Source organism: Bos mutus, chromosome 1 (assembly GCF_027580195.1).
Source record: "Bos mutus isolate GX-2022 chromosome 1, NWIPB_WYAK_1.1, whole genome shotgun sequence".
NCBI lineage: Eukaryota > Metazoa > Chordata > Mammalia > Artiodactyla > Bovidae > Bos > Bos mutus.
In genome coordinates, this window is record NC_091617.1 from 114,177,040 (window position 1) to 114,465,397 (window position 288,358).

Below are 288,358 nucleotides of genomic sequence, written 5' to 3' on the forward strand. Positions count from 1 at the left end.
GTGAAATAATGTAAAGGGAACAGAGAAGAAGAAGAAGGAACAACTAATTAGAGCAAGATAAATATATTAAAAAATATTCAGGCTGTAGCTGTATATTCTGTACAAATCAATTTCCACTGCAATTTCTATAATTTGTTCACAAGTAAATGGTTTATATTCCTCCTATGAACTACTGTTGATGTTAATTAACACAGGCTTGTGCTGCCTGGGAAAAGAAACAAATGCATAAGTAAAAACAATTCTGCAGATGATAAAGGTATTTCCATGCAAAGCAACAGATTCTCAGTTTTAGACTTAGAAATACTTTAGAGAATCTACTAAGACTCTAAAGGTAGGTTCTCTTTCACCAAGATCCCTTTTATAAGGGGTGGACTGGGAATTTAGGGTTGGTAGAGACAAACTATTACATTTAGAATGGATAAAAAAGGAAAAAATGTCCTACTGTATAGCACAGAGAACTATATTCAGTATCTCGTGATAAACCATAATGGAAAAGAATATAAAAATGTTTGTTTCTGTGGGTATAACTGAGTCACTTTGCTGTACAGCAGAGATAGGCACAACATTGTAAATTAACTATAGTTAAAAAAAATCCCTTATAAGAGTATATTCACAAGTTATACCACCCCTACCAGAATATTCCTTCCTACAGACTCTTCTCCTTAGATAATGAGTTAAGAAATCACATTTTTGCATTCCAGGAGGGAGGAAAGTTTTAATTAAACGCTTTCTAAATTAATCTCTTTAGTGGTACATTTCAGTGAATTTAGAGTGAGTTGTGGTCTGGGAAATGCCAGCTCATTTCTTCCACTTTTCAGACAGTGGAAGACGTTGAAGAGCCATCAGTCTTTCTAGACACCCAGTGGTTGCATTGTTTTTATGGCTTGAAAAGCAGAGTTCCATAAAAGGTTTCTGATCTGCATTTTCAGTGAGGATAGGACATACATTTAATTAAAATTCAAATAAACAAACATTCAACCAGCACTTCCTAAATACAATACCACTGCTAGGCACAGAGTGCCACACACAGATGAGTAAGACCTGCTAGTCCTGATAAGAGAATACCTTTCTTAGGGCAGATTCTAATGTGTGATATTCTTCCTATAATGGCAGGAAGGATAAGTACTTAAGCGGAGGTTAAACAATCAGCTCTGACCAAGTAAAGCAAGAAATAATTAATGTGGCTTTCATGGTGTCAGAAAGGAAGACAACGATGCTTCTAAAGGAAATGGCTTTGCCAACAAAAGCCCATCTAGTCAAGGCTATGGTTTTTCCAGTAGTCATGTATGGATGTGAGAGTTGGACTATAAAGGAAGCCAAGCGCCGAAGAATTGATGCCTTTGAATTGTGGTGTTGGAGAAGACTCTTGAGAGTCCCTTGGACTGCAAGGAGATCCAACCAGTCCATCCTAAAGGAAATCAGTCCTGAATATTCATTGGAAGGACTGATGTTGAAACTGAAACTCCAATACTTTGGCCACCTGATACGAATAACTGACTCATTTGAAAAGATCCTGACATGGGAAAGATTGAAGGCAGGAGGAAAAGGGGACAACAGAGAATGAGATGGTTGTATGGCATCACCAACTCAATGGACATGAGTTTAAGTAAACTCTAGGAGTTGGGCAGGGAGGCCTGGCGTGCTGCAGTTGATGGGTTCACAAAGAGTTGGACATAACTGAGCAACTGAACTGAACCGAAAGGAAATGGCAGGCTTCCCTGAGGGCTCAGTGGTAAAGAATTCTCCTGCAATACAGGAGACACAGGTTCGATCCCTGGGAAGATTCCCTGGAGTAGGAAATGGCAACCCACTCCTGTATTCTTGCCTGGAAAATTCCATAGACAGAGAAGCATGGCAGGCTGCAGCCTATAGGGTTATGAAAGAGTTGGCCAGGACTTAGCAACTGAACAACAACAATAAAGAAGTTGCATTTAACCTAGCTGAAGGGACAAGTCAGTTTTCAGCAGGCTGGATGGCTGGAAAGTGAATACTTCCAGAGAAGTGGATATTGCCTTACTCCATTCAGGTCTCTGCTCCTATGTCATCTCCTTGGAAAGCACTTCATCTCCCTGTTTAATAAACCTACCTTGCTAGCAAATCTTCCTAAGGTATGTCCCGCACACTTTGTTGTTTTTTCCACTATACTATAATAAATACGTAAGAACCAATTTTGATGATTTAGAGTATCCTGACTGAAGGATTGCACTCATACCAGTTCAGTTCAGTTCAGTCTCTCAGTCATGTCCGACTCTTTGCGACTCCATGAATCGCAGCACACCAAGCCTCCCTGTCCATCACCAACTTCACTCAAACTCACGTCCATCAAGTCAGTGATGCCATCCAGCCATCTCATCTCCTCTGTCATCCCCTTCTCCTCCTGCCCCCAATCCTTCCCAGCATCAGGGTCTTTTCCAATGAATCAACTCTTCACATGAGGTGGCCAGAGTACTGGAGTTTCAGCTTTAGCATCATTCCTTCCAAAGAAATCCCAGGGCTGATCTCCTTCAGAATGGACTAGTTGGATCTCCTTGCAGTCCAAGGGACTCTCAAGAGTCTTCTCCAACACCACAGTTCAAAAGCATCAATTCTTCGACGCTCAGCTTTCTTCACAGTCCAACTCTCACATCTATACATGACCACTGGAAAAACCATGGCCTTGACTAGATGGACCTTTGTTAGCAAAGTAATGTCTCTGCTTTTCAATATGCTCTCTAGGTTGGTCATAACTTTCCTTCCAAGGAGGAAGCGTCTTTTAATTTCGTGGCTGCAATCATCATCTGAAGTGATTTTGGAGCCCCCCAAAATAAAGTCTGACACTGTTTCCACTCTTTCCCCATCTATTTCCCATGAAGTGATGGGACCAGATGCCATGATCTTCGTTTTCTGAATGTTGAGCTTTAGGCCAACTTTTTCACTCTCCTCTTTCACTGTCATCAAGAGGCTTTTGAGTTCCTCTTCACTTTCTGCCAAAAGGGTGGTGTCATCTGCATATCTGAGGTTACTGATATTTCTCCCGGCAATCTTGATTCCAGCTTGTGCTTCCTCCAGCCCAGCGTTTCTCATGATGTACTCTGCATAGAAGTTAAATAAGCAGGGTGACAATATACAGCCTTGACATACTCCTTTTCCTATTTGGAACCAGTCTGTTGTTCCATGTCCAGTTCTAACTGTTGCTTCCTGACCTGCATACAGGTTTCTCAAGAGACAGGTCAGGTGGTCTGGTATTCCCATCTCTTTCAGAATTTTCCACAGTTTATTGTGATGCACACAGTCAAATGCTTTGGCATAGTCAATAAAGCAGAAATAAATGTTTTTCTGGAACTCTCTTGCTTTTTTGATGATCCAGCGGATGTTAGCAATTTGATCCCTGGTTCCTCTGCCTTTTCTAAAACCAGCTTGAACATCTGGAATTTCATGCTTCACGTATTGCTGAAGCCTGGCTTGGAGAATTTTGAGCATTACTGACAAAGAATTAATCTTAAAAATATATAAGCAACTCCTGCAGCTCGATTCCAGAAAAATAAACAACCCAATCAAAAAATGGGCCAAAGAACTAAACAGACAGTTCTCCAGAGAAGACATACAGATGGCTAACAAACACATGAAAAGATGCTTAACATCACTCATTATCAGAGAAATGCAAATCAAAAACACAATGAGGTACCATTTCACAGCAGTCAGAATGGCTGCTATCCAGAAGTCTACAAGCAATAAATGCTGGAGAAAAGGGAACCCTCTTACACTGTTGGTGGGAATGCAAATTAGTACAGCCACTATGGAGAACAGTGTGGAGATTCCTTAAAAAACTGGAAATAGAATTGCCATATGACCCAGCAATCTCACTACTGGGAATACACACTGAGGAAACCAGAATTGAAAGAGACACGTGTACCCCAATGTTCATTGCAGCACTGTTTATAATAGCCAGGACATGGAAGCAACCTAGATGTGCATCACAGATGAATAGATAGGAAAGCTGTGGTACATATATACAATGGAATATTACTCAGCCATTAAAAAGAATACATTCTAACCAGTTCTAATGAGGTGGATGAAACTGGAGCCTATTATACAGAGTGAAGTAAGCCAGAAAGAAAAACACCAATACAGTATACTAATGCATATATATGGAATTTAGAAAGACGGTAATGATGACCCTGTATGCGAGACAGCAAAAGAGACACAGATTTATAGAATATTCTTTTGGACTCTGTGGGAGAGGGCGAGGGTGGGATGATTTGGGAGAATGACATTGAAACATATATATTATCATATGTGAAACAAATCGCCAGTCCAGGTTTGATGCATGAGACAGGGTGCTCGGGGCTGGTACACTGGGATGACCCAGAGGGATGGTACGGGGAGGGATGTGGAAGGGGGGTTCAGGATGGGCAACACATGTACACCTGTGGCAGATTCATGTCAATGTATGGCAAAACCGCTACAATATTGTAAAGTAATTAGCCTCCAATTAAAATAAATAAATTTATATTTAAAAAATAAATAAAATAGAAATTTGTGCTATGAATAAAATGTAAATAGAGGATGACTTAGTCACACAAAAACTAATTACAATTTTAGAGAATTAAGACCAAAGACTATACTCGTATGGATTTTATTAATATCCTTTCACTAGTCTTCCCTAAAACAACATACATATTTCACTGATCTGGCAAGATATTTTATATGCTTTTCAACTAACAGTGATAGATAAATGCATGTTTTATTAGACATTTTAATATTTTCAATTGGGCAAACCCCAGGGACAGGAAGCCTGGTGGGCTGCCGTCTATGGGGTCACACAGTCGGATGCGACTGTAGCGACTTAGCAGCAGCAGCAGTATACTCAAATGGGTACATGATCTAAGAAACAATATAAATGAATTTATTGTAAAAAAAAAAAGAAAAAATATGAAGCAATTTAAATGAAAAGCAAAAATCGTTTACTAGACACTTAGAAAACTTTAAACCCCCCAAATTTAAAAATAATAACCATACAATCCTACTACTACAGTCACTTTCCTGTGTGGCATCTGATACCATCACTTCATAACAAATAGATGGGGAAATAGTGACAGACTTTATATTTGGGGGCTCCAAAATCACTGCAGATGGTGACTGCAGCCATGAATTTAAAAGACGCTTCCTCCTTGGAAGGAAAGTTTTGACCAACCTAGATAGCATATTCAAAAGCAGAGACATTACTGTGCCAACAAAGGTCCATCTAGTCAAAGCTATGGTTTTTCCAGAAGTCATGTGTGGATGTCAGAGTTGGACTATAAAGAAAGCTGAGCACCAAAGAATTAATGCTTTTGAACTGTGGTGTTGGAGAAGACTCTTGAGAGTCCCTTGGACTGCAAGGAGATCCAACCAGACAATCCTAAACAAAATCAGTCCTGAATATGCATTGGAAGGACTGATGTTGAAGCTGAAACTCCAATACTTTGGCCACCTGATGCGAAGAGTCAAGTCATTAGAAAAGACCCTGATGCTGGGAAAGATTGAAGGCAGGAGGAGAAGGGGATGACAGAGGAGATGAGATGGCTGGATGGCATCACTGACTCAATGGACATGAGTTTGAGTAAACTCTGGGAGTTGGTGATGGACAGGGAGGCCTGGCATGCTGCAGTCCATAGGGTCACAGAGTTGGACATGACTGAGTGACTGAACTGAACTGAATTGATGTGACTTAATGATTTTTTTAAAAATCCTTTTTAAATACATAACATAAAGAAGACTGAGCACCAAAGAATTGATGCTTTTGAAGTGGTGTTGGAGAAGATTCTTGAAAGTCCCCTGGACCGTAAAGTGATCAAACTAGTCAATTCTAAAGGAAATCAACTCTGAATATTCATTGAAAGGACTGAAGCTTAAGCTGAAACTCCAATACTTTGGCCACCTGATGTGAAGAGTCAACTCATTAGAAAAGACCCTGATGCTGGGAAAGATTGAAGGCAGGAAGAGAAGAGGACGACAGGGGATGAGATGGTTGGATGGCATCACCGACTCAATGAACATGAGTTTGAGCAAGCTCTGGGAGATGGTGAAGGACAGGAAAGCCTGGCATGCTGCAGTCCATGGGGTCACAAAGAGTAGGACACCACTGAGTGACTGAAAAACAACAATTGTAATAGCTTGTAATAGTTATTTCCTAACTATTGAAATAATTATTGTAATATTGAAAGACTGCTCTTGTTTTCTAATATTATGAAAAAATGCTGCAATGAACATGGCTATTCATAAATATTTTTTCAATAGTCAGGTTACTTTTTAAGGATAAAATAAGTTGGATGAGGATTAGAGTAGTCATAGTATTGATTCAAGAAGATAGGATGATTTTCATTTAATCTTATTCCAAATTATGTTGTGGTTCAGTTAAAGGACTAGAGGCAGATGTGGGAGGCAGGAAATACTAGATCAGCCTATATTCAGGATCCTATACATCTTGTTTTAGTCATTACACTGTGAGGTTCTTGCCATTCAGCCTCGCATCTCAAGCCCAGCATGGTGCCTGGCTAGATTCTTATAATGTGTGTTTACAAAGCTGAGTCAGTGTCAATTTAAGCATTTAAAATATACTTGTGATGAAATATGATAAGGAAATATGGTAGTGCCACTCAAATATAATTAGAAATATTTTGATTAATACAATAAAATATTTTAAATACATTGTTTAACAGAACAAATTTCATGATGATTATGGCATCCATTCTCTAACTTGATCTTGAACACTGTTTAAATAAAGGGGGAATTTGAATAGTTAAGTTTAGTTATGTCTAAACGGTCACTTTCAAATTGACATGGATTAGGTATGGTATGTGATCATATCATGCTGGATGATGAATTTAAAATTTTCAGAGTGAGTCAAAAAGCACTTGATTCTATTTCTGAAGTGTTCATTATATTTGCAACAATGAGCAAGACCTATTGTAGCTGCAAAGAACAGGAAGATAAAGTTTCACTACTGAACAGGAAAGATAGAATTAGAGACAACACAGATAGAGTATGTTCCATGACTGCTTTGAAAGGGATGTGTAATATAAGAACTAGGAGGAAAATGAAAGATTAGGTGAAGTAATTTGAAAAATGGATAATAATAAAATAGCAATCATAGTTTCTTGCTGCATGTCAGGCATCATCTAAAATTTTCTATGTTAACCCAGTAGTTGCCTCCATAACAATAAAATCAGAATGGGGGAAGAGGGAAGCATCAATACTTTTTAAAAAGATTCCCCCGGATAATTCAATCTGGAACCATTCAAAAACCCTGCAAGGTAAATATTCTCTTGCGATTTCTGTTTTATGAAGGGGGAATCTGAATCCCAAAGAGGCAGTGTAGCTTGGCCAAGGTCAAAGAGCCTAAAAGTTGACATGAATCCAGATGGTCTGATTACAGAGGCCTTAATTTTAATCACTTGCAGTGCCTTCCCAGCACTTCAGGGCCATTTCTGATGAGTAGCTTTGATTTTTTATGAATTTAAGGAAGTTTCCAATGCATCTCTTAAAAAATAACCATTTCAGGGACCTCCCTGGTGGTGGGCCAGTGACTAAGACTCCGTGCTCCCAAGGCAGGGGCCCCAGGTTTGATCCCTGGTCAGGAAATTAGATCCCTCATGCTGCAACTAAGACCCAGTATAGCCAAATAAATAAACAACTGAGCACCTTAAGAAATAATAATAAGATAAAAAGTTACCTCCTAAAAAGGAGGTTATAATCTATTTCTGTGGCTTAGCCAGCATTAGTGATGTTGGTGTCCCTGAGCAGTACTCATCTCTTCCATGCACAACTTGTCAAAACTGCCCTCTCTGCCTCATTCCTTAACCCTCTAAATATCACTATGTCCTAGTTCACCTTCAGAGTTCACCTAAGCTCACGTCAGGAAATTGGTTGCATCTGTGAAAGGAAGAGGCCCAGTGGCAAAGCAAAGCAGGGCAAGCACTGAGGCTCTTTACTGAAGCCACATTCACCCCACCCTGATTTTGACTGTTAGTTTTCCAGTTGTCCATTACAAAGGCTTCTTTTGTTCAGTCTCTGCTCCAGACTTCTAGCTCCTCAGATGTCTTTCTACCTTCAGCCTAAACCTAAAGTCATGTTATCTTATGGGTCTAGTTTACTGCTTAGCTTGGCCATTCTCACCATATGACTTTAGTCAAGAGGTTTATACTCTCCTCTAGACTACTGTATTCTGTGCTCTTCTAAATGGAATTTGGAGATTTGCTTGGCTAAATGTCTGGCTCTTTGGCACAGCATTGCTCTACATTTAAGTGCACGCATGCACTGCTGATGACTGCTGCGCTATTTCTAGACCTTCAAAGCCACATGAGCACTAGCTTCTACAACCTCTTATGAACATGGTGTCTCCTGTGAATGGATCCTGTCTGTATGGGCCATCTCAGTCACATTTTTACTGGTCTAAGCAATTGCCTTTCACCTATAATTTGGCAGGGGGGTGGGGGTGGGGGGGTTGGGGAGATATTTCTGTATAGCAACTGTGTGTCTAGTGCCAGAAAAGATGTAATGAGCTGGGCACTTTCGCCTGAGGACTCACACAAATGTGAAACCCTCCTATAGAGAATGTGACTGCTTTTTCATTTATTTTTAATTGGAAGAGAATTGCTTTACAAAGTTATGTTGGTTTCTGCCGTACAACACTGTATATCAGTTATAAGCACATATATATATATATATATATATCCTCCCCTCTTGAACCTCCCTCCCACCCCCACCATCTCACCCCTCTAGGTCATCACAGAGCACAGAGTTTGGCTCCATGTTACACAGAAGCTTCCCACTAGCTGTGCTTTACACATGGTAATGTATATATGTCAATGATCCTCTTCCAATTCATCCCACCCTCTCCTTCCTTTCTGTGTCCACAAGTGTGTTCTCCAAGTCTGCATCTCTATTCCTGCTTTGCAACTGACGCTTTTTTATTTCCTAGGCAATGTATTTATGACCACGGCACAAGCAGGGATTGCAGTAGTTAAAAATTTCCCTCCAGTGAACCGTGCCCATTGCAAGTGGAATCACACAGGCCCACCTGAAGCCACAGTTTAACCCAACCATCAGGCTCTGCTAAATTCCAAGGGCAGAGATTCAATAGCCGGGCTCCACCAAGGGGCCAACGTGACTGAGTGGCAGTTACAATTTACATAACAGCCTAATGGCTCCCCACCACTGTGAATGAAGCTTCAGGTTTATTCTTTATCTGTTAAAAAAAGAAATCCTCTGTTTTGTCATCATGAAACCCAACTAGGGAGAAAAAACAACTGATCACACTTGCTTCCGTAAATTGTTTCTGAAAGACATAAAGAAGTCACTAATAGTAGCAGATTTTATCTGTGTTCTAATCTGCCACTGCTGTTTTCCCTAAAACAGTACACTCAAGGGCAAGGCTGTATGTTTTCCCTAACATTTAATTAGCAAAAGAAAAATATTACATGAATTTAAAAAAACAAAACAAAACAGCTCGCACAACAAGAAAAGAGAACCAAGGGGCTGCTTTCTCAGAAGACACACAAGAGTAGCTCTGGCTACCTTGGTTACTTCAGCATCCCCCAGTGGAGGTGAGGTGGAGGTGGAGGGTAGGCTACAAGAGCTGAGGATGACAGGTGTCCAGAGCAAGTGCAGGCAACTCTGAGGGTGTTTGGCTGCAGGGCTTTGGAGGCGAGTTCACCACGTCCTGGCCCAGGTCAGCTCCAGCACACACCTGTATTTTGCTTTTGCAGGGTTCAGAGTACCTGAGGCCCTTTAAGAACCGAGTCCAACTCTTAAGAAGTTTGGAGAGGGAAGCTGTGACCCTGCTTGGCCTCACATAGCCACAGTCTGAGAGTAGCTTCAGATTTACTGCCCATCCCAAGTGCTGCATAACACAGACCAGCCATGGGAGGACCATGTGCTGGAGGCTGAGCCATGGCCAGTCATGGCCCAAGGCCACTTTAAAGTCACTTCAACAAGGCCCAGTGTTGTTTTGAAAGGTCAAGAGAAGTCAAAAACAAATCCTTTAACATTTAAATCTCTACATTTTCTCATTTTTGTATCTCTTCATGATGTTATGCAACAGACTTTGAATACTTTAAATGGATATGTTCTGTCAAAAGTTTCCAAATCTTGAATAATAACATTTTTCTCCAGAATATATAGTAGACTATTTCAAATAGTAAGGTGACTGCCTCAGACTCATCAGTGAATGGAGTAAAAAAAAAAAAAAAGCAAAATCTCATTGCTGACTGTCCCACAGGTTCACAGGTTCGCTGACATGTTAAGTGGCTATTTCCTGTATGGAGGTGTGCCTCAGTAAAATTTAGATCATCACTGAACTTCAGGGTCATTCCAAAGTGTAAACTCCATGAATGTCTAGGGTCTGTAATGAAATAAGAAACTAGACGTCTAAGACAGGGTTCCATCCTGTGAGCTGAGGACCCCTAGTGGTTGCTGCAGTAATAATTCCTTCTGAACAAGTACCGCCTGGAGAAAGAGTATCTTAAATTACCATTTTTCAGATGCATGTATACGCTGTTGTGATTAGTAAAAATAGTACAATGGCTTTTTGATACTGTATTTTTTTCAATTAAAAGATACCCAAAAGTACTCTCACTAATTGGAGAGGAGCCAGATGTTTTGATGTTACTCAAAAAAGTTGTGAACCCCTGCTTTAGACAGTCATCCCAGGGCAGCTACTGTTTTGAGTAGCTTGAATTAGTTGAGTCCACTGAAAAGAACAGAAATGCTATGCAAAACTCAACCCATAACATAACTGTATTAATTATAAAGTAATGCACTTATTTCTTCTGCAGTAGGTTTTAGAAAACAAGCATTGACTACAAAGGAGAATTTGCCATCCCTGACCAAATACCAAGTACCACAGTCACACAAAGTAGCACTCAGCGAATGAGCAAATTTCTTCACATTGGAACTTTGGCTTTCACGATCTGTGAAAATTGAAAAATGCAAAGCCATATGGGAGACCAGGTCTCACTTCAACTGAATTTTTAACTCACCATTTAAAAAGCTCTCTCACACACGCACACACACAAACACAAACATTCAAGAGTGAGTCATCTCACAGCCTGTGTGTCAGCTGTGTGTGTGCATAAACGTTTATCCCTCTGAATCAAGTCATCATTATTCCATTATTGAAATATTCCCTCAGATTGCCTGATTTTCAGTGCCAGTCTCCTGGGGTAGTTAGGCAAATAAAATTTCATTTACAGAAAGACTGTGATTTGGAATTGATAAAGAGAATTTCTTTTTTCCCCTTAAGAGTTCTCCCCTCCTGAACCTAAAATACATCAAACAGCACTCGAAGTGTCAGAGGAAAGGAGAAGATTTTTCAAAAGCACTGGGCAGTGGTGGCAACACATGATTCAGATTTTCCCCCTGGGCATGAGAGGCTAGTGGGGAGGAGAGTCAAGGTCCCGGTTGTCGTCAGTTAACACCTGATGATGAATTTCCATATCATTATGTTTGTCAAGACAGACACGCATGGATGCATGAAACGCACAAAAATAATAACACTTCAATCTCAGGTACACAAACATACTTAAGAAAGAGAAGTTTTATTAGGGCAATTTCACTTTATTTTTCCATACAGCAAAGTCAACTACTGCAGTAATAATAAAATAAGCATAAAACAAATTGCAGCCCAAGACAAAATACATAATTTTAAGCAACTACAAGCAGAAAGTAAGTTGTGATTACATAATAGTAAAACCAAGCACACCTGTCCTTTCAGCAGATGAAAGTGTAGGGTTGCTGATAAGTGCAACATTATAACCAGCTGGAGTGAAGGCTGGATACACTAATTCAGTAAACAAGTGCCCATTATCACATTTGCTTTTTTGAGTGCTTCTGAGTTGAAAATTAAAACCGTGAAAATTGAACTGTGTTTTATCTTTTTCACCTGCTGAAAGAACAGGCTCCTACAGCAATTAAAAAACAATCACATAACAACTATAGCTACGGTGTGCTGTTTGGTTTGCCTGTTTATGGTTGAAATTTTGTGAAAGTCAATACTTGTTTTGAAGATTTTTTTTTCTTTCTTTTTTTTTTTTGTGAACAGTAAACCACTGAAATTGGCAGAAACTGATTTGAATAGTATATGTCCTTAGTATAGTTCTTTCTCTCGTTTTTTTGTTGTTGTTGTTTTGTTGAAGTTTTAAACATGCAGTAGTTTTTGAAAAATGTAAGGAATATCTGATCCATGATTTCACCTTAATGGTTGAAGGACCTGCTATTTTTGGTAATGATCTTCAGGCAGGTTTGGCCCAATGGAGTTTTTGTCAGTCATGAGATCTTGGAAGGATGGCATATCTTTCCAGCTGAAAAAATCCTGGCAAACTACAAGCTGTCCACAAAAAAGCAAAGCAACATGTTTGAAGGGGTATGGAGTGCTAACTCTGTGCCACTTTTGCAAGCAATTTTGCTCAGTCTGTCATTTTATTAGCCTTAACAAAACTCCTTGTAATTATAGACGTTTTTATTCAAAATAAGATCTTACTATTATACAGGTTTCTCTCTTTTGACTATATACAGAAGTGCAAAAAGTCAACCTTCTCTCTAGACGTTCCAACATGCTAAATTGCAGCATAATCAACCCTCAAGAGTTTGCACACACGCTATAATTCTCATTACGTAAACTTTGAGTATTTGGATTATCAACAAAAAGTCCCTTGTTCTATTTATTGATTATGCAGCTTATTTATAACAAGGCCTGATATTCAGGGATTTCAAAAATATTAAACAATACTTTAACATTTGAAATGGATACAGTAGAAAATAAATTTTATTCTAATATCTAGGATCTAGATCTTCTTATAATAACTAATTACAAACAAAATAAATCATCAAAATATTACTCAATTGTCTGCCAGGATTGTTGCGATAGCAACAACTTAACTTCTTACTTAGCAATGATTATATATTTATAAGATATCCATATAAAAGATCTTTGTTCTTTAATGAAAACTAGACAAGAACTAACAATGACTGACATTCTTACACTTTTAATATTAAATCAGTAAAATATAAATCATTTAGTTAACAATACGAATATTCATATGACACTACATGTAATTCAAAACTGAGTATGTTATGAAGGAAAAAACTACTTTTTTTTTGTATTTTGAAAAGTTCATCGGTAAAATCTACTAAAACAAGAGTCTATAAACTGAAATGGTATTCAATTGTTAATAGAAAATGAAATCTAATAAATGTAGGAAATGAAAAACTACACTTTAACAAGAAAAATAAGTAATATTCTATAATGTAACTAACTACAATAACATGTGGAGTCACCATTACTCTCTTAACACGATTGAAATTACATTGGTATGGGTTCCAACCCGTAATGTAATAATCTAAGGCTTTAATAGATGTACAGTACAATCAGTAAAATCAACACATCAGTCTTATATTAGAAAGCATCTCTCTCAAGCATAAAAACTTGCAGTAAACTTGGAAGTATGGAAAGTTCTAGAACTGAACTTTCACTTCTCCCATTCCATACTAGAACTACCAGTGACCTGGCCCCTACTTCAGCAATTTTTAGAACTGCTGAACAGAGCAAAAATATCCTTTACTAGCTGCAACATCCAAACCACAAAAAAGGAATTCCTTTGGATGAATCCATTCTTAAAAACTGAATGCACATCTATTTTTTTTAATTTGTAAAAGGCTTTCTAAGGCTATAAGCAGTAAATCTGAACAAAACAAAACAAAACAAATCACATATAAAATTCACCCATGTACTTAACCCACCCAATGACTAGGTTAATTAAACATTTCCCATTTTCATATTTTGGTTTATCATGCATCTGATGACAGTGCTGCTTTCTTCTTTGTTTAGAGTCACTATTTTAAATGTGACTGTGATGAAGCATTTAAGCAAATGTGAAACCATTTTTGCAAAGCATTTAGAGTCTTCTGACTTTTGACAGAGCTATAAATAGAAGCAAAATAATTTCCTCAAACTTTTTTTTTGTTATCGTGTCTCAGAAATGGCATATCCCTTTTGAATAACATGTTATACAGTATAGTAGGCATAAATATTACACTACAATGCATTAAAATAATTTTTATATATATCTATTATATATAATCTCCAGTATGTGTGAGTTTATCTGTATTGAGAGAGTCTGTGTTGTGCTGTCTATTCTGTTACTGTAAAGTTAAATTGGCCATTTCTGAGACAGCTTTGGTTTCCAAAAAAAAAAGAATGGTGCCCTTTGACTGATTAGTACTAGCAAATAAGCAACAAAATGTGGCTCTGAAAACAATAACACTGAAGAAATAATACTCTAATTTGATGTACAGTCTATGGCACTTCATGAGAATCCTTAACAACATGGTACTTAAAGCCATGATGTGCTTTAAAAGATACACAGTTGTGGTTTTGCTTGGCACATTCATCTCTGTCAGATCCCTCCCTCACCACATCTTAAAATCTATTACATTAAAAATATTACTCAAACAAAAATGACTGTGCATGCACGCTCTCATCTATAATGGCAATTTTAAATACAAGGTGCACCTTTGTTATTTGTAAACCTTGAAAGAAATAAACTTATTTTTAAAAAATTATATCTTGGTCTACAGACGTACCAATACATAATAGAGTCATGGTTACACCATAGTCTGTCTTTTCAAGATGGCATGAATATATAGGAAACTAATTAGGTCTGCATATTTGAATGCATCACTCTGTGCTAGAAAAGAAAGACAATGTTGTTCTTTTAGACAGGAGTATCACCTCAGCACAAATATCAATTAAATGTACAAAGTGTATAGGCAACAGTGTGCAGTGGGTTTCCATGTTGTCTTTTCTTCTGGTTAACATGCAGTATGTGGATGTCTTGTGGCTGAGGGGTTTTTGTGTGTGGTTGCTTGACGGTATATACAATATGGCTAATGACCTCGTCCTTTACTCTAACCAAGCACACTGTCCTTTCCTCTTTAGTACGATCTACAAGGGAAAAAGAGATAACCTTCTGTTAAAACAGACAATATCTAACAGTAGTTTCTCAAATACATTCAACATGAAAATTGTATTTCTTGGTTTAAAGAGTGAACACAGGAATGGCAGCACCTTCATGTAAAAACAAAAAACACATCGCAGGTACAAAGGACCAAAATGTGTTTATTGTCTCTTTGAGAATAAAATGACACTCACAGCTTCATAAAATTGTAGTCTCTGAACAAATATCAGCCAATACACAGCTTAAAGTATAAAATACATTTGCAGAATCAAGGGGCATGATACAGCAGAGCTCTTTTAGCACTATCATTGTGGGACAGAATTTACAACTCACTTTACTTCTTTCTAAAGTTTAATAGGTTTCAGAAGTAATGGTTTGGCCCACAAAATTAAAATCCATGAAACAGTCCTATTAAACACAATTTGTTCTATGTGAATGCTTGATTAGCACAGTATGTGTTCGGAAAAAAACCAAAAAACAAAAAAAACGAAGATACTCTAAGTGACTGCTTTGGATAATTTGCAGTTTGGATTTTTTCTCCTAAAGGCAAGAAAAAGAAAAATCATTCCTTATGCTCTTGACAAATTCAGGTTGAACTGATATTACAATGTACTTGTGACTTAATAATTTCAGCTGTTACATGAAATTTGTTCCCATAGACTCTTTACATATTCAACTATGCTTTCATACAACTTGAGAATTTAAAAAATCACCATTCTGCTCCACTCAAAAACCATTCTAAATATCGCAGCTTCTCATGAAAATGTGTAAGTTTTGTTAAATAAACAGAACCTTAAAGAGCTTGAGTTTCAATACTGACAAATCTACTGTTTTGCTAACTGATGAACTCCACAGCCATTTTGTATTTTTTATGAACCTGGATTATTGCTAAGAAACAGAACTTGTTTACATATATGCATACCCAACTGACCATAAAAGCTTGAAATGTGGTTTTAACATGTCTAAAGAAGAACTCTACATACTACAAAGTGATGTACTATTACATTATACAGAATAATAAACCTTATTATTAGAACTGCACTGAGAGAGCTTATGAAATAGAAATCAGTTTCAGTAATTTAATTCATGATTGCAGCACATCTTTGGTGGTGCATCTCGGATTGAGTTTATCATTCCTTTATTTCAAGTTGTGTCTGTTTTCTTCTCTATGAGTTCATCCTCTGACAAGCTCTTCCTATAGATTATTATTGCAAGGGCCTCTGAACTGGTTCCCTAACACCATCTCCTGATTCAACATCCTGTCCCTTCTTCTATAAGGCTCTGATATCTCCTTTCTCTCTGCATCAACCTTTACTGTTCAAATTCACTTAATTTCTGACTCGGTTAGGAAGATCTGCTCCTTCATCTTTGTTCCTAGAGGAATTTGTTCAAAGCTCTCTTATTTTAATAAAGAGTGCTAAAATTTCCATCATCATCTCACTGACTGTCAATCTTTATTTCATCGACCTGGTAACTAACACACAGTAGATAACACAAAAAATCATTTATAAATGTGTTAATGCACAGATAAATGAATGAAAAGAAGCAACAAAGAAAGAATGATCACTCATCTTATTTACCAGATTCAGTTTTAAGCATTGTAGCTCTTCTTAAATATAAAAAGAAATACCTAATATAATTCTGAGCAGGTAGATAACTTGAATGAATACTTAAGAATAAAACATGATCTAAAAGGATGAAACATGGTCATCTTTGCAAGTCAGTGTGTCTGAAAAGAAACTACAAGACTTTCAAACTATTTGAGCAAATATCCAGGTAGATGTGTGCGTGTGTGTGTATGTGTGTGCATATATGAATGCATGCTGCTGCTGCTACTGCTAAGTCGCTTCAGTCGTGTCTGACTCTGTGCGACCCCATAGACGGCAGCCCACCAGGCTCCCCCGTCCCTGGGATTCTCCAGGCAAGAACACTGGAGTGGCTTGCCATTTCCTTCTCCAATGCATAAAAGTGAAAAGTGAAAGTGAAGTCGCTCAGTCGACCCCATGGACTGCAGCCTATCAAGCTCCCCTGCCCATGGGATTATCCAGGCAAGAGTACTGGAATGGGGTGCCATTGCCTTCTCCTATATGAATGCATGAATATATTTAAATTAGGCTCTTTATATCCTAATGACCCTGATGTGGTGAAGCATGGGGTGAACTGGATACATGTTCTCATTTAGGATTTAGCAAGACAATTTTTGAATAAAATAAATGCTGACCTATACCAGGGATCAGCAAACTATTGCCTGTAAGCTAAATCCTGACTACTGCCTGTTTTTGTGTGTGTCCAACTTTTTGTGACCTTATGATCCATAGCCCACCACGTTCCTTGGTCCACGGGATTTTCCAGGCAAGAATACTGGAGTGCGTTACCATACCCTCCTCCAGGGGATCTTCCCAGCCCAGAGATCTAACCTGTGTCTCTTATGTCTCCTCATTGGCAGGTGGGTTCTTTGCCGCTAGCACCACCAATAAAGTTTAACTGGGACACAGCACACCCTTTCATTTACACACTGTCTCTGGTTGCTTTTATGCTATATCGGCAGAATAGCCCTATGGCCCACACAACCAAAAGTATTTACTCTCTCATCTTTAAAGAAAAAGCTTGCCAGTCCCTGATCTATACCTTCTATTTAGTTTTAAGCTGTATTTTCCCTTCACGATTGTGCTTATTTCTAGTACAAAATTTTTAAAAATGTATATATCCTCAGTATTATGCATATTTAAATGACATTAGCATATTTCTTATAAATTCATACATTAAAATTCCTCATAACCCATCTAAGATAAAATCGTGAGTTCTATATAAGTACATTTTTTTGAATTCTGCAAAATTTTTTAAGTGCATTACATAATTGTTATCTTAAAAAAAAAACACCATGAATATACACTCAATATTACATAATGAACTTACTGTTTAGTGATGAAAATTCTACATCTGGGTAACATACTTGTGGCTAGTCAGATGTTCGGCAGATATTATGGGTATCTAGCAAATAAAAAATTATTTAATGAATGACCCATGCAAGCAAGCCAACAACCAAGAGATGAAAACATCTTAATATTAAATTTTTTAAGAAAGTGAAATTCAGCTGTGAGGTGACAGTCCTTATCTGATCAACATAACAGTAAGTTAATGTAAACTTAATGCCCAAGTAGCAACTCATTGTTTAAAATCTTTGTGTTAAATACTATTCTATAAATGTTATCAGTTTTTAGGAAGTAAGAGAAGTAAAACTATCAAAAATTCATGCAGAGCAGTAATTGAAAAGAAGCCCTTTTTGTTGGCCTACACACACGCGCCTGTGGTTTCAGTTATTCCGTATTCTAGAAAGCAAAGTAGGCAAGGTCTTGCCTATTTTTGTGCAACCAATTTCTACATTTTCATTCAACTTATGGTATCTAACATTTTTTTCCAAGTTAAAAATACCAGGTAATAATTATAAAGGAGTATTTCAAAAGAACCGGATAAAAGCATGTAAGTCTACTTCAGAACATATTCCTGAATCCTGATTGCACATTTTATTGCATTTTAAATGGGCAAGAAAATTACAAAACTTGACAGGAAACACAATAAGGAACCAATATAGAGGTGACTTGTTTCAATCATCCCAACAGCCATTTTCCTGTAGCCCAATTCTTCTCTACCCAGAATGATGACTGCTATACAGGGAGAGGCAACACAGCACAGGTTCAACCCCTAGTGACCCATTTCTGGGTGTGTAAACGTGAGCAAAGCACTTCATTACTCTATACTTAGGTTTCTTCATCTCTAAACTGGCACTAATCTCATTTCAGCAAGGTTGATGGGAGAAGAGTAAAATCGCATACATGAAGGCATTTTGTTGCTGTTTCCATCTAGATGTCCTAGACTAACTACCTCAATGTATTACAATCCAGTCTGGAGTGTAAATTAGTATGTCTCTATTTTATTTCCATTTCTCAGCTGACATCTTTACACAATTTACAGCACTGGCAAATGGCACGAAAATGTGCTCCAAGCATAATGAAGCTTCTCATACCATTTTTCCTGCTGCTGCAGGACAGGATGCTGCACCCAACAGTGTAGAAGCATCAAGGATGGGGCTGTCGAAACATACCAAGGACCTTCAACACCAATCGATGCAGATGAAGGGCCAGCTATAAACTTCTGCATGCATGCAGGCTGCATTTTGTGGCATCAGCTATTTCCAGCATCGCTAATGTACTGTAGGCATATACATATGTATGTATATGTAGATATAATATATGTGTGTATATATATATCCATTCCCTTTTCTTTCTTCTGGTTGTCAAACAGTATGAAGACCCAAGATTATGCATGAAATGGTCACAGCACAATGCAAAAAGTAAAGTGTCCCCTACAACCAAGGTGGCCAAGGGCATGTTGAAATTTGCTTTGCTGTAGTTCTGCTTACACCAGCAATTCTATAGTCATACATGGTACACACAAGAGAGTGCAGCATCACTGAACTGCACCATAAATGGATTGCATTGAATCCATTAAGAAATTTCCACCATATACTAACATGCCACATATGCACAGTCTAGCATTCTTGTAAATGAGTCTGATGTGTTAGTAAAAATCCAAGGCTATTTTGACAAACTTCAGAAAAACTAATGATTCTTTGCCAAGAAATGTTTAAAGCTTGTCTGAAACTTTAAAATACATCCACTTTGGCATGCTGCTTTTGAAAGTTTTTAGTGACTATATTTATAGTTTATAGTTCTTCAATGGTACATGGCGTACTGCAGAAACAAGGCTGGCTCCTCCTTATAGTGATAACTGCACATTCAAATGGCATTTAAAGGGGCAACGCGTCGATACCCATCTGATACTGCTTGTTTTGTTTTTGAGATTCATTTGGTTGCATTTAACTTGGTCTGTGAATTATGTGAAATTTGATTGGACTCTAGATATTTCATATGCTGATAACCCTATTGAACTTGCTTTCATAACAAACCTATCTATACTTTCAAGCCAAAAACTACTTTATATAAATTTGATTTTGATTCAACCAGTATTTTCTAGACTATAATTTTAAACAGGAGCTAAAAATGCTGGCTGAATCCATGCAGATTTTAAATTTCAAATATTTTAACAATTATTTTCTTTTGAATAATTACATTATGAAATTTAAATTTCTGAAACATATTCCTTTTACTTAAAAAACAACCCTGTGTATTTGTCACTCCATGTAGACTTGTATGGAGCACAGAATGACTCTAATTGCTATACTTGGTGCCTTCTTCTTTCCTTCATAACCCTCTAACATTTATGCTGAGTAGTTACAGAAATAAGAGCACTTACGAATTTTATTTTTTCACTTAAATCACTGAGAATCAAAACTTGAACACTTACTTATTTTAACTTATTTTGAGTATGCAATCTGCTTATCAAATAAAACTAATGAATTTATAACAAACTCTATTTACAAGAGTGGTTGTTTGTGGCATATATAGCACATTTAAATGTTTTGCTTTTTATTAAGAATTTAGGCAAGAAACTATATATATATATATATCCAATGCTTATAACAAAACCCTTAAAATCACCTATATTTTTAAAATTACTTTTTATTATGTAAGTTTCAGGTGTACAGTACTGTAGTTCAATATCTGTATACACTACCTGATATAATTTCGATTGGTCAAAATACCTGCATGATTTTGATTTGAGACCAACTGAGAATTGCTTGTGTAATTATCATTTTAGTAGCTTTAGAAATGGAGCTGCGACAACTTTGGAGCACTTATAAATGGCATAAAAGCATTCTGCTGCTCATCATAGAAAGAATGTGTAGGCCAACAAGAGGTATCTTTGAAACCCCATGCTATTAAAGCACCCTCTACAGCCCTCACGGACACACGATTCCCCACTGACCTCAATGGGAAATCCACGTGCGTAAGGGCTGTTGGATTGAGCCCTATTAGAGTTGGTTTTTAAGAAACAAAGCTGTAAATTAGCAAACCTGGTTGGCTGTGGCTGTTGCAGCGAAGGGAACACTTGTGGCAGATGTTGTTGCTGCGGACACAGTGGCTGGCGTAGCACCGTGCACCATGGGAACTTTCGGAGGGAAAATCATATAAGCAAACATACAGAAGAGTGTAGCAATATGGAAACCATGGCAACATGGAGGAGATAATTGGGCATGGTATTTATCACAGCAGTAAGCCATGTGACGGGACATCATCACCAGCGAGTGACATGCAATCACAGCGCAAAGCAGGACAACATTCCAAGGAGAGAGGGGGAAGGGGGATGAAAGAGAAAAAAAAGGGGAAAAAAAGCTTGTTACCATCAAATCAAGAAAATTGACACAAACAGGCTTAATTTGCTAAGTCAACACCAAGAATTTTATATAGTGTTCATAGTTAGACATTCAAAATCTAAGTTAAAATACAGATATTTACTTCATATATACAATTATCTGTTTTTGAATAAAAGTATGTTTTCTTATTTACTATTATAAAAATACACAATATATTACTTTTATGAGATAGTTTGTTTTTTTTTACACACCAGAACTCATAGTCCAATCAAAATCCACCAAAGGTGACCAAAGGAAACTTGTGTGTAAAGAAAACATTTATGTGAGTCCATGTCAATTAAATAGAAAATGGCATTTAATTGACAGGTGTTAGTAAAAAGGAAATGGACTTGCCCAATAGATACAAGTTAAACTCAGCAGTGGATTTTGAGGGGCTGTGAGGTGCACCATAGGTTTAAGATAATCAAGAAACAAAGCTGGCACCTACCAACACTTGTAGCGGGTGTCATGCACAATATTGAGCCTGCCCATCATGCATTGCAACAGGAAGGTGGATTTGAAAAGGGAAAAGAATTAAAACATCCCATCACACGTGTAATTAGGAAATTCATTTGAACAAAGAAGAAAAATTGTTATTATGGGAACAGTGGCATGTAACTGTCAGCACAATCAAATCATACAATAGCATAGTGATCAATTAGAACTAGTCTCAAGTGAAGAATAAAAGCCAGTTTAACTGTGTGCTGGTACACTTTGTTTCTCCTAATTGCTGCCTATAAATAAAAGTGAATTTTTAAAAAAAAATGGAAACCTGCTTAATTCTTTTAAAAATAATATTGCAATTTGTTTTGTTTTAATCTGGTTACTGGCCATCTGGTGGCTTTGCTATTTCTGACTTTTTAACATATGAATTGAGCACATGTTCAATAATTAAGAGAAATTTACTAAGAGGCTAAATAATTCAACGCACAGAACTGACTTAACAATGCAATGAAACCAAAGCACTCATTTCATTCCCTTAGTTTTATTTATTTCCCTGTTCAATGCAGCAGCAACCACACAGAAATGGAAGGGGTTGTGATCAACCATACAGGAATTTTATTTGGAGGGATACCAAGCAATATAAATAAGGCATAAGGAGAAACTGAACTTCTGCACTGCCTTAGTTTGGAATTTAAATGTACAGAAAACATTTAGATGCGACACACTTTCTTAAAGTCTCGAACTGATTTATTACTTAGAAGGTATCTGAGAAAGCAGACTGGTTTTCCTTGCTGTTTTAAACCTTCAGGACTTCTCAGAACGGCAAGTGTTCTATGAAATTTCACATTCAAAAATGGTTAATTGGATTAGAATAAAAACCCTGAATGGGGGATAATGAGATATATACACTGCATAGGGGGTGTTGGCACTGATGTTCACAATGGCTCCACCACAACGTTAAAATCAGTATTACATAGATAGTACCTGTTCTCTTTGCCATATAAACATTGGAAAATCTACCTAATCTTACCAAGCACAGGGCACTTTCCCATATACTGAATTACTGTTCTTTCTATGAGACTATTTTAGACTCCTAGGTTTTAAAATATCATATGATTTTATATTTCTATCTAAATCTTGGCACATCCTATTTACATACTAGCAGCATCTGGGATGAACATTTGTTGGAAAAAATCTGCCAATTGCGTCTTGTCAGAGATGGCCCTACAAAACAAAGCTGCCATTGAGAAGCATAGATTACTTCACTGGCATCCTTGTAACAGCTGCAATTAGATTGTTATCACAATTAAGACTGTGGGCGCAATGATCAATGATTAAACTCGGGAAGAGAGCTAGGGAGGCATTGTCTCAGGTGGAGTACTGTTACACTGATAGGCATTATTTATGAAGACACTTGAAGATCTCTGTCATTTGCTACCACTACTGAGTCAAAGCCTTGTGGAAGACAACAAAAACAAATTAGTGATAACTGAGACAGTAATTTGAGACAGTAGAGCAAGCAAACTTTAATATCCTAGATTCTATGAAATCATTATCCTCCAACAGTTGGGCCAGAAGACTGGGAAAGAATGAATGAAAGATGAATGAAAAAGAATAATGTGGAATTTGAGAAATATTTGTTTTAAATACTGTCCAGGGTAAGTTTTAAATTTATTATTATGCTGCAATTTGTCTATTATGTTTCATCCCATGCATAAGGAAGGCTGCACATGCTGAAAATGAGTTAACCTTATCCTACCTCTCTAAAACCCTAAAGCTTTCAGGATTTGAATTTCAGTTTGAGCTATCTTCCTCATTACCATTAAAACCAATGCACACAGTTTTGAGAGGGATTTGCAGCAAATAAACATAAGGCAGCAATGAAAATACTAGCCAGGGTGCAGTAACTCACAAATATGAAGACATAATGCTGTAGGACCCACTTACCGAAATAAAAAATCACTTTTGAAATGACCATAATAGCCATTTTTACATCAGATTGGTTGATTTATGAATAATGATTGCATAAATAGCCAATTAAAATTTTTTATTCAATTTTCAGCATAAGGTAAAATTTAAGTGAATGTATTTGTCAATTTCAAATTTCCCCTACAAAGGTAGAGCAGAATGGTGTGCTTCTGAGGAATGCAAGATGTTAATTACATGATTTTTAAATTGAAATGTTAAGTTAATCTGTATGAAGATTCAGAAAATACAACTAGGAAAGTAGTTTACCAATGAGATGTATGTGTAGTTCAAATCAGTTCAAGGAGAAGGGAAAAAAGTAGAGAGGAAAAGAACTATAGAGATTTTGTTGGAGGTTTTACATGTGGTAATTCAAGCCTATTTAGGTGTATTATGATAGGAGTAAAAAGCTGATTTAAAGCCTTCTAAAAATACTCTATATCATTTAGAACTAAAAGTTCACAATAAATTGAATTATTCTTAAAACTGATGTCTAAAGAAGCAACAGCTTCATATAATTTATTTTTATAATCTATTGAATTATATTTTGTGTCTCTACTGAGTTCAGGAAACAACAAAAAACAGTGCTTACTACATTCCTGGCTTTATTCCAAATTCTTAGACCTGTCTGTAAAAGCGCTTTAAGAAGATGTTTTATCAAATTATGCTTAAAACTAACTTACACATAACTTTATGAAATAATCACCAGTATTATCTCCTTTTTATATATGAAAAAATTAAAGTATAACTTATGGTAGACTGTATTTAAACTTCCAAGCCAGATTTATAATCATTGTGCTAAGGTTCAAATAAACCATCTTTATTAACTTCATTAATCATACTAAAAATGATAATTGAAAGTTTTGTTTTCTTTTCTTTCTGTAAAAGCAACCCCATCCCCTGCATCTCTCCTCTTATTCCAAACCCTTAGGAAAGTTTTCTGGACTTCTGTTTCCTTCTTTCTAGGAGTGTTTGCTCAAGGTGAAGCTGAAGCTGTTGAAAGCAAACTTATTTTTAGGTTTTTAAAAATCATAAGCCTACAATGACTGAGGGCAATATGCTAGGAAGAGAAGTATGCTTTTGCAGATGGCAAGTGGGCAAAAATGGTGAAGGAAAGCAGAGAGAAAAAAATTCTTCCAGACTCTGAAGAGAAGGCGAGAAGCGTGCAGGGCCCCTCGGTAATTGGGCTGGTGGTGTGTTCTTTCACAGAAGTGCTGCCAGAAGCAGGCTTTCCAGGGAATGGGCTGCATGGGAGGCTAAGGAGCGTAGGCAAGGATGCTGGTACCCAAGGCAGGCACAGAAGCCCTGGAGCACCTGCCTTCAAGGGATCTTCTAAGCATGGACAATGATTACATCAGCAGTGGCCAGTGTTGACTGAAGAATGGAGACTGGGTAACCTGTCTGAGACTACTGGATGGCACAGGATCACCATTCGAGTAGAGGTGGGAAAGAAGAGGAGATGTGAGGATGGGAATCCTGGAATTTCAGTGGTGCCTGATACATCTATCCAATACTGTAACTGAAGTTTAGAATTGGACTTAATATAAATTCAGGAAAACAAAACTGATGTAAATATAAGTGTTATTTCGTGAAATTTATACCTACAACATAAGTAGACATTAGATTACGTATACTCTGTATGAATAGCAAATTTAGTCTTAACGGGTGAAGGTAAAAAAAAATGGACTATACATCTAAAAAAATAAAAATTTCTTCAGTGTGAACATGGTCCAAATTACTTATATTTATCTTTAAATGAGATGGAGGGTATAAAAGTAAAAGGCTAGAAAACTTTCTTGGGAGGGGTGGGAGTGGGATGGGAGATGCAGTGGGATGTAGTTGACTGAATGAAAAGAAAGACGGATGAACAAGTGAGTTAGAAGGATGTGCGGTGCTAAGTCGTTTCAGTTGTGTCAGACTCATTGTAACCCCATGGACTGTAGCCCGCCAGGCTCCTCTGTCCATGAGATTCTCCAGGCAAGAATACTGGAATGAGTCGCTATGGCCTCCTCCAGGGGAATCTTCCTGACCCAGGGATCGAACCCGCATCTCTTTAGTCTCCTGCATTGGCAAGCAGGTCCTTTACCACTGGCACCACCTGGGAAGCCCAGGAAGAAGGATAGGTGGATGGAAAACAGGGAAGGAAAGAAGAAAAAGAGGAAGATAAGGAGGTAGGAACAGAAAGAATAGATAGATGGTTAGAAGGATGGATGGATAAATGGACAGATGAATGCATACATGGATGGATGCATGGATGGATTGATGGATAGATGGGTAAAGGCCACATAAGTCTAAGTTTGTTCTTAAAAGTTATGGTATATACTAATTTTTCTTTACTAGTTAGGTGCCTTGTCATGGAATCCTGATCTTTTGCTAGCAACCTGTTCTGTATACAGTTACCTGCTCCAAAGATTTAGTCAACCATGCTTCACTGTAATGTCAATGAAATAGACCTATATATCCCTGATGTTATTATTTAAGCAACAGACTACAGAATTCGAAAACTATAAACTGCAAAAAATAAATGTCTTTCTTTCTCTAATCAGTTCCAATAAAGTCTTCAAATATAACTTCCAAATTATAATATTGTGGTTAGATAGGACGCTCTGATCACAGAATTCATCTATAGGTCTGCAGAATAACCTAGACTTTGGAAAATGAATTTCCTTTTCCTCCCTATCCCATGAGATGACACATGAATTTATGGTAGGATAGATTTTCTGTAGTTCTCAAAAATTAATTGACAATGTTTAAAAATGGACAGATTTCACATATAACTGTTCAAAAGTCCAGAGTATCTGGGAAATACATCATAAGATCTAGCAATACTGGACACCAGAGCCATCACTTTGAGTTGTATACAACCAACCCTGAGAGGCACAGACACAACCACCCATAGTCACAAAGACTATGACATATATGGAGCCACAAAGGGTGTCCAGCGCACAACAGGTACAACCTACAGGGCAGATAATCTTCTAAGGCAACAAAAGGCTAAGTCTGAACACTGACTGTCCCCTTCAGACTAGGCCTAAGCTCTCCTGCACCTCCCAGACCCCATAGCTTCAAATTTACTTCTTGCTTCACTTGTTCATATTTCCTGCCTGGCTTTTAAGGCATTTGGGTTTTTATATATTTTCTACATTAGATTTCTTTCCTTCCCAGCTGTATAATAAAGTGGTTTGGCAGGAGTATAGATGGGCTATCCATTATAACTTTTTAATGTCACTGTGGCACATAAGTACATATGAGATTAAAAATACTCTGAAGGAACGAAGGAGGTACTACCTACTTCTATGTGATGACTAAAAGTTAACCTGCAAGCTCTTTAAAACTGGGTTACAAATAAACCTTATTTGATATTACTATTGCAATAATTACATATTGACTACAAATATAAAAAAATATTTCTGATGCAAATTTATCATAAAAAATGCAAACAAATCTTAAAAATTTCAGCATATTTCTTTTTTTTTAAATTTTAATTGGAGGCTAATTACTTTACAATATTGTATTGGTTTTGCCATACATCAACATGAATCCGCCACGGGTGTACACATGTTCCAATATATTGTGGCACATTTTATTTAACAATGCTTAGTTTCTAGACAGAGAAGTAAGTATGACTCTGATTTATAAAGGTATTTATTGGTTTTCCCTGAGTTGAATTTTATCTCGCATCTTTTGCTCTATCCTATCCACAGACTAAAATCCATTCCATAGAGAGACTATGGTCATAAATCAGAGTCATACATGTCATATAATTAATGATTATACTTATTTAGAAAAGTCTTCAGTCATGTGAATGTTGTTGGAGAAAATGATGCAAAATCCACTTGATAAAAGAGATTATTTTAGGTTTCTTTAAGTAATACATGGAAGAAGTTAAATTTGTTTTCACTTTTAGATTTTTAAATAGAGAAACTGTCATTTCTAGTAGTAAGGTTTCATTCAGTGAAATAAACTGACAAAAATAGTTGTTAATTTCTTCAAAAAGATCACAGTAGTTACCTACAATTCCTTGAAACCTTGTCTAGTGATCTGACTATAGAAAAATCGACAGATTATTTGTTGGAGACAGCATAAATCCAGGGGGATGGAAATTTATACTAAAGCAAAAAAAATTATTTCTGGAAATCTCTGAAAACATACATATGTTGAGAAAAAAATTTTAATTTTATAAAACTTAAAAGAAATGTGACTTTTCCTTCAGAGTACAACAAATACCCAAAGATCAAATGACTTAATTTCTATTCTAAAATGGACAAACTTCAACTTGATAGATACTATTTCATGAGTTCAAATATAACTTTATCTGTGGTGCTAGGGCAGGCTATTTCAATTAGTGGAATATTCTATTCTAGTTCATTGAATGTTACTACATATTCTACACATGGATGGCTAGTTTTCAAAGAGGCACTGTATAAAAAGCTGTACTTGGCAGTAAAACCTAATGAAATAATTTATTCTCACTATTAAAAAATAAATTATCACATTTCCTCATGGTATTTTGAACCTAATGTACTATAAATACTGTTAGCATAGTATAACATACTAATGGGTCTGGATCTTTGACATACACACCTAACCATAAATTAATCAATTTAATTAATAAAATTATTTTATTAACTGAATCTCTTAACACAAGGCAATTTTTAAGAAAGATTAAGAGATGAAGAGGAAAATAAGATTAGAGTCTCTGGTTACTTGAATTCTAGATTATAAGGAATGTAATATGTATTGTCTGAAGCAAATGAAGAGTAAGTAAAAGTAATAAATTTCCAGGTAATTAAGTGACTGATTATGTTTTTAAATTGTAAATCTTTGTGTATAGTTCTAGAGTATGTTTATGTTACTACGTTGAAATCAACTGAAACCAGAAATGTGTAACTCACTTATACATGTAAACTTCACCAGGTACTTAGGGCTACTTCAATATTAGCTCAGGAGCAACAGCTTTAAGTGATGTATACTGACTGGTACCAATAAGATTGGAACAGAGTCAGTTATTTATTCTCCACCTTGAAAACAAACAGGCTGAAAAATAAAAACCAAAACTGAAGTGTCATTTCATATAATTCAAATGAACTCTGGAATCATGAAGGCAAAGGGGTCTTACAGCAGGAAAGGGTCAAAAAATAGCTTGACAGACACATAACGGTGTTGAGGAAAGAGAAAAAAAAAAAGAGAACTCTATTTCATTTCAAATTACACAAATACAAATAAATATACAAAATATCACTGACTTCTCATCCATTTTTCATCAACCTAAAACTCTTAATTTTTAAGGAAAATCATAGGAGAGACCTGAGATAACTTTTCATCTTACCTTCCACCTGCTCTATGGCTAAAAACGACTAGGGGCGTGGCTTATCTGCTCTACCGACAGAAATCTACATGCATTATCAGATTTATTTATTAACAGACTCAAACGCCTTACCTGGTGGGAGAAATGCTGTATGCTGCTGTAACTGCATGTTGGCTAGAGCCTGTTGGTATTGGAAAATACCAGTGTTAAAGACTGCTGTGGCACCGTTGGTTTTTTCAAGAGCAGGCCTCTTTGGTAATGGGGGAAGTACAGCTTGAGGAATTCCCTGTTTAGTGAGTGAGTATAAAAAACAAATACCAGTAAAAAGAGAAAAAGAAAAAAGAAAAATCAGTTGAAGGCTAAAATTGTTAGGAAGCATGAGCAAGCAAGCAGCAGAGCACTTAACTACCCGAGGAAAAAAACATCCAATAAACAAAAATTTAAAGGGAAAAAAAAAAAGCAAGATAAAAGCTTTAAAGGAAGCATTATTTTTGTCTTGGAGAAAAACAATCCCACTAGTATGAGAGCACATGTTATAATGTGTTAAAGTGTTTTAAGTCCCATAATGCTTCAGGCTTTCTGGGAGAAGCCGTTGATTTGGGAAAAGAAGAAAAGCTGCACTGCGAGCTCCATGAGGATTGACAAGTATAAGCAATGTTAATAGTTAATTGTACGAAGTGACCGAAACTGGTAAAATAAACCCAGTCCCACTCTGCCCCCCTCCCCACATCTACCTAAACATGCACATGTCCCAGAGCATGCAAGTTTTTTTTTTTTTCTTAAAACACTGAACTATAAATATTAAAAAGTCAATAATTCTATCACTAAAGCCATGCTAACCAAACAGGTACATAAATATACAGTCCAAAAATACATTTTTAATGTCCTTCAAATACTTCATTAGAACATTCTACAATGTAGTTAAACTGAATGTGGGCTGCTGGGTTTTTGGATTCTTTCATTGTACCACATCTGTCCAGGGACTTGTTTACAGTCTTTCCACTAATTTTGTCAGGAAACCACACTCAGTTTTCATTGTACTTTACAACTTTATAACAGAAAAAGGAATATATATATTTAAATTGATTAAAAAAAAAAAAACTTGTATCTACAATAAAGCTACATGCCAAGCTAAAAGGTGAAAGGTCATAGTACCAGGTCAAAGGTTGCCTCGAGGGGTCGCTTCAGTGATTTGACAGCCGACTGAGTCTTAATTAGCAGGCAGCGAGCACATGATGGCAATGGGCCAGTGGGGTTCAAGCGCATTAACATAAACAGCAAGCAGAGGTGCATCATGGGGGCAGCAGTGCATTTTTGGGTAGGTGAGAAAAAACAAATAAAAAAACAAATCATCGGAATGCCATATACAACGAATAACAAGACTAAGCATGCACAATAAAGGCACTACTGAGTTGTTATTGGGAGGATAACTCCTCTTCGTAGTTAATTACAAACAAGATACTCTAACAGAAAAAAAAAAAAAAAAGAGTGGAAGGAAGAGAAGAGGAGAGAGTCTGCCTTCTGTATTTTTGCTCAAGTATCCATAAACAAACACAGAAAAGACCTCTCCGTAACTATCTGACTGTGCTACGAAATACCACACAGTGTTCTTTTTCATGAATAATTTAACAATTAAGTCATATATTTATGTAAAAAAAAAAAGGACAACATTAAAACAGCTAAGCAAAGAACAAAAATGGACTCATTAAAATCAGCTATTAGATCACGTTAAAATTTACCTTCATTATATAGTTTAGTATCTGTTCTAAATGATCCATTTCTAACTCTTCCTTCAGTACTGCTTTCTCCTTTCTATGTAATGGCATATGCAAACTTCTCTGGTTTTACAGTTCTGTTTATGCCACAATATAGTTCAAGAGAATCTAGATAAGCAAACTGCTCAACATCATGTATTGAATTCTTAAAACAGTTTTGTTGAAGCAATTCTCCTAAATAGTTTCAGATTTTGTTATGGTTAAAGCAAGATAAATGTAGAGAAGAGCCTTGATGTGCAGAAGAACACACCGAAGGAAAACAATGGCTGATTAGATAGCACACAGAAATAAGAGGATCAGAAATGGCAGTATCGTTAAACCGAAAAGGAGACAGGTGTTCTGTACAAAGCAGAAATTTCAGAAACCCTACATCCAGAGTAAGACAGAGTATTAAAAATTAGGCCGAGGGTAGGAGCAATCTGAACCATTTGAGGAGTTACCCTCACTTCTCTGAATGGTCACTTCATTATGTATTGTCTGGGATACCTGAACAAACATATCTTCAGCAAAAAAAAAAAAAAAAATTTTAAAGGTTAATAAATGAATAGCTTGTTGTCAGATACAGCTGTTCACTGTTTTGTGACCGTTAACAAGGACTGAGCTAAGGTCTCTACTCACCATGGCAGCTGCAGTGGCTGCAGCCTGTGCTGCGGCAGCCTGGTTGACCTGGTATTGGGCAGCCTTGATCTTGGCTTGCAGATGTGCGGGAGGATGGAAGTATTTGCACTTTTCCCGAGAGCATCTCCCTTTGATGTAATCCATACACACGGTGACTGTGTTGTCATTGGTGTCAATCATTGTGCTGTCAGCAGGATGGGCAAACCGACAATCATTTTCTCCTCTGTTGCAATTGCCTCGCTGGTACTCTCGACATACCTATGGGGTCATAAAGTGCACGAAGGTCAGTCAATATGGACAAGTAGAAACTTTCTCAAGATTTAAAGTGCAAGAGTGGTGACAGAAGGCTACAGGTGAAAGGGGGAAAGAATTTGCAAAGGAACCACAAAATAACTTGAAAACTGTGTGTGTGTGTTAGTCACTCAGTTGTGTCTGACTCTTTGCAACCCCATGGGCTGTAGCCTGCCAGGCTTCTCTGTCCATGGAATTCTCCAGGCAAGAATACTGGAATGGATTGCCATTGCCTCCTCCAGAGAAACTTCCCGACCCAGGGATTGAACTCTGGTCTCCTTCCTCACAGGCATATTCTTTACCATTTGAGCTACAGGGAAATTGTAGTATACTAATTACAGCCCCATTTCAATAAAATGTCCATTAGGAAGAAAATGCACTTAAGATACTAACTATGGTAAAACATCTAATTTAAATAAAGTTGATATACTTATTTATTGTTGTTGTTCAATCGCTTAGTTGTTTCTGACTCTTTTGTGACCCCATGGACTGTAGCTCACCAGGCTCCTCTGCCCATGGGACTCTCCAGACAAGAGTATTGGAGTAGGTTGCCATTTCCTTCTCCAGGGGATTTTCCCAACCCAGGAACTGAACCTGCAACTCCTACATTGCAGGTGGATTCTTTACTGCTGAGCCATCATGGAAGGCCACACTTACTCATTACTAAGGAGGAAACAGTAACTCTGTAGTGAAGAACTCTATAGACACCCACTTAACCAAACAAAGTTAATATCACCAGTAATAAAGACATAATGATACCACATATTTACTGATATGATGCACTTAAAAAAGGTTACAACATCACATTTGTTGTATTATTGCTGAGAATGCATAACCTGAATTTAATCATGACAATACATTAAACAAACTAAAACGGTAGGATGTTTTACAAAATGACTCATCAGTACTCTCCCAAAGTGTCAAGGTCATGAAAGACAAAGACTGAGATACTGTTACAGACTGAAGGATCCTGATTCAGAGGAAGGATATTGGGAGCACAATGGATGAAATTTGATTAAGGTCTGTAGATTGGTTAATAGCAGCATATCAATGCTAATTTTCTGGTTTTGTAAGCGGTAACATGGTTATGTAAGCTGTCAATATTTAGGTAAGCTGGGTGAAGGAGATGTAGGAATTCAGTTCTATTTTTGCAAATTTTACGCTAATCAGAAATAATTTAAAAGTGAAAGTGTAAAAAGTAAAATGATAGCTTTTTTATAAAATGTTTCTAAGAGCTATATTTTTGATCATTAGAGATTCACCAGGTAGTAATGTAAAGCAGATGCAAAGGATTCGTTCTTGTTATTTGTTTGTTTTATATCTATTAATTTTGGATGGGGTCCCTGGAGAAAAGGTGAAAATGGATTATTTTTCACCCATTTGCTTGATTCAGACCTCTTACTATTAAAGGTTGTTGGGGATTTCCCAGGTGGCACAGTGGTAAAGAATCTGCCTGCCAATTCAGGAGATGTGGGTTTAATCCGTGGGTCAGGAAGATCCCGTGGAGTAGGAAGTGGCAACCCACTCCCGTATCCTTGCCTGGAAAATTCCATGGACAGAGGAGCCTGTTGGGCTACAGTCCATGGGGTTGCAAAGTGTTGGATACGACTGAGCACACACTTTATAGCTCTTTTCAAAAAGTTGCCAGCACTTTCATTCAGGAAAGTTTGACCTTTTTACCACAAGAGGGCCACCTAAACACAAAAAGTCCTTGTGATATTTTTATGCTCTTGTTACTTCATGCTTTAAGGATGTTTCCTTTTTGTTTTTCACAAATCTTTAACAAACTGAGCAGATACAGTCCCTGAACACTCTATTTTGGAATTCATGAAGAAAAAAAAAAAGGCGAACTCTGCTATGGTTTAAAAAACAAAGATTTTCTTGGATTTAAGTACATAAAATGATTACATTCAATTCTAGGCGTTTCTCCCTTTTATATCCATATCCCATTATTGAGGAAAATGATTCCTTTTAAAAAGGCCTCTATAATTTGTATCATGCTACATGTTAAAAAAAGAGCATCTTGTACTTTTTAGAAACCTCAAGCTAAAGCAATGCATCTTATCTACATAGCCGAGTCAACTCTACTCATCACTTCAATTTATATAATTTTAAAAAAGTATTAAATAATTACTCTGTGCAAAATACTCCGAGAAATATTAGGAGTAAAAGATGACTTAGAAAGTTACAAAAGATGCTCCTTTTTTTAATCATTACATTTATCTTCTTGAATAGAAGAAAACAAGGATATTGAAAGGATATTGAGGAGTTTATAATTTGAAAAGCAAACGTGGTTAAGCTGTTATCCGGAATTCTTGTCCTCCACTCTCACTGAGCATGCAATCAAGCTGTGCCGCTTTCTAAATCACAAATCCCCACTTACTAAATTAGACTTCTCAAAATACGAGGAGATTTTAAATACGGATTAAATACGGATAAAAACTTTTCATGTATATATGTAAAACTTATGCATAAGCAAAAAGGCCACTTTTCTGTTTAAAAAATCTACGTCAATTCAGCCTCATTCAACAGGAAACTGTTGTTCGGACACTACTGCTGTTAGCTTTTCAGTAATTTTTGCTTTCTCGAATATGCTCACAAAGAATCTGCCGGCAGCTGAACCAACACTCTTTTCCAATTTCTCTTACTCTGCCACAATGACAAGAAATAACATCTAAAGGTAGTCTATCTGCAGGAGCCTGAATAACTACTAAAATCAAAGATTTGTTATTTTCCAAAAGCAATTACACCAGTGTTTGTGCCAGAAATTTGAGCAACAGTCCCCCAAAATAAAACCTGAATGCTGGGCTGATTTTGACTTTTTATTTCTCGGTCTGTCTCAATGTTCTTTTTATTTTTAGGAATATGAACTTACCATCAGGTTGCATAAAGATGGTCATTCTAAGACCTCTTCTGGTCCCTGTCCATTTGCTTTATACATGTGTATATGTGTGTTTTGTATAAGTTAGTATGTGTCTTTTGTATAAGTTAATAACTGGTTTAGTACAATTTTGTACTCTTTACAGTCTTGCAGGATTCATTTACGGAGAATTCTAAAAAACACTTAAGCAGAGTTGATAACTCGCAGTCAGCTTAGAATCTTGTCCTAAAGTGACTGTTTCACTTTTTTTTTTTTTTAATCCAGCTTAATGTTTCTCCTGACAAGAGAAACAGAACAGAAGAAATACACTGAAATAGCTTTTCTCCAATTATTCTTGCCTTTGAAAAAATATAAAGAAGAAACAGAAAATCTCTTGTGTAAACTTGTACTGGTGCGAGCCACAAGGCCAGGGGGCCTAGAGAATGTTGCCAAGCTTTAGATGTACATCTGGCTTGCTGAAGACCTATCTGAACAGAACAAACCTCCCAGAGCTTTTCACACAGATTTTTCTCTAATAATCAATACATCTCATTTCTAAATAAAATTTTTCATTAAAAATAAAATGAGATCTGTTTCTTGACTGATGAATATGAGTTTGGCCTGGTTTCTCTGATAAACTCGAGAAACTGTAGGGTGTGCTGCTCCCTCAAAGAAATATCTTAGTCTGGTACTGCATTTGCAAATTCTAGTTGACAGACAACATTTCAACAAATTTAACCATCCAACTCAAATCAGGATAAGAAGTTGCACAATTTACCATATAGAGAATTTGCAACAAAGAAGATTAAATTTGAAAATCCTAACAATGTTATGGCCCTCTTTGCTATTTGCATCTAATCTTCTGCACGAATGTATTTTTCAAATAGTTGTAATTAGAGTTTGGTTATTACCTGCTGATCTGTTATTGCTTGCTGATGTATGTAAACATTCTTTTTGCCATTTTACTAGTGTCCACAGTGATCATTTTTGCTGACTGAATCAAATTCCATCAAATAGATATGCACAATCTAAGTAATTCTTTCAGAGAACATCTAGATTATTTTGAATATTTCCATACTACAAATAATGTTGCAAAGACTATTTTCAAGACACACCAAAAAAATCATTCTATAAGGATGAATATGTAGAAATGGTATTAGTGGGTCAACAAACATAACTACTTTTACAATTTGATAAGTGGTTTCAAACCTACATGAAAATAATTCCATCTACTAGCTAATGTCCTTCAATCAAAAAGAATGTTTGTAAGTGTTAACATAGATTTACTTTCGAAATCACGTAAGTTTTGTAAACTTTCATACAAAAAGGTTAAGAAGTTACTTTCATAGTAAAAATCATCACTTTGATAAAAATATTTACTGAAAACATTAAAGTAGTAAATTTCATTTCCAGAAAAACATCTTTGGCTAATAAACTTTAAATAATCAAAAGGAAAAGCAATTAGAAAAACTTCCGAAGGAAATCTATGTTAATTCTACATAAACCTTCTTTGTTAATTAAATAGCAGTGGTAGTCTGCAAAGAGAACAGAGTCTGAAAACAGAAATTTGGGGTTCTATCTAGTATTTATATTTACTAGTTATGGAATCATGAATACTGAAAAAAAATAATACATAGCTTAAAACATACTATATAAATCTGATTAAAATAAACAGTTCTGTTATGTGATCTCAATTTTTTATAAACATGACAAACATATTTCAAATCAGTCAAAATAATAATAGGTTGTAAGAAATGAAAGTGTTAGTCACTCAGTTGTGTCTGACTCTTTTGCAACCCCATGGACTATTGCCTGCTAGGCTCCTCTGTCCATGGGATTTCCCAGGCAAGAATACTGGAGTGGGTTGCCATTTCCTCCTCCAGGGGATTTTCCCAACCCAGGGATCAAACCCACGTCTCCTGCATTGGCAGGCGGGATTTTTTTTTTAACTACCACTGAGCCACCAGGAAGGCCCAATTTAAGTCTAATGACTAATAATAAGGAGCTTAGTCAAAGATACATATATACCTGCTGTTCAACAGTAAGTATCATGGATATTTTATTTTCTATTAAATTTGAGCTAACACACACTTTAAAGCATAAATACTGAATAATCAATTATTTTATCAAAGAATCCATAGCATTATAGGTCATGAATATACAAATATGATGAAATTATCTATGTTTTCAAAAAGAATTCAAATATCCATATCTTAAAATTGTGATGATTAGGGGAAATGATCTTAGTTAATTGTTTCCATAATTACATTCCCAAGATAAATGTCTAATGGTATGATATCTAGTTTCAGTTTGTTACCAGATAATTGAACAAACTTGGTCTACCTGAATCTCATTTTTTAAAAAAATGAAGAAAAAGACATCTATAATGCTACTCTAGAGGATTTCTGTTAAGATCAACAGGGACTTTTCTTTGAAATGTAAACGGTGAAATCCATGATTACTGCCATTAGCCAATGAAGACAAGCACATTTCTATAGATAATATAGCTAAGAATTTGTCATTTGATTTCAAGTAACTTAAAAGTAAAATCTGAATATATCAGAATGGCCAACTAAAGAAACAACTTCCAACTATATTGTTTCCAAAACAAAACTCAAACTAATTACAGATAGCACAGATTAGACGTTTTAACTGGGAACATGAGTTCACCATTTTAGAGTCTTATTACACTACATTATTAAGCCATTCTAAAGTCTTATTACAATTATTTTTTTAATTTAAACTTCATAGAACCATGTGCATTAAACTCTTAATATTTCTTGGTGATTTTCCAAAGAAATTAAAATATCACAGAAGCAGTAGCTAAATACTCGAGACAAAGACACAAAAGTAAAGTAATTATATCAATAAGGCTTTCTTGTATTATTAAAAGCATTTGCTTTTCTAATCTCATTTTGAAATGAGTGCAATAGATCATGACAAATCCATTAAATGCCTATAATGCTGTCATGGAGGCATCCTTTCACCATCACTTAAATCCACATTTAGCTTTAAATGCTTTTTTTGTGTGTGTAGTCAGTAAGTATCATATGTTTTTATACCTATATGAAAAAAGCCACTAGACTCTTCTGTATCAGTAAGTAGTGGAAGCATTCAGTATCCAGCGGCCTGAATTAGAAACTCATGTCATGATTGCCTCAGTAGAATAAAACTTTGAGCACGTGAATACATTATTTTGAAACAACTCCAACTGAAAATATCAGAAGCCGAGTAGTTTGGCCACCTTGCTGGAATATGTCATATAGACTATTAATATAAAAATAATACAGTTAACCTAATGGCAATCTAATGTCTCCATCAGCATATGAAGTATGTGGCCACTGGTTTGTTCTGTTTTATTAATGCTGTTATGTGGTATAAATTGCCCCCAAAATCATCACTGTTTACTTAAAATATTTCATTATGCTGTACCACGGTGTTCTCAGCAACTTCACAAAATACAGAATGCTAAATGCATTTGAGGAGACAGATTTTTAATCCAGAATCACAAGTAACTACATGAGGTAAGTGATAAAAAAGTTACTGCTTAAATAACAGGTGCTCACATCCCCTGAATGGAATTTTATAAACCATTTGTATTTACAATCACCCAGATCATCTGTGAAAAGAATTTGAGATCCCCATTGGAGATCCACCAAATCAGTCCGTGGGGATGAGGCCCCACACTTAAAAACAATTTTTTATGTTTTAATTTTTGGTTGTGCCTTGTGGCTTGCAGGATCTTAGTTCCCTGAGCAGGAATTGAACCTGCACCCTCCTCAGTGAAAGCCCAAGTCCTAACCACTGGATCTCCAGAGAATTCCCAGGCTTTCCATTTTTAACAATCATCGCAAGTGATTCTCATCACATTAAAGCTTGAAACTATTGCTCTAGGACTAGGGGCATGAACAGGATGCCTTATTATGTAGTTGGAATGTTCAAAATGTAAACATGTTCCCAAGGATAATGCCAACAATGTTAAAAATGTGTCATGTTTTATCTCCTCTGGTAGATTACCCTAAGCTCTGAATAAGGGCATGGACTAATTAATTGATTAACTAGTTGATTGACTCATTTATTCCTTCATCGAACAAGTTACTAGGCATAATTTATGAGCCTGGCACTATTCTGGGACCTTTTATTGTTACAAAACAGTAGGCAACCTTTGATGCCTCAAGATATTCCTCACAACAGCTTTTACTTGAATATTTCAAGTTCTTCATTGGATATTGCTGAATAAAGGAGAGAATAAATGCATTCATGGATCCTTTTTGCACCATAAAAAAATTATTGTGTATCTTGAAAATAAACAGTTCCCTTAATTACCAACTCTTTGTAGTAAAGCAGATATGACTAAAAACCTCAGTCCTTTCTAGTACGTACAGATTTTAACAATTGTTAAAATAATCACTGAAAATAACTGCCACTCAGAAATTACACAAAGGCACCCCAAGGTCACAAAATGGAATTTTTTAAAAGCCTCATTTCAGTGACCAATATTTAAGAGGTTTGCTCCTCTTTAGAGAAAACTGATTTTACACCATAGAGAGTATGCAGCTGCAAAGTCTTTTAAAAGATATCCAACAAAGAATGGATAATATGGATAGTGATAGGAAACTTATGCATGTGTGGATATATACACACACACACACATAAATAACCTTTTCAGTAATTTGTGGTTGGCATTAAATGCAAGAAAATGATCTAAATTTCACCTTACTGGAGGTGATCGTAGAGATTATCTGGTATAATCTCCTAGTTTAATACGTGTGAAATATGACACTTAGGGGGAAAAAAACTTGACCTATGCTTACTCAATTAGCAACATCACCAGCACTAATCCTTGGGTTCCTCTTTTTCAATTTTTTGTAGTATCAACATTTTTGTAGCATCACATTGGGTGCTATATGTTAGTTCTTCTAAAAAAAAGAATCAGAAGGGTGATAATCTATGGTGTTTTTAACTTCATTTCCTATTTTGTAGTAAAAAGAGAAAAGGAAGTGGCAAGAAGAACTGGCCGGTATTTTAACTGATTCAAAATTTGTTCACCTCAAAAGTAACTCAAAAATTCTAAAATGTACTTGGGAGTTCCATGAGCTAAAAATCAAGCACAGATTTAAATCCCAAACAACTAAATGTGTAAATAAGTGCCAGCGCTTACTACCATGTCTCTTAGACCCCAAGATATGGTGTAATGAGCATGAGAGGAAAGAGCCTGAAGACAGGAGTGTCTAAAATCACAAAGCCAAGGAGAAAGATGTGCCCCTTAGCATCACACTGCAATATCCTAACAGGTTGTAACTGTGACCCTGAATCAGATCCTGTGAATGAGAATAAGATAGGAAGCTGCCCTACTATCAGGCACTGAGATAAGTGGAATTCAGGTTAAAAGGAAATGACAGTCATTACAACAGGAGCCATTTGTTGTGACTACTAGAAAGGAAGACAGAAAAAAAATACTTGCAATAGCTCCTTGCAAAAGAAAAACAAAACCAAATGAAAGACGGAAGTCTTCATTTTAACTGAACATCATGCAGAATATAACCAATTACAGTCTACCTAAAATTGTGGAAGAATTAGTTTAAAAGAGTTCTGAATACACAATCAGCCTTTTAAAAAGGTTCCTTGAAAAAGAGTTAAATAGAGACAATCTCAGTTTTAATCTCCTATTAAAAATTAATTCAATCAAGTTCATCTCAGACTGCCTATTTGGTTCCCATTAAACAATCAAGAACCTTAAGATATGCTTCTGAAAGGTTGCGGGGGAGGGATTCATACATTGAGCATCTAATAAATTTTAAATATTTAAAACTTTCTAAATTTGCTCCTAAATTTCTCTGCAAACAGCGTTAGTTATTAATGAGCAAGAACAACTATGCAATGACAAACCACCCACAAGTCAAGGTTTTATCTCTAGCACACAGCAGGGCCTTGGTCCACAGAGGGCATGAAATCAGGTCTCAACATCCTTCCTGAGTCCTCCTTATGGAACTCCTGTAACTAGGAGCTTTTTCCAGCATGTTCAATGAAAGGTTAAAAATAAGCCTAAAACAAACAAACAAACAAAAACTCTAAAGGGAACACACAAGCCCAAATTTCCTGCCTCTTGTTTGTACCATCACTTGTATGGGAAGGGGAGTAATAACAATGTTTAAAATTCTGGTATCATGCCCTACCAGAAGATCCTACCCATGTGACCTTGAATAAGTCACGTTACATCTCTCTCAAGTTTATTGCCTTGTTAAATGGAGTTAACGATAGTATCTTTCTCATAAGATGGCTTTGAGGATTAAATGTGTGTTGCACATGGAGGGGTAATGCTATGGCTGGTAGAGAGTAAATATCCAGTAATTATCAACTATTGCTACTATCATCAGAAAGGTGGTGGCAGTTATAAATACTCTGAAATCTGAGATCCTCTGGAATGCATGCAATGAAACTTAATCAACAAGAAAGTGGTATTTATTAAATAAATTCCTGCTAAACCGATAAATTATTAGTGTCAATTATGTTCACACAATGGCCTTGTTTTGCCATTTTCTCGTAATTAAGACATGCAAAACTTCTAGTACTAAATATTGCCTCATCCTAACCAGAGAAAAGAGGAAAAGCTCATTTTTTCTTTATTTGGATACCAAAGCCAGATTTGAGAGCTTCAGTGTACAGTAATGCTGCCATTTTTCCCAGAGTTTACCAAGTCTACTAATTTACAGTCAAGTTGAAATTCTCAACTACTTCAATATAATATTATATCTTTAATTTCTTTTTCACGCAGCAACAGCAAAGCACATACATCAGATCATCCTTGACTCGAAGACAGACTATCACCCAATCTGCAATTAAAAATTTATCAGCACATTTCACAAAGAAAGGTGCCTTGTCATTCCTGTTGAAACATTGTGAGGGTTATAAGGAAACTTAACAATAAAAAATTTTTAAACACTTTGTATGTAGTAACTTAATAACAAGTTCATTCAGGGGATTGACAGAATTTGTTAATACCAACAGTAACAAGAAACATTTAGGAAGCTAAGTCTAACTCTTTGAGATAAAATCGTTTCTCCATTTTGAACATAAGAAAACTGAGGCCCAACCAAGTAAAAAGCAGTCTGATCCCAGAGTCCAAGTTCTTATCCACTTTTCCACATATGGATGTTGTGGCTTCTATAAATGTTACTTTCATGAAATACAGCATATCTATATTCTAGCAAAATGCTCCAAACACTGAACCAAAATCTCTGAATTATCTTTTAACCTTTATAGCCATTGAAGAAAAAAAACAAAAAACAAAGAGCACATTATGAATTTTAGAATGGAACACATAAAAATACCCGTGACTCCTACCTCAAGTCTGTCTGTCCGCATTAATTTCTGTGCAGCAGCTGCAGCAGCTGCAGGTACAGGGACCCCAGGGTTCCCTGTAACCAACATTGGTGCAGTCGGTAAGATCTCTGCTGGAACCAGGCTTGGGGAAACAGGTCCCAGGTAGGGATTAAAGGCTGCTGATGCATTGGTAGCTAAGCTTGGTGCAACTGAAAACATTGGCTGAAAAATAAAATATAAGGTAAAATTCAATAGGCAGGTCTTGGTTCAAAGTCGATATCCTGCATCATATAGCTATCCTCCACCCATGCATCCATCCATCCTTCCATCCTTCCATGCATCCATCCATAATCCATTCTTCCTCTGCTCCCTTCCTCCCTCCCCCTCCCTCTCTCCACTTAACTGTACATTTATTAACTCTCATTTAGATTAAGAACGTTTCTTAAATAAGCATTCATCAAATCAATGTTTCTCTAAAATATAATGGGTAATTTATCTAGGAAATTTTCCACTGGGATTTTGAAGCTTGGGGTCTACAATACTTGCAATTGCTTTTTTGAAAAATAGCTCAACCATTCAATACAGCAACTTCTTGTAGTTACCTAAACTCCACCTTTGTCCTGATTTAATCCTAGATACTTGTCTAAGAAAATACATTTCATAATTGCTATGTCAGATGTACCTGAAAGATTTGTTTACAACTGTTAATAGGCTGCAAGTGTCTTATCATCTAGAATAAATAAAGCAGAACTCCCAGTGGATAACAGAGTCTCACAGTCAATGTAAACTGTGAATAAATCTCAGGATATATGAAAGGTGATGATGACACCATTTCTTTTGAGCACATAAGATAAAGTGTTTGGCCTATGTATTTGTTGTAGGTTTTCCTGGGGAAATAGATGTTCCACCAGCTTCTTATTCCTTTGTGAGAGACTTTACAACAGATTCAGCTTACTATGAAGAAATGAAGTCTGAAAAGAATACTCCCAAAGAAGTACATTATGATTATTCAAGGAAATACATATAGTAACACTGAATAAATGCTATAAGATAGATTTTTCTGCCAGAAATGCTTTCATGAATATATGACGATGGTTTCCACTTGTTGATATGAAAATCTGTATGTCAGGAAATATATCTGTTCTTGAGTAAAATTAAATAATTTACCTTAAATTTACTTTAACAATGTGCTTTTTCATTTTCAAAGCATAACCTAGTACAATTTTCCACCTTGCTGCTGCTGCTGCTAAGTCGCTTCAGTCGTATCCGACTCTGTGCGACCCCATAGACGGCAGCCCACTAGGCTCCTCTGTCCCTGGGATTCTCCAGGCAAGAATACTGGAGTGGGTTGCCATTTCCTTCCCCAATGCATGAAAGTAAAAAGTGAAAGTGAAGTCACTCAGTCATGTCTGACTCTTAGCGACCCCATGGACTGCAGCCTACCAGGCTCCTCCGTCCATGGGATTTTCCAGGCAAGAGTACTGGAGTGGGTTGCCATTGCCTTCTCCAATTTTCCACCTTACTGGTGGTATATTTTCAACCTCCTAAGTCAATGGAGTTTTCATTCTGGATGTTTAATCTATGTGTAATAATAATATTTGTTTCAAAAACAGAAAAACAAATGGACAAAATGGATCCTATTCTTTAAGGTAATATTCAACAGTTTGTTATCTTTACCCTGCAGTAAGGAACAGAATCATAGAAAGTTTCTTTAGAAAGAAAGGGACATGAGAATGTAGATAATTCTTCCCTCTGATAGGAAGAAGAAGTCAGATGATCCAAGAGTTTACTTAGTACTCAAGGGAAAAAGAGTTTTATGCAATCAAGATATATATGTTACAGAAATAATTTTTATAACTCAGAAATATCTTAAAAAATAAAATAAACTCTTTATCTATTTTGGCTCTGACTCCTGTATTTAGAAGAGTACCACAGAATTCAAGTATTCCTTTTTTCTTAAGGCAGTGGTTCTCAATTATGGGTGATTGTTATCTCACAGGGAATATTTTGCAACAGCAGGGGATATTTTTGGTTGTCACAGCTGGGGGGCACTATTGCATCTAATGAAGAGAGGCAAATAATGCTGGTAAGTATCCTACATCACATAGAAAAGCCCCTCATAACATAGCCTCATCTGGCCTAAATGTCAATAGTGCTGGGGTTGAAAATCTCTGACCACCTTCTCTTGATGTCACAAATTGTTTTAGGACAACATGTTTGCAGCTATCATATACAGTCTTAAGCACAAGATCGTGTAATAGAGAAAAGTTAATACAACTTCTGATCCACTTGGGAGAAGAAAAAGTATATCATAGAGTCCACAGACACTTTCAAATTAAAATAATTATGCCTCCCAATGTGTTGGTCTGAATGCCATGGTGAGCTGCCCCGTCAGGTTGATGGCTCTTGATGAAACAGCCTAAAGTAATACTTCTAGTTCCCAGTTCCATCTCTGCCTAAGGCAGCTACCCACTAACAACAGAAAACTGTGGGAGTCCCAGATATTAACAATCAATAACCTGTCAGAAATGGGGGCCCAGAGCAATCTCTCAAGTCCATCAACAGCTACTTATTCAAATAGCAGTTGATTTGATGTTCTCCACTGACTATTGGCTGCCAAGGCAGCAGCAAGACAAGAGTTTAGCTGTACAATAAATACATGTTCAACTTGGGTCTCTATTCAGAATTATTCAGATTAAACTTATACCATTACGTACTATCAAATGCAATACGTGACATTTTCAGCCACATGCAGACCAGCACTCTAATTTCTCTCTTATATATTTAAGAATTATAAGTAATTTAGCATAGTAGACTAAAAAACTAGTTTAGAATATGGAGAACAGAAGCCAGTCAATATTAATTCTTGCCATGAATTAATATGCATTTCCAGAGAGGGTATTTTAAATGTAAACTTCAGAAAGTAATTGAGATGTTTATGTCACTTTGCACAATCTACTAAAATTATTTAGAAGCAGAGGTCAAACTGGCAAACTCATCTAGAGGGAAGAAAGCATTCTTAAAAATTTTAAGAAAATAAGATCAGTGGCCAATAAAATTCAGCTTTGTTAAATATCATTGAGTAAAACAAATTTATAATCTGCAATACATATAAAATAGCAGTTCCATATTACAGATAAAAGAATACTTTCATTAGATAAAAATACTGATCTTACTAACTGGCAACATTTTTTCCACTGGATTGTCTCTATAGAGTTGTCACATGAATTGACTTTCTGACAATTCAGCAAATGTTAAAAACTTTAGGGCACTGTCCCCAAGTAAAATCAGTAGCAGCTTTCAAAATTCTAAAACATCAACTATGCAGCAAGCATTATCTCAAATTGCTCCCTCTCCAGATAAGTAGCATTATTTGCTAAACAGGCAGACAATAAATAAAAATAGCTCTATACTTTGAAATTTGATTCCAAAAGTTGTCCCCAAAACATCCCCATCAAAGCGCAACATCCCTTCATTTCTTCTGAGCTTTTGTAAATTCGTTATATCTCTTCTTAAGAAGCACCTTGCTGGAGGTAGGTCATTGCTGGCCCCATCAGAGGGCCCTAATCAGACTAGTGAAGCGCCTGAACTGTGGCACTGCCACTTCTCTATTACAAAAGCCATCCTGCAGAGTTCAGCAGAATCGCAAAGACTGATATTAATGCAATGGTATTATCAAGTAGCATCCTATTTTCTCCTAGGTATACACAGAAAAATGTATAATTATGTAACTGGCGCATTTGATCCGGACTACATCCTTGTAATAATGATTTACAGATATCTTTGTTCCCAAAAGGCATAAAGAAGGTTGCTTTATGATTGCCTTTTTTGCCAGTGAACACCCTCAGCAGAGAAAAACAAACTGCAATCTTACTAATGCTGGTGCATTTATAGGCTAATCATTTGTTTGTTTTAAATGAGACATTTGATTCCATTAAAGGTAATCAGGCTTTATTATGAATGAAAACATTATTCAATTTCACTTTAGGACCCTAGTTAAATGTGTGCAAACATGATTATTACAGTAATTCTATTTATTGTGTGCCAGGTATTGTGCTAAGTGCTTTACATGTGTTATTATATTTAATCCTCATAATAGTAGAAAATAAATTCCCTGGAGCAAACAAAAGCAAAACCTCTACTGCTTCTATGTCAAGGAGGAGGGGAGACACATTTAGTTCACTGTTAAGTCCCCAGAACTGAAAATGATGTCTGGTATACAATAGGCATTCAATAAATACACACTGAATAAGTTATTTGAATGAAAGAATGAATGAAAGGGTGAATAAATTACAGCCTTATCAAGTGTATATTATTAGTTCCATTTAGCAAGTAAGAAAAAGGGTTCACAGAGACTATGTGCATATGGTCACAAATGAGTGCATGAAGACCTATGACTTGCACATCAGTGTGTTTGATTCCAGGTGGTTCTAGAACCAGTGGTTCTCAATGTTGGCTGTCCAACAGAATCACCTGGACAACTTGAAGCCCAGAATGCCCTGGTTAAATAAACTCTCCATTCATCAGAGTTTTCTAGGCAACAGGATTTTTTTAAGCTCCTGGGGAGGTCCAATTCCATATACTATGCAGTCTCCTACTATTTAAAAACAGAAATGGGTCCAGTTTTCAGATTCTATATGAGGTCTCTAAGAACACATGTTTCCTTATGGCTCCCTGCTTTTGAACATGGGTTTCCCTCCACAACAGAGGCTGATCCTGCCAAGCCCAAATGCTTAATAACTAATTAGGCTTCAAGAATCAGGACTCTTTTGGTGTTTGTCCTGATTCATCCACAGCTCCAACTATGAAAGGAATTTTCCTACCCTCAGTTCCTAGGTAACTCTTCATCACTAGAATCCAGTACTGATCACTTAGTGTGTTTACTTAACCATCTTTTCTACTTGGGCTGTCAGAGGGCAGTCTCACGCACTGTGCTTTGTCTACTAATATATCCAGCACTTGGCATCTATACACGTCTCTACAAATACTTGCTTAACAAATATATTTATGGATTTGCTGTTTTTCTCTGCCACAAAAACTAACAAATACATTAAATATTTTCTAGTACACATATCTGAAAGTTTAAAAGGATTTAGTGTTTTCTCCCAATCTCAAATTTTAATCATTAATTTCTTTACTATGCTTGTTTAAAATTTATTTTATTTTCAATTGTCACTTTTTTTATATATTGAACTAAGCTTCATTAACATACTGTTACCAAGCTGTAATCTTGCAAATATCATGGGGGTCCTAATTTTTTAAACACTGTGTGAAACAGTGTTTGCATACAATATTTGCTATTTTTAATAAAATGGAGGGAGTATATAAAATAGATCATACATAATCAGTATGTTCTGGGATACAGAACAAATTTTAAGTCAAGAGTTTTCTAGATTTTATGGTATGTGTGCGTGTGTCTGTTTGTAAAGATCAAACTTTTAAGCAGGGAAAAACAAAGCTTTTAAAAAAATTAACAGCTCACAATCAAGGTGCATAAAGCCATGTTTCTGGGTAGGTACAATCCTGTACAAAAGCTATAAACAGTCTCTGTAAACAGTTATTTTGCATATAAACACAGAGCCAAAAGCTAATGGGAATTATCAACAAATTCACATCACAGCGTATTTTTTTCTAAGAAGGTAGCACATGACTGGAATAAAATGAGAAATATTGTTTTAAACCCCGCTTCTAGACTGACTTGCTGACTGGGCAAATCATATGACCACTTCCTTTATTCTGAATTTCACATTATCCTTCAAGCGAGTTCTCCTGAAGTAATAAATACTTAAAAGAACAGACTCAATTCTAGTCCTCCACACAGAAAGGTATTAACAAACACGGGCTGGTGCCTAAGATTCTGGGCCCATTCTCAAGCTGCTTGAAGAAGCAGAGGCTCCTTGACAGAATCAGGCAGTAAGACGGGCAGGTTGGATGCAATAAGGCTCAGGGTGACTGACCCGGAAACATTTTACCAGAAGTACTTGGGGATAAAGTAGCCTTATCTCAACCACTAGTTGGATAATCTAGAAAATAAAGCACTAAAAAACAATTTAAGAATTTCCAGGTGTTCCTGGAAGTGTGACAAATGACAATTTCAAAGCTTTGAGCAACCAACTGACAAAAAATGCTTGGACATGAAGTGACAGCAAAGGCAAAGTTTTGCTGTCAGGAGCAGCAAAGGAGCTTCTAAGACTTTAGCTAAATCCAGTAACTCTGAATTTCTCTGTCCTTAAGAAGCAATAGTTAGAACTGGACATGGAACAACAGACTGGTTCCAAATTGGAAAAGGAATATGTCAAGGCTGTATACTGTCACCCTGCTTATTCAACTTATATGCAGAGTACATCATACAAAATGCCAGGCTGGATGAAGCAAAAGCTGGAATCAAGATTGCTGAGAGAAATATCAATAACCTCAGATATGTAAATGATACCACCCTTATGGCAGAAAGTGAAGAACTAAAGAGCCTCTTGATAAAAGTGAAAGAGGAAAGTGAAAAGGCTGACTTAAAACTCAACATTCAGAAAACTAAGATCATGGCATCTGGCCCCATCACTTCATGGCAGATAGATGGAGAAACAATGGAAACAGTGACAGACTTTATTTTCTTGGGCTCCAAAATCACTGTAGATGGTGACTGCTGCCATGAAATTAAAAGATGCTTGCTCCTTGGAAAACATATGACCAACCTAGACAGCATATTAAAAAGCAGAGACATTACTTTGCCAACTAAGGTCCATCTAGTCAAGGCTATGGTTTTTCCAGTAGTCATGTATGGATGTGAGAGTTGAACTATAAATAAAGGTGAGCACCGAAGAATTGATGCTTTTGAACTGTGGGGTTGGAGAAGACTCTTGAGAGTCCTTTGGACTGCAAGGAGACACAACCAGCCAATCCTAAAAGAAATCAGTTCTGAATATTCATTGGAAGGACTGATGTTGAAGCTGAAACTCCAGTACTTTGGCCATCTGATGTGAAGAACTGACTCACTGGAAAAGACCCTGATGCTGGGAAAGATTGAAGGCAGGAGGAGAACGGGACAACAGAAGATAAAATGGTTGGACGGCATCACTGACTCGATGGATATGAATTTGAGTAAGTTCTGGGAGTTGGTGATAAGTTCTGGGAGTTGGTGATGGACGGGAGGCCTGGTGTGCTGCAGTCCATGGGGTCAAAAGGAGTTGGACATGACTGAGCGTCTGAACTGAACTGTATTGAGGTTACTTTGAATTCATGAAATGCATAGAGAATTCGACATGAGTTCTGCACTTGTAAGTGGCTAGTGTGCGTACCTTCAGGGCAGCTACCATGGGAAATTATGGAGAGTCAAGGCCAACCTTTGGGTACACAGGGAAAGGCATCAGGGCGGGCATGGCTAGGGGGCCTCTAGAGCTCAGTTACAGCCCCTCAAAGCACTGCTGATGCAGACCTCTTCAAGGGCAATGCCAAGAACCTGGAAAAAGCATCTCTCTGGGATAGACCAAAGAAATATAAGAGATGCTTCCAAGTTGTGAAACCCTAGGTGCAATCTATTTTTGGCTATTTAGCAATTTATTGTTAGATTACCTTATATCAGAGAGTGCATGACAAAGTAATAGTATTTTTTAAAGTACTGTGTGTGTGTTAGTTGCTCAGTCATGTTCAACTCTTTGTCACTCTGTGGACTGTAGCCTGCCAGGCTTCTCTGTCCATTTTTTAAATCTACTTTAAAAGTATTTTGCTAAGGCACTTCAGTCGTGTCCGACTCTGTGTGACCCCCATAGATGAAAGCCCACCAGGCTCCTCTGTCCCTGGGATTCTCCAGGCAAGAACACTGGAGTGGGTTGCCATTTCCTTCTCCAATGCAGGACAGTGAAAAGTGAAAGTGAAGTCGCTCAGTCGTGTCCGACCCTCAGCGACCCCATGGACTACAGCCTACCAGGCTCCTCCATCCATGGGATTTTCCAGGCAGGAGTACTGGAGTGGGATGCCATTGCCTTCTCCGTTAAAAGTATTACTTAAATTAAAAAAAATCCAAAATTATTATTTTTTAATTTGGATAATAAAATTCTCTAGGTCCTCTATTTATCTTCAAAAATCATACAACAAACTATTTGCATCTTTATTAGTGATTGAGAAATGACAATACAATTAATACCAATTATTTGATGATTTACTATGATAAATTTAAGGAAGTAGACATACAGATTCAATTACTTATTTTCAACTACTTATTTTCTTATGAAATGGGAATAATTATATAGTTGGTAGGATTTTGCAAGTAATATGTCTTATTATAATTTTTCACTATATGTTGAAGAAGGTTAGGGATTTTTAATGAATCAACCAAAGACCCAAAGTGGGCTGGTGACATGTCTGCACTTAATGTTTCTACAGCATGGACGCCAGAACCTGAACAGTCTGGGTGAAAATCGTGGCCCTCCTACTCACTAGCTATGTAACTTGGGCAAACTAGTAAATCTCTGAACCCCTGAGTCTTCATCTCTAAAGCTGGATAATATTCCCTACCTTATAGTATGGTTGTGAGGATTCATCATACAGAAAGTGCTGAACTCCTTAAACGCCCTCAGAGTACTGTAATTACTACCCACCCCCCAATGTTATGTTCTCTTTCTGATTCATGGTTTGGCACATTTCACTACAACATAATCAAGTCCATGAAAACAAGAAACTCTCCTATAAATCCCACCATTTCCAAGATCAGTCCAGTGTCGTGTCCTGGAGATCTTAAATTTATAGACCTAGTTTGCTCAAACTCTGTGAGAAAATGAGAAACTAAACTCGGAGGCATGCTAGCTATTTCCTGGTCCCAACAGTACTCTCATGAAGTCCCTGACTACCCCACTCTATGCTGCAGTCTCTATAACTGGACTGTGTTCTGGTTCCCAGTTACAATTCCTTTGGAGTCTGGGGTAGGTAAACTACTGTGAATTTCTGTTTTTCCCATGTTTGGGAAACTCGTTCCTTCAATAGTCCTTTCACCTATTAGAAATCTTTTAAAATCTCTGCTACATGTCAGGAATAACACTAAATACTTATGAATTTGATTAGACCTTCATAGCTCCCTCGTCTTTTCACGTTTCCTCCAGTTATGGTTTGAGGGTCACACTGGTTGGCCATAGAGAACTAAGATGCTTTACCTAATACTAAAAACCCTGCCACTACTTAAGATATTCCTGATACTGCCTAGGTTACAAATCTGCTCACAGTATTATCTCCTCTGAGATCACCACTATGTGGGTTGGATCCATGTTGATACCGTATCTTTGTACACCACCATCTATTCTAATGGCCATCTTCTTTTGAGTGGCAACCTTTTTCCATATTTCCTAACCTTCCAGCCCTGTTGTAACTCCTGTTTGTAGGCTCAGCACTAAAATTCCAGAAAGCAGCTGGTTATGACCCTCTCGTTTATTTCTGAATCTCCATATCATTATCTTCATCAAAACAGGGCTTGCTACAAGAACGATCAGTGTCTCAGGTGGGGTTTTGAAAGCAAATTTCCTGGAGTAAAGCCTTCTCTACAGTCATTAAAAGCCCAAATGTTTCAAAATTGAATAATTAAAATGACTTCTATACTCATTACAAAAACGTCACTCTGAATGGAGTCTATTTTAGACTATGATCTCAGGATGCCTTTAGCAGAAGGGTAATTCCACATTCAAATCTAGTCATATCAAGGAAAATTAACAAAATCTGAATGGGCTCACAACTAATAAAAATAAATGCTTTGTCTAAGCAGAGAATTTTCCAACAAAAACACAAAATGAGGTAATTTTTCTGGTTTCAGAAATCTGCAATTTAGTGATCTCATAAACAACATATATTTTGTTAATAGTATTTCAAAGACATGGGCAGAAATGCTGTTTAGAGTTTGTCACAGGATTACGCATATGATGACCCTGAAATGGCCTTGAGAGTAAAACTCAAGGACTGCCTCAGGAGAAGCCAATACTTCACAGTGAGGAGCTCACTGCCATGACCTGTCCTTGTTGTCTGGGAACCACACTTGCTGATGTCAGAGGTGCTCCGGGACACTGAGAGGGAGGAGCCTGCCAGTAAGCACGCTTAAGTGTTTAAGTAGAACAAAGTATCTCACACCAAGGAAAGATCTTATATCAATTAAAGCAGCAGCCACCCTAAGGATTTATCACATCTTTGAAACCATGTGAGAGTCAAGTATAAGAGAACTCTTATCCTATATTTTACGCTACAGAGAAGACTTTTTTTTTTTTAACCAAATGGAAATCTTCATGCTATCCCCACAAAGACATGTGAAATTAACAGATGTCACACAAATAAATTTAAGATATCATATTGTTAACTGAGTTCCCAATAATGGAAAAAAATATATCAAGTGAAAACAGACAGAATTATAACATTCTCTCACCTCAACTGTATAGTATTGATAATTGGTATCACTGCCGATTGGATTTGGAGATCCCTCCCACCTCGAAATGCAATCCCCCCCTCTTTTTTGGAATGATTGGTTCATTAAGTTCTAAGAGAGAATAATAATTACATTGAGTTCAGGTGTTAAAAGGTATTAGGAAAAAAAATTAGTTAGCACACATGCTACAGTTGCCATATCAGAAAAACGTGGGTCTTCACGTTTCTAGGACCCCATAATATTGCATACAAGTCAGTAACAGCAATATTCCAATTATTGCAAATTTCAACATGCATTTAAATACAAAATTACTATATCAAAATTAATATCAAAACATCTTTTGCAACTTAGTTATGATATTAATCTCTTACATTTTTGTGGATAAGTGTGAGTAAAGGTTATTAAAGTCATATGTCACATACACCCTCCCCCCAAATTCAAACAAAAAAATAAATGAATATGCTCAGAATCATAGGTTATCTACCTACACTGTTCAGTAAACATTAAATGTGTGTGACCACCTAGAGTTTATAAAATTTAGCTTTTTTCTCTAAAAAGTCCATGGAGTTTCTGCCTCTCCTGATTAGTTCTCTGATGAGACTTCCAGATCTATGATATGGATTCACCACTGTCAGAATTTTCCTAGCATCTGTAACTACCAAATAGTTTCAATTCATAATTGAATAACGAAGGCTCCTTTTCAAGAAAGAGAACTATATAGATTCTCTTTAATGAGAGAGGGAAGGGAAACATTTACTCAAAATTAAAGATGATTGACACCAATTTTCAAAATGACTATTAGTGTTAAAAAGGTAACCTGAAAATGCACTGGACTATACTGATGAGTTTAATGGTCATTTTTAAAAAGACCATTGCACATCTGCAAGTCACAGGATTTAATCTGAAGAGAATCTGAGGGGTTAAACATCCTGTCATGTCATTTTTCACGATTTAGCCAGAAGATGAGTAACTTCATCGTGTAAAAATTGTTCCTAGGGAAATTGTTTCTAGGGTTTGACTGATATTTTTGCTGGAAAATGCTAGGCAACTGATATTGTTACCTGTGTTCACTTGATCTAGTGTAATCACCAAGTTAACACTGAAACTGAGCACTCAGCAAGACAAACTTAAGGAATGAGAACTAAGAACATGCTTACCACGGGTTGTAATGGGGCACCAGGCATCATGGCATTGGCTAGTTGCATTTGCTGGGCCAACATGGCCATGTTCTTCTGCTGAATCAAGTTATTGCGCCCATTTATCTCCAACTGTGTTTTTAAGTGTGGGGGTGGATGAAGATATTTGCAGTTCTCCCTGGAGCAACGACCCTAAGTAACGAAAGCAGAAAACATCATCTTAAAAAAATAAAATCCACCAATCTTTAAAAAAAAAAATCATAATAATATAAACCTATCTTGAATCTACCATGAGTCTTTCACACAATGTATTATCCAAGGACTTTATAACACATTTGAATAAGTAATGAATTCACTCAAGTGTATTATCAAAATGAAGTATTAAGACATTTCAAAAAGTTTAAAGCTTAGAGAAGTTCCTGTATTAAAATATTAGCATTAATATTTCTAGACCCAAGTTTAAAAATCTACAAACTGCTAGGGTAATATTAACACAGAAGATCAAATAAAAATTTTAGGCTCCTTCCTTAATGTCTCCTGGCTAACTTTAATGAACCCAAAAGAATCATGAAGTTTTACCATCTATTTTTACTTGTACTGAGTTGTAAGGAAATGAACTTACAGGACTCAAGGCACACTGTATCTTCAGTAAAACACCTTTACACATATCTCATAAGAAGTTAAAATTGCTACTAAGCTTTATGAGCCTAAATATTAGGAAATATATAGATGAAAGGGAGGAAATTCCTACATATTTCCTGCTGAATACAGAGATCAGTAAGTATAATGAAATACTGGTGAAAAAATGCAGCCTTTAACCTTTCAGCAATAAATCTAGTCTCCATTACCTAAGAATTATAAAACAACAGAAACAGATATGTTTACCCTTCAAAAACTTACAGCATAAAATAGAGAAACAAAATAAGTTACTATAAAATAAAAAATATGAATATATGTTTCTTTTGGGATGATTCTCCTCATCAAAATACACATAAAAGTCTGTATTATGAAATATTGTCAGGGACAGACCCATTTATTTCAATACAGTATTGTCAAGTCATATTGATAGCAACTTATCTCATTAGTTATTACCTCATAATCTCTTTCACCAATAAATTTAGTTAGAACTGTTTGTGAGGGTAAAAAAAGACTTAATTGAAGCCATCAACCACTTTCTTGAGCTTTCTTTGATTTTTCTAAGAAAAACCTATCTGTTTACCATAATTTGACCTTGTACTGTAACCTAACTCAGAAAACTGAGGTTTGTGAGAAAATCTGTCAGAATTCTAATTTTAATGACCTATTTCTGTCTTATATTGATTAAGGCTTTTGGGAATAAGTTTATCCACAGGCTAATATCACAGGATACTGCCTGTTCTGTTAACAAGCTTTATGTAATAAAGTATTACTAATAATATTTCAAGTTAGGAGGCAGTAGAGAACAGTGGACAACAGCAAGGCCATTACAGGTGTCAGGACGTGGGGCAGAGGCCGAGCTCTCTCACTCATCAGCTATATGAGCTGCATAAAAAACTAACTTATTTAAGCCTCAGGCTTTTCATTCATTTCAAAATTGCTATATAACCTACATGCATGTGTGCTAAGTCGCTTCAGGAGTGTCCAACTTCTGCGACCCTATGGACTGTGGCCTGCCAGGCTCCTCTGCCCATGGGGTTCTCCAGGCAAGAATACTGGTTCTAGGCGATCTTCCCTACCCAGGGATCGAACTCATGTCCCTTATGTCTTGTGCATGGGCCCTATATAACCTACGCTATACATTTATTTTGAAGATTAAAAAAGATAATGTATATGTCACATCCTTGGCCCTGTCCAGTACTCTTAGAGGAACAAGGGCAAGGTCAAAAGCTGCTGTTGCCACCACCCCCAGCACATTTTAAATTGTATACACAACAGCAGAAAAACAAAATACTGGCATGAAGGTAACTTTTATACCATTAATCACAGCTATCGATATATTTACAAGTAATGTAACATGTACATATCTCTGATTTATTCCATAGGAAATCACCATGCCTGATACCTGTTGAGATCATGAGCACGTTATTAGCTTAAAAGCATCTGGATGCAAAACAACCTTCACAAAAACAACACTTCAAGTCACAAGACAAACCATGGTGAATGACTGGCCAACCACGGATGACACATGGTCTGATATCAGAAATATCCAAGTTTGGGTATTATAGAGAAAATCTACTTTTTCAGTACAATGAATAACTTGGTTCTAAGAAAAATTCTGGTTATCAATATCTCCACATCATATTTCTTACTAAGATTGGACTTATTTAAGAGCAGATAAGCTGGGTTATATCCACTCTGAGGATTCAGTTAATGTCAGTTCACTCAGATCACTTTCTATAGTTCCACAAATTCCATAAATAACACAGAGACAGCCCTGGGTGCTGAAAGCAGCCTTGTGAACATGAACACTGGTCTTCCTCTCTCTTCATCCTAAGGCCTCCTTGGAACACAAATCTCTAGGGCCCTCCAACCTACAAACACAGCCTATATTGAAACAATAAAGGAAAGAAATCATGTACAAATCACCATATATTCTGTATCACTGCATCTCAAAACTTAATAAAAATTCAGGCCCTTTGGTTTTCCTTTTGTCTTTACTACACGTACTCAGGAAAAATGTCATTCTACTACGTTTCTTACATAGGCCCCCTTTCCATGCTCAGCTTGATTTGAGTGCATTGGAGCCTTACTTTCAAAAAGCTATGTATGTCCGAAAGAATTAACTGAGGACATTTTGTGGAAAAGGTATGCAGATTACCTAGCCTCTTTCACACAGAGTTTGTGGCAACAGACCTGGGGGTCTAGGGATCTACATTTTAACAGTATTCCAGGTTATTCTGATATAGCAGGAAACATAATAAACTACAATTCTGCAAAGCCATGTGAATTTTTCATTGACATCTGTGGAAAAAATAACAGAGTAGCCTCCGCAATGGATATTAGATAAACTTAGCTCCTTAGGAAGGTCAAAACTTGTTTAATGCTGACTGTGCTGCTGAATAATTGTGGTTTGACAAATACAAAGGTCAAAAGTAAGTTAGAATAAACATCCTCTTCTAGAGAATTGCCTAAGCCCTGAGGAGAACCATGAGTGGCAACACTTCTGGGGAGAGTTAAGGTAAATATGACATTGGTACTTCTCCAGGTTCATCCATCTCCAAGTTCCCAGCCCTGTACCTCAATAAGCATTTGCAGAATGAATGAAGAACATTTCTAACTAAATGCTTAAAGATGAATTCTATTGTAACTCCATTATGGAGACAATGAAGATAATAGAATAAAAACTAGTTCAGTTCAGTTCAGTTCAGTCGCTCAGTCGTGTCCGACTCTCTGCGACCCCATGAATCTCAGCATGCCAGGCCTCCTTGTCCATCACCAACGCCGGAGTTCACCCAAACTCATGTGCATTGAGTCGGTGACACCATCCAGCCATCTCATCCTCTGTCGTCCCCTTCTCCTCCTGCCCCAAAAACCTCCCAGCATCAGAGTCTTTTCCAATGAGTTTGACTCTGAGTTGTACTAACCTAGTGATGCTTTTATTCAGAGGCCAGCAATTTGAACACACAATAAATGAAGCTTGCCACAATAAAAGAAGAGAGGGTAACAGGAGGCCTCCAAGTTTCACTAAGGAGGAAAGAAGATCTGTGTAGAGATTCGATGCACTTGGCATCCTAAACTCTATATAGTGCTGAGAATATATTCTAAACCATCTAAAAACAGAAAGTCAATCAGTATCTTCTGCTCACATACACAAATTTTTGTATAGGAGCTACAACTCTAAATCATTAGAGATTTTACTCCAAGATACAATAAATTGGGTTGCAGGATTACTGCAAAAACATGCATAAGTTTTTGTAAAGTTTTGATTCCTACAGATAGATTGAAACTAACTTGCTTCACTCACGTCAGATTCTTTGCAACTGTATGGACCATAGCCTGCCAGGCTCCTCTGTCCACGGGACTCTCCAGGCCAGAATACTGGAGTGGGTAGCCTTTCCTTTCTCCAGGGGTCTTTCCAGTCCAGGGATAGAACCCATGTCTCCCACATTGCAGGCGAATTCTTTACTAGCTGAGTCACAATGGAAGCCCAATAACAAGCAGTTGCCTAATCCAGCACCCTATCTGTTAAAAGTACTAAAAATAATACGAGGAGTAAAACTCCATGACAGTGCATGACAATCATCAAAACTATAATATAAGCTTGCCCTTGATCATCATTCTATATTGGCATATCCACTAAGAAAAAATGCCATTCTAATACATTTTTCACAACGCCATGTTTCTGTGATTTACTTTTGTTGATTGCACTGAAATCTTACTCTCAGTGAGCTGGCCAGCCGATGCTATACAGCTTATATCGTAAATACCTTAGACTCCATTCAAGGAGACTTTTTATAAGTTAACAACACAGATTCCAAAGATACCCTTGTAATGTATATGCTGTATATTTTAAGGAAATGAAGGAAGTTCAATAAAATATTGATCCAGAATGAGTCCATTTTCCTCTAATAATTTTTCTACATCTTTAAATAAAAGTAACCTGTTCAAAAAAAGTAAAAAACTTCCCCTTGAAGTCTTAAAAGCCTATATATAGCAATAATGGTCATCAGAAATCACTGGAGGCCAACGGAGAGATCAAATCATCAAATCCTCAATTTCTGAAGTCACAAATTATTAAATTGTGAATTGAAGTGTTTTATTAGCCTTTGAAATCAGTACAAACAGTGTGATTCCAACAAGAATGTGTACACTATTGTTTGAGCCTCAAAATAAATGTCGTTAATTTTTAAACATTATAGTCTAATAAAGTGTGTGTGTGTGTGTGTGTTAGTTGCTCAGTCATGTCCAACTCTTTGCAACCCCACAGCCTGTAGCTGTGGGGGTTCCTCTGTCCCTGGGATTCTCCAGGCAAGAAAACTGGAGTGGCTTGCCATTCCCTTCTCCACTAATAAAGTGTACTTTAAAATAATTACATACATAGTATGAGCATATATAATACATATCTAAAAATGATATATGATGTATACAATGAGGTATAAATTGCAGAATAAAGAGAAAACTGCATAAAACAGAGGTGGAGATTTAGAGATATAAGAACACTATTTGTCAGCTATTTTCAATATTTAAGAACCTGCTAACAATCAAAAATAAAACATCTTACTTGGAACTTGGACAACTTAATAAAACCAAAAAAAAAACCACCAAAATTATATTTGAAAACTAGAAAAACAAATGTCCTGTTTTTAATTTCACTTCTTCCACCTAAATTAAAAGAAATACAGTGACTTATGAGGTCAGAATACAAAAAGACATCTCATTAAGTTACCAAATGGTCACTATGTTTTAAAATTAAAATTACTGAGTCATATTTGGGCAGACTCTGAAAAGAAAGGAGCAATGAAAAAATTATAAGGATACCAGCTAACACTCAAAAATCTTTTCCAACTTTCACTGGAAATACTGGTTTTCTGATATTTCAATTGTTAAAACTAATATTTTCTTTGCAACAGCTGAGATATGCAAATGTTTTGAAGCACTTTCTAAAGATATTCATTGCTCAGATATTGGCCGGAAGCACTGGCAAAAGAATTTGGTAGCTTCCTACTAAAAACTGTTACTGTTTTTTGATCGACCTTTTTTTTTTTCCAGCTATGATAATACAAATACTCAGAAAAATTCTGCCAAGGTGGGAGAGTAAGTGGCAGTCAAGAAATACTGTTTCACACTTTTCCAAAATGATGATTTTTATGGTTCTGTCATGCTTTCAATTATCAATTCTAAGATAAGGGTGAATAAATTTACTTACATAATATTTATTTTTTAATTTATTTTACATATACATGCTAAATGCTTTTTTTTTTTTTTTCATTTAAGTGAATGAAAGTTTAGCTCTAGGAATTAGTTTGTTGGCTTTTGCAAATATTGGAAATAAATTAATTGCATCTAAAACACAGGATATTATAGGTCTTATGTATACCTCTTTATGACTCACTTGTTTCCATAAAGTACCTGTGTCAGCTGAAAAAATACATGCATCCTAAAAAGCAGTTCAAGGTTTCTCCACCGCAGCACTGCTGACATTGGAAACCAGATAAGCCTTTGGTATGGGGGCTGTTAGTAGCAGGCCTGGCCTACTAGATGGCTCTAGCACTCCTGGCCTCAGTTATGACCATCAAAATTATCTCTTGATAATTGCCGAAAATTGTCTCAACACTGCCAAAACACCCCTGGGAGCCAGGGGAAGGTAAAACCATCTTCAGCTGAGAGTTAAGCACTGCTTTATACCTAATGGAATTTAATGAAAGCTATATTAATCTGCTCAGGCTACTATAACAAAATACCGTAGACTGGGTGGCTTAAAGAACACAAACATATTTTGTCACAGTTCTGGAAGCTAGAAGTCCAAGACCAAGGTTCTGGACAATTCGGTTTTCAGTGAGAGTTCTATTCCTGGCTTGCATCACCTTAATATTTCCTCAGGTAGCCTTTCCTTGGTGCATGCATGCATAGAGAGCACTCTCACTGGTGTCTCTTATTAAAACATTAATCCTTTCAGATCAGGGCCCCACATTTAGGACCTTAACCTTAACTATTTGCTTAGAGGTCCAGTCTCATCTCCAAATATAGCCTCACCGAGACAGAGCTTCAGCATATGAATTTAGAGAGAGATGAGCTTCAGTTAGTAAAAGGGGCAAGCATAATTTTAAAACAGCTAACCTAAATTTATGTGTTAGTAGCTTTAAATATTTTCATTCTTACATTTAAATGGTACAATTCTTTATTCTGGAAATTTCCTCAAACATAAGATAACAGATTTGTACTATAACACATGACTAGAATTTGGCAAAATTAAAAGGAATACCACCCCAACACTTGACTCTAAAGTGGTGGTATTCCTTTTTAATTTTGCCGAATTCTAGTAGCTGCAGCTTCTAAAAACTTTCAAAGTATGAAGATGTGAGTTTTCCTATTTGTTTGGGTTTTAAACGATATTATTTTATTTAAAATAAAAACAAAGACTATAGTATATCAAAGACTAAATACATTCTGAAATCATATAAGTCATATCAATCAATTCACTTGTTAACTGGAATACTGAAGATGCTGATTTTTTTTTAAGGACAAGCCACATTTTCTTGATTTTATTTCCCCACAAAGTCTTTTCAGAAAAACTGCAAGGTAGACACATACTCTCTCCTTTGAAAAAGAAGTTATTGAGAAAGATAAATTAAGTAGCCAAAGAACCCAGAAAAGTATTTCTGACTGCCACCTGGAATTCTGGAGGACCCATTGCATAGTGTTGTTTTTAATCATATGAAAATGAATGCTGCTACTGCTGCTGCTAAGTCGCTTCAGTTGCGTCCGACTCTGTGCAACCCCATAGACGGCAGCCCACCAGGCTCCCCCGTCCCTGGGATTCTCCAGGCAAGAACACTGGAATTGGTTGCTATTTCCTTCTCCAATGCATGAAAGTGAAAAGTGAAAGTGAGGTCACTCAGTCGTGTCCGACTCTTAGCGACCCCATGGACTGCAGCCCACCAGGCTCCTCCGTCCATGGGATTTTCCAGGCAAGAGTACTGGTGTGGTTGCCATTGCCTTCTCCGATGAAAATGAATACATGTGTACAAATGTACTTATGCATATACACACATATATATTCACCTCAATTGTATACCTATTTCCAAGAGCAGTGTATGTATTACAAACTCAAACTTTGCTTTTGCAGCAGTTTTAAGAAACTTAAGATATATGACTAAAATTTTTATTTCACGCTTTATTTGAAAAAACACAGGAGAACTTTTAGGAAGTTATGGAATAAAACCTAAAGGGGCATAGAACTATTTTTAAGAAATTCCTAAAGTAGTCAAAGCAGATATCTTCATTTTTTTTGTTAGTCTCCAGGGGGATTTCACTGATTTGATGTTATCGTTTATTTGTTTTCTTTTGTTTTACAAATAAGATTCTATACTACATCTCAATGAGTTGACACCTGAACAACACAGGGAGTCTGGTAAAGGGGTGGTTGTTAGGGACACCAACCCCTCCCTCAACATAGTTGAAAGTCTGAATATAATCTTACAGTCGGCCCTCTTTATGGGTGGTTTGGCATCTGTAAATTCAAGCAGCTTCGGATATTGTGGTACTGTAGCAGTATGTATTGAAAAAAAATCCACGTATAAGTGCACCTACAAAATTCAAACCTATGTTGTTCAAGAGTCAACTACAGTATATACACTGTTAGTAAGTCAGAACCATCAATTTGCTATATTTAAATACTATGATATACTACACGATAAATAGATAATACATATTAACAGGAATTTTTCTATTCATTTTTTATTCTCAAATATTATGACCCTCTAAGCCATATTATAGGTGCACCCTTGTACTTATTTCAGTTTTGCCACCTAAAAAGACAAGAAAATATTCTTTAAAACAAACACAATATCTGTTTTAATTTCCTCACTGGACTTTCAGGTAACACCAGAAACAAATGCTTAGCATCCCCCCAGAACATGAAGAAAGGAATCATTTCTCCTCTTATTTTTCTGGGAAATTAATCTCTAGTCTCCTAAACTTAACATGAAGTAAAATACAGCAACACTACATCAATACTTAAAGCTTAACTTTTTAGGTGTAAATTGCTATTTCTCCATCCAGTCAACATAAGGACAAGTGCTTGGAGCTTAGGTCAACATAAGAACTGGGACAATTTTTTCCTACCAGTATGAGAAAAAGGAAGCAAAAATCTATAAATGTATTTTCACTGAAATATTCTTAATTTATTACTACAGATCAGAAGTGTTTTCAAACAACAATCAACATAACGCAAATTTTTTTTTTCTTCCTTTTCCTGATCCCATAAAACGTTCATGTTCATATATACACTGTGGCTTAAAAACTAAGACTGTCAGTAAAACCAAAAAAAATATAAACATACATACACGTACATATATACAATCTACTCGGTTTAAATTTGTAATTTTACCATGGTTTGAAAGGACATAAAAGGATGTAACAGACTCTGTTTCTTGGGCTTTACACTTTTTCTCACCCAAGTCTAATCTGACTTTAGGGAAGCAATTCTAGGTTAGACTTTCCTAGCTATTTCAAGAGGCCTCTCCAGCATTCAAATGTTCTAGGCACTATTTTGTAGAACATTCCTAAGTTTGATGACGACGACTCTTGGACATGAAAACCAATAGTGACATTTACAAGACCCCAAAATATCCTCAATGCTGACGCAATAGCAACACACTTTAACTCAAACATCAGGATACTATGACTTTTTTCCCAGAGAACTCAGGAGTTTAATTGCACAACTCCCATTAATCATCTTGAAAATGGCATAACTGAAACTCTACACGTCTAGATAAGTATTATGTAATTCATGAGAGTCGGGTTAGCTGCCTCTGAGGAGGCGGAGAAAGGGAAAAAGGCAACAAATCACACACACATTCTCGTAACCAAAACACCACTCCTTTCTCCAGCAGCTTTTGTCTGTGAGAGATCAGATATACATACAACTGAGACAGCAACAGTTGTTATCAGCACACAATTTCAGCTGATAGTCATCTGAAGAAATCTTAGCCTCCTCAGAGAGGGCCCACAAGGATCTTATATTTAGAGTTGCTTCTGATAGGATGCTGTAAGAAGAAACAGTCTTCACTTTTTCCTCCTGCTCCTAGCCTCCTCTATGCCACAGAGTCCCACAATAGTGTGCGGCCATCTATGAAGTGCTATAAAGGGTTTAGCTGGCACCTACTGTCTGTCACTATTCCACAGTCTTCCTGGGCTCCAAAGATGGGTCTGGCCAGCATCGCTGAGCCAAACCAGAGTCTCCATGACCTTGTGAAAGCCCAGTGACATTTGCTAGGTGCCAGTATCATTAAACAGTCCAACATTTGTTGGCTGCTTTTTTATGGCATCATAAAGTTGGAAATGCCAGATCACTATGTTTCTATTATTTTTTCAATCGCTTCATTATTTTTGCGGTACAGCAACTGCCAGACTTCTAAACTGTTTGTAGCAGAAACAATTCTGAAGTTTTATGGCATCCAAATCAGACACTCTTCAATCTTGGCTAATAATTAAAAGCACGAACATTTACATAATAAAATTTAGAGCTCTATTTGTAGCGCATGCCTTTCAATTGAGAAATACAAAATGTTTTACAAATAGTACCCGATTCATCATCCTACCATGATTAGGTGGATTACAGCATGGTTGTCTCTATTATATTTCTAGGGCTTTCCTGAGGGTAAAAAAGAGGTAAACTTCTTGAGTCAAACACACATAATTTTTTCCTTAACAATCCCTTGGAAGATTTGTTTAAGCAGTTCTTTATAGACCTATTTGAGAGTTCCTAGTGCACTGATAAAGCAAAAGCTCTCCATCTTTAAATACCTTTTCAAATGGGAAGGAGAGAGGTTCTCACTCAAGGACACATAACTAAACACAGACAGTCTAACTATAAAGTTAGTGCCCTTCACCATTACGTTAGAGGTATGTATTTGTACCAATGACCACTTGATCACTGTTCCATGTGCCTGCTTTTCTAAACATTGCTCACACTAAAAACATATATGACTTTATCCAGAATAGGTCAGAACCAATGAAAGCTTCAACCCCCTTGAATTCTGCAAAAGGAAAAGATGTTTTGCAATATAAGAAACTAATTTTATCTTTACAGTTAAATTTATTTTTAATTGAAGAATAATTGCTCTACAATATTGTGTTGGTTTCTGCCAAACATCAACGTGAATCAGCCAATGGTATACCTATGTCTAAGCAACTAAATTTTGAGAAGACTACTCTAATAGTATTTCCAACGTGTCATGGAAAAAAAATTAAGATTCTCTTATAAATTTCACTTTCTCTGAAAACTAAAAAGAAAACAACTGTACACCAAAAAATTAAACTCTTGCTTCACATCATCCATTTCAACAAGAGTCCCAGTGAGGCAAGAGGTTCTTAGACTTTCTATGGATTCCACTAACTTGGCCTCTGTGATTTAGACAGATCACATGTAAAGAAAAGGTGATTTTATATAAGAAAACAGGATCCATTGTGTATATATATGTGCATATATTAAAAGTGAAAAATAAAGTTAGGTAATAATACAAAGAGGTTTTAAGGGGTAAGATTTTCATCCAGCAATTTAAAGAAACTAAAGGAAATCAAAGAGGTAAAAATTTTGGTGAAGTCAGTTGGAGAACACACCATTACTTTGTATTTATATGAAGGATTTATTTGTTTTATTCTAGATCCTATATGCCCACAAATATAGGAAAGCAAACCCTGTTTTTACATCTCTAAAATAATAACATTTATTTTTAGTTACGATAAACCTTAAATTATAAAAAACCTCTGGGATTCCCTAACTGAAAACAATCGTCACTAGCTTCCTGACCTCATAGATTCGGCCTCAAGTCCAGCCATTAAATGCTACTGCTTCACATAAACAATGACAGAGCATGAAGCAAAAGTGAGGTGACAAAGGCCCTCATTACTGCTGACCACTGTCTCCTTCAGGCAGATCAACTTTGCACTTGAACAAAATGTGCTCAATGCCACTGCCTCAGTCCCTGTGGGGAAAGCACTCCACCCACCCCCGCTTCTCCCCGCCCAACATCCCCATGACAATTTGCTAAAATTGTGCACAGCCATCCGCTCTCCCTCAGACTTCAGTCTGCATCGAGGAGCAAGACAATTGGCTCCTGGGCCCAGAATACATCTCTATTGGATGCTGACTGCGGTAGCACAGGCAGCAGGATGAAAAAAAAAACCTCTTGAGGTAAAAAAGCAGTATTACAACACAGGTTATCTGAGCCTCTCTCCTCCTCTGCCCCCACTCCCACCCCTAGAGACTTTCACTGGCTTTCTCTGGCAGGTTTCCAAACATTTAAAAGAGTAACCATCAACAAAAGTTACTTAAAAATTATTGCTGGGAATAAAACAGGAAAGTCACTGAATTTAGAGAAATCATTCGTTATATTTCTACTATCCTCGAATAGCTCTCTGGAAAATGATCCATTGTAACAATACATACGTAAATAAAAAAGATGCCTATGAACTATGGGACTCTTTCAGAACATCTGTAAGATGAGTTTCTAAGGCAGAAGGGTACTGAAGTCGTGACTTAAACTTCAGCATTTGAAAAGCTTAATCATTACAAGGTGCTTGTTCTAAACAGCAATCAGAAGCTGCGGAGATATTCTGAAGTGCTTATTTAAGATGAAAAGTACGGAGATGTTGAGCCTCACGGGAATGCCAGCCATGGCAACACTGTTTTATAATAAGCCAGAATGTGAACGTAAGAGGGAAAAGCACAGGCGTCTGTCACATGATGTTTTTCTCCTGCTATCACATCATCAACATTTAGGCCGAAAGCCCAGATCTTCTAAACACCGGGCTTGGGTGCATTAAGTGAGTAAAGCAACGTTATCTGTGAATCTGACACTGTCCACCTCTGGCTACAGCAGGTGGTTGTTAGTAGATATAGTCATTTCACGTTCCTTGGCACTTTGCACATGTCTGTCTTCCTCCCAAGAGGGTCATAGGGCTTTACTGTGAATTAATTACATGTCTTCCTCCCATGCCGACTGCCTCCAGGAGGGGGCTGTGCCTCAGCCTGTGCCCCCAGCCCAGTCCAGGTTAACACACCCAAGAAATGTTTGCCAAGTGAATCGGTCCTGACTTTATTTCAGAATATAAAGTATTCTGTCCAGAGTAGAGAAATATAGTATGATATCACGTACACGTGGAAGCTAAAAAAAATAAAAGATACAAATGAACTTATTTACAAAACAGAAACAGACTAACAGACTTAGAGAAGGAACTTCTAGTTATCAGAGGGGAAGGATGGGGAAGGAATAGTTAGGGAGATTGGGATAGATATGTACTCATTGCTATATTTTAAATGGATAACCAACAAGGACCCACTATAAATAGCACAACTCTGTTCAATATTATGTAACAACCTAAATGGGAAAAGAATTTGAAAAACAACAGATACATGTGTGTAGAACTGAATCACTTTGCTGTACATCTGAAACTAACACAACATTGCTAATCAACTATAAATAAGTTTACATTAAAAAATCCTTCAGACACAAAAAAAGAAAGGAAAAACAAACAAACAAAAACAAAAGAAATTAACACTCTAAATCAATCCATGAAGAAAAAAGTGAAAATGTTAGTCACTCAGTTGTGTCTGACTCTTTGTGACCCTATGGACCATACAGCCTGCCAGGCTCCTCTGTCCATGGGATTTCCCAGGCAAGAATACTGGAGAGGGTAGCCATTTCCTTCTCCAGGGTATCTTCCCAACCCAGGATCAAACCTGGGTCTCCTGCATAGAAGGCAGATTCTTTACCATCTGAGCTATCAGGGAAGCCCATACTTCAGCTAATATATATATATATAAATATATATATATATATATATATATATATATATAAATAAATCTTCTTTCAATAAAGTAGTTCTCAAAAACATTCCTTCTGCATCTTCACCCAAACTTCTACATCTTCACCCAGTCAACTCACACCCTATGGCTCTGTTTTCTCTCAATTCTATTCTCCTTTCCCCCTCATCTCATTTGCTCCATTTTCTAGTAACTTATTATTAATACAATACCATCATCCAAACACAAGTCTGTACTTTGCTCCGACCCAAAGAAACAATATGGCCCTTTGTCGGACTTCTCTGCGCCTTTAGTGTGAAAGCTCCTCCTCTGCAGGCCTTGGGGATCTGCACACAGAAACCATCCCAGGATGTGATGTAAAAGAGCAGTAGAGCCCCAGGCTCAAATGATCACGTGAACTGGAATCACAAGGCTGTTGGTTCTAAAGCCAACTTTGGTATTTATTAGCAGTAAGACTGAGTAAATTACTCAACCTCACTCTACTTAAACTTCCTCTTTTATAAAACAAGAATACCATCCTAGGGATGATGTGACAAATAAGAGCATGTTATAACAGCCTCTGATTAGGCGCTGGTACTCGGTGACCAGACAGCCCTGAGTCCCTTTCCCACACCCAGCACATTCTTCACATCCCTGGAATCGTGCAACCCCCAATTCCCCTCACACATGCTTGAAAGCATTCCTTCTCCTTTTCCTTCAACCTCTGTTTTGACAGAGTCCTTCAGCTCACGGTCAAATTAGAATCTCTTTGAATGAACTAACTCCCACAAGCCTCCAGTGGCTAAGGATGGCAAATGTTCAGTCCAGGAGGGACAAAACCACTTCTTTAGGAGCCAGGCAGCCCTGGCTTCAGTGCAGCTCTGTCAGCCACCAACGCTGGCCTCAGGTAGGTACTCGCCTCCAAGCCTGCACAGTGCCTTCATTTGTGAAACTGCATCCAAGGAACTTTACTCCCGAGTAGCTGTGAGAAAGCTTCCCCCATGCCCAAGGACAAATCAACCAATGCTCATTTCTCTGACCATCAGGAAACTATTTTAACAGGGATTGATAAAAATATGGAATCATTTTCTTAGGCTCAATCTGATGATGAGAGATAACCCTTTTCAAATGTCCCTTTCCGTGGACGTTTTCTCTTTCCTTTTCCCTTCCTTCCTCCTCACCACTTTCTTGTCAGGTAGGATAAACTCACAGTGGTGAATTCAGCACCTGTCAAATTGTATCACAGGTAATTTTTACAAGTCTGTCTATCCCTCGAGATTAAGAAGTTGTTAAAGACAGGCTGAAATCTAATCATTTTCAGTACGTTTGCAGAATGAATAAGCAATTTAGGAGACAAGAAGGACATTTTGGTGTCCAAATCACCACACTACTGAGACACCACTGTTTAAGTTTTAAGCCAGTGGTCCTTAATCATGGTGTGCATGCGTGCTAGGTAGCTTCAGTCGTATTTGACTCTTTATGACACTGTGGACCACAGTCCGCCAGGCTCCCCTGTCCGTGGGGCTCTCCAGACAAGAATACTGGAGTTGGTTGCCATGCCCTCCTCCAGGAGATCTTCTCAACCTAGAGATCTAACCTTCATCTCTATGTCTCCTGAATTGGCAGGCAGGTTCTTTACCACTAGCAACATCTGGAAAGCCCTTAATCATGACAAATTAAAAATTCCTATACCCAGCCTCCATCCCCAGAAATTCTGATTTAATTGATTTTGGCTGGGTCCCAGGAAAGCTCTCAGACAGTTCTAATGGCTGCTACTCTGAGGACCATTGGTGAACCTCTATCTACTAATACACATTCTCATTTACACATCCATCACAACCCTTTCCACAGGTCTTTTAAAACCAGTGTTTGCCAACGACTCCAAGACAACAGCTAATGTTATCTGCCTGTTAACTGATACTTGTGTTCCTACACTGTCTCCTCACAGCTCCTTTCCTAGACAGTGGGAGAAAGGGTGTTCAGGGCAAGGGTAGATACAAAAAGAGCCACTGCCTCCTGTTCCCTTGGGCATATCATCTTGGGCATACGTGCAGGCAAAAGAGAAAGCACAATGGAACAACTGATTCACTGTCTCCTATCTAACCTGAAAAATAAGCCAGAAGATAGGAAATGAATGGATGAGGCAAAAAAGTAAAATAAGTGGCCTTGCCTAAAATATGCTTCATACCAAGCCTTAATATCTTCTAGAAAAACTAATTTATTTATCGATCCACCATTTATCTACTTGGTGAAACCACTCATGTACTGAGTGCTGCAGGGCACAGGAGACAGAAAATGAATCAGACACACAGTCTACTCAGGGAAATAAAGCAGGCACATAAAAAGTGTGAATATACAGAAAGAAGACAAAAAGCATCGTAACAGGCATTCAGATGAAGAGTTCTTACAATTTCAAGGAAAACGAGAAAGATTCCACTTAGAAAAGTCAGATAATAGCTTTGAACAAGAGAGAGAATTTTATACATGACAAGTTAGAAAAGATACTCAGGTAGAGGGAATAGCACAATTGAAGCATCAGTAACAAGTAATAAATCTGTAATAAGAGTCACGGGAAATAAAGTTTGCAAAGTGAGTCCAGCTTGGGGACCCTTTTAAAAACTGAGTTAAAGATTGTCTACTTCCTCCTACAGGCTAGAGAGAGTCTCTGAAGGGGACCAAGGATGACGTTGGCAAAACTGTGTTTCATGAATTCATCAGACAGGAGCTAAGGGGGCCTGATATGGCTGAGAGCCTAGGGAAAGAAGACCAAATTAAGTAATTATTTTAATAGTCCAGACAAGAGCTAACACAGACCTACCCATTCTCCAGATCATCATCCCATCTTTTCCACAGTCCCCCACCCCATACCATCCTAATGCACACTCATTCTCTCTCCCTCCTCCTCTTTCTCCCAGCCATATCAAACTAAACTGCATTCAGTCCCTTGGGCAAGATGCTACCTTGTCCACATAGATCCAGTTATTCAAATACTTCACCCTCCCCTCATCTTTTCTGTTTGGCCTGGCTGATTTCTAGTCAGTTAGACTTCAGTTAAATGTCACCACCTCCAGGAAGTTCTTTAAACTTCAAGTCTTTATTTAATGCTCTTTCAGTTGGCTCCAGAGCATTCATTACACTTTATCATTATTGCTTGGCAGTTGCCCTTATCTTTCACTAGACCAGGAATGAGGGTAGGAACCACAACTGTCTATTTTTCAGCTGTACTCCCAAAACAAGAACACCTAGGATAGTGATAGGCTCATAATAGGTATTAACTCACTGAATGAGCAAAGAAATACAGGAGTATCATGAAGTAGAATATATATTAAATAATATACATGTGTGCTTAATTGCTCCATCATGTTTGACTCTTTTGAGACCCCATGGACTGTAGCCCACCAGCCTTCTCTGTTCATGGGATTTTCTAGGCAAGAATGCTGGAACAGGTTGCCATTTCCTTATCCAGGGGATTTTCCTGACCTAGGGATTGAACCCTGGAGAAGGCAATGGCACCCCACTCCAGTACTCTTGCCTGGAAAATCCCATGGATGGAGGAGCCTGGTGGGCTGCAGTCCATGGGGTCGCTAAGAGTCGGACACGACTGAGTGACTTCACTTTCACTTTCATACATTGGAGAAGGAAATGGCAACCCACTCCAGTGTTCTTGCCTGGAGAATCCCAGGGACCGGGAGCCTGGTGGGCTGCCGTCTATAGGGTAGCACAGAGTTGGACACGACTGAAGCGACTTAGCAGCAGTAGCAGCAGCAGGGATTAAACCCACGTCTCCTACATTGGCATGTGGATTCTTTACCACTGAACTGCCTGGGAAACCCAATATATGCATGATACATATATCTATACACACACATATACTGGACATGTAATATACATACATATATGTTAAGTGTATGTCTAAATTCTAAAACACACCTAGAACAGTGCTTTTTCAAAATCTATTAATGTTTTGAAAATGTATTTATTGATTAGCTGCCACATTAGGCATGATTATTTTCCAATTTCTTGCTACTTAGTAGCAAATTTCAGATTCAGTCATTAGGCCATTACTTTATTTCATGGCTTCCTTCATTCCCAGATAGAAACTAGACTCCATACTACAGTCACATCAGAAAAGAGTAAATAATAATCGAAATCAGAATTACTCAGATTGGAAAATAAGTGTCAAGAAGTTAGGTATGCTCAGTCACTCAGCTGTGTCCTACTCTTTGCAACCCCATGGACTGTAGCCTACCAGGCTCCTCTGTCCATGGAATTCTCCAGGCAATAATACTGAGTGGGATGCCATTTCTTTCTCCAGGGGATCTTCCCAATCCAGGGATCGAACCCATGTCTCCTGCATTGGCAGGTGGATTCTTTACCACTGCAACACCTGGTAGGCCCAATAGCCTAGCTTGGCAAAGATTTTGAGGCATTCATTGCTCATGGGATTACTAATAAAATGAAACAGAAAATGTGGGTTTTTCCCACAACTGTTTTAACAGTTGTTAGAATAGCAAAAAAAAAAAAAAGCAGCTGATAATCAAATGGACTGATTACACAAACAAAAAGTAACTCCTTCTAAAATCAGTACTCTATGTTATAAGCTGCCAGAGTTTTGCTAAAGCATATTGGCTTATGTGGGGTGGGGGACAGGTGCCCCAGACTCTACAAAAGTGAGTCAATGATGTTACCAGAGCACGTGGAACACACAGCAGGAAAAGATTTACAATGTATTAGTCAATGAGTTTATTTTAGGGAAGATTAAATAGAGAACTATGTAAGGACCAAGAAATACTTTAAATAGATTCAAGCAAAAGTTTACAAGTTATCAGTAGCCTTACTGTTTATGCCTAAAACATGTTATCAATCATGAGTCTGAGCATTGCTCAGAATGTCAAGGTTCTTATCTCCAAGATTTTCTGAAGTGAAGAAACTTTCAGATGACATCATTCATTTTGAACAGTCTTGCCAACCACGACTTATTATAGCTTTACTTTCTGTTATTTCTTCTTATTTCCAGTAATAGTCAAAACTATGTTATACCTTCTGTGTTTTTCGTTAACATTTAATTGTTATGGGTCCACTATGTAAAAGCATTTCTTAATTTAACTGCTCACACAAATGTACAGATGGTTCATCGTTCATTAAAATAAGCAGGTAATCCCCAAACTTTCTTTCTGAGAACTTTAACCTACATCTTTCTTTTATCTCCTTGCCTATCAAAAAAGAAAAGAAAAGGTGGAGTGGGACCAACCATAGATCATAATACAAAGTATGTGTCAGAAAACAAATAATGAATACTATGAAGTGTCCTGTTATACCAAGGGGGACCAAGTGCAAAGGAAAAAAAAGATCAGGAGCGAACCACTTTTTGGGAGCAGTTCAATCAACTCACAATGACCCCAGGAGTAGCGGGCATTAATTCCATTAGTCTGATGTGGAAATTAAAGTCCACCGAAGTTTCATGACTTGCCCAAGATCACAGAAAGAGCAAATAAAATGTAAGTCCAGGTCTGCTACCAAGTCTAAGGATTATGTCCTTTATAGCAGACTTGGCTTCTCAGGAATCCAAAAAGCCACGAGGTTCTGCTAAGTAAAACAGCAGCAAGCAATGCCACCCAAATGGGAACTTCAGGCCATTATAAAGACAGTAGATTAAAAAAAAAAAAAAAAAACAGTAGATAAACTAACCTGGCTGGTATTGAAGGCTTTGTTCAGGAGAGGTAAAGTGAGAGAGTTAAGGCAAAGTTAAGTGGAAATAACAAAGTTAAGTGGAAGTAACTTAACAAAGTTAAGTGGAAGCCTGGTTAAGAAATCTACAAAAAAGCCAAGATAACCCATCCACCAAGTACCTTTGCTGAGACCCGCCTGAATTTCAGGAAGACCCTGCATAGTGAAAATGGCCTATGTCATAAGGATATAGAAAGACTGCACTCATTAAGTCCAAGTGGTGACTGCTGGGTACATGGTTTGTAACAACACAAGACAAAACATTTGCACTAAACTGTTCAAGTAGGCTAGAACATCAAGTTAGGACACAAATGTGAAAGACTGCTGCTGCTGCTGCTAAGTCGCGTCAGTCGTGTCCAACTGTGTGTGACCCCATGGACGGCAGCCCACCAGGCTCCGCCATCCCTGGGATTCTCCAGGCAAGAACACTGGAGTGGGTTGCCATTTCCTTCTCCAATGCATGAAAGTGAAAAGGGAAAGTGAAGTTGCTGAGTCTTGTCCGACTCTCCGCGACCCCACGGACTGCAGCCCACCAGGCTCTTCCTTCCATGGGATTTTCCAGGCAAGAGTACTGGAGTGGGGTTAGGGTACAAGAGTACTGGAGTAGGGTGCCATTGCCTTCTCCGATGTGAAAGACAGTGCAGACCAAAGTGGCGAAGAATAGAAACTGGGCTTAAATGATCATCAAGACTATTATTTGATAGTCGAGTTCAAAATAATTTATATTACCCTATGAAGAAATGAAACTGTACCAAGTCACTCTATTAACCCTGAAGAAATAAGAAGTCTGCTTTGCAGCCTTAGATTTATGAAAATAAAACATTTCTCACAAAATAAAAACTATGACTTATCCACTTTTTTTTTTTTTTTTTTACAAATAATGAACGTAAGAGTTAAATACCAGGTAAGGAAATTTAATGAATGATGAAGGGAAGAAAGTTTGCCATTTATTGTCTATGCTCTTACAAACAGGGCAGTGGGCATAACCAACTCAACTAAAGCCCTCCCAGAGCCAGGCTCCATCTGTTTATTCTCTTCACAGCACTAGTCATACCTGCAATCCTGTTGCTTATTTATGTGTTTCCTTATTCACTGACAAACAACGCTAGGGATACAAGATCCATGAGGGCAGGGCCTTGCTTCCCTGAGCCTGGAGTGAGTCAGAGTGCTGAATAAAGGAAAGACTAGATCTCCCATAGTCCTCCCCACAATTCTATGATGGGAGTACTGGAATCTCCACCTCCACCTATTTCATGCTGATGAGGATTCAGAGATCCTGTGATATTAAATAAGTTGTACAAAGTCACAGAACAATTAAAGCAACAGAGACTCATCTGCCTGATTCATATGTACTATATAAACATATTTGGCCAGCTATGTTTAGAACTAAGACAATATCAAGTTCAAATTTAAATAGTCAGTGGTATTTAAAATGAAGCAGTGAAAAAAACAATCTTTAGAGGACTCTTTTCACTGGATGTAAGTATAAACAGATTTCTTCTAACTGTCACCACAGTATGTATTTAGTTACACTATGGATTTCACACAAATTAATATGACATTTTGCAAATCATAAACAAAGCTGTTTCTGTTGACCTTTGGGAAAAGCTCAATTTTGCTCCAAAGTATTTGTGTTACCACTACAAAGGTCTCAGTGGTTCTCACTTTGGAGAAAATTATGAAGAAAATCTAGCTGATAATCTTGGTTTTTAAAAGCTGTAGGTTCATCTTCTAAACACATGTAGGATGAACTGAATGTCAGTGTTAAAAATAGATTCACGCTAAATTGGTTACTCTCAATAACTGTTAGAAAAGCTCTATAAATTAGACACCATTTTCCATTGAAATTCTTAGAAAAATTATTTAAAATAATTTCATACCTCCTATTATAAGGGATAATACCCATAAAGGCTAAGAAATGACTCTTTTAAGAAAAGAGCTATATTTAATATTCAAATTCACTGTGCCAATGACTGCACATACATTGGAAAGGAAACTATATCCACAATTTTGCTAATATACTATTTTTATAGTATTAATAAATACACATTGGGTGTCTATTAACCTATCATACCGGATGACACAGGATAGAAGAAAGACAAAATGTAATTCTAATTAGTAAAAAGAATTGGATGGAGGAGAAATGAGTGGAAGCTAATTTCAAGGCAAGCATCCTTAAGAGAGATATAAAGTTGGGCTAAAAGGGTTGAAGGACATTCTCTCAACCCTGATAGGATTCATGCTCTACCTCCCCATTCATTCTCTTGAGAAGGTAAGTCATCAGTGGCTTTCTTACCTACTAGTTCACTAGGATTCCAGAGACTTCTAGCTCACTGCCACCATTCTGTGGCAGTTAGAATCTCAGAAAATGAAAGGGCTTACAACTACTATGCCCATTAAAAGTACGGTGAGTTGCCTCCGTATTATGTTTCCGTCATTGTAAGCAGCACTGCTGTGGATACTGACACACAACCTGAATGTCCAATAAGAGATGAATGGATAAAGAAGACGTGTGAATACACATGATGCATAAACAATGCAATATTACTTGGCCATAAAAAAGAATGAGATAATGCTGTTTGCAGCAACAAGGATGGACCTAGAGATGATCATACTACGCAAAGTCAAAGAAAAATAACATATGATATCACTTCTATGTGGAGTCTAAAAAAAGTGATACAAATGAACTTCTTTATGAAACAGACTCACAGATGTAGAAAACAAACATGGTTACCAAACGAGGAGGGGTGAAGGACTAAATCAGCAACTTGGGATTAACAGATACACACTACTATAAATGAAATAAACAACAAGATCTTCCTGTTACAACACAGGGAACTATATTCAATATCTTGCAATAATCTATAATGGTAAATTATAGAAAAGAACACATATATATACATATATACACATATATATGTATGTGTGTATATATATATATATATATATATATATAAAACTGAATCACTCTGCTATATACCAGAGGCAGTGTATATCAACTATAATTTGAAAAAAATAAAAAAGGAAACGGGCAACAGAACAGCACTCTGGAATCTGGAATCAGTTCTGGATATCAAAAACTCCTCTAGGATAGATAAGATCGTAGCCACAAAATAATTTGTGATTCTAAGCTGCGTAACAGATTTAAAAGCCACGCAAGGGCCATAAGCACCTTCTATGTGAATTCTAGCGGGAATGCATGTTGCTCCCTTCTCAGACCTCAGAGGTACGCAGGCACAAGTGGAAAAGGGATTTGAGGGAGCGATGACCTAAGACGGGGAGATGGCCGAGTAAGTGTTAGGTGGGAAGGACAGGAATGTTTATATAGAGGAGTTATATTATCTTCTTGCAGCATCTAAGCAAGTGATGCAAATTCCTTTTAGGAGGGAGGTATCATTAAAGAGATAAGACAGGACCAGTCTAGAACTTAGGACCTAAGGAAATAAATTATATACCGCATTAACATGCTAGAAAATTCAAAAGACCATCTGTGAAGGCGTGTTTCCTGTTAAAAACAGAAAAAAAGGGGGCTTTGGGATTTTCTACTCAGACGAATTTCAGGAATATTTTTGCATCTTTTAAGAAGTTTCCCTTACTTTATCGCAAAAAAGTGAGAGTAGCTCCCTTTCAGAAGAACGTGACTGTATTGCAGAGCACTGAAGTATTCTGAAAGGCTACTTTTATAATGTATGTTCTTTCTTCATGTGTATTTTTCCCACCCTGAGATGACAGCTCACCCAATTAAGGCTATTATATAACTGTGCCCCAAATAGAAGGGAATCAGTTAAGAAGAAATACTAAAAAAAGATATATTATTCAAAAATTAAAGATTAACACTTCAAATGTTTTTTATTTCTTGTTGCTACTTAACAAAAACAGAAATTCTGGGGCAGTTGTTTATTCAAAGAGGCAGAAGTAGGAGAAGTATGCCAATTTTCAAAAGCATTCCATTCATTTTTGGAGTTTTGAAATAGCACACGAAATGTAAATATGTACAAAAGGCTCAATTTGTTGAACTCTGTCCCCATTAACACCACTGCATTGGGTCTCATATCAATTTTAGCTCTCAGAAAGATGCTCTGAAATTTTTAACAGGAGCATTACGGAGCAATAAGAAGTGAATTACATATTCATATGAATACAGTATCATTCAAGTATTTTAAAAATTTAAGGCCTATCTTTAGGAACCTCTTGTTGATATCTCTGTTTGTGTTGCATCATATGAAGAAAAAAGAAGTCTTTATGCCAGTACTTGCTAGTTATAAATCTCAACTGCCTCTCCATAATATAAATTTCCCTTTCCAAAATGACAAGACTTAATGATGTTTCCTATACTTATAACCCATGTTCAATAGAAGAAACTCAAAAATAGTTTGCGATTCATTCAAATGACAGAAGCTTAAGAGAATGCCAATACTTTATTCCGAATTCCTTGAAAACTCAGCCTTTCCCACCAAAGTAAAATTGGAAAGCATTCCTAAGAATGTTTAAATGGGCTTCCCTGTGACTTGGAGTAGGAGGGGGAGAGACACACAGATAGGCATGCCTGAGGCAAATGTGTTACTTCTCACTGCTACCAATTTGGATGTCAGCACTTCAGTAATCAAATCTGATTTTTTCATCTCTCACATACATTCTGTTTTTCATCTTGAATTATGCCAAGGTGTTTGGTATAGGAAGCAGCACTGCAATAATGCCTGGCATATGTTTAGCAAAATGCTGTGCAAACAAAACCATTGCAGGCAGAAGGTAGACGCACCAAGGATAAGGAAATATACAAAATTAAGCCCCCGAATATGGTCAGCTTTCCTCCCCCAAAAGTCTTCTGGAGTTGTAAGAGGCATTTGGCTTCCCCATGTGATTTTCAGGCAAGTTGTATGAACCAAGTTTGCAAATCCTAATGATAAGGTCAGAAGAAGGAAGGTGTACAGGTATAAGAAACTGGAAGAAAAAATGGAAATGTGGGACAGTCAGGAATGTGAAGGGCAATGTCAGAAATCTGTGAAGGGTAGCTGAAGCAGTTACATAACACATCTCCTCCTAGCTGTGAAGACTTCACACTTCAAACTTGGGGCTGTCATTATCCATTCTAGGAAAGGTTTAAATTTCTCTAAGAAAGATCACCTTTATCTATAATATTATATGGTGAAGTTCCTTTAAAAATGATAAAGGAGACAGACAGTGTTTCAAAGTGGGAGTGGGCCTCAGTTCATTGTTTTGTTAAGGAGAGCCATTCTACAAAGTGCTCTGCCTCTCCAGACTGCAGGACAAGAGCATTCTTGTCTGTGTCCTATAGACATACCTTCCCAAATCAAGTATCCCAGTATTCATGTTCCTGCTACTTGGGGGTACTTCTCCACTACAAGAAAGAAGGTATGGCGTTTTATTTCCAAAAACGTGATCTCAAACTGATTAACATTTGTGTGTTTGAGTGTGTCTAGAAAGAGAGATACATATAAGAGAAGTGAAGAGATATATATATACACACACACACACTCACATATATATATATGGGTATGTGTATATCCAGGGAGACCCATATCCACATATACAAAACAGCATATATGGAGATTAAAATCCCTTTCAAGATCTATGAAATACTTCAAGTGAACTTGGAAGGATTGAATAAAAGTAAATTAGTCTCTAAACAACAACAAAAGTGTTAGTCGTTTAGTTGTGTCCAACTCTTTGTGACCACAGGGACTGTAGCCCGCCAGCCTCCTCTGTCCATGGAATTCTCCAGGCAAAAACATTGGAGTAGGTAGCCATTTCCTTCTCCAGGGGATCTTCCCGACCCAGGAATTCCAGCTCTAACTTTCAACTGGTAGGTCCTAGAACCAGAATCATTGGCGTTTTCCCAGAAAATTCTGTGTCTCCTCTGTCCTACCATTTCCCATAGAGTATCTAGTTATGTATCTTCAAAGTCATAAACCCTGGACTGGCTGCAAGTAGGCAGACATAAGAACTGAACTGCAAATCAGAAGCACTCGTGACCAAGACAGATGCTCTTAGTATAGGAATTGAAAGGCAACAGAAGAATATTCCTTCATTCAATTATGAGACTGGGACTTTTGGAATTAAAAGAGCTGAAGATCTGAAAATGATAACTAATCTTTGTTAGATTTCTTCCACTTGAAAAATTCTATTTGTACATCCCTGATAAGAAAAGACCTTTGATACTTCAAAGCACAACTGTGTCCTCTAGACCACTGTAAGTCCCCAAACATACAAATGCCCCACTTCATCAGAACCACTCTGTATGTGAAGTCAACAGGGACATACTGAGGTGGGTAGCCGATCGGGTATCCTCTCCTGCTGAGGCACCAAGCCCACTTAGGGCACAGTGACTTACAGTTCCTCCCAAGCATGAACACCAACAATTACATGTCATCAATCTTTGGGACTATTCCCAAATACTTAAACACTGTAAGAATATATAGGGTCTACTGAAATCCAGTTGGCCCATAAAACAGTGTTCAAGGCACGTGGTTCAAAGAACTTGGCATCATACAGGGAACTGTAGGCCACCTAATATCTATTTTTCTGTTTATGGAATGGCCTTGGTAGCTGATTTATCACTCTTTATATAAATTAATAATACCCTTTTCTTAGGTTACTAGAGACAAATGTGATACAGTCAAATCTATCCACAAAGCATGTATGTGTATATTTACACACATATTGTCACCCTGCTTATTTAATTTATATGCAGAGTACATCATGAGAAACGCTGGGCTGGAAGAAGCACAAGCTGGAATCAAGATTGCCGGGAGAAATATCAATAACCTCAGATATGCAGATGACACCACCCTTATGGCAGAAAGTGAAGAGGAACTAAAAAGCCTCTTGATGAAAGTGAAAGCGGAGAGTGAAAAAGTTGGCTTAAAGCTCAACATTCGGAAAACAAAGATCATGGCATCCGGTCCCATCACTTCATGGGAAATAGATAGGGAAACAGTGGAAATGGTGGCTGACTTTATTTTTCTGGGCTCCAAAATCACTGCAGATGGTGATTGCAGCCATGAAATTAAAAGACGCTTACTCCTTGGAAGGAAAGTTGTGACCAACCTAGACAGCATAGTAAAGAGCAGAGACATTACTTTGTCAACAAAGGTCCGTCTAGTCAAGGCTACGGGTTTTCTAGTGGTCATATATGGATGTGGGAGTTGGACTATAAAGAAAGCTGAGCACCGAAGGATTGATGCTTTTGAACTGTGGTGTTGAAGAAGACTCTTGAGAGTCTCTTGGACTACAAGGAGATCCAACCAGTCCATTCTAAAGGAGATCAGTCCTGGGTGTTCATTGGAAGGAATGATGTTGAAGCTAAAACTCCAATACTTTGGCCACCTGATGTGAAGAGCTGACTCATTTGAAAAGACCCTGATGCTGGGAAAGATTAATGGCAGGAGGAGAAGGGGACAACAGAGGATGAGATGGTTGGATGGCATCACTGACTCAATGGACTTGAGTTTGGGTGGACTCTGGGAGTTGGTGATGGACAGGGAGGCCTGGCGTGCTGCAGTTCGGACACAACTGAGTGACTGAACTGAACTGACTATACATAAAGACAGATAGCAAACATTCCTAATTTGTTTCCTATATAAATGTAATTTACATTACATTACGAGAATCATAACGCTCAGGGAACATACGGAGATAAGAAGGGCAGACTGGCACTTTAACAAGATAAGGTTGAACCATTCAGACATAAATGCTTTCTGAGACTTCTGAAGAAAAGAACAAAGTCATTTGTTAACCAAAAATGCAATAAGAACAAATTAAAGAGACAAAGATCGTACACGAGAAAGGAACACTTTCACAGAAAATCTGCAATAGTGGAGAATAATTAAAAAGAATGACTAAACATATTTTAGTTCTTAACTATATGAAGTCACAGCTTTGAAGGAGGAGATACACAGTATCATTTACTCTTTACAAATTTTAATATTTAGAAGACAAATTTAATATTGTGAGTCTTCAGTGTAGACAAGTTCTCTCTTTCCAAGGATTTGCTTTTGCTAGCTTTCGTTTAATAACAGTTTTCACAGTCAACACCAACTGCACTGGCGTCTTGAGCTTGGTGCAGGGTTATGCTACTGCAGTGATATAAAAATAGCAAAGCCAGAAAAAAATACACAGCAGACTAGAATAGCTTTAAAAATTGAAGCTTTTGGATAAATCTCCCTGAAATAATTATAATAGATACAGCACCTGATCCTTTGCAATAAAATAGTTCTTCCTTTATCATATAATATTAAAATTACCTTAGGGATTCATATTTCTTTCTCTCTAGACCTATCAACTATTCAAGTTATACTGGGTCTCGGAAGAGTTCAAAATCCAAGCTGCATTGGCCTGCTGTGTCTGTTTACTTAATCTATTTTTATAACACTGCAGTAGTCGAATCCAACTTAGCAAATACCTGGTTCAAAATTCTGTACCACATTGATTCGAGAGATAAAATTTATGAGAAGCAAGCTGCAAACTATGTTTGTTTCTAATAAATCAATCTACTCCATACTATTAAAGTCAAGGCCATAAGGAACCACAGATACACAGTTTTAAAAGTTTGAAACTAGCCCAAAAGGATTTAAATATTTTTTTTCAAACTTTGTTTGTTCAGTCAGGTAAGATAGCTGACTACTTCAGCCATGTGAAATAACTCAAGTTGCTAGTCTTAGTTTGTAAGCCTGCGTGTCTGTATCAATCCTTGGCAGGTTTTTTGACACACAACGGAGTGTTGAGATAAATGTTATTATCTCTACAGCAACCTATTATGCAAGTATTGTTGCTGCTATTTAGTCACTAAGTCATGTCCAACTCTCTGCAACCCTATGGACTGTAGCCCGCCAGACTCCTCTGTCCATGGGATGTTCCAGGCAAGAATACTGGAGTGGGTTGTCATTTCCTTCTCCAGGAAATCTTCCCGACCCAGGGCTTGAACCCGTGTTTCCTGCATGGCAGACAGATTCTTTACCACTGAGCCACCAGGGAAGCTCACATATATTATAGCTAAATCATTTAATAAAATAAATCTTGACCATGAGCATCTTCAATGCCAAAGAACAATGCCAAATCTAACTTTTACTTTGTGAAGCACTTTTAACAATTCAATGTACCCTAGAAAAATAAGCTTGAGAGTACTGACAGAATGGGATTTGCCAATTAAAAGTTGTTGCCATAGAAACAGGATTTAATATGTTCTATGAAAAAAAAATGAACATGTTATGCTTTCTCTTCAGTCATTTCCATTTGAACATAAAATGTGAAAAACACAATTATAGAGAAGAATGTAGCTCCCTAAGGGAGCACCAAATGCATTCTCTTGTTCGTGAAAAAATAAAAGTTCTTTTTCTTAAGCAAAAATGAACACATACTCTGTTTTCCTGAGTTTTTCATAGGTTATTTGACTAATATATCATTTTAGTGTGCAGGATGATTTTCCCCCCCCCCCAGAACGGAGCTTCCCCGCCCCGCCTCCCGACAAGTACTCTACTAGATTTATATTTTCTGAAAGTCTTCAAACACTGTGCTCTTTGAAACATAACTTTAAAAATATCTTTTGAACTACTCAAGGGGAAGATCATTACAAAGGATCCTTTGACATTCTAAACACTCTAAATACCACATGTTAAAAAGTATTTTAAGTACATCATTGAATGTTCCTGACTGTTTACTCAGGGGATTAATATGGGTTAGACTCAGCCAGATGACCATAACCAGCCACAGGATATAAAATAGTGAACTACTCTATCACTTTTATTACTGTTTTACTAACATAGTCCATGACAAGAATTCAGGACATAGCGCTATTAGTCTTCAGGTGGTGACCCACAAGATAAATATTAATGTTTTGTAGAAATTCTATCATGCAGTTCCCAGATGTATGCATTTCAATATCACTCTAAAAAGCAAGTGCCATTTAAAATTTGTCTTTTTTCCAAAGGATCAGTCTATCATGATGTGACTTGATTCATTATAAATAAAATGAAATCATCCTATGACTGATGAAAAATTTGAAGTATAATATATATTCCTTCATTAGTTGAGGGTAGAATGATCTTTATGTGGAAAAGACATTGAATAGACTATTTAATTAATGCATTAATACTGTTTACCATTGATTATCCAGAATTAGTATGATTTAATACCATGGAAACTGATGAAGATTTTAATTGAGTATAATTAAGATGAAAGAGTAGTTGTTAAGAAAGAGGAGGGTATTTTAATTATGAAAGACCTGAACTAAAGCATTAAAAAGTACATGAGAAGGACTTCCCTGGAGGTCCAATGCTTAAGACCTGGCGTTTCAAATCCTGGTCAGGGAGCTAGATCCCACATGCCATGAGGTTCAGCCAAGAAAATTTAAAAAAGAAAAAGAGAAAAATACATGAGAGTACTAGCCCTCTCAATTCCTTTCTTCCTCCCCTATGGGCATTCTCTCTGCCCTCAAAGGGAACTAGAGGATGTCTTAACTTATTTAAGGCAACAACATCTTTTAAAGAACTTAATCTACGAAAGGTCTAAATACAAGAAGGAGATACATTCTCGGGGAAAAAAAAGCATGTATATATAAATTTACTACAATTCATTTTTAAAAAACCTTAAGCTGTTGGTCTTCCAAATTGCAACACAAATGCAGATCACATCTCAAAACTCCATATTGTTACCAAATAGAGTTCTCTTTCTGAGATTTCTACCAGAGATGTACAACCCCTCTTGCTTTACATGAAGTATAAATAATCCTGAATATTACACCATTGTTATTTGATTTTCTTTTCAGGCCTAAACAGTAGATAATAATTATCTAAATAAGTTCAAAGAGGACATGTCCAGTAAAGAGTCAAATCTGTAAGATAAACAGCTAGTCAACTGAGGACAACAGCCTATCTAATGGTTCAAAGTTTAGAATTACAAACTCCTGACAGCATTGGTTTATACAATTAGACATTTCCAAAGCAAGGCAAAAGAATGTTTGATCAAGCAAAAATGTCTTTGCAGATTTAGATTTCAAGTTTGAAAACAAAAAGTTGGAAAGCAAGTATCATAACAAACTCCTCACCTGCCAGTGAATATTGCAAGTGACCTGCTTCAGTGCCTTTCTGCTTTGGTTTAGCAACTAGCACTGTATCAGGCTTGCCTGAGAGGATGTTACATTACTATGACTGAAATCTATTGTTTGGTTTCTATTTCTAAAATATGTTGTTTAGGGAGTAATGACATGACATTTTAAGGTTTTTCAAATTGACAATGAAGTGTTATTCTTTTTAATGTAACTTTAAAAATCAATTTGAATTTAGTTTGGATTCTTTTCAGACTGTATCTTTCATTTTTTCTATTTTTCTATAATTCTGTAGCAAGACAAAAATCCAGCATCCTTGGGAATAAAGGATTATTTTATACACAAAAAAGACTGTTTTACAAGTTTTTAAAACGCCCTAAAAATGGATAAAAAGTGTAATGATTGGTACAGAGTCTCCTCCAAGAAATACTTCTTCCAGGCAGACTTTGCTATAGCCTACAGCCTTCCCCACCCGCTCCCAAAAGTTACTTTTTTAGAATTAAACATTATAAACTTCTGTTGTACACTAGGCATATGAGGCCTGTAATCATTCGAATACAAATTATTTAAATTTTATATTTTAAAAACTAACATGAAAACATTCATCACTTTGTTACCAAAATAACCGAAATGTTAGTAACTGTGTTACTGAAATAATTTAAATAACAGGTTAATCTAAATATGTAATAAATCTAATAAACAGTAAACCTCAAACTCCCTTAAGTCCCTGGATTTTACTCAGAGGCTAGACATCTGCTGAATGCCCAATACACATAAAAGGAATCTGAGGTGAGTGAAGGTGACATGACTAATTGTCTTGGTCACAGGTTAAAGGTACATTCTCCAAATTTATCATTTCTGTTACGTGTTATTTCTCCAACAAGACAGCAACATAGTTTTCAAGGCAAACTGACCTGGAAATATACCACAACACATCTACATTCTGAGAAGTGTTCATCTCTTGGCTTCAGTGTCAATACAATGCAAAAGAGCCCAGAGGATTCCTCTAAAAACCACCCGAGGGTGCTCGCTTGGGAATTAGCTCCAAGGCAGCTATTCCACAGGGATAACAAACCTTTGTTGATCTTGTGACAATGGCTCCTTTACACCAGCTCTTCTCATCTAATTCAATGTATTCTCTATTCATGAAACAGTATTTCTCTATAGCCAGAGTTTTCAGATCTTTTTGCTATTTTCAGAATATTTTCTGGCTCTGTACAGGGCATATAAACAACTCTTCAGCTGTGGAGGGTCAGAGACACCCCTGTATGCTATGGACTCACTCTCCAGGAAACTGCACATGTAGAATTAACATAAACTGTTAGGGCCTTTGAATACCCCCATTGAAACTGTGAACTCCTTCAGGAGTTCTGTGAACTCTCTAAGACTTTTCGGTTTAAGGTAGAAGTCCAAGCTCCACTGTCGCAGTAGCTGTTACAGATGACAAAAAACAGGACTCACCTAAGGATCCAAAAGCAAGTCCATTTGCACAAAAGCATTCTCCGCAAGCAGTCTAATTGTGAGGTTTTAAATGGGTAATAAGAGGAGATGTTAAGAGAAATTGGGGTAGAAACTTCTATCAAAAAAACAAACAAACAAACAAAAACGCTGATACTACCTTACAGGACAGCCCTTGTCTTCTGGGCTCCTTGAGTTCAGAGATGGAATCAGACAGGTAGATCTCCCCTTCTCCTAGCTTTGAGACTGGAAGCATGGTCCCAGTCTCTCTCAAGAGAGAACCACTCCTTGAAAGAGATATTAACGCTGAGACTAATAATACGTGGAAACACCCATATTAAGTATGGACTGACATACTAAGTAAAGCAACATCACAGGACTAAGAATGCAATGACCAAAAAGAAAAAAAAAAGTTGCAGAAAGTATTAGGATAACAAAAACTGAATTTAAAAGATAAGAAAAGTAAGAGACTCCCCTGCCATGGCAACCCACTCCAGTATTCTTGCCTAGAGAATTTTATGGACAAAGGAGCCTGGCAGGGGTCCAAGGGGTCACAAAGAGTCAGACAGGACTAAAGCAACTTAGCATGACGTAGTAAGAGAGAACAGAACAGGACACCTATCCGACTCCTACTTACATTTTGTCATTAAGGACAAGTATCTTTTTCTTTTTAATAAAATTAAGAAAAAAATTTTTGGCTGCACCACACGGTTCGTGGTATCTTAGTTCCCTGACCAGAGATGGAACCCAAAGCCACAGCAGCGAAAGAGCAGAATCCCAACCACCGGATTACCAGGGAATTCCCAAGGATCTTTAAATTGTAAAATATGGAGCTATAATGCACTCTGCCTAGGATACACACCCAGTAAAGTTCATGGACAGGAGAAATACTAGAAAAATGAAAAAGAGCCTCTACAAAAACATCTAGAAAATAAAATCCATTTACTTCGGATTTTCAAAGTTTCATTTTCTGTCTCACACTTCAAATGACTTGAAGCTTTAGGGAAAGGGCAGGATAAGTTTTACTTCCATGATCTATTTCCTCTTACTAACACAATGTATGATTTCTCCACGTTTTGTGCCTTCTTAAAAATGCTGTGAGGCCTAAAATATCACAGCAAGGGACAAGGATTCTATCACTGATTCATAATGTACTCTTATACTTCAGAGTCTCCATTACGACTTTAGGAAAGAAAAATGTTTCTTTTCCTTTAATCAATCATTGTCTGAGAGGCATTCCGCTTAACTAGTGCGTAAGACAAACAGGGTAAGAGTAGTCAGCTAGTTTTCCATTTGACTCTTTCTACTGCCAAGTGGGTTTAAAGGCAAACTATTTCATACTTATATTTGCTTACTTGATTAAACATTACCACCTCTGCTTACTAAACAAGTCTAAATATACCTTCCTTGGGGTAACTAAGGAGTGTGTTATGACTGCTTGAGTTACACTAAGGTTGTTCCTAAATCAATTCACAAATACACTTAACACCAAATATGTTCCTGGCCTCAGAAAATATGATCTCTGTACTGAAGCAGATTAAGGTGTCAAAAGAGCAGCTGAAAAACAAGGTAATAAGTCAATCAAACAATTATTTGACATCAAATAACTAACCCCTTCAAACCCTTTGACTGGGCTGATTATTTTGAAACAAACCTAAGCATTTTAGAGGAAGCCAAATTTTAGTCTTGTCTCACTTCACTAAGTACTTAATCAGAGAATAAAAAACACACCTTTCATAGAACTACATGTGAGAATGAACATATATGAGTGGAAAGAATAATTATTTGCATATTAAATGAAGGCCAATTTTCATAGAAATATGGATATGAGATGGTTAGACAGCACAGGGATTCTCCCATGGCTCAGTGGCGAAAAATCTGGTTGTAATTCAGGAGACATAAGAGACAGGGGTTTGATCCCTGTGTCAGGAGGATGCCCTGTAAGAGGACATGGCAACCCACACCAGAATTCTTGCCAGGAAAATCCCGGACAGAGGAGCATGGCTACAGCCATGGCATTGCAGAGAGTCAAACACGACTGAAGCACTAGAGCACAGATGGCATCACTGACTCAGTGGACATGAGTCTGAGCAAACTCCAGGAGATAGTGAAGGGCAGTGGAGCCTGGACACGACTAGTGACTGAACAGCAACAGCAAAATTAAATTAAATTAAATTTTGCTATAATGAACTACATTGTCTCCAAAGTGAATTCTCTGATAAGTGATTTTCTAGTAAACAACAGTGACATTCTGCTATAATATTTCAGGAAGGAACAAATCAAATGTCTTCATCTTTTTATGCTGTATTAAAATTTTAAATATTCAAACTATAAACAGGAATTTTTCTTAAGAAAACTATGCATTTATGGGTAGAATATGCTTTTATTTTTATTTCATAACAAGTTAGGTCACATACAAATTCAACATGCCATGATATTTTTCTATGTCCAGCCTAAAGTTTAAAGTGTATATCTATCTATCTATCTATCTATCTATATAATCCTAAGGAGGAAACATATAAACTTCTGCCACCTATAGCCATATTTGCATACATTTCCCCAAATCCAGATGTGTTCATCTTTCAAGCCCAGCTTTGTCACAGACAATTTTGAATATGGGCAGAGTTTATGCCTTTTACTTAAATGTAATATAAGAATAAAACTTGTTATAATAAAAACATTTGGTATAAAATCTTGGTTTGGGGAAAGAAGTAAGATTTTTGCCATCTGGATCTGTCTAAAAACAAGGAATTCTTTTCTGACATGAACCAGTTTATTGTACCTTGCCACTACCCGCCTTGTTTTATTTACTATATACCTATCAAATGGTGTAAGAACTTGCTATATTTTTTAAATCTTAAATTGGAATTGTTTTATTAATATCTTGATTATTCAGAATTTTCCTATGTAACGCCAAACAAAAACATCAATATTCAGAAGGAAAAAAATAGTGATTCAATGCTTAGAGAAATATGAAGTGAAAGTGTTTACACACATTTAAAGTGCATACACACTCATAAATCATTTAAAAATTAAACCCATTCCAGGAAAATGTATAAAAACCATATTAAAATATAGCATATGACAGGCAGTACACTCCTGCTTTGACATAAATCCCAGCCAGATTCTCTCTGACCCACCTTCTAATGGAAATGAAAACAAAAATAAACAAACTGGACCTCATAAAACTTAAAAGCTTTTGCACAGCAAAGGAAACTATAAACAAGATGAAAAGACAACTCTCAGAAGGGGAGAAAATAATTGTAAATGAAGCAACTGACAAAGGGCTAACCTCCAAAATCTATAAGCAGCTCATATAGCTCAGTAGCAGAAAGACAAACAACCCAGCCAAACACATGGGCAGAAACTTCTCCAACGAAGACATTCAGATGGCCAATAAACACATGAAAAGATGCTCAACATCGCTCATTACTAGAGAAATGCAAATCAAAACTTCAATGAGGTACCACCTCACACCAGTCAGAATGGCCATCATCAAAAACTCTACAAACAATAAATGCTGAAGAGGATGTGGAAAAAAGAGAACTCCCCTACACTGTTGGTGGTAATGTAAACTGATACGGCCATCATGGAAAACAGTATGGAGATTCCTTAAAAAACTAGGAATAAGTCTACCATACGACCCAACAATCCCACTACTGGGCATATACCCTGAGAAAATCACAATTCTAAAAGACACGTAAACCCCAATGTTCACTGCAGCAATATTTACAACAGCCAGAACACAGATGCAACCCAGATGTCCATGGACACAGACTAATGGATGAAGAAGTTGTGGTACATTTATATAGTGAAATGTTATGCAGCCATAAAAAGGAATGATCTGAGTCAGTTGCAGTGAGGTGAATGAACCCAGAGCCTCTTATAAAGAGTGAAATAAGTCAAAAAGAGAAAAATAAAAGTCGTACATAAATGCACACACACAGAATCTAGAAAAATGGTACTGAAGAACCTAGTAGAGGTTTGTGCCCACCTAGACTGTGGGCACAGCAGGGGAACGTGAGGGTGAGACGAATTAAGAAAGTGGCATTGACATATATACACTATCATGTGTGAAACAGATAGTTAGTGGGGAGCTGCTAAATAACACAAGGAGCCCAGCCTGGTGCTCTGTGATAACCTAAGCAGAGTGGGAAGGGGGAAGGGGAGGGAGGCTCAGGAGGGAGGGGATGTATATATAATTATGACTGATTCATGTTGTTGTACAGCAGAAACCAACACAAAATTGTAAACCAATTTTCCACTGATTAAATATAAATAAATAAAATAAAAAAAATAAAATACAGCATGTGAAAATGTAATTAAGTCCCATGTGTTAGCTCTTCAGTCGTATCTGACTCTTTACAACCCCATGGACTGTAGCCCATCAGCCTCCTCTGTCCATGGAATTCTCCAGGCCCTTCCCTTCTCTAGGGGATATTCCCAACCCAGGGATCGAACCCGGGTCACCTGCACTGCAGGTAGATTCTTTACCACTTGAGCCACCAGGGAATTAAGTTCCATATGAAGGGCTTAATATAATGTACTAAGGTATCAAAAATATTACTTATTCAGGCTTACAATACTCAGGATATACTTAACCAAGCCTTTCGGGGCAAAGATGATAAGGCAAAAGCTATACAACCTTTTGCAAAACCTCCTTAGATGCTTATACCTAGTAATCACGACGAATAATCTGTTCTTTCATCCATGTTCTTGCTTCCTGTCCATTCCCCTTATCTTCTATTTCTTCTCTATCTGGCTCAGTGCCAGTTAGACCCTAAGACCTAAAGGATTTAGATCCAAGAAAAGTGTCTGATTTGAGCTTTGTGGAAGGTAAGAAGAGTGTCAGATTCTTAAATTATCCCACTTTCTTTCTTCCTCTCACCATTTCAGGCACTGTATTTTAGGCATTCAAGGACCAATATGTTCTACAACTGTTAATGTGAATTTTGTGGGCACTTCCTATTTTTATACTTTCTGACGCATCTTTTAAACTTCAGATTTGTAACAAAAGGAGACCTCGAACACAGAAAACACAGTAAGTGATGAATGATAATGGAAAATTTCTGGATCTCAAGGTTATACAATCTGAAATATATGGCTGAACAACAAGATTAAAATCTTCATTCTCAGAAATCTTTAATAAGAGACCTCTGTGGTCTAGAATACAAACTTATCCCAGCTGGGAACAGCCATCTGTGGTTTCAAGTTATTTTACTTTTAGAAAGTATACATCTTCTAGTCTAAGCATCCTATATCATTAGTCTCTATGTATCTCAAGGAAATGGGGGTCCTTCACCAATTTAGGTGGAGAAAAGGCAGGATATATTAAACCATTCTCATCTGAATCTTGGACCAAAAAAAAGAAACAAAAAGCCAAAACAAAACAAAATTTTAAAACCTCAAAACAAACAATCAGAAAAACAAAAAACCCACAAAAACCCTACTACAACCTCCTGGTTCTTCTCTGCTTATTTGCAGCAATTATTAAAATGTCATTTAGAAAAATCTGTGTTCCAATAAATTTAATGAAGACAATTCTGAGCAATCTGGAATGATCCCAGGAAAGGAAACTACATGTTGCCAAAAATATAAAGTACCATCAAAACAATAGTTTGAAAGGAAAGTTGAAATGATTTTTAATATTTAAGCATCCAAGAAAAGCCACTCTGCATCTTCAGCTGATTTCAACGCTAGGGAACATGCTGTAATTATTCAATATTAATGATTAATGGTGAAAAATGAGATATTTTGATAAAATTTTTCAGAAATAACCATATTCATAGTTAGGAGAGAGCTACATGTACAGGATTTCCTACATCAGTGTTCTATCAATTTGATACCATCTTCAATGAAAAACTCAAGGTTAATTAGAAATGCCAGTGGCCACCCTCCTGTACAAGTCTTTATATTTAATTACCATTGTTTCCAGACTAATTTTAAGTTATTCAGTATGTGTTAAACATGAAGGATATTATAAATCAAAATATACTTGATATTCAGCCTACCAACACACAATTTTAAAACTAAACAATGATATAACAAAATATTGGGTATGATCTTTTGATATTATTAGAATTACAAGAAGCTTCCAAATTTTTCAAAGAAGAAATCTTTCACAGGAACAAGCAATGATACAGGCACATTTTAAACGGTTTTGCCAAAAGTTATCTAATTATGTAAATATCAGGAAGGAATTGGGCTTCCCTAACAGCTCAGCTGGTAAAGAATCCACCTGCAATGCGGGAGACCTGGGTTCGATCCCTGGGTTGGGAAGATCCCCTGGAGAAGGGAAAAGCTACCCACTCCAGTATTCTGGCCTGGAGAATTCCATGGACTGTATAAGTCTATGGGGTCGCAAAGAGTCGGACACGACTGAGAGACTTTCACTCAGGAAGGAATATACTATTAAATATTTATATACATTTGGAGTGGTAACAGCATTAAAAACAAGTATTATACCTACTTCCTAGTAGTAACATGTGAGTTTAGCTTTCGTAAAGTGGAAGAATCAAGACTGATAAATATGGGAACTCTTGCATTTCTACATCTCATTTAAATAGCAAGAGCAGAAGAAATATTCTTAAAATACTTTGTCCTGGTTCCCAGGATTTGATAGCTGTACATTTTATCAAACAATATTAACTAATATTATTTCCAGATTTGAAATCTAAGGTACTGTAGAAGATACATTTACTCAATGTTAAATAATTCTAAACAAGTAACTGCCAAAATTCTGAATCATGAATGTGACTTCCAAATATACTGATGTATAATCAGAGTATACATTTTATTTCCATCAATAATTTGACTTTGGACACATAATGACAACTAACATTTGTTATCCTATAATGTAATGCTAAGTATTATTCTAAGTGCTTCTCATGTATTTGCTCTTTTAAGCCTTTACAATCCTATTCAGCAGGCACCATTAAATATCTCCAAATAAAAGATGAAGAAACTGAAACACAAACAGGTTAAATAATTAGCTAACAGTCATGTGGCTGAGAAATGGAGGTGTCAGGGTCTGAACTTCTTAGGCTTTCTAACCACTCTACCAACTAGTGTGTCTCCTATACCAGCTCCAAGGTCAAGTCTCTGCAGGCAGTCTTCTGCCATTATCGAACAGGAGAGGAGCTACTTTTAAACTGATCAAGATTCAAAGGCCCATATAAGAACAAACACTGGCCAATCTGATGTTCAAAAGCATCATATCTAAGCTTAATCCTGTTAAAAATAGCAAAATGTCGTCTTATCAAAAAGGAAGACACCTTTGACAAAAGGAACAAATATAACTATTATTAATAGCTTCTTACTCACAATGCAAATCTTGGAACCTCACTGTTATTGCTGTATTTTTCTCACTGTCATGGCTTTTGGGTTTTGTGTTAAAGCAGCAGGAATGGGCACATGAATCACCCACCACAACCCCTAGCCCAAATCACTTTTTGAGTATGGGGAAAGACAGGGAATGGGAGGATAAGGGGAAAAGGACGTGAAGGAAAGGGAAATACGTCTAGAAGATGGAGAACTGAACTGGCATTGAGACTCCAAGGTGAAGTGGCAGAATCAGAGTTCTCCATGAAGACTTACAGGGCTGTACCCCTTGGATCAACTGCTAATTGACATAACTAGAACAAATCATACGATGTTTCTGTATTCTTCACAACCAGCTCTTATTCCTAAAAACACACCATTTGCCAACGAAGTGTTATTTCAGATTCCTCGGGTTTTGGCTCTCCTCTCAGCTAGATCTAATATATGATCATCTACATAACAATTTGACAAATGGAAAGTTTCCAACAACTATTAGTTAGCAAGTCTTATCTACCATAAACATCTCATTCTCCTTCGAAAACAGCTTCATATTTCAGGTGTGAACCACAAATAACAATGGCATTTTCATAGAATCTCTAAGAAATTCCAGCTGAAAAGTTAGAACTGTTATTAAATGAAAGATTGCAACAGGAGAGATAAAGTGCAGTTCAATTTATATTCCTTCAAGACAGTATGTGAGAATATTTTCTTAGGCATCTGAGTCAAATATTTCTATTTATCTGAACAGTTTAACAGGATACAACCCTAATTGGTGGCGGGCGGGGGAGACGACATATCTTTAATTGTAAATATTTTAGTCATTAATTTAAAATTGTTTCTGAAATTTATAAAATATTTAAAAAATGTAATTCTGTATATTTCAAACTATTACTCTATGAATATGTTGAAGGGCCCTGTAACAAGGATATAAAAATATGTGGAAATTTCTCTAGAAAACAAATGGTTGACATCTAAATTTAAATGTTCTCAAACCTAAAAAGAAATAAATGTGGCTAACGCTGCAATGCAAATAGTTCTCACCCCTGTTAAATTATACCATAGTATTAATTCACTGAAAAATATTCCTTTCAGGATTTGAGAAATATATGGAAATTTGAGTACTAGGTCTCTATTATTATAATTATTATTTATTTTTATGAATTCATTACCCAGGATGTTGTAAATATTTATATGCATAATTCAGGGGTAATCAGTGGTGTTTATCTTGACTAACTGATAATCTACAGACTGCAGTGCATTTATGATTTCAATGGAATTAATCTTCAATTCTCTACACTTCATTGTGAGAAGAGCTATAAACAGATTGCCAAGAGGAGCCTTTCAGCATCGAAGCTTTACTTGAGGGAAAAAAAAAACAATTCCTTTGGGGGAAACTCATTATTTATTCACTGCAGAACACAACTATTCTCAAAAGGAGCTAATAACCTCAACTCTTTATAATGTACATATCTAAAAGATATCTTCTTTGTCATATAAACAAGATACAAGAATAATAGACACTTTCCAAGAGATAATATGAAGCCAATTCTACTTTGTCCACGGGAAATATAATTATTCCCACTTCACAAGCCCTCCTCTGACCTAATACAACGCAAAGGATCTGTGGGAGGTGGGCAGTAGATGATGGGGTGATGACCTGATTCGCGAACAGTTCCAACATCCCTGAAGCCCTCCTCTATTTTTCCAATTATTTTTCCATGTTCAGATAAACACTGAATACTTCATTCTTGTTTGGTGAATTTTATGTAGATTATTCCACCAGTAATACATCAACTTCACTTTCCTGGCAGTCACACCCTGCCCATTTTCAGCCGTCTTCCTTTGACTCCAATTTGACACCCTGGTTTGAACAGTCATGCCACGTAAGGGAAATGCCAAGGCAAATCTGTCAGCTCTATGGGTTAGAGCCACCGTAGTGTGGCTACTTAATGATTTATAATAGAGCCGGGAAGTACTCACTTGCAGTGCTGCCGGGAGACGCTGGTGACTGACACGATCACAAAAGCGGTACAGATGTCTTCCAGGGTATTTTGTTTCTATCACATCACTGCATGTGCTCACTGGCCATAAAAAACGAAAGTGGTCTGTTTCTATCCCCAAGATATTCTATTCTATTCCCTCTTCTCACCAGAAGAAAAAAAAAAACTCTAAAACATGTCTTTCATTGATTTTAAAATATTGGATAATTTTTGAATAATAAATCACCGTGCATAGTAAATTTAAAATAAAAGCTGATTTTGTAAGTGCTCTTTCTATAGCTGGACTATTCTAATCGACAGTTGTCTTTAACAACTTTAAACTTAAATGTTTCCACAGAAGAAGAGATAAAAGTGATCCTCATCTTTAAAAAAGTCTTTATATGTAAATGATGCATATTAAGGCATTTACACAAGAAATGATATGCCATTTAGGATTTGCTTTAAAATATTCAAGACCATTCCCCACCATCCCCCCAAGTGGAAGGACAGAAGCAACAAGATTAACAAATATTGAAAACTGCTGACACTAGATTACAGAATATTATGCTCTCCACTTCTGTATTTGAAAATCTTCATTTAAAAAAACTTAGTTAGAAACAGACACTCATGGAGTTTTACATTCAATCACTTCTTTTCCTAAACAACCAAAGCACTTGAACGACTTAAGCCTATCTTTGCTACCTCGAACTATTAATGTCTAATATTCTGCAAACTATTACTTGGTCGTTAAGGACAAATGACATTATCTGTAAAGAAAATGTCTTAACTCATCATCCAAAATAACTGACATTAGTAGGCAGTTATTTTGATGTGCCTTATTTTCATAAGGAATGCTAAAACTACAAGGGATGACTGATATTCGAAGGCTTGCTCACCTTCCTAATTGGCTATGATATTTATTTCTTCATTATGCCTATGTATTTAAATTTCAGTCTTGCACCTGTCTTATTCTATCCTCCCAAAGCATCAGATTGCTACATTCCTACAATATAATAATAAACTGAAAGAGCCCTTCATTAATCCTCCAACATGGGCCACTTAAAAGTAAGTGAAACATTATAGCCAAATTCAGTTAAGATTTTCCGTAGCATCTACATTCAAATGGAAAGGTATCTGCCAGCTTATTAGGTGCTGAGGATATTACATTATACTCGGCAGAGCTCAGCAAGATGACTCACACAGTAAAATAAGAAAAATGGATTGAAGTAGAATAAAATTAAGTGCTATAAAAATCAACTGGTATAAAGTACATGTGATAAAAGATGTGTACTTTCTCTAAAAATTATGTCTTGAAATCAGAGACACATTGGTCTTTTAAGACCAGAATAAGATGCTTCTGATGGTAATTAAATTCAAGGTTGGAAAGTTGTTAACTCAGTATTCAAATAGCAACAAACCCTCTGGCTAGAATTATAAGCCTAGTTAACAGCTTTTATGCTCCATGGTGAACACTAGAATACTTTTCTTTTTCTTCTTCCTTTTTTAAAACTTTGCAGTTAATAAATAATTGTGGAATCACAGCTGGAATAGAATTTAGAAATAGCGTTGTCAACTGCGTAATATTGTAGATAAAGAAACAAAGGTTTGCTCATGCAATGTCGATCTTGCCTTCCTCCTAAGTGGTAGCAAATTCAGTATTCTTTAAATAAATGTTTGCTCTGATACAGGATGCTTTGTTTATGCTTTTGAAAGATTCTTATATATCTCTGAGTCCAAAATTTTACATCCCTCTCACCTCCTCCAATGACTCCCCCATATATACACATACACAAAAATCATATATAAGTGATAAAGATCTCTTCCTCTTTTAAGTAAACAGAATATCTCAGAAGTCCCTTGAAACTATCTTGAAATTTTCAGGAAAAAAAACTGCATTAATTTTCAGCCTTTTAAAAAATGTTTCACAAAATTGTATCATTATAATGACGTTTCTCTGTTATATCAACCTCAAGGCTATATTAGTTGTTCACAAAATGTTCTTAAGAAAAAGTAAATTTAAGCAAAGTTTTCTCAACTCTATTTTCAAATTCTATTTCTATTTTTTGAAAAAAATTAACTGCTTAAGAACATCAACTTAATCTCTAATAATATATCTTTGGAGAAGGAACTGGCAACCCATTCCAGTGTTCTTGCCTAGAGAATTCCATGGACAGAGGAGCCTGGTGGGTTATAATCTATGGGGGTCACAGGTCAGACACGACTGAGCAACTAACACACACACACAAAATATCTTTTAGCAATCTTTACATTAGTTAGGGAAGATAAAATGAGCTTAAAGGTTCAATTACATTCATCTAATTTAAAGTAAAAAAAATTGAAAAGGAAAGGGAGAATGAAAGATGGCAGCATTAATACATGAATCATTTTGCCTCATCATGAAGCAATGTGAGAATAGCAAACCTTCAACCATTTCATCTTTGTTAGGACTTGAAAAGTTAAGTCCTTCAGTAATTTTTTACTAGTTAATCAAGTCATGAAAAGAACCACAAAACTGTAAGATTTATCAGAAAATTGTATGGGCTACATACCCATTTTACTTTCAAAATTTACAAACTGCTGAATGGCAGAGTTTTTGGATCACTTCGGAAAATTTACCACAATACACATTTTATAGGTGTTACCTTCCCACCCAGGTGGTCAGCGGTAACGAATCTGCCTGCGATGCAGGAGATGCGGGTTTGATCCCTGGGTAGGGAAGATCCACTGGAGTAGGAAAGTACTTTTTAGGACAGCTACCACAGACTTGGGCTTCCCAGGTGCTTCGTGGTAAAGAATTCCCCCGCCAATGCAGGTAACACAGGTTGGATCCCTGGGTCAAAAGGAAACGGCAACTTGCTCCAGTATTCTTGCCTGGGAAATCCCATGGACACAGGAGCCTGGTGGGCTATAGTCCACAGGGTTGCAAAAGAGTCGGACACGACTTAGTGACCAAACAACAACTAAAGAAACGACATGCGTGTATTTCAAATCTCTAGCATAGTTAAATGCTTTCTAAATAAGCCACGATCATCCTACGTTTGGTGGTACAGATTTAGTGACATCATCTAAGGAGCTTCCCAGAAGAAACATGGGTTACAAAAGGCTGAACTCAAGGGTGACGAAAGACAGTTCAGCGTTCAGACAGAGCAGTCCACTTCCATGGAACTGCTAGCATGGAGCCAAGGTCCAAACATGGTCTGTCCTGGATCTTCACTTACAACTTCAAAAGTAGTTATGCCAAGAAAAAGGCAGGGCATGATACACAAACTAATGAACTGGATTCCTTTTAATCACTATAAGGACAGATCTACTTTGTGTTCTTTGGCAATCTCTCTCACCCTGTTGGACTCCCCCACCCCCCAAGTTGGAAAGCTTTTATCAAAACTACAAGTAACAAATTTAAAATATTTTGTAAGAAACAAAATCACGTTGCCAGGACTGGGTTTGGAAAATAAAGTTATAAATATGTTCTGAATAAAATGTTTTAAAGATAGTTAAGATTTTTACATGGAAGTCTGTTCACTAATGAGTCATTTGGGCCATAAATATATACTGCAGTTAAAGCTTCTGTTTTACAATTTAGTGGATGTACCTGGTTAATATATCATCTGGGATGTCAGATAGATTTCAACTTCCACATCGGTTCTGAGTGGAAGCCAGTTTTTGGAGTGGCAGCAAGCATGTAATGAATTTATCCTTCCTGACCTCTGCCATGCTGTACATATGCTAGACATGTAAAAAGCCTGCAGTGTTTTACCAGAAATCACAAAAGGTACATTGTTTCCTTGCAAGTGATCTCTTACCGAGATAACAAAAACAGAAAGTTATTGTAAGTCACACTATAGCTACCTTGTACACAGATGTCTCTTGTTAGAAGGAATTTTAAATATAAAAGATGCAGGCACTGCTACACAAAGATGTTATAGTCTCTATCAATTATACAACTTAAGTGATCAAATTTGAAAATGAAGGAACTCTTCCAGGAGTTGTACATGAAGAATAACAGCATCTTTAATTTATAAAATACTGTGGGAACAAAATATTCACCTGACAGATATTCTCATCATAGAAAAAGTTTTGATGGAATGTATTTACTGGATCAGCAAAGGTTATGTTCCCTGGGGCCATCAGCTGTGTGATGGATGAATCTCATTCTTGATTATGATTCAGAAAAAGCATGAAAAAGGATGAAATATGAGGGCGATCTGATGAAGACTATTACCTATAAAAGGACAGGATCCGACATATGTTTTCTTCGGTGTTAAGTATCTGGCACATTTTAGCTGTTTGTTGAACACATTCAGTAAAAATGGGAGCGGGGGGGTTGTAGCATTTAGGCTCAATCTTTGGTTCTGACATTAACCAACTATATGATATATACTTAGTAATTCTTAGTTTTCTCATCTCTAAAATGGGACTATCAATACTTGCCTCAGTGAGCTGTTTTACAGAATGAACAGTATCATATAAGTGCAGGCACCACAAAGCCTGATATATAGTCAGCACTCAGTAAAAAATTATTTTTAAAACTTCTATAAATACTTTAATATTATTTTAATACTGGGCTAAGACAGAAACTAATTTCATTGGGCTTATTCCTACATCTACTTCTTCATCTTCCTTTTCTTTGAAACTTATTGGTCTTCTATAAATGCAGCTAGAAGAATTCTAATACCTCTATTCAATTTATTGATAACAGAGCCTCCCTACCAAATCCTTCCCTCAACAGCCTTTACCCTGTTATCCTATGGCTCAATCTATAAACTTAACATTGAGTTGTTAACATTTTAACGAAGATTAGGCTTTCAGTGTATTAGCTTTGTATACATTTCCATAGCAACTTAAATTTATGCCCCTCAATGATACTTCCAAATACTGCTGCTGCTAAGTCGCTTCAGTTGTGTCCGACTCTGTGCAACCCCATAGACGGCAGCCCACCAGGCTGCTCTGTCCCTGGGATTCTCCAGGCAAGAACACTGGAGTGGGTTGCCATTTCCTCCTCCAATGCATGAAAGTGAAAAGTGAAAGTGAAGTCGCTCAGTCGTGTCCGACTCTTAGCGACCCCATGGACTGCAGCCTACTAGGCTCCTCCGTCCATGGGATTTTCCAGGCAAGAGTACTGGAGTGGGGTGCCATTGCCTACTCCCACTTCCAAATACTAGTAATAACATATTTCAAATTGAAGACTTACTAAATTTGTACATAAAAATGAAACCCCAAAACAAACATATAACTCCAATATTATAAACCATGATTAAAAAGAACTATCTTGTCTGGTTATATTCTTACAGATTTAATCCTAATCCTGCTATTATTATATAAAAATATAGAACCTGTTATTGAACTTCATCTACAAATTTGATACACATGTCTGTGGTTGGTTGATTTCTCTCTATATTAATTTTAAAATATGGAAACAATACATATTTAGACAATTCTACAGATATTTCAGATTTGTTCATCCTCTGAAATGCTCTCTAAATTAGCACTCAGCAAAACACCAAAATATAATATTTACATATCTATATCTATATATAAGTATAAACAATATATATTTGAGAAATGAATAAATACAATTAGACCATGAGAAGGTTCACTGAATTACTTTTTTTTTTTTAATCCTTAAGTGTCTACTCTGTGGTTCTGAAGCAGGGGCAATTTTGCCCACCAGGAGACATTTTGACAATATATGAAGACAAGTTTGGTTGTCAGAACTGTTTGGTTTTTTGGGGGAAACTGCTATTCGCATCTAGAGAGTGGAGTCCGGGAATGCTGCCAAGCATCCCACAATACATGGGGCAGACCCCACCACAAATACTCATCACATCCACACTGGTGATAGCGCAGAAGAGAGAAACTCTGGTTTGCCTGAAAGTCAATTTAACAAGATTCCCTTCAGAACTCAAGTCTTAATAACATGCCCTTCAAAGCTCAAGTTGATATACTCTTTTGAGGCATTACCCTTAAAGAAAGAACTCTGCTATCTGACTGCAGGAGTTTAAAACAAACGCAATGTGCTATTTTAAACGAATACTGCTAGGTTATGTTTCTTGAATCTATGTCAGAGATTTGAAACAGCTGCATGAGTGATCCCTATTGATGCAATCTCAGACATGATCTTGGGGCCCATCGATCTGGCTGTAGATCTGCAGTGCAGGGTGCAGAGACCTGAAATGTGAGCGACGGGTGCCTTGTCAGAGCTGCTGCAATCTGCAAGTCAATCAGGTGGAACTGGCCCAATAAACAAAAACATTACATCAATTATAAAATCTCCAGAATCACTGTCATGTTTTCATTGATTAATTCCTACTCATTTACTCAACCGAAAGAGTTCTGCAGCAAGGAATAAAATGCTTTAAATGACATCCAGTCCCCGCAAACCCAGGTGTCTAATTATAGTGACGCCTTCCTTCTCTCTCCCTCTCTCTCTGTTACGCAGCAAAATTAACTGCAGAGACTACTAACTCTTTGCTGTAAGCAATACATTTTAAAAGCATTTTTTTAAGATGCCCATTATCTTAGGAGAAAATGTATGAAAGAAAATAAAACTGGCTCTTGGCTTAAGAGACACTGGTTGAGTTATCCATTATTTGGTTAATTTCTTAAATACACAATAATTATATATCCTGCCATTTATTCACTTTTGCTCTTTGAGTTACCTCCTATTACAGCAATATTTAGCATCCCCAAATTAAAAATAGTAAGATCGGTCCTCCTCATAATCGTTTTCAGGACAAGTTGACTAAAACACAAATCCGGTAACCATCACTATCCCACCTGAGTTATTCACTAGCTGGCTCAACGTTTTAAGTAAAGATCCAGCTCTGTGGTTGAACTCACAAAGTTTTTCATAACCTGGGTTTTAGCCTCCAGCCCTGTGCCTCCCCTTATCTCATAAATGCCCTTTGGCAACTGCCACAGCAATTACACTAAACTGATGGCAGTTCCTGGAACATCCCATATTTTTTCATGCTTCTTTGACACGAAATATACTGATATTTTAGTCACAAATGTACTTTTTATCTGCCTCATTTACTCCTTATCCTTATCCTTCAACTGACTACTCAAGCATCACCAGAACCATTCAGGAAGCCTATGTGCCCCCTTCTCCTCTGTTTGCAAAGTACTCTGAGGACCTCCATCAATGAGCATAATCCACTGCCTCAGACGATCTCTGTCTGCTATGTGAGACTGGATTCTTTAAAGGTAAGAAGCCTCCTCTGTGAATACTCAGAGCCCTTGGCAGTGCCTGGTATAGAACAGACAATAAATATCAGTGACTGGTTCAGTGAATGGACCAAGGATGGCAAGTTCATAGATTTGGGTAATGGGTTCCTTTCTCCACTGACAGTGGTAATATTTTATGCTCTCCTTATAACCTAGCCATCCTCAATTAGATATTTTCTGTAGTCAAACTATCTCCTCACTGAAATCTTCAAAGTTCGCCTTCAGCATCTGCAACCTAGTAGCTATTTCATAAATACTAGATGAATGAACAAATCGAGAAATAAATCTCTAAAAATTATTGAGCAAAATTAATCCAAGGACAGGAGGATTTCAGTAAGGGTTGATTAACAAAAGAAGTGGATATGCGCAATTTTACTTCCTTCTGGATTCAGGGAAAAGTGTGTATGAATACATAAACTAACTTGGGAAATCTATTTGAATGGTATACGGCTATTTATGACACCAGTTAGAGAAGGAAATGGCAACTCACTCCAGTATTCTTGCCTGGAGAATCCCAGGGACAGAGGAGCCTGGTGGGCTACCGTCTACGGGGTCGCACAGAGTCGGACACAACTGAAGCGACTTAGCAGCAGCAGCAGCATGACCCTGGTACAGCAATTTCTGCTCGGTTTGCAATTTTTCAGAATAAAATTTTGGGAGGAAAATACCGGCAATTATAATAAATTCAGGAGTACTCACAGAAGGGTCAACAACAGTACTATGGGAGCCCCAAGGAAACGAACATGAGAGGACATCCAAGTTATGTCTGGGAGCAGAGGAGATTACTTAGAGAAGACTTCACAGAAAGGGTGGTTCCTGAGATGAATCTTGAAGAGCAGAGAGGGATAAGGAAAGGATAGGCCAGGATGAGTGAATAAGCAGGGAAGGATTATGTTGGATCCTATCAATTTTCAAAAGTTAAAGTTTGTATCAATATTACCACACATAATTACTGGATGGTGTATGATTTTCAGCTATCCCTAATTGTAATCACCAGGGTTTGTGATATGTGTACAGGACTTTTGTTGTGGTTTGTCATGCTATGGTATAATGTTGGAGCTGCACTGACTTCCAGTAAATACGGAAGATATACTGGGGTAGGGAAGACAAGTAATGGAATACTAATCTGATTACAGGCAAGGACCTATTTGAGAAGCATTAGGGCAAAGATACTAAAAAAAGTGACAGAATAAGCATATCAGAAACTAGAGATAATAAAACATTTGGAAATCATTAGGGCCCCGGCCAAGGTACTTGGTTGCCATGACAAAGCCAAAAGAATCAACTGAAAAATTGACAAGCAGGTATCTTGGGAGAAGCTGAACAAAGAGAGAAAAGGCCAATGTTTTCAAGAGGCAATAAGATGATAATTTTCTAAGTCTCTCTTGGGAACATGCTCTGAGTTTTATTCTGCTCTGAGTTTTATAGCATGAGTCTGATCTGACTACAAATGAAGCAAAGGTAGGTACTGTACAGGCATGATACACTTAATGTCCGAACCCTCTTCTAGCTTTGTTAATTCACTGTGAATTACTGAGGAACTTGTTATCTGAATAAAAGAAAGAGGCTGGAGCACAGAGCTAAGTTCACATGTAGCATCACATTCACTAATACCAATAGAGATGTCTAGCAAGGATGCTTGCTCAGTCACTTCAGTCATGCCTGACTCTTTGTGGTCCTACGGCCTGTAGCCCATCAGGCTCCTCTGTCCATAGGATTCTTGAGGCAAGAATACTGGAGTGGGTTGCCATGCCCTCTTCAGGAGATATTCCTGACCCAGGGATTGAACCCATGCCTCCTGTGTCTCCTGCACTGTAGGCAGATTCTTTACCACTGAGTCACCGGGGAAGCCCCAGAGATGTCTAGAGCCACCCTTTATCTTTCACTTCATACCTCCCTCAAGTTGTAGAATGGAAATTCTAGTTTTGTGCAACCACACCTTCCAGGGGTAAGCTGACCCATGCTTGCACTGGCAGGCCTTAGCTGATTGTGTACATCTCTTCTCAAATCTATATTCAGTGACCTTGCATTGGTAATTTGAAATCAGTCACGGCATGAGTATTTCAACCACAGAAACCAGTAAACGTGACAAATCAAGGTGGTTTGTTTTTTATTTCCCTTTGAGGAAGCAAGTTATTAAACATTTACCAGGATACCACTGGATTCATCTATCCCATCTAGACAGTCAGAATCCAATTAAGCATCTCATGATAATAATTGAAAAAATTAACTGAACACTATTTTAAATAAAAAGTATGTGAGACATGGAGAATAATTCAGCTCAGCAATCTGTTAGCAAGCAAATCAGCTAGGATTGATCTCATAAAACAAATGATTTGAAACTTTTAATGTCATCTGTCCTCCCCAAGTGATAAGGTCAAAATATATATGGTTCCCGCTAATGTCAACTAAGAAGGAAGCAACAACCATTTCTTGTTTATGCATGTGAGAGTATGTTCAGTTCCTTCAGTCATGTCTGACTCTAAGCAACCCTATGGAGTGTAGCCTGCCTGCCAGGCTCCTCTGTCCATGGGATTCTCCAGGCAAGAATACTAGAGTGGGTTGCCATGCCCTCCTCCAGGGGATCTTTCCAACCTAGGGATCAAACCCAGGTCTCCTGCATCTCCTGCATTATAGGTGGATTCTTCACCAATTGAACCAGCATGTAGCCAAAGTCAAATGATACAACATGTGGATACATTTAAATTGTGTTATTCTGGGGAGATAAAGTTTTAATCACCAGGGGAATAATTAGTCTTTGTTTATAAATACTAAATGTAATTTTTGAGAGAGTCAACACGTTTTCCCTTCAAGGAAAATTAACAAATACATTTGTTAATGTATGCTTCCCAGGTGGCTCAGTGAAAAAGAATCTGCCTGCCAATACAGGAGATGCAGCTTCAATCCCTGGGTCTGTAAGATCCCCTGGAGAAGGAAATGGCAACCCACTCCAGTATTCTTGCCTGGGAAATCCCATGGACAGAAGAGCCTGGCAGACTACAGCCCATGGGGTCGTAAAAGTGTTTGACAGGACTTAGTGATTCAACAACACTTAAGCAACTGATACCTTTCCATAAATTATGTCTGCAGTGTATGTCTGCAAGAGATACCTTTTATAATTCAGAGATTAACCAATATGGATCACTCAATTCATTTTACAGAAAAGACAGCTAAACTAGTGCTTTTTTATGCAATCCATAAACATAAAAGAAGCAAAGTATGTTTTATCACAATGGATAAAAGTAAAAATAAAAGAAAAAAAAAGAGAGAATGCCATCACTTAGATAACTCAATTAATTCTCTTCATTCCTGAAAGCAAAGACAACCATTTAAGAAGAAAACTAACTGAACTTGAATATTTAAAAGTGAATGAGATATGTATTTTTTCAAATAGCGTTTGTTGTCTTTTCTATCCTTTATTCTGACAAGTCACTTAAATCCCAAAGGTAACTTTCAACTCTACTTTTCTCTCTTTAATCATGTCTTTTTTTTTTTCATAAAATGGGCTTATAGAATTTTTAAGAAGCCTGTGATTGAACACTACACTTACTATCTTCATCAATACCTCTGTTTAAATTTGAATAAATAAGAATGTTTTTAAGAAAACATATCAGATAGTGATATATTTATACATACATCATGAATAAACCTGTATATGACTTTAAAGCTCCCTGAATCATAACTGGTTTTTTAAGTTTAATAATTCTTTATACACATGTTGACTGGTCATGGGATGTCAAAAACTATCCTCATTGGTATGGCATATGAAATTTAACACTCTAAAGTTAAGAAATCCTGTTTTTCTTCAATACAGCCTACATAAATATTCATTCCTTAACACACACACACACACCTTTATTTTCATTTTTAACTTCTCAAATGTATTCTGCTCTGTGGACCCTGGAGACCTCCACATTTCTAATTTCACTCATTTCATAATTTCACTATGAATTCTACTTGTTCCTTTGCCATCACCCGTATCTTGACATACTGACCCTGGACCAACCTTATTTTTAACTCTGCATCTCACTTTCTTCATTCTATATTATCTCATTGTAGCTTAGACTTTCCTGATCAGTAATGTTGCTCATAAAAAGCAAGAAAAAAGGTGGGGAAGGAAAGGTACCATTTGAGATTCAATTTCTCCGACTCTGTTTTCCACATATCCTTCCTTTCTCCTGTTCCACACCACCCCACCTCCCTTCCCTACCCACCCCGCCCAGCCAAGAAAACACACCACTCATACTCTGAGAACCCTAATTATCACATTACTGAAACAAAAGTAGTCTTTAAGGATCCCTCCCACATTCACTCTCTGGGTGACTTCCTTGCTCCTACAAGGGTCCCTTCTCAGAGATGGGAACATAGCACCAAAGATATATATAAAAGCTACCACTGTTTATGTTTATATAGCAATTATTATTTCCTATAATCCTCACAACAGTCATTTAAAAACATCAAGGCAGGTGCTACTACCTTATTGTAAAGGTAAGGAAACCAGCTTTGAGATGTGACATGTCTGGCCAAGTATCACAGAATTGGTGAGCAGCAGTGGATGAAAATCAGGGCTTTTGAAAACTGACCCACCTCCTTCCTTGCATCACTTTTAAGGACAGAAGATAATATTGCTAATCACATCTACCATTCCTGAGGGCCTCTGTGAGCAAAGTACTGTACTGGGCTTTCTACGAACACATTCTCCTAGCAGCTTGCAGAGACAGACAAGGCACACTTCATAGTTCAGGACTGCATGAGCCTCATTTAGGAAATGTGTAAAGAGAAGCCTCAAAGCCACACCAATAAGTCCATGGTGAATTTGGAGACAGAACCAGGTCTTCTCATTCCTCAGCTATCTCCCTGCCAAAGGACTCACTACATTTGAGGTTATAAGCATGGTAGTATCACAAGGAAAATGTATGACCCTGCATTAAAATATACTGGGGGAAATGTAAGAGCATACACACGTGCACACACACACACACACACATACAGCACGTACCTGCATATGTATAAACATCTCTAGGGACTAGAGAACAAACATAATTATACTTTTATAATTTTTAGAAACTAAAAAGAAAATCATTTCTACAACAAAGTTAATGTTCTGAGGGGAACAGTATCTTACTTTATTCCGCATAATTAATTTCAATTTTCTGGGAGGCATACACTTCAAGACACATGCCCTGTCGGATGGCTCCTCTTCCACTAGAAGAGGGATCATGAACAGCTCAACTTCTAACCCTTCAGAAATCAGAGAAAAGGGGAGAAGTATCTGCGTAACCATTTAAAACCATGCCAACTTTTACGAGTGTCCTTTCAAACCTGGGTTACTAGTAGCTTCCGTAGCACATCTTCTATGCATATTCTAGGAGTCCACTGTTTCTTTTAAGGAGCAGATACTGGAAACGTTATCTTAAAGGGATCAGAGGCTTATCTCACAACAGCTGAATGCTGCTGATGACACACAAAAAATGAGAAGGACATTAAGTCTAATCAAAGTGTGCTGGGATATCTGTTTATTTTAGTTTGAGACTATTAAAATTGCATCTGAGTGTAATACAGCATAAGTCACAGAGACTGTTGTCTTTCTTAGCACCCATTTTCATGAATCAGAAAATGGTTTCATAAAATCATGAAAACTGATGCGCTGCCTCGTGATCATCACCAACCCAGGCGGCTCTGCTATACTAGATAACAAGGAATATCATTCAACTGAAAACAGTCTTTCCATTTCACACCATTCTGGAATTCTTGCTGTTTCTTATGACACATAAAGTGTCATGAAATTGGAGCCAGAAACAATTTAAATATATTCTTTAAAAAAAGCAGGCTCTTTTGGGGCTTTGGTAGCTGCGTGGCCACAGTGGCCACCTTTGTTACTATTGTTTATTAATTTACAGGGGGGCATAGGTACTATGTTAAAGGAACAAGCTCCACTCCCCCATATTTGGGGATGACTCAAACCAACACATGGCAAAAATACACGAGATCTGGTGCTGCTTCTCCACTCTGTGCTTTTGATTAAATCTATCAGAATAACTGAAGGCAAAAGGAGAAGTGGGTGGCAGAGGATGAGATGGTTAGACAGCATCACTGATACAACGGACATGAATTTGAGCAAATTCCAGGAGATAGTGGAGGACAGAGGAGGGTGTAGTCCATGGGGTCACAAAGAGTTGGACAGAACTTAGTGACTGAACAACCAATCAGAATAATGAAATTGCCTGGAAGCAGACTAAATAACTCTTGGAAATAAAGTCACAGTTAGTGAATAATTTTCATCTTAAATTGGCTTTGAAATACACACTCTTTCATAAAACAATAGGTGAATATTTATATTCAGTACATTAGTCTATATTCTGGACTATATCTAATAACTTAGTTAGCCTAGCAGTTCCTCATCTTCTACTCACGAATTAATGACCACATCTTTCTAACTGAATGCTCACTTGACAGTGAAAGAAAATTAAATCTGCAAGAGAAGCTTAACTGTACAGTCCACAAAACTTGTTCTTAAACTTCAACTTATCTTAAATAAGTTATACTTAAATATTTTATGCTAAAACTAAAATCTGAAATTAGTCTCAATTTCCAGAACTATCAAATACACTGTAATAAGTCAAAGTTTAAAATATTTTGCTTCCTTTTATTGAGTCCATGTCAAATTTTATTCACTGTCTCTGTCTGATTTTAGTCAAAAATTTAAATATTTATGTCCTATTCACATAATCCTGGGAGAAGGCAATGGCAACCCCCTCCAGTACTCTTGCCTGGAAAATCCCATGGACAGAGGATCCTGGTAGGCTATAGTCCATGGTGTCTCGAAGAGCTGGACACGACTGAGCAACTTCACTTTCACTTTTCACTTTCATGCCTTGGAGAAGGAAATGGCAACCCACTCCAGTGTTCTTGCCTGGAGAATCCCAGGGACAGAGCAGCCTGGTGGGCTGCCGTCTATGGGGCAGCACAGAGTCGGACACGACTGACGTGACTTAGCAGCAGCAGCAGCACATAATCCTTGGGGCTTAAATTTATAAAGCAACATCAAAGTGGACATAGGCTCTGCTCCTGGTATTTGTATATATAAACTGATTTAATCCTCACACCCACACTGTAAGGTAGATAATGTTATTGCCAAGTTCCCTGATGTAGTACCAGGTCAACCTAGTACTTGAACCAAGGAAAGTCTCTGCGATGCTATTTTGCCTCTCAGACACTCAGGCTGGGATGGGGTGTCATTCTTTTTTGTTTATTTGTAATACTTTTATTTAGTCATTTGCTCATTCCTTCACTCCATAAACATGTACTGAGTGCCCAAATAAGTGCAAGGCTCTGGAGGAACAATGATACGTGGTAACACAATTTATGCCTCTCAATCTGTCCTAAGTCTAGCAAAGGGAGCAGACTTTTGAAGGAATAACTAAAATCTACTGAGGAGAGTGAAAAAGCTGGCTTAAAGCTCAACATTCAGAAAACTAAGATACGGCATCTGGTCCCATCACTTCATGGGAAATAGATGGGGAAACAGTGTCAGACTTTATTTTTGGGGGCTCCAAAATCACTGCAGATGGTGACTGCAGCCATGAAATTAAAAGACACTTACTCCTTGGAAGGAAAGTTATGACCAAGCTAGATAACATATAGAGACATTACTTTGTCAACAAAGGTCCGTGGAGTCAAGGCTATGGTTTTTCCTGTGGTCATGTATGGATGTGAGAGTTGGACTGTGAAGAAAGCTGAGGGCCAAAGAATTGATGCTTCTGAACTGTGGTTTTGGAGAAGACTCTTGAGAGTCCCTTGGACTGCAAGGAGATCCAACCAGTCCATTCTGAAGGAGATCAGCCCTGGGTGTTCTTTGGAAGGAATGATGTTAAAGCTGAAAACTCCAGTACTTTGGCCACCTCATGGGAAGAGTTGACTCATTGGAAAAGACTCTGATGCTGGGAGGGATTGGGGGCAGGAGGAAAAGGGGACGACAGAGGATGAGCTGGCTGGATGGCATCACTGACTCGATGGACGTGAGTCTGAGTGAACTCCGGGAGTTGGTGATGGACAGGGAGGCCTGGCGTGCTGCGATTCATGGGGTCGCAAAGAGTCGGACACGTCTGAGCGACTGAACTGACTGACTGACTGAGAAGACTGCTAAAATGACAGGTAAAGAAATTCTATAGAAGCAAACTTGGAGAGAACCATTTAAACATTTTGAACCTCAGTATTTTCCTCTGAAAAAAATGGGCATAAACAAGTATCACTTTTTGGAAAAGAAATCATCTAAAACCCTAATTAAATAACAGGGCTTCCCAGTGGCTCAGCGATAAGGAACCTGCCTGCAATACAGGAAATGCAACAGATGCAGCTTCGATCCCTGGGTCAGAAAGATCCCCTGGAGGAAGAAATGGCAACCACCCCCAGTATTCTTGCCTGGAAAACCCCATGGACAGAGGAGGCTGGCAGGCTTCAGACCATAGGATCACGAAGCACTGGACACGACTGAAGAGACAGCACTCACTCAGAGCAGCAGGTCTCTTCCCTGAGTCTGGCAGTTTACTGACTGAAATCTTCTGACTTCAGAATAAATACGTATCAACTTGGTACTAACTTACTCAGTACACACATGCCCTGCTTCACTCTATAAATGAAGAATTTGGGGGCACTTACTTTTCATATGGTAAAAAAACATAAAACTTACAGTGAAGGAATTGAGAATATAAAACTCCAATTTAACAGATTTGCATTATAACTTTAAAGAATGAAGGGACCATGAGTAGAGATTTAAGCTATGGCAATCTCTTTCAGTGTTTTCATTAATCTGTATGATCCTTAAACTCAAGTATATCTTTTAATAGCAAAGCACTGACTTGTCTGTAATACAGTCATAAAAAACTGAAAATTTTAATCCATTTTTCACTAAAGCCTCATATAGGACGAACAGGGAAGGGAGACCATGAATAAAAGGAATTTGCAGTCTCCATCAGCTGCCTGACTCTCTAGTATGCTTTTATAAACAATTTTGTCTATTATTACCACATCTCTCTCCTTGAATGATTCTATGTCCAAGTAGCAACTAATTTACCTCCTCCATTTAACTTGAGAGGATCAAGTTTTAATTTAAAAAGGTTCCTAGTGTTCACCTAAGACAGGAAAAAATTACGTTTGTGCTGATTTCTAATCTTCTCTAATACTTCACCCATCTAGGAGTGCTGTCCGGGCACTCTCAACTCCGCCAGGACGATGACTGGGGGGCTGTGAAGGTTTCATGAGCCCCCAGATTTCAGAGTTAAGTGCTGGTGTGCACTTTTACAACTCTTATCAGATTCTCAAACAGATCACAAGCCAAAAAGATGAGGCTCTACTGAGACACTCTTCTTTGGGAATTAATACACATGAGATTTAACAAGGGGATCAGTAAACAACTGTGGAATTACTACGGGCATCTACTTCCTACTCATCTATCTGTCCCTTCTTGCCCACTCCCACGAACAGGAACATTGAAAGACAAAGCAAAACAGATTGACTCGGTCAACTTCTGTGTACCGTCTTCTCAAAGTGCTCCAAAAGGCTACATTTTCTAGCCTCTCTTGCAATTAAGTTGTGCCACTTAACCAACTCTAGCCCAAGGGACCCTGAGCATAAACAGTGGTATAACTTCTGAAAGATGATGACCAGAAGGCAATGCTCTTTCCCAGACTCTCTCTGCCAAAACTTTAGGTACCTCATAAGCCACATGTGGGAGGAAAACGGAACATAATTCCTGAGCTGCTGGATGCAGGACTGCACCATTGACTTTACAGGGCAAAAAAAAACAGCTCTTGGTTGAGATAAGCTACTGAAATTGGGATGGTCTGTTTATTGTAGCTGCTGCTGTTGTGGATACTCACAGCCTATCTATGAATCCTCAGATTAAAGATAAAAAGTTTATCAGACAAGTTTAAATCTATGTGTTAATTTTAAATGGGGCAGAGTTTTCTGCAGGTGCTATTTCTATATTTCTGTAAACTACTCACTATAAACCAAACTTACACTAGTTTATTTTATAAAATACTGCATAATCCCAAAAGCTTATACCCACACATCCCTTGCCCCGAAACAAATAAAGATAAAACATAGCTTAAGGTCCAAAACAAAACAGCTACTTGTACATGCATTCAGGCAACACAAAATGAGCATTTACACAGTGGTGCTGGCCACTGTAGATCCAAAGCTAAGGGTCAGAGTCCCTGCCGCCTCCCAGAGGATGCAGATCAGTAAACATTACAAGAGCAACAACAATATAGGATGATACGGGATCACCACTCAAGCCTGGGGGAATGGAAAAACCAAGGGAGGCTCCCCAGAGGAACCGTCACCAGAGTTGAGTCTAGAAGAACAAGAGTCATTAATTAAGAAAACAAAGGTGAGGAGGTTTTTAATGAGAAAACAGAATGATGAGAAAGCACAAATGTGAGATAACTGGATGTATGATAGAAAAAACAAAACAAAACTGCAGGGAGGCTGGAGAGGAGCGTCTAGACGGAAGGGCAGTTTGATGAGGCCTGAGAGAGACAGGCCAGGGCAAAACTCTGAAACTCTGCTTCAGTTTAAAATACAAATGTATTTAGTTGCACTGAGGAGCTTCAGCTGCATGCAACAAATTCCAGTAAATTCTCTTCTCACTTTTATTCTGTTACAAGTATTTTCTAATTCTCTTTGTTATGGCTTCATAGATACACCCATCATTTAATAGTGGATATTTAATTTCCAAATACAGGTTGTTGTTGTTGTTGTTTTTTAAGTATCTTTGATATTAATTTCTCATTTAAATGCTTTCCTCTCTGCAGTCACCCTCTGTGTTTTTTCAGTCTAACTTTATTGAAGTTTTCAATGGTTAAGTTCAAGATTTCTCTTGGTAAATGTCACAATGCACTTGAAAATATGTGGATTATTTTCAAATTTCTTTTGATATTGATTTCTGACACAATTCCACAATAATAAGAGAACAGACTGTATGATTCCAGTAACTTAAGACCATGAAATTTTTGCACCTTGTTTTATGTCTCTGGATATGTTCTATTGTCTCCTAAGTCTATGGGAACTTGAATAGAATTTGTATCCTACTATTGTGTGAAAATCATATAAATCTTAATTATGAACTGAATTGATTCATCATGCTTTTCAGGTCTACTATAACCCTCTACTTTTCTGGATATTCAGTCTAGTTAAGTTTTGAGAGTTTGGTACTGAAACTCCAGCTAAAAATCTTAATTAAGCTACGTGAAAAAATAACTGTAATATATAGTGGAACTATATGTAACCTTGTTTTGGATTTTCCAAGTTTCCTGGACGTCCCTGTATCTCAGACAGTAAAAAATCTGCCAGCAATGCAGGAGACCCGGGTTCAGTACCTGGGTTGGGAAGATCCCCTGGAGGTGGAAATGGCAATCCACTCCAGTATTCTCACCTAGAGAATCCCATGGACAGAGGAGCCTGGCAGGAGCCAGCCATGGCATTGCAAAATGTTGGAGACAACTGAGCAACTAACACTACTACTACTATATACTCATAATTTAAAAAAGAAAAGAGAAACAAACAAAATACAAATGCAATTAAAGGACCTTCTCAAGTTTTTCTGGGCCCCTTCAGGAGAAAATAAGACATCTGTGCAACTGCACAATAGTCATAATCAATCAGTGTGTTTATATGATTTGGGGTAATGTTAATAAAAACACGGCAAAATGAGTATATGGAAGTTGTCACTGGCGATGGTTTATTCATTTAGATACATTGATTCACTCAGATATATTGATTCACTCCTCAATTCTTCCTTCTCTACTTATTCTGAAGAAAAATAAAACCAAGTATTTTCAGGAGGAATAAAATCAAGTGGTTTACAGTATAAATTTTACAGCTTTATATGATTTAGAAATTTAAATGGATATGGTATTTTATTTTCAGTAGCTAGTGTAAAATCATGAAAATAGTATTCAGTTCATAATCTGTGTCAATAAAGCTCTACTTAAAAAAAAAAATCATTGTTAATTTATGTAAAAAACAGCAGCCATAAAACAAATAGTAATATACTTAGTATAAACAACTAGAAACATATTTACCATATGTTATCTACATGGGAAAAGACAACTTTTCCTTTTTAATTTTTGCATCAAATTATTTTTTTCCAAGAAACAATCAGAAAACATAATTCAACTATTCAAATCAAGGGATTTGTGACTACAGTGTGGATCAGACCAAAGTGAAGGACACAATCTAATCTTTAGTTGATATAAACAGTGGTGTAAACCATAGCATTTAGTAAACATTAACTTAATTTTGTTTTTTCATAATTATCTTCTTTAGCTATTTCCACTTTCTACAATGAATTATGGTTAAAATTTTTATCTGGCTTTGGAGGTATCCATTTCTGAGATCTTCGTTATGTTTTGCTATGCTGTAACTTTCTTAACCAGAAGACAGAAAAAAGTACCATTTTAATAATCTGTCCCATTCATTTGAAAATGAGGATTTGTTTTAGAAACAGCTTTTGAGGGTCACCTAGGTCACTAATTAGCCGTCAACCTTGTATTATGATGGATAGATCAGGCTGCAAAACATCCCCTGGTAGCACTGGCTTTTGGGATTACTGAAATACATTATGGACTACATGAAAAGGGAGTTATTAAGCAATGCATATGTGGTTATTAAACAATATATTCATGTCCATGTCCCCACAGAATTTACAGTCATGGTGAGACTTTAAGGCAAGCAGAGTTAAACTAAAGGATTTAAAAAGCAATACATAATTGTAAGTGTGAACAAGGCTGTGAGTCATCCAGACAACAAACAAGATAGAACCAAAGGTGCAGAGGTGATAGGAGGTCTCCTTCGCCGAGTACCTCCTCCTTCAACACAACCTTCAGAGCCTGGAATTGCTCAGTTCAAGATCCTTTCTAAGATCAACCTTCCTATCCACTTTTTTATTCTTTTCTCTTGCATCCTCCATTATCCTTATTTTAATGAGCATTAGGCAATGGCAAACCACTCCAGTACTCTTGCCTGGAAAATCCCATGGACGGAGGAGCCTGGTAGGCTGCAGTCCATGGAGTCGCTAAAAGTCGGACACGACTGATCGACTTCACTTTCACTTTTCACTCTCATGCATTGGAGAAGGAAATGGCAACCCACTCCAGTGTTCTTGCCTGGAGAATCCCAGGGATGGGGAAGCCTGGTGGGCTGCTGTCTATGGGGTCACACAGAGTCGGAAACGACTGAAATGACTTAGTAGTAGTAGTAGTAGTAGTAGTAGTATTTTCTTCTCCATGGACTCCTATATCTTCCTTCAGTGGGAAAAACATGATTCTATTGGAACCTCCACTATTCTACAAGAGTCTTCTCTGCTCTGAACTCTCCAGCTAACACCCACTTCTCTTTGTTTTATTGTTGATTATCTTGATAGAGTTGTCTGAACTTGTTCTCATACATACCTTCCAACTTACTAGTGACTCATCTTCTTGGAATCTGGTCTACAATGAGGATTCTACCTCCTCCCCTCCCAACTCTAGTCAAACTGCCTTCTCAATAGTTACTGGTGCCCTTCTAACTGCCAGAATCAATGTCCTTTTCTCATTTCTTGTCCTCTGTATCATCTGGCACCATTAACTACTTCCTTCTTTAGTCTTTTGCGTTTCTTGATAATGTTTCATTCTCCTTTCCCCAAAATTTATTAATTTGCTTATTCTCTGTCACTTTCTTTGATTTTTCTCCCATCTGACTGCTGATTACAGAGAGATGCACTACAGTTTTTTTTCTATCCTTTCTGCCTATCATACATCCTCTGAGTATGACACAGCACTCTTCTGTAACACAGCTATCAATTCTATGTGAATGACTTTCAGGTGCTTTTTTGTAAATTCAAACCATCCCCAACCAAATCAGTTATCTGTATACTCTCCCTGAAAAGAAAGCAAACACATCTATTATTTCTTAACTTGGCTAATGACAATGCCTCAACCCTAATCATCCAAACTGTAAACAAGGTCATTTTCAGCTAACTTCTCTGGATACACTTTGAGAAATAAGTGATAAACAGTAGCATAATGCAAAACATTCACAGTGCCTCTTTGTAAGTAAATATTTTTTCAAAGCACCACATCCATTTTCCTGAAATATCTTTGAGTGGGCTATGTGATTTTTATTGTTCAAGATGGACTACTATGACAAATAGGAACTAAATAATTTCCTATTATTAGGATGAATAAGAGATTAGTCAGAAATGATATCCAGTTTTTCTAGTTCAGTGATTTCCTCTAGGCCTTGCAGAGATAGTAAAACTTTCTCCAGTAAAGCTCAGATAAAATCAAAAGCTAGTGTTTTAAAAAGCTGTTCATTCAGAAGGCCAAGTTTCTATGCTTTCTCCTTTTTTATTTTTCAACATGCCATGGATATAATGTTACATTCAACTATCCATTTACAAAATAATAAGAAATAAGTTTCCAGCTGTTTTAGTCACTGAATAAGGTCACTGATGTTTGCATTTTTCTTAAATGTTGTTTATGTACTTTTTCAAATGATGAAACAAGACACAGCAGGTAACATAAGTCAAAGACTAGCTCTATAAATTGGTACTAAGATAAATAAATGCAACAGCTAGAAATAATTACGTAGTAACCCCTGAAGAACTGTTATTCCAGTATTTCCAAATGTCTACAGAGTGTGTTTACATAAGTACTCTATTTAGCACAAGGGATACATTCCTGGAGAACGAGCCCCAGGAGAGGCCAGTGCTTACGCTGATGTGAGTTTGCTCCTCTATCAGCAGAGGCTCTTCCTTTCTTTTCAAACTCCCACCTCAGTGTATTTCTGCAACTACTCTTTCTGTTCCCATGTTGTAGGAAGATTTATTAGATTTATTATGCTCTCCATAATTTCCCAAGACTTGCAAAAACCCTTAACTTCATACTGACATTTAATTTGTTTCCCCTACCTCGGTTTCCAAGAGTTAAAAGCCTGCCACGACTGTATCAAGTCCACGACTTCTTTTTTTTTTTTAATACTCTATACTTTTGGATGTTACTGTGGCTGGCTAAACATTTAAAAATACATAGTGCATGGTGTCCCTTTAACACAATTATTGTCAAAATTGAATAAAAATAGGGATAGAGAACACAAACTTCTTCTAAACTACTGTAATTTTCTTAATCCATTTCTATTTATCTAATTGAGGATGTAATTAAATGGACAAATATTTATTTTTAGAGTAGGACAAACTGCCTTTTTGCTTATTTGTATTTTCTCCTCTACTAATTCCCAAAAACCCTATAAATTCAGGCAGGATAATTCAACCTACATAAGCAATATCTTATAACCTAAGACATTCTCATCATACTATAACTACTGGTTGTTGCCCCAAGAGAAAATGAGGAATTTCACCTTTTTCTTTCAATGAGTTCTTTATGATACCTTAAAATAAGTATTGTTTTCTAAAAATAATAAACAGGAAGAAGAGAGTGTTACCACTGTTTATCCTTTCATTTATCCACTCACTCATTTTCACTAACACATTTATTTATTCAATAAATACACATTAGCTTATTCAGCTGTTTGAGGAAATAACACATATTGTTGATATAGCAAATTTTATATTATCTACGTTTGTTAAAAAACCATTTTCTCCTTAAGGGCAGAGGCTTATTTTCTAAACCTTAACTTTCTTACCATCATATTCACCTTCACTTTTGTAAAATTATTTTGGGCAATGGAAAAGTCTCAACACTGTAAGAGAAATTTTAAATATGATCTTAACTTTTTCACATTACTTAACTTTAAGGAAAAGAATAGTTTGAACTCATTTTTTCTCCATCTCACAATTCTTCAAAATAGATTAAAATTTGTACTACCAATTATATTATAAAAAAATTATTATGTTTTCAATATTCATCTTCATGAGAGCAATATACAAGTGTACCATTAGTGGTCAGGATTGAGGCAAAGATTTACTAATCACAGTAAATACTTTTGAACTTGCAATTATTTCGCTTGTCAGATAAATGAATTATTTCCCAAATAAGATGAAAGTCAAGTTTACAAGAGATGCTGTGCTATGCATTACCCGTATCAGATTTCATGTGGCCCAGAGGAAATATGGTGGGTATGCTTCCAGGGACACATGATACACACAAGGCAAATGGTGATTAAACGGAAACTTGTCACAAGAAACTAAATAAGCAAGTCAGAGTCCAGTGCTTTGTCCTCAGTCTTAAATGATTTGTGGTCTTCTTTGTTGTAAAGTTCCTGACTTCCATTGAAAAATGCAAAAAACAAAACAAACTTACACTTACCAAAATGAAGGGGGAGGGAATCATACCAAAGGGGGAGTATAGGATTAACAGACGCACACTACCATATATGAAACAGATAAACAAGGGTTAGCAGTATAGCATAGGAAACTTATAGTATGTATATCTCATAGTAAATATATATTACAGTAAACTGTAATGAAAAAATTTTAAAAAGAACATAGACAAATACATATATATGTACTACCACTGGAAAAAACCCTGACGCTGGGAGAGACTGGGGGCAGGAGGAGAAGGGGTCAAAAGAGGATGAGATGGTTGGATGGTATCACCGACTCAATGGACATGAGTTTGAGCAAACTCCGGGAGACAGTGGAGGACAGGGAAGCCTGGCATGCTGCAGGCCATGGAGTCGCAAAGAGCTGGACACAACTTGGCGACTGAACAACAACATATATGTAACCAAATCACGCGTCTGCCTGCAATGCGGGAGACCTAGGTTTGATCCCTGGGTCAGGAAGATCCCCTGGAGAAGGAAATGGCAACCCACTCCAGTATTCTTGCCTGGAGAATCCCATGGACAGAGGAGCCTGGTGGGCTACAGTCCACGGGGTCACAAAAGAGTCAGACCCGACTGAGCGACTTCACTTTCACTATACACCTGAAACTAAAACAATACTGTAAATCAACTATACTTCAGTAAAAAGAAAAAAGATGCCAAAAACAACAAATGAAGCAAAAACGGACCTGATTCCATAAGAACTGGTATATTTGAGTTACAGGGAGAAAATGATCTACTTAAAGACCTAAACATGAAAATTTAATTTTAAAATATCTTTGGAATAGAAATTCATAACAAAAATAATTAAAGGATAATTTTAACTGAATTTGTAGTTTTGTTACTAAAAATAATGAACTGAATTAGCATTTTTAAATAACTTTATTTTTCAATATGTCATTTTTCAATTCCTGTAAAGACATTTCAAAATAACTTAGGTTCTAAATTGAAACTAAAATTAAACTTTCCTCTGAGTTGAGTTGAGATGTCCTTTTTCAAGAGGTCTATTTCTGTGCAGCAATCTTAATAAGGCACAGTTAGGTATCCTTTGTTATATGACAGTTCATTACAGGTTTGCAAATAAGTCAGCACAGTTTCAAAACTCTAAATACATAAAGAAAGTTCAAGTTCAAGCCCTCAACCCTGATCTTTGAAAATGTAATATAGACTACATATTTTCTAAATTAAAGTGATTTTGTTTAGGGATTTGGTGTGGGGCACAGAACAGGGTGTCCCCACAACCCTTGTAGAAGTTGGGCTCTAAGTTTCTTACCCAGATTTCTTACCCAGGAATCATGCAAACAGCTTCTAAAGCCTTTGTTATTTTTATGATTTTAATTGAAGGTGCTCTGTATTTTCCTCTTGGGCAACCTTCACTTACTGTTGTAGAGGACAATGGTGGCTTTAATTAGCCTAGGCAAACTTGGAAAACAAAACTCAGGACTCCCTATTTTCCTAACCACAGCACACTAAAGCAAAGTCTAGGAGAAAAACTGAAATGGGAACTATCCCAGGCAAGTGTGGTTATCCCACAGTACAGCATCATTCTGAGAGTCATCAGGTTTATTCCATTAAATAACCCCTTGCATGTATCCCTGGTAAAATAAACTCTTCTCAGGAAAATGACGGGACAGTAAGGAGAAAAGCAAGAAAAGAAGGGAAATAACCAGAGTTTCTTTAAAATAATGTCTAACCTATTTATGTGAAAGGTATGAATTTTTTTTTAAGTAAGGAAACAATAATTTAAACAGATGTTGATAAAAATTTCTGACTATAGGACACTGAAACGCAGAATTGATGTGGATACCTTTGTGAATGTTTCTCTAAATCTTCCAAAAGGGCGGCATTGCTAAGCCCCATCTCCCAATGATATAACTTCAGATTATTTATGTTTTAAGTGCAGTTCCCTCCCATCAGTCATTCATAAGCTTATGTCAGTTTGGGACTCCATACTACCACATGAATTTGGCCTCTGGCAGTTGACCTCTTGGAGAAGGAAATGGCAACCCACTCCAGTATTTTCTCCTGGAGAATTCCACGGACTGAGGAGCCTGGCGGGCTACAGTCTACGGGGTCACAGAGCCCAATATGGCTGAGCAACTAACATACAGCTGACTTCTTGGCTAAGAAACACTCTCACAACTTTCAGTTTTACCTCTTTTCTCAGACTGTCAGTTCCCATCACCCCCACCTCATAAAATAGGAGGCTAAGTAACCAGTTCTGTTAGAAACAAATCACAAAAAAAAGAATAGCAAGATAAGGACTTACTGAATATCTAGTGTATGCCATGCACTGCTCTAAGTGATTTGTTTATTAATTTATTTAATCCTCAAAACAATCTTATGGTTTCACTATTATCTCTATTATAAAGACGAGATAACTGAAACTCAGAGAGGTCCAATAACTTACACAAGGAAACACACACAGTAAGTCAGTGGTGGAGGCGAGGTTTGAACCTTTCTTATCTGGCTCCAGAGTCAATGCTCCTAACTGCCAAGCTGTACCAGTATATTTGCAATTCTACGTAGAAATGCGGGAAGAGTTTCTGCAAATTACATCTAATAAATGATACACATACACGTATGTTCATACACAGTGGTTTAACTATACACCTGTCCATCTAAATAAAAAGTGTTTTTTTTTAATATCTGTTTGACTTATTCCATGCAGCACATTTTTTAAAATATTTATTTATTTGGCTGTGCCAGGTCTTAGTCGCAGCAAGTGGAATCTAGTTACTCAACCAGGAATGGAACCCAAGCCCCCTGCATTGGAAGAATGGAATCCTAGCCAACAGAAAATCAGAGAAGTCTTTCTTTTTTTTTTTTTTTATTATAAATATCTTTAAAAAAATTCATATATCAAAGGCTAACTGCCAGATAGGAAATCAAGAGTAACAACTGGTAATGATTATCGAGCACCGCTCACTTTATTTACATTTTCTCCCTTAACATTGACACTTTTATTTCCAATTTTAAAATTCTCCTCAGGGAGGGATCCCACTAATTTTATTTCTACCACTCCCTCTTATATTATTAAAAGGATAAAACAGAACAGATTAAACTGCCAAGAACATATGCAGGGGAAAGGCTGGGAGGTGAAATTGACACTCAGGTATCTAAGTTATTTCCTGTGTAAAAGATTTTATGATGAGTTTAACTTTTGTTAGTTACTACATACAGTTTCAGTAATATCTCAAACTTACTACCTAATTAAAACTCACTTTGATGAATTGACCAAATCAACTAAAAGCAGCCATCAGGAAATGAGAAACAGGGAAAAAAAAAAAAGCACTGCCAGGGTATTTCCTCAAACAAATAGTATGCTAGACCCACATATAATTCAGGGATGCACAGTCACAAAAGCAAATGATTGAAGAGAATGATAGAGATACCATCTTGCAATTTCTGTTTTGGTGTAAATCCTTTACGGTATAAGCAAGTGTTCGTGTGCATGCGCGTGTGTACCTGTGTGTGTGGGTGTGTGTATGCACTGCCACCCCTATGCATACATCTCTGTAAACATCTCTAAGTATACAGAGAGAAACTGGGAAGAGAAGGTGAGTTTATAGGCACATTTGAAAAGAAAAGCAGGGATGCACCTTACTTTTCACAAAATAATGTACTTGTGCTGGTGATGATTTTTCCACTTTCAGACCCAAAGCAAAATTTTTTATATGTGTAATAATTTTGCCCTTGCTTTAAGAGTTTGCTGTTGAGATACCCTGGAAAGTTCCAGCTATCTTAATATTATAGAAGTACTACTGAAACATATGGTCTTTTTCAAATTAAAGAGACACAAATGTTCCAGGAAACATTTGGCCTGATTTTAACTCTCAGCTGAAGTTTTCTAAACAGCCATCGTCCAGGTGGTAGCACACAATATCCTGGGTGTGAGTCTAACTCAATGTGTCTGATCTACACGTACCAAATAATGGGCTTATCTGTTTGGTTTACCTAAAAACACCTTCATGGCAATTTAAGTATCAACGTAAATTGTTATGCTAAAGAAGAAGAGTTACTTTTCTTTTGAATGTGTTTCATGCTTTTAATTGGGCTTTCCTGGTGGCTCAGACTGTAAAGAATCTATCTGCCTGCAGTGAGGGAGATCTGGGTTTGATCCTTGGGTTGGGAAGATCTCCTGGAGAAGTGAACAGGTACCCACTACAGTATTCTGGCCTGGAGAATTCCATGGACAGAGGAGCTTGGCAGGCTAGAGTCCATGTGGTCGCAAAGAGTCGGACACGACAGAGCGACTTTTGCTTCACTTCACTATGTTTTTAACACAAACTTTGATTGAAAGATGCTTTTATCTTATTATTTTGGAGAATAGACATCAAAAAAGGAGTAAATTTTATACTAAATAAACTTTTACCGACCATTCCCACAAATATTTCAACTTTTATAATTATACTCCGACTTTCCACATCATCTGTGTAAGCTCATTTTACTCATATACTACAAATTACAACTTTACATATCTAAAACCGTATTTTGACAACTTCTTTATATAAGGACATATACATTAATGACACACTTACAGATGTATTTTTCTTCAAATCTGGCATGAAAATTGGCTTTTTAATGCCAGAAATATCATCTTTAACTGTCTGAAAAATGAATGTAAATTGATTCCAATAGCTTTTAATTTTTTAAATATGTCCTCAGCTTGAAAAGTTTTATAAACAGTTAGGAATATTTTATTCCTGCATTCATTAATCAAGCTACAATGACAGTCTCAATTCTGCTAGGTCCCCAAACCTGTCATTACAAAGATTACATACATTCAGCTCCCTGGTCCACCCCTAGGATCTGCCTTTAACCCTTCTCTCTGTCCCTGAGTGAGGCCTCCCTGGTAGCTCAATAATAAAGAATTCGCCTGCAATGCAGGAGTGAAGATGTGGGTTCGATCCCTGGGTCAGGAAGATCCTCTAGATGAGGAAATGGCAACCTATTCTAGTATTCTTGCCTGGGAAATCCCAAGGACAGAGGAGCCTGGCAGGTTGCATGAACAGAGGAGGCTGGCAGGTTACAGTCCATGTGTTGCAAGAGAGTCATACATGACTCAGCAACTAAAAAACAACAACTGTCCCTGAAGGAACCCCAGGGCAGGCTAAGCTTCTGCAACTACAGTCTTCCGTTCCAGCCCCTTTGATGGCCGCGATATCCTTAAATGAGTTCTTCTGTCCCATTCCTAGAACATCTGTTCTTTAATTATCAAACATGCACGGAGTGTCCGCTATTTCCCAGAGTCTGTACAAGGCATTGTAAAGAAATATAATAAACCTCTCTGACCTCAAGAAGCTGAGAATCTAGTAAAGGAGGTTAGACATGTGAGCAGAAGTCCCTGCTCTGACGAGTGTTCAAGGCTAACCTCTGACACTCAGTCCAAGTTAACACTCTCTCTCCAGGACTTAACCCCACCTGCTAGTTTGTGTTCTGTTTCAAAAGGGAAAGAACACTGTTACTACCTACCATCTGTTTAACAAGACTGTGCCCACATATTCCCACCAACTGGTGACCATGACGCCAGTCACTAATATTACCCAATTGAGAGCAGTTCATCCACCTTCCTGATGGCAAAACCACTCCATATTTGGGTCAGTTCTGATCTTTGATGACTTTCCCCCATCTTCCTCTACGGGCCTGCTACTGACAGTGAAAACGTATTGATTATTGGGAGAATGGCAGATCATATAATTACCAAGATCCAACCCATCTCGGATTTTCATAACCATGCATCTCATTCTGTGAACATACCATATTTTAAAAGAAATATGTACATCTCAATTAATTATTAATAGAAAGTCATTTATTAAAGGAGTTCTTTAATTTACATAAATTTCTGTCATTGTACCCAATATAATAGGTACTATTATTAGCTTCATATTTAGATAAAGAGCTGTAGATGGGTTATGTAATTTGCCCAATACCAAATAATTTGCAAGCAATGGAGCTAGAATTCCAATTTTTGAAAGCCTTACCTCTAGTTTCCCCTGAGCCACTAAACCATGATACTTTTCCCAACAGCATTCATGACATCATGATTCAATCATCATAAAAGGTATGGTTAGGCATAAGAGGTAGCATCAGAGTTTGAAGAAAGCATGAGTTTTTGCTCTGTGGTTGTTATCCTGTTGTTATTGCTATTGCCTTATGGAAAGTGTGTATGTGTGTACATGTTCCGTTTAGTTTTTCAGTCTTACAAACTTGGGTCTGAATTCTGACTCAATCACTTCTTAGTTGTGTGACCTTGAGAAAATTACATAATAGCATCAACAATTCAATAGCTATTTTCTATATGCTAGCCACTGTGCTGAGTGCCTGGCATACACTCTCATTAAATTAAATTTTCATAAAAAGACAAGGAGATAATATTACTCCTATTTCAGAGCAAGTGGGACTATGACTAAAAGAGGACAGTAAGTCATCTGTTTAAGGTCAAATAGCCAGTGATGATCGGCAGCCTAGACTGAATTGGGAGGGGGTTTAGAAAGGAGCACCTTAGTGGCACTAAGTCATAAAAAGGGGCAGGACTGAATTTGGGAACTAGCACTCACTGCCGGAATTTACAATTAATAGGATCTCTGAGTGTGGACACTGGAGCCATATGTCCTGAGTTGGAATCCCTGGGTCCAGTTATGGTATCTTGAGCAGATTATTCAACTTCTCTTAGCCTGTTTCCTCATTTGTAAAGGTAAAGTAGTACTACACACTTCCAGGTGTTTCTGTGAAGAATAAATGAGATAATTATTGTAATGACTAGAAGTAGTAGGTAGTCAATAAATTACAATTAAAGACATATCTTAACCTTGAATAATTCAATAAGCTTTCATTTCCACACAACAAAAAGGATATTGAACAGTGTAAAACTCCCCTAAAGTATCAAAAATGTCAGTATCTGGGACCATCCCTAGATCTGTCCTTTCTTTTATTTGCTTGAACCAAGTTCAGCTCTGTTTTTTCCTTTCTTTTCTACACAGATATGTCTAAGACTGGGAACTTTATTTATTACAACTGAGGAAATATATCATAAAGGCTTATGTACATTTGACATTTCTCAGTGTCAATTATAAATGTTCTGCTCATAGCCCAAGAGTCAGCACAACTCTCATACTCTCCAAGAAGGCACAAAGAATAGATGGGAAATAAAAACCAGTGGGAATTGAGAGGCGTGAGTCTTATGAGCTGAGTGATAGTGTAAATACTCAGGGATCATTATGATTGGGATTAAACAGACCTTAGTTTTTGAACTAACCTAAGACTTTTAAGACTTTCAGTGAATAAGCACTTCATACTTTTTTCTAAAGTAAGTGTTATAAGTTTCTGTTGCAAAATATTCTAGCACTTAAGTATTTTTCAAATTGAACCTTCTTAAAGGAGAATTCAGAGTTTATATTCTTAGTTTTGCACACATTTTTCCCCTAGGTCTGTCTTGGATAGTGAGCATCTTGGAAAAGGACTGGATTACAATTATACTTCCCCAAGAATCATAGTAAAAGAGCCATAGTAAAAGGTCCTATTAAGTGATGATATTGTGTGTGTGTGTGTGCCCAGTCATGTCCAACTCTTTGTGACCCCATGGACTGCCAGGCTCCTCTGTCCATGGGATTCTTCAGGCAAGAATACTGGAGTGGGTTGCCATGCCCTCTATCAATGGGGTCTTCCTGACTCAAGGATCAAACCCATCTCCCCTGCATCAGCAGGCAGATTCTTTACCACTGAAGCACCTGGTAAGCCCCAAGTGCTGACAGAAGTGTGGTAAAATCAGGGGGACAATTGATTTTTGAAGTAATAATTTCAAGTCGGGCAACCAGAATGCATTTAATTAATAAATATGTCAAATAATTTCACACAAATACAATTACTGTATTACAGAGAATGAGTATTCTCCCACCTTTATGATGCCATAAATAGATATCTTGAAAGTTGCAAACTGAATAATTTTTTTAATTTTGGAAACAATCGAAGTCAATTAAAATTTCTACTTAGAAACAGAAAATATACAGTTGCATACAGGTCTGATCTTTTCAACTTTAAGAACTGAAATTTTTGGAAGACTGTCAAATTTACAGGATCATGAACTGAAATAAATGGGATGGCAGAAGTTCTACACTCTCATTAAACAAAAATATTTCAATGATTTCCTTCCAATGTGCTTTTCAAACTCTTAATACAATGAAAGCCACACTAAACAAGACAGAAATAAAAAAGAAATTCTAAAGGTCCCAATCATGCTACACTGGAGAAGTGAAACCAGGTTTATGAGCCATGCTCAGAAACTCTAAATACTAAGGAATATCTCTTCTAATCCTAGAATCCATTCGTTGCTCTGCCGACATTGCTCTGGCCCTTCAAATGTACTGCAACTTTAAGAAACAGAATCACATACAAACAAGTGCACTGGTTAGAATTCAGTGACTTGAATTCTGGTCTTGTCTCTGAGCTTAAGAAATTATGAATTATTGGTCCTCTGTTTCCTTATCTCCAAAATAGTCATTTTATAATTTGTTCAATTTATTTATTATTATTATTTATTCTATTCAGCTAACTGCTAAGATCTTAATAACACCACTATTTTGGGATATCTTGTACCTTTTCTGTATGCCTTAAAAAAGCAACCACTAAATTCTAAATATTACTATATTGTGTCCTGCTTACATGCAGTTACTTTCTTCATAAAACATTAAATACAATGAACATCACTAATTGATTATGTTCCACTAAAAATGCTTTTAAAGTAATTTTAAAATTGTAAGAACATTTTACAAATGGCCATAAGTACAATCTATCAGTCTGTCTTCACTTAATTAAATAATTTTAAAATTTAATACATATATATAATTTTATATGTATATTGTTTCATTTCTTGTCCCAGTAGAATATAAGTATTCTAGATAATAAAACAGAAAAAAGCATTCTACAAGCCAACTTGAGAATAATGCAAACTCCTAACTTCAACGGTGCCATACATTTTTTAAAACTGTAAACTCATTATAAATGTTAAGAATCAAAGCATTAAAATTTCCCTTTTCTGTTTTTACATGTGAAATCAATTACTCAATTAGATGCACTGAAAGACAGCAGAACATTCCATTTGCTTATGCTTCAAAAGTCTAGAGGGAATAAAACTTGAATTCGATTGTAAATAAAATATTCGGTTGAACATCTTTTAGTTTTAAAAATACACATGCTAAAATAAGCACCATCAAAGATAAGTCTTCTATTTCATTTTATACAGCTGTTGGTCAAAACTTCTTTTTCATTTTTAAAATCTGTTACATTTTTGGTTATTGAGATGAAAGTGTTTCAGTGTGACAGTAAGCTAATAATAGCCTTGATTCCAACTACAGGGAATCAATTAAAAGATTAAGTCCTTATTGAGAAGAAAACAAAGGGAGGAAAAAAGAAGGCATGAATTGATAGTAAGGCCGCCAACGATCTCATATTAGAAGTGTCTTAATAACACTTTCCAGAATAACGTCCATGAATGGAGGCAAAATAAAGAATAAAGTTTATAAATAAGTAACAGTTGCCAAAAAAGCTATAATGCTGAAGAGATGATTTGTGCCATTCACTCCAACATGCTGCTGTGCTCTCTCCCATCCCTCACACACCCCCACAAGTATTCTTAATCCAGTATTTTACATGTAAATGGAGCAAAATCTTCCCCCAAGAAACAGAGGCAGGAAAATAATCTCTTAAAAAAAAAATAAACGAAATTAAATCCTAAAAGAAAAGAGACTGCCACATTTAGAACAACAAGCAGTAATTTTTGACAAAGGACAATAATGCATCCTGGCACTACCATGAACTGAGCTGCCCTTCTCATTCCTTCTGAATTAACTGTGGACTTTGGAATTTGAGTTTGAAAAATGTGAGGAAATAACCATTTCATGTTTCTGGTTTTCAACATGAATGGAGAGGTAAATAAAATACAGGCATTTGAAAAATACACACTTTCTATTTTATTTTTAACTGTTTCCACTCTCAACAAGATTCTCTGACAAGATACACAAAGCCAAAAGGTCCTTCACAAGTTCCACTTCAAATGATGGAAAAAGTATTTTTTAAAAACTATTCATCATCAAGTTTAATCTAAATAAAATCAAATAGAAATGTGACTATTACACCAAATTCCTAAAAGAAGTGTTTTTTACTTTGGTTCTATCATCAGATACAGAGCTGCCCAAGGATAGCCTACCTATGGAGTCTACATTAAGTCAACAGCTGTAGGTTGTTTTAGCATCTAGAGCAGCTTCCTGGAGAAATCGGAATCTTACCTTTACACATCTTCTGCAGAGGTTTCTTGGTGCTTTGTAAACTCCTGAGGTCTATGTCAAACGGCCATTCTCTTGCTCCCAGGGTCTTAGGGGCTTGGAGAGATCCCAACACCTGCTGCTACCACTGAGTGTCGAGGCTAGGAAAGCTTGAGGGTTTGGACAGCAGGATCACTGAGCCGCAGCCAAAGCTTGGGAAGCCTTAACAACTGAAAGCGGGTGTAGAGGGCAACGTGGTACCCAGCACAGGGCGCTCAATTGTAGCAGCAGGGGGAGGAATATTCCCGCCCTCACAGGGGTTCAGAGGCAGCCATTGGGGAACCCAAGGGTCTGTCAGTGGACAGGGCCAAGGAAGTGGAGACATGACCACACAGCACAAGACCCTAAGGGGACAAGGGAATGGGAACAACTAGCACAGAGCTCAAGAAGCGCTTGAAAAGAATCACCAAAATTCACCAACAGAACATAAGAAGCGATGGCAAAGTGCAACGAAATACACGAAGATAGGCCATTCTAGCATCCCACATACAGCCAAAAACACAGCTGAGGGGGGAGATGGAGCTCTAGTTCTAGAAAGAAAAGTAAGGAAGACACATTATAGTATGTCTACTGGCGTTGAGGTTAAAAATCTAGTAAGTGGCATAAAATTCCTAAATCACATTATTATAACATTTATATTAAGATAAGGGAATTTACAAATACAAAAAAAGTCACAGGGTGCTGACCCACAAGACTACAGAGATTAAAAGGCAAAGTTATCCACTATGAGAGGAGAAAATGAGAAGACAGCAAGAAGGTTAAACCCAGTTGATTTTTTAAATTGAGAAACCATTAAAACTGCTTTTTAAATACAACATGTTTCATCAAACACACCACCTTCTATTATGATCAGATGACGGGAGACTGAAGGAATTCAATGAGATAAGAAGAATAAAAAGAAAAAGTAGTGAACAAAGAGTGTTCAGAGATGAGGCAGAGACGGAAAAAAGAGAAAAGAGAGGAGGCAGAAAGAAAAATGAGCTTAACTCAGTAGTTTTTAATGCTCTGTCAGGTAACTACTCACTGAGATTCTCCTAAATTTGGGCTTCACAATATTCTATTTTCCATGGAGACACCTATAGCTTGTTAACCACTATTCACAGCTCTTCAACTGCTCACAAACCTTCAGGAACTTATCTTGAGGAGCCAAGTGAATGTTAAATATTAAACAGTTACAGGAGATAGACCGTAAGACAATTTTGCTTTAATGAGCTGGATAAAATCAAGCTAGAGACTAAATATAAACTCTGATAGAACTTTAATAATCCCTAATATGAATCAAAATTAAAACGATCAGACTCATTTAGGAACTGTCACTGTTTCAAGATGAGAAGCAAATTAACCATGCATAATATTTTATATTGTTTTAGAATTAAATGAAAAGAAATACTACTGCCTAATGGAAGTTCTGTGTGTGTAATCTTGACTTTGGGTATTTACTTTTATATATACATATGTGTGTGTGTGTATATATATATATATATAAGTCCAAGTTAACTAGAAGAGTAATAATAATCTATTTACTTGGTGTCAAATAACTCAAATATTGTGTGTTGGGAAAGGCTGACTTCCATCCCCAGTCTCATATACATGTGGTTATGTCATATATATTATGTTGCTGTTGCTGCTGCTAAGTTGCTTCAGTCGTGTCCAACTCTGTGTGACCCCATAGATGGCAGCCCACCAGGCTCCCCTGTCCTTGGGATTCTCCAGGCAAGAACACTGGAGTGAGTTGCCATTTCCTTCTCCAATGCATGAAAGTGAAAAGTGAAAGTGAAGTCGCTCAGTTGTGTCCGACTCTAGCAACCCCATGGACTTCAGCCCACCAGGCTCCTCCGTCCATGGGATTTTCCAGGCAAAAGTACTGGAGTGGGATACATGCAATAAAAGCAGCACTTGCTTGGGTAAAACTTAGGTCCAGTAAGTCACTAAGGGTCAGATATTTTTATAAAATGAAATAATCCTTATACTACAAAATAGTAAGTACTGCCTAGGCAGCTAGTATTTTAAATCTGAGAGAATTGAGATTGTGTAAGAGGATGAGGAATATGAATTTCCCTTTTAAAATACCTTTATTGTATAAACAGTGCCTAAGTGGAGACAGATGTTTGTTTGAACTAAAGCTTAATTTTTTAAGACACAATCATGTCAATATGATAGGTTTGCATACGAAAAGATGAAGTGAGTCCCTATGGTGGAAACCAAATGGAAGCTGACGTTTTTTCAATGTAGTATGTCTGACTTTAAATAAAATATTTAAAAATCAATTACAGTTTGTTTTCTGACCTCTTTTCTCAATCCCTCTCATGAAAATCAATTTCAATCATCTAAACAACAAAAACTAAAACATACAAATAAGAAATGTGGAAGAGAAGATAAGAAACGGAATTAATGTTGCCAATTAAAATAGTACAGTCCATTCAATTATAAGCTCTTCAGACTTCAGAATAGTATGTCAGGATTGTCAGTGAAAATAGAAAAATCGGTAGTGGCTTTTTAAAAATAAACATGATATTGCTACTAAAGTATCTTCCTAAAAGTAATATGATTAGATAATCTAAACCAAAGTTTGTTTCCCTATTGTTAAGCATCACAAAGGAAGAAATTGTTGACAAAGGTGCTTACAATTGTATTCCTGCACCTCATTAACCTGCGAACATAGTAGGTGTAGTGTGTGTGTGTTAGTTACTCAGTCGGTGACAACTCTTTGTGATCCCATGGTCTGCAGCCCACCAGGCTCCTCCATCCATGGAATTCTCCATGCAAGAATACTGGAGTGGGCAGCTAGTCCTTCAATAGGCACTCAATATACATTTACTGGCTGAATAGTCCCGCCACATGTGAAAAGGCACTTCTCAAAAAGCATAGATGATGGGGGAGTGGCAGTTATGGTCAAATAGAGTTCTTAAAAATTGAAATGACATTAAAATCATGGCTTGTCATGGCCTTTACTATGCTCTGAGTAAACTCCTAAATTTGATTGTCAAAGTTTTTTATTAAATACCTATTAATCATAGATTAATTATTCTGGAAAAACATGGTCTACACATCTATGAAAAACTTGGTATTTCTGTATCTTCCAATCTTTTCATGAAAGATACAGGTAAACAATTAATTGGCATATATTCCCTTCTGATATAAATTATAAGATGGAAGAGATACATATGTATTTCAAATCTCAAAGTAGGATTATCAAAAACTATAATACAGGGGGGATTATAATAGCAGAGGGGATTATCCTTTCCCCTCTGCTTTGGGGAAAGGAAATTTTAGGGTGAGAAAATTTCAGAGTGAGAAAAACTGAGATGAGAAGTGAAGTTGCTTAGTCGTGTGAGACTCTGCGATTCCATGGGCTGTACAGCCTAGCAGGTGCCTCCGTCCATGGAATTTTCCAGGCAGGAGGTCTGGAGTGGGTTAGCTCATTCAAATTATTCATTTTACCAATCAAGAAACTCGCTCAAATGAACTATCTTATATTGGCAATTAAATAGCAATGAAATTTCTTTATTGCTAATGTCAAAGATTCATCCTGAGCAACGAAATTTCTTTAGTGCTCATGTCAAAGATTTATCCTGAGCAACTATCTGACTAATATGAACAGTATCTTACTAATTTCCTTACATAATTATCTTGAATTGAAAAGAATATTCCTGACAAGAATTATATGTAATATACAGTCTCTTAATTTAAAATTCTATATTCTTATTGTGTTGCAAAAAGGAGTAGCTCATTTAGATTTGAAAGGAAAAATAATTTCTTTCATATACTGAAAAGTTATTTAAAAAAAAAATCACTGTGGGTCAAGTGAAAAACAAGAATGAAGATTAAATAGGGCCTAAGAAATAACATCTACTCCATATACTGAGACAGCTAACAAACTTCAGGATTAGAACTTTCAAGTAGTCAAGCTGGGAATAAATATGAATTTTATTAATGGAACATATATGGTATCATGGATCAGGTCACCAGTGTTAAAACTATGATTTCTTTCTAAAACAAAGTTCTGAGATTCAGACTATAGATGCCATTTTCCCAGGGACGCCACCTCAGTCCTCAAGAGAGCGGGTCTGCCCAAAAGGTATCTTAGTAAACTGGCTCCCCACTTGCCTTATTCACTCACCAGCATCCATTAGCCAATTCCATGCTTTATCTTCAATAGATAAGATACTGCTTCTTCTTGCCATGGTGCCATGAAAAGGATCCAGGAGGTTCCCTTAAACAACATTTCCTGAGTGACTGGGGCAGCACCAAGAGTAAAGGATATGCCAGGTCAGCCACTTGTCCTTCCCAGCAATATTAGCAGCAGCAGCAGCAGCAGAAGCTGGAGCAGACCATTTAGACCCGACTCCTTGCAGGATGCTAGCCAAAGCATTCTTGTTTACTCTACACCTAGACAGAGTTTGCCCGTATGTTTGCGCCTTCCCCACAGAGTGTCAAAACAGGTGTTTTCCTGTGATCGTGCTTAAAATCTGCTCCCCAAACAAGGTGATAAATATACTTTTACTATGAAATTCCACATTTTTAATTCTATGGAAAACACAGTTTTAAAGATTTACTTTATCACAAAGAAGACTTGATGAATCTTTGTTCAATTTTTGTTTACTTTTCCCACTCCTAAGAAGCAGGTACTTTGCCCTAACATTTCCTGTTAATGAAAAAAAGGATGTTACCATATGAAATGAATGTCATCATGCAACTTTGGTCATTTCTTTCATAATACTCTATTTGCCTTTCTGGCATAAAATTACATTTTACAAACGCTTATGTTTTCATAATCTTTACAACACTCCCGACAGATGGGGAAATATCAGGACTCATGAACTTTATTTTACAGAAGAAGCAATGTCTTCTCTGCTTCTCTCTTTCATTCCCATTTTTATGTTATTGATGAGTTGCTTTTCCTCCCAGTGGCACTCAACTTAACGAGTGGCTAGAATATGTCTGGACACAGAAGGTAAATCACTAACAAAACATTTACTTTATTTAACTAATTTATCCAGAGCTCAAATCTCACAGATAAAAAAAAAAAAAATCTAAATAGTCTAACAAAGGGTAAGTGAAAAACACATTACTATTATTCTCCTAATAAGTAAATGTTATTTACTTATTAGAAAATAATTATAAACACTGACACATTTATTCTCTGCATAGTAAATAACAATAATTCTCATTAGCAAAACTGAAACCCTACATACACAGATTCTGATGTGTGAAACCTGTATGAAACCCTACATACACAGATATATACATGTTGCTCATGTATCAATACTTCACATGTTAACTTAAACACCAAAGTAAAAATCAGAACAGTAATTAACACATACCACATACCCAAGAAGTGCCAGGCACTCATTACTTTACATGTGTTATTCCATTTAATCTTTGCAGCAACAAAATCAGATATTATTACTGCCCCATTTTGCAAATGAGAAAACTGAGGCTCAGTCAAGTTATGTCACATGTTTAAGGTCACAGGGCTCAAAAATGATCACTGAATCCAGGTTATACATAGTTCCAGGCCAGGAGCTCTTAAACATGTTGTGAAAACTGCAGTATCAGTTCTGGTTTACAAAGTTTAGGTAAACAGATCATATGTATATGGTACTTATTGTGTGCCCTAGAATTTCGTAAGTCCTCTACTTCTTCAAGATTCAAAACAACTCAATAAGGTAAATATGTTCCTATTTAGGGGGGTAAGAATGTTAAGGACATTGCCAAAGGTCATAGGAATTGTAAACAGCAAATGTAAACTCTGGATTCAGGGAATGTAGTTCCTGAAGTGGTTTTGTGCCTACGCCTACCCTCTATTGCCTCCTGAAAGCTGATTACATGTTAGATTCTTAAATAAGGGAGATAAGAAACGTCAGCTCTGGCCAGAACCCTGGTGGGAGAAGGATCATCTACCCCTGCTCCTTTTCAAAAACATAGGTATGAAGTACATAATGTCATACACCCTGGTGACTCAGATGGTAAAGAATCTGCCTGCAATGCAGGAGACCCAGGTTCAATCCCTGGGTTGGGAAGATCCCCTGGAGAAGAGAATGGCTACCCAATCCAGTATTCTTGACTGGAGAATTCCATGGACAGAGGAGCCTGGCAGGCTACAGCCCACAGGGTCACAAAGAGTTGGATACGACTGAGCAACTAACAAGTAGATAAGCTTACACAATACACAATTCTATCATTTTTCTTAATGATGCTTACTAATTTAAGGAATTTACAAGTGTTTTATTCTCAGATTTTAAAAAGGACAAACTCAGTTTCATACTTTATTCCAATGTATCATATCTTCAGAGGCAGTAACAGAGTAGTAACATTATTATCCTCATAGTGTCAGTCATTCTTTTTGGGGGGATTACCACTGCTGAGGGTCATATTTATTTTTAATCCCATCTTTGGCAAATAAATGTGATCATGTGTAGGGCCAAGACAATAACTGTGAGCTCAGAGAAAGCTTCAGAAATCCAAGGTTCATCCCTTGAGACACCGGCTGCAACCAACCTTAGACCAGGATACTTCCTTGAATATTCAGCAGCTGAAATGACCTTCTTTAAATTAGCTCTTAAAGACACAAAGCCATCTGGGGAATGTCAGACAGCTCAAATCAAGCATCTAGGGAGCCATGCGTAAGTCTGAGAAACCAATAAGAATACTGAGACCAAGCAATTAATTTGGCAGCAAGTCTAACTCTCTGGACAAATTTTGGCCAACTTTAGCTTTTTATGGCTTTAACCTGATATAAATTACCATAAGAATCCATGAAAACTTCAGAGAGAAAATATACTTATGGTAAAGGTATCTACCCTGTGTCAGAATTTAGCCACCAGCTGTAAGCAGTGCAGCCATTTGGTGGCATTTAGCAGGAAGAAATTTACATACCCACATGGCACAGCCTGGGGTGATGCATTAGAGCCTACTTTCAATTATTTTTACAATCAAAAGTTTCCACAGAAGGAAGATGACAATTCTTTACCATATTTCTAGACAACTACCTTCTCTGCAGAAATCCTTAGGAATTGGAAGTATAGACTGTGTCCACATAAGCTTGATTTTTCTCTTTGCTGACAACAAGATTTAAACTTATCTCAATGTCCAATGTTAACACTGAATTAAAACAAGTTATTCAAGATTTTTAGAAATAGATTCTGGAATTTTTTTGGGTGGGAAAAAATAAAATAATTCCATGGGCTTTTACATAGAACATAACAAATGATTTTATGACTTTGGCACTACTGAGTGACAGACTAGGAAGATCATGACTCATTGATGCAGTCATCTGTATTTCATATGAATATACATAAATATATTTTATATATGTATATAGTCATTCTGAATCTTTGTCTTATCTATTGAAGTTACAGTTCTTACTTCTTGCTGTCGGTGATTGCAATTAAAAACTTAGAAATATGATTCTGAGGTGTCAGACAATAAATATATGTTTGTGGATGACTAAATTAATAGCTTCTTACTCATCAACTCCTACTAGGTCGACTCTTTTATTTAATTCTGTGAACTTGGCTTTATCTGCAAAGAAATATATTAATAAGCACCAACTCTAGCCCGTACACAGATCAAAACAGGAAAAGCTGCAGTGAGCTTCCCAGCTTCTTCTGGAAATTAAACAACGTACCAACTGTAATCAATCCTTAACTAACACAAGTCAGCTAGATATGTACTGGTGACCTAAAAGTGAAAAGCTTTAATTGCGCATTACAAATTTCTGAGTCATTTTGTCCTCACAACTTTTTAAGCTTGAAATAAACCTAAATGCTGGCTAAAGAAAATCCCCAAGTATGACTTAGTGTTTCCAAACCAGGAAAAGGAAGGACTTTCAGTGTTTGAGATAAGGTTTGTTTTCTGTAGTTGGGAAAATAAACATTTCCTACGAAATTATGCCTTGGAGGCTGGGTGTGTATGTATATGGAAAGAGTGTCTGTCTGCATGTGGGTAAGGTTAGAAAGGGGGAGAAAGCGAGAGAGGGAGAAAGAGAGAGAACTTTTTAGTACTATTTGGTGTTCGTGCAAACTGGTTATTCTGGGCTGGAATCAGACATTATCTCAGGAAGTGTGTGTACCTGAGTCATGAAAGCATTGCAACTTATCATAAAATCAACAGGAAATGCTTACCTGACTACATATCATATTTCTATAAATGAAGTGATATAGAATATGTCCCACGTGGTTACCTAAAATAACAGTAGTCTTGGGTCTCTAAAGTTACATTAGTTAGATAACCTTTTAAAATTTGATATCTTTATTTCAATATACATAAGCCACTTTCTGCATTTATATTTTTTCTAAATAGATGAATACACAAATTTTGTCCTGATGCTGTGATTATGTAACCTTAGAGATATCTACTTTCTTGAAAACTACTTTTTATGTAATTTACTGTTTACTGTAGTTACTGAGGGATGACCAACAGAAGTACAGTTTTATATGTCAAGTAAGGATACATATGTAACCTAGTATATGACATTTTAAGCATCAAGGCATCAATAAGAGCTTCTACTACAATGATGCATCTTCCCATGTTGGTTAGTTGGAAATGTGTCATACAAGCCTGTGTTTCAATATCTGGATATCGGATTAAAAGTAGAAAGACAAAATGCCACTTCCAGGTCTGTGTCTACCAGTTCATCTAATCCTTATTACACACCTTGGAGGCAGATATATTATTATTACCCTTTGACAGATGAGAACATTCAGAGAGATTGGAAAACGTGTCCAGCAAAACCTGTTCCCTAACAGAAATGAAGGATTAATAGGATTCTACCAACACATATACCACTTGTGATGTTAACTTTCTTGTTTTCTGTTATAGGGACTGTTACACATATATACTTCATCTGATATATAGAGTTAAATTTATATTTTTGAGAATTTATAGAAACAGTTCTTAAAGTATTTGGAGATTGTTAACTCTTCTGTTGTCAGATACGTAAACAATAAGTGAAAATCATTTCAAACCGAGTAGCACACTTATTTTAAGACATCCAGAATGTTTTTGTTTTACCTAACACTTGAAAACAGTAGAATGTTCGCCTGTTTTAAAAGAAATCCGTTTTCTTTATGCACTTGAACATTACTATGTGACTTAAGCCAGGTCAGTTTGGCCAAGGAGTAAATATCGCTCTTTTATTTCAATATCATTTCTTTTATTTCTCTGAATCCGTAACAGAAAAATGTCTCCATTTTATTTTTGTTTGCTATTGACATAAACATTATATGTTGTAACTAAATTTGACCAGTATTATTCCTTTTTTTGAAAGTCCAGTTCTGCCCTGTAATGAACTCCTGTCTGTCTGTTAGCACTGGTACTTCCAGTTCCCCCTTCCTGTTTAAAATACTTTTTCCCCCATTCCCCACCTTTTTTTCCTTCCAGAAATGACTAATCTTCCTGTTATTCTTCTCTGTCAATTTTCCCCCTGGTATTCTTTTTGTGCTGCATAACATTTACTTTTCACCAACTCCTTTTAGAAGTTTACTACTGTATCCTTGACGTTAGCCTTCCGGTTTTCAACAGATTCAAACAGTCAATATTTATGGATGAGTACACTTCTGGGTCAACTTTCATGCTATTTAGATTAAGCAATTTCCTCAAGTCAAAAATACAGCTATTGTTTCCACTGACATAACATAAATATCAATTCTTATCTTCAAAGTTAAATTCAGCTTAATCCTCAGTTACCAGATACCACAATTAAAGGGTTTAGTTTTTTGCCTCTCAAATTTCCTGATAAGGTGCTAGCAAAGCAAACCTAATACTACTGCTTTTAAACATCTCTTGCCTCTCAGCACTTCTCTGCAACATTATACATCATAAAACATGTTAGCACAGACTTATAAGCCAACTGTAAAATTTCTCTATCTTCCTGATTTTCAATTGCAAAAAAGTATTTTCAACGATATTCCAGGAATCTGCCTTTTACTCGAATTTCAATTAATCATAAAGCTATTTCATACTATCCGAACATGAATAAAAGAGTTTCTATTCCAGAGAAAATATCTGAGAAGACTTTGGAATTACAACGGTTATTTAAATAATACCCAAAATTTACAACATTAACAGCACATGTTTAGCAAAACAATATAAATTATAACCTCAGATTTGCAGAATACATTTTTCTGGTGAATTTAACATGATATTGTATTTGCTATCTCCTAAACACAAATCCAGTAGATGTTGGCAATTTGATCTCTGGTTCCTCTGCCTTTTCTAAAACCAGCTTGAACAACTGGAAGTTCAAGGTTCAAGTATTGCTGAAGCCTGGCTTGGAGAATTTTGAGCATTACTTTACTAGCGTGTGCTGCTGCTGCTGCTAAGTCACGTCAGTCGTGCCCGACTCTGTGCGACCCCATAGATGGCAGCCCACGAGGCTCCCCCGTCCCTGGGATTCTCCAGGCAAGAACACTGGAGTGGGTTGCCATTTCCTTCTCCAATGTAAGAAGGTGAAAAGTGAAAGTGAAGTTGCTCAGTCGTGTCCGACTCTTAGCAACCCCGTGGACCGAGGCCCACCAGGCTCCTCTGTCCATGGGATTCTCCAGGCAAGAGTGCTGGAGTGGGGTGCCATTGCCTTCTCCTACTAGCATGTGAGATGAGTGCAATTGTGCCCTCAAGAGATGGGAATACCAGACCACCTGACCTGCCTCTTGAGAAACCTATATGCAGGTCAGGAAGCAACAGTTAGAACTGGACATGGAACAACAGACTGGTTCCAAATAGGAAAAGGAGTCTGTCAAGGCTGTATATTGTCACCCTGATTATTTAACTTCTCTGCAGAGTACATCATGAGAAACGCTGGACTGGAAGAAGCACAAGCTGGAATCAAGATTGCTGGGAGAAATATCAATAACCTCAGATATGCAGATGATACCACCCTTATGGCAGAAAGTGAAGAGCTACTAAAAAGCCTCTTGATGAAAGTGAAAGAGGAGAGTGAAAAAGCTGGCTTAAAGCTCAACATTCAGAAAACTAAGATACGGCATCTGGTCCCATCACTTCATGGGAAATAGATGGGGAAACAGTGGAAACAGTGTCAGGCTTATTTTGAGGGGCTCCAAAATCACTGCAGATGGTGACTGCAGCCATGAAATTAAAAGACTCTTCCTCCTTGGAAGGAAAAGTTATGACCAATCTAGATAGCATATTCAAAAGCAGAGACATTACTGTGCCAACAAAGGTCCGTCTAGTCAAGGCTATGATTTTTCCAGTGGTCATGTATGGATGTGAGAGTTGGACTGTGAAGAAAGCTGAGCATCGAAGAATTGATGCTTTTGAACTGTGGTGTTGGAGAAGACTCTTGAGAGTCCCTTGGGCTGCAAGGAGATCCAACCAGTCCATCCTAAAGGAGATCAGTCCTGGGTGTTCATTGGAAGGACTGATACTGAAGCTGTAACTCCAATCCTTTGGCCACCTTATGCGAAGAGTTGACTCATTGGAAAAGACTCTGATGTTGGGAGGGATTAGGGGCAGGAGAAGAAGGCGATGACAGAGGATGAGATGGCTGGATGACATCACAGATTCGACGGACATGAGTTTGGGTGAACTCTGGGAGTTGGTGATGGACAGGGAGGCCTGGCGTGCTGCAATTCATGGGGTCGCAAAGAGTCAGACACGACTGAGTGACTGAACTGAACTGAACTGAACTGAAACACAAATCCTGTAGAGAAAGGAGGGTCTTACTAGTACCATTTACACGGGCTATTCATACAAGATGTTCACAAACATTTAGATATATGTTTTCTAAAATCCAAAACACCTTAAAAAAAAATCCTGACAAAACATATTTTAATTATAGGAGATAAAGACATCCATAAAATGTCACCCTCGGTTCCTGAATACAGAAGTCAAACTAAGTTCAAATACTTGCTTATGTTAAGACAGCACAGGATCTTAAGCATTGATTTTTGTCTTTTGTCTTATGGAGGTCTCATTATTCCCTCTTCTTACCTTTCCAAATAATAAAAATAAAAACTTCCTCATTTGTCACATAGAGTGCCCAATATGCAGATACTTAATTTTTCTTTGGGTCAGCCGTAACAACTTTCAAATCTCTTTACTGTTTTTGTTTCAGAGACTAGGGCCAGGGTCTCTAAAATCAACTAAAAATATTGTTTGTTAAAAATGTGTAATACAGGACACCAAATATGAGAGTAAGCAAAAACAGATTCATAGACACATTTGTTTTTTTTTAATCACATCATATTATGAATAGGAAACAAACCCAAACTATATATTCTGTGAAAAAGCTGGGCCAGTGTCTACATTCTAAGTCTAGCCTAACCAGGTGCTTACCAAAAAAAAAGGATGAGCAACAAATAACTTTTGAGAGAACAGGCTCAATCAGATAGCAGTATATTTACAGTAAACAGAAAGGAAAGGGAACTTTCCATGAGAAGTAATGTTATCAAAATGCATTCATCCAAAAAAAAAAAAATCAAAGAACTTCCATAAGGGAAATTTTGTAAAAATGTGTTAGAATACTTTGACTATATCTATAACTGTATTTCACTTTATTATTAGAAGTTAATGTCTGATTCTGAATATTGGTAAATAAAAAATCATGCATTTCTCCATCTTTTGCTGCTGCTGCTATTAAGCCACTTCAGTTGTGTCTGACTCTGTGTGACCCCACAGATGGCAGCCCACCAGGCTCCTCCATCCCTGGGATTCTCCAGGCAAGAACACTGGAGTGGGTTGCCATTTCCTTCTCCAATGCATGCATGCATGCTAAGTCGCTTCAGTCGTGTCCGACTCCATGCGACCCTATGGACAGCAGCCCACCAGCTCCTCTGTCCACAGGATTCTCTAGGCAAGAATACTGGAGTGGGTTGCCATTTCTTTCTCCATCATCTTTTGCTATAAATTGTATTATGGAACTGCCAACTAGGTACTATGGCAAAGCCCTTCATAGAAAAATTTCAGGTAATAAATGCAGCAAGAATAATATAATTAAAAGTCACTGCTATACAATCCCTAACAAAATCATGGTGCTATGAAAAAGCTCAGCAGTGGAGTGAAACCACTGGATCTAGATCTGATGGAGAACTTTATAGGAACTGGCCCAAGTTTACCTGAACTTACTGATAGATTTTAACATCATTAAAAGTGGAGAGAAATGAATTTATTCCCTCCTGATGGGATGCAACTGGAAGTACACAGCACCAGGTGGGAAATATTCTTACCAAATAATAAGCAGTAGCATTAAAATCAAATTCAATTCTAGTTTTAATTTCTAGTCTACAGAAAATAAGGGTGATGGGAGAACAAGCTAAATGATACTATTGGGAAGCAATTAGCTAAATTCAGAATCTCAAATATTCTCTAGGACAATGACCTGATTTTTCTCAACAAATAAAGCATGAAGGGGAAAAGGAGCAGGAATTATCATAGATGAAAAGAATCTTGAAAGACATAAAATCTAGATAGGTATTTTTTAGATGGTCATCTGAGCGATCTATTTGTAAAAAGATGTGTTGTGATAATTGGGAAAATGTTGAATGTAAACTGGGAATTAAGTGATACAATGAAATTATTATCAATATTGATAGATTCGTAAATGTTATATTTAAAACAAGTTATTAATACATAAAGTTCCTACATACATATAAGTAAACTGATAAGAATGTCTGAGATTTGTTTTAAAAGATATCAGGGGAACATAAAAAAAGACGCCAGGGACAAAAGGTACCTGGAAGGTAATAAATTAAACACAAAATGTTCACATGGATGCATGCATACAAAATGCTGACTGATATATACACAGGAGGTGTTACAATATTTCTCTAATTCTGTATATGCTTAAATATCACTATACAAATTTTTTGTTTTTGTGTTTCTCTAATTTTTTAAATTTTTATTTTTTTAATTGGAGGATAATACCATAGTAATTTCTTAAAGCTTCCCAAAGAAGGGAAAGAAAATGAAAACAAAGTATTGCCTATAAGAATGACCAAACCTTCTTCTGTATTTCTGATTCAGGAATAGAACAAAAGCAAAACATGGTTGACAAGCTAGGTGCTGCTTCTTAAAACTTGACCTGACTGACCTAACTCAATTCATTTATATTTGGGAACATAAAAATCTGTATCTGTAACAGGGAAGTAAATGACCTTTCCTACTTCAGGAAAATGTATATATGAAAATAAATTATAAACTTAATTTGCATCCCTGGGGTCACAAAGAGTCAGACACGACTGAGCGACTTTCACTTTCGAACAAATATAGATATCATTATAAAATGCTTTCTTGTTCACCTTCATGTCACATGGGTATACTAGCATCTCTTCAACCAAGTAATAAGGTCTTTAGGAGCAAAGTCTCGTATTCCTTCAACCAACAACCATTCAGACATTCTTTTCGATGGAGTCTATTACGTAACAAGTATTTCACTAAGTGACAAAAACACGAAGGTGGTAGGTCACATGTCATGCACTGAAATCCAGAGAGGGAGGAAGATGCATGTAATTAGAATTCATGTGCCGAAGACAGTGATGGAGAAATGAACTGGGTGCATTACAGAAATAAGAAGGCAGGACAAGAGCATGACCAGGGCGGGTTTGAGGAGAAGCTTCTTAGAAAGAGGTCATGTATAAACTGAATCTAAGTATGAAGAAAGTTTGCAAAACTCATACAAGAAGAAAAAAGCACTGAGAAGAAAAACAGACAAAAAAAAGAGAAGACATTGGGTTGGGACAGCAAAAGGAAGGCTTTAACCATAGAGCACGAAGGCTAATACTCATGGTTAGAGGCACTGAGTCTTGATCAATGACCCACTGAACTAAGCAAAATATTAAGTACTTAGTAAAGAATCAATAAATACCTATTAATTAAAGTACAGAGAGGTAAACAGTAATGCTACTTGTGTGTTCATTGTACATCAAGCATTTTGCTATTAGACTGAGAAAAGTATATTTCTTATTCAACATCATATCCATCCCAAGGCAGGTACCATTATTATCCCTCTCCTACAGATAAGGACACCAGGACACAGAAAGCATAAGTAATTTGCTCAGTTACTCCACTGGCAAGTGGGATAGAAAGAAAGTATCTGGAAAGAAATAAAACAGCAGAGAAAGAAGATATCTAGAAAGAAAATTCTACACGGCTATTCCACATGGTCCAACAATTGTTCAAAAAAGAAGAGATAATTCTATAACCAGTGGGTGCTGCTAAGTGTTTAATAAGTGGCTTTCTGAGGAGGGAGTTGTAGCATTTGCCAATTTCCACAGTGTAAATCCTCCCACCATGGCCAAGTCTAGGCTGCCAATATGACGTCACTTAACCTGGAGTTAGGAAGAGGTCTTAAGTAAGCCAACTCCACCATACCACTCCCTGCAGCCTTCAACAAGCTATGCAGGGAGAGAGCTGAATCAACAGGCTATTCATTTGATCAGAAGATAACAAGTAAATCAAAGAAAAGGTGCCACTGCTATCTCTTGTTATTCACAGATTCTGTACATAAGCAACATTAATTTAGAGTTGAAATTAATGAGCTCCTAAGAGCTTCCCTGGTGGCTCAGACGGTAAAGCGTCTGCCTACAATGCGGGAGACCTGGGTTCAATCCCTGGGTCGGGAAGATCTCCTGGAGAAGAAAATGGCAACCTACTCCAGTATTCTTGCTTGGAAAATCCCATGGATGGAGGAACCTGGTAGGCTATAGTCCATGGGGTCACAAAGAGTCGGACATGACTGAGCGACTTCACACAAGGAGTATAATGAAATGTATGAAAAGCAATGAGAATGAACAAGTAATTCAAGGAAATATACATTTTATATGAATGATAGAGTTGACATTAAAAAAAGGATTCTTTCTATGTGATTTTTTTTTTTTTTAATTTTATTTTTTAAAAAAAAACAAACACATGCTCCCCATCCTGAACCCTCCTCCCTCCCAACCTCCCCATACCATCCCCCTGGGCCTTCCCAGCGCACCAGCCCCAAGCATCCAGCATCGTGCACTGAACCTGGACTGGCATCTCGTTTCATACATGACATTTCACATGTTTCAATGACATTCTCCCAAATCTTCCCACCCTCTCCCACAGAGTCCATAAGACTGTTCTATACATCAGTGTCTCTTTTGCTGTCTCGTACACAGGGTTATCGTTACCATCTTTCTAAATTCCATATACATGCGTTAGTATACTGTATTTATGTTTTTCCTTCTGGCTTACTTCACTCTGTATAATAGTCTCCAGTTTCATCCACCTCATTAGAACTGATTCAAATGTATTCTTTTTAATGGCTGAGTAATACTCCATTGTGTATATGTACCACAGCTTTCTTATCCATTCATCTGCTGATGGACATCTAGGTTGCTTCCATGTCCTGGCTATTATAAACAGTGCTGCGATGAACATTGGGGTACACGTGTCTCTTTCCCTTCTGGTTTCCTCAGTGTGTATGCCCAGCAGTGGGATTGCTGGATCATAAGGCAGTTCTATTTCCAGTTTTTTAAGGAATCTCCACACTGTTCTCCATAGTGGCTGTACTAGTTTGCATTCCCACCAACAGTGTAAGAGGGTTCCCTTTTCTCCACACCCTCTCCAGCATTTATTATTTGTAGACTTTTGGATCGCAGCCATTCTGACTGGTGTGAAATGGTACCTCACTTTCTATGTGATTAATGAACAGTGATTATTAAGTGATTCCCTGCTAAACTATTCTTCCCTCAGGGAGCACACAAGATGATTTATTTCTGACTAGAGAAGCATAAAAGTGAAAGCATGGTTTAGAGAAATTACTTGATTTTGGTCAGCAACAGTCATTACAACCAAAAAAAAGAAGAGGGGGATTGTTTTTGCATACCATCTGCTTTACAAATTACCTATCGTATAAAAGGGGCAGAATGACACTGATCAGAAGAAAGGAGGAAAAAAAGCCAATTACTCACAGATCTAGATGTATCTTATCTATATTTAAAGAACATACAGATATATGTAGAAAAGGAGTTCCAATTATTAATATTAGTGTTATGTACACCATTGATTTGAAAATATTCCTTCAGGTTATCCATTTAACAACAGCACTGACCGAATAAGCACAGTTAGATCAATTTTGCATTTGTATATGAAGGGAGTTAGAATTATTAATATTAATATATTGATCTTTTCTCCTTATAAAGTTCCTTTATCACTTCACAAGTGTCCAATAAATAAATATATCTAGATAAATTACAAGTGAAATATAAAATCTATTTTTCACATAGAATGTGAATACAATGCCAAAGAAAAGCAGCTGGTGATTAGCAAAGTAAAAAAGATAAATTCTACACTAATGTGTTACAAACATCTAGCAAACTTTAAGCAAGTATATACCTGTTTTTGGCACATGGTATGGACTGCAGCCTATCTATTAATGAACAGAATCCTGGCTTATACAGACTCTCTAGGAAAAAAAGGATGCAATTCATGAGCACTGTCTTACGTTACTTGAAAGAAAGTGAAAGTTGCTCAGTTGTGTCCAACTCTTTGCGACCCCGTGGACTACACAGTTCGTGAAATTTTCCAGGCCAGAACCCTGGAGTGGGTAGCATTTCCCTTCTCCAGGGGATCTTCCCAATCCAGGAATCGAACCAGGGTCTCCTGCATTGCAGGCGGATTCTTTACCAACTGAGCTATCAGGGAAGCCTTGTGCTACTTAATACGTATGCAAAACAAAAGCAAAGGATGCTTCTGAGCCTTGTTAGAGTCTATATACGTTGGTTTCTGATGTTATCATCTCAATAGTAGGTCCCAGGCATCTTTTATTGGGTCAATTTAACTATTGATTTCTACTCATAATGCTTATCAATGGCAGAAAAGATGTCACTTTTTCAGTTCACCGCCTTAGGGAGAAAAATTCACAGAATAAATGATTATAAAAATGAAAAAAATCAATCAGCAATATTGTCACCTAGTACATAAAATAACTCCAACAACCAATTTGGCTACTTAACTAAATGGACCTTTTTTCAGCCCAGTTACTAGACTGGGATGAAGACTACAGGTGTGTATTTTTATCTTTGTGATATCAAGTTGAGAAGTGAAAATTCAAGTGATTTTGCTGTTCTAGATACAATGCTAGTTTTCATTTCTTTGAATGAAACAGGCCTGTCAAAGAAGTGTCTATGTCAATTTTTAATGAAATGTGTGGTCTACTGCTTTACAGTAGAAACTAACACATCTTTTAATCTATGTATTCATACTTTAAAAAATTATTCTTATTTAACTGCTGATCTTTTCTAAAACTGCTACTAGTCATCATAGTGGATTTCTATAATCTGAAAGTTGGTTTAATACTGCACATAGAGCACTTTAGAAACAAAGAAACTTGAAAATAATTTTATTTTTTACTTTTACATGGCATGTTCTGTGCTACTATATTATGACTACATAAACCTACTTGAGCTCTTACAAATGCGTATTTTATGAGATTAAAAGTTTTGTGATTAGAAACACACACACAGGGAGAAATGCCAATCTGAGCTAATTTCATAATTTAATCTCAAACCAATACAAAGACCTGGGATAAATAAATACCTGAATTTGGGGCTAACTTCATACCATCCTACAGATCAATTAATCATCCCACTGTATCAAGTTTGTTATCTTTGAGTCACTGGTTAATGAAAAATTAGACTGAGGTATTTAATTTTGTACTTGATGAAAATGTGCAGTAAGTTCAAGTCGTATAAATCTCATTGCAGAATGCATATATGTGTAATCTTTGAGGTGTAGTGGCCTCTGTTACGTTTCATAGGACTCAAACTGTCCAACTGATTTAACAATGCAGAATAAAACTCAGGTCACTTTGAAATTGAGATTAATCTTTTTTGATTCATTTAAAAACTAGCTCCCCTTTTTGTACTGGGGTAGGAGAGAGGATATCTAAAATCTTCAGCTTCCAATGACTCACATATGCCAAAGATTTTCAAGGACATTCTTATTACGTATTTTTTAAATGATTTATTAACATTACTCTCCAAAAAAAATAATTTTTTCCCTCTTGGGAAGATACCACGCATTGCTCTCTGACCTGAGAATCAGAGCCGTAGATTCTGTTTCTACCTTTACTATTAAACTCAGCCTTGAAATTGAGCTTGGTTAGGTTTTCTGTGCCTTAGTTTCTTCACTTGTAAACAGTTTTCTATAAAAACTGCTTAAATTCCAACCAGAGTTTACCATGTGTGTTCATTCTCTCACCTTCTGGCAATGATCATGCTTAAATTTGATTCTCACCCTCTAAAAAAAATTGTAACTGGCAGTGATTGAACACAGTTTTGAGAGACGGACTTATTTTCCTCACAAAATGTATTGAAATCTGATTTTCCCATCTTATTTTCTAGCGGAAAAAATGTGTATTGTCTTGTGCCATTTTGTAATATGGCTTTCTCAGGAAAAAAAGACCACTTTCAATTGTAATATTTTCTCAGATCATTTACTATGGGTGTGAGGGCCATTATTCAGTATTGTGCTGATCCTATGTGATTTCTTAAAGGAGTTTATGAAAAATTTTAAAGATTATAAATGGAAAACATGAATGAAACACTCTAAAGTAGCAATCTACTTAAGAGTAGAAGTCTCACTTCTCAGTTGTAATGGGCAGTAGTCATTTAGGATTGGTTAAGTTACATGTTTCTTATTCTCTCAACTCCTTAGTACTACAGCTAAATACTATTTAATTTATACAAATCTTACTTTACTGTTCTGTTACACTTCCTTTTTTATGAATCTGAAGATAACATGTGAATCAGGCAAATACACCAAAGATACAGTAATCTTTTTTCCTGGCTTCCAGTTTGTTGCCACCATTTTAGTCCTGCAGATGGTAAAGTACCTACGATGGGCAAGGATTTGCTGGGGAGGCCCAGCCATGTCTATTAAGTGCATTGCCTTCCTCCTTGGGAAGATCTTTTTATAAGTTTAAAGTAGACTAATTGTGAGAACAGGCAAGAAGTATTTGCGGGTTGCTTTAACAGTGGCAATCTTATTTTTCTGGCTTAAAATCTAAGAAGACTGTGAAATTATTCTGTAAGAAGGTAAACTTTAGTGCAGAGATTCGCCTCATACTTGATGGTGAAGTGTCTTTAAAATTTCTATATATAAGATACAAAATTGTTTTGTTGCTCTAATGCTTATTTTTCTGTATTTGTTTACACATTAAATTCCTGCAAAAAAAAAAAAAAAGCAACTATAGTCCAATAAAAATTAATTTTTTAAAAATGTGTGGTCTGATTTACAACTATAATGGTTATAATTAGTTTAACTGCTTTTTGCAAACCTTAAGTGGGGGGGCAAGAAAGGTTATGGGATGGATCAAGAGCTACTATTGTAGCTGGTATTCCGCATTTTGTTTCACTTCAAAGTCAATACAAGTAAAGTAGTATTTACTGGAAGCTTACCAGTACTGGGCCTATGGGTGAGCAATTGAGATTCTAATGACTAAGGCACAGCCTCTGCTTCCAAACAGCTTCCAGATAGAGGAATGGAAGTAAAAACTTAACTACAATGGTCTGTCTACACTAGGAGCACCACGGAGTTCTAATGTATCTTTTCTGAACTGTATTTTTATGCAGTAAAATCACCTAGTAAGTAATGTGTATGTGTAAGTAATGTATATGTTTTCATAGTTCTGAATTATGGTAATATTACCTGGTTTATTAGAATCATATCTAAAACCAGAATGGATAGACTTTAAGTTAGGGATTAAAAGATTATCCTATGATAATATGTCCAGATTAAAAAAAAAAAATAAAACTCAAGGTAAAACAAATGATCAGGAACTCTTCCAATTAGTTTAAAAGTAGATCCAACTGTGTGTTCTTTTGAAATTAACATGTTCCTGTGTGCTATACAAATAAGAAGACTTGAAAAACAGAAACACAGAGTTCCTGATTTAAAAACAAAGTTTCTTAAAATTTTGGTGATGAAAAATGGCAAACCAGGCTCAACAGAATGTCTCATGAGCATTTAATTACTTCTCAACTTGTAAGATTAGGAAATTAAACTAGCAGCACAATCATCAATAAACACAGTCAATGTAGTATGAGGGTGTTCTCTTTTGAGCACTGTATGAAGAGGCTCACTGATGAAGACAATAAGCATTGCTTATGCCACAGGGAGACACTCTACAGAGCCCATATCCCTTTAAGAGTATTACCTTCTCTGAAAGCACACTTTACAACAAAAAAGGCACACCGAATCTAAAATAATGGGTCAGCAGAACTTATTCTCCAAGAAGACAACATTTACAAATTGTGAAGCTCCTTGAAGAGGGCCAATAAGTCTCAAGAAATAACGTATCTTACTGTTCAAGTGGAGACTGTAGCATTTGTTACCAGCTACATAATTACTCCACTCTAACCCTTAATGAGCCTGAAGTACTAAATTTTTAATCCCTCCTGATGATCCTCTTCAAAGTGGATAAATGGAGGTTTCCCCTCAATCAAATACTTAATTGCTAGGACTCCTGGCATCGACACACAGTCTGGATCATTTCTGACTCACGAGAACTTCTCAGTTCTTTTTAAGATAGTTCCTGTCATACAGCTCCTAAAAGAATTGTTAGAGGGAAGAAATAATGAGCAAGTGAACAAGTGGTAGGACCTAGGCATTTACACTTTGGGGAAGCTTGGACTCTCTGTTCTGCTTGGGTTGAAGATTCGTAACACCATAAAGTTTTCACACTTGGAAGACAAAACCTTTTGGTTTTCCCTAAAATTAAAGTGTAGAGAATTTTAAGAGCATCAGAGTCACATGATCTACTGACAATATCATGTGTCTTTGTTATTATTATTAGGTCTACAATAAAAATGACAGTTATTATAGTTGCAGTCTGGACCCCAGAATGTTTCCCCACACGAGAAACACCGACACTAATCAATGTTCTTCTCAGTATTCTCAGCAGAGTGAGAGAAAAAGGAAAAACAAACAGTGATGATATTGGTATCCTGGTAGTATTGCTTCTCCCCATGTAACCTCTGAAGAATAAATTAATACTGTTCTATCTACGTGTGATACTTTCCCAACAAATCACTCTTACTAACAGTGAGTTAATATTGTTACAAGATTAACTGTGTATTGTGCCACTGCTCTGACCAATTACCATTTGCCTCTGAGACATGGGCTGTCCATACAACAATCCTTATCAGGAAGCCCAACCGGGTCCTCAAGTGCTGCCTGCCCAAGATAACATATAAAACGCGGCAGAAGTGCAAATAAAGGCCTGCTCAAGAGATTTACATCAACAGAACAGAAACAGTCTATTAGGGCACCAGAGCAATTTAACTGGATGAGTCCTGCCACAAATGAAGGGGGCCAGATTCCTTAGAGAAATAGTTTAAAAAGAGTTATATGTCACTATCCAACAAACGTCCTATTACTTTAAAAAAAATTCTCTAATGAATTTGAAAGCACATAAAATCTGCTCACAATTATTAGTCATGGTTAGGAAGAAACATTGCTTTCAATTCACTGAATGCCAAATGCCAAGGACATTCAAATCGCCATACATAGAGAGGTGATGAATGTAAGCGTCTCCTTCTTAAGGAGTTTGTCATCTTGTGGCAAAAAGAAACATGAAAAACTGAACTATAATATCAGGTATAATGTGATTTATTCTGTAATACATAAAATGGTCGGAAAATGTAGAGAAGAAAAGTTATTCATGAAGTATGTCTCATTTGATAATCACTGTATAATGAGGGCCTCTTATGAGTAAGAGAAATGAAAGAGAACTAATAACTCATCTGTCAATTGCAACCACAGGTTGGCTTCAGATGCAAAGGTTTAACTAAAAAAAACATTCTATAAAAATCAATTGGCTATCTAGAATGTAAAATACAGGATATTGGGTATTTTATGATATTAAATTATATCTAATACATCCTTTTGTTCGTAAATTTTGGTATAAAGTTAGGTATCCCCCCCTTTTTTTTTTGGAGAATCTACTATTAAACAACAAAACACTATAAACTTTTAATACTGGCAGTAATCAAAGCATCATGTTAGTCAAGAAAGCTATGCACCTTGATGGCAGTTAATAGCACCAACTCGACCTTAATTAATAGTAGTTATCAACCAAGTGTATAGGCTATTTTCATAAGATGAAGACAGCTTATTCCAGTTTTTGCTGTAACTAATTGACCAATCATATTTAAGGGTTCTGGCAATCTCAGGATCTTCATGAATATGATTAAACTCTAACCCCACTAGTGGCTCCTCGGTTTCCTAATCCAAAAAGCAAGTAGATTGCAGGACATCATTTCTAAAACTCTTCTAACTGCAATCCAAAGAATCTATGGATCACTGGAGTTCAATGTTGAAAGTGATAAAAAGCAATCCTGTCTAAATATCATGCAAAACCCTTGAACATTCCATGAAAAATCTTTTAAAATGTAAAGAGAAAACAAATCTTAAATTTAGGCAAGAAAAATGTCAGGTATTTTCAAGGAAAAACCTAGCACCTGAAGTTTTTATTCTTGAAATGTTTACAAAGTTTAATTGTAGTGGAGGCATGACTATTGAGTGATTTGCCCCTACAAGTGTTACTATAGTAAAAATGAAAGTGGAACCCTAGATGAGTCTCAATTTTCTTTCAAGTTACTACTTGAAAAATGCTAGAAACACTTCCAACACTACAAATAAAAATAAGGTTAGTAGGTTATTTTCCAAATTTTAAATATTAACCTGATACTGAAAAATCATAATAATCACAGGTACTTAACTAGCTAGAATCTGTGAATGACTGTGGTGTCTTTTTTTTTAATCTGTATTTTATTTCTGTTCTTCAAATTGACATAATAGCTACTCGTGGCTTAGAAATGAGATTTACAGGCTGTTCCTTCCAAATATCTATGTAGTAATGATAAACCCAGTGATTAGAATCCATCAAGTTCACACGAAGCACGGTCACTGGCACAAAAGTTGCTGCTGGACAATGCATCTTTTCAAACCACTGAGAATAGAATCTGTAAATCCACAAATGAATGATTCTCCACCAGTCAAGCCCTGCGCCTGCATGCTAAGTCACATCAGTCACGTCTAACTCTCTGAAATCCCATGGACTGTCGCCTGCCAATCCCTTTTGTCCATCAGATTCTCCAGGCAAAAATATTGGAGTGGGTGGCCATGCCCTCCTCCAGGGGGATCTTCCTGACCCAGGGATCGAACCCACATCTCTTATGTCTCCTGCACTGGCAGGTGGGTTCTTTATGATCAAGTCCTATTTTCACTCAAATGCAGTTTAGAACCACACAGTGGAAGACACTTGAAGCAACTGGGTAAACTTAAAACATTTCATCTTTAATTTTATGATGATGTAGTTTTATATGTGCTACTGGAAATTTATTTTTAAAAATAGTTTAAAAATACAATGACCAATAATCTGCCAAGGTGATGGAGTTAATGTGCATAAGGGTGTTAAATAATTTCCTACTGAAGTTCAAGACAACATTCATTAAATAATTAGAAATGTATGAAGCAGTATCCTTTTAAGGAGTTTTATTATAAGGTAAACACATTTTAGTGATTAAATCACTTTCAGAATGCTGGCAACTTCAGATTTCATTTTTCTTCCAATGGTGATCTGTTTTTCTCGAGAACAGTTACTAAGAAAAATATTTTTCAACTAGTCATAAGAATGACTTCCTTAGAAGTCCTTTACTTTGTACTATTAAACAGTCTGGAAAATTGCTTGCTTGCCTCATTCATGCTGTCAAAATATACTACAGGCTAAGGCTGACCATCAATTTTCCCTGCTTCCTAGAACAACACATACAATTTATGCATGAAGTTCTAAACGGCATTTGGACTTTTAGGATCACTTTCATGTCTTGAAAGTTTACAAAACTGTATCTACCAGGCTAGCCTATTCATTTGCTATGCCTAAGGACTGCCTCTAAAGTAAGAAAAGTTTCGTTCATTTAAATCCATGATCAATTAGAAATTCAAAGACAAGATATTAGAATTACTTCAAGATTATTATATTTGCAATTACTTGGAGATAATGAGATGAAACAGAATATGCAAAAATACAAAATTCTTAACAAAAATAAAATAATTATGAGGTCAACTAGGTCATCACTGAAACTCCACATTTGTTGATATTTATTATAAGAAGCTTAAAAGTAGCATTCTTTTACCAACTATTTTATTGTAATAGAAGAGATACAACAAAATAGAAGATACATATCAAAACTGAAACTTGCTAGTCCTTTTTTTTTTTTTTTTTTTAAGGGATAGAGGATGTTATTTAGAGAAAGAAAAAAAATTTTTGTATCCAAAAGCTAGCAGGGACATTAATGAAACAAAGTGACTCCACTCCATGTTCTAACCATGAATAAGACATTAAGTAGGTGAGGTTATTTCATTTTTTTAAAGTCAGGTTTTCAAATTTATTATTGTTGTTTATTTGCTGAGTTGTGTCCAACTCTTTAGACTGTAGCCTCCAGGCACCTCTGTCCATGTAATTTGCCAGGCAAGAATACTAGAGTGGGTTGCCATTTTCTCCTCCAGGGGATCTTCCCAAACCAGGTATCGAACTCAACAACTCCTCCTTGGTAGGTGGATTCTTCACCACTGAGCCACTGGGGAAGTCCTCTCAAATGAATGCTGCTGCTGCTGCTAGGTCGCTTCAGTTGTGTCTGACTCTGCATGACCCCATAGACGGCAGCCCACCAGGCTCCCCCATCCCTGGGATTCTCCAGGCAAGAACACTGGAGTGGGTTGCCATTTCCTTCTCCAATGCATGAAAGTGAAAAATGAAAGGGAAGTTGCTCAGTCACGTCCGACTCTTCACGACCCCATGGACTGCAGCCTACCAGGCTCCTCCGTCCATGGGAGCTTCCAGGCAAGAGTACTGGAGTGGGTGGCCAGTGCCTTCTCCATCTCAAATGAATCCACAGTACTAAATCAGAAAGCAAAGTCAGCTCTATATGCGGAGTCTGGAGTATGTAAAGACTTCCAGATGATTTTATTGTTGGAAGAAAAATATATCTTCTATATGGAGTCAGAAGTCGTGGCAAAAATACTACACTCCCTGAACCTCCTAGCAGTATTAAAAGACTAGCTGTTAACCAGGAGCACAGAGCTTTTGAAAATATATATCTGGCCATGTCTCTTGTTTTAGAGATTCCAACTGAGTAGGTATAGATGGTGGGGCAAGTGGCAGAGGTAAGAAAAAATATATATACTTTCCAGGTCTTTTTTGCTTTGTGCAGAAAGCCTGGGAAAGTACTTAAGATGCTACCTGGCATACAGCAGGCATGCCATGTAAGCTTTTGGCTCATATGGAATTAAGTGGTTCCTGAGACTCGGGTTAGATCCCTGGGTCGGGAAGACCCCCTGGAGAAGGAAATGGCAACCCACTCCAGGACTCTTGCCTGGAAAATCCCATGGACAGAGGAGCCTTGTAGGCTACAGTGCATGGGGTTGCAAAGAGTCGGACACGACTGAGCTACTTCACTCACTCACTCACTGTTAGCATGGTGGATCACGAAGCAAGGGAAAGGTTTGGGGCTAGCAGGTATTTGTAGCAAAATGGTCCAACTGGCACCATCTCTTACACACACTGCTTTCAGTGCTGAGGTTTCACATTTCTACTGTTAAAGTTCCAAACCGGCAGGTCCTTTGAGGTCAGGGTTTTAATAGGCATTTCCAAAAAGCCAGTCGTAATTGTTTGCATTCCTTCATTTTTCAAAAATCATATGCTAGGCAAATAAACTAGAGGTGACAAAAGGTTAGAGATCAAAAAGCCCTGGAAGGTATTAACATGGGGAGAAAGTGGTCCTCTTTCAATCATCCTGAAGCAAACAAATTTTGAAAAAGTAAACACATTTAAAATTTAAGGCTATAATGTGACTAGGAAGGATTAATATGGAATGCCTTTATTAACCTGAAATTACTATCATTATCAGTATTTCAGTATTTTTTCCAATCTAATATTTCTGTAAGAAATGATCTGCGTGTGTCTGTGTGAGTGAGTCAGTCAGTGAATGCACAAGCGCCTCCTCTTAGACTGTTGATAGTATCTGTAGAAACTTGTCTGCTGGAAAATGTTTCTTTAACTTTGGTTTGGCTCCTACCTTGGAGCTGATGGGAAATAAAAACTTTTCCATGGACTAGAGCCAACTGAGCTGCTAAAACAAAAGGTAACATTCATTAGAGGACCATGGTACTATGATCTCATTCTGAAGGTTAATTTTTTTCACATTAAGTGTAGACTGTCTGAAGTTCAGAAAATTCAAACAATTAATGTCAAGGAAAATAAGTAAATATCACCTCATTTTAAATGTATTGTTTACACGAACAAATAGTTTTTAGCTAAGAAACTTGAAATAAACGAGTAGATTAAAAAAACTCAGTTGATTCCCAGCTTACTCATTTAGCTTAATTTTCTCTCTGCAATATCCCCCAAATTTGAGCACCTACACACACATACACATTGCATTTGTTATTTCTACATATACCCAATAATACATAGTTTCAATATGAAACCATTCTTAGAAAGAAGTGATTCTTTCTCAATAAAATGTGAGCATCCAAGGGTGTTAGCTCCTTTGATTTTTAAACAAAATACAGGGGGAAAATCCCAGCACTTACATATCTGCTAACTCAATATAATTGACCACTTAATGCCAGGAATGACTTACTACACAAGTTTTGGCATCTTCTAAAAGCTGAAAACAAATTTTATGATCTCTACCCTCAGAGGTCCTCCTGTACTTTCTCTTAATTGTTTCACAACATGTTAAAAGCCTAAATAGGCAACTCAATTAAACAGGCCACAAGCATCTCTTTCAAACATATTTGATCCTCTTTTAACATCAAGTAATGCAATTAACTCATTGCCACATACCAAATCAATACACAGCATAAAGAATGGGCAATAATCAATAGCCTTAACAAGAAGGCAGTGGCATGGCTCAATAAATCAAACAATAAATACACAACTCATATTCTGAAACCAAATATAACAAAATTTACACCAACTGCAAAGGAAAACCCAGAGCTAGTCACAGGAAACCACTAAGCTATACCAGTCCAGAAAAGACAATAATATCAGGGAGCCGGGGTACTTCTCTCCATTTGCTGCAAAAAGTATATATCCTCATTTCTAACCAAAGTGGAAAGTCTCAAACTTGTGAATTAGGCCAGCACGTTTTAAATATCTTGAAGCAAAAGAGAACATTTTACTGGACTAGAATGGGATTCCTATCAATTCTGAGTAATATGAAAGGGGGAAAAAAACAAGGATGTGATAAATGGAATATCTTGGATATAAATGATGCTTTACACCTTTTAGGGGCTTCCCTGGTGGCTCAGAGGATAAAGAGTCTGCCTGCAATGCAGGATACCCGGGTTCGATCCTTGGGTTGGGAAGACCCCCTGGAGAAGGAAATGGCAACCCACTCCAGTATTCTTGTCTGGAGAATCCCATGGACAGAGGAGCCTGGTGGGATACAGTCCACTGGGTTGCAAAGAGTCGGACACGACTGAGCGACTTCACTTTCACTTTCACTTTACACCTTTTAGGACGTTAACGGGTAGATATTTCACCAACTAAGTTTATACAAGTATAAAAACAAAGTAGGGATAAAGCAAGTCATGAAAAACAGACTTTAATACCTAACCCTCTAGTCTGCACAGGTACTTTACTAAATAAACATCAATTTTATTTTTGAAAAAAGTCCAAGATAAATCTTTTAGGAAGAAATTTACATAACTAATACACATTTGAAATATCAAATGTGAATTATTCATTTTAGACCAACACAGAGCTAAAGAGGCATTAGTTTCAAATGAAATTAAATTTGGAATGATGGTTACAACTACTTCTTCATTCATGGATACCTGCATTTAGGAAATGGCTTTTCAGGCACAATGATATAAATAATGACTTATTAATATTACCCCAATGAGCTTAAGGGGCTTCCCTGGTGGCTCAATGGTAAAGACCCATCTGCCAATGCAGGAGATGTAGGTTCAATCCCTGGGTTCAGAAGATCCCCTGGAGAGGGAAATGACAACCTACTCCAGTATTCTTGTCTGGGAAATCCAATGGACAGAGAAGCCTGGAGGGCTACAGTCCATGGGTTCGCAAACGAGTCAGACACAACTTAGTGACTAAGCTACAACAACTACAACCAGCTTAAAGTCAAGGGGCACACAAGCTAGAGGTTAAGAGATGTATTCTCTTGATAACAGGTAAATGAATAAACTAGTATATGACAATGCAGATAAAAGTTGCTTTTAAATTTTTAAATCAAAAAATGAGTAAGTATCTATAGCACAATATGCAAAATAATGAGATGTCTCTTCTGACATAGGGAAGTTCTTCTTTTAAGGGGACAATAACGTGACCATATTCCAGCATTCAGACAAGAACATCACGAGCAGGTACTAGGTATGGAGCGTTTACACTGCTCAAGATGCTGCATAGAGTGATGTACATTATGTAAGTGATTTCCCTCAGTCCGCACAAACCTTCAAAGAAGGAATCATTAGTCTTGTTTTATAGAGGAGGAAACTGAAACTTAGGGAGGTAAAGGATTAGGCACAAAGTCACTAGGAAATGACTGATGGAGTCAAACCCAGACCCAGCTGCCTTTATGGTTTTGGTGCTTAACCTGGTCTTACTCTATCATGAAAAGTTTTTTACTTACATACTTCTGCATATGGTTTTTTGCAATTATTATGCAGATGCTACTTTGATTAAAAATTCCAGGGTACCATTGGGACCAAGTAAAAACTATCTGTGGCAACATTACTCCTGGCACCAATATTGATTTGCTACAAAATATTACTGTAAATTTCATCCCAAGGAAAAGAGTACAGAGGCCAATCTGCTGCTGCTGCTGCTAAGTCACTTCAGTCATGTCCAACTCTGACCCCATAGATGGCAGCCCACCAGGCTCCCCCGTCCCTGCAATTCTCCAGGCAAGAACACTGGAATGGGTTGCCATTTCCTTCTCCAATGCATGAAAGTGAAAAGTGAAAGTGAAGTCACTCAGTCTCACTGCAGGATTTTCCAGGCATGAGTACTGGAGTGGGTTGACACTGCCTTCTCAGAGGCCAATCTAGACACTCAGAAAACACCAAAAAAAAAAAAAAAAAAAACTGTCACTAAAGCAAACTAATGAAGAAAATGCCCAGAGAAATGAAATCAAACAACAAGGAAAACCACTCACCTTTCCCTGTGATCAATTTGGTTCTAAACACAAAATAAGTTTGACTTATATACCAAGTGTGAATTTATATCAATTCAGTTCAGTCACTCAGCTGTGTCTGACTCTTTGCGACCCCATGGACTGCAGCACACCAGGCTTCCCTGTCCATCACCAACTCCCAGAGTTTACTCAAACTCATGTCCATTGAGTTGGTGATGCCATCCAACCATCTCATCCTCTGCCATCCCCTTCTCCTCCCACCTTCAATCTTTCCCAGCATCAGGGTCTTTTCCAGTGAGTCAGTTCTTCTCATCAGGTGGCCAAAGTATTGGAGTTTCAGCTTCAGCATCAGTCCTTCCAATGATTATTCAGGACTGATTTCCTTTATATATCCCAAACAATTTTGGTAAAAATGTATCTAACTAGCTGTTTGAAAAAGCTGATATATTCAAGAAAATGGCCAAAAGGCATTAAGCTTCTAGTCATTTAAGGAAAGCTTCCTTGTAACACCAGCTCTTGATGTTAAAGGTTTTCTTTTCCCTTTTGTCGAAAAGCTGTGTGAGAATAATTATGTATCTCTCACAGAGCATTTTAAATCATCTAATGAAATTAATATTTGAGATACTTCTCTCAACAGTTCAATGTAAACTAACAATTACCAAATACTCAGGAAGCCCAGAAATTTGGTATTTTTAATCCTTGTTTTTTCTGAGTGCAAACATGTTCTTTTTACAACATCATGAACAAAACGCAGTGATTCTTATATTTAGTCATTTTTATTTCAACTACAAATAACTCAAAAGCCTTAAAAACAATGTTGTGAGCGATTTTAAAATTAACTATTCACGTGAAAAAACTTTCCTCTTACTGGACACCAGTACTATGCAAATATACAAAGAATTAAATTAGCTACTATAACATTATTCCAAGCTAAGTTTTAAAACACAACATTAAAAGTTAGCACAAACACTTAAGTGTGACCTACAATAGGAATTTGGCAAAGAGGTGGGCGAATGGTTTAATCTAGATTTCAACTTCATATAGTACAATTTTAAAAGACTTTACAAAAGTTTGAGCAGTTTTTTTTGTTTTTAGTATTATTAAAAATGCCCAGTGAAACTCAAGAAATATGAAGAAGGAATTCTCACCCGCTTACAAAATAGTGTCGCATGGTTCTATGAATTAGAAAAATATCAATTATACTACTTCTTGAATAAGAAAGGATACTTAGTGTAAACAAAATCATAAAGATAATTATGTAACAAAAACTTCTTTATCTGGTCCCCCGTACTTCACTTCCAAGTTTTGTCTTAGAGTACTGAATTTTTTTTTTTTTTTTTTCCCAAAGCAGCCGATTTTGCTTTTCTAAACTGTTTCCAGTCTGGCACGATTATTAAAACTCTTCCTGATCTAAGTTTTAGATTCCTTATGTTATCAAACTCCCCGGTAAAATTTAGTATAAATTTCCCATTAAAACAAAAAACAAAAAAAAAACCATTAAAAAAAAAAAAACCTTATTAGCAATTATTCAGGGATTTTTTTTTCTGAATTAAGTAAAAGTATGAGTGATCATGTTTTAAAAAGTATATGCTATGCTATGCTAAGTCACTTCAGTCGTGTCCAATTTGTCTTAAATTCATGTAACTACAATTTGGTCGCAAAGAGTCAGACACGACTGAGCGACTTCACACACAGTTTCTCAACAAATATGCCTAAGTATATATGTCTGTCACTCTAATATATAGACTTACTAATAATTAACACTATATTTTTGTATTGGAAAGTGGCGATGCAGTGCTTCATAACACTGTCAGCTTAAACGAGTTAGAGTGAAGGTTGAAGTATAGCCTCTAAAGATGGATTTGCCTGTGTTGGATCCCAGTTTGGCCACTTTCTGGTAGTGCAAATTTGCATAGGTTACCTAATCATTCTAAGCCCCAGCATCTTATATAATCAATAGATGATTATCCAGTCAGGCAAGTAAAATTAACCATTTCTGCATATCTCACCTAAGAATCAATCTAATTCAGGTTTATCTTGCTGAATTTTGGAATATGATGAATCGTGTACAAATCGTTTACAATGTAAACACATTCTACTAATACAAGCATACCGTTTCTCTATAGTTCTGTATAGTTAACCTACTATATGTATGTTATATGTCAAGTTACTATACGTCAGTCAGTTTAAAGGTTTTGGAGAAGCTACTTAGACTCTACCACGCAAGAACTTGTAATATAGATGACTCTTCTTCAATGTGGACCTGACTCTTTAGTTTATCTGAGTTTAAGATGAATTTGTTTTTTTGTTTTTGGAGTTCTTTTTTTTTTTTTTTTAACATATTGGTGTTTTATGTGTACATTTGTATTCAATTTATTCCTATGCTATGATTCATGGAAGGCAATATCTGGCAATAAAACTTCATAATAGTGAAAAAATTTAATAAATAAAATCATGATGATAATCTTTTTCTCATGGCTAGATTTAGATTTCATTAGTTTCCACTTAGTCATGAAGAGATATGAGATAATGTGAAGAAAGATGGTTCATTCAGAATACAGATCTTTCTTAACAGGATTCTTTATAAATAAATGAATTCTTTAGTTATTTCTTTCTTCATGGTTTATTTCTCAGTTGCCTCCCTTAAAGGAGAATTGTTTTATGAAGGGCAATGTCATCTACCAAAAAGGAATCTTATTTTGGGCATGATAAATTTGGCTCTGTTTTTCTCCAAAATCTTTTTTTTTTTTAACTTGGCCCATTTGCTAAGTTAACACTGTTTAGTTATAAAGTCTTCCTGGGATTTGAAGATGTTACTAGACTTATCTGCAGTCTATGAACAATTTTAGACTATTAGATGAGCAAAGATATTTGAAAGCAAATAATCATCTGAATGCTGTAACATGGAGAAGAATGAATTACAGATGTAATTTATCTGTCACAAGCAGATCCTAAACACTGATTATGTCCATACCTGTGCATAAAATTGAAAATGATAGAAAAGCTTCCCAGCTTTTCTAACTTTAATTTTTCATGTTTTACTTTGCATAATTTACTGTCAACTATTAATAGCAGATGCTTCTTACCTATCTGAGAACACATGTATACCCGTGGCGGATTCATGTCAATGTATGGCAAAACCAATACAATACTGTAAAGTAATTTGCCTCCAATTAAAATAAATAAATTTATATTAAAAAAAAAAAGAACAGCCTGGACTTAAGTATAAGTGATTCTGAAAACCAGAAGCCTCTACTCCATGTCTGAATTTAATGCAGAGAAACAAATTCTAACTTAAGATGCCTGGGGTCCTATGGAGTCTTGAGAAAACAGTTTTGGATCTGAATAAATAGTGTGTCTCAATCAAACAAGTTAAAATATATAAACATTGCTGAACAAACTGAGAAAGCATCAGAAGAATCCATCTGGGCCTAAAATTGTGATCTGGTGTTAAAATATAGGTGGTTTCCAATAGACCAACAGTGATGCGGAAACATGCCCCAGGCTGGTGGCCTGTGGCTATGGGAGCTCGCTTATTGGGGATTCTCTCTAGTTCTCTTCCCGACTGTGGTCTTGGAATTAGTAGTTGTGAGAAGGAAGAGAGGGAAAAAAGAAAGATAAACCACTAGAGACATTTCTCTCTCTCTTCCTTAAGTTTCTCTTCCACCGACCCTCCAATTGCTATTGAGACGTTCCCATCTGAACCCCACCACCACCACCTAATACACTGGTCTCCCTTTTAGCAATCTGTCCCTGGAAGGCTGTGTTTTTAATATCTTCCTCTGACATAGGAAGTGTTTAAGTTACACTCCTTGAACTGTGAAATTCCCATCCCCTATCACCTCCTAAACATCTTTGTTCTCATATCTGCTCCTTTATTGCTGATCCCTTGACTATATCCTGTGATACAATGGCCAAAAAACGTTTTTTTAATCTGATATTTTTACTATCCACCTATTTTTCCTTATTTTTACTAGTAATTAGAAAGAAAAGGTATTAAAAACAAAGCTATGCTTTTGATAATTTTATTAAAAAAAAAGAGAATGGGAGAAATTTGTTCATTAATATGAAGTTCCATAGCGGACCAGACTCAGAACCAAAAACCCGCATATTCGAAAAGAAAGCAGGTTGAGTCCTTAGAAAAAAGAACGGTTACCTGGAAGACATATATCAAAAAAGTCTTCCCACCCCGGGGAAACTTTATAGACTACAGCCCCTCATTCCACGTTGTTGCTGTTCAGTCACTAAGTTGTTGTGTCTGATTCTTCACAACCCCATGGACTGCAGCATGCCAGGCTCCTCTGTCCTCCACTTTCTTCCAGAGTTTGCTCAAATACAAGTCCATTGAGTCGGTGATCCCATCTCATCCTCTGCCTCCCCCTTCTTCTGCCCTCAATCTTTCCCAGCATCAGGGTCTTTTCCAATGAGTTGGCTCTTTGCATCAGGTGGCCAAAGTACTGGAGCTTCAACTTCTAAAACAGACCTTCCAATGAATATTAAGGGTTCAGTATTTCCCAAATATTGAATAACCCTCATTCCATACTCTGTCTGTAGTCCCTATGATTCTGAGCCACTGCCTTACTGAAAGCCAGCTCAGCGGCAGAGCAGGCCAAATGCGGAGCTGAGAAAACCTATTGCACTGGCTTGCAGAATATGTCCACAAGTTTGGGAAAGGCCACTTCTCCTGCATTAGGCCCTGGTGAATTTACACAGCCCCAAACTGAAACTTGAAATATATTTTTCCCATTGAAAGAGTTTAACAAAAGCAGTTGGGGGTCTATGACACTAATATAACTTAAGATGTATGATGAGATGGTATTCACAATGCTTCTGGGGAGCCTCCTGGGTTTAATTAATAATCAGAATTTCCAGGGTACTATTTGTACTGGACTATAACTCAAGCATCCTATAGGTTACTTAGGCTTCCCAGGGTTGGACTAATGACTTAACCACACTGCTTCTGTGGGAAAATGCTTTCTAAATGATTAAAACTTTGGAATATGGGTTTTTTTTTTTTAATACAATGGGGGATAGCTATATGGTTTAAACAGTGACCACTCATTTAAGATGATTAATTCAAAATGTTTTCCTACATGGCCATACATTTAAAAGAAATATATCTGAAAGTTGGTGGCAGCATTCTTGCTGCCATTTTGTGTTCACTTATTGATTCATTTGTTGACTTAAAATATAATTACTTTTGAGTATCTACTGCTTTAGGCCCAATGCTGCAAATCTGTCTGATACATTAATTTTTATTCTAAAGCACTGCTGTTCAGGTGTTTTCTTTGCTGAATCTTTGGGATGTGGATATATAAATTAAGAAGTAATGTTTTACAGGAAAGTTGTTAAAAGTATAGGCAGTGAAATTAGGTTACCAGGCTTGGAGTTCACCTTTTACTGGTTTACTTTACACACATCACTTAACTCCTCTATACCTCAGTGTGACCATCAGAGGAATGGCAGTGATACTGGTAACTCTTCAAAGAGTATTTGTGAGGACTTAATATATGAAAAAATTGAAAGCACTGAAAATACCATCATAGAATTATTTTTAATAAATAATAACTGTTTTTATCTTGCTTCATACACAGTAAATAAGAGTAATGTATATCTGCAGAAGAAGCAGAAACAGGGATCAGAGTAAATACAGATTCTCTTGTCAAAATCATTTGAGACCTGTTTTTTATGACTTACATTCTTGTTATATTCGTTATAAATATTTAACTGTGCATATAAATATGTACTGGCAATAGGAAAAATAAAAAATAAAGCAAACAATTTTTTATTCTGCATTAGCAAAAATCAATCCATTTGTATTATGATATGCTAGATTTTACTGACTAAATACATCATGATTTGAAAGGGAAAAAAGAAAAAAACAACTCTCATTAGCTAGGACAGGAAAAGTGATGACAGCTTAACCAAGAAAAGAAGATACAAGTTTCTCTTCGGAAGTGATCTCTCTTCAACTATTCCCACACCCAGGTGCTTTTCAGAGGGGTTAATTGATTCTGGAAGTTTTCTGGGGGGAAAATAAATCTAACTCTCCCATCGCAGTGACTGCCCTCCTGAATATCCATTTCCCTCCTCCTACCTAAACTACCCAGAAACATGGTTTCAATCAGGGCAACGGTTAAGAATACAGTTTCCAGCCCTCCCTGCTACCAGTAAGAAACTAGGATAAATCATTGGGCAGAGCTTAAAAGACTTTTGCTAAAAAGAGCCTAAGTGGACCAGGCAGTGGTTTTTTTGCCCATGGCTCTTCCTGCTTCCTAGAATGCAGAAATGATGGCTGGAGCTGCAATGGCCATCTTACGATTTTTAAATAAACCTATGGTTGGAAGGCATGTGCTCCTTGGGACCTAAGGGTGAAGAAATCTAAGTTCCAGTGACTGCAGAGTCATCACATAGGCCTGGACAACCTACTGAAATATAAATCCTTAATCTGTTTATGTCTTGGGCTTCCCTGGTAGCTTAGTCACTAAAAAAAAATCTGCCTGTAATGCAGGAGACCTAGGTTCAATTCCTGGGTTGGAAGATCCCCTGGAGAAGGAAATGGAAACCCACTCCAGTACTCTTGCCTGGGACATCCCATGGGCAGAGCATGGTGGGGTATAGTCCATAGTGTACCAAAGAGTCTAACAAGACTGAATGACTAAACCACCATTACATGATAGAGGAAAGGTTTCTCTGTTACTCACTGTTGAATGTAGTTCCTTATGGACAAAATGTCTAAATCATTTCTATATGACTCCAGAGATAAATGTAAAAAGGGATCTCACCAACACTTCTGATGTTGGGCATGTAAGAAGCTGGAAAGAACTTAGGGATAACACAAGAATAATAATACTGATCAGACATGGCCAAGGCTGAAAGGTATTCAAGAGAAGGCCTTTCAATCAGATAATAATGTGTAAGGGGTTATAACCATTAGAATTTTTCAAAACAAGTCCTTATAATACAGAAAGTTTTATCTCTAACAACAAACCAAATGCCATCTCAAAGTTTAAATCTGTCAAAAATGTGCCACAAGAGTATAAGTAACACCGTAGGTGATGTGCATTTGATGTTATTTATATAGGAAAAATAGTATTAAAACTCTATAGCTGTTTATCATAAATAAATTTTGAAATAAGATGTCCTCACCAAAATTACTCTTGTTTATAGTGAAATTCACCAAGAAATCACTACTCTAACAATCTGTTATACTTTAAGCAACTAAGTATTTCTAACAAGCCTTTTCAGTTGCTTTTACTGAATCTTTGGCATATTATTAACCAGCATCTGGGGAGGGAAATGGGAGGAAGGTTCAAGAGGGAGGGAATATATGTATACCAATGGCTGATTCATATTGAGGTTTTGACAGAAAACAACAAAATTCTGTAAAGCAATTATCCTTCAATTAAAAAATAAATTAATTTAAAAAACAACCAGCATCAGTGCTAAATTAAAGACCGTCTATTTAGTTATCCATTTTCACTGACATAATTTTTGGCCTTGTTAACATAGAAATTGCTCCCCTATCTACAAGCACAAAATGTGTTTCTGCTAAAGTTAAAAAAAAAAAAACCACTTCAAAATTTGCTCAATAGGATCTCTTTGTAAGAAAATAAGAAGCTTTGTCTAAGTCTGTGGGAAGGCAGAGACATTGCTCAGCATGAAAGGTAACAGATTAGCGATGTTGATAGCTGAAATCCTCTACTTATCCTTGGCAAGGAAAATGACAGCATTTAAGCTTCCCAAACTAGGTCCCTAGGTGTCTGCGCTGAGTCTGAGAAACATTCAATTTCTCACCTCTCGCGTGAACTGGGCGCATGTCACACACTTCCTGAATACAAGATTTACCCCATGCTGCATAGGCTCTTTCAAGTCAGTAACAGCCGTCAGTAACAGCCTTGTTTGTACATGGAATCATTTTGAGGCCATTTGTGGAATCAGACTTTTATGTATGTTCTGAAGTACAATTACAGTTTGAACTCGATTATAAGTGCCACATTGCTTTAGGTTTAAACTGTTTTTAGTTTTGCCGCACACAAAAAATTAAACAAGATTAAATACAAAAAAGAAAAAACAGAAGTGTACCAAAATTTTATGCAGAAAAAAAAAAGGAGCTCCAGAATTAGTGCCTTACATATCATGATTCAAAACATTCCTTGAAATTTGTCCAGAAGTTTAAAAATCTTTACTCCTTTAAAAATATTACTCTAAAAAAGTCAAACCATAGACTATAAATAGGTAAATGAATAAAGTTGTAAGTATTACCAAAGCAGCTGCAGCTATTGAGAATTTCATTAAAGAAAGGTTCGTGTCAGAGTTGATGACATCACACTTGGCACATTTACAGGCTGTTCTTTACAAAGTTGTGAAGTTTCTGCTTAGAAAATTTAACTTAAACTTTAACATGCTACACATTGCCACACAAATTATGCTCATAGTCAGTTCATCTCTTAAGTCACTAGAGGGTAACGAGGAAGTCCTATCAACCTGTCACTGAAAGACACATCGAATATATACCTACAGAGTCACATGTACACAAATATAATACTCTGTCAAAGTTGTAACATCACATGGCAGGTGCCCTTAGCAAAAAAGACAACGACAACAAATTCTAAGTAAAAGTTATTCCAATTAAGAGCCTACCAGATCAAAGTTTTAATTCAAAAGTAGATGTTTAGCCTGAAACTTGCAGATACCATTTCATCAGGATTATCAGTTAAATTGGTTTAAAAGACATGGCAGAAAGATTTATACTAGGATTTGGAGCTAAATTGAAGATAAAACTGTGTTAACAATGGAAGATTTCTAAAATCTAACTGTCAACAGCTTGAGACCACTTTACTAGGGCCATTCATGTCTGTCTCCACATAACCATCCAGAACCTTGGTTTATTTGTATTTCTAACTTTGGGTTTTCTAGTTGTTCATTTACCTGTATGTTTACTTATTTGTGTGTCTTCTAATGGCTAATTTTATTATTTCATATATTATGCCATGTCTTCAGAGGCACCTTAAATGCATCTACCTGTGCCCTTGATTCCATGGCACTTCGTAGTAGAATCTGGTCTCTGATGTGTCTATGATAAACTTGATTAGCTGGGCTAACTGTACACACAAACATGTGTAAAATGAACAATGAATTATCCTAAACAAAATTGCCTGATTTGATAAAAGAACAAGAGACTAAACTTTTCAAAGGTAAAAGAGTTTTGCTAGATTTTTGGAAAATAAATACTAAAGGTTATATTCCTCCCCTCACAACACCTGAAAGATAAATGGATATTTGAACAAAGAAAAATTCCATAAGCTATAGTGTATTTCTGCTGACCAGAAGATGAGTGAAAGCTTACTTTTTTGATAATATAAAAAACTCGGCATCACATTAAAATACATCCTGTAGGCCTTCTTTATATGAACTATTTAATTTTAGTTAAATTATTACTAAAGAAAAAAAGTAACTTGCCATTAACTATTCTTTGAATCATTTCTGAAATATAATATTCTAAAAGCAGCTTATAGCGTGGACATTTTCCTTTTGACATATTTCTCTTTTGGTATCCCTTTTATAAGCCATAAGGGGAAGAAAAAAAACAAAACCCTCTCCAGCATTAAATAAATCACCTTTTCTGATGTTCAGACTACCTAAAGCAATAAAACACTGAAACCTCAAATTCGTAAACAATTTAATTCTCAACATGAATATACTTTGTTGTAAATTAATACTGCAAGTTCAAAAGCAAAATTAAGTGAGAAAAATGAAGCACTTAAAACACATGATTTAATTTATAAATGAGTACTCATTATTATAGCTTTTGTTCTATTTATTGCTATCTTTCTATTTTGTGACTTGTTTCTGTACAATATTCCTCATTATTATATATTCCCATTTTATTTAGCAACACATTTACTGTGATTCAGAATTCTATGTTTTCATGTAGTAAATGCATCTAAAGTTAATTATTTAAACTTTAAAATCACCACTATGCAACTAAAATGCTACCATAGCTGATTTTCTTCCTATTCCCTTTAGAATATGCCAATTTGATTTCTTCTACATAAATACTTTCGTGAACTGTTCGACTTCTGTTTTTAATGAAATGAATTCTCCTCCTCTCTGTAGAAGTCTGCTATAAACCTAAGTCACCTGGGAGCCTGGCCAAAGTCTGAAACAGCACAGCTGAAGGGTACAGCCATTTCCCAGGGTCCTCTCAGAGAGTATTTGGTTTGCTTTCCTAACTTGCTAAAAATAGGAGATTACACAGGCTACCTCCATCTCAGGGCTCAAGAACTCACAAAAGGCTGGACTATGGATTGGAGCAATACATACAACACATTTTATTAAAGAAGTCAGGATATTACAAGTTCTCTAAATTCCTTCCGTTTACTCTCTGAAACAATACAAATGATCTAGCGGTTACTGGCATGGAAACCTCATAATGCTCCCAAATTTCAGAACTTCAGGCATGAGTCAAAGAATTACTTTAACTGTTTTAAAATATGTTTTTGATCTATTTTAGCCACAAAGTCAAACACAGGAAGACTACTACCTAAAAGGTAGGATTCTAAATACTGTATCAAGAATCACATGTGTTAGTTACAAACATACACACAAATAGATGAAACATGGTTTTTGAAACATGAATACCTAATTAACACATTCCAAAATTTTTAAATTAATTTTTAACAGAGTCATTTCACTAACACTTAAGAAGCTGCTGTCATTCTGGGCATGAAGCTCCACGAGAAATAAATTTGTGTTTATTTTTCCTCTTATTCAAATTGAAATATTTTACTACATTTTAGACGCTATAAATTAAATTTCCGTTTCTCTTAGAAAGAACAAAGAGTATGGACAACGTTTGCACTGATTAGCTGCTATAACGAGTTCATTTCAAAAGTAAATTTAAAATCTTAAAATTGTTATTTAAAAAAGTCCTTGATGTGGCAGTTGAATCTTGTTAACCACACAGCATGTCATTAAGCAATGCTGCTGCTTTGCTCAAAGGGGGACTGTTCTGTGGCCACAAGTGAGTAGCAACTAAAAAAATATTTTGAGAGGGGAAAATAGCAACTGAATTTTAATGTTTCACAATATTTCCAAATGCCGTGGAGGCAGGTCTTCTGTGAAACCACTCAATGTCACAGCGAAGTTTAATGCCCTTCGTTCTTCAGCTACCAGTGTACCATCAACTGTCTGTGGGATTAAAAATTGGATTTAGTAGTAATTGGGTCAAAACAGGGTTCCTTACAGACAAAGCTGGTTATTGACAAGCATAATTAGCCTTTTGCCCCTCATTTATGGGTCCCAGTCTCTAATTACACCTAAATTCAGTCGGCAGAATTTAGGATGACACACTCACACGGTACAACTACTGCGTGCCCTTCATGGATGCCTTTCCAAACAAGAGGGGATAAAAGGCCCAGGGTAACTTATAACTTTTGTTTATTGATCTTTAGAACTATGTCATTAAGAACAACCTAACATTATATTTTTCTTATTGTTAATGCTTTCTTTTATATTCTACTTTGAAGATAATATCCTTGAGTCTTTGGTGAAAACTTTAGCAAAGTGAGCAGCACAAACTGACCAAGAAGCAATGTACTGAAAGAGTTAACTCACAACTTAACTCCTAACACTGGGGTGAGATATGGGTTAACTTATGTATTAAATACTTCAGTTAATTCTCCCCTATGGTATTAAAGAAAAATTTTTATAGCACTTTTTTTTTTTTTGCATCAGACAAGATATGTCTATGAAACCTTCACTTCTATATATTTGTCAAAATGATAGCAACCTCCTTCTCAAAGGTTCAGAGTGAATTACACCTGCATATTAATATTCAAAGGCGATTCAATTAAACCAAGTATGTAGAGAGTGCCTAGGAATCTTCACATTTGTAGTTTTGACCTTACACATCAAAATAAAGACATGTATGCTATCTTTTAAAAGACTCACTTTCAACCTTGATAGCTGAAATATGAATCCAATGACATTTTGAATGCCAAAATACACTAAAGTGAATGTGCTAGGATTACGGTACCCACAATAGCTAACTTTTTACAGTCTGGCTGATACTGTTACAAATAAAAAATAATAATCAGGAGCTAACAGAAAAAAACCTGCTAAATTACTTCACATTTGAATTTTAGAAACAAAAAAGTCCAATTAATAATAGTACTTTTTATAGAGTTTCCACTGATTTATAAAACTCACATTCAACAAAGTTTATGCCTCTGATAGTATACTGTAAGAGCAGTTCAGAACCTTACTTCTAGTTATATTTTCCATAAAATGCATTGCTTCTGGCCTTAAAATAATATGCTCATATAATAAAAAGGAAATCCATAATGTCAAAATATTAATATAAAAAGTCTATCCAAGTTTAGCTAACAAAATCTGCTTTTCTTTTACAACTATACAGCACGTTTTCAAACAAGCAAAAACAAACCATCCCCATCTAGCCACTGCTATAGCCCCATATACAGTCTATGCATATGCTGACACATACATGTATCTGTATTTACTATTTCTCTAGACTGACTTAGCCAGTACTAAGTAAAAGTATGCTGACACTTTCTGCTCTAGGGAAAAAAAAAAATCACAGCATTAAAGGACAGATAAAAGTTATCATAACAAAGTTTGGCCAGACTTGGCTCTGTTGCTTCTCAATAAAGTCCCCCACCCCAACATCATCAATAAGAAGACACTGTATAACTGTTAACAAAGCAATCCATAATTCCAAACTCAGTGGACTGCATGTCCATATCCCCTTTATTCAATTATTGCGTATCCTTAAAATAAGATAATATTTACTCACTTTCAATGAATCAAAGCAGGCGATTACTCGTCCATTTTCAACTTGGCAGCTTTTCGAAGGATGTGCAAATTTACATTCCGTGTCTGGCCGTGAGCAAGTCCCCCTTTGGAACTCTCTACATACTTCCAGTGTTAGCCATTTTGTGTCCCGAATTGGTGTGACACTAACAGCCATGTTTAGATTTTACAGGTAGTTAAAATTTTCAGTGAAACCAACAAACCCAACCCCCCTCAAAAAAAAAAAATAAAAAAAAAAAAAAAAAAAAACTGAACTGATAAAACTGTAAAATGATGAAAATGTCCCCTCCAAAATACTTTTCCCCCACTCCCTGCTTTAAAAGTACATGGAAAATTGTGTTCTCAATATCAAGGAAAAGATCTCCCACTAGAAATTCACAGCATGAAACTGTTAATTCAAAGAGGTTTTGGTTTTTAGAGAAATACTAGGATCGTAAGTAGATGAACGTTTAAAAGTACGGCCTCGAATCAGCCTTGTGCTCTCAGTAACCCCTTCCCAGTGCCAATTTGGAGCCCAAAATGCAAGCATGAAAACGTGGCAGACCCTCTGACACCGAATTTCCAAGCTGCTTTCAGCAAAGTTGTCTGAAAGGTAATTTCCTCACAGCTGAATTTGCAATGGAGTTTGGTGGTGCAATCGGTATTGATTAGTTTGGCATAGACAGATGCAGCAGTTTAGAGCAAAATCGAGAAAATGATTTTGTTTTTCCTTCTTGATTTCCTGGCAGAAGATATCTTACTTTTTCAGCAAACTTTTCTTTTAAAACTAAAGCAGCCTAGGGCAATGCCAGATACTTAGAGCTTTTTTCTTGATTATAAGTAGAAATGGGGGTGTCTGGGCTAGAGGTGGAGGGTGGATGTGCTGTCGTCACAGTCTAGCTGGCAGCAAGCAAGGCAAAAGCAGAGACTGCTCTAGAAGCGGTTCCAAGCAGCAGAGACGTCAGGAAAGGCACTTCTTAGTACCAACCTGTAGAAAAAAGAGATAGGTTAAGATTTACTAAGTAGCTCTTCACTGATGTCCTAAGACAGTATCACAACCTTGCCATGTGCTACCAGACTAAGTCATATTCAAGCCAGCCTCCCTCTCTCTCCCTCTCTCTCACTCTCTCTCTCTCACACACACACACATACACACACACACACACTACTTACAGTGAGGCATATTGCAGCCAGCCATCGTAGATTTATTAAAAAAAGGGGCCGTTTCCCCTTGTGAAGCAATGCATGATAGAGAGATAACCAATCACAGATAGTGTTGCAGCAATATTCTGGGCAGAAAGCCAATAGTGTGGGTTGTCTTATGAAAGGTCGCGCCTGTCAGACGTTCATTACTATGCTATAAGCACAGAAAATGTCCATCAGATGTGACTTATTCCACTGCAAGAGGACGAGCATGTGGGTTTTGAATTTACCCAACATGCAGTTAGTGGACTAAACCATGTTAGTTTCAAAACAGCTTCCCAAACAAGTCCAAGCACTTGAAGATCATTACCAGGAAATAAAAAGCAAGGTTTAAAAATTGCAGCCGACTTCCAAGCTGCTTTCCCTCTGGCTCTGCGCAGGGACAGGCACTGAACAGCCTGCTCCTGCTGTCCTGACACGTGAATAAAAAAGGAAAGGGGTGTTTACAAATGGTACATTCTCCTGACCTATCCAATTCACTTCCTTCTCCAGCCTAAGTCCTGCCCCTCCACTGAAAGTGGCACTCCTACTGTAAAACTATTCCATTCAGCCCGCAGACACTTTGTCAATATATCACAGGCAGGCGAGATATGAACAAAAGCATCCTTTATTTGAACATTTTTTAAGCAAAAGCTGAGGTCATGTGGGGGAAATAAGGAGTGCAGTGTTGTCAGTGTGTCTGGCAAATCTGAAGTCAACCTCAAGGGAGAAAGTGATTCCATCGCAGAAACATTAAATATTAAGTGAGCAGTTTGATTTGGGCAGTATGATGCATTTCAGAGGTACAAATGAAGCCAGAGGCTGGGGGTTGGGGGGTGAGGGACCCCCCCATTGCCTAAAGATCTAGTAACTCGGCACCACAAGACCGTTCCCTATATACAGCAGGGCATTTTTGCCTTTAACAACTTACTTTCAATCAGAATGGGAAAACTTTCCCCAAAATGCTTAGTAGTTACAGAATAGCAGACATATTATTTTTTCCCTTTTGAATACTACCAAAGGAAACAAGGCTTAAATAACTCTAGAAGCTTCACACTCCAAAGAGGCAATGACAGTATAATAAATAGTATCTGATTACTTCTTCCAGGGCCAAAAATGGCCAATGGGCATATAACATGTTTATAACTTGGAAATTAAAATACAGAATATGAATATATACACACATACATATAGATAAAACATGGATATATAGCAGAATTTTTTAAATTTGTTTTAAGATTAATACTGTCATTTTTAACATTATTTTTTTTAGAAACTGCCAGATACTAGGTTTAGAAAATATTGTAAATATTTTTTTACAAAAAGCCACAACTTTTGAGAAAGATTAAAAAAAAAAAATTCACACTGATGCTCCAGAAGTATCTTTGTTTTCAAAAAATTTTCTAGTCCTAATTCCTGGTTCCATAAAAAACAAAGCCAAGTTAGTCACAAACTCTAAGACTTATTCACCTTCCTTAATATTTGCTCTGCATTCAAAACTTCTCGACTACCTCATGCTGTGAGTGTGTACCACATCTGTGGTCAACATCTCTTTTGTCTTTCTCTCTGCAACCACTACCTCCTTTTCTTTGGGGTCGTGCTCAGTCCTGTCCGACTCTTTAGGATCCCACAGACTGTAGCCCGCCAGGCTCCTCTGTCCACCTAATCATCCTGGTAAGAATACTGGAGTGGATTGCTATTTCCTCCTCCAGAGGATCTTCCCAACCCAGAAACTGAATCCCTATCTCCTGCATTGGCAGGCGGCTTCTTTACCATTGAGCCACCTGGGAAGCCTACCAACATGTCACTTCCTCCAAGACTCTATCAAGATGTCACTTCCTTCATCCCCATCCACCCATATATTAACACTGCCTCCTCCCAATTACCTCTGCTCCCCAATCAGTGTCTGATTTGCATTTATATGACTGACCCATGAGACGGCATGTTCCCAAGGCCAGAAACAATCTTACACATCTTAGAACCCTTAAGTGTCTGGCTTAGAGACGGAAAACAGGTGGAGCCCCATAAACTTCAGTAAATTAAATGATCAATTTCTATTTCAGCACTGGCATTAACTTTACAGCACAAAAATACACAAACACATGCAGGAACACACCCCTATAAACACATATGAGCACCCACAAACACAAACTTGAAAACACACACACACCCATTATTGCCTCTGTAAGTTACTGTGTTCTAGGGTCACTCAGGCTTCCCAAATGCCTAAGAATCCTCCCCTTGGCCTGGACCGCCCCCTCTGACACTCCAGCTTTTCTAAAATTTCCTCACTATCAAGTCCCTCCTCCTCTGTGTTCCTCTCACTATCAATAATGGATATGATCTTACATGTCACAAATATTTCATAATAAAAATAGTAGCTCTCAGTCATGAACTTTCTCTCACCTTCCTACCACCCATCTTTAAACTATCTTTTTGTATCTTTCTTCTCAGTCTCCCAGTTCTCTCTTCTACTGCCCAAGGTTAAGCTGCTACCTTGACTGGCTCCTTCTTAAGTCCTCTTCCTCTCTAAATTCCTGCTATATATATTCCTGCTTTTCCTCTTAGCTCTTAAAATGCTAAAGGAGCTCTAAAATGGAAGGGGTTACATGGTAGGAGGAAGGGGACCTTGCCTAGTTATACATCACCTCTCTCTAATGTTCCTAATTCATCAGTCCCAAACAGAAGTCTGAAGAGTCACCTACACTGCTCTTTTCTTGCTTCCTCCTCCTCCATTCACTTTTAAAAATGTATCGGTGTGACCTGCACAACTCCTACCTTACTGCTCAGTGACAGTCATCGATGCTCCCATCAAAGCCAAATCTAAAGACTGCACAGTCCTTGTCATTACTTGACCTCTTATCAGCATGCTGCACAACTCCCTCTTTCTCCCTTCCCCTTGTTTTAAACTGACACATTTTATCTTTTTTGGTCTCTCCCAGCCCTGCACCTCTACTTTCCCAGGGAGAGAGGGGCTGTGGGTTCTCAGCATACACCATCCAGGTGGGAGCTGCTGAAACTTGTTACATGCTAAACCTTTGGATGGACACATACCTCCTCATCCCTTCTTGTTTAAACTGCTATTCAAATATCTCCTTCTCTAAAAAGGCTATGCTAACTCTGCTAAACAGTCTACCCCTTCACAATATTCTCAGTACTTTGTATCTCTTAGAACTTTTGTCCCCCAGGTTATAAATTCCACAACAACAGGGTGTTTATCGCCACTTTTTTTTTTTAACCCAGTCCCTGGAACATGATGTTTTTTTAAATGTTGAAGAAAATAATTTTATTCAACCTATTAGAAATAAACATGTTTATGAGGACATGTGTCCAACCCTGAGGAAAGTTTCATCATGATCTATGAGATCCAAACAATGAGGAAAGGCAATGGCATGGCACACAGGAATAACTTCACTACTTGGGGTAACCCCCAAGTAGTATTTATGTACTGTATTTATGTCTAAATACAACTACAAAATTCATTTCTAGCATTGTTTTTCCCTTCTACCATGTTACAGACTTAGTCGTACTCAAGTAACAAAATATACCTTAATTACTAAAATGCTTACAAATGGGTGTTCTGATTATATTTTCTGTAGCAGACCAGTTAAGTCAAAAAGTATTACTGAAAAAATATAGCTATGTATTTTTAAGCTGAAAATACTATTATAAAATGTATTAGTCAAGGTGATAATCAAAATATTTATAATTAGCCAGACATGGACAAGTGAGCGATCAGACTGTACACTGATCTTTATGAAATACTCCAGCTACACCTGATAATATGTGTTTCAGCCTTCGACACAGGGCACTGGGTGTAACGAACTCATATCTTATCTGAAAAAAACGTATTTGAGTAAACTGCTGATATCAGAATGCTATCTTGTAATCTTTTTCTTTATTCAAAAATAATTTCAGGGAAGACCAGAAATCTTCATAACTTTAATAAAAATTAAGATTTTATAGGATTTGGACCAATACTTCAGTGGTAATGGATTTTTTGTTCAATAGATAGAGATAATATTTAAATGTGTATGGGTATTGTGCAGATTGTAGGAATTCTTGCAAATGTATCACCCTAAAAATATGTATTGTTTGCAAATAATTATTGAAAGAAGCACTGCTACTGTAAAGGCATTAGCTAACAGGTAAACTTCTTCTGAGGTAAAATTTTGACTGATATTTCAATATGTAATAAACTTCCCTGAAGAAAAACAAAGAAATGGAGAACTTAACTGTTTTCAGTGACAATCAAAATTTAACAACCTATATAGGTTTTTAAGGTAAGAGCCTTCTTTTACCTATTGATCAAATTCAAAACAGTAAAGTGTAGAGTTCCTTACATCATGTGACACGTTCTATTGATACAAACAAGCATAGTCCTCCCAAGAACCAAGATCAGTTTCTCCTTAAGTGATATCAGAATTCACATGTATTTTCTACTTTAAGGTAAATGGAAAGAATAAAATATAAAGACAGAAGAAAAGAAACCAAAAATAGGATAAAGTATAAAAAGAAAAAGCCTGAGGAAGTACAGATAATTACTCTTATAGCAATTGATATATATTAGCACTAAACTAACAGTGGATTTGCTCCTTGGAAGAAAAGTTATGAGCAACCTAGACAGTGTGTTAAAAAGCAAAGACATTACTTTGCCAACAAACATCCGTCTAGTCAAAGCTATGGTTTTTCCAGTAGTCATGTATGGATGTGAGTTGGATGATAAAGAAAGCTGAACGCCAAAGAATTGATGCTTTTGAACTGTGGTTCAAAAAGAAGATTCCTGAGAGTCCCTTGGACTGCAAGGAGATCCAACCGGTCTATCCTAAAGCAAATCAGTCCTGAATATTCATTGGAAGGACTGACGCTGAAGCTGAAACTCCAATACTTTGGCCACCTGATGCAAAAAACTGACACACTAGAAAAGACCCTGATGCTGGGAAAGACTGAAGGCAGGAGGAGAAGGGGACAGCAGAGGATGAGACGGTTGGATGGCATCACTCACTCGATGGACATGAGTTTGAGTAAGCTCTGGGAGTTGGTGATGGACAGGGAAGCCTGGTGTGCTTCAGTCCATGGTGTGGCAAAGAGTCGGACATGACTAACTGAACTGAACTACAGTGGATTATTACATGTGCGTGCCCAATGGCGTGTGACTCTTTGTGTCCCCATGGACTATAGCCCACCAGGCTCCTCTGTCCATGGGATTTTCCAGGAAAGAATACTAGAATGGGTTGCCATTTCCTACTACCCAAGATCTTCCCAATTCAGGGATCGAACTCGAGCCTCCTGAAACTCCTGCACTGACAAGCAGATTCCTACCTCAGTGCCACCTGGGAAGCCCTTAACAGTGGAATGCATTCATGTAAATATCTATTTAAAGGCTGCATACATTGTGCAATACAGGATAAACAGACACAAGGAATAAGACTAAAATTCTGTTTTGGAGAACTGGTTGGCCTCTATGAGCAAGGTTAAACTTCCTAGTCACAAATGTTCACTAATCATTTCAATTCTTCTGGACCAAATATAGGCAGATTGGTTCTACATGCCAGAGTAGTTAGCTGGGAATTTGGGGGACTTTTTTCATAAGTTTTGATTTTGAAATGTTATGTATTGAGGAAGTTAACTTAGTAATTATTTGAGGTTTCTTTTTTTTTGTTAACTTACTAAGAAAGTTTCAAGCTAACTGGAAGAGACGGCCAACTTTGCTGAGTATATTTGGAGCTGACGAGAAAAGGAGCCTTGTCCAAAACTTCTCCCCCTGGCTCACTGGTGTCGACAAGTCTGTAACTAGCAATGTATCACTTCAGTAAACTAAGTTAGCTCACAGCACAATTTTGCCCATGGCTTTTCCCAAATATTAACAGAGATTTTGGTAAACAAATAACTAAGCATTTCTGGAGGCTATATAGCTATTTCTCTACTCACAAGGGACTAAATAAAGTAACAAAATCATTTATTACATGGGAAAAAACTGTGTTCTGAATGGGTTAATGCAATCTTCACCTGTATTCAACTCCATATAACAAAAAGCTAAGATCAGTGTTTCTCAGTGAGGGGGAAGCACCCTAGTGGTAGCACCCATGGTGATTTTCAGTGATGCAGAAACAACGTAATTTTAATAGATGCATCAGAATGCTAAAACAAGCTCGTCAAAGTGTGTGGATATGTAACTTAGGAAGAGGCTAAAGTATAACAAAAGAATTTAAGGAATAATAATAAATATACTGGTAAAAATCATAAAGAATATATGCAAATAACTGAAGTTTTAGATAAATTGCTGAGAAAAAAGATAACTTTCAACCACAAATCCTCTGGAATGGCACAGCAATAGGCAACGTGGCCTACTGGTCTGACGCTCTGCATTGTTTTGGGTGACAGGTTGCTTGCAAGGAAAGAAAGATTATGTTTACCAACTCAAACAAGTAATCTAAGATCTATCAAAGCATTCCTTTAAGATGCTGATAAGGTTTGCTTCCCTAATCATCCAGTGGTGTCTTACTGGAAGGATACTGAAGGAAGTCCGTTAGGTGATGCATTATTGCTAAAGATTAGAATTCCAAAAGCAAGCAACTAAACTTTCAAGTTAGATAATGACTACTGTCCCTTTAAGGATTTATATTTAAGACAAAAACGAAACAGGAAGTCTCTATGCAGTGATTAAAAAGTGAATTTTGAAATGATTCCTATAAAAGGCAAAATTATAAAACATAAAAAGGTATTAGAAGATAAATATCAAGACGTCTTGCTGCATTTTGTAGCCTGAGCCACCAGTTCTGTACCTAAATGTGCCCTCACCAGTCCCTACAGCAAAGTTTATCTTCCTAGAAGCTTTTCGGCCCACTGTCAAAAGTATGCAAACCTCTCTTCCTCTTAACACCAGTGCAGACTTGCCAGCCCCTTATCCTGCTTTATTCTTCTTTACAACTCTTGTTAGTATTTTCATAATAGTATGTACCTATTTTACTATCTGCTTATCATCTGCTTTTTCCATTAAAATGTAAGCTCCGTGACAGCAGGCAGGTACCAGCTAGTTTCTTCACCAAACAGCCACCACCAACACAGCACAAGGTCCAGACTAAGTCAACGATCAGCATTTGTTGCATGATAATATTTTTCTTAGTGTATCTGAACACTAGTTTACAAATATTTGCTACAACTTATAATGCCTAAACAATAGATACACAGTTTAAAACACTGATATGTCACCTTTATAACTGAATGAAATCAGCATCAAAGACCACTTATTGGAAAGAAAGCATAAGGAAAGGAAGTTAATTAACATAAAACCATTTTTATACTTCCTTAATTGGGAAGCTGACAGAAGTCTTTTTAATCCATGAAATAATTTGAAATAGATACACATGGTTTTGCAAATTTTTAACATGTAAATAATTATTGGTGCATTTCTGACAGAATCAGTCCTCAGTTCTGGCTAAAGAAGGAAAATTTGCTTTTTTTTTTTAGGATTCCAAACAGGCAGTCTTTTAACATTTCCCTCTATTCCATAAGAAAGTATAACAACACTATGAATGCTACTTTATCATTCTTTGAGACAAAATACTAATCCTATTTAGTGTTTTATTTACTCTGTATATTACAAAAAGATGAAGTTATCTTGTTAGCCTTAGGTAGTCATTTCTGATCCGTTCATGTCATTTAATATTTCAAAATAATAACTAGGAAGTCAGAACACAAGACTACAGTAAAATCAACAGTGTTGAATACATGTGCAATGTGCTAAAAGACAGAAAAAACAAATCTAACTATTCTGGCAGTTTTCAGGAAGAATGATTCATTAACCCAACTGAAATCTACCAATGTGAAATAAGCATGACAAAACTCTGAACATTAAATGCAACGTGATACATTGTGATATTGTTATTTCCAGAGCAAAACTATAATTATGGACTTTGATTTTAAAGTTTACTTTTATGAGTTATATTTTATTTGCCGTAGTAACTAGGGGTCAAAATCTTAATTTTCCATCTCCATACCTTCTGAACAGTATCACCGAGCTTCTTATTGAGGCTGGTGATACCTTCATCTAAAACGTGTTTCAATATGATCTTTATTGCTTGACGAATGGTAGCAAAGTCACCCGTGCTTCCCTAATAACGTTATCATATAACTCAAAAATACGAATGAAGTTGATTCAGTTCAGTTCAGTTCAGTCGCTCAGTCGTGTCTGACTCTGTGACCCCATGAATTGCAGCATGCCAGGCCTCCCTGTCCATCACCAACTCCCGGAGTTCACTCAGACTCACGTCCATCGAGTTAGTGATGGCCATCCAGCCATCTCATCCTCTGTCGTCCCCTTCTCCTCCTGCCCCCAATCCCTCCCAGCATCAGAGTCTTTTCCAATGAGTCAACTCTTCTCATGAGGTGGCCAAAGTACTGGAGTTTCAGCTTTAGCATCATTCCTTCCAAAGAACACCCAGGACCATCACCATGGGAAAGAAATGCAAAAAAGCAAAATGGCTGTCTGGGGAGGCCTTATAAATAGCTGTGAAAAGAAGAGAAGCAAAAAGCAAAGGAGAAAAGGAAAGATATAAGCATCTGAATGCTGAGTTCCAAAGAATAGCAAGGAGAGATAAGAAAGCCTTCCTTAGCGATCAATGCAAAGAAATGGAGGAAAATAACACAATGGGAAAGACTAGAGATCTCTTCAGGAAAATTAGAGATACCAAGGGAACATTTCATACAAAGATGGGCTCGATAAAGGACAGAAATGGTATGGACCTAACAGAAGCAGAAGATATTAAGAAGAGGTGGCAAGAATACACAGAAGAACTGTACAAAAAAGATCTTCATGACCCAGATAATCACAATGGTGTGATCACTGACCTAGAGCCAGATATCCTGGAATGTGAAATCAAGTGGGCCTTAGAAAGCATCACTACAAACAAAGCTAGTGGAGGTGATTAACGAGAGACTTAAGAAAATATTCCCATAGAACCCCGTATATCAGTGAAAATTTGCTGCATGTGAACCTCTTTGCCTCAATGTTCAACTTTCTTTACAAGGCAGAAACCATTCTCACAGCCAGTAGTCATTAAAAGATTTTCCATAATTAACCTATGCCCATTTTCCATTTGAGTAGGTCCAATCGAGCTAAATTATAAAATCAGTATGTGAAGAAATGACAAAAACAAGTAAAAAACATCTGGCTAAAATATAAAGCATATCTCTATTAGAATCAAATAATCATAGCTATCACACTTCCCAACCCAGGGATGGAACCTACATCTCCTGTGTCTCCTGCACTGGCAAGTGAATTCTTTACCACTGAGCCACCTGGGAAGCCCACTATCAACTCTATCTGAGCACACTAACTTGATCTTAACAGATGATTTAGAATGTAACCTAGTAAGCTCAACCTGGGAGATCTTACTGGCTTATTTCTATTGAAGACTGCCCAAAATCTGTTGCTTAATTATTAATCATTATGAGAAAAATATGTGTATTAAAGAGGGTGGTGCTAGTAGTAAAGATTCTGCCTGCCAGTGTAGGAGACCCAAGAGACAGTGGGTTCAATTGTTGGGTGGGGAAGATCCCGAAGGAGAAAATGGCAACCCACTCTAGTACTCTTGCCTGGAAAATCCCATGGACAGAGGAGCCTGGCAGGCTACAGTCCATGGGGCTGCAAAGAGTCGCACACAACTGAGCACGTATTTCTTCAACTTCAAAAAGATCTAAAAATAATTATTCTTCAGAATATAATGAACGATATCAAACGAATATAGGATGCTATTACTTGAATGCATCCTAATTAAGTGAATTAATGGACTTCTGATGACAAAACATAATACACACACATCCCCTTTTTTCCATTTCATCAGTAAAAATCCCCATCACATCAAAAATGCATCTTTTACTGCAAACTTTACAAATACTCAAGCCACAAAGGTACCACACAGTTTAACATTATAATCCTAGGGATATTTCTACTGATTTATATATTTGATCTTAAAGATTACTTTTTGAACAAATAATCTCAAACATACATTTAATAATATACCAATGTCAACTGAATTTATCCCTAAAAACAATAAAATATTAGAATTTCAGTTTAATTTGAGCTTTCCTAAACAAAAAAAATCACAAATTCACATACGCTCACATGCATATCAGAATTAGGCTTTCCCTGACCAACAGTGAATAAAGACCCAGTTGTTTTTCCCTGGTTTAAAAAAGAGGAAGATATGTTTCAAAACAGACATGCATTAATAACTCATATTTTCACTTCAACGTAGCTGTTATCTTCTAGGGAACGTTCCACATAACACATATACTAAACTAGGTCTCAGATGCTAAACAACAACAAACTCTGCTAATATTACTGCAACTGCTATACAGTATAGCCAGAGCTTCAGAATTTATTTTGCAGAAGCCTAAGATTTAAACAAGCAGCTCCACAGTGGTAACAGGGAGGTATATTTTGTTGGTGCCTACCTCAACATTTATTAATTACAAGGCTTCTCTTATAAAAAAGAAAAACACTGAAAGATTCTGCAAGTCTTAGAAATACAAGACTAACTGGATAAAAAGATAAAATTTGTCTCCCTGATAACTAAATTTATATTTGTACATAAATCATTTACCACACTTTTGTGCAACAACTCTAATTCCTTAAATTTCTAACATACTTAAGAACTGAAATCTCATTACTTGTGCAATGCAGATCTGGAATCATGAGTCATTCATTCAGAGGAACTTTGCAGACACACACCAAAATGCATGTCCCATGAAGTTCACATTCAGAAAGAAATGTAAAATAAAACAAGGCAAAAAATCAGACGGTGAAAATAAAGAATTCTCAAATTAGAAATGTAAAGGCTCAGAAGCAAATCACAAGTTAAATAAACAGTTTATCTAAATTTTGAGTTTTTCTCCCACTACACCTACATTATTTCAAAGTCAAAAAATAACAATTTATGCTGTTAACTATGGTTCTGCCTTCTTTTGTGATCTAGAAGTATGGGTATAAGTACTCAGTTGCTCAGCTGTGTCCAACTCTTTGCAATCCCATGGACTGCAGTCCACCAGGTTCTTCCATCCACGGGATCATCCCAACAAGAATACTGGAGGGGGTTGCCATTTCTTCCTCCAATGGGTATAAATGATAAGGCTATTACCCAGAAGAGATAGTAACATGTAAGTTCAAATGACAGACAGAAATCTCTAGCAAGTAATTTATATGAATTACATACATTATCTACATGCTAAATTCCTTCAGTCATGTCTGACTCTTTGCAACCCTATGGACTATTGCCTGCCAGGCTCCCCTGTGAGACGGGATTCTTCAGGCAAAAATACTGGAGTGAGTTGCCATGCCCTCCTCCAGGTAATCTTTCCAACCCAGGGGTCAAACCCTTGTCTCTTATGTCTCCTGCACTGGCCAAGTGTATTCTTTACCACTAGCACCACCTGGGAAGCTCTCACATATATTAACTCCATATATTTTTCTTTCTTTTTGTTTTTGGTTTTAGACATTGCCAAATGAATGGATTTTCACTGTCAATAAATTTAAATCATATAGAAGGGGTTATTGAGAATTTCCCATCTTTCTACTGCCAAATCAAACCCCCTCCAACCCCAAGCGTAACCACTATTATTAGTACGGTGTGTTCAGTCCTTTTTCCATGTATTATCACACACAAACACACATCTACACATACAACGCACATACACAGTTTAAATATTTTTTTAATTTTTTTTACAGTAATGATAAAAACATACTAAGCATATTGTCCTTCGGCTTGCTTTCTACAAAATCTGTTAATGACCTTTCCTTATCAATAGAGACAGACTCACATAAATATTTTTTAACAATTATGTATTACTTTATATCCATTTCTATACTAGTGGTCACCTAAATAAATGCCAATTTTTCATTATTTTAAGCAATACTGCAATTATATATACAAAACTATGCATACATTTGAGTGGTATTAATAATATAAATACTTTGGACATAAAGTATATGCAAATATTAATTTTGAACTAAACATCAAACTTATTCTAAGAAAACATTTATCATTACATACTTCTACTCGCAATTAATAACGTTTTTCTACATTTATTAAATCTATGTAAGGCCCTAAAGAAGATATTATCCTTCAAACCATATTGTAAATTTCTATTGTAAGAAAGGAGTGAAAGTTTTATGTCTTTTTCCTATATAAACTTGAAGCCTTGTCTTCGTGTTTTGCTAAACATTTTCAGTTGTTAGCACTTACATGGCAGTTAATCGATGGAAACATTTGTAAAATCAGTTGTTCAACTCCTGTTATTTCAAAATAAACCATCGCATTGCTAAGACAATTACTATATTTATATTTTGCAATTATTTGCCAAAGAACAGGGGCCAGAGGTTTGAATAAATGTTTGAGTTGACAAAGTATCAAAACAAATATATAGCTTACCATTCTTTGCTTCTTAATAAAAACAAAACATGTAGTTAACACTCTGTGGGACATGTTATATTAGGAAAATCTCTGACAGCACAATGTCATATGATTAAGGGAGTGCTTTTTTTGCATATTATTTCTACAAATGTCAGAAAATATCCTGCTTCCCCCCCGCCCCCCGCTTCTTTTTTAGACACTAATTGACTAAAGGAAATCGTTTCTGACAAGTGCTATAAATAATGCAAGGCGTTATCAAACTAGCTAAGGCACAATAGAACTCTGGTGAACTCATGTAGGCCCAGACACATTTCCCTGTGTGGTAATTTCTCCTGAGGCCAGAGGGCCTCTTGCCCTGGACTGGAGTGTTCTGAAGTGGAGGGCATTACTTCCAGTCTAAAAAAACCGAGGTAGGTATATACTCTTGTATGATTTTGCAAAGGGGCATGTGTCCCATTAGAAAACAAAACACTCTCCCCTCCTTTTACCCTCCTCAAACTCTTTATCGGTTATTAAATAACAGTTCGCAGAATAAAGAGGAACCTGAAACTGGATTTTCAAAACACTTAAGATGGTTGGTTGGCAAAATGCGGGCATTTCTAATGCTTTTATTCTCTTTTTGACAGTGTGCTTTTACCATGTTGTCAGAGTATAAATACAGTCACAACTTCTCAGGAGATAAGAGCAAGATTCTATTCCTAGGATTTTGTACTTTCCAAAACAGTATATGTACTGAACACACTTTGAACAAACTAATATGGCAACGTGAGGTTTGGTTCCTCTGCCAAACAGGAAAAAAAAAGACAATCCCTTTCTTAAGTATTTTAATCACCCATAAGGTTCTGTGCATTCTAGAAAAGCTGTAACACATGAGGAGATCCGAAAAGCTGACTACATCCTTCTAATGAGACAGTGATTAAAGCTGTATGTGCTTCTACCAGCATCATATGCACTTAAAAACCAATGACCGGCTTTCCATGGCAAATCACAACACGTCAGTAACTGGCTAATAAACTCCAGTAACTGCCAACAGTTTATTAACAGCAACACTTTCTGTTCTGTCTGGGAAATTAGAGATTCAGTTAGATCCTCGAACTCTCTATATTGGTCACCCAGGGGTGACTTATAAACACATATTCCTTGGACCTACCCTAGACCTACTAAGGGTAAAGAAGATCAGTAATCTACATTTTAAGCAAACTCCCCAGGCTACCCTTAATCTCATTAAATTCTGGCAATCATAATCAACTAAAGTTAAAAGACTACTTCCACCAGAAATTGTTTACTGCATTTCTACCCAGTAATTTCCCAGAATATCTGCCCTGAAATGATGGCTTATTTGAGATTTGCTGACATGCTTTTTGATTATATTCTATTAACTACTTTAGAAAATCAACATGCCTGCAAAATGTTATGCAAAGTTCTGTTATATTCATTTTTTTCAGTGTCATAACTGAAGGTTTATTTTTAAATATTTCATTATTTTCAGAACATCATTGGCAACTAGAAATTTGTATGCAAAGGTGATTTTATATCAGAGTAAATAAAAGACTTACACACTAGTCACAGATGTCTGTCCTTCTCTCAACAGAATGACCTTTGAGGTTACACCACCAAATGGGCCAATTTTGTATCATTTCCTTTTAGATTCTGCTTATAAGGGACTGCTACATTCATTTTTTTTAATATTATTTTAAATCAGGCACCACACATGCCCCTCCACATCATCTAAGATACTACTCATATCATCCTATGTCACAAACCTCTTATGTTTCAGTTCTGCTCAAGAGTTCACACCATATAAAAGCTACTTAATCTGTAAAAAAATAAAAAGTACCCCAGTATATCTGAAAGAGTATATTGAATAAATTCAAAAAAATAATTACTTGGTAATCTTAAAACTTCCCATATCTTTCTATCATTAAAATGTCAAATATGTATATACATAAACAAATATATACATATATACACAAATATATAAAATAAATAGAGACAGTGATATTTAGGCTCCACATAGTAAAATTATTTTGCAAAAAGAAAAAACAAGCACTTAATTACTACAATCTGATAAAATTATTAGTAGTATAAATAAATAAGAAATAAAATGTAATGTATGTATGGGAGTGTAGATATGCATGTATGTTTGTATATGTGTGTATGTGTGTGTATGTGTGTGCATCCAAAGAATAAAGAGAAACTTTATGTAGGAATTAGTCAAATCATGCTCTTCATATATAACTAGCACCTGGCTCTTTATTTAAATTCAAGTAAAACCTCTGTATTCAAGTTAACAGAGGGAAAAAGACTTAAATAAGACTTTAAGCTTCCTTCAACAAAACTACAAACTATGTTTCTTCATTAATAACTCCTGGAGAGATTAACTTCTTGAGAAGTTGGTCTGTGCTACATTTCTTCTTGATTTACTATAATATCTGCAAGATGGTCATCTTGTTCTTTAATAAAAAGTTTTGACTAGAGGAGCCACTTGGAAAAATTTACTTTTCCCCCAGAACTCATACATTCTATTACTAACATTCTCCTATCAACAATAGGAGATAATATTGGGAAAAGGCAATGGCACCCCACTCCAGTACTGTTGCCCGAAAAATCCCATGGATAGAGGAGCCTGGTGGGCTGCAGTCCATGGGGTCTCGAAGAGTCGGACACGACTGAGCGACTTCACTTTCACTTTCCATTTTCATGCATTGGAGAAGGAAATGGCAACCCACTCCAGTGTTCTTGCCTGGAGAATCCCAGGGACGGGGGAGCCTGGTGGGCTGCCGTCTGTGGGGTCGCACAGAGTCGGACATGACTGAAGTGACTTAGCAGTAGTAGTAGCAGATAATATTTGATTCACTGGTATACAATTTACTTTCATCTGCATTTTGCCATTTGTTCCTCATGACTCTAAAGGATGGTTATATTATCTTGTTCATTTGTGAACAAATAAATTAAAGCTGGCATGGTTAAGTGACTGACTCACCCAAGCCTCCTAAGCTAACTGAACAGAACAATCAGGATCCAAAATCAGATCTTCTGATTTGAAACTTAAAATTTCAATCACAACACATGCTGGCAATTTAATACCAATCTTTGTAGAAATGACAACAACCTTAAATACAATAGAAGCCAAAAAAAAAAAAAAACCAGAGAGATTGGGTATAGAGTTGGGTATGGTACAGTGGCCATGACTACATCCTTAGTGATTTGCTCTGAGAGGTAAGTGAAGGAGCAAACCCTGTGTGTAGAATCTGAAGGAGATAAGATGGCCCCCTTCACAGAGCTGAGAGAAAAATGCTCTTTTCCTTGTATGTCCATGGGGTGTACACTGGACACTAATATGTATACTTAGAAATGTGAGAATTACACACTACCTCTTATCGGTTTCTTCTTAGGACTGCTAGTTAGTCTTAATCTAGTAATTAATACATTGTTGTTTAGTTGCTAAGTCATGTCCAACTCTTTTGCAATCCCGTGGACTATAGCCTGCCAGACTCCTCTGTCCATGGGAATTCTCCAGGCAAGAATACTGGAGTGGACTGCCATGCTCTCCTCCCGGGATCTTCCCAACCCAGGAATCGAAGCTGGGGCTCCCACATTACAGACAGATTCTTAACTGTCTGAGCTACCTGGGAAGCCCAAGGATACTGAAGTTCTCCGGGGGAACTTCCTGACCCAGGAACTGAAACAAAGTCTTCTGCATTACAGGTGAATTCTTTACCTCTGAGCCACCAGGGAAGCCCAAATAATACATTACAGGGTCCTAAATACTCAGTAAATGATTAAAAGATGAGTTATTAAGGAAAAGGATCTTTGGGCATGATTTTATTTTCATCTGTCTGCTTTCTGAGCAAGAGCATACCTTTCCTTCAGAGCTTTTGAGGACTTAAAATCTATTAACAGAAACCTTCTGCATAAGGATAAAGGAAGACTGCTCTGAAAGCAACACAACTGAATATATGCAAAGCAAGTATGCTTACAGGAAGACTGATCTGTATCAGCCACTAAAACAGTGTTTGAAAAGCAGTGCAGGAGATGGAATAACTGAAACACTTCTAAGCAATGCAGAAGCAGAGAGATTTTTTGACAGCTGTTAAAACGGTAGAAAAGTATACTAGGGAGAAAGCACTGAAGGTCTGAAATAGCGTTAAGTGATACTTCTCTTTACATGTAACAAAGCTGTTCTCTAGTAGTTACCTTACAGCACACACACACAAAAAGGTAAATATTAAGTTGTTTTCTAATAAGAAAACCCAAAATCAAAACAACTTTAAAAATTACAATCTCAGCTCCACTGCCTCAAAATTATCTCCTTTGACAAAAACTGCAGATGTCTACTCCTCTAATAGTGCTCTTTTTTAGTTCTCTTTCTTTCTTCTCTACTATCCTAGGAAAAAAATGTTTTATTTAAAGAAATCCAAATATATCCAACATACACAATAACCTTACTAAATAAATAAATATATTAAGGATAAACAATACATAGATAAAACAGTATATACACACTGATTATATTAAAGTTTATGGATGATCTTGTATATGTAGCCTGGAGAAGGCAATGGCACCCCACTCCAGTACTCTTGCCTGGAAAATCCCATGGACGGAGGAGCCTGGGAGGCTGCAGTCCCTGGGGTCGCTAAGAGTCAGACACGACTGAGCGACTTCACTTTCACTTTTCACTTTCCTGCATTGGAGAAGGAAATGGCAACCCACTCCAGTGTTCTTGCCTGGAGAATCCCAGGGACGAGGGAGCCTGGTGGGCTGCCGTCTGTGGGGTCGCACAGAGTCGGACATGACTGAAGCAACTTAGGAGCAGCAGCAGCAGCAGTATATGTAGCCTAGATCTAGGGGGACTACATGGATCCAGCTTTCAAGAGTTTATTGCTTTATTGGGGAAATAAAATTAATACACAAATAATTGCACATAAGAAAGAAAGTGCTGAGAGATAACAATAAGGCTTGGTGATTAAAAGAGAGTCAGGGTGGTTTCTTGATGGATAAGACATCTAAAATGGGCCTGGAAGGATGGGTTTCATTTGATTGGATACAAAAACGAATGGCACTCCAGGCTGCAGGAATACAAGGAACAAAGGCTGGGACAGGAGAAAGCACAGAATATGAACGCTGGAGGAACTGGTCAGTGTGAAGCACCATGTGCAATGGGGCTGGCAGAAGATAATGTTGGAATCTGGGGCTGGAACCAAACCAGTAAGGGCCTTGAAGGCCAGAATGAAGAATTCAGCCTTCATTTCTTAATTATTTGGAATCCATCCATTCCAAGATTTCACTCAAGGGCAGAGTCAGAATATTTAACCAAATACCCTAAGAGCTAAGAATAAGACTGTACATGGGATATAAAGAGATCTTAACAAATAAACTTGGGATTTTTCTACTTCCTAAAGCTTTTGCTTTAGTCTCCAGAAAGCCGAGAGATAAATTCTGTTCTCAATTTCATCTCAAGTACTTGTTTCATTTCTTTTCCTTCTGATTTGTCTTTTCATAGTCTTATTTGATGTGTGCTTATTGGAGAAGGCAATGGCACCCCACTCCAGTACTCTTGCCTGGAAAATCCATGGATGGAGGAGCCTGGTAGGCTGCAGTCCATGGGGCCGTTAAGAGTCGGACAGGACAGAGCGACTTCACTTTCCCTTTTCACTTTCATGCATTGGAGAAGGAAATGGCAACCCACTCCAGTGTTCTTGCCTGGAGAATCCCAGGGACAGAGGAGCCTAATGGGCTGCCGTCTACGGGGTCACACAGAGTCGGACACGACTGAAGCGACTTAGCAGGAGCAGCATCATAGTAAGGCAACTAACATCCTTTTTTTTTTTTTTTTTTTGATGGAGTACACATTACACATATATAAAATTATTTTAACAAATGCCCTGGTATCAGGTAAGGTTGTAGATCCAACACTTAAAAAGTTTTACAAAGGAGAAATCAGAACCCTCCCATCAAGTAAAACTTGTTCCTCTGTAAATATTTCAGTGGTAAATGGCCACAGCAAATTAGAACACCCAGTTTTTGCAGCTGACAACTATTCTAAAATCTACAACTGTTGGGTTAAGCAACCTATCTTCCTGCCTGGCTGTCCAGTTTGACCTTCCCTGTGAATCAGTGTTTCTACTATGATGCCAAAATGACCTTCTGAAACTTACAAGGCTTCCAAGGCTGCAGATATTTTCAGCTGTATCAGCCCTGGCTGTCACAACATTCTGCATGATATTAAGTGGCAAAACTGGAGCCTCCTGTACTAGCCTGACCTTTTAAACTCTACAGTATTGTGCTGCCACTCAAAATTGAGTTTTCCTTTTCTTCGTACTTTGTGATGCTACTCCTCTTGCTTACTTGGAAAGCAGTCATTCTAAGCATAAAATGGCACCTTCCTTACATGAAAACAGAATGCTTTACTTATTCACAGTAAGCCTAACACTGATAGAGGCTTTAAAATAAATATTTACTGCCATCTATAAATGATACCTTTTTAATCACAGAAAAGATTAAATTCCATAAACAAGATTATTTAAATTCTGTGGCGACAAGAATATAATAATACGTCATTATTTCTGCAATGGCCAATTTGAAATTTGAGAAATGTCTAAATTTTATAATTGCACTTTTATAACTGCATCTGTTTATGTTAACCATTATGTATTCAATGCCTAGCACAGTGCCTAAAACATAAAAGAATCCAAATTAATATTTAAGTGCATGTTGCAGAATCTGAATGTTTAATTATACTTCATTTATCACAGAACTATTGAACTAAAATATAGGTGCTAATTTTCTTGCCAAAAAATTAGTATATTAGCATAGAATATTTATCTTAAAAAACATGCCCGAGAATTCCTGGTACATGAAGGGAAAATATTTTTTAAATCCATTTATGCCAGGTCATTTACCAACAGAAAATTATTGTGCAAACAGGATAAAGTCTAACACCAGTAGAGGAAAAAAGCAATAGAAATCAATTCACTAAGACAGAGGGACTAAGATTCTTAATAACCATATCTATCAATTATTTGATCTCAAGCCTTAATAACTATTAGTAATAATAAATTTAGATTTACACATGTATATTAGAGTATCTTTTCTTTTGTCTTTGGCATACTGTATTTTCACAAATCTTACTTATAATCAGTGCAAAGAACCACACAAAGTGTGGCTGCTATTGTTCAGCTGCTAAGTCATGCCTGATTCTTTGCGACCCCATGGACTGCAGCACACCAGGCTTCCCTGTCCTCTACTATCACCTGGAGTTTGCTTAAGTTCATGTCCATTGAGCTGGTGATGCTATATAACTGTCTCATCCTCTGCCACTCTCTTCTTTTCCCTTTAATTAAATATACTTCAAAACAAACTTGGTGACCCTATTGGTGAATGCATCCTTTAGTTCCATGAATTTACTTTGTTTCATTTTCAGCTATAACCTATGGACTACTTACTTCATAGTCCTTTATGGAATATACATGTAAATAGGATATAACATGTATCTGTACACATGACACACTCACAGACATATTCTAATTACTCTGCTAGAGATGGGGGGAAGTGGGAGAAGTTCAACCGAAATTTCCAAGTGAATACTCATTCTCAGTGAAATGTTTATTTTAATGTTGGTAACAGATTTCTATTTTTAAATGATGGGAGAAATAAACTGAACTACCCTAATGCCTTCAATAATGTGGCTGACTAAATTATAAAAGCATTTGCAACACTGTTCTATGGACTCAAGACACTTCTCAAACTGTGCCACTTCAAGCCATACACAGGATCAATTGGCAGAATGCTATGTCATTCAGAAGTGACACCTGAAACTCACAGGTGGTAATGATTTTGAGTCTAAAAGTAGATTTTGCTGATCTTGGCAAGTGCTGGAGCAGAGGGTATTAGGTGTGAGTAGAACTAATACTGAGCAAGCCACCCTGACAGATTAGGCCATTCGATACTGCCCTCCTTTCCAAGCCAGGGAAACGTCAAAGTCCACTCCCTGGTCTCTGCTATTTTATGACCACAATGATTCAAAACCCGCCTTTAACATCCTGCCTCCTTCATTAAGTCTCTGCAGACCTAACCTGGACTGGGCCTCAAGTGTACACTGCTGTGAGTGCTTGTTGACTCAAGTCGTGGCATCTTGATGGAAACAGACAAACCAACAGCAGGACTGGGTTGAGAGCTCAGCACACACAGTACCTTAATACATGGCCCCTGAACAAATTATGTGACCTGAGCCTTGCTGAGCCTCCATTTTCTCACCTGTGAACCAGAGACAGCCAGCCATGCATAAATCTCACAGTGCTATGTAAGAACTTCGTATAGTCACATAAGTAAATGAATAAGTGCCTACGAAATAAGCTATTTTTATAATTATTATAACTGCTGAAGGTCTGGTCTTTTGTAGATCTTGTTGTATTTTCATTATTTTGCAATGGATGGAGCTTTTCCTTTGGGCCATAAACTTCAGAAAAGCAGAACCCATATCTCTAATTTCTCTTGAAAATTTCAGCCAAAAATCTTATCATGAAGCTTTTTCAGCAGGGGTCTTTAAATAAATGTTTATGATTGCAAATGAAGAATGGCAAGCAACAGAATAAAAATCCTGGTTTCTAACCTGCTGCTGCTGCTGCTAAGTCGCATCAGTCGTGTCCAACTCTGTGCGACCCCATAGACGGCAGCCCACCAGGCTCCCCCGTCCCTGGGATTCTCCAGGCAAGAACACTGGAGTGGGTTGCCATTTCCTTCTCCAATGCATGAAAGTGAAAAGTGAAAGTGAAGTCGCTCAGTCGTATCTGACTCTTCATGACCCCATGGACTGCAGCCCACCCACCAGGCTCCTCCATCCATGGGATTTTCCAGGCAAGAGTACTGGAGTGGGGTGCCATTACCTTCTCCGGGTTTCTAACCTAGAACACAGAATAAATCCTGGAAACAAGTAACAAACACTTCACAGCTGAATGGGGCCTTATAGAACCCATGCACAGTTGCACTTTCACCATTTGAGAGTTGGGAAGCTAGCCTCCAAAATACAGCTTTCTTTTCTGCACACAAAGAAAAGCCAAAGGGAAGAAAGTCTCATATATCTAAAACCTTCTGTCACTAAAGTTAAATTCGTTAAGACCTAAAGCATATCTCTATCTTAAGGATTTTTTTTTTTTTTTCCTGTTAACACAAAAGTTTCAGTCTCTGAAACCTGAAGGTCAATACTGAGTGTCTTTATCTCCTAATCAGGAGTTAGTATGAAGACGCTTCAGATGAATTATATGTCCCCACCTTTCTATAAAAATGCCGACATCTGAACTAAATTAATCTCTTCTGTCTGTCTACCTTACATCTGGGTCATGCTTATTTATCAAATACTTAAACAGAAAGAAAAATAGCTTAAGTACTGAATCATGTAATTTTAACAAATTATGATTTGATTTTTTGTCTTCTATGTAATATACAAAGTATGTAAAGAGTTAATGTGTCTACTGGATGATTTTAGGCAAATTCCACACTCTGCCCACAAGCAGCCTATTCTTGGCTCCTCCATGCCCACTTTGTTTTGCCTGTACATTACTTGTGAATATTTCCATCACTACACTGAAACTACTCTGAGAAGAGGATATACCTTACTCACGTCTTTATCCTCTGATAGGTGGATAAAGCATGAGAGATGGCACATGTACAACTACACTCAATAAATCTTTTCTAATATAAGTGCTTTCCTTTGAGGCCAAAAGCAATAGCATACAGTTCTTTCAGGCTCCTTCTCTAAAGAATACATAATTTTATTTGGTGTATGTTCAAAATAGCTCATGAAGAGAGGGATTTTTTAGTAAGGGACTAGCTGCAAGACAAGTCTTCAATTAATTGTTTATCTTTTTTTAATATCATAAGCTCTGCCACATAGGGACAGAGATGATGCAACATGAAAGCATAAAATGCCCATCTTGTTGTTCAGTCACTAAGTCATGTCCGACTCTTTGGGACCCCACGGACTGCAGCACACCAGGCTTCCCTGTCCTTTACTATCTCCTGAAGTTTGCTCAAACTTATGTCCATTGAGTCAGTGATGCCATCCAACCACCTCATCCTGCCATCCCCTTCTCCTCCTGCTCTCAATCCTTCCCAGCATCAGGGTCTTTTCCAATGAGTCGGCTCTTCCCATCAGGTGGCCAAAGTATTAGAGTTTCAGCTTGATAAACAAATTTAGCATGTACTCTGGAGCTAGGCCTATCACTTCTTGGTGAAAATTTTATGGCATCATGTTACTGGTGTGAAAGTACATTATCTTTGCAAAGCTTCCTCTGGGAGGATCCCAGATGGCCCAAATGCAATGTTATAATGGGTCACACTACTGCATGCCTTTACCATATCTGCCAAAAGCAGGAGGCCTGATGTGTTTTGCTTTGCTTTGGTTTTTACAAACCTAAAAAGTAATGATCACAAACAATTGGGCAAATTCTATGCCATGTGTATTAATAATCCAATGTCAAAGCAAAAGAACGAAATGTATTAGCCAGCCTTTTAAATTAAATTTATATCTTCCTGAGTCATGTCAATTTCATGGGTGAAGTTTCAAATTACTGTATCATAACTATACCACATTCATTCTCAGCAGAATCATAAAGGGGAGCAGAATGCTATCTCAGAAGTGAAGAAGTACCTGGCTTCAACCACTCATCAGGCTGTGTGAATTTTGGCCTGTAAGTTAACCTCTCTGAGCCTTAGTTTCCTCAACGCTATCAAGAGGATGGTGGTTCCTACCACATAAGTCCGTTCCCTAACTGTGCAGCACTGTGAGCAGGCTCTTTTTTGAAAAGACCATCTCATATACAGAAGATGCTCGAATCTGGAAGCTAGCCTCATTCTCTTCATACCTTTTCCCTCCATTTTCTGAAAAGATTGCTTAATCTTCACCCTGTCAGGTATCCTCCTCCACAGAGGGGATAGCGATCCTACACCCTAACCACTCAGTTCCTCAAAGACTTCCCTCTTTTCATTTCCTCCTTTGGTATTCAATCGTATGGTGTCAATACTGACTGTACTGTTAACTTCTCATGTCTTTCTCCCCAGCTCAATTATATGTCAACCAAGAATAAAACCTATGTAATTCTCCTTTGGGACCTTCTCTCCTGACCTACTATAATTCTTTACTTCTAATAGGTGCTCAGCAAATGTTTGTTAATTGATTACTTAGTAGAACATAAAGAATGATTTCCCTATATCACCTTATTATTAACATAGAAAAATAGCCTTTTAAGTGAAAAAGACCTCAGCACAGAGTAAACTTTAATCCATTACTGAGAAACAGACACAACAGTCTCTATATTAACTGCTTCCAAAACAATATTTACTTTTAAAATCCAGTCCTCAAACCATTAATATATTTCTCTGGGAGAGTCATTTCCCATGTGCAATTTTCAGTAAATATGGTCCTTCTGAAAGAATTATGCAGAATTCAATTTTTTTTCAATAATCTCCACTATTGTTCTGGCTATTTCTAATTAATTTTCAGAAAGGTCCTATTTGGAAATACCTCAGAGAGGTTCCACAGCTGGGTTACAGATCTGCTTGTATTCCCAGTTGTTCACTTTTGCTGTGCTCATCCAATCTTTCAAAGTCTTCTGGATAGGGTATGTAATACCAATTATTTAAGACCAACTGCCTTATTTGAAAGCCACTAAGTTGACAATGCAGCTTTTCCTGAACTTTTTGAGCAATGAAATTCAAATAACAGCTCAAAATAATTTGGAGTAAATTTACTAGTTAAGATTGGCCCATGAGTTGGGAAGGCAAAGAAGAATTTCTAATCTTAGTACTATTTAATCTTATTTACTTTGAAATGAACATTTTCTATGCATTATCTAATAATTCAACAAAAATAGATTTTTACCGGACCTTTATAGCACACAGCCAAAACCAGATGGGGCAAAAAAAAGTCTAATAATAGAAAAAGACACGTTCTAAGTGTGGTTTTCACATAATACTAAAAGGCATATAAACAAAAGGCAAAATGGAAACACCGTTAACATTATTTTCTCTACCTCTACATGTTGTATTTAAAGACATACACAGTGCAATTTAAAAATTATTTTCCGTGGACATAGACTATCTAAATAAATTAAGTGATAAGTATCTATAAATGGAATCTTTTTCTTGGAAACTCTTGATTTCATGAGAATTTCTCTATGTATATTAAATACAGTCATTGCTCTGACATGCTCAACTTAAACTCTTAAGCCACTTACTTGTAAAAAGCACGTAAATGCCTTATATAAAAAGGCCTACGAGTACTCCTGTAAAGCTTTCTATTTTATTTGAAATATAACTATCCTCCCAACTCCAGGTAACTGCTAACTCAATGCAACTGCTTATTTATTTCCGTATGTAAATCATTCTGTTTATAAGGGTGTCTGATTATTAAGGATCTTTATTTCCAGGAAACAGAGTATCATTGATACCTTCCCTAAAATAGCAAGGTCTGAGAAGTATAAATGTCAGCCACATTGAGCACATTGCAAACTTGTTTTATCATGTATCTATCTGCCACCTGGTTTATCACTGGGGATCATTTACACCAGTGTTCTGCATGAACTTAAAGGGACCAGAACTGCCTAGCTGTCAATAAGACATTTCCCAGCAAACAACAACATACCCCTAAGATGAAATGACGGTTACTTTAGAATGACCAATTTGGGATAAAGAATTTAAATACCATTCTTTAATTGATTGGATCCTGTGTTTAAAGGAGCTTGACACAGAAATGAACTGTTTTTAAGAATGTAACAGGTATCTTCCACCTAACCAAGTTACAGTCCCAGATAAAACATAATTTTAAGTGTTTTTCTCTAATGTTTTAAAATATAGTGCTTTATATGAAAAGAGCTCACAAGGAACAATATGATGAACAAGGATAACATTAACAAAGTTTTAAATAAGGGATTTTGGATGAAAAGTTTTAAAAATTCTTACTATACTCTTTAAATCATTTTTAATATCTCCCATCACCTTTAATATCCACATCTAATCAGTTGATACATCCTGTGGACCTGAAGCCTGTGACTTTTTCCCCAGAACACGTGTCCCTTCATTACCTTGTTATTGTCCTTTTCCAGTCCTTCATCTCTAGCCAACAATTTCCATTTCATCCTGTGTATATCCTACTCTCCCTCGAAAAAACATCACTAAAACACAACACCCGTACGTTACTTGCTAAAGCAAATGTCTCCTAATGTTCCCACTGTGCCCTGAACTTCCTACCTGGTCCTTAGTATTCTCCAGAGTGGAGCCCCAAACTCCCTTTCTCCACTGATTCCCTATTTCTTCTATCCTATCACCTGCCCCTCCCCAGGCTCCTTATCTCTCTCCTCTTAACTTCCTATCCATTCTTCCGGAGTCTCCTCAAATGCTGTAGCAAGAGTTGCTCTTGTGGATTATTCCAAATGTCTACAGTCTCAATCTCCTATCAGTACCCGAGTATCTTTTTAAATTTTGTTTTTATTCTTTCACAACTCTAGAACTGGACTACCTTGGTTCAACTCCCTGTTGTGCCACTTCCTAGTTAAGAAACCATGGGCAACTAACTTTGTGCCTCAGTTTTCTCTGTGAAACTGAGATAGTACCCATCTCATAGGGTTGTTCTGAGGAGTATGTAAATTAATTCATAAACCTAACCCTGGCACAAAGTAAGTAGTCCAAGATGTTAGTGATGGTTGTTAAAGCTATTATCCTCATCACCATTCTTTGTAATGATGGCAAGCAAGACCAAAAAAAAAAAAAAGGTTAAAAATATGGAATTGGAGTTAAAAAAAAAAGTCTCACAATTCTGAAAATGGCAAAGCGTTTAGCAGTCACGCTAGTCACTATTAAAAGTCAAAAGGGGAATTTTACATCTGTCACAAAGATTAAATGAGATATTTTGTAAAGAAATGTATAGCAAATGGCACTTATATTATTAACTATTATTTACATGCTCATAATTTTACAGAGGTAGAAATTAAACAACAGAAAGAGTGAATGTTTTTTCCCAGTCCACATACCTAGTCACATCTGGTTTGGTAAAATAAAATCCATACACTGTGAGATTTTTGTGCCCCATCTCCCAAGTCTATTACTCCTTTTAAGATATAGACAAAGTATAATAAATATATAAAAATATAATAACTTGTAAATGATAATAATAACATCAATATCACCTCTTGTATTTATAAAGTACGTCATTTTTCAAAACAAGTACCCCCAAATGGGCTCTGGTTCTACCTGAACTGCAACAAACACTGGACTTTCAAAACAAATGTAGACACAGTGCTCACAGAAACTGATATATCATTTCATAGGATGGCTTTTTTAAACTAAAATGTAGTAAACAGAAATATCAATGAGAGAGTCTGTGTTAGAACACTGAGTTGCAAAGTCACTTAATGGTTCAGAGCTTTTTCCACCAACTTTCCCCTCCAGCAGGCCATCTGCCTTCCTATTATATCTGTGGTCACCTTGATTATCACCATCCCATCCCAGACTATCTTTCTACTAGGATAAGGGGAGCCATCCGCATAGAGTGCTAAAAGGTCATTGTAAAGGTAATTCTCTTCTTGTAATCAGATAAGACAGAAACAAATAAAATGTTAACCTATCATTATTACTATGATCAACAACGCTGATAAACAGATTGCTGAATATTTGACTTGATTAAATTTAAAATTTTCTGGATACAATAAGCTGTGAACAGTTTTTAAGTTTTAAGTTCAAGAAGTATCTTTAATGATGTTCTAAATATGAATATGGACTTCTTAATGCCTCATTTGGCAGTCTTGTTATTTATCCTGCTTTTGACGTGTTTTGACTATTAAACTGTAAAGTCTTTCACCGTTTCGATTTCCTCACACTCCCACTGCATATACTATTGTTACCACACTTTTTCCAATTTTCTAGAAGAGTCTATTCAGTTATAATCACTGTAGACAAATGTTAGTAAGGAGGAATTTTGAGTACAATAAGTAAACACAATGTTACCACGTCTTCCACAACCACATACTTAAAATATTTATGAACTACTTTTAAAACCCACAAAATTGTATTCACAATTGTGACACTTCTACCAGTGCCTGAAATCATCATCTATATCTTGTTTTTATTTCTTCACTTTCCTATTCAATGTCACATTAAATTGGATACTCTGGCTGTCTCTGATTAAAATCTCCCTGCTAATATATATTTCTCTCATTGCTTCATTCAGTATAAAACATTCTCTTTCCCTAAATGAAATCACTTCTTTTCTTGGTACATTTTAGTAATATTTTCACTGCTTAACTTTAATATATAGATTTTTTTTTTAAGCAAATGACCTTGTAACTATCAGTTTACTTTAAACCTAGCTTTTCCCTTGAACAAATTTTCTATGCACTGTTTACCCTGGTTACCCACTTTGGTTTTCTGATACATTTGTAATTATTTGGTAGCTTCAAAAACTGGTATTTTATGGTATTTAACAGAAGTGTTAATGCCAAAGCTATCAATATTTTACTATAGGACATCTGAAAAATATATATTTCTACCAGCAAAATGAACTAAATAAATGAACTAGAATATGTATGAAAATCATGCCTAGATATTAAATATAAACACATTGATAATATGGAAACATCACTGAATAGATATAGTTAATGCTGCTTTGACAGAATAATATATCTATAATATCAAAAAATGAAGAATGTTTTTTGTTTTCCACTATTTATGCATTAGAACCGTTATACTTATTACATGTATTGGTCAGAGCTTTCTTTATCTCAACTTACCTTTCCTTATCTCAACTTCCATACAATGTTACCTAGGCACCGTTTATGAAATACCTGTTCGCACTTTACAGTTATTTTCAAAACTCTTAACTTCCCCTACAAGACTGCCACCTCTTTGAGGACAAGGTGTATCTTGATTAAGTTTGGTAGAGCTCACTGAACCTAGCTTGCTATTTTTGCCACAATATATATTTTCCTATGAATCAATTTTACAAAATAAAATATCTCAAATTAGCATGTAATGTTTATTTCACATGATTAAGTGTGTTCCCACAATCCGAGAACTTTGTTAGCTCTTTAAAACAAGTTCACTCGTAATTATATGAACTATGAATTAAATAATAGTTCAACTATTTTAAAAGTGGAAAATATAGTAAAGGTCCAGTGTCAAGACAGATTTTTTTAAGAATCCTTTGGAGAAGAAATATCATTTTGTGACCTCAGCTAGAGAGGGACTGGAATGGAGTTGATATACATGGACACAGCCTTTGGATTACATAGTATTTACTATAATCCTTTTTAATAACATTATGTTACTTAATAGCTAGATGATTTGAATAAACTGGCATTGCCTTGGGAACAGTTTTATATTCATATATATATACTCACACACAAATTGTACCCACACTTGATGGGACTGTTTACCTTATTAGCTATTATTCACTTCTTTGGGTATTTAAAGATGCAACTCTCAATTTCTTAAAACAATTGTCCAAAGAGATGACAGTTTTTCTTTTAGAGCATATACATTATTTGAAGCATGACACTTATTTCAGAAACATCCTCACTTTAAAAAAAAATAATTGATCACAGTGGGAATGTAATTTTCCACTCTATCCAATATGGCTACATTTCATCTTGAGGTTAATATATCCTGAATTCTTTAACAAAGGATCATCACAGAAACTGAGGATAAGAGCTCAAAAACAGTGGAAAAAGTACCAAAAGATAATGCTCATACTGTAAATATATATCCTTCAAAGGTTTTTCATTTTTATATATGTCATAGGCAGAGGTAATAAGATGCCTTTCAGAAAACATGAGTAGTTATCTGAAACAAATGTAATGCAATCATTAAAAGACTAATGATAATATGCAGAAAGCTATTATCTCATTACTTGTTCAGGGTTTTTTCAAGGATGTAGCTGTAATGTTTATATAAATGCATATTTTTTATAATATAAAAGCATGACATAAATCCCAAATTTCCTACCTCAACTCTAAAAATATAAAATATGTCTAGAGACTTTTAGTGCCCTATGTCAATAGCTCTTCTTAAATCCTTTGCTTTGCAATCAATAATTCTCCAAGCATTAGTGAATCTGCTCCATGACTCATCAGAAACGATCTACAAAGTTAATGGGGATCATTGTTCCCCAAAGGCTCCACATGCATTGACACTAATGGCAGTTATGCTTCTTGTGGTGGGAGACAGATTCAAGATTCGCACCAAGCCGGGAGGTAAGTCTTCTGAGATTCTCCATAAAATCTGCCCCCTCTTCCCCAGCAAAGAAGAATCCATAGGCTCCAACATGTCTCATATATTTAGTATCCTTCAAGTAAATAAAAGTATGCTTATGTTATATGGATTTTTTTTTTCAGTTTAACACTCACTGTGTATGACAAAATGTACTTCAGTTATGAAAATATCTGAGAGGAATGTTTCCAGGACCTATGCCATTGTGCTTTGTTTACCAGTCAGATGCTTTCTCAAGAATGTGTTCAAATTATAAAGACAATGTCTCCGTGTATAGGAATTCTTCAAAGCCCAAAACATTACCAAAGAATTGTATTCTTACCTTTCCTAGTATTCAAAACAATGCCCACTTCCCTACAGGTGAAAGTCTTTCCTTCTTGTGAATGTATTAATCTTTGATTAACATACAGTCAGGAGTTGTTTGGATTAATTAGGTGTTTTTATTTTCCAAGGAAGGAAAGTCATAGCAAAGGAAAATATATATTAAACATTTGAAGATAATTGCTATTTACTGAAAATTCTATTTTAAAATAAATTTCAGTGACTCGTTTGTGTTTGGTAACTTTGGGACAATGATAACTATAGAGTCTCTAAAATGTTCCTAACTAGCAATCATACTCTATTCTGGCCTTTGAGAGGTGTTAAGACTCATCCCCTAATTATAAGCCTTTTCTCTGCTATTACTACCTCACCATTAAATCTCTAAACTAAACAGTAGTTTTGAGGAAATAAAAATAGATGTTAGGTGGTGTGTTTTCTCAAATTTTAGTTACAATGGGTAAGAAAGATGAAGTATTCCTATGTATAATAAACTTCTTTAGCCTGTGAAAATGAAAACCCCTTTTACTGTGTTTTATCCAGTAAATTCTATTAGGCTTTCTCCCAGAATACCGCTTTCTTGCTTTACTCTAGAATAGCTCTGTCCAATAGAAATACAATGCATGCCACATCTGTTATTGTAAGTTTCTAGTAGCCATATTTTCTTTTTTTTTTTTTTTTTTTTTTTTGGACCACGCTGCAAAGCACATGGGATCCTAATTTCCAGACCAGGGATCAAACCCCCAGTGCCCTGCAGTGGAGTACAGGGTCCTAACCCCTGGACCACCGGGGAGGTCCCAAGTGGCCATATTTTTAAAAAAAGAAAATGAAAAGAAACGGATAAAATTAATCTAACAACATATTCTACTGAAACTAATAGATTCAAAATGTTATCACTGTAATATATTATCACTATAAAAATATTACCAGGTATTTTACATCCTTTCCTTTGTACAAAGTGTTCAACATCCAGTTAGAACAAACTTCAATCCAGATAACCACATTTCAAAGGCTCAATAGTCACACGTGGCCAGTGGCTACTATATGGACAGCACATTCCAGATTTCAAAACCATGAAGCTTTGTGGCCTAAAAGTTCATGTTTTAAACTTTTCCTATGTAATATCCTCTATTATTGCTATTGCTGTTGGGATTTTCTATTGAGCCAAATATTTAAATGACTATATTTCATTTCCTTCATCTGCTTCCCTGACCTTTGTATCTACTGGCCACTCTGACGCCTCAGAGTACAAGAAACTCCAATCACCTATTCTTTTCAGCTTCTTCTAAGCAAGATCTGAGACAGTCTCTCACCTCCGCATCTTCCCATCACCAAGCAGAAAGCCAGAAGGTGCAGGAAGGCTATTCTGTTTCCATAAATAGATACATCAAATACAGGCCTAATGTATGGCAACAATGATAAACACAAGGGCAATTTTTTTTGTTTACAAAAAAGATCGGAAATTTTCTATAACAAAATAACACACTCATCTTCAGTCAGAAATACAATTTTACTCCCTTCCCACCCCCGTCCCAGGAGAAACTTTGGGATACTCTGTTCTTGTTCTGGAACAGAATCCAGTGTTTCATGTCATAGGAATTCTGTGCCCAGAGGAAGAACAGAATGTTGGAATCAAAATTTAATGAATTCAACTTGGAGCCTAAGTTTGCCCCAAATGTGGAAATGTAAACACAAGCAATAATATCTCAAAGCATAAAACACTTTGGAGTCTGTTGGCATGGCTGCATAAGAGTATCACACTAGATGTGTATCTGCACACAAATTTTATCTTAGTTCCATGAGAAAAAAAAAAATTAAACCAGGCATATGTGAGGTTTTCTGAGTCTCTTCGTCATAATAAAACCTGATTATTCTGTCTTAAGTGACACTGTAATTATAGAGGTTGGATGAGCAGGTTTTCTAGTGCTGACCCAACTTGTTCCTTAAAACACAAACGGCCACTTTTGTGAGGAAACCCCCCATTAAATAAAACTAAAAGCTACCTCTATCTTTTGAAAGAAGGCCTAACAACACGCTAAGTAATTAAAAAAAAAAATTCACCCCAGTGCAACACTGATGAAGATCAGAATGCCGGAGTCTTCCTAAAAAAACAGTTTTGAGCTGCAGTTGTCACCAACTTTAAGAAAGCGAAAATACAAGTGACAACATTGTGCTTTCACTGCCTACAAAATAACTTTATTCAGTGTCTCTGGCTAGAGCACCGCATCAGAGCCATTCTAAGTATTGAGCTAAGTATTCCTAGGGTGAGTTTTACAGTCCTTGAACTTTCATTTTAACTTGTCTCAGTGATAATATTTTTATCTCAACAGCAAGACAGGGAGAAACACCAACGCTCTCAGCAACCCAAAGAGATAACAGGGAGTGGATCACTTAGCCTGGTATAGAATAGTTATGTACTAAATACCCTCCGTGTATAAACAGACACTGTGTTCAAACCCAGGAGGGAGGAACACCGCGTCCACGGGTGTAGAATTTCAAAGCACATTGCGGAGGGCCTGCAAATTCAAAGGCATTAATTATGACTTCTCTCTCAGTGGATTAATTTGCTTAAGAAATTCCTCCGAGTATAGCAGAGTTTACCATCCATTTGCTCTGGACTTGTCCCTGGGCTGGTAGATACACAAAAGGCAGCGGCAATAACCTTGCTGGCAGCTTCTTACTCAATCTTAATCCTAGGGAAGCACACTCCTCGGAAATACACCACAGAATCCTAGCAGCCGCATATTCCCCCCGGCCCGGGAGAGACTAAAGAACACAATTACTCTTCTAGCTCCACCACGCTAGTTGTAAAGTACTGTGAGACGGGCAAGCATAAACTCCACCATATACCTGCTTGCCATACAGGCTCCGGAATCGAAGTATTCTCACATGACACATTACTACCAATAACAGATTCCGGCTCCGTTTAAAAAAGAGAGAGAGAAGGGGAGGGAGGGGACGCGCTACATATTTATCCTGCTTTTGTCTAAAAAAAGAAAAAAACAAAACAAAAACCCCAGAATCCAAGTCCTAACTACTTTTCATTCTTTTCAACCTTTCATGAAAGCAATTGAATCAACCAACTGCGGCTCCACCCAGAGAGCGTCTATACTTACTTTTCTTACAGTTTTTGAGTGACGCACTACAAAACGATGGAAAAAAAAAAAAAAAAACAGGAGCCCTCTCATGCAGGGCGTCTTCCGCCCTGAAAACTTGGCAAAAGGCAAACTGGACTGAAATACAGCACTCTCCATATAAGGAAGGCCAGCTAAACATGTCATGCGTAATTTATGGGTAGCAGGCAGAGAATTAACCTTTGCGTGCACATATTTGGCCCAGATGAAAACCGGGCTGGATGGCAGCCTCGGGAACAGGGATGCGGGACCTCTAGGGAGAAACCGTGGCTCGCGTCTGATGGACTCGCATCTCCCCCCTCCCCCGACAAAGGCCGTTAAGTTGTAAGTACACTTCCACGCACCTGTTTCTTTTACCGCCCTCCCCGCCCTTTTCTTTCTTTCTCTTTGTTTTAGGCTGCCAAGTGGGAAGCTGGCAGGGCTGACAGTGTCCGCAGAGCCCGGGGAAGGGCTACTCGGAGCTGGGCTGCAGCTGCAACCTCCCGCTGTCCCTCTAGCTCGAGATGGTGTGTGATCGGAAACCATCCAGCGCGGTGAGCCGGCCCCAGCCTCCTTTCACTTCCTCCTTCAGCCATGTACAGTCCCGAAAGAGTACGAACAATGCAGAGCAGCAGAGCAGCACGAGCAAACTGGGAAAATGGAAACTTACCTCTCACATTTTTTTCCCCCTCAGAGGCAGCCAGACTGCCGAGCGAGTGCCCAAGGCATTGTGGGAGTCATGATTCCAAGAGGCCCGCGATTTAAAATTGAACTTGTCAGTTCCCGGTCACGGGAGCATTGTGAGCGCCACAACTCATTCAGCTGCAGTGAAAAGACTGTTGCATGTCGCTGTGCAGCCTCTTATCGCCGAGGTCTGGTTTCCGCTGCTGCTGCGCGGCCCCTCCCCCGCCGGCCCAGCCCCACCAGGAAGCCCTGGGCGGACTCCGCGAGCCCCGGAACGCACGCGGCGACAGAAAAAAAAAAAATGCTCTTCAACTTTCCGCCGCCCGGCGGCTCAGCCCCCCGCCACCTCGCCACCCCTCAATCTAACAAGAGTCCGCCGGGGGTGGCGGTTGCCACTCGCCCATCGGCGCAGAAAGCAAAAGGAAACCCGAGCCGGCGCTGGCGCGGTGCATCCCCGCCGCCTCCCGGTGGTATCTTCCATCTTATACGTTCAACACTGTAACCTCCGAGCTATAGTGCCCACGGGACGCACCCCTGCTACTTTCTGATCCTTGAGACTGGCTGGGCAGACAGATAGGTTCGTATTTGAAAGCGGCGGGTGGATGGGGCTTGGTAAGGCCGTCGGCAAGGTTAGACTGAAGGTGAGTCTCCAAAACTGGATAAAACAGTAGGAGCTGGTGGGGCTGGCCGCCTTAAAATGCACCACGCAGATTTCGAACCTGGATGGCCCATAGACGGGAAAAACATCCGCAAGACTGCCAGTGTGTATCTTTCTCCAGGAACAGGGTGTCCACGGTTTGGGAATTCTACGGTAAAACTGTCACACAAGCACGAATACTCACATACTAGCTTCCCATCTACTTTGTAAATAATATTTGGACTGTAAAACCCCCTTTCACCCCAACTCTGCATTATATGATATATAGAAAGCAGAGACTCCTCCTTCCTTATACAATATTCATTTTCTGAAATACTAGAATCGTCCGAGGCAAATAAGTCATATTATTGCTGGAACAAAAGAAAACACAGCCCCAAATCATAATTCACTGGGTGTTAATGAGATTTAACTTGCCTTCACTTTGAACGGAAAGAATCCTGGACTATTGTGATGTGATCAAGTTTTAAAGATTTGGAGGGCAGAATTTACTTAGGATTTAGGGAATAATTATTCAACGGTGATTATAATTTTTAAACTTTTTTCTATGTTTTGAATATAGTTTAGGAGCAAACTCTACCTATCGTGTGATGTTTCTACAAGTTTGTTAGGTTGTTTTAAAGATGGTGGGGACGGCTGAAGGAGGAGAAGGAAAAGCATCGTGAAAGGTGCCGAAGTACAAAACTACTTCTAGAGGTATTAATAATGACTTGAGTTCTCTACCCTTGGCTACATCCACAAAACACTGAGTTAATATTGTGTACTGCTCCCTTCCAGAACAAATAATTTAATTAATTAGATGGTGCTGCTTCTCAGTATTAATCATGAAAAAGTACCCAAGTGCACACCCATTGGAAGCAAATTTAAAAGGAAACCGACACTTTCTCAAAGGACAGGGATGGGCATTCTCTATCTGCCAATTAGGAGCTACCCCAAGCAATGAGGACTTCCTTTCTTCTAATTCAGCATTCATTTCAACAACTACATCAATAGCCTGCTATGCCAGAGATTCAAGAATGGATAACAACATAGAGTCCCTCCCCTCAAGAATACCTCTACTAGGGAAGAGACTGGGGAAAAGACAAATTAATTAATTCTGGCTGAAGGATAAATGCTAAAATGATGGGAGGCAAGACCAAGGTGCTTTCAAGTAGAGTCAAGAAGGCTTCCTGGAGGGGTTGTTTTAACAGGTGCCTTAAAGGGGGGTATAGAAATTATCAAGATGAATGGAGAGGTGAATCCAGGTTCTGTGGGAAAAGAGCCTGGCAAATACAATGGAACTGCTAGTCTTGGGGTTAGAAGTGAGCTGGATACTTGTAGGAGAGTGGCAGCAAAGTGAACTAAAAGTAGGTCTGTATTCACCCAAGGAGTCTCAGCTTTACTCTGAAAACTGTAATAATCTAGATGAGTTTAATCAGCAAAGAGATAGGTTGAATTTGGACTTGTATTTCAGAGGGATCCTGTGGCAGCAGCTTGGAGAGTGAATGGGAGTGTGGGGTGGAGGCTGATGGAAGAAGGGTGAATGGGTGTGGACAGACTGGAAAAATGACTCATGCAGGGAATGAGGAAGGGAGGAGCCTTGGGAGACTCCCAAGTCCCTGGCTTAACCTACTGGATTGTTTGCTACTTGCTTTTTAATTTTGCCTCCATTCTCCATGACAACAGAGACTGACTTCAGAGCTGGGCCACCTGTGCATGTGCTAGCAGGTTGGAGGCCTTGTCGGCTTCCACACGCCTCTCCTCAGAATGACCAGTGAACCGCCAAGGGCTAATCCCAGTTGTAGGAACTTCTTTTCAATTGTTCTCAGACCCTTGCAGACTTCCAAGTCAGAGCTTTGGTGTTCTTTTTTCATGTGGGCTAGAAAATTTGCTGTTTGGAGCAACATGATGAAAAACAAGACTTTGAACCTGTGTATGGTGCCAGAGGGGAAGCTATTTTTCCACTTCAACACTGGAGGAGGGGGAAGTTCTGGGAACAAAAGAGAAATTGAAACTGAGACAAATTTTCTGCTCCACTGCACAGAATACAAAGAAATACAAGAAAGACCCTTAAGTGTTAGGAACAGTAGAATAAACATCCTAGTAAATGACAAAGAAGAGGGAAAAAATGTTATTCACACTAGTAAAGGAAAAAGGGGTGGCTAAGAAAACTCATACAAAGCAGTTTTCAACCCAGGACTCCAAAGTGAGTCCAAATAAATTGTGATATAAAACTTCATTATCACTGGTCTAGCTTAATTTATTGTCATTGATAATACCATAACATGAATAATGACATTTAACATTTCAAAGCAGTGTAGCAAACACCAGATCCTATGTTAAAAATATTAAATCATATGGCCAGCTTTCACTACCAGTAGCATGCTAACCACATTTCAAATTGTGAAAATTATTAAAAAATCATTATCGTAATAAAAAGTAAATAGTTCCCCATTTAGAATACCAATCATATTCCCTCAGTGCTAGGATAGCATTATGGTTTCTCTTACATCTATGAAGTGTAGTTATAGTCCATAGGCTCAAGAGTGAGTGCATCTATAAGTATAAAAAGAATGTCATTTGTGGGTGGAGAGGGAAATTATAGAGAACAATTTTAGATGAAATAAAACTACATGTTAAGATAAAGGAAAGAATATTCACTGCAGGTTTCTGAAATATTTTAGACCATTCAAGTTTTAATTATACCAATGAATCCCCGTAGAAATACAGTTAAGGAATATGGTTTTTAGAGATAACATTAACTACCTGGTTTACCAATAAAATAGATAAAGGAAACAGTAGCACTGATCTTTTTCATTCAAGTGGGAATCTTTACAGCACTGTGTAAATGTGTGTGTACAAATTGTATGTTTCTTGTCATACACACCACATTTATATAAAGTAAGCTCTCATAGCCGTCTAAATATTATTTCCTTTTTCTGCATCGTCCCCCTCAACTCATCATCTAAATGAAAATACCCTTAGAAGTTACACTCTTTAAACTCGAATTATGAAAAGGTCTTGAATCACAGATCTAGGAATGCTGTTTGTATTATTCTGAAGTAAAAATAATCCATTGGAAGATAGTGTCAAAACTAAGATTCAAATTCGGGCACCGTGATTTTTAACCCATGTTTAAATATAGATGGTTAAGAGAAGCTGCTGGAAGGCAATGAAGAATTGGAAACACTCCCATATGGTGAATCCATTTTAAGTATATGCATTAAATGTATCTCCATTCAGTTTTACAGCAGGGAAGAGGGTTGAAGCATTTTTCTGTAGCCTGGATTCTAACCTGTTTAGGTATCTGAATAAATATATTAATATTTGATAGAGTTATATGAATTTAGTTACCTAAATTTAGTTTAGGATTTTTATATATTGCACATATAAGTAAGTTTTAAAAATCATACCTAGTATTTAAATATTAAAAATATATATTCTATTATATATTATGTGTATATATAGTATGTTATGTAATAGGACATATTACATATATATACCACTTAATATACAAATCACATAAATGTAAAAACATTATATAAATTCAATGTACTTGTCTTACAATGTACGTAAATATTAAAACTGAGTTAAAATATTAATTTTATTATGCATTTTTTTTGGCATCCCTGGGTAGGCATGAACCAAATGTGCATTTTTCAGTTAGACTATTTTACCTAAAACTTGAATCTAAATCTTCATTATAATTATTTTGGCATAGGGAAAAAAGAATTAGAAAGCAAATACATTTCAGAATTAAAGGTTTAGAACCACAGAATTATAGTAGAGAATGGAACATTGGAGACTTATCTAGTCCTTCTCCCTAATTAAACCAGAGAGCATTGTATAAGTAAGTTGGAACAATGTCAGAGAAGAACTAGCATCAATGTCTTCTGACTCAGGCCATTTATTTTCATCATTTTTTCTTAAAGACACTGAGGTAACGTATACTTGCCTCATATATGAGGCTCTGAGCTCAACTGAGCTCTCATACAGGAATAACTGCTCCCAAGTTTAATGTGAAGAGGGGCCACATTAGATTTTGAGGAGTATACTTCTTTCCGTCCCTATTTCTTCCTTGTTTCTCTTTTCTTTTTTTCCTTTCCATTTTTCCATTCTTCCTCCCTTCTTTCCGTAACAGAAAACATTTTCACACAATGCCACCGTTCAAATGTTCATGGAGCATCCTCTGTGTTAAGTCCTGTTCCAGGTATTGCGGTTTACAGAAATGAACAACACAGCCCAATCACTTCCTTCAAGGAGTTTACAGTCTGCTAGAAGGAGATAGGCAGCAAACAAAAAATAAAGGAACAAATAAACCTTTGAGGCAATTTCAGATGTAGGTAAGTACACGAAGTGAAAGATAGCAGGCTGAGGGGATAAGGAGGGGAGGCTGTGTGTTAAACAGGACAAGTGGTCAAGGGTTGAGACGGTGAGAAGTAGGCATAGTTCTCAAGACAGTGAAAACTATCTGGGAAAAAAATCATTCAAAGCAGTGGCAACTGCAGGCCTAGCACCTTGAATCTTCAGCGTATATTAGGGCTGGAAATCCAATGACCCATAAAAACTAATGGGTGGGAGTTCCCTGGTGGTCCAGTGGCTAAGACTTCACCTTCCAACGCAGGGGATGTGGGTTCAGTCCCTGGTCAGGGAACTAAGCTCCCATATGCCTTATGGCCAAAAAGCCAAAGCATAAAACAGAAGTAATATTGTAACAAATTCAATAAAGACTTTTAAAATGGTCCACATTAAAAAAAAAAAAAAAATCTTAAAAAAAAACTAATGGGATGCCTAACTTCAAAGAGCTTAGAGTCCAGTGAGAGAACTGATGAATCTTAATACGATTAGTCACACTCATGATACATAGCCACAATACTGATCATTTTGGCCAGCAGGAACCATTGACATGTTTGATTATGTTAGAGGTGGGAGTGTGGGTATAACTGGTACAGGATTGGAATTTGCTTTTCATGAAGATGACTAGATTACACTTGACTGCTATGTGCAGAAGGCTGATAGTCTAATCTCAAAACAGAATGCAGGAAATATACCACTGCTGAGAATGAAAGCAAGTCAAAAGAGTGGGCGGTGGCCAGAACGGCAATGACAGCAAATGGCTGAAGACCTGAGAGAAAGTGATTTGAGGGTCCATAGCAGTGAGATGCAGTAAACATTAGAATCTTCCACTGCACAGCTGAATAGAAACCATAAGATGGCCACCTCCAGGCCTTGAGGGAAGTGAAATGTGTGTGTGTGTGTGTGTGTGAGAGAGAGAGAGGGGGTGGATTTACTCCCGTAAACACAGGATAGAAAACTCCAAATTACTGAAGATAGAACATTATAAAATCAGCAGTGATTCTAGTTCCCAGATACTGTTACTGATACTATTACAGTTTATTTATTTCCAAGTTTTCCTCAACACATGTTTTAAAACAGTTGACATTGTGTTACAAATGCAATTTTGTGCTCTCCTTTTTTCCCACTTCACCTCATAATATAACTTTATAAAACAAATAATATCTCCCATGTCATTCATATTCATTATAATCCTCAGTAATCATATGAGGTAACAAAGATGAGAACTGACCCTTGACCAAAACCTCATAGTTACCAGGGGGTCAAGCCTCCTGCCCCATAGTACAGCATTTCTGAGCCTACATCCCAGATCCTGAAGTCATGTGTCTAAGGCATATTGTACTTCTATACACTCTGTTTGGGATATATACATGTCTCCTAATACAGACTGTCGTTAGGGAAAAGAAAATATATAATAATAATCTTTTAATAAATAAAAAAGTTATAAAAATAAGTATGAAACTGGTAGCCAGAATGTCAAAATGGACACATTACCTATATTATGTTATAGTATTTAATATATACTTATTATATAAGCATATACTTATATATAATTAGTGTAGTATTATGAAATACTTTCTACCATCTCATAAAATGATGTACTGTGGGTAAGCGTAGAATTCTCTTGTAATCATTTTAAAATAGTATCTACTAGATCTAACAGTGCAAATGTTATACTGTACTTATCTCATGGACTGTAATCTAAATATTTCTACATTTTAATTCTGTTCTATGTAGAATAAAAGCATCTGGAGAAAATGTGGCCATTGCATTATTTGTTCCTAAATGCAAAAAAAAAAAAAAAAAATTTAAACATCAATAGCAAGACTGATTTTTCTTTTCCTAAATGCCCACTATATCTATCTACTCATTTATTTTTGAAGTTCCTTTCTTTTGGTTATTATGATATTCCACATCCTTCTCTCTTCTCACTCCTTTAAATGGGTTTTCTCTTTCTGGATCTTTTCTGCATCTGTTATTCTTTCTTTGTTTTCTGTTTCCAGAAATTACTTTCAAACCATGTCTTAAGCAATGTCCTAAAGAGACTTCTGAATAAGAACTTTTGTCACATGAAAATGGTGGGGGTTTTGTATACACATCTTTTTTCTCTTCTTCCCTCATTGCCTTGTCCAGTAGTGTGGGAACTAAGCAGTACAGTCATAAATTAATTCTAATGTCTTAAGGTAGACATCAGGATGCTCCCTGCTGCTTCTTGATTTGTTTAAAAATATTTATTGAGCACCACACACTGAGACTTACACTTGCAATGCAAATACAGAAATTATGAAGACTTCTTCATGGTGCTCACAATCTAGTCTAGTATGGGGGAAGACATAAAGGGGAAAAAAAAAAAAACCCTACACATTTGGAAATAGCTGTGAAAAGAAGAAAAGCGAAAAGCAAAGGAGAAAAGGAAAGATATAAGCATCTGAATGCAGAGTTCCAAAGAATAGCAAGGAGAGATAAGAAAGCCTTCCTCAATGATCAATGCAAAGAAATAGAGGAAAACAACAGAATGGGAAAGACTAGAGATCTCTTCAAGAAAATTAGAGATACCAAGGGAACATTTCATGCAAAGATGGGCTCGATAAAGAACAGAAATGGTATGGACCTAACAGAATCAGAAGATATTAAGAGGTGGTGAGAATACACAGAAGAACTGTACAAAAAAGATCTTCACAACCAAGATAATCACGATAGTGTGATCACTCACCTACAGCCAGACATCCTGAAATGTGAAATCAAGTGGGCCTTAGAAAGCATCACTACAAATAAAGCTAGTGGAGGTGATGGCATTCCAGTTGAGCTCTTTCAAATCCTGAAAGATGATGCTGTGAAAGTGCTGCACTCAATATGCCAGCAAATCTGGAAAACTCAGCAGTGGCCATAGGACTGGAAAAGGTCAGTTTTCATTCCAATCCAAAAGAAAGTCAATGCCAAAGAATGCACAAACTACTACACAATTGCACTCATCTCACATGCTAGTAGAGTAATGCTCAAAATTCTCCAAGCCAGGCTTCAGCAATACGTGAACCATGAACTTCCAGATGTTTAAGCTGGATTTAGAAAAGGCAGAGGAATCAGAGACCAAATTGCCAACATATGCTGGATCATGGAAAAAGCAAGAGAGTACCAGAAAAACATCTATTTCTGCCTTATTGACTATGCCAAAGCCTTTGACTGTGTGGATCACAATAAATGGGGAAAATTCAAGAGATGGGCATACCAAACCACCTGACGTACCTCGTGAGAAAGCTCTATGCAGGTCAGGAAGCAACAGTTAGAACTGGACATGGAACAACAGACTGATTCCAAATAGGAAAAGGAGTACGTCAAGGCTGTATACTGTCACCCTGCTTATTTAACTTCCATGCAGAGTACATCATGAGAAACGCTGGGCTGGAAGAAGCACAAGCTGGAATCAAGATTGCCCGGAGAAATATCAATATCCTCAGATATGCAGATGACACCACCCTTATGGCAGAAAGTGAAGAGGAACTCAAAAGCCTCTTGATGAAAGTGAAAGTGGACAGTGAAAAAGTTGGCTTAAAGCTCAACATTCAGAAAATGAAGATCATGGCATCTGGTCCCATCACTTCATGGGAAATAGATGGGGAAACAGCGGAAACAGTGTCAGACTTTATTTTTGGGGGCTCCAAAATCACTGCAGATGGTGACTGCAGCCATGAAATTAAAAGACGCTTACTCCTTGGAAGGAAAGTAATGACCAACCTAGATAGCATATTAAAAAGCAGAGACATTACTTTGTCAACAAAGGTCCATCTAGTCAAGGCTATGGTTTTTCCAGGGGTCATGTATGGATGTGAGAGTTGGACTCTGAAGAAGGCTGAGCGCCCAAGAATTGATGCTTTTGAACTGTGGTGTTGGAGAAGACTCTTGAGAGTCCCTTGGACTGCAAGGAGATCCAACCAGTCCATTTTAAGGTGATCAGCCCTGGGTGTTCTTTGGAAGGACTGATGTTAAAGCAGAAACTCCAGTACTTTGGCCCCATGTGAAGAGTTGACTCATTGGAAAAGACTCTGATGCTGGGAGGGATTGGGGGCAGGAGGAGAAGGGGACGACAGAGGATGAGATGGCTGGATGGCATCACCGACTCGATGGACTTGAGTTTGAGTGAACTCTGGGAGTTGGTGTTGGACAGGGAGGCCTGGCATGCTGCAATTCATGGGGTCGCAAAGAATCAGACATGACTGAGCAACTGAACTGAACTGACACATTTGGAAAAGAGTGTAGCAAGTAAAATAATTCAATTAAACCCATGTGCTAAGCAGATGGCAAGGAGGGTAGAGCTGGGCAAAGCCTCGCACCTCATAGACTCCCAAGTATTTTCAAATGGTAAGATTACCTGGCATATATGTGTTAAATGTTTGATGGCAGAAAGAAAGACACAGAAAGTTTTGAAAGGCCATTAGACGGACAAACAACTTGATGCTACAACCACTTTTAACGAATCGTTACACTATAGCAACAGTGATGAGAAGTTTGTTTTTCTTATTTTTCGTGCTGCCATTATGTAAAGACAACAAAATGTCAAGTCTAGTTCCCAGACCCTGGGGCTCCAGACAGCCAGACTTCCTCACCCTGCCCTGAGGGAACACCCAGCTGCCCAGCAACTCTCTTCAAGCTTCCCCCAGACCTTTAACAACAAATTCCCAACTAGGTGATAGGAGATTATCTGATTAAAGTCATTCACACTAAGGTGAGAATGAGGCTTAATCCTTCAAAAGTGTTTGCTTTGACAAAAGGATAGCTTGTTAACCCTAATGAACTGCTAATTGGCAGAACTGGAGGGCTCTATGGAAAAGATCCCTCCTCCTCACTTTCCCAGACTCCCCACCCCCTAGTCCTTCCCTGTCTATTTACCTTCCTGAAATAAAGGAAGAAGGGAAACTGGTGCATTCAGAGATGTTAGGGAACTCCTGTTACCCACACTATCTCTTTGAACCCTCAAGAGAGACATGTGAGACGGTATTTATGAGCCCATCCTAGAAAGAAGGAGACCGAAACCAGGGCAGTGACTCTTTAGCCACATTTTGGATCCGTAGAGTACAGCCATCTATTTCTGGGCGGCAATTAAATCAGGATTTCTAGGCATGGCATTGGTATTTTCTTATGAGTTCCTCAGATGATTCCTCTGTGCAGTCAAGTTTTCCTACTGCAGAGCTAGAGTTTATGCGATGAAATTACTCAGAATCAGTGGCAACGCATGGACCTGCTCTGTCTCCTTCCATTGGCAAGTTTAGTTGGCACAAGAGAAGCAATGTTATCTGCAGGAAACTCTGTCTCAAGTCCAGTTAGGTTTTTGTGTAAACAGGTGCCCATACACATGTAGAAATGCAGGAGTCAGACTAGTTGTGAGGAAGTAAGGTGATGCGGCACTTTTCTTCTGTACCTGGTTGGATGAGGTGCTTCTTGGGCAATCAAAACAGGCTACACTTTATACCAGGTAAGCATCAGTAAAGTTTGGGCTTAAAAACTAGCTAGAGAAACAACCAAGCCCACACAGAGGATAATCCTACATGTTATGTAATGCTTAGGTTGCTGTTTGCTTAAAATTCTATACCCTGTTTCTTTCTAAGAAATTGTGATCATGAGCACCATTGAGAATAGTATCAAAGCTTCAGAGTATCCTGATCCACTTTGGGATTTATTTATATCAGATTACAGAAAACATAATTATATATATATATATATATATATATATATATATATATATATAAACATAAAACATAAATATATATATAACATATATATAACATATAAAACATATATATAACATATATATAATACATATATAACATATATATATAGAGAGAGAGAGTCCCTTGGACTGCAAGGAGATCCAACTAGTCTATTCTGAAGATCAGCCCTGGGATTTCTTTGGAAGGAATGATGCTAAAGCTGAAACTCCAGTACTTTGGCCACCTCATGCAAAGAGTTCATTCATTGGAAAAGACCCTGATGCTGGAAGGGATTGGGGGCAGGAGGAGAAGGGGACGACAGAAGATGAGATGGCTGGATGGCATCACTGACTCGATGGACGTGAGTCTCAGTGAACTCTGGGAGTTGGTGATGGACAGGGAGGCCTGGTGTGCTGCAATTCATGGGGTCGCAAAGAGTCGGACATGACTGAGCGACTGATCTGATATATATATATATTGCAGCCATGAAATTAAAAGATACTTACTCCTTAGAAGTAAAGTTATGACCAACCTAGATAGCATATTCAAAGCAGAGACATTACTTTGCCAACAAAGGTCCGTGTAGTCAAGGCTAAAGTTTTTCCAGTGGTCATGTATGGATGTGAGAGTTGGACTGTGAAGACAGCTGAGCGCCGAAGAATTGATGCTTTTGAACTGTGGTGTTGGAGAAGACTCTTGAGAGTCCATTGGAGTGCAAGGAGACCCAACCAGTGCATCCTAAAGGAGATCAGTCCTGGGATTTCTTTGGAAGGACTGATGCTAAAGCTGAAATTCCAATCCTTTGGCCACCTCAAGTGAAGAGCTGACTCATTGGAAAAGACCCTGATGCTGGGAGGGATGGGGGGCAGGAGGAGAAGGGGATGACAGAGGACGAGATGGCTGGATGGTATCACTGACTCGATGGACATGAGTTTGGGTGAACTCCAGGAGTTGGTAATGGACAGGGAGGCCTGGCGTGCTGGGATTCATGGGGTCTCAAAGAGTCAGACACGACTGAGCGACTGAACTGAACTGAACTGATATATATGTTCTAGAATACATATAGATATGTATATGCCTATATAAGAAAATATATGTATGTTTGATTATATATGTGACTTTTTAGAAATAAAAGCTCTGGCAAATGTTAGTATATTTTATGAATTCACTCACCAACTAACATGGTTAAATCATAAAGACAAATAAATAACTGGACATTTCTCATTTGAATCTCATTTGCAGGTAGTGTTATTAGTCATAATATACCATCTTTGTGAATGTGCAGTCAGCCCAAAGGACCCTCCTGGTCACACCTGGCTGGCCTCAAATGTCCTTATTTCTGCCAGAGGCTTAGCAATGAGTAATCGCTGACAGGATCTGATCCCCTCTAGCCTTCTCAGTAATTCATGTATTTTTGGATAGTGTTGAACATTCTTTTCCCTTTTCAAACTTCTCTGGACATAGGCCACCAGCTCACCAGTAACTGGGGCATTTTCACTCTTTTTGCTGTCAGCTTTCCTACCTGGTCCATGAATAGTCACTGAGCACTTGACATAATTCTGCCTTTCCTGGAATCTGAGGCTACAGGGTGAGCAACACTAGACCCCCAGCTTCTTGAAAGATACAGTCCCACTGGGGCAATAGACATGAAATAGCAAGTAATTATAATCAGGTAAGTAAACAACAGGACCTCTCTGGTAGCTCAGATGGTAAAGAATCTGCCTGTAATGCAGAAGATCTGGGTTTGATCTCTGGGCGGGAAGATCCACTGGAGAAGGGAATGGCAACCTCCTCCAGTAGTCTTGCCTGGAGAATCCCATGGACAGAGGAGCCTGGCAGGCTAGGTTCATGGGGTCACAAAGAGTCGGACACAACTGAGAGACTAACACACACAGGTAAACAGTACAAATTTGCAAAGTGTAGTGAAAGAGAAAAAAGAATGTGAACAAGTGACTCTAAATTCCAAAGACAGACAATTATTATTTTTATGACCTCCCCTTTATTTCATTGAATTCTAACATCTGGACTCATTGCCTTGTGAGAGTCATCATAGTGTATAAACTACATGTCTACACTGCTCGAATTCCTCATTTGAAAGATAGAATTCTGCTACTGTTTTTGCATGAAACAGTGACTTGACTTCTGTTAAGATGCACGGTGTCCACCACACAGCCCCTGAGGGCAAGGTTTGAAGAAATCTGTGACTTATCATTACCATTCTGCCCTTGCTCTGTTCTTTGGTGTTTATTTTCACTTGCTTCCTGGGTTTAATCTTTTAAGACTGACATCTACAGACAAAGCTAGCATTTCTCCCACACTTTCAGAGTATAGTATGTCAGCTTTTGAATTAACATATGAAAATCCACTTGTGCTATCTTTTGTTTTGTCAAAATTACAGTCTCTTTTTTTAAAATCCCTGTTCCTGATGTAAAAATTTTTTTCTATTCCTGGATATAAAAAGCAATGTGTGCTTATTTTAAATAATGTATCAAGTGCCTTTAATAGGGTTTTATTAATTCTGTTCAGATGCCATCGTAAAGATGTTTATGCATGATTATTCTAGGCTAGCAATAGAGCAGCAGTGTCTAACTCCTACCCACAGGCTTATTCCCATGCACACTATAACTTCCTTCTATGGCTTCAAGACGCCCACGTCCTGCAAAAGCACTTTCCTACCTGTCATTTAGTCTTTACAATTAAATAAAGAAAAAGGTAACTGTGTAAGAGAGGCTGGCCACTCTGAGTCTCTCTTTTCATGAAGTCTTTCTTCTCTAAAGATACTCTAAATTACAGACTTCGCCAGAACAGTTTTTCCTCTTGTGATGACTTTGAAGTCTGTTTATTCTTACAATATACTGGTAGGTCTGTGTTGGAAGAAGCTGTAAATGGTTTGTCAGGGTTCCTAAATACTTAGAATTCTACATGGGCCCTAGGAAGTGTTAACAGATTAGACTTGAACTTGTGGAAAAGGGCATATCTGGCACCAAATATCCAATTTATGGGGTGCAGACAAATTGACTATTAGGGAAAATGGAGTACTTGGATGATACTTCGCACAGTTTTGGGTATTTTTCCTTACCATGATGGAAGAAGAAGACAACTGAAGTAAGTCTGCCTCTTTTATGACTAACTTACTGGGTGACTAAAGGGAAAACACTTCGGGGTTTTTGACAACAGGTACGCACATGCCAAATATGACACATGGGCCAGTCTCCATTGGCAAGAGTCTGGCTGCTTCCACCTTGCCCTTTTGCTTGTGTTGTTGAACACTTTTGAAGCGAAGCATACCCTTCTCTCCCCACCTCATGCAATGACCTGTGTGTGTACCACATTCTTTAGAAGAATCAGGTTAAAAAACACAGGGGTAATTTTTCAAAAAACTGTTATTCTGCCCATGACCTTGGCTCCTGTAAGATAAAGACAGTCTTTGGAGCCTGTTATTAGACTAGAGGTTCTGGACAATCTCTTCAAGTCTCAGTTTCCTGTGAACTTAAAATCCCTACCTCATAAAAATGTGCTCATGAATGACTTCATGGGAATTAACCTAACATGGATCCGGCATTTGATAACTTACAACCACTATTATTATTTTAACTGGAGAGCAATTACAAATTTAAAAATCTAGAATATTTAAAGAATAAGCTCATGTTAGACTTCAAGTCTTCAAAATATGAGGATTAGACTCAAACTACAATCTTAAGAGATTTACAGCTATTTTCTACAAGATGAAAAGACAGATTCCCTTACAGTTTTTTTGAATAGACAGGTAGGATGTAATTAAAAGGGAATCCCAGATCTTCCCTGGAATGATAAACAGGCACTTTAGAAACATCTTAATTGGCCAGTGAACAGCTTTCTTTTGTCCAACTTTCCCTACCCACTTTACAAGGAAAATCATAAGAAGGACAAGCCAAGCCAAGCAAAGGGCATCTGTCTACCACTTTAAAGAACAGTTTATGTGCACAGTTGCATGGAAACCACTTCCTTTGGAGCCATACGTGAAATTATGATTTTTTTTTTTAAAAACCCAGTCAAAGCTGTTGCCACAGTACAAAAATTTAGCTGTCTACTTGCTTCTTTTAAGTAACACAAGTCAAGAGATCCTTTCAGACATAACTTCCTCTTTTTCAGATTTTATTCCTCCCTCCTGGGAAAGAAAAAAAAAAAAAAAGCATATCTCTCAACTTCATCAGAACAAACACGCTCAGAACTCGAAGAGGAGAAAATAATGATTATATGTTGCTAAGTACTATTTAGTAACAAAGACTTGGGCCACAGGAATGATGATGTCACCCACAGAAAGAGGAACATTTACACTTTTGAAAGAGATTCTTTTCCAACACGATGGGTCACCATCAGAAGAACAAAGCCAAATAAGGCAGGAGAGTCTGCTTGGCCAGGAGAAGGCATTCTTAGTATCCAATGCTGGAGAAATTATTAGCCCCAAGTTAACTAAATAGAGTCACACCCCAAACCCACACGCCTTTTCTGTGATCCCCTCTTGAATCTAGTTCATGTCAACAAACGTGTACTACTCTATGGCAGAAATCCCATTAACTCCCACAGCAGATTTGCTTCTTGGTTAAGTTACCCAACTATAGTAAGCAACAGGTCAGAGAGTGGCTTCATGTTTCAGGACTGGTCTCTTAACATTCACACACGGTAGATAAGCATATATTTATTCTCTCACACACCAGCACTTAGAAACCACACACCATCTCACACTTTGCATTAATCCGATAACATGGTGAGTCATCATGCCCACAAATGTATGTGATAGGATGGAGTGCATTGCTTAAGTAGCATGTAAGTCATTTGCACCCTCCACACTTCCCAATACTGGTAGCATAATGATTTTCTACTTAGGTACTGTCAGGAGCATGTAAAAGTTAGCTTCTAACTCCTACAATATCATGTCTGCCTGCCTTGGGGAAATTATCATTGTGTTCCCCTCCACACCACCCATGGCCAATCTTCTAGCACACACTCAGACCAAGGTCACAGTAGATTTTTTTTTTTCTGCTTAGACTCTTAACCCAAATCAGATATAGAAACAGCCATACTAGTTGCAATTCACTTTTTAAGTATAGGGGGAAGCCATTTGCTCCTAGATATTGAGTCTGCTTACTCCATTTTTTAAAAAAAATAATATATCTTTCTCAGTAAATTAGCTTATATTCCCTTTCCAAATCATACCCCACCTCCAAACTCCCTCAAAAAGTTTTTAATAATAATATTAATAATAATAATAAGTGTTATTTAATTGGGTCATTTAAAGCTCTTGAGATAAGAAAAATAAATCAGAGGGAATTCATAATTACCATGGAAAATGCAATGTATAAGTTACTGCTACTTATAAGAGGAACAGGTTGATATTGCTAGGGTCCCTATGATCACTGACATTGAGATTTAGGAAGAATAAACAAAGGAACATCTGTTGTCTCTAGAGACTCTAATGTAGCCTTTTCTCTAGTCTTTTCTGCTTCATATCAATGCAGAAATGAAGTGCCTTATGACCCCATTACCAGACATCAGTGAATTTATTTTCAGTGGCCATGATTGGGGTCAATTAATCCACAGCAATTTTGCTGAAAAATCTCAAGTTGATAAATTTAAATTATATTTGAGACCTTTTCACTTTTATCAAACTCACACCTATTATGGAAATAAAAAGGCAAGAAAATGTAGTTAACCTCTGAAGGTAAAACTGAGCTTATCTGAAATTTATATAAATATAATAATTTAATCTCCTAAAAAAACTTTTGACCTATGTAGCAATTCCTGCTTCGCTTCAAACAACAGTTTACTCCCTGGCCTGTGTTAAACACAGATAATGAATGAGTCATTCATTGTATTCCTCCACCCCATCCACATATGCACACATCCTTGCAAATATTTGCTCACTTTGGACAACTCTTTTCCTTGACTTCCAACATAGGTGACCTGGCCCTTTGTCAACCTCACCTCCTTAGTTTTATGCCCCATTTCCCTCAAAGGACCAGACTCCTCCTTTCTACTTCTCAGATGTGCTAAGCTCATTCCTGTCTCTGCACTTGCCCCTCAATCTTCCCAGGTCACTCTTCCCTGAATCCATGGTGCCTTAGTCTTTTCAGCATTCAGGTCTTAGCTTAAGTATTACACTTTCAGAGAGGCCACCTCGGGAGGCCAGCTGTCTTTCTGTCCTTCTGCTTTGCTGAATTTTCTTCATGCTGCTATCATTATCTGAAATTCCCTTTTAAAAAATTTACTTGTCTACTGGTGTACTCATTGTCTTTCCCCACTAGACTAGAAGTTCAGCTCCTGGAGGGTGGAAACTTGGTCTTGTCCACTCTTCAAATGAAAACAGTCTTCTCACAAGAATTAAACTCTTCTCCTCACATAACCCACTTCCTGAGAAGAACCACAAAGTCAGGGACACCAAATACCTCCTGTGGTGAGGCCATAAAATGGGAAAAATTACAATATTAAATTCATTTTTATAAATCATAATTCATAAAATATTAATATTTTTAGTTCTTTGAAATTAGAACGTTTTAGTTCTTTGTAATTTCCCCTAAATTTATTGTCTTTTTCATGTAATAAAATGTGGATGATTCAATTTTAAAGTTGCTTCTTTTACTAAGCCTTGTGCCATCACTTCACCCAGGAGTATAGCTTTAGATTATTTTGATGTCTTGGGTGATACCTTATATTTTTCACATTGTGTCTCAAAATCCATTTCTTTAATATTTCCTCTATTAGATGGTAAGATTTCCAAGGCAGGGGTTGTACCATGTAAATCTATAAATTTCTAATAGCATCTAAACCACAGCTTTGCCTATCTTGTTTCTCAATAAATAAATAGTAGAAGCAATATAATACGATGATAAAAATCCAGCAAGATCAGTTATGTTACCATTATCAAGTTAGGTCTCTCTGAACCTCTCTCCCTTTTTCTCTTAAATCTGTAAAATAGTACATATTTCACAGGGTTGGTGAGGTATTAAATTACTCATGGGAAGCTTTTGACATACAATAATATTTTTAAATGGTATTAAAAAATAGTTCTAAAAAGTGACATACCATGTCACATGCAATGGTACTAAAAACTGATGCTAAAAATATAATAAAGCTATTATCATCATCATCACCACTATTCTTTGGGGCCTAAAAGTCTCAAGAACCAAGTTGTATGTTTATAACTTTAATCTTGACATTTTCCACAGACCAAAACCAAAACCAAACAAAAGTCAAAAACAATTTTCCTAGAGCAGCTTTATAATCTACTTTGAGATCTAAAATAGATCCAGAAAACATTTGCAAAATATGTGAACTATATGCATAGCCATGAGGGTGATTCATCAGGAAAGGATTCTGGAAGGAGATTGCTTTATATCTGGCTTGAAGAAAGCAATGAACCCTAACTGCAAAGATGAACATGCATGCTAAGCTGCTTCAGTCATGTGCAACTCTTTGCCACCCTATGGACTGTAGCCCACCAGGATCTTCTCTCCATGGGACTTCCCAAGCAAGAATACTGGAGTGGGTTCTTTCTGCAGGGATCTTCCAGAGCCAGGGATCGAACCCACATTTCTCATATCTCCTGCATTGGTAGGGGGTTCTTTACTACTAGCGCCACCTGGTAAGCCCAAAGAAGAATGGACAGGTGTTTTTCTTGGTGTTGAGGACAGGGACAGAAAAAGTGTAGAAGCAGTGAGGCAGCAATGCACAGAGATTGCCCCTCCATATTCTAAGAGGCTAGTGGCAGCCACTATGAACTCATCTCTTTTCAGCTCAGTGGAAAAAAGCCAACACACACCAAAAAGAGAACTTCTTGGTCCATTTGTTGTCTCCAGGGACCACTTTTTGGTTTCAGTTCCTTTCACTCAGTGGTAACAGAAGTATCCCCACCTGACAACTGCATGACAGTTTAGAGTCCTACCATAACCATGGCCTCTTCCAGACCGCCTTGGGAGATAGCTGTTATTTTCATTATGCCTGTTTTATTTGTACATGAGGCTTAGAAATGTTGAAACATTTTGCTTAATAATTTATTTTAGCACCTACTATATTCCATGCAGTGTTTGAGATACTATGGATATAACATGAACAAAACAGACCAAATCCCTGCCCTCATGGAACTTATATTCTAATGGGAGGAATGGACAGTAAATAATTGAGTAAAAAAAAAAAAACTAAAATGTTATTTAGTATTAAATATCACTGGGATGGAGAAGGCAATGGCACCCCACTCCAGTACTCTTGCCTGGAAAATCCCATGCATGGAGGAGCCTGGTAGGCTGCAGTCCATGGGGTCGCTAAGAGTCGGACATGACTAGGCGACTTCACTTTCACTTTTTACTTCCATGCATTGGAGAAGGAAATGGCAACCCACTCCAGTGTTCTTGCCTGGAGAATCCCAGGGACGGCCGTCTATGGGGTCACACAGAGTCCGACACGACTGAAGTGACTTAGCATAGCATAGCATAGCATCATTAGGATACACACACATAAGTATGCATACACACACACACACACACACACATACTGCTATGTATAAAATAGGGCTTCCTTGGTGGCTTAGTGGTAAAGAATCTGCCTGCCAGTGCAGGAGATACAGGTTTGATCCTTGAGTCAGGAAGAACCCCTGGAGAAGGAAAGGGCAACCCATTCTAGTATTCTTGCCTGGGAAATCCTGTGAATAGAGAAGCCTGGTGGGCTACAGTCCATGGAGTCACAAAGAGTTGGACACAACTTAGCAACTGAGCGTGCATGAGCAGGCATGTATAAAATAAGTAACTAATGAGAACCTACTGTGTAGCACAGGGAGCTCTACTCAGTGCCCTGTGATGACCCAGATGGGAAGGAAATCTGGAAATGAGGGGATATGTGTGTGCATATGGCTGATTCACTTTGCTGTACAGTGGAGGATAGCACAGCAATGAGGGGCAACTATACTCCAATAAAATTTTTATTAAAAAGTGAAAAAAAATTAAAGAAAATTAAAAGACAGAGAATGACTGGAGTAGGAACTCTACAATAAAATAGTTGGTGATGGAAGACATCTTTTTGGAGGAACATTTGAGCAGAGATCTGAATAAAGAATGCTTGTGTCTTTATTAAAGAATGTGTGGGAAGAGCTTGCTAAGAAAAGAGAAGGAAAAGTACGTGCAAAGTTAAGATACTCTAGGAGCAAAATAACGAGTGGAGTCAGAACATAGTGAATGAAAGGAAGACAGAGCGGATTTGAAGGCGAAGACGTAGGTAGATGGAGAGTCAGAGCATAGTGAATGAAGGGAAGACAGAGAGGATTTGAGGGCAAAGATGTAGGTAGAGGACAAGACATGAAGAATTTGAATTTTATCATACTTAAAATAGGAAGCCACTGAAGAATTTCAAGCATCGAGTTATATGATTTGGTTTATGTTTTAAAGAGTCATGCTGGCACTGGGATGCATGAGTAGAAAAAGAGAGATTTCTTAGGAGGATACAACAAGTACACAGACAGTGTCTCACATGATACTCAAGATGGCAGAAGGGGTGAGCCTGATCAGTGTTTTGATATATTTTGGAAAAATATATTTAATAGACTTGCTCATAACTAGGGTGTAAATGAAGCAAAGAGAAAAATTAGTGATGCTTTTGACCTACATAACTAAGTATAAGATGGTGCCATTTACTGAGCAAAGAAGATTGGAGATGGAGAAATGAAAAGTAGTGGATAAGTAGAATTTTTTTTCTTTTTGGACATGTTGACTTTGACATAACTGTTAACATCTGAATGAAGAGCTTTAACAATAAGTTTGAGGTATGAACCCAGAAGTTGGCAGATGTTAAGGAGGTATGGATTTTTAAAAATTGAACTGTATGAGACTAGATATTTGGAGAGGGAAGACAAGTAACTTATCTAAGATCCACAGTCAGCAAGTGACAATTGAAATTGAAAATGAATCTTTTGACATCAACCCACTTTCTCTTGTTACCGCAAATATTAGGATGTATTCATAGTTATAAGCAACTGGAGTAGAATATGGGGGAGGTCTGGGAACAGGAACATTCTAGAATAACTTATATGGAAGGATGAGAATTTTTTTTCAGTGCTTATGGACTATGAAAATTTATGGTTACTTCTTATCTTACTTTCCTTATCTAATTATTTGTTGTAAATAAGATGATATTTGCACAATTAACTTTTAAAAAATCTCTGGAATGATAAACACATAAGGTTGGCCAAGTACCACAGATATTTATCTCCTTTCTCATTTGAAATGGTCATTTTCTGGAATATTCAAGAAAGTAACTGAATTTAGACCAGATGTAGACTGCATAAAGTGAAGAGGAACTAAAAAGCCTCTTGATGAAAGTGAAAGTGGAGAGTGAAAAAGTTGGCTTAAAGCTCAACATTCAGAAAATGAAGATCATGGCATCTGGCCCCATCACTTCATGGGAAATAGACAGGAAACAGTGGAAACAGTGTCAGATTTTATTTTTTTAGGCTCCAAAATCACTGCAGATGGTGACTGCGGCCATGAAATTAAAAGATGCTTACTCCTTGGAAGGAAAGTTATGACCAACCTAGATAGAATATTAAAAAACAGAGACATTACTCTGTAAACAAAGGTCTGTCTAGTCAAGGCTATGGTTTTTCAGGGGTCATGTATGGATGTGAGAGTTGGACTGTGAAGAAAGCTGAGTGCCGAAGAATTGATGCTTTTGAACTGTGGTGTTGGAGAAGACTCTTGAGAGTCCCTTGGACTGCAAGGAGATCCAACCAGTCCATTCTGAAGGAGATCAGCCCTGGGATTTCTTTGGAAGGAATGATGCTAAAGCTGAAACTCCAGTACTTTGGCCCCATGTGAAGAGTTGACTAATTGGAAAAGACCCTGATGCTGGGAGGGATTGGGGGCAGGAGGAGAAGGGGACGACAGAGGATGAGATGGCTGGATGATATCACCAACTCGATGGACGTGAGTTTGAGTGAACTCCGGGAGTTGGTGATGGACAGGGAGGCCTGGTGTGCTGCAGTTCGTGGGGTCACAAAGAGTTGGACACAACTGAGCGACTGAACTGAGCTGAACTGAGACTGTGTAAAATTGAAATATAAAGGAAAAGTTCAACTAGTAATTCAAACAAGTATTTCTGAATTGTGTCATAAAATTTCAATTAGGTTGTATCAGGTTTGTTTAACAGAATTGGTCGCAAGCAAGTAGCAATTCCTCTTCATGACTTAAAAAAGATTAAATAAATTAAGAAAAAAAATTAAAGCAATAATAATGCAAAGGAGAAAAATCTTAAAGCCAGAAACAAATGGAAACAAATAATCTAATTGTATTTTAAGTAAATATTATGATAAACTGAATAAAAAAAAAAAGAAGAGTGAGGGATGGAGTGAGAGAGGAAGGAAGGAAAGTGTATTCATCTAATAATTTACAACTACAGTATTTGGTGGGGTATGAGTGTTGTGGAGAGAAGTGCACACAAACTCTGCCCTCTATTTCAGTAGATTTGCTTATTGTAGTAGCAGTTTGGGTAAAGCAATTTAAAGATTATTTTAGATGTATCATGCTGCTGCTGCTAAGTCACTTCAGTCGTGTTCGACTCTGTGTGACCCCATAGACGGCAGCCCACCAGGCTCCCCTGTCCCTGGGATTCTCCAGGCAAGAAAACTGGAGTGGCTTGCCATTTCCTTCTCCAATGCATGAAAGTGAAAAGTGTAAGTGAAGTCGCTCAGTCCTGTCCGACTCTTAGCGACCCCATGGACTGCAGCCTACCAGGCTCCTCCGTCCATGGGATTTTCCAGGCAAGAGTACTGGAGTGGGGTGCCATTGCCATCTCCATTAGATGTATCATAAAATTGAGCAAATGAGTAAGCATATTGATATTGTTAGGATCCAGGGCTCACAATGCAGAAGAAGGAGCACAAAAATATGGAATTGTGGAGGGCAAGAAAGAACCCTCTAGGAATAGATTAGAATTAGAGCTATCAGATGAACTCATGATGTCTAAAACAGAGGTGTGTCTATATAAATTTTTTTTCATGAATGCCTATGATTTGTGAATGCATATTTGTGTGTTTATGTCTATGTATGTATATGCAATAATATATTTCTCCAGAAAGAGTCAAGAAGCAAAGATATGGCAGTGGCAGTGAGTATACTAAACTCCCAAATCTTAGCTTCTAACACTATTCCCCACTAAAGGAAATGAGAAATGAATGATTTCAGGGGTGATACAGGATGGGTACTAGAACATCTTATTCAGAAGAGTAAGAGAATACTTACTCAAATGATGAGGGCATGTTGCAAGGCATCAGAAGTCAGAAAGAGAGGGCTTCATTGGCTAAATGTGGACCATTTGAGCACCAAAATTATTAAGGTGGCAATAGCCATTGAAAATACAGAAATCCATGAGTTCACACCAGTGACAGATAAACATAAATTAATAATCAAATAAGTGGGAGGAAAGAGAGTTCTTTTGCTTACAGTAGAATGTGCAAGACTGATGCAAATGTTCAGGAAGTGCTGGAGTTGAAAAATCATCATTTGGAAACCATTTTAGTACAGATTGCATCAGATAGCACTGGTTAATGCTAAACCGACACGCGGAGCCGTCCTTATAAAATGGAGAAATTAGGCAACACCTTGATTAGATAGCCAAAATTAACACTCTCCATGTGGCATAGATGAGCATCACATGCCTCTAGATGTTGATTGCACCTGTATGTGCCGTATTCTAGCAGAAAATGCATAACCACAAGGTAATCATGAAAAAATGTCAAATATATAAAATGAGGAACTGTTAAAAAGAAAAGAAAAAAAAAGTATGTGGATAAACTGTATTCTTTAAAATCTGCAACTCCATACAAAGAAATGTTGTTGAAAGGCTCCAAATTAAGGAAGGCTAAGGAGATACTACAACTAAATGTGATATGTGACATTAGAGTGAATTCTTTACTGGAAGGAGAAATATCATAAAAGTTATTATTAGATAAACAGTAAAGTTAAAATATGGACAAATATGAGATTAAAATATTATATCCATGTAAATTTGTGAAGTAGATAATTATATGTAACTGCTAAATAAGAAACTATTTTTAGTCATTACACAGTGAAGTAAAGGGCCATGGTGTTTGTAACTTGCCCTCAAGTGGTTCAGAAAGAAAAAAAAAAATAGACATAGAAAGATGGAAAGAATGAGAACAAATTATAAGTAAATGAGGTAAAATATTAAGATTAAGTAAACCTGGGTAAGGGAATAAGAGAGTTCCGTATACTGCTTTTATTTTTATAACATTTTTTGAGCTTGAATTTATTTCTAAATAAATACATTTTAAGTAAATGAAATATAACAAGCATATCTAGTGAGCATTTTGAAAAATCCATTGCCATAAGATATGTGATTTTATCTTACTGAGAAAGCCGCCTAATTGCACTGAGAATGTTTTTATCCCTTCTCTAATTCAGATTTGTTCACTAGCACAGGAAAAGAATAAATGCATCTGCTTAAATTTTTTCTTATGAAAAGTGAAACTAAATTTAACTAAGGTATACTTAAAGAAAAATTCTACTATTTTTTTTTTCAGAATCTGAAGAAACTGGTGATGTTTTTGAAGATCATATTACCACTTATATCGAAAAGAAGAATTCTGAGAATGTGGTGACAACTACATACATAAAAAACTAAAAGCTTACAATGAAATATCTGTAAAGTAGAATATTTTTCTTTAAATTTGGATTTTAAAATACAAATTTAGTGTTTTCCTCAATAATACTGAAACATTAAAACTTATTTCTTGTATATATACAGAATAATGAAAAAATAAAACTGGAAGCAATTTGGAAAACATCAAATATAACTGCCTGATTTTAGTTCATGTAAAATAATAAAAATTATCAGTGATGTCAGGTAAGTGTTGGAAATACAACAACAATGCTCAAATAACAAATAATTTGCATTTTAAATATTTAAAAAATTAGCACTGTTTTTAAAAAATTTATTGGAGTAATAGTTGACTTACAATAAATTAGTGGTGTTTTTATTTTCTACACTGCAGTGCAGACGTGTACAGTCGACTGCATTTAATATATCGTTTTAAGTGGGAGTGTTCAAAAATATAAAAGGGCTTGCCCTTATTCTTTATATTTGCAGATATATACTTTCTTGTATGGAAATGAGATACACATTCTATCTCACAGACAAAATATACTGAGTATATTTTTGGGAAATACACAGTGCATATTTTTGGGAAATCAAGAATTTTCCAATTTATTTAACACATAGTTTTATTAGCAAAATAAATATGAATGCACTACATCTGATGCTTATCTGGAAATCATATGTGTTAAAAATAAATAGAAGATCAACAGATGTAGGTGGATACAAATTTGCTTTTAAAAGGCTGAAAGACTCACAATACCTAGTTTTAGAGAATTTTTGTTTCTGAATTTAAAACATGCCATCCTTCTTAGTTTGCACTTAAACCATAACCTCTTTCAGGCAACAAGCTTTCTTGTGTCTATTTTTCTTTTTTTTTTTTTTGCAAATGGGGAAATGGCCCAAAGAAGGGAAAGCAAAACAAACAACAAAGAAATATTTCTGTATTTCAAAAGACCTTTTGGAAATCCAGTTGTCTATATCAGAAACAAATAATGTTGTTTCAAAGTAAAGTTATTATATGAAAGATGATATATTCGTCAGGGTGGGATAGAGTCTTCTGTTAGCAAGTCATTCTCTTCTACAGGTGGGCAGTTTTGGGAAGTTCATACTGTGAAAGAGAGATATAGCCAGGGAGTTATGAGATTAGCTGGATCAACCCTGGGTCTCAATCAACTGACAGGTCCTCAGCAATATCACCCACAGGTCACATAGTCAACTGTGTCTTATTAAGACAGATATAAAATTTCACAATGCCATACAGCAGTCATTTAGTTTTAACTTTTATTAGACTCAGTGAAAATCGATGCCTTATATAGTATGTCACATGAATATAATTCTAATGAAACATAGTAAAATATGTGTCTATAGTTCAAAAGTCAAAATTTATGTTTCCCAGCAATAAATTATTTACATTATGGTATCTACTTTCACTTAAAAATTTTGGATGTGGTTGTTCATTGGTCAGTTGCCAAGTCATGTCCAATTCTTTGCGACTTTGGATGTGGGGGCAAAGTCTAAATGTTTTATGTAATGACAGTGTGTGAAATAAAAAGTCTATGTAATAGAAATTCCTTGGTGGCCCAATGGCTAGGACTCCATGCTCCCAATGCAGGGGACCCTGGGTTCAATCCCTGGTCAGAGAATTAGATCCCACATGCCACAACTAAAAAAAAAAAAAAGATCCCATGTGCTGAAACTAAGAGCCAGCGCAATCTAAATAAACAAATATTTTTTTAAAAGTTAATGAAAAAAAAGCCTATGCAATGCATCCAGCTGTTTTCCTAACAATACCAGGAATATCCCATTCAACTATCTACATGACTTATGCAAACACAGCCAGATAGGCACTGATTTTTTTTCTGTAGGTATAATTTTCTCAAAGGCAGAAAATATTCTAAGCTTATTTTCCATAATCTAGGACTAGGCTGTTCGTTCAGAGACGTTAATAATTCTCAACAACAACAACATCAACACATCTGTCTTACTAGCAAGATAGCATTTTCTCTATTTATTTAGCCTTTATTTGCATTCTGAATTACAGCAGTGATCAATTTAGATTCTAATTTCCTTGGATTATGTTTTCTCTTTGTTGTCATCAGTTATTCAGTGTAACACCGCACTATGTATAGCATACACATAGCACATAGTAGTTCATGATGTCAAAATATCTCATACTTAAAATTCTGGACATTTAAAAATATTTCCATCATTTTTTTTGAATAAAGAAGGGCATTAAAAATGATATTGTTGCAAATAACATAATGAAATTCTATGGAAGTAGTTGTATTTAATTGATATGTGATACATAAAGATGAAGGTGTATAATTTTAATGGTTTTCTCACAACTATCAGCTTAATTTTAAAATGTTAATTAGTTAAGATTTTCAAACTTTAGTCAACAGTTTACTTCCTGAATTTATAACACTATCAATCTGTTTTTATTTCTTTTTTTTTCCTCCTTATAATCAAAAAACAGCAACTCTTGTTACAACACTTGACATGAAAATAGTTTTTTTAAAAAAGCTTTTTTCCAGGTAATGTAGAACCAGTATGACAGTACTGTTTACCAAAATAGTAAAAATTAAATCCGTTAATTGATTGAACAATGTAGACTTTCTCTTTTGGAAGCCATGCTATTATTGTAACTGAAAAAGCAAACCAAGTCAAGTAAGCGTTTGCATTATTATTTGAATATATATATATATGTTATATATGTGTGTGTCTAAGTGCATTTTTCTTTTCAAAGATGTATTGAGATTAATTGTAATGATTTTGGCCAAAGTCATGGAAACCAACTGCTTTTAAAAGGAAGATTTAAAAATTGTTGTATAAAGAATACAATTGTATTAAAAACACTTAATTCATGTTAATATGTATAAACATTACTCTAATTGGGACAAACAATTGGAAAAAATTACATTGTATTTAGATTACTTTAGAATTTCCTAGTGAGATCAGTTTCAGCTTAGTTTGATCTCCAATTACAAATCCAAATGGTCTTTGTTTTAGTTCTTGCTCTGTTGTTAAGCATTAAACTGTAAACTGATCTTAAGACAAACATGAATTCATTTTTCTAGATCATATCATATACGCTACAAATTGCTTTTCTAAAGTATTTAAATATCACTGTAATGTGATGATATGAAAAATAACACTGAAATGTCCTTTTAAAATAATACATTTTCACAGTGAGTAAACAAATGCAAGAATATCTTTTCCCCAGAAAATGTTCAACTAATAATATGCAAAATTAACAAACCAATATATGTAGGAGAATTTACAAACGTTAAGAATTTACAAACGTTAAGAATTTACTGGAGCTGGGAAAGAAAAAAGTTCTCAAAATTTATCATTAATATAAAAATTCTTTTAGTGTAAGTTGTGTACAAACTTACGAAGAAAGAGTATGTTTAACTTTGCAATTAAAATAATTTAATGGTCAATGAGAACTTTTAAAATTTCCAGCTTTTTAAAGATTGTATGAAGTTGAGACATTGTAAATTTGCTAAGCATTTTCATTTGAAATATTGACTACTTACTTGAGAGAGATATCCGGTTTAATTTAACTTACTTTGTAATCTGGCCAGTATTTAAATTGTTGTTCTATAAGTAACAACCCAAATAAAATGAAAAATAATAAGTAATACTTTCTTCTTACCTCTATATCTTATTTACACTTGCTTGTTGGGCTGCTTAGAGAATTAAATTAAACTAACAGCACCTCAAAGAACTCTGTTCTCTGCTCTGCTCTCTTCTCTAGACAAATTTTTTTTTTCCCCCTCTGCAAAGTGATAGTCTACTGAAAGAGGAAGTTGTGAAACACCACAGTCATTATGCTTTATAAATTCTACAGAGAACAGAAAATTATTCACAAAGCTTACACTTGAAATCATGGTAACAGCCTATAATTTGTGGGTATACATACAAAATTAATGTATATAGTTATATATGTAAGCAAATTTTAGAAAAATTATAGAAATTTATACTTAAGTAATGTTCATTTATATGAGGAAACATCTCCTCTGTGGTTAAATGATAATCATAGAAAAAGAGAAAATATTGCTCTATGTGGAAGACATTGTCAAGCTGATATATGAGGAATAAACTTGCTTTTTCATAAGGCTAATTAATGTAAAGTCTTTGGAGTATGACCTAAATGCTAACCTGACTACAGACATTTTGTAAAAACAAAAAAACTTCAGTAAACGGGCATGTTCCTGGAATCTGAATAGTGGTTTTTTTACCTAAAAGTTTTAAACTTCCTTTCCCATGAATAGTTGCCTGTTTCATATAGATAAAGCATTGCAAAACTGAAACTGTTCCTTATTCATGAGCTATGATCTCTCTCAACTTCAGCCACAAGAATAAAAAACAGGTGCAGATTCTGCAATGCTGAGCATTTAACTGGTTAATTTTCTAAGAAGATAGGGCATTAATTAAAAATATCTATGGGACAGTAGGGACAATATTTGAAAAAGGACATAAAAACAGTTGGGCAACACATATACTATCTCTAACTTCAAATAAAAGGAAATACTTATGTATATACTTCTCCCAGGTTACTGGATCATAGAAGCAAATGGGTAGCTGCAATTTTTATGTGGCAGTCCTTCCCACCCTCCCTTGCTGGTTGGGGAAGAGATAGGGGGTGGATTGCAAGAATAATTAAGTAATTATGCAAACCTCCACACGTTGCAAGAACTGCTTTCTGAACTTTAGAAACTACCATACTCTCAAGGTATCACACACTGCTTTACTTAACCTTATTTTCAAAGAGCCAATAAAAAGTAATTAGGGGATGATTAAAAATGGAAACATTTTCCATTTCACCTAAAGTCATACTTAATGTGAATTTGCAGTAAGTGAAAATAAATGAATACACAACACTAAGAAAGCTCCCTCCCCCGCCCCCCAACACTGAAATCAAACCAAATAAAAACTCCACCATAGAGTCACCAATATGAAATTTGATTAAAAAAGTGAGATACTTATAGAAAAACTTTGAAGAAAAAGTTATTGATGTGATTAACATTGCTTAGATTCTATGTGTTTTGAGAGACTTTATAATTACTATATGTGAGTATTATTATAAAACATTAAGCCCATCTGTTGCTCAAAGACCCAGGTTTACTCCTGGAAGCACAGTGCTCAGTATCTCTGGATGATTTTAATGTGCTAGCTCAATATTTGTGTCCCTTTTACCTGGGTGGTAGATGTATATCACTATTTCTCTAAAAATCCTTTCTAGGCTGGTGAATATGTTCAAGGTTCCCCCATCTCAAAAAATCTCTGACTTTACTGCCCTATTACTTTTCTTTTTGAAAATGTTGTCACCATTGACTTCTTTCAATTATTTAAAATTTGAAAAAAATTATTTAATTTTGGCTGCACTGGGTCTTTTTTTGCTTTGTGCAGGCTTTCTCTAGTTATAGAGAGTTGGGGCTACTCTGTAGTTGCAGTGTATGGGCTTCTCATTGCAGTGACTTCTCTTGTTGCAGAGCACGGGCTCTAGGACTCACAGGCTTCAGCAGTCGCAGCACATGGGCTAAGTAGTTGTGGGTCATGAGCTTAGTTGCTCTGCAGCATGTGAAATCTTCCTGGATCAGGGATGGAACCCATGTCCCTTGCACTGGCAGGCAGATTCTTATCCACTGTCACAGGGAAGTCCTACTTTTGTCATTTTTTAAAAGCATATATCCCAGAGGTATTGTTTGCACATAGTTGTACAACCATCAGGCTTCCCAGTTGGTGCTAGTGGTAAAGAATTCTCTTGTCAATGCAGGAGACAGACATGGGTTTGATCCCTGGGTTGGGAAGAATCCCCTGAAGAAGGAAATGGCAACACACTCTAGTATTCTTGCCTGGGAAATCCCATGGACAGAGGAGCTTGGCAGGCTACAGTCCATGGGATCATGAGTTGGACATGACTTATCAACTAAACCACTACCAGCATTGTTCCATTGTTTGTCTATACTGTATTTTGTTTATCCAGTCATTCTCTAATGGATATTTGGGTTACTTTTACCTTTTGGCTGTTGTGAATAATGCTTCTATGAACATGAGCATACAAATATCTGTCTCTACTTTCAATTCTTTTGTGTATATGTATGTGTGTGCATGCTCAATAGTGTCTGACTCTTTGCGACCCCATGTACAGTAGCCCACCAAGGTCCTCTGTCCATGGGATTTTCCAGGCGAGAATACTTGAGTCTGTTCATTTCCTACTCCAGGGGAACTTCCCGACCCATAGATCGAACTTGCGTCTCTGATGTTCCATGCTTTGGCAGGTGGATTCTTATATATCTAGAAGTAAAGTTGCTGGATTATGTGCTTTTCTTTTTTTTTAATTTTTGAGAAACTGCCATACTGTTAAATCTTCCTATCTTCCTTATTTGTCATGCCTCTGCACTCTGGTTTCTGTCTCTGCTGTGTATCAAGACTCTTGACAAAGTCATAGAATGATCTTGATACCAAATCCAAATGACAACTCAAAGCCCTGATATTTGACCTCTTTGCAACATGTGCCACTGTTGACCACTTCCTCCTCCTAGAAGTGTTCTTTGTGCTTGAGTTCTTTACTTCACCCTCTCCTGATTACATAGCAATTGCTTCTTTGATTTTCTTATAGGGTTCCTTTAACTGTGTTCATCTACTAAAGATTGGAATTTCTCAGGATTCTGTTCTGGGCCTGCCCAGATTTTTACCCACAATCTCTTTAGTATACATCCATGGTTTCAGTAGGCAAATATGTATTGCTCCCAAACCTGTCTCCAACCTAGGTATCTCCCTAAAGAAGTTTTGACCAGTGCAAAATACAAGATCATTTTTACTTGTGATCTAGAGGAAAAGATTTTGTCTGGAGGCAGTAAGATCAGCCTGAATTAATTTTCACCTCTATTGTTTAACTTTGGGCATGCCAGACATTATTTCTGAGCTGTCTTTCCTCACCCATAAAGTGGGACCTTAAATGACCTCCTTAGAAAGTTATTGAAAGATGATTTTCTTAACATTAAAAAAATTATGAAATAAAGATTACTTAAATAACTATGTTTATAGTATAAAAAATATAGGTAAATCAAAAGACTATTCTATTTTCCTCTAACATGATTATTCTCACCAGAGGTAATCAATGCTATCAATTTGATACATATCTTTGCAGATCTACTTCCTGTGTTATTATATATGTATACATTATGTATATTATATCACATATGGAATTAAATAATTTTGTGGGTTTTTAAATGTACATAACATCATACTTACGCTTTTCACTGTGATGTTTTTTAACTTAAAAATATAGCTTGGGGCTTCCCTAGTGGCTCAGTGGTAAAGAATCCACCTGCCAAAGCAGGAGACACGAGTTCGATCCCTGATCCAAAAAGATGCCACATGCTGCCGAGCAACTAAGCCCATGCACCAAAACTATTGGGCCTGTGCTCTGGAGACCTTGAGCTACAACTCAAGTTGTAGTCCACTACTGAAGTCCACACAACCTAGAGCCCGTGCTCGGCAACAAGAGAAGTCACTGCAATGAGAAGCCCACACACGGCAACTGGAGAGTAGCCCCTGCTCTCCACAACTAGAGAAAAGCCCACACAGCAATGAAGACACGGCACAGCCAAAATTACATAAACGAATAAACAAAATTATAAAAAATACAACTGGAAAATAGGGCTTCCCTAGAGGCTCGGTTGGTAAAGAATCTGTTTGCAATGCAGGAGACTTAGGTTTGATCCCTGAGTTGGGAAGATCCCCTGGAGAAAGGAATGGCAACCTACTCCAGTACTCTTGCCTGGAGAATTCCATAGACAGAGGAGCTGGGCAGGCTACAGTCCATGGGACTGCAAAAAGTTGGACACGACTGTGCGGTTAACTGTTATAGCTTGAAAATATCTGTAAGTTATTCTTTTGAACTGATTCATATATATCTAATCCCCCTGTTGATAGAATTTGTGTAAATTCTTCACAATTAAAAATAGTGTAGCCAGTCAGCAGCATTATAAATGCCTATTTCAAAGTTTGTGCAAGTCTTTCTTTAAGGTAGATAAGGGAAAGTAGAATTTTTGGAATGTATATATATTTGAAATATTAATCGTCACTGCCAAATTGCCCAGTCAAGAAAAACTTTATCCATTTGAGCTTCCAACATGTCCTGGTTTTGGGCTCTTTTTCCAGTATTTGATATACTTAAACTTTTAAAGATTTGCCAATCTGATGGACAAGAAAATGGTGTCTTTATAGTTTTAATTTGGACTCTCTGATTACTATGGAGATTGAATTTATTGTAATGTTTGTATCTCACTTTTTAATTCCTGTTTTGTAAATTGTGTGTTCTTTCATTCTAGACATTTTATTGGATAACTGTCAACTTCTTATTGATTTGTAGAGTTGAATTTATCTTGTTTCGACATATTGTCATCATTCTTCCTTTTTAATGCTCCAGTAATTGGCTACTGTAGCTTTTTGAGATGACTCTAATATTCGTTGATAATATGCTTGCTTTTTGGAACAGTGAGATGACCCAGGTTTATTTTGTACATTTCCTACCACAGGTCTGAGCTTAGTCATTTCTCTAAAGGACCCTGATTCCTTTTAGTAGGACAGAGTTTCTTCAGACCACAATTGAGACCTTAATGGTGTTCATTGCTACTGGAGTTCATTGCTACTGGAGTTCATTGCTACTGGTGTTGCAAGAGTTCGTTGCAACTCTTAACGCAAGCATTAGAGTTGGTCAATAAAATGTTTGGTCTTTCTACATGCCAAGTAGCACACACTTGCAAGATATATTTAAATATGTATTAGAAGCTTATGAGTCAATATTACATCATATTTTGCATTAAAAATAAGATAGGATTAATGTATCTGGTATAAGAAAATATATTTTAAAAGTAAAAATTGGACATTTTCTTATGAAAGGATATTTTGATAAAAGTAGTAATGTAGTAATTGTCATAGCTTGCACTTAGAGTATTCAAAATATTCTTCCAAAGAAATGTCAAAAATCATATAGATTGGAGAATATTATACAGCTTTCATATTTTCCATTATTTTGATTCACAGTTATCATAAGACTCGCAATCACTCAGTTTCCTTCATTTTTTTCTTGCTAGTATGCAATTACCACTTAAAAGTAAGAAAGCATCTGTGCATATATCCCTGAAAACAGATTTTAATTAGAGCAAAATAAATGTATCCATGCTTTTAGCCACTATTTTTTTCTTAAGATATATTTTCATGGTCACTTTAAAAGTACAGAAGTAGCAATATTTCAGTTGCTTTCTGCAGATTTCAATGGTGAGAGAAGTACCTCTGATTCATTGATTTTTTTTTTTAACTTGTAGAAATGGCCTTCATGTTTAAGCATTCATATAATGTTTTCTGTTTTGTGTTTGTGCAGCTAGAGAATCAAAGAGGAAAGCATTGTCTGATTATTCTTAAATACCTTTAGCTTTCAGTTCCTTATCTGAAAAAAGGAATGAGAACATCAACTTCAGTAGTGACTGAGAGGATTATTTGTATACTCAGGTAAAGGGTGAAGCTAAATAAGTTTCCTTATAAGTATGATGCTGATATTTCCAGATCTAATTTGAGAACACACAATTGGACAAAATTTTTTCTTCTAATTTTTAGAGGTATATTTATTTATTGGAAAACATCCCAGAAGGTTTACAAATTAAATCGCATCTAGGTCTATATTTATATTACATTTATTGCATTCATTAAAAAGGATGAATGAATGAAAAGAGCCAGGAATATCAGAGATTTGTAGAGAGTCATTTATTCTTCTATTCAATATTAATTATCTGCTATATGTAAGGAAAAGACTCTGATGCTGGGAGGGATTGGGGGCAGGAGGAAAAGGGGATAACAGAGGATGAGATGGCTGGATGGCATCACCCACTCGATGGACGTGGGTTTGGGTGGACTCCGGGAGTTGGTGATGGACAGGGAGGCCTGGCGTGCTGCAGTTCATGGGGTTGCAAAGAGTAGGACATGACTGAGTGACTGAACTGAACTGAACTGATATGTAAGGAGATATACTAGGGGCTAGCTAGTACCCCACTCCAGCACTCTTGCCTGGAAAATCCCATGGATGGAGGAGCCTGATGGGTTGCAGCCCACGGGGTGGCTAAGAGTCAGACACGACTAAGCGACTTCCCTTTCACTTTTCACTTCCCTGCATTCGATAAGGAAATGGCAACCCACTCCAGTGTTCTTGCCTGGAGAATCCCAGGGACAGTGGAGCCTGGTGGGCTGCCGTCTATGGGGTCGCACAGAGTCGGACACGACTGAAGCGATTTAGCAGCAGCAGTAGCAGCAGGAACACGAAAAGAATAATTGGAGTCTGCAGGTTATTCTCTGTTTCATTCTTTCCTGCCCTGATCCTTTGCCAAGAAGCTGATCTCTACTCACAACTTTACTAGGCTCCCTTGCCCTCTTCTGGTTAAATTTAGCCAGTGGGTGTACCAGCATGAGACAGAGAAGAAAGAATTTGGAGGATTCATTTTATCCACTTCATCCCAGCAGGGCACAGTTTAGGAATGGCAGAATTCCTCTCCCTACAGCTGCAGATCTTCTCTGGCTGTTGTTCTTCCTCAGACATACCTCTGACCTCAGACATACCTCTGACCTCAGACATACCTCATACCATTAACACGGTTTTCTTGCCTTTCTTGGTCTAGAGATGGCAACAGCTTCTGACCGTCACTAACCTGCAGAGGATGAGATGGTTGGATGGCATCACCGACTCAATGGACATGAGTTTGAGCAAACTCTGGGAGATGGTGAAGGACAGGGAAGCCTGGCGTGCTGCAGTTCATGGGGTTGCAAAGAGTCGGACATGAATGACTGAGTGACTGAACAACAAACCTGTAGGTGCTTCATTGTAACTGGTTGGTTCCTAATTTCTTCAACACCTCTCAATCATTCCTTAATTAAATCACCTGAAGTGAAAGTGAAAGTGAAGTCGCTCAGTCGTGTCCAACTCTTTGCGACCCCATGGCCTGTAGCCTATCAGGCTTCTCTGTCCATGGGATTTTCCAGGCAAGAGTGCTGGAGTAGATTGCCATTTCCTTCCCCAGGGGGTTCTTCCCGACCCAGGAATCGAACCCGGGTCTCCCGCATTGTGGGCAGACGCTTTACCGTCTTAGCCACGGGGGAAGCCAAAATCACCTGAAATTGATCCTTTAAAATGCACCATCTCAGGCAGACCTTACCCTCAATATCTACATTAGTCCTGTTATTCAATCAAATTATACATGTTACTGATACTTTGAAAGTGACATATTACAAGGTGTATGTATCACTTCAGAGGGAACACAAAAGTGAAAAACTATAGAACATGCCCTAGGCTAGGGGAATCAAGGATCACAGTTTGGATTTTATGGATATTTCAGGGAAGGGTTGCAGTTGGAAAAGTCATGGAAGTCAGAGGAAGAGGACTGAATTCTTGGAGTTGCATGTGATATGCTATATGGAGGTGTGAGGCAGGGCTGGGAAAGAGGATTGTGAGGGAGCCAGAGAGGAGGAATCAAGATGGTGTAAGGAATGGTGTCTTGAAATGGGACTCCTGATCCTGAAGAATAAAAAAAAATGCCTTTAACATGAACAATCAGGTCTTTCAGGTATCTGTACTTTTTCTTACCCACATTACTGATTTTTTTTTTTTTTCCTTCTGGAAACAACTTTCATGACTTTTCTCTGAGGAATAGCTCATCCTTTGTGTCAGCCCAGACAAAGTGAGTGGCACTGATTGTCCTCACACTCTAACATTGGTGTAATGTGACCAAGATCTGGCAAGCAAGTTTTAAGCCTTTTCCTTTGCTACAGTGATTGGTTCAAAGATGGGCATGGGATTCAAGCCAGCCAATGAGACGTATTTCTGGACATTACAAACCCTGCTTTTGCTGAGACTGGCTAGTGAGAAGATTGAGCTCTGATGACATCATCAGGGTCCCTGACTTCAACTATGTCTGCCCTGTTGTCTCTGTTCTCTTCATTTACTGAGTCAAAACATTCTTAGATTTCTGTCACTTGCAACTACAGAGTCTTCTCATTCAGGAAGGAAAAGCTGGAGGAGGGAGCTTGTTTTCTTTTCTTGAATTATCGGATATCATCAATAAAAGAAAGCATTTTCATTATCTGAGACTAGGATTGTTCAACAGAAACATAATACAAGCCAAGTTTATCACTTAAAATTTTCTAGTTATTATTTTAAAGAGAAATGGGTGAAATGAATTTTAATAAGGTACATTATTTAACACAATATATATAAACATTACCATTTCAATACATAATCAATATAGAAATTATATCATTTAATTTTTTTAAAAAATTAAAATTAAGCAACAGTTAAAAATTCAGTTTTCAGTCACATTAGCACATTTCAAGTGTTCAGTAACATTGGACAGCACAACTGTAGACCAGATCCTAGAGTACAGGAGTTAATAGAAGTCCAGTTGAAGCTGAGTCTTTAGTCAAAGTTTAAGGTCTCAGAACAGGGTCATATTTCATATTTTTGAACAGGAAATAACTTAAGCAAAACAATGCTTCAATAAAAATAATCTGGCACCTCCAGCATTCTTAAAGCTTTCTTGATTTCCCAGTCAAATTAATGATGTCTTTTTCTATAATCCTGTTGTATGGAGTCATAAGGACATATGTCAGAATCTCTAGGGGCAGAAACATTTATTCACTTAAAGTAAGGCAGCCAGGGAAATAATCTGGTGTTGAACAGACCTCTTCCAAGAACTTGGCCACGCAGTTCCTTTGTCCCAAATAAGATTTGGAACATTCCCATGGCATTACGTGCTGGGCCAATTTCTGATTACTGCTTCTAGATAATCAGGTACAATGCTGTGGTGGAATAAAATGTATGATGAACAAATAATTAAAACTTTTTTCCTAATGTATCTTGACTTGAGACCTATTCAAATAGGAAGACAGTAAAAGTCTAGAGTTAAAAAATATGCTATATATTGTCAGTTCCAAAGTGGGGAAAAGGTGCTTTACTTTTCTTTGACCCCATCCCAGGTTCTTGCCCATAAATGTTTCTCAAAAAAGTATATTTGGAACTAGGGAATTGTAAAATATAAATAATAGTCTTTCAAATATCCTTGGATAAGTAATATAAAATAAAACAGAACACTTTAAAAATATTTTTCCATTTTTAATTTGTTTAACATATTTGAATAACTACTTAATTAAATTTTTCTGATCAACATTCCATTTTCTTTCCATCTTTTCATAAATGTAGAATGATTTAAAGATATAATACTTTTCATTCCTGGAACATTCATTATGATTTTAATCAAATGATTATACGAATTCTGAGAGTTTTCATTTGCTGGCAGATGAATTATATTAACAAAAAACTTTTTTGTGAGGAACATTTTTCTGTAAGAACATTTCAGATTACTGAGTAGAGGCATTTTATATGGTTAGTGAAATACTTTGTTTCTGCCAAATGGAGAGAGCTATGTTTGTTATTTCTATGGTGAAACAAAGAAAGGATATGTTCTTCTTTAGTGGCACAAAATCACTACAGCAGAGGAATATGTTTCAAAATAGGGATCAGGTCAGGAAAAAATGTCCCCAGAGGAAAGTTGGTGGGAATAGGTCACACCTAAAATGGGAGAAAACAATGTAACAGCCATTGATGGTGGCTGCAGCAGACCACAGCCCCTGTAAGATGGCTGCAGCCCCTTTTATAACAAGACTTTCAGCGAACAATGGTGTTATGTAATGTTGGAAGCTCTCATAAAAATGATACATTGGCGTCATTTCTTTGGTTTTGTTTGTTTATTTTGAGCAATGGTGAGATATGCATTTGAGAATGTTGTGAGGATTCAGTTTGAGGACTGTAAGCATTAAAAGAGAAGAAATACTTCTTAGTGGGATTTAATCTCTGCTCCTTGGGAGTGGCTGTCTTTGTCAATAAAGTTAACTATTTTTTGCTTTTGGAGACCAGTTCTGACATTTGATGGCAATATGAATATCAATTTGGCCACTACTGACCGAGCCCTTGGTGGTCATATTATAAAGCTTTACAATGTGCCTTTTGTTAGAAAACATTTATATGAGCCTTAATGCATTCTGTTTTTCCCAAAAGCCAATTAGCAGCAGTTACTCAGCTTTCAGAAGGCTTAAAATGAAGTCACTTATGTTTCATAGTGACTGAAAACTCACAGAAATATCAAAGCTCAAATCCTTTATTCTGTTTTCTCCACTGAATCAGTGGTTTTCGGTGTTTTCAGAATGTTGGACATGAAGCACTTTTGCTTCCTGAAAAAACTTTTTTTTTGGATGGATAGTTACATAGATAGGGATATAGATAAAATATATGTACACATACACACTATGGATATAAATGGATTTTTTGATGAATGGTAGTAATAAAGGTAATCAACTAGGGATTCTTACTATTCAGTTTTTATATATAACCTTCGATTCATATATATGGGGCTTCCCAGGTGGTGCTAGAGGTAAAGAACCCACCTAAGGATGCAGGAGATGTAAGAGATGCAGGTTCGATCCCTGGGTCAGGAAGATCCTCTGGAGAAGGGAATGGCTACCCACTCCAGCATTCCTACCTGGAAAATTCCATGAACAGAGGAGCCTGGTGGGCTACAGTCCATTGTGTCACAAAGAGTCAAACATGACTGAAGCAACTTAGCACAGCATAGCATAGCACATACATATACATAAATTTTTTCAGAAATAGATTGCATAAAAATATAGCTGACTCCTATATAACTACCTTTTTATATTTATTATTCATAAACTGGGGAAATACTTAATGACAAAACTCTTATACATTTAATAACACTTCTTATTCATACCATCACCTATATACCTTTGAACAATAGTAGCACATATTCTTACAGACCATATATATCCACACTACTGAAATACCTGTGGATGCATGGTTTGGAGATGTTTCATAAAAAATATGTCTCTCACATATAGAACCATTGAAATTGTTTAACAACAAGCCAACCTTGTATGGCAATGCTGATTGCTCTACATTCAAAGTAAGTTCACCTGCCATAGCTTCTGTTGTTGTTAAGAAACACACATGGAATATTTGCTACAAATCAGAATAGGCCTCAACTTGTAAGAGACAGTCTTGGGAATCAACCTGTCTGATTATGTAATTATGTGACTTCAGGAATTAATCATTAGTGGTTCTTAGGTTAAAGGGGCGTGAGATGTATTAATAATTTCTTTCCACAAAACCTGGTAAGATTTCTAAAACAGGAGAAGATCTGGAAGAGATCTTTAAAGAAGGAGCTAATATTTGAGGAAGTTGTTTGAGCAAATGAAGGTTTAAGGGAGATGTGTAGTCAAAATCCAGAAGAAATATCCACTGAGTAGTGTATAGAGGATGATCAAGAAATCAAAATTCAGAAAAGAATTTATGTTAGAAGCAGCAGAAGATGTATTTAGAAATGACAAATTTCTTTTTAATTTAGAAGCAAAATTTGAAATAAAGGTAAGTTCAGAAAATAATATGATGAAAAATTACGTAATGACTCAGAATAAAAAAAACTATTAATGCCTGGGTATATTTTTGTTAGGTAGTTTTTCTTCATATAGTTAATTTAAAAAATCAAACTTTGAAGTACAAGGAGTGGTTGTTAAAGTGTTGGGGATATTATAAAAGAAACTGGAAAGGGAAAAACACCTTAGGGAGATATAACTCATGTAATGTACATGACACACACTCAAAAAACCTTTAGAAAAATGACTCGTTGGAATTATTTAAAATTGCAGAGACTCATCAAAGAAGGAGGGTTGACTATGACATGATGTAACATGTTCTAAGTTATTTGGTCTCCACAGTCATTTGATTATAACTCTTTAACTGATTAATTTCAGAAATACAGACAGATTCCAAGTTTAACTGGGATGTGATCCAAAAATTAACTTGCATTTTAGTTGTTCGAATTTGTTCCCCCCTATTTATAAGATTGTACTCTGTTGTTAACTCTCCTGACTGGTTCATAAAAGTCTATTTAACATGTTAGCCAGGATTACCATATCCTTTATGGCTTCCCTTGTGGCTCAGCTGGTAAAGAATCTTCCTACAATGAGGGAGACCTGGGTTCGATCCCTGGGTTGGAAAGATCCCCTGGAGAAGGGAATGGCTACCCACTCCAGTATTCTGGCCTGGAGAATTCCATGGACTGTATAGTCCATGGTGTCACAAAGAGCTGGACATGACTGAGTGACTTTCACTTTTACCATCTCCTTTAGGACCCTTTATACATTGTATCGGAGAAGGCAATAGCACCCCACTCTGGTACTCTTGCCTGGAAAATCCCATGGATGGAGGAGCGTGGTGGGCTGCAGTCCATGGGGTCGCTAAGAGTTGGACACAACTGAGCGACTTCACTTTCCCTTTTCACTTTCATGCATTGGAGAAGGAAATGGCAACCCACTCCAGTGTTCTTGCCTGGAGAATCCCAGGGACAGAGCAGTCTGGTGGGCTGCCGTCTATGGGGTCGCACAGAGTCGGACACGACTGAAGCGACTTAGCAGCAGTAGCAGCAGCAGCATACATTGTATATGGACTTCACCTGTGGCTCAGTGGTAAAGAATCCGCTTGCCAAACGGAGATGCTGGTTCAATCCCTGGGTTGGGAAGATGCCCTGGAGAAGGAAATGGCAACTCACTCCAGTATTCTTGCCTGGGAAATCCCATGGACAGAGGAGACCTGTGGGGTACAGTCCACAGGGTCTCAAAGAGTCGGATACAACTTAATTACTAAACAACAACAGCAACAACAATACATCATATATAGGAAGCAGCGATTGCTAGGTCCGATAATAGTACAGTGGTTATATTTAGCACAAAAAAAATTAGTTTTTTATGGCTATGTAACAAATTATCACAAACAGCAGCTTAAAATAATACAAATTTACTAATACCTCATGGTTTCTGTGGGTCAGGAATCTCATACAGCATGGCCCTGTTCCTTGATCAGAATCTCAAACTGCTGAAACCGAGGCACTATTCAAGGTTGCTATTCTTATCTGAAGCCTAGGGTCCAGACTCAAACAGGTTGTGGGCAGAATTCAGTTCCTTGTGGTTTTAGGACTGATGTGTCCATTTTCTTACTTGCTGATAATGAGAGGCTGCTCTGTGCTCCTAGAGAATACATTCTCTGCCACCTGGGCCCCTCTGGCTTCAAGCTAGTAGTGGAAGCCATCTTGCATATCGTAGCCTTCTCATGTGTTAAATCTCTGACTTTCTCTGTCTTTGATCTCTAGGCCGAGTTTTAAAGTGCTCATGTGATAAGGCCAGGCCCACTTAGAAAAATCTTCCTATTTTAAGGTCAACTGATTTAGAATCTTAATTACTTTTGCAAAATCCTTTAAAACAGTGTCTAGGTTAGTGTTTGGTTGAATAAGTAGGAGAAAATACGTGCACAATAGGGCCCAAGAATCTAGGGGCACCATCTTGGAATTCTGCCTATCACAAACCCTATCAATTTGCAATACATGCTGACATATAAAGGAAGGAATGACATGATGCATTGGATTTACATTGAGATAATACAGCAAGAATAAAAAAAAAAAATAGAGGGAAAGCTTCCCTGGTGACTGAGTGGGAAAGAATCTGCCTGCCAATGCATGGGACATAAGTTTGATCCCTGGTCTGGGGAGATCCCACATGCTGTTTGACAACTAAGCCCTTGGAGCACAACTACCTAGCCAGGGCTCTAGAGCCCGGGAATCTCAAATACTGAAGCCCGTCTTCCTAGAGCCCAAGCTCTGCACCAAGAGAAACTATTACAGTAAGAAGCCTGTGCACTGCAACTAGAAAGTAGTCCCTACTCACTGCAGTTGAAGAAGACCCACTCACAGTAATGAAGACCCAGTGCAGCCAACAAATCCAAAAGTAAATTTTGTTTTAAAAAATAAAGTGAGAAATAGGTACAATAAAATTGGCAAAATATAAAGAATTGCTGAAATGGAATGATGGCTATCTAGGGGTTTATTTTGCTACCCTTTCTGCTTCCATTGCATTTTAAAATATCCACTAAAATTTTAAGTGAATAAATAATATGTCCCTCAACCTTAATCCTGAGACCTAAACCTCGACATCATTGAACTGTAATCTTGTTGAATTTAATCTCATGGCCTTCATCCTTCCTTTCTTCTGAATCCCTTGTCCAATCATTTTTCAACCTTTTAAAGCCATGAAAGAAATTGGTACTGAGTGCATCCCAAGGCAGATTTGGGATGGCCAGCATGGTAGATGTTAGTGCATGGATAAAGACTAGAGCATTTGCTATGCTGAAGGTGAGGAGTATGTCTGAGACAGAGATCTCTAGTCAAAGGGCAATTGTGATCAACCTTACAGTGGTTGGAAGGAATAAACAGAAAAAAAAGGCTTGAAAAAGAAGAACTGTCTTTCATACAAACGTTAGCAATAAATGTACAAGGAATGATAGAATTAGCAAATTGCTATTATGCAATCTGTGATGTAACAGGAAATTTAAACAAGGATGTCAGAGATATGAAATCAATTGGTGAAAGTTTATCAGAGAACAGAATACTCACAATTTTAAAATATCATCCTGAAAATAGCTTTTCTTTTTCTTTTTTTTATTTTTTAATTTAACTTTTCTTTTTAATTACCAAGGGAAAAATGGATCTCTATAATGGAGAGATCTTGCAATTACTACTTTAATAAAGCTATGTAATTTAAGATAACCAATAGTGAAACAATGTAATTTTATGTGATTCCTGATTAATGCAGTGAAAGTTAAATACTATCACTTGTGCAATATTTTCCCCAAAATGTTAAATTTGAATACAATCATAAGAAAGTAATCATCTAGGGAATTCCCTGGCAGTCCAGTGGTTAGGACTCTGAGCTTTCATTGCCAAGGGCCTGGGTTTGGTCCCTGATTAGGGAAAAAAGATCCCACAAGCTGCCTGGCATGGCCCAAATCATTATCATCATCACCCAATCTACTGGCCTGAACTCTCATCAAATTCAGTGTCAGTAAATAGAGAAACTAAAAGCATAGGAACTGTTTTAGATTAAAATACTTAACCAAATGTAGCTTCACTGGTGGCCCAATGGTAAAGAATCTGCCTGCCAATGCAGGAGCCATGGATTCGATTCCTAGTTTGGGAAGATGCCCTGGAGAAGGAAATAGCAACCCATTCTAGTATTCTTGCTTGGGAAATCCCATGGACACAGGAGATATATGACTCCTCAATGACTAAACCACCATCACCACTTAACCAAATGCCATAAATGAGCTTTGACTGGATCCTGGTTTGAAGAAAGAGTTTATGAATACATGTTGGAGCAAAAAATTTGAGTATGTTTATATTAGATGTTATAATTTATTTACTATTTGATAATCTTGAGAGTAATAACAGTATTATGCTTTTATAGGAAAATATTCTTATCAGGAGATGTGTTCAAAAATACTTAGAGATGAAATAATAACAATTTTCAGCAACAAGTTTAATATACATACATGCATATACATGTGTGTGCATGTGAGGACAGAACAAACAAATTTGCCAAATGTTAATAATTGGTGAAGATTATATAGGTTATATTGTAATATTCCTTCAAGTATTTTGTAGGTTTAAACTTTCAAATATAAAGGGAAAAAATCACACAACCTTTCTTGATTTTGGTCTTTGCATCTGTAAAATGAGGGCCTTTAGAATAAATTATCTCGAAGTTCTCGACTATCCTTTGTATATGCGTGTGTGCTTGCTAAGTTGCTTCAGTCATGTCTAACTCTTTGCAATCACATGGACCATAGCCCACCAGACTCTGTCCATGGTATTCTCCAGGCAAGAATACGGGAGTGGTTTGCCATGCCTTTCTCCAGGGGATCCTCCTGACCCAGGTATTGAACCTGTGTATCTTATGTCTGCTGTATTGGCAGGTGAGTTCTTTACCAGTAGGGCCACCTGGGAATCCCTTGAGTATACATAAATTAAAACAAAGGACAAGGCAACAGGTGAATTATTCAATAATTTAATAAAATAGACTAGAAGGATAAGAAATAGGATGCAGATGATATGTACAGTTAATTTAAAACAATTTTTAAAATAACATGTATTCCACTGCCTTGTACATAATTAATTATGATTTTTTTGATTTGTTGAAAATCAACAATTTTTTGATTTGTTGAATTATGCTACACTTTGATTCTTTAAAAATATTAAATGTCATAAAAGCCCAGATTATTTCCATTTTGAGAATAGCAGTTTATATATATATATAAAGGCCTGTATTTATTTTATATTCAGAGTATGTTTTTTGAGAAAAATAGAAATTCATCAGTGATTATCTGTCAAAAATTTTGGAGAGTTTTTTAAAACTACAGAAAATTTTTACATATGATATATTATTCAAATGCTAAACATTATTGTCTACTATTAGTTCTTAAGGAAATAATTTTAATTTTTCATTCAGCAGACTAAATGTTTTGGTTCTTTAACAAGTAGTAAATTGGAAGAATTAACAGTTCTCAACTGGTGAATATTGATTAAAAATTAATCTTGTTGCATTACATTTACAATTAGGTAGCAATATTGAAGGATAGAAACGTGTAAAAGTTACTTTAAGTATAAGAATTTTAGCTGTTTTACTTTAAAAGTCCAAAAACGTTACACAGAGAATGTATATAAAATGTACTGTATTGTTGCTGAATAATATTCCTTGTCCATGGTGATATAAAATATTATTTGAAAAGATAAGAAAGATGAGGTTTCTCCTTCAGTTAGAAAGAAAAATGTAAGCAAATAAATGTTTCACAGATGATTTCCTGCCTATACTATAAATATTAATCAATCTTATGAATAATTTTTGACATCCTGTCTTTCCTTTAATGGTTTATTTATATTGGAATATTCTATTAAAATTGTTACACATCTAAATCTATCATAATGTTCTGATTATCATTGCATTCAAAGAAGAAAAAATGAAAAAAATTTATCCAAAGTTCAAATTTTTACTCTCTATTTTACTACATATTAATATAATGTGTTGTATAGTTAAGAATAAAAGCAAACATGATGTAAGAGGATAGGATACATCCTGGTAGGTTTTCAACAAAGTATCAATATTAAAAGATTGGTCCAGAATATGTGGTTTTTAAAAATTAGTGCTGATTTATTTATTTATTTATTTCTGGCTGTGCTGGGTTCATCGCTGTGTGAGTTTTCTCACAGAAAAAGCAGCATCTTCCCTTTGGTTGTGGTGCACAGGTTTCTCAATGGAGTAGCTTCTCTTGTTGCGGAGCACAGGCTTTAGGCGTGTGGGCTTCAGTAGCTGTGGCACCTGAGCTCAGTAGTTGCAGAATGCTGGCTCTAGAGTACAGGATCAATAGTTGTGGCACACAGGCTAAGTGACTCCGTGGCATGTGGGATCTTCTTGGACCAGGGATTGAACCTGTGTCTCCTGAACTGGCAGGCAGAATATGTATTTTAAAAAAGAAATAACATTTTTATTCTAAAAAATAGTATTTTCTTCTTATTTGATCTTTATAGGTTCCTGATAACTAATTGTAACACATTACTGGTCTGTCTTTGTATTAATATTTAGATTTTCTTGTCAGGCAAGAAAATCACAGACCATGAACCTGCACACCAAATGGTTATTTTGTCTTTGACTCCCTTAATAACATCCAAACTTAGGGGTAAATTAATTTTATAAACCTTAGTCATGTTGGTACATTTTAAAGTGACTCTTTTTTCTTATGAAACACAATAAATTTACTGAAAGTTAAAAATTAATTCTGGGTACTTTCTTGGTGGTCCAGTGGTTAAGGCTCTGTGCTTCCACTGCAAGGGGTGCAAGTTCAATCCCTTGTTGGGGAACTAAGACTTCACATGCTTGGGCAGCTTGGCCACACACACACACACACACACACACATAAAAGAATTCTGCTTTGTTGTATACTGATGGTGTCTTGTTCTCATCTACCAGTCAGTATTAAAATGGCTACATGTTGATCAAATATAATTTGCATCCCCCACATCACTTAATACATAAATAATGCATAAATATATAAATAGACATTATTTACAGTTGTGCTTCCCCAGTGACTCAGCGGTAAAGAATCTGCCTGCAATGCAGGAGATGCAAGAGACTCAGGTTCGATCCTTGGGTTGGGAAGATCCTTGGAGAAGGAAATGGCAACCCACCCCAGTATTTTTGCCTAGGAAGTCCCACGGATGGAGAAGCCTGACCGACTACAGTCTACAAGGTCTCAAAAGAATTGGACATGACTTAGTGACTAAACAATAATTTTCAGTTGTATATACAAACACACACGTCCAGTAGATATTTGTTGAATGAATGATTCAATGAATGAACTACCCTGGTAACTAAGAAGGTGCTCCCAGCTATGTGATAAGGTTCCCATGTAATGAGTCATTGTTTTTAAAATTAGTGTGAGCATTAGCTCTTAAAACTTTGAGATCAGTAGGTCTTCCTATTGTTTAGTATGTCTCCCAGATTTTGGTATCATATTTCTGCCCATTTTTCTTCTACTTTTCTTTAATGCTTAATTTATTACAAATTTCAGAACTAGCAAATCTTATTTCCCCTTGTTCCCCGTAACAAAATATAGTTAGCATTGCTTAACTAAACAAGCAAGAAACATTAATTCTATGCTCTGTCTACTCATATGCCAAATTCACATCTTTGTCTGATTTACTTCCATCTGTTTTATTTTAGCTTGATCAAGAAAACAATACAGTATTGAACTGTATTACAAAAGACCAGAAATGTGACTAGTGAACTACCATTCATTACAATAGTTATATTTGAAAAGGATATTGTTACAAAGAAATCCTGTAACTATAAGGGAGATGAAAATAACTAGAAATAACTGTGTACAGTGCTTTACAGCTCTGCAATTTATAGATTTCATGTGCATTAAATAATTTGCAGTACTCTGACTCTTTATAGTCAATTTTCCAAATTATCTAAGGCAAACGTACCATTGCTTATGCTGCTGAACATTTGAAGTTTAAAAAATGTTTTAAAGTTTTTTATGACAGGGCTATTTTTATGACAGATCTATGAAGTTTAAATAACAGGGCTATTGTACTTACACATGTTGCATAATGATGGTCTTTGCTATTTATCTGAATAAATTAGTAATTTTACTTAGGATGACCTTTATGCATAAATAAATATTTCAAAAAATATGATTCTATATGCTTAAAAGATTTATACTACTCATTTAACATTATTATTAAACTATGAATGTCCTTGAATAAGATTTATGTAAATAACAAAAAAAGAATCAATTGAATATTATCCTCCCTTTACGGCTCATAGTACATCTTAATTCTGCACGTAAAAATAATTTTTTCAGTGAATTGTAGTGTAGAGGTATGAATAACAATATAAAAACACTGATACAGTATAATCTTCGTACTATTTGTATCCCGTAAAAACTGAATTTTTTAGTCAAGAAGAACAAAGTTATTAAGTTATATGTTCATTAATGCTTCATTATGATGATAATATTAAGAACAATTTGGTAATATTTCTATATTTCTCATCCTCTAAGTTAAAAAAAATGACAATTTCTGCCCAACTTGATCTGCAGCTACTTCCTTTTCCAGATTTGTAATGAAAATTAATTGCCTAACTTCATAGTTGCATTGAAAACTAGTTTAAAAAAATTTGCATACAGAAACTTTCTGTCACATCATCTTAAGTTTCACTGAAAACCTAAAGGGGCAAACAACATCTAGAATAGGAAACAAAAGTCAACCACGAAGAAAACATTTCTTCTCTCAGTTATTTATAATTGATTAATCTTGATAAAATCTATGTAATTTTTATTTTTCACTGATGTTGGAAATTTATTCTTATGGTAACTTGCAACTCCAGGTACCACCAATAATTAGAACTTAGAGCAAACAGGACCCAATTCAATCTTCTCATACATCTCCACCTTTTTCTCCACCTAGAATACAAATGTCTCTCATTCCTAAGAGGTATCAAGTTTTCAATCAAAAATCTAAATCAAAAAATATTTTAGACTCTCTTGAGAGAACAGAAACAGCATAAAATTATCACTTATGCAGTGATATTTTATTTTGTACATATATAAACACAGTGGTGAGAGACAGTCATGTGTGTTAAAAAGCAAATTAAGTAAAATCACAAGCCTGAAAGGCAGTCATGATTGAAAAGCAAGATATCTATCTCTGCTTCTGGCCGTGAGGGAGTCACAGAGCCCCTCATATGAAAGTATTATCTTTCATCCATTATGAAAGTATTATCTTTCATGCATTAACAACTAGAAAACTGGGCAAAACATAGAGCACATTGATTTTCAGAAACTGGACCATAGGCAGTGTAGCTAATGGTCTCTGAGAAAAGAAACAAATGACTTGATCTTCTTGCTTGGAGCTAATTTCTGGGCTACGGTGCAGGTATGGGGAAACCAAAATGAGCCCAGAAATCTCACTGAGTCACATCATTGATGTCTCAATTTGAGAAGGCTGCAGCAGTTAAAATATACAGGACCAAGTATCCAAGATAAAGGAACCGCACAGAAAAAGAATTCTTAACAATTTAACTAGGAATCTCTATGAGTCTTTGGTTGAGTATTAAATACACAGTAATAATATGAAGCCTCATGAGTCCAGATTAGGAACTGCTGCTGCTGCTGCTAAGTTGCGACTCTGTGCGACTCTGTGCGACCCCATAGACAGCGGTCCACCAGGCTCCCCCGTCCCTGGGATTCTCCAGGCAAGAACCCTGGAGTGGGTTGCCATTTCCTTCTCCAATGCATGAGAGTGAAAAGTGAAAGTGAAGTCGCTCAATTGTGTCCGACTCTTAGCGACCCCATGGACTGCAGCCCACCTGGCTCCTCCATCCATGGGATTTTCCAAGCAAGAGTACTGGAGTGGGGTGCCATTGCCTTCTCCAAGAATAAAGTTGTAAGATGAACAATTTCCAAAACTCAGAGAAGGGAGTTGAGTTCCCATTAACCAGAGTAGAGAAAATTGATTCTAGACTTTCCCTAAAATGACTTTAAAAAGAACCTCGAAGGATCAAAGTTCTAAAATGTGCACCTGGTCTAACAATGTTTAAACGAATATAACGGAACCCTGTACTTAATAACCTAAAATTCATAATTTTCACAACTGATAAAAATTATTAGCTTTATGAAAAAAGATAAAAATTTGACCCTTAATTCAAAGAAAAATCAATTAAAGGTAAGAATCTTAGAAATAAAAGAGAGGATAAAATTGGTGACAATGACTTTAAGATATCAATACAAATATGTTCCATATCCTCAAGGACATAAAAGAAAACAACATAATGAGGATACAAGTAGAGGATATAAAAAAGAAAAAATGGAATTTCTAGAGATGAAAGTTAAACTATCTGGAATAAGAAATTCATTAGGTAAAGTTGACAGCAGTATATTCATTTCAGAAGAAAAGATCAGTAAAAGTAAAGACGAGGGGGAAAAAGCTATCTAAAATGAAATATAGAAAGGTCAAAGACTAAAAAATATAAACAAAATTTCAGTGATCTGAGGGGCAAGATAAAGCAGTCTAGAGAAGACCTTGAATGAAAGGAGGGAGACCAGAGTGGGGGACAGAAATAGCAGAGAAAATTCTTCAATTCCATGAAGCTTACAATTCCAAAGCAAAAAAAACAAAAACAAAAACAAAACCCAAAACAAGAAAAACGACACAGTGAAAACTATCCTAACACATAACACAAGCAAGTTGCTGGAAACTGCTGTTTGAGGATGGAGACAGGTGCAGGGATAGGGAACAAGAAGATGGAGTTAGGGTTGTCATTGAGATAACTGAAGCGTCCACTGGCCTCTCCTTGAGGACTCACAACAGACAGGTATAAATACTTAACACGGACTTTAAATATTGACATATTTTTTCTTAGTGTGACATTAACAATGAACAAAATTAAAATGCTTATTCTAAAGTCTAGAAAAATATACACAACACACAGCCAAAGATGTTTACTGGAGATATATGTGGAGTGTGGGTGATGGCAGAGAGAAGGGTAAAGGAAAGCTAAGGATCATTTGCCATTTATTACAATTTTTAGTCACTCCATCAGAAGAGTCTTCCATATACATGCTGAATAATGCTATGATTCTTTAGTGCCTGCGTACTAAGTCACTTCAGTCGTGTCTGACTTTTTTGCTGCACTGTGGACTATAGCTTTCCAGGCTCCTCTGTTCATGAGAGTTCCCAGGCATGAATACTGGAGTGGGTTGCCATGCCCTCCTCCAAGAGACCTGCCTGACCCAGGGATCAAACCTGCGGTTCTTATGTCTCCCGCATTGGCAGGCGTGTTCTTTACCACTAGTGCCACCTGGGAAGCCCATGCTTCTTTAGTATTACATTTGTATTCAAAGTTTCTCATGTGATATATTACTCTGTAAATCCGCTCCTCCTCCATTTTACTCTCTCTTCACTTGTCCTTTATTATGGATATGAATTCACATCCATAATTTCTCTTCATCTACTTTTTATTTTATGTATGTATATACAATATCTCTTCATCTGTTTTTCATATCTCTTCATGTGTTCTTTATTATGGACCTGGCATCATATCCAGTTTCCTGGTCATGAGGAAACTGGTAAGAGCTGAGGTAGGAATATACCATCATAGTGAATAGATAGTCTAGAGGTTGGGTATGGAGGTCACAGGACTTAGAGGGTCTATTGTGTTGAGAAGTGGGAAAGATGGGCTTTAGTCAGCAAAAGAGGGCCACGGGGCCCTGACAGTATTAAGAAAAAAAGACTTGTAGTTCACTAACCATGAACTAAGCAGGAGCTATCAACTGGGCCCCAGCAACCAGGTGTGTTTAAAGAAAAAAAAAAAGTTGATTATTTCCACATGATTTTTCCTCAAAATATTTTAACTGGATGAATAAAATAATGTCTGACATAACCCATATTCTAGGTGTTTTAAGTGACTCAGCCACTTTGATAAAATATTTTGAAATAACCATATATTAGCAGTAAGTTTGAACTAGTTATGGAAAACTATTTTATCTAAATATTTTATATAACATGATTTTAAAAAACTAAAGGAAATACAGAAAAAAATTTAAAACATATTCATTTTTGGAATGTGTATCACTGATGTATGTCTATCTATCTTCTATCTTTATGTAATAGATGTATCTTCTATCTTTACGTAGCGTTTCCACCTGGCTCAGACTTGCTGGGAGATGCTTATTTCTTGTTAGATGGTAGTGCATGTTTTCGAAAGAGGCAGATAGCTGGGAGCTTAGCAGTGTATTTAAGATGGGACATATTTCAGTACGGGGACTTGGAAAGATCATGTGACGCAGAGGAAAAAAAGCCCATAGATGTACATGCTGCCTAGTGTCCAACCTATGGTCTCATTATCCACATGAATATATTGAGTCTTGTCATCTCAGACTCTGATGAGATCACTTAGAGTACTAATTGTGGCTAAGGTGTCAGAGTAGAAAGAGCCCTGGATGGGGAAGCTGGATATACTGACCTCTACACTGGTTTCTGCCATCAACCAGTCATGTTAACTTCAAACTGAGGTTTAGTTCTATGGGGTTGAGACTAATTATTTCCAAGATCTTTGTCAATTCTAATATTTTTGGAACTTAAAAAAAATTCTAATTTCATAAATGTAGAAAACCATATCATCAATACCCAGGTTCAAAACTATTAAAAAGTGATGACATTTAAGAATGAATAAAGTAATAATTTTTAGCTTACTATTTGTACTTTTAATCTAAACACCTGTGCCTTTCTCTGTTGCCCTAGAATTCTTCTCATTGTATTGAAATGAAACATAAAATAGCAGATGTACTTGTATCTAATATTCAGTAAAAATATTCTGTCAACCATCAGTGAAAATATTCTGGAGTTTAAAAGTAAATCAGTCATTCATTCTTCTGATGGTGTTACTATAAATACTAATGGTAATATTGCTTGTGCAGATTGTCCAAGGAAGACACAAAATCTGACTTAACTTTGTTCCTCTTTATTACTCATACACCTCTAATTTCTTTTTTACCCCAAATTCTTCTTTGCGTGTATGTGACACAAACTTGGAAAACTAGAAGTTGCCTGTGACCTCCCTCTAACTTCCACCCACCTGAAATTATTTTTCTCTTTTCAGAGTTTCCTCCATAAATTTACTTATAGAACAATCTATTTTATCCCTTTTATCTCTCCTCTTAGAAGAAAGCATCTAATAAACTTAGTAATTGTAAGCTATCAGTGACAATTATGATTAGTAAAATTCATAGGGCATATTTATTTTTAAAAAGATGCAGTAATTGTCTAACTGCAATGGCACCCCACTCCAGTACTCTTGCTTGGAAAATCCCATGGATGAAGGAGCCTGGTAGGCTGCAGTCCATGGGGTTGCTAAGAGTCGGACACCACTGAGTGACTTCACTTTCACTTTTCACTTTCATGCATTGGAGAAGGAAATGGCAACCCACTCCAGTGTTCTTGCCTGGAGAATCCCAGGGACGGGGGAGCCTGTTGGGCTGCCGTCTGTGGGGTCGCACAGAGTTGGACACGACTGAAGTGACTTAGCAGCAGCAGCAGCAGCAGTCCCATATACACCATTAATTCCTAGTGATATTTGTTAATTATGAACTACTAAAGAGACATCTTTTAAAATTAATTAGTGTTTACGTAGCTCATGAAGATTTTTTAAAAATATCATTTTTAACACTTTCAAATAGAAACTCTAGTAACCTATTGTAAAAGGAATAATTAAGCTAATGTATAATGAGCCACAAACTATATCAAAAGCACAAAATGAAATGAGTACTACAATGTCAGGCACTGTCACAATCAAAGGATTTATAGTTTTTTTGTCATTACTGTGTTGGGTAACTGTTTTTACTGTGAAAAGCTTAATTGCATTCATCATTCATATATACGGAAATCTCTGCACCATTCATTCATTAAACATTTATTGAGCACCTACTATGTTCCTTGACTAATTTCTTGACTATTTACAAAATAAATAAGGCACACATATTACTAGTTAGGTTATGCCCATGGCAGCCACCTAACTGAGAGGCTATGAGTTGGTGTGTAAATAAACACTAAACAGTACTTTACATAGGAAAACAACTGCATATAATAATCTCCAAAGTCTCATCGCATAAATACTTACACCAGTTATAGACTTATTCTTATGCATCAAAACTCCAAGATATAGTATTTGGATTAAAATAAGACTTTTCTCCCCACTAAAAATAACGATAATCCTAGCATCAAAGGGTGCTGGAACTGAAGGAAAATGTAGAAGTATTTTAGTACAGTGGCACTCAGACTTCCTTGAAAGAGGCCAGGTGGCTGCCCCAGGAAGGTTGCAGGAGTGACGTGCTGGTGGGGGCAGATTGGTTGAGCAGACGGCCCCTGGTATAACAAGAGAAGTAAAATCCCTGGGGCTAGGGGTGGCGGTGGGGGCAGTGTTCTCTGCCTCACACTCTGCCAGACTTTGCAAGTTACTTATTTACATTATATGCCCTGGTCCTGTAGACATTTAAGTTTGCAAAGCCTGAGTTATATTCTCCTTCTCCTTGTCATTTTTTGGTTTTTAAACTCATCTTCAGTTTCTACTCAATGTGTAATCACTAAAGATTTGTGTCATTGGCTGACGTTTTCCTAGATAGCACATTCTTTCCTAGCACAAAGGGAACCATTGACTTAAGTAATTTTTATTTTAACTCATTACTATCTTAAGTGATTTTATGTAAACTTGTTTTATGACTGTGGACAAGCATTATTAATGCATGTTTGTGGAATTATTTTTATTTTAACACTATTTGTATATAGCTGAAATGATAGTTTTAGGCTTGGAAGACTGATCCATCTCACTTGCTTTAGATTTCTCACAGGCAAAAGTTAAACAGTACTGCCAGCAATATGAGCTTCCCAGGTGACTCAGTGGTAAAGAATGCGCCTGCCATTGCAGGAGATGCAGGTTTGATCCCTAGGTCAGGAAGATCTCCTGGAAAAGGAAATGGCAACCCACTCTAGTTATTTTGCTTGGGAAATCCCATGGGCAGAGCAGCCTGGCTGGCTACAGTCTATGGGGTCTCAAAGAGTTGGACACAGCTAAACCAGTACAACAACAACCAGCAATATAACTCCAAATCCTTCATAATACTTAGAAAAAAAAATACAAATTTAAGAAAACTCATCTTATTCTATTTGACAGGAATGAAACATAGAGAAAGCTTCTATTTTGCCTGCTGCACTGTCCAATATGGTAGCTACTAGCCTCATGAGGCTATTTAAATTTAATTTAACTGAAACTTTGAAAAGCAATTTTCTCAATATCACTAGTTACATTTCAATTGGCTAGCAGGTACTTTATTAGACAGCTGAGATGTAAAAAATTTTTCGTTATTACAGAAATTCTACTGGACAGCACTGTACTAGAGAAATGTTATAAATTGAAGAAAATTGCTTGTCATCTATGAGCATGAAATCTTACTCTCCTTCTTTCTCTTGTCATGATAAGGAAATTGTTACTCTGTGAAAAGAATATCTAGTGTGTTTGTTTTCCTTGTGATATTTCTTCAATTGTCATGTCCTCCTGTCTACCTTTTACGATTAAGGGTTTATCTCTCCTGTTCAATCCTCACATTAAACACAGAGACATCAACTGTTTCCACCCACAGCCTTCCCTGCTTAAAAAAAACTCCAATTGTTCCACTATCACTAATATTAACTATAAGTTGTTATCCTGCAACTGGAAGACATTAGATTGTACAAACTTAAGCTAACAACTTCTGTCTTTGATAGATCTCTAGTAAATGTCTTTACCCCCAAATACCTTCCAAGAATACGATCACAGTGCTGAAATCCCAGCATGTTCCTGAAAAATTTCACTTTGCCAAAAGTTTATTGCTGCTGCTAAGTCGCTTCAGTCGTGTACGACTCTGCGCGACCCCATAGACGGCAGCCCACCAGGCTTCCCCGTCCCTGGGATTTTCCAGGTGAGAACAATGGAGTGGGTTGCCATTTCCTTCTCCAATGCATGAAAATGGAAAGTGAAAGTGAAGTCGCTCAGTCGTGTCCGACTCTTAGCGACCCCATGGACTGCAGCCTACCAGGTTCCTCCATCCATGGGATTTTTCAGGCAAGAATACTGGAGTGGGTTGCCATTGCCTTCTTCCCTATCAGCTCCTGCTGCTGCCGCTGCTAAGTCGCTTCAGTCGTGTCCGACTCTGTGCGACCCCATAGACGGCAGACCAACAGGCTCCCCCATCCCTGGGATTCTCCAGGCAAGAACACTGGAGCGGGTTGCCATTTCCTTCTCCAAAAGTTTATTACTGAAATGCAAATTTCTGGCCGCTGTGTGTCAGTCTGGTTTCCACGTGTAACTACTTGTAATTTAATAGGTTAATTCTTCTAGGTTTAGAGCCTGGAAGGAAAAGGGCTTTGGCAACTAAAGAGAACAGTTTGTCAGGGGAAGTTTTCATGAAAATGCCAGGTTGTCCGTGAAAATGTAAACTTCCATACAAAGAAAGGAAACCAAAAAAAAAAAATAAGAGGATGCTGTTTGGAGCACTATGGGATAAACCTGGGTGTGGTCCTGAATTGTAATGTTCTCTTGTGCCCTTGGACATACTACTTAACTTCTCTGAACTTCAGTTTTATGTCCTTAAAATGTGTTGTTATTGTTCAGCTGCTAAGTCATGTCTGACTCTTTGCGATCCTATGAACTGCAGCACACCAGGCTTCCCTGTCCTTCACTATCTCCTGGAGTTTCAAGTTCATGTCCCTTGAAGTGGTGATGCCATCCAACCATCTCATCCTCTGCCACCCTCTTCTCCTTTTGCCTTCAATCTTTCCCAGTGTCAGGGTCTTTTCCAATGAGTTGGCTCTTCGCATCAGGTGGCCAAACTACTGGAGCTTCAGAGTCAGCATCAGTCCCTCCAATGAATATTCAGGGTTGATTTTCTTTAGGATTGACTGGCTTGATCTCCTTGCAGTCCAAGTGGCTCTCAAGAGTCTTCTCCATCACCACAGTTGGAAAGCATCAGTTCTTTAGCGCTCTGCCTTCTTTATGGGCCAACTCTCACATTGTTACATGGCTACTAAATGGATCTAAAAGTAACTCATCAGGATAATAAAGGATGTGAACAAGACCTAGTTCTGTATAAAGCATACACTGGGAATGATAATAAGGAGCTACTGTTGGGATTATCTGCCCCACCTTGTCATTTTGATTTCAAACTAAAAATGATGACCATATTCAGTGTCTTTCCTCTCTGTCTCAATTACTTGACAGTCAGCCAGTCAGAGTCAGAAACTGACTCTAGAAGAGTTCAGAGAAGGTATAGAAGAGAACTTCCATGGTGCCTGTGATGAACACAGAGAAATGTCTTGCCTGGAGCAGAGAATCATTAAAGCATTATCCAGAAATGCTGGAAAAGGAGACTGGAAGTTTGGGATAAAGATAAAATGTAAGGCTTGGCAAAAGTTGCTTTTTTTGTTTTTGTTTTTATATAGCAGTTTCCCTCAGGGACTAGAACCAGAAAGTGTAAATTATTCCTAATTGTTTCAGTTTCTTGCATCTGTCTGGTTTTATACTGATCTTAAGTATTATTTTCAGTTACAACCAGAAAGTAAGTGCATACTGAGTACCTATTTGTGTCTATAAAATAGGCATATCCTTCTGTTTAGGATTTTTAAAAAATTATTTTTATCATATTACTTTTCTATTTTTTTTTAAAAATAGTATTTATTTATTTTTTGGCTGCACTGGGTCTTCATCACTGCACACAGGTTTCCTCTAGTTGCAGTAAGTAGGGCTATTTTCTAGTTGCAGGCTTCCCTGGCGGCTTAGACGGTAAAAATCTGCCTGCAATGCGGGAGATCTGGGTTCATTTCCTGGGTCAGGAATATCCCCGGGAGAAGGAAATGCCAACCCACTTCAGTATTCTTGCCTGGGAAATCCCATGGACAGAGGAGCCTGGCAGACTACAGTCCTTGGGGTTGCAAAGAGTCAGACACTACTCAGTGACTAACACACACACACATACACACACACTCTCTCTCTCTCTAGTTGCAACACATGGGTTTCTCATTGTGGTGGCTTGTCTTGTTGCAGAGCACAGGCTCTAGGTGCATGGGCTTCAGTAGTTGTAGCTGAGGGTTCTAGAGTGCTGGCTCAGTAGCTGTGGCGCATGCGCTTAGCTGCCCTGTTGCATGTGGAATCCTCTCTGATTGGGATCAAACTTGTGTCCCCTTCATTGGAAGGAGGATTCTCAACCACTGGACAACCAGGAAAGTCCTAGGAATTTTTTTAAGTCTAGAGGGGCAGATAGACTTAAAAAAAAATTTCTATAAGACAATATGACTTGAACGATGTAGGCTGCAATGGGAGTGCAAGTGCATCTGCTCAGAAAAATAAATTTCCCCTGTAACAGCAAGCAAAACTCCAAACTGAGCAGATGTCATTTCCTGCAGCCATGACTCTGAAAAAACAATGGTTACTTTATTTAATGTTTTAGGATATTTTCTCTATCTTCTTCCTGTCCTATTTCTTTTAATATAAACCACCTAGAATCAAATTGAAATATTTAAGTTTATGACTGTCCTAGAAAATTATAGTTAATAGTCAACTTAATAATTCTTGTTCAATAACCTTACCCATTTGGAGTCAATATAAAGAATGCAAATGAATACTTCTGAGGGCTATATGGTTGCCACAAGCAGTTTTTATGATCATCATTTATTTTGACTTTTATTTTATATGTAATGTGACAAATTCTTGTGTTCCTTTCTTGTTTGTTTTGGTCATCCGTAAAGGCTGACTAGTGATAACAAATGAGAAATCTGAAGAAATCAGGCACTTTGGAAGTCGAAATGGCTGAATATGAACCAGAAAGGATTCTGAATTTTGAAAAAAGGGCATTAAGATTTGAATCATACTGCATTCCAATAGCAAGCCAATGGGAAATGCGTTTTAAAGGATTCCCTTACAAGTGATCAAAATGGGAAAAGAAGGCATCTAAAGTGATGTTTCCACTATTTAGAATTTTTTACTTATATGAAATATTACTTTTATCGGTGATGATTGATAAATAAGGTGTTATAAAACCTTCGGACATAGGATTTATGTCCTCAAAATGTCTGCTTATTTATAAAGCTTTGCAACAAAATTATTAAAATCTTTCCTCTCTGCACTCTGATTCCAGTGTCAAAAGATCTTACTCTTCAGGAAAGATTTTAAGGAAAATTAAGATTCTGTCATAAGTTTATGTAACAAAAAAATAAAAATAGAAGTTAAAGGGTTTGACTCATTTAAACCAAGTTATTGAAAAATTTATAAAATTAAGTAGTGATATGCAATTTATATTTAGTTGAGTAACTTAAGAGTAATTAGAAAAAAATAACCTAAGAGTTTTTATGGGACCAAGGGCTAAAGAACAAAAACCCGAAAGGAAAGAAAAAAGAAAAATCTTCAGATCAGCATTTCCAACCGAAGACTACTCTAAAAATCTACCTCCAGAATAGTAATTATAAAATGTTTTATTTCTTACGTAACAGTTAATTTCCAAAGACTGAAATTTTTAAGCACTAACAAAATTTATGTGTTGATGTAGAAGATTGTGGAATTAAAGTAGGGTTCTCTTATTAGAAAACAGAGTTCCAGTTTAAGTTAGAATATGAATGAACACCTCATTCCCACCCACCTTAGTTCTGGGTCCTGGTTCAGCCACCTTTGCACTATTTCAACAGTCTGATAATTGAAAGTTTTCCTTATCACTAATCTTTCTTTCTTCCAGTTTATCCTATTCATTTGATAAGATTAATCTTTCTAGAGCAGTGCTATTCTATGTCATTCCCACAATAAGAAACCTTCAAAGGCTCCCATTTTTAATTGAGTTAAGACACACCTATCAGGCTGTACTTTAAATCCCTCTATCCCACTGGTTTTTCAAATGAGTTCTCTGGAATCCTAATGAACCAAAGATGTGCTTCAGAAGTTACATGAAATTTTGGTCTAAGTGCAATGGATGCTGACACTGCAACTATTGTCTGTTATCCTGGGGTTCAAATGTCTACATGTCATTAGACCAAACATTATAGGAGTAACTGTGCTAAATTTGAACTTACAGAATAACTAATTTACTACTTTAAAGTATTTTACAAATTAGTATTTTCTGCATAAAACGTTTGAAAAAATGTTTGATCTATTAAAAGAGTTTGGAAAAAGTTATTTTACATACAGCATGAAATTGAAAGTTTTAGTTGCTCAGTCATATCTGACTCTTTGTGACCCTCATGAACTGTAGCCCACTAGGCTCCTCTGTCCATGGAATTTTCAGGCAAGAATATCAGAGTGGGTTGCCATTCCCTCCTCCAGGGGATCTTCCCAACCCAGGAATTGAACCTGGGTCTTCTGCATTGCAGGCAGATTCTTTACCATCTGACCCACCAGGGAAGCATGTACCATTTTTATTCCCAACATGCCCCAGTTCCCTGCATCTATTGTCATGCTGGTTCTCTTACTGGAAATTTCTTCTCTTCCCTTCATTCCCCATTATCCCAAGGTTAAATCTTTCTATGACCATCAAAGCTTTTACTGGTCACCTATCTATCTTTCTCTTCCCTTTGGTCATGTTGAATGTTTACTGCACTCATTGGATTTTCCTCCCTGTGTTTTGTCCATATTCCACACTAGGTTTATTTTTCTTGAGGGTAAAAATTGTGTCTTACTTTCCATTTATTAAGTGACCAATATTTCTTTAAAAGGAATTGAGCACCACAAATTCTGACATAAAAATAATTACCACCACCACTGTTCCCACCGCATAAATTCAATAAATTCTCTGCTTTAAGAGTACTATCTTTTCAAGAGGCTGGTCCAATGACAGATGTTCTTTAATTAGTAAAAAGTATGAAATATGATACTTTCATAGAACATATGCAAAATCACCCATATCTTAGAATTATTTGACAATAAGAAAAAATATGGTGATAATAAGGATAATGAAAACAATAATTTATTGAATGCTTATGTGCTAGATCTATCCATACATTTTTCTCATCTCATTCTAACAGTTCTCCAAAATGGGCAGCATCTTACTTTTATAGAAGAGAAAACTGATACTCCAAGAGGTCAAGTCATTGACTCAGGGTTACAAATAGAGTAAGTAGGAGAGTCAGGATTCAAATATTGTTTGTGTTGCCCAAGAATGAATGCTCTTTCCAGTTCATCACATTATCACTCAGAATGGAAATAAGGAAAATAACAAGAATGGCATATATATGAATTTTTCATGCAAGAAACTTTGAAAGTTATTATCCAATACTTGGAGTTTGAGACTGCTTTTTAATATGTTACAAAATTCTTTCTTGAGGGTTTCCCAAGATAACACACCCACTTGATCTGAAACCGTTTTCCTCAGTTACTGAGCATTTCACTCTTCTTGGCTAAGATGAAGAGCTTGCACCAGGACAAATGACGATAAAAGTAAAAAAATGAAAAATAGAAACCTTATATCCTTAGTTACAGAGTGACTTTAACTTAGTGAAGTTAAAATGTATACTGCTTTTCATAATAGAATAAGAATGAAGAGAACAAGTGTACAGTATACATTAGTTAAATATAGATTTGTGAGCAACTCTGGTAATGCTAATAGTGTAGTGATTAAAGCTAAATAGACAGAGACAGATTTCCTATCATAGCAGAATGGATTGGAGGTATTGATGAAGATGCTCTTGAAGTGTACAGGAGTTTCAGACTTTTTCAGCTTGTTCCTCTACTTGAATAAATGCCAACGGTGCCAGTCTTCCTGAGAGACCTACTGTCTCCTCACTGATGCAACCAGGTAACCTCAACCAGCCCTGGTGTTAACTTCTCTTGCCAGTTGGCAGTCTTTCTGATTTCGCTCTTAGCTTTAAGCCCATTGACTGGCTAAAAACTAAATAGTTGCCTTATTTCACAATACTTAGAAATTCCAAGCTTACCCTTAGGTCATTGAGCTAAATTTTACATTGGTGATTCCTAAGTAAACTTAGCATCTTTCATAACTTACCCATATTTTTCCTTAATTGTGATCTTAGAGTGTCTGAATTCCTAAATTATGACAGTAGATGCAATTTATCAGCCTCCAGTTATTTGGCAGGAGACACCAGTTCAACACCAGGGAAGATCTCCTGGAGAAGGAAATGGCAACCATCTCCATACTTGTCTGGGAAATCCCATGGACAGAGGAGCCTGGCAGGCTACAGTCCATGGGGTCACAAAGAGTTGAACATGACTTAATGACTAAACAACAACAGTTTTGAAACTAGCTTTTGTGACTATCACCTTGAGACAACCTTGAGATTATTACTGGGAGGAAATGAGTGTGAACAGCAGGGATGCTCAGTGGAGGTGGTCTCCAAGGAGGAGAGAGCAGAGGTTCGATTGTTAATTAGCCCCAGTGCTTGAGGATTCGGTTCCAGTTACCTAGAAGCCAGTTGTCCTAAGCTGTTTACAAAACCTCCCTCTCCTCCCTCTTTCTTTTCCTACCTGCCTCCCTCCTTTGCTCCCCTAGTCCTCTCTCCTCCTCCTCATCCTTCATCACTGATTTTCCTGACCACTTCTCTCTGATCCTACATTGATAGATCTGAAGTATGACTTCATCTTATGAGAAGCTTTCTCCAAAGTCAGAGTGAGCAGAATCATTTTAGACAATGATACTGTCAAGATGATATTTAAATTGTCAGTAAGAGATCATTGTAATTGCTAGCACCTACAAGATGCCACTTCTATTTAAAAATTAAAGATGATTTATATCTATTAAGTGTAGTCTTCATTTTGTTTCAAAGTGAAAAAATTTTAACTAACACCAAATTTTCATTATGTGCCAGGCATAAGTATTGACTATTTTACACAAACTTCCTTATAACATCTTTAAAATCAGTCCCTATCAGATAATAGGTACATGGAAACAGTGCCAAACTTTATTTTGGGGGGCTCCAAAATCATTGCAGATGGTGACTGCAGCCATGAAATTAAAACATGCTTACTCCTTGGAAGGAAAGTTATGACCAACCTAGATAGCATATTCAAAAGCAGAGACATTCCTTTGCCAACAAAGGTCCATCTAGTCAAGGCTATGGTTTTTCCAGTAGTCATGTATGGATGTGGGAGTTGGATGGTGAAGAAAGCTGAGCACCTAAGAATTGATGCTTTTGAACTGTGGTGTTGGAGAAGACTCTTGAGAGTCCCTTGGACTGCAAGGAGATCCAACCAGTCTATCCTAAAGGAGATCAGCCCTGGGTGTTCACTGGAAGGACTGATGCTGAAGCTGAAACTCGAGTACTTTAGCCACCTCATGCGAAGAGTTGACTCATTGGAAAAGACCCTAATACTGGGAAGGATTGGGGCAGGAGGAGAAGGGGACAACAGAGGATGAGATGTCTGGATGGCATCACCGACTCACTGGACATGGGTTTGGGTAGACTCTGGGAGTTGGTGATGGACAGGGAGGCTTGGTGTGCTGTGATTCATGGGGTCGCAAAGAGTCGGACATGACTGAGCGACTGAACTGAACTGAATATTACCCTTACTTAACAAGTGAGGGAATTGGGACTTATAGAGATTAGGCAATTTTCCAAGGTCACACAGCTAGTAAGTATTCAGACTCAGGATTTGAAACCAGATACTACTAATTGTAAAGAAAAAAAGAAGTGCTTCTTTATCACTTATACTACTGAAGATTTTAAATTATTAATTTTAAGCTATATCTGATACCCTTTTGGTGAAAACCACCTCTCCTAAAGCTATTATAAAATATAGTGAAAGAGAGGCAAGAAGCAGACTGGTCAAATTTCACAGAGAATTAGTTTGGGTCAATAATAGAGTCAGTTCCAATAATAAAGTCTACTTGTATTATATTTCACCAGATTATAATAAAATGGCTTTTTTTCTTTTTGTAGAAATATTTTCATGTAGCATGGCAAGATGGTTTAAAACACTACATACCAATTCTCCTGTTAATTTAAGTCTTTCTCCAGAAATGTTCTTACAACTGGATAACAAAGATCTATTTTTTAATGGTGGGTTTTTGGGGAAAAAATCTCTTAAACTTTAACGAGAACATCTCCTTAAGAACATGGAAATAATGTTTTTATGTTTAATACTGTGCCAGTCTTTAGGCTCACATTTGGAGCTGCAGTATTACAGAGGACTTATCTCTTTACCATAGTTTTGTTGAGTATCTCCTGTGAACAAAGAGTCTTAGACAATAAGAAGGTTACTGGTCTAGTATCAGACCTTACTTATTGGAGCCAGGCTCACCATCATGAAAGAGGTTTGTACATCAAGATGAATCCCTCAGTTCTTGAAGCAAGCTGATCAGAAGTGAGTATTTCAGGAGCATTTCCCTCACCTCAGGTGGAGAGGCAAACAATTAACTGTATAGCCTCAGATTAAACTACACAATGGTTTTAACCTATGACACTGTAAACTACCTGACTTCCACTATCACCACTATCTCCAAATACCTATTTCTATTCCCTGTCCACTAGATTGAACCCACTGTATATTTACACTAATCTAGTCTAGGTTCCGGAGAAGGCAATGGCACCCCACTCCAAGTACTCTTGCCTGGAAAATCCCATGGACGGAGGAGCCTGGTGGGCTACAGTCCATGGGGTCTCGAAGAGTCAGACACGACTGAGCGACTTCACTTTCACTTTCCACTTTCATGCATTGGAGAAGGAAATGGCAACCCACTCCAGTGTTCTTGCCTGGAGAATCCTAGGGATGGGGGAGCCTGGTGGGCTGCCATCTGTGGGGTCACACAGAGTCGGACACGACTGAAGCGACTTAGCAGCAGCAGCAGTCTAGGTTCACAACTCTTCCTAGGGCATGGTTATTTGGGGCATTGATACTTTCGGGGGAGCTCATCTACTTTAAGGATCAGTTCCTTTAGCCATAGTTCCAACTAGTCCCACCAGTTTGAGATGCCATGTATCCAGCTGAACCCATTTAATTATGACATTTATTTGTTAGAGCTGGAAAAAGACTCAAGATCCCTGTTTTAGAAAATTTTAAATCAAACTATAGTTGATTTCCACTTGGTGTGTTATTTTAATCAGTAGATTCACTTCTTCAAGTGGAATTTAATGGAGAAGCTCAGCTTTAAAAAACAACTAAATAGAAATAAAAGTGCAGTTTAAACAAGAATAGAGAAATGAGAAAGTCCAAGATTCCTCGGTCCCCACCCACCACAAACACACCTGTTAAATGTGTTCAGAGCACAGCCTTAACATTCCTGATTTAGTCCAATGAACCGTGAGTCCTAGACATCTTGCCTGAAGTCATCCAACTAGTAACCAACTAATAAGTCTAGGACCCCAAACTAAAGACCAGTGTATTCATCAAGGTTCTCAAGAGAAACAAAAACAATAGAATGTGTGTATGTGTGTGTGTAGTAATTGGACAGGACTGGCAAATATGAAATTTGCAAGGAGGCAAGTAAACTGGAGACTCAGGGAAGAGTTGATTTTGTAGCTCGAGTCTGAAGGCTGTCTGGAGGCAGAATTCCCTCTTCCTTGGGGGACTTCAGTCTTTTTCTATTAAGGCCTTCAACCGATTGAAGGATATCCACCCACATTAAGGAAAGTGATTCACTCAGTGTCTTCTGAATTAAATGTTAATCACATATAGGAAATACCTTCACAGTGACATCCAGACAGGTGTTTGACCTATCTGGGTATCATGGCCTAGCCAAGTTGACATACAAAATAAGCCATCACACTCAGAGTTCTTAATTAAAAATCCTGTGCTCTTTCCCTTGTGAAAATGGTTTATGATCCAGCAGGAGAGAAAGGACAGTGTAGCATATACTGTTTGTTCCTTACCTAATACTGATTTTCCTCTTCCCCTTCCTAAGACAACCTAAAATTTTTGTGTGAAGGCCAATGAGCCTACCTAGAATGTTAACTTTTCTAATTTTTCCTAGGGTTGTTTTTTAGCCAGTGAAATGTAACTAAAGATGACTGGGTGCAGCTTTGGGAAATCTCCTTAAAGAGACAAGCTGAATCAGCTTAGCCTTTTCCCATCCCCCTTTGTCTTGTCTGGAATTTGGACCTGAGGACTGAAGCTACAGAAGACATCCTGTGATCACAAACGTCAAGAGAATCAGAAAAACCTAAGGCCTAACATTTTTTGAGTTGATGACAAGTAACTCTCTCCAGATTTTTTTTGTTTTATGAGAAAAAGAAAAAACCCTTTTTTTCCTCCTATGCCGTTGTTAAGATTGTTACGCAATCTCAGTCCTTAATTGATATAGACAAGGATACAGGTAACTACAGTGAAGATCTTGAAAACTGAACAATGATGAAAACCCTGAGACTGTGCCTAAGGCAGCAAGGCAGAAGGAACAGGGTTTCTATGAGTTAGACGTCATGAACACATCAAACACTATGACAGACCATTAGGCAGGAACTCTGGGAGACTGAAGAGCTGCCATGAATTCAGCAAAAAGTGTAAGGGGACATAAAAGGCTATAGGAGGAAAGGAGATGGACATTTAAAAGAACTAATTTTTAGCCACAAGCCTAGGACAGTCACTGGAATGAATTACAGTAAAACTGTGTGACTTTTTTCTCTGAACCTTTCTGGGAAGTGACAGGACAGGAGAAGAACAAGAAGAAATTAACTATCCTCATTAGAAATCTCCAGTGTAACTTACCTCCTCGTGACAGACCCTTTGACGAGCTTATCTTGACTGGTTTGTCAGTGGAAGTGCCTCCTCATCCCAAGGTTTTTGTTTTTTTTTTTTTTTTTTTTTAAAGACAACTGATTAAACTGTTTAACTTGTGACTACAAGTGCCCACCTTGCAGCAAGAGATGAATCACAAATCACTTTTAGACATTAATTTTCAGGGGTGTGGGTTGGGGAAAGAGAGAGAGAGAGGGAGGGGAAGAGTAAGATACTTAATCTCTTTGAGATGATTTAAATTAACTCCTGCTTTGAGGCAAAGAGAGAGAGTCTCTGAACTTTCCATAACCATCAAAAACCTTTTCTAAAAATACTCTTCTTATGACTGTTCAGTTTTATGGAAAGAATGAGGAGCTGTACAGTAGTGGTAAGGGTATAAGTGGGAGGATTTAGGAATTGAGTTTTTGTGAGTTGAAGTGGGAAAGCTTCACTAAGTGGATGGCCTTGGGTGCAAGACAATCATTGACTGGAAGTGAACACATAATATCTTTGGGGAAAAAAGAATAGAGTAGGGCAGTTTCAAGTCAAGTTTGAAGCCAGAGATGTAAGTGAGAATCAAGATGCGTCTAGCAATAAGAGATCAGGACAGCAAAAGAACTAAGCAAGAGGACAAGAAGCAGCGGTTAGCAAATAATAGGGTTGGAATTGTGTCTGAACATTCTGACAAAGAGAGATTTCTCCCCTCCTTTCATTTCCCTCTTTCCTTCCTTCCCAGGACATTAGAGGTATCGGGCTCACTTTCCTGGCCAAGTTTATTTCATCCTCTTTTCTCAAACCCCACACTGCCAATGAACATAATGGTCCTTATTCACAGTTCGCCTCTGAGAAGTCTCTTGTGAAGCACAGAAATTCAAACATGTTTATTATACTCCATCTGTTGTCAGGAATTTAAAAAGTATTTTTTTGTGCAAAAAATACAACATGAAGTTGATTTTGACAAGGAAAGATAGTTATTTTAAAGATATTTTACACAATAGGATATGAGACTCAAATATTATAACGCATCCATCAGTTCAGTTCAGTTGCTCAGTCGTGTCCAACTCTTTGCAACCCCATGGACTGTAGCACGCCAGGCTTCCTTGTCCATCACCAACTCCTGGAGCTTACTCAAACTCATGTCCATTGAGTTGGTGATACCATCCAACCATATCATCCTCTGTCATCCTCTCCTCCTGCCTTAAATCTTTCCCAATATCAGGGTCTTTTCCACTGAGTCAGTTCTCTGCACCAGGTGGCTGAAGTATTTGGAGCTTCAACTTCAGTATCAGTCCTTCCAAAGAATATTCAGGACTGATTTGCTTTAGGATTGACTGGTTTGATTTCCTTGCAGTCCAAGGGACTCTCAGGACTCTTCTTTAACACCACAGTTCAAAAGCATCAATTCTTCAGTGTTCAGCTTTCTTTATAGTCCAGCTCTCACATCCATACATGACTACTGGAAAAACCATAGCTTTGACTAGAGGAATCTTTGTTGGCAAAGTGATGTCTCTGCTTTTTAATATGCTGGGTTGGTCATAGCTTTTCTTGCAAGGAGCAAGCGTCTTTTAATTTCATGGCTGCAATCACCATCTGCAGTGATTTTGGAGCCTAAAAAAATAAAGTCTGACACTGTTTCCACTGTTTCCCCATCTATTTCCCATGAAGTGATGGGACCAGATGCCATGATCTTTGTTTTCTGAATGTTGAGCTTTAAGCCAACTTTTTCACTCTCCACTTTCACTTTCATCAAGAGGCTTTTTAGTTCCTCTTCACTTTCTGCCATAAGGGTGATGTCATCTGCATATCTGAGGTTATTGGTATTTCTCCCAGCGATCTTGATTCCAGTTTGTGCTTCTTCCAGCCCAGCATTTCTCATGATGTACTCTGCATAGAAGTTAAATAAGCAGGGTGACAGTATACAGCCTTGACGTACTCTTTTTCCTGTTTGGAACCAGTCTGTTGTTCCATGTCCAGTTTTAACTGTTGCTTCCTGATCTGCATATAGGTTTCTCAAGAGGCAGGTCAGGTGGTCTGGTATTCCCATCTCTTTCAGAATTTTCCACAGTTTCTAGTGATCCACATAGTCAAAGGCTTTGGCATAGTCAATAAAGCAGAAATACATGTTTTTTTGGTACTCTCTTGCTTTCTCCATTATCCAGCTGATATTGGCAATTTGATCTCTGATTCCTCTGCCTTTTCTAAAACCAGCTTGAACATCTGGAAGTTCACGGTTCATGTACTGCTGAAGCCTGGCTTGGAGAATTTTGAGCATTACTTTACTAGCCTGTGAGTCAGCCATAGGTATACATATATCCACTCCCTTTTGAAACTCCCTCCCATCTCCCGCCCCTTCCCACTCCTCTAGATTGATATAGAGCCCCTGTTTGAGTTTCCTGAGCCATAGAGCAAATTCCCGTTGGCTCTCTATTTTACATATGGCAATGTAAGTTTGCATGTTACTCTTTCCATACATCTCACCCTTTCCTCTCCCCTCCCATGTCCATAATTCTATTCTCTTTGTCTCTTTCTCCATTGCTGCTCTATAAATAAATTCTTCAGTACCATTTTTTCTAGATTCTGTGTATATGCATTGCTGCTGCTGCTGCTGCTAAGTTGCTTCAGTCTTGTCCAACTCTGTGTGACCCCATAGATGGCAGCCCACCAGGCTCCCCCGTCCCTGGGATTCTCCAGGCAAGAACACTGGAGTGGGTTGCCATTTCTTTCTCCAATGCTTGAAAGTGAAAAATGAAAGTGAAGTCGCTCAGTTGTGTCCAACTCTTCGTGACCCCATGGACTGCAGCCTACCAGGCTCCTCCATCCATGGGATTTTCCAGGCAAGAGTACTGGAGTGGGGTGCCATTGCCTTATCTGATATATGCGTTATAATACAATATTTATCTTTTTCTGAGTCACTTCACTCTGTATAATAGGTTCTAGGTTCATCCACCTCATCAGGACTGACTCAAATGCATCTTGATTCCAGCTTGTGCTTTACCCAGCCCGGCATTTCACGTGATGTACTCAGCATATAAGTTAAATAAGCAGGGTGATAATATACAACCTTCATGTACTCCTTTCCCAATTTGGAACCAGTCTTCTCTTCCATGTCCAGTTCTAACTGTTGCTTCTTAACCTGCATACAACTTTCTCAGGAGGCAGGTAAGGTGGTCTGGTATTCCCACCTCCTTAAGAATTTTCCACAGTTTTTTGTGATCCACACAGTCAAAGGCTTTGGCATAGTCAATAAAGCAGAAGTAGATATTTTTCTGGAACTCTCTTGCTTTTTCAATGATCCAACGGATGTTGGCAATTTAATTCATAGTGTTATCCAAATTCTTCCACTGAAGTAGTATTTTGTTAAATAAATGTACATATTCTTAGCACTTTCTAAATTAATAAATATACATTAAAAATATTGTGAGAAAAGTCTACTTAATTCTCTGAGTAAAGGGCATCTGAAAGAAAAACTATCTGTATTTCCTTTCTCTCTTTCTTTGTTCTTTCTTTCTTTCTCTCTTTTTCTCCCTTTTTTTCTCCTCTTTCCTTCCTTCTTCTACTAAATTCCCTTTCCTCTTCCTTATACTTTTGCAGCCTCAATTTCCTTTTAGCCAAATATCAATCAGTTAATTGGAATCTAATATTTGTTGAGTACAAACATGGTCTCATTTAATGCTCACAGTAAGCATCTTAACATTTTTTAAAAAGATTTTTAGCCACTTGTTGAAAGTCATTTAACTAGTAAAAATAGTAGAGAATTTTCATTTTCCTTGAAATAAATTATCAGCTTTAAAAAAAGCCTTACTAAATGATGTTAATTCTGTACACTTCCTCAAGTTATTTTAAAAGGCAGGGGAAGTATAAAAAGTGTCAGTCATTCAGTCGTGTCCAACTTTTTGTGACCTCAAGGACCGTAGCCAGCCAGACTCCTCTATCCATGGAATTCTCCAGGCAAGAATACCAGAGTGGGTAGCCATTTCCTTCTTCAGGAGATCTTCCCAACCCAGGGATCGAACCCAGGTATCCTGCATTTCAGGCAGATTCTTTATTGTCTGAGCCACCAGGGAAGCCCTAGGGGAAGTATGCTGCTGCTGCTGCTAAGTTGCTTCAGTCGTGTCGGACTCTGTGTTACCCCAGAGACGGCAGCCCAACAGGCTCCTGCGTCCCTGGGATTCTCCAGGCAAGAACACTGAAATGGGTTGCCATTTCCTTCTCCAATACATGAGAGTGAAACGTGAAAGTGAAGCTGCTCAGTCATGTCCGACTCTTAGCGTAGCCTAGAATTAAAACTGAGAGCTGTTTTGGGGACATATAAACTGATTTGAATATGCTCATTATACCAATTTGATAATGAATACCCAGAACTAGAGGAACGTTAGTAGTAAAATAATTATAGAAAATGAAATATTAGCATTGTAGTTTAGCAATTTTATTTCAATATGTGGAGAAATATTACTTTATACAACAGAATTTGTAAACATGGTGGGTTTAATTTACAGTAATCCAGTTAATGGAGTTAGTGGCCAGCATAATGATGCAAACAGTTCCTAACAGTCGTCACAGAGCTTCACCGCTGGTCCTATACCTTTTCGTGGCTCCTTGTGATTTAGCAATCATATACCTGTGACTTTACAAAAAGATAGAAAAGGGTAAATGAGCAGTTTGGTTATTGTTTAACCATGAAATAATTTTCCTGCTTTTTACCCAATAGGAAAATTATATGATAAGCAAAAGATTGCTTTTCATATTCACCACAATGAAGGACATTTCAAAACCGTTTTACTTTGATGGTTCAATGACTTTATTTCTTAATTTATAATCTCTTGGAAGGTAAAAATATAGTAAATCTTTAGATAATATAAAAATCACAAAGCTTTAAGTAGTTTCACATAAGACATTAGAGGTATGCTCTACTTTCTAAGCAAAACAACTAATTTCTGAATATTTATTTAGTTTTTAAAACAGAAATATTTGCAAAAATGTCAGACACAAACCTGCATATTGCAAATCTTCTCAGAGCATAAATACTTGCGTTAAGATGAAGTATTTTAGATTTATGACTTATATGCAAGAAGTCATAGACGACCTAATTTTATTATTTTTAATGTTCTAAAACATTATAATCTTTCAGTAGTTTTCACGTTTCAACTATATAAATGTATCTATTAATAAGAAGGTTGAAGTTCAAAATAATCTATTTTTTAAATGCCACCCACTTTTCTGATATATTTAAATAATATTGCATACTAACACTTAAATGAAAAATAGTTTGAAACCTCAGCATTCCTAAGAAAGGAAATACTCTCTGATGAGCCCTCTCAGCATTTTTAGTTCATAGCACAGTACCTGGTATATATTTTATACTCAGTAAAATTTAGTGAACTAAAAAATTAGTGAATTACTATGAATTATTTTATCTTTAAAATTTTTATATTGTATACTGGAAGAAATCTAGGAAATTTTAAGCATCCAAAAATTATGATAAAAAATAAAGCATGAGTCAATAATGAAATGAATTGTAGGCTAGGATCTATTGGTTATAGGATATTTTGAGATGTAAGTTTATTTTAAAGTATTTTATGAATAGCAGCAGCACATTTAGCTACAAAATCCTTAATTGCTAAACATTTTATGTCTTAAATGGATAACCTCTGAATGGCAGTTTTTTTTAATGTTATTTATACTTACCTTATGTTAAGTATAGTACATATTTAACATCTATTATGAACACATTCGTTCACATATGTAAACTTTCCCTAGGACACTCCTTCTTTATCTTTACTAAAGGTTTCCCCTCACAATAGCACTTCCTTCTGCTTTCTCAAAAGGACACCTCTGTCTTACTCCCGCAAAGCAGAACTAACGGGATCCAATGCTACACTTGTTCACCACTCCTCCACAGGCTCCATGAATCCATAACCATCGCTCATCAAGCCTTTCTCATTTGTGACTCTCACTTTGTTACTGGTTTCTTACAGCTTCCATTTATTGACTTCCAAGAGATTCAGGTTTTACAACTTCAACACCTGGACTGAACTCCATCTCTTTTCATTCCTTGTCCCACTACCACATTCATCAGTGAACCTTCCAAACCCATTGGCCCAACTTTCTGTCTCAGGCAGAGACACCCTGGTCATTACCCAGAACTGGTTCTTCAAGATATCAAAGTCTGAAACCTGCCTTTCAGTCCACAACATCTTTATTCCACACCATGAGCTCTTATACTCCTATGGAATTTGTTGCTTTGTGCCCATAATGAATCTTGGTTTCCAACCCCTTTGTACTGTCCTCAGGTATGAGAAAGCCAACTACCTTTGTGGCCTCATCACCCAGTTAAAGATCCCACGTTGAATCAATTAAACTTTCATTTCATTAGCCCCTTCCCTCTCTTCCCCAATCCAAGACACATTCCACAATCTGTTCTCTCCACTCCTATTCCATGACAGCATACTGCTGAAGAATGTTGCATAGTAATGTGTACTATAGAGAAAAGAAATTTATGCTCCCTGACATCAGCTGGGTTTTCAGTGTTTCTCAATAGTATTTTTGTGATTTTATTGCTTTATTTTCTATTAAATATTATTTGTTACCTAAAACTTACTTTTGATTATCTCACTCTAAGCAGGGAGAAGATTTAGGCCAATTAATATGAATTCTCCATTTCTCTCCTCTCCAAAAATCTTGTTTTCTTTCTTACTCTTGTTTTAGATAAAAAGAAAGATCTCTACATTTCCTTTGCTAAACTTTCCATCCATATTTTTAAGCCAAATTTTCCCCATATTCTGCACACATTTTCTTTTAGTTCCTGTAATTTATCCTCATCTTCTTTCTTTCAGTTAATTTCCCTCTTTCCCTCTTGATAAATGAAGGCCCAAGTTGTCACCAAACTTAAACTAAATTTTCCTCAGTTTTGCTTTCAACTTAACAAAAGCCATCCTCTTTCTCAGTTACTTCATAATCAGACTTTTAAAATATAGTCTTTTATTTCTGCTCCCTCTTCTTTCCCTGGCATTGTTTTTAGCAACTGGGAGCCTAGACTTCCTCCCACTGGTCTACTGGAACAGTTTTCTCCCAGATAAACAAATTCCCATATCCAATGTCTCTCCCTAAACTACTCTTAAGTTTTAATCTAGCACTGTAGACCATTCTGCTTCTCAAATGTCCAAAGTGTCCTCCCAACAAATATTTAAATCACAACTATATGCAGTATATGCAGAAGCCCATAGACTAGAGATGGAACATCCTACTGAAGTTATGAGCAAGAGCTATCATGACAGAGAAAAAAATAGAGTGATCAGCTCTACCAGGGAGAACTGGGAACAACTACAGCAGTGTGTCATCTTTAGTGCTGATACTAGGACTAGTATGCATTTGCTGCATGAAAAACAGGAAGGTAAGTGTGGAAGACAGAGACAACATGCCTGGGGCACTTGTCTGGCAAGTTTTGGAAAAGTTTAATGCATGTGAGTAGATGTAGAATGTCAAGCATTCAGAGTGTTTTATAGGGATTGGTGAAGGTCATATGTTGAAGGACTTTTTAGACCAGGAGAGGTTAAAATCTGTCCCATTTGTATCAAGGAGTCAATGGAGACTTCTAAGATGTAGAGCTTGATGATATGATTTAGCCAAAATAGAACAGATTGTAGAGCCTCTGAAACTAACTCTTCATTTACTAAAATTTTGATTAAGGGAAACTTTATTCTCCTAACCAGTCAGTCTTTAAAACTTAGACTTCTATGTCTAGTCTGCCTTCCCCAAATCACTCTGTATATTGTCCATACCAAACTCTATCCATTGTACTCTACATCTCTTGCATTTTGGTTTTCCATTCCTCCCATCCTCTGTGTTCAGATTCAAACTTCACTGATTAGCTCTTGCTTGGACTTTTGAAGCACATCACACATGGAGGTCCCAGCCTCTAGTGTCTCTCTTTTTATTAACATGCTCCCCATAGTATTAGAGTTATATAATCTCTGCAAGGAATAAACCAATATTTCAAACTTTCTCCAGGTCCACCTGATATGAAAAGGCTTTTATTTCCTTTTGTTAAACCTTTATTGTGCACTTGCTATTTCAGAGGCACTCTGCTGGTGCTTTGTTGTCTTATTTTACATTTGTGCATAAGAAAATAATTTCATATTAACACTAAAGCAGGTCAGGGGACTTCCCTGGTGGTCCAGTAGCTAAGACTCTGCACTCGCAAGGCAGGGGCGGGAATTTGCTCCCTGGTCAGGGAACTAGATTCCACATATCACAAGTAAGAGTCCACATGTAGAAATGAAGACTGAAGATCCTGCATGCCTTAACTAAGACCTGGCACAGCCAAATAAATTAATACATAAAAAAAATAAACTCACTAAAGCATGTCATAGCTGTATATACAATCTCTGTCAGCATCTCCCTCTCCTGAATCCCCTTCCCTCAACTTTAATTTCGTAGCTTTGTCCCTAAACACACTGTATAGGTTAAGTCCTTATTCTAAGTCACCTGTGTAAACAGAGAATTATTCATCTCTGGTACCACCTCAGAAAAGATTGGATTGCTACCACTCTAAATGAACCACTAAAGTAGTTCCTTCAAAGGGTTGGTCCAATTGTGAATCACTATATTTTACACTTGAAATTTACATAACATTGTATATCAATTGTACCTCAATAAAAATGTTAGTACATACATCATGTAGATCAATCTGATCTTAGAAGTTAATGAATTTTGTGACTACTAAGCTACTAAAAACATTTAAAAATAGCTTTAGTGTAGTGCTCCATTTTTATAACCTTGACGGCAAAACTAAGGTCATCACTATAAATCATGGTTTGAAAAGTGAAAGTGAAGTCACTCAGTCGTGTCTGACTCTTTGCGACCCCATGAACTGTAGCCTACCAGGCTCCTCTGTCCATGGGATTTCCCAGGCAAGAGTACTGGAGTGGGTTGCCATTTCCTTCTCCAGGGGATCTTCTCGACCCAGGGATTGAACCCGGGTCCTCCTGCATTGTAGGCAGACGCTTTTACTGTCTGAGCCACCAGGGAAGCATGGTTTAACTCTGCTTCAATTATACTTTTTAAATTTTAGTGCATGCAATGCTTATTATTAGATATAATTAGTTAATTATTGCTGCATAGCCTTTAGTATCAGAAAAATCCAGAGGTCTTAATGTAGTAAGTTATAATTACAGAATATTAGAGTGGAGGCTGTGAGTTAATATCTCCACTGAGCCCTTTGGTCCCCAAAAGTAAAAAAACAAGTAGCCAATCTGCTTCTTGCCTTTAGTCAGGGTAGAAAGCAGAAGTATCCTACTGGCAAGTGCCTTATGACATTTATCAAGTCCAAGGAGAAGTTGTAAAATGGTGGCCCTTGGGTTGAGTTGACTCAAAAGCTGTGTTTTATATAAACAGCATCATTTAAATAAACACTTACAGTTTGGGACAACTCACACAAAAATAAAAACTTATGGTTTCTGTTGAAAACACCTATCTGTCAAAGCAGGATCCACAATCAGATGGTTCTAAATAGTGTGTGCATGTGTGTACATGATGAATTACTTCAGTTGTGTCCAACTCTTTTGCTACCCTACAGACTGTAGCCTGCCAGACTCCCCTGTCCATGGGATTCTCTAGGCAAGAATACTGGAGTAGGGAGGAGCAAAGTCTTCTAAAGGTATCACTTGTTACTGCCTTTTCATCTCATTGGATTTCTTTCCGCTAATACAATTCTGGGGCAGGGAGGAGGCGCAAAAAGGGAAGGGAGGGAGGGCTGAAGAAGCCTGGAGATGAATTTCCTGTCATTTTAATGGGAAGAGGTCTAAGAGTCAGAATTACATTTTAAAAATTATGATCATAAAATAGCATGCAATTTCTTGAATACTTGAGTGTTCATACCAGCATATTCTTGCCTGGAAAATCCCATGGATAGAGGAGCCTGGCAGGCTACAGTCCATGTGAAAGTTAAAGTGTTATTTGCTCCTTGAGATCCCATGGACTGCTGGGAGCCGGCATATTGCGTATTGAGTGCATATTGAGTGCATATTGCATATTGAGTGCATATTGCATATTGAGTGCACATTGCATACTGAGTGCATATTGCATATTGCATATTGAGTGCAGCACTTTCCACAGCATCATCTTTCAGGATCTGGAATAGCTCAACTGGAATTCTATCACTGCCGGTAGCCAGCGTGAGGAGCTCCGCCCATGACAAAGGTCATGAGAAAGGAGGCTCAGCACACGCAAAGGCGGGATCGAGCCTCAGGAGTCCCCCTGGAAATTCTCGAGCAATCTACCCCCAAAACCAGAGTCTGCCTACTTTCTGCTTTGTGCTTTCACCTACACCTCTGACTTTACGGGGGGCTGTCCCCCACTACCTCTCTGAAAAAAAGAGTTAGCTTACAGCTCCAGTTAATAATTCCTGGGTGTGACAGTGTTTCAACCTACAAACTCCTTTGGAAATCCTCTAGCCTGCCTGAATAGGTTTTTCCGGCCACATGTGATTGTTCAGAGCCTCCCAACTGTGAGAGGCAGGAGATGTTCTAAACTGTCTAAACACAGATTCTTTTGAGTAGTTAAAAGATTGATTAGAAATTGTATTGGTGAAGGGATTTTCACTTGTTGGGCCAATGTTTGCTGCTAAGTTTCCATATCCCTTACCTGTTGTGTCCCTGGCAGTGTATTGATTAATATAATTGGCGTAAGTAGTAGCTTTAATGTTTGCTGGGACCTGAGACCCTTGAGTTAATTCTTTTTCTTGTTATAGCCCACCGCACCTTTGCTCTGTAGGAATGCAACTTTATCTAATGCTTTTGGAGGGTGGCTCCTGACCAATCACCTTTAGAGAAAAATAAGTTTTCTGAAGAAAAGGTCTTAAAATGTTAACAGGCCTCCGGGCCAGAAGATGATGCAAATCACCTAAGCTTTTGCATATGATAAGTTTGCAGGAAGAAAGCCTGACTTGCTGCATGACTCTACCCTTTCCCCCATTACCCTCTATGCATAACTTAAGGTATAAAAACTACTTTGGAAAATAAAGTGCGGGCCTTGTTCACCGAAACTTGGTCTCACCATGTCGTTCTTTCTCTTACCTTCTGGCTGAATTATTCAGCCTCTTTTCTCCACTGAATTTCCTCACTGAGCTATCCTTATTCTATAACTCTTTATATCCTTAATTAACGTTTAATTAAGCAATTGTTTCCTGATCTTCGCCTACGCCGTCTCTCCTTCGAATACCCTGGATCAGCCGGGGCTGGACCCCGGCAATGGACTATAGCCTATGTTCATGGAGTTCTCTAGGCAAGAATACTGTAGTGGGTTGCCATTCCCTTCTCCAGGGGATCTTCCTAACCCAGGGCTTGAACCCAAGTCTCCTGCATTGCAGGCAGATTCTTTTTCACCTGAGACACTAGGGAAGCCCAAACAAAGTTTATGGAATTCTCCAGGCAAGAATATTGGAGTGGGTATCCATTCCCTTCTCCAGCAGATCTTTCCAACCCAGGGCTTGACCCCAAGACTCCCACACTGCAGGCAGATTCTTTGCCATCTGAGCCACCAGGGGGGTTACAAAAGAGTCAGACAGGACTGAGCACATGCACACCAGCAAGGTGTAATGTCCATAATTTATCCCAACTAGATGTAGCATCAATGACTTTCTTATTTTAGATTTAAAATGACCCTTTGGTTTCTACTTATATCTTATTCTCTCATCTTTTTAAGAAGAGTGGTCATCAGAGCATTGATAGATGCAGTGAAAAGTGAAGAGGGACATGTACAGGAAATGAGTGGTCTTCAACACAGAAATTCAAAGCAGTAAATTTGGTTAAGGAATATCATGGGTAAGAAAGCCAAGAAAAGAAAAATAAAATGCATGGGCAACAAAGTGTGGGAGAAAATTCCTTGTGTGATAAGAAAATGCAGGATTGAAAGCAGAGATTTTATCTTTTCAAGTGTTTTAATACACCAGGACACATCACAGCCAGAGTTAGAGAACATATGAAGCAGAAGTCTAGAGAAGTCCCCAAACTGATGAAAGAAACTACTTCCCCAAATAGTTTAAGGATGTTTGTCTTTGGTGAGCCAAACCACTAAAATAAAAAAGGAGGCAAGGTCAGGATTTTCTCTTCTAGGTTTGAAGGCATCATGTTTCACCTGATCTGATACTGAAGCAACTGTATTTCCCTACAGAGCATGAAGCTGTATGTAAATTCATCCATTGTTTAAACCTATTCTGCAAATATGTAATAGGAGACAAAAAAAGCCAGCTGGCTCATAACATTGCATTTTATACCTTTTATTAACATGTATCCCAGGGACTAATTTGCATAACATTTGCATTGCCTCAGCCAACTACAAACCCTTGATCCAGGGAGGAAATAGTGTGTGATGGGCTTATTGAGATATTTGTGAGTGAAGGTTGTGGATGGAAAGAGAGAGGCATTCGTAAGTTCAGTTAAGACAGAAAATGAGTATTTAGGTTCCTTTAAAACCTCTCTTTCCACTTTAAAGCTATTTTGGGACTTAGAACCTCAACAGTAGAAATTGTTCTTACAGGGAACAAAGTTCTCTAAAAGAAAAAAATGCTAATTCCATATTTGGCAAGAGGCTTTATTTTTTAATTAAATTTGAAGATAAATTTGTTTTTCAGATAGTATAAAAAAGCAACCTCAGAAAAAATGTCAGAAAAGTATAGTTTTTTATTTAAAAAACACAGAGATATAAATTGATTTATATTCTTGTTATGTTCCCTTGGATATTACACAGATTGAAAAGTTGTAACTAGAAAAGGAATTAAAAATAACTCCATAAAACTTACACTGAAAATCCAGAAGAATGTAATGACATAATCCAGTAGTCAGTACAAGGAGTCATTCTTTTAGGTGAACTGAAGTGTCCATTATTGCAGCAATAGCAAAAAGACCCATAGCTGACATTTGGGGGAGTTCTGACTGAGTGGCATGTTATTCAAACTTTCCCTATGTAACGCACAATTCCATATGTATATCTGTAGTTCAAAGCTTATGAATTTTGCACAATCTCTGCCAATCTCTATACACATGTAAGTTCAGTTCAGTCGCTCAGTCGTGTCCGACTCTTTGCGACCCCATGAATCACGGCACGCCAGGCCTCCTTGCACCATCACCATCTCCCAGAGTTCACACAGACTCACGTCCATCGAGTCAGTGATGCCATCCAGCCATCTCATCCTCTGTCATCCCCTTCTCCTCCTGCCCCCAATCCCTCCCAGCATCAGAGTCTTTTCCAATGAGTCAACTCTTCACATGAGGCGGCCAAAGTACTGGAGTTTCAGCTTTAGCCTCATTCCTTCCAAAGAACACCCAGGGCTGATCTCCTTTAGAATGGACTGGTTGGATCTCCTTGCAGTCCAAGGGACTCTCAAGAGTCTTCTCCAACACCACAGTTCAAAAGCATCAATTCTTCGACGCTCAGCTTTCTTCACAGTCCAACCCTCACATTCATACATGACCACTGGAAAAACCATAGCCTTGACTAGATGGGCCTTTGTTGGCAAAGTAATGTCTCTGCTTTTCAATTTGCTATCTAGGTTGGTCATAACTTTTCTTCCAAGGAGTAAGCGTCTTTTAATTTCATGGCTGCAGTCACCATCTGCAGTGATTTTGGAGCCACAAAAAATAAAGTCTGACACTGTTTCCACTGTTTCCCCATCTATTTCCCATGAAATGATGGGACCAGATGCCATGATCTTTGTTTTCTGAACGTTGAGCTTTAAGCCAACTTTTCACTCTCCTCCTTCACTCTCATCAAGAAGCTTTTTATTTCCTCTTCATTTTCTGCCATAAGGGTGGTGTCATCTGCATATCTGAGGTTATTCATATTTCTCCCAGCAATCTTGATTCCAGCTTGTGATTCCTCTAGCCCAGTGTTTCTCATGATGTACTCTGCATAGAAGTTAAATAAACAGGGTGACAATATACAGCCTTGACGTACTCCTTTGCCTATTTGGAACCAGTCTGTTGTTCCATGTCCAGTTCTAACTGTTGCTTCCTGACCTGCCTGCATATAGGTTTCTCAAGAGGCAGGTCAGGTGGTCTGGTATTTCCATCGCTTTCAGAATTTTCCACAGTTTATTGTGATCCACATAGTCAAAGGCTTTGGTATAGTCAATAAAGCAGAAATAGATGTTTTTCTGGAGCTCTCTTGCTTTTTCGATGATCCAGGACAACAGCCTTGTCTAACTCAATGAAACTATGCCATGCCCTGTGGGGCCACCCAAGATGGGCGGGTCATGGTGGAGAGGTCTGACAGAATGTGGTCCAGTGGAGAAGGGAATGGCAAACCACTTCAGTATTCTTGCCTTGAGAACCCCATGTATAGTATGAAAAGGCAAAATGATAAGATACTGAAAGAAGAACTCCCCAGGTCAGTAGGGGCCCAATATGCTACTGGAGATCACTGGAGAAATAACTCCAGAAAGAATGAAAGGATGCAGCCAAAGCAAAAATAATACCCAGCTGTGGATGTGACTGGTGATAGAAGCAAGGTCTGATGCTGTAAAGAGCAATATTGCATAGGAACCTGGAATTTTAGGTCCATGAATCAAGGCAAATTGGAAGTGGTCAAACAAGTGATGGCAAGAGTGAATGTCAACATTCTAAGAATCAGTAAACTTAAATGGGCTGGAATGGGTGAATTTAACTCAGATGACCATTATATCTACTACTGCAGGCAGGAATCCCTTAGAAGAAATGGAGTAGCCATCATGGTCAACAAAAGAGTCCGAAATGCAGTACTTGGATGCAATCTCAAAAACGACAGAATGATCTCTGTTCGTTTCCAAGACAAACCATTCAATATCACAGTAATCCAAGTCTATGCCCCAACCAGTAACACTGAAGTAGCTGAAGTTGAACGGTTCTATGAAGACCTACAAGACCTTTTAGAACTAACACCCAAAAAAGATATCCTTTTCATTATAGGGGACTGGAATGCGAAAGTAGGAAGTCAAGAAACACCTGGAGCAACAGGCAAATTTTGCCTTGGAATACAGAATGAAGCAGGGCAAAGGCTAATAAGAGTTTTGCCAAGAGAACGCACTGGTCATAGCAAACACCCTCTTCCAACAACACAAGAGAAGACTCTACACATGGACATCACCAGATGGTCAACACCGAAATCAGATTGATTATATTCTTTGCAGCCAAAGATGGAGAAGCTCTATACAGTCAGCAAAAACAAGACTGGGAGCTGACTGTGGCTCAGACCATGAGCTCCTTATTGCCAAAGTCAGACTTCGAAGAAAGTAGGGAAAACCACTAGACCATTCAGGTATGATCTAAATCAAATCCCTTATGATTATACAGTGGAAGTGAGAAATAGATTTAAGGGCCTAGATCTGATAGATAGAGTGCCTGATGAAATATATACATATACATATATTTAAAAGGGTTATGTTACTTAAGTCATAGTAAAAGAGAGGAAAAACTTACTGTAAAAACCAAGCCAGTTCTTACTGTGTGTTTTAGTTAAATTTAACATGTCAAAGTTTGCTTTAAAAAATTCAGAATTTCTAGACATTTCTCCAAAGATGACATACAGATGACCAAGATGCACATGAAGTGATGTTCGATATTGCTAATTGTTAGAGAAATGCAAATCAAAACAACAATGAGGTATCAGCTCATACTGGACAGCATTAAAAAGTCTACAAATAACAAATGTTGGAGAAGGTGTGGAGAAAAGGAAACTCTCATACACTGTTGGTGGGAATGCAAATTGGTGGAGCTACTATGGAGAAGAGTATAGAGATTCCTTAAAAAGCTAAAAATAGAGTTATCCTCTGACCCAACAATCCTACTCTTGGGTATATATCCAGACAAAACTGTAATTCAAAAGATATATGCACTCCAATGTCCACAATAGCTAATACATGATAACAGTGTAAATGTCCATCAACAAATGAGTGGATAAAGAAGTGGTATGTATATATATAATGGAATACTACTCAGCCATAAAAAATGAAGTCATACCATTTGCAGCAACATGGATGGACCTGAGTGTCATACTGTATGCAGTAAGTCAGAAATAGAAAAATAAATACCATATGATGTCATTTATACATGGAATTTAAAGTAAGACACA

The 288,358-nt window shown here is 37.2% G+C and overlaps 1 protein-coding gene across 38 annotated transcripts; it reads right to left on the bottom strand.

The window, feature by feature from the left end:
• Positions 1-11,539: 11,539 nt before the first annotated feature.
• MBNL1 (muscleblind like splicing regulator 1) lies at positions 11,540-234,200 on the bottom strand. Of its 38 annotated transcripts, none has more exons than XR_011464838.1 (13): positions 206,178-206,318; positions 171,230-172,213; positions 53,420-53,590; positions 52,263-52,373; positions 41,894-42,094; positions 31,399-31,656; positions 30,161-30,214; positions 29,138-29,291; positions 21,737-21,772; positions 20,950-21,044; positions 19,000-19,063; positions 17,892-17,966; positions 11,540-14,962 (listed from the first exon to the last, which is right to left on the bottom strand). XR_011464838.1 is itself a non-coding variant. In XM_070374686.1 (13 exons), exons 4-12 carry the CDS (start codon positions 53,486-53,488, stop codon positions 17,910-17,912), a joined length of 1,035 nt encoding a protein of 344 aa, XP_070230787.1. In that variant the 5' UTR covers positions 53,489-53,590; positions 128,225-128,790; positions 132,381-132,496; positions 206,178-206,318; the 3' UTR covers positions 11,540-14,962; positions 17,892-17,909. The 38 variants fall into 38 exon arrangements, 36 of the variants coding, with proteins under 36 accessions (XP_070230787.1, XP_070230789.1, XP_070230786.1 ...); XM_070374686.1 differs by lacking the exons at positions 19,000-19,063; positions 171,230-172,213 and adding exons at positions 128,225-128,790; positions 132,381-132,496; XM_070374688.1 differs by lacking the exons at positions 19,000-19,063; positions 171,230-172,213 and adding exons at positions 128,225-128,790; positions 132,381-132,473 and having other exon boundaries at positions 206,178-206,316.
• Positions 234,201-288,358: the final 54,158 nt, after the last annotated feature.

Excerpts from the sequence above, each read along its gene's own strand:
- MBNL1 (XM_070374527.1), bottom strand. The coding sequence starts at position 171,403 with ATGGCTGTTAGTGTCACACCAATTCGGGACACAAAATGGCTAACACTG. Across the intron at positions 53,591-171,229 it reads CCTGCTTTGATTCATTGAAA|GGTCGTTGCTCCAGGGAGAA; the intron begins GTGAGTAAATAT and ends TTCGTTACTTAG. Across the intron at positions 21,773-29,137 it reads TACAGCATTTCTCCCACCAG|GCTCAATATTGTGCATGACA; the intron begins GTAAGGCGTTTG and ends CATGATGGGCAG.